The 249,669-nt window shown below is 46.0% G+C and overlaps 2 protein-coding genes across 8 annotated transcripts; one reads left to right on the top strand and one right to left on the bottom strand.

The window, feature by feature from the left end:
* Nucleotides 1-6,817: 6,817 nt before the first annotated feature.
* Nucleotides 6,818-149,998, bottom strand: ARFGEF3 (ARFGEF family member 3). 7 transcript variants are annotated; one of them, XM_070496125.1, is made up of 36 exons: nucleotides 149,770-149,850; nucleotides 143,914-143,965; nucleotides 129,695-129,830; nucleotides 117,365-117,446; nucleotides 114,940-115,071; nucleotides 101,313-101,381; nucleotides 87,962-88,093; nucleotides 85,135-85,257; nucleotides 81,976-82,018; nucleotides 79,296-79,374; nucleotides 74,718-74,822; nucleotides 73,558-73,891; nucleotides 68,487-68,599; nucleotides 66,824-67,734; nucleotides 56,521-56,687; nucleotides 55,007-55,172; nucleotides 53,428-53,535; nucleotides 52,887-53,102; nucleotides 52,621-52,731; nucleotides 50,826-50,976; nucleotides 49,371-49,691; nucleotides 47,566-47,699; nucleotides 45,378-45,523; nucleotides 43,636-43,815; nucleotides 35,818-35,962; nucleotides 34,403-34,525; nucleotides 29,672-29,775; nucleotides 27,902-28,046; nucleotides 24,960-25,088; nucleotides 22,416-22,592; nucleotides 20,770-20,884; nucleotides 19,870-19,972; nucleotides 19,301-19,432; nucleotides 17,007-17,128; nucleotides 11,377-12,595; nucleotides 6,818-10,038 (listed from the first exon to the last, which is right to left on the bottom strand). In XM_070496125.1, the coding sequence occupies exons 3-36, from the start codon at nucleotides 129,715-129,717 to the stop codon at nucleotides 9,847-9,849; spliced, it is 6,552 nt and encodes a 2,183-aa protein (XP_070352226.1). In that variant the 5' UTR covers nucleotides 129,718-129,830; nucleotides 143,914-143,965; nucleotides 149,770-149,850; the 3' UTR covers nucleotides 6,818-9,846. The 7 variants fall into 7 exon arrangements, with proteins under 7 accessions (XP_070352226.1, XP_070352225.1, XP_070352229.1 ...); XM_070496124.1 differs by lacking the exon at nucleotides 129,695-129,830 and having other exon boundaries at nucleotides 149,770-149,980; XM_070496128.1 differs by lacking the exon at nucleotides 87,962-88,093 and having other exon boundaries at nucleotides 149,770-149,933.
* Nucleotides 149,999-178,027: 28,029 nt separating this feature from the next.
* PERP (p53 apoptosis effector related to PMP22) lies at nucleotides 178,028-192,178 on the top strand. The gene is made up of 3 exons (XM_044754417.2): nucleotides 178,028-178,817; nucleotides 187,579-187,719; nucleotides 190,731-192,178. The coding sequence occupies exons 1-3, from the start codon at nucleotides 178,604-178,606 to the stop codon at nucleotides 190,955-190,957; spliced, it is 582 nt and encodes a 193-aa protein (XP_044610352.1). The 5' UTR covers nucleotides 178,028-178,603; the 3' UTR covers nucleotides 190,958-192,178.
* Nucleotides 192,179-249,669: the final 57,491 nt, after the last annotated feature.

Below are 249,669 nucleotides of genomic sequence, written 5' to 3'. Positions count from 1 at the left end.
GACTCACCAAGAAAAAAAGAGAGAAGGCTCAAATAAATAAAATCAGAAATGAAAGAGGAGAATTTACAATGGACACCTCAGAAATACGAAAGATAATAAGAGAATACTATGAAAAGCTATATGCCAATAAATTGGATGATCTAGAAGAAATGGATAAATTCTTGCAAACATACAACCTTCCAAAACTGGACCAAGAAGAAGTAGAGAATTTGACTAGACCAATCACCTGTAAGGAGATCGAAACAGCAATCAAAAACCTCCCCCAAAAACAAAAGCCCAGGACCAGATGGCTTCCCTGGTGAATTCTACCAAACATTCAAAGAAGACTTAATACCTATCCTTCTCAAACGCTTCCAAAAAATTGAAGAGAAGGGGAGGCTTCCTGGCTCATTCTACGAAGCCAACATTATCCTGATACCAAAACCAGACAAGGACAACATAAAAAAAGAAAATTACAGGCCAATATCACTGATGAACATCGATATAAAAATCCTCAACAAAATACTAGCAAATCGAATACAACAATACATTAAAAAGATCATACATCATGATCAAGTGGGTTTCATTCCAGGGATGCAGGGATGGTTCAACATCCGCAAATCTATCAACGTGATACACCACATTAACAAAATAAAGAATAAAAATCACATGATCATCTCAATAGATGCAGAGAAAGCATTTGACAAGATACAGCATCCATTTATGATAAAAACCCTAAACAAAATGGGTATAGAAGGAAAATACCTCAACATAATAAAGGCCATATATGACAAACCCACAGCAAATATCATTCTCAATGGAGAAAAACTGAAAGCTATCCCTCGAAGAACAGGAACCAGACAAAGATGCCCACTGTCACCACTCTTATTTAACATAGATTTGGAAGTCCTAGCCAGAGCAATCAGGCAAGAAAAAGAAATAAAAGGGATCCATATTGGAAAAAAAGATGTGAAACTGTCACTCTTCACAGATGACGTGATTTTATATATAGAAAACCCTAAAGAATCCACTAAAAATCTTTTAGAAATAATAAATGAATACAGTCAAGTCACAGGATACAAAATCAACATACAAAAATTGGTTGTGTTTCTATACACTAACAATGAAGTAGCAGAAAGAGAAATTAAGAATACAACCCCATTTACAATTGCAACAAAAAGAATAAAATACCTAGGAATAAACTTAACCAAAGAGGTGAAAGATCTGTACACTGAAAACTATAAAACATTGTTGAAAGAAATCAAAGAAGACACAAAGAAATGGAAAGATATTCCGTGCTCTTGGATTGGAAGAATTAACATTGTTAAAATGTCCATACTTCCTAAAGCAATCTACAGATTCACTGCAATCCCTATCAAAGTTCCGATAACAAATTTCACAGAAATAGAACAAAGAATCTTAAAATTTATATGGAACAACAAAAGACGCTGAATAGCCAAAGGATTCCTGAGAAAAAAAAAAAAAAGCTGGAGGTATCACACTCCCTGATTTCAAAATATACTACAAAGCCATAGTAACCAAAACAGCATGGTACTGGCACAAAAACAGACACACAGATCAATGGAACAGAAGCAAGAACCCAGACACAAACCCACACATCTGCGACAGCTAATATTTGACAAAGGAGCCAAGAGCATACAATGGAGAAAGGAGAATCTCTTCAATAAATGGTGTTGGGAAAACTGGACAGCCACATGCAAAAGAATGAAAGTAGACCATTCCCTTACACCATGCACAAAAATCAACTCAAAATGAATTAAAGACTTGAATGTAAGACCTGAAACCATGAAACTTCGAGAAGAAAACATAGGCAGTATGCTCTTTGACATCGGTCTTAGCAGCATATTTTCAAGTACCATGTCTAACTGGGTAAGGGAAACAAAAGAAAAAATGAACAAATGGAACTACATCAAACTAAAAATCTTCTGCACAGCAAAGGAAACCATCACCAAAACGAAAAGGACAATCTAACAATTGGGAGAAGATACTTGCAAACCATATATCAGATTAGGGGTTAACATCCAAAATATACTAAGAACTCATACATCTCAACAACAAAAAACCCAACAACCCAATTAAAAAATGGGCAAAAGATCTGAACAGAGATTTTTCCAAAGAAGATATATGGATGGCCAATAGGCTTATGAAAAGATGCTCAACATCATTAGCTATCAGGAAAATGCAAATCAAAACTACAATGAGGTCACCTCATTCCGGTCAGAATGGCTATAATTAACAAGACAGGAAACAATTGTTGGAGAGGATGTGGTGAGAAGGGAGCCCTAGCACACTGCTGGTGGGAGTGCAAACTGGTGCAGCCACTATGGAAAGCAGTATGGAGTATCCTCAGAAAATTAAGAATAGATCTACCATATGACCCAGCTATCCCACTGCTGGGTATTTATCCAAAGAACTTGAAAACACAAACGCATAAAGATACATGCACCCCTATGTTCATTGCAGCATTATTCACAATAGCCAAGACTTGGAAGCATCCTAGGTGCCCATCAAGGGACGAATGGATAAAGAAGATGTGGTATATATACACAATGGAATACTGCTCAGCCATAAGAAATGATGAAATCTGGCCATTTGTGACAACATGGATGGACCTTGAGGGTGTATGATGAGTGAAGTAAGTCAGAGGGAAAAAGTCAAATACCATACGATCTCACTCATAAGTAGAAGATAAAAGCAATGACAAACAAACACATAGCAATGGAGATTGGATTGCTGGTTACCAGAGGGGAAGAGGGGAGGGGGAGGGCAATAGTGGTGCTTAGGCACATGTGAGGGGATGGACTATAATTAGTCTTTGGGTGGTGAACATGATGTAATCTACACAGAATTCAAAATATATTATGATGTACATCTGAAAGCTATATAATGTTATAATGCAATGTTACTGCAATTAAAAAAAAAGGACACAATGGCGTGTGCATGTATATATTTCTTCAAGTGTATTTTCTAGGCATGACCAAATGGTCAGCAGTGACTGTCTCACATGATGAAATGCCTGGAGAGGAACCTAGTTCTTTTGGCAGAATTCTGTAAACAAAAGATATTTATATAAATTATTTTGATACATTTATTCGGTAAAGAAAACTGTCTCACATATGAGATTTTTTAATGCATCTGAATCTTTATTCTACAACACAAGCAACATAAATACAATATCTTTTAAAATATTTTCTCTTTAGAATTTTCATTTTCACTTCGGATAAAATGTACACAAAATATGCTTGCAAGCTTGCTTACAGGGACCTGTTAAACAACAGACAGACGGATTGTATCAAATCAAACAGTCATATCAAGATACAAAGAAGGGTGGTTTCCTGTGTTTTTTAAAAAATAAATGTGACCAAACTGACTAAATAAGGCAAAACAAAAATTGTACTTCCTTGACCAGTCTTTGGAGCAAAGGAAATGCTCTGAGGCTCCTGGTGAACGGGTTGCAAGGATGAATTTTGCGTTCTACAGATAAAATGGCAAACTGACTCAAATCTTTATGGCTATACCAAGCTTCGCTTATTTATAATTTTCAATGAAAACAAGTTGATTCTTTGGCATAAACAAGACAGGATAAAGGACCCTCACCACCACTGGCTTTAATGTTTAGAGTGGGAGACGGGGGCAGGGGAACTGTTCATAACGTGATTTAAGCTTATTCTCTTCGAGAAGCAGGAAAATAATCTTGAATAATAGTCCTTTGGCTTCATTAGGGCCACAAACCTCTTATTCTTAGCTCCCTTCTTCCCAATCCCCTGACACAAAACCACCCAGCCCTTCCTTTCCCAGGAACGTCCTCTGGCTCCCATCAGCCACACCGATATCCCACCACGTGGCTGGAACTCAAGTGAAACCAAACATAGTAAAGCATTAATCTTTGTCCAGTTTTGCCTATTGAGTGGGAAACCGATTTTTATTAGAGAGGACCACTTCCGAAAAGAATCAGTTGGAATGTACAGGGAGGAGCAGAGAGCAGCTTGCACGTAATCACAAGGTAGCGTGGATGCCACCGGAGGCTGGAGTGTCAGGGGTTTGAGCTCCCCACTTAAAGAGGAAACATAACATTATACATGTTGGTTCAAAAGACTGACTTTTAGATTCCCCCGCCCCTTTTTGGCACCAGTTGGTAAAACAAATTCAAAATAAATTATTCCTAGAGATTAATTTTTAAAACTTAATTAAAAATCAGTTATTATTAAAAGAACACAATTTGCAAAAATGATTCTGGGAAACAAGCGAAATAAAAAAGCTTCAATTATTTCCTCTACAGAGGCAAGGACTTGAATCCTTGATATGATTAACACTTCGATGCGCTTTCTAATTCTAGTAAACATAGTCATTACTTTCTACTCATACAGCAATCTAAAGTAATTTAAATGACATCAGGGTATTTAAACATAAGTCTTTAGAGAAACTTTATTAGATCAATAAGAATTGTGTGTAATTAATACAGTTTATATGGTGATGATTTTAAGGTATATAATTTCTCTTGAATTATTCCCTCTCAATGATCCTTATGTTTTTAATGGAAAAAGTTTCTGAAGCTAATTAATTGAACAAAGTGTTAAGAGATAAACTAAGACCCCATCCATATTTGAGTTAATGTGACTTCACTGTATTCCCAGAGCATATTCATAACTTCTACGTTTTTCCCATGATTTGGAAGATGAGATCATGAACATTGTCTCCACTGTGCAGGCACACGCACAAACAAAACACATTTACCAAAAAGCTCTTAAAACAGGCACGTGTACTGCTCAAAAGGGGGTTGGTTCAGTTTGCAAATTTCCATGAAGCCATTTGGTAGGTTCCTTAGAGATAAATAAGATATTAAAATATTAATTTATACCAAGCAGCTAAGGGATGGATGATGGTGCATTCAGCAGGGATATCGTCTCTTGACGTGCTGATATTCTAATGACTAAGGAGGGATGCAAAACGACTGGCCAGTGAGCCACTGCGCAAACACCTCTGGAAGCCAGAAGCCAAGGCTGTAGCGGAGTCAACATGGGAACATCCCATTACAGATGCACGGACAGAAGGAACTCAAACGCGACATACTTAAGTCAAATCACCTCAGGACAAGTCAAAGGGTCAGTGTAATACGAATGATCATCCATAGAATCAGCGTTTCTAGACACAAAGACCAGAAGCTCAGACCCATCTCACTGTCCACAGAACTTATACATTCATAGTCTTCCAGCTTGTAAACACCAGTCGCTGGGCTAAGAAACCTGGGCAGACTAAGCAGGAACGCTGCAGGGCTCCAGTCCCAGGGTGTCTGCCAAGGTTTGATCCAGTTCTCCGCTAGTGCTTGTTGTCAGGCTGACCTCAAAGGCCGTAGCTGGAGGTGCTTTCAAGGCAGTGGTTCTCCACATGTGGTCCCCAGACCAGCAGCCCCATCCACACCCGGGGACTGGTTAGAGATGCAAATTTCCAGACCTAGTGAATCGGAAACCCTGGGCGTGGGTGAGCCCTCCAGGTGATTCTGATGTTTGCTAAAGTTTAAGAACCACTATTCTAAAGTCCAAAGACACTGGACAACCCCTACTTGACTCTGCAGGGTAGGGAGTAACGGTACAAACACTCAGGGTGGTTGGAAAGGCTGGAAGACCCATCACCAGATAGGACTCACCAGCAGCTGACTGCAGCTTGTCACCAAGGCGGTCGGTCAGTCTCTCCTCCCTGGACCCTCGCATTATCCCTCAGTGGTAGAGGGAAAGGTTTTGCGGCATGCTAGTGGTGTGGTGGTGGGTTTTCTTCAGTAAATAAGTGGTGCCGCTGTTTGAGGATGCTGAGCACTGTTTTCAACTGAGTTTCTCCTAGACTATCCCAAGGGGTGACTTTTCTTTTTTGGTCTATCTTCCCTGAAGTAACAATTGTGTTTTGGAAATCTAAATGGTGTCCTAGTCCAAAACTTTGTTATCTCCACATAAAATACAAACATTACAACACAAGCAGAAGAAGAGGGTCTCACAGACAGTTTTCTAGACTGTTCCACTAATGAAGGAGAACACATTTCTTTTTTTGATGAGGCATAATTATAATTTTTTACCAGTTTCATAAATCTTACCAATAAGCAGCTCATATTTCCAATAAAAAGTGCTTAAAAGTAGTCTCGCTTTCTGAAGGCCACACTAGATCTCACGGGGCTCACCGAGGTGGTCCCCAGCATGTGAGTCCTGTTGTCCACGTGATGCAGCACCTGGCTGGTCCTCTACCTGACTCCTTGTCTGCACAGCAGCAGAACTCTGAGGAGGCCTCATGACACGGGGCACCGTGGGTTCCGACCCGATGCCCTCAGTACCTGGGCCTTTAAGCACTCTCGCCCCACCAGTGGCATCCTCTTCTGACCAGGGCCTTCGGCATACCCTTGCATTCTGACTGCCTGCAAACCTAGTGTTACCCACTCCCAGGAGCAAGTGGAGGCACTGTGGCTACAGGGCACTTCATTCTGAGCAACTGGACGGGAACTGAAAGGTTTCCAAATTGTGCATGTCCTTCTGACACAGACTGGTTCTTGGCATAACAGCTGGTCACGAATAACATTATTCCTTCATTTCCACCTAACTTAGTGAGTTTTCTAAATTCTACTGAGGCTCTGCCTTAAGATTAAAATTTAGATTTTGTTTCCTTTATTTTCAAACAGACAAAAAATATTATGTTATATATGATCTTTCTGTGTATAAACACTACCTTTTTCTTATTCTTTTTTTAACTCTATTTTTAAAATATCCATTACATTATAGATCTGGGATATCAAGCAATTTCCACTTATTTTAACTTTCCAATTCCTCAGAACACTAGCGTGTGTGCACTAGTAGGTGAAGCAGAGCGAGCAGGCCTTCGAAATGCAGGAGTGCCGCTTGTGCAACCAACTTTGCCATTTACTGGTTATCTCTGGCAAGTTTCTTAAACTTTCTAAGTCCTCATCTGAAAAAATGAGGCAAACAGGACCTGCTTCACAAGGTGTCATTGTGAGAATTAAACAGGACAACGTGGGTGAAGTCCAGTCACAGTGGCACTCAACAAACTCCACTCTCCTGCCGGCTGCACCCTCCTGCTGTCTTCATGCTGTTCTGTCTGATGGGACTGATGCTGAGGAAGGATAGGCTCCCACGTGGGCGGTATTGTGATGTGTTTGGGGAAGTCAAGGGTCTCTGTTGCATAATTGTGTTACCTTCTTACAGTTAAGGCTGTTGATTGTACAAACCTCTCCTTAGACCAAGAAGCCTAATGATACCATACCAACAAGTTCCCTTCTAAAGGTACTCCTGAAGTATGTTAGCATTTTTTCACATTTGATGAAAATACTTCAATCAGAGCTGCTGTGTACGTTAGCTTCTGTCTTGGTCAGTCATTAAACAGCCTAAAAATGGTAAAAGGAGCTCTAGCTTTGCATCGATGGAGAAGGCTAGAAAACCACCACAAGGGAGGGATGACAAGAGGGTATAAAAGCTGGTCAGGAGACGCAAGCCCAGGCGCGAGCTGAGGAGCAGCGCACTAGCTCCTGTAAACCTGCGCCTGGAGGGCCCTCAGGCAGGAGGTCCTCCACCTTTGAGTTTGCAGCCCTTCTTTACCAAAGAAGGGGAGGGGCAAATGCCTGACAGAGTTGTGGGTCCAGAGCTCTGCACATCCTCCCCTGGTTTTATTCTCCGGACTTGGTCAGGCCAGCACTAGAGCAGAGTGTGGACACAGGGTGGGGCAGACCTGTTTTCATAAACCAGCCCTGGATGCCACAATGGAGACTGCAGGGGATGAATTCAGACTTCTGAACAATGAACTAACACGCTCTGGGACATGACATCCATAAACTGAGACTGGCTTCCTCTGAATTTTTACACTTTATAAAAAGTTACTACATATAAACATTTTGTAATTACTCTGCTTTACTGAAGCTTTTTCCCCCCAGTAAATTTTGTATTATTGACGGGCTCACAAAGGAGAACTGAACCTCAGACAAACTGCAAAAAAACCCCAACCAACCAAGGTGCACTGCTTTTGTTAAATAAAAATGGATCTACCCAACTTTCAATTCTACTTACAATATATAAAAATTCAAAAGTATGGAACACAGCTCACTGCTATCCCAACAATTCAATGCTTGTTAAGATCAAATAGTCGATCTGTTTCTAAACCTGAATTATCATCGAATGAGCAAAAGCTGAAGGCAGGGCATTCTGTGGAGCTGGAAAGCGCCTTCTAAGTAATTCTGTAGTGACCCCTGCTCGGCACACCGGATGGTAAGGGTCTTGGCGACGGCCTAAGCAAGTCCGGGACCGTCTCCCTTGGAGCCTCGAAGGCTGTGGTACATTCTCAGGGAAGACAAAGTTTACAAACACCAGAACTGAATGAAGTTCTCAGTTTTAAATCCTTACTTCCATACTGAAGAGCTGATGCTTTATTTTTACAGGATGACATTCGATTACGGATGATTTTTAGGGGCTGGAAAAAGTCTACTGTACGTCTTAAGCAGCTAACTCTACTCTCGAGAACGTATGTGAGTGGGCTTGACTGAGGAGTTTCAATCATTACAGTAATTTAAGAAATATTAAGTATACTGTAAATAATAAGATAAAGCTTCCAAACTAATTTTCCAGTAATATTCAGGAAAAGAAACATCCACTTAAAACACTAGCCTGAATGAAAAGACCCCAAACACAGGGTAATTGACTCGCCAGGCAGGAGAACCATGCTAAAGTGAAAACGTTCTCTGCTAAACTTCACACTGTGCCCCTCTTCCTCAGTTTATTTTCTTCTGAGACCAGAGCTTGTGTAACGGACACCACAACGTCCTGTGACTGTTGTATACACTTCTAGATTTAAAATGATTTCCTCATGATCTGCTTCCCCACCCTCCCCTGAGAAGTCTGCTCACTGGATGGAGAACTGAGTTCCTTTCCTCCATGGGTGTCCACATAAAATAAGTTGCATTTCAATGTTTTGTTTTCTTAATGACCAAATGCACCTATGTTCAGATAACTGGAGCAGAGAAATGTCTGTGCGACAAAAGACTAAGGCACCTTTCTTTCTTTCTCTTTCCCTTTTTGTCTTGGGAGCAAAAGCAAAGACTCATGGGACAGTCAAGGTGGCCAGTCCCTTTAGGCCTCATGACAACACCACCACTGGGTACTGTGTGTCAGAGGCTGTCGTGCTACAGACTTAAACCCTGCCAGGAAAGAATTCTCTTCCTCCAGAAACAGGGAAATAAGGCACAACAGTACCTTACTGAAGAGGTGGGTGCCTACTAACCAGAAGATCCTGACAACTTAGGAACAATTTGGAATGTTCTGGAATATTTCAGAGTAAGTCATCCCTCTCTTGATTATGACACCCAAGAACATATTTTTCCAGCTGTTTTCTTCCCTGCCAAACACATAATCATAACATAAATCTTCCTCCAATTAATAATGTCTGGTACAGGATGTGTGAGTGTATGTCAGCCTGACTTACCAGTAGGCATTTCTTTAACAATTGCATTATTTTTTAAAAAAATGATCGATCAATGGATCAATGTAGTGTTTTCAAAGGAGTGGTCCTTGAAAGTGATCCTTTTTGGGATAACATTGCAGGCAAAAGCACTGGGAAATAAACTTGAAGATTTAGAAATGTGTCAAGGAATGCAGACTCTTCTGAAATAATGTGCAAAATCAGAGTATCACTGTGTCATCTAGACACGACCTTAGTACCCGGAACAGCCCTGGCACTGATGAGCCAGGAGCTGCTGGTTGTCCTGAGGCACTGGTTCTGGTGGGAAATACTACCAGCTGGACTGGCAGGCACACTGTATCCTCGAACCCTTGCTACTGCCTTCCTTGGGATCAGAACGTGAGTCTTCTACACAATGATGTCGTAGACACGGCCCACTCTGCCGAGCCACTCTCTCACAGCCTGGCGGACTCTGATGTCCGTCACGTGGCAGGTCAGCTGGCTGATGCACGGGAACACTGCTGGCTGGAGGGCCGTGAAGGTCTGGTCTGGGAGGGTCTGAATCTGATTGAGAACTGTTAGCACCATGTTGGTCCACGCCTAAGAGAGAGAGGTAAGAGAATTAGCAGCTTTCTCCAGGGGACTTGGCTGAACTCTCGGGGGTAGCTAAGCCCTCTCCATCTGCAAATGAGTTTTCTCAGGCTTCAGGCTGCAATAAATTAGTCTTTATTAATTTAATGTGCATATAATAAATTGTCATTTTAAGTTCATATATATAAGGAATAGCAGAGACTCATTTAACATTAGGAATACCTTATTTTCAGTTTTCACAAACTACAAAAATCTTATTTATTCCTCAGATATTTAAAGACTCTCTTGCCTTCTCAGAATGAAATTTCCACAGGCCATATGACACTTTAAATCATCAGTCCCTATAATGCCAAGAAAACTTGGAATAGGTCTACGTTAATTTAGGATAACTTTTAAAATCATAAGGAAACCTCCAAGAGATGAAAAGGCAACTAAAGTATGTTATTTGTCAAGAAGCCCAGCTTTTAAAGAACAGCCATGCATCCCAGTTTGACTACTCTCACCGATCTAGTCTAGTCTTCTGCAGATTCTGAATTACGAAGTTCAGTTCTATGCTGAAGATAATCAAAGGAAAATAAGGTATCTTGCAAAATTCATACTAATTGAAATTTATGTTCATTCTAAGAAAATACTCCTGTGTAGGTTCACAGAATCCTAGGGCCCAAGATCTCCTAACTCACTATGCCGCAACAGGGGTCTACAATTGAAGATAAACATCCAGATTATTTTTAAAGGGCTCTTCACGACTCTAGGTCCCTCTTTGCCATCTCATCTCTTCTCAAACTGAACAAAACAGTACCAACACTGTTTTCCTCTCAAACTCATTTTTGATGTAGCACAGAATTACAAATATTAACTATATGAAGGAACAGAAACACTCAAAGCCCTCAGAAGAACGACAATTTGTATGCGCTTGGGATGGGTTAGAAAACTTGAGACGAAACAGTTCACGGTACCACACAGGACATGCAGCTGGCCACCTTTGTTTAGCAATTCTCCATAACTGAAGAACTCCTCCAGTGCTGGCTTCAAGTGACAAACTCAGGACTCACTGACAGTTAAAGTCCATCCCTTTCAAAAGCTTTAGCTTCATCTTATTTATACAGATGGGTTCCTAACTCTCAAAATATGTCATGACCTATGAACCCCATTCCTGAAACTGTGTGAGAATAGCATTTCCGTTTTGCACTGACCTGCTGACACACGGACGCTGGTCTTGCCCAGGTGGCCCTCTGACCTGGGAGGTAAATCAGGCTCACTCCTCCTGGTGGGGACACATCTGCTACTGGAACCCCCGCTCCCCTGCCCATGCCACCTGCGCCCGGCTCTCCCGCTGGCGGCACCCACCTGGATCTGCGCCTCAGCGTCCCTTGCGGAGATGCTCAGGGAGCTGCCGGTGGAGCCGGAGCGCGGCCTCCTCTCCTGTCGCAGCAGCTCGGGGCCCGCGCTGACGGAGTGGCGCATGTGACCCTGGTCTATCAGGTGCTGGGGCCGCTGTAGCAGCGGGGAGTCGGGGCCCCTGGGGCCCAGGGCCTCCGCCTTCTTCTCCACCTTGGCCTCTCTAGGGAACGGCGGCAGGTTATGCTGCTGCTTCCTCCGTTTGTACTCGGCCATCAGCTTTGAGATGGTCTTGTCAGCTGCCATGGTGCAGATCCTGTTGCCCGCGCTCTCCCACCACTCCTTCTTCCTGCTGGCATCCTTCTTCTCCCCCTTGGGACTCGGGGGCGGCGGCAGCTCCCCACTGGCCCCCCTCAGGCTCAGGGACCCACCCGTGTGATCCCGTGTCTGACTCCGGTCATCCTCAGAGGGGGTATCTTTCCCCGAGAACCCCCCGGTTGACGGGGTTGATGACTCGGACGGGAAGGAGGGGAGGGTAAAGGACAGGTCGCTCTTGAAGGGAGGAGCCTCCTCCATGCTGTTCTCCAGGTCCAGGTGCATCTGGATATAGTTGTTGCACAATTCCATGCACAGCTTGTGCAGCCGCTTGACCAGCCATGCCCAGTCTGCATTGCTGATGGGCTGGACGCTCAGGGAGGGCATCCGAGCCCTCCACTGCCTCTTCTCCTTGCCTCTTGGGGGGCTCACCTGGGCAGTCTCCTCAAAGATGTCTTCATCTTCTGATGAACACTGCTGGGAAGAGTCTGTGCTTCTCTCGTCATCTTCAAAAAGAACCTTCTTCACTTGCTCGGCAGTGATGGCTTCTTGATTGGTGAGGATAGCGCAGACCAGTGCGTGGAAGTAGATGTTAAAACTCATGGCAGACTGGCGGTACAGGTTGGCAGCACCCCCAATGCCAGACACTTTCTTCAGCAGGCACTTTAGCCCAGGGCTGGTGTCGAACTCTCTGGCCGTCCGGTATGAATCCAGCAGCAGGTCAAATATGACCGCCAGGTTCTGCATGGAGATGTACCTGAGGAAGCCGGCCAGCTTGGCTTCGGGCAGTTGGACGGTCTTCTCCTCTCCAGGAGATGGGCGTTTGACAAACTCTTCCAACAAGATATCATATAAGTTCTGCAGCAACACCTGGTGAGACAGGAGGCTCACCACGATCTCCCTGAAAGAAACACTATAAGCAAAGAGAGGGCTGGTTAGGAGCTGCCGGCCTCACACCAGTCACTGTAAAGCCATCCGGACATCACACATTTCAGACGACACACGCAAAATAGCAAGGTGAACTACTTGTATTTTAATGTCTTTCTTAAAAAAGGGCAAGCTTCCCGGGGCATCACATGGTAACCATGACAATTAATGGAATTCCAGATACTTTATGGAATTAACGTAAGTTATGACACTGAATTAATTATCAACAAGCCTCAGAAAACAAACACAACAGTTTCACAAAATATTTTTAATGTGCCATCGTCCCCCCTTATCTGCAGTTTTGGCTACCCACCACAACCTGAGGCCCGAAAATATTAAACGGAAAATTCCAGAAATAACTCATGAGTCTTACATTGTATGACATTCTGAGTAGTGTGATGAAATCTCGTGCCCTCTGCCTGGGACCTGGATCGCCTGTTTGTCCAGCATATCCACGCTGTAATGCTACTGTGTGTATCACTCAGTAGCAGTGTCGGTTATCAGATCGAATGTCAAGTATGGCAGTGCTTGTGTTTAAGAAACCCTTATTTTACTTAATAATAGCCCCAAAGTGCAAGAGTACTGATGCTGGAAATTCGGATATGCCAAAGAGAAGCTACTGTTAATCTCTTACTGTGCCTAGTTTATAAACTAAACTTTATCACAGGTATGTATGCATAGGAAAGAACATATTACGTGTAGGGCTCAGTACTATCCAGGTTGCAGGCATCCACAGGAGGTCCTGGAACGTGTCCCGTGTGGATAAGGGGGAGCTACCGTAGCACCATTATGGGATGTGACACATCTTATTTTCTTTCATAGCTATGAGTAATAAAACACAGCAAATGAAGAAAGCAACAATTTTTGTTGAGTTATATTAATTTTAGTTGGCCTTTTCCCTATCCTTTGCCAACTTTTCTTAAACCCAAAGTTTTCAGAATCTTATTGAAGTCTGGCTTTGCAGGAACCAAACCAGTTTTCCAGGATTAAATGTAAATGCTTTATGCACATGTCTGTAAAAACCTGAGTGCCTCCAGCATGGGAGAGCAGAGCCAACACCAAGAAGGGGTAGTAACATCAGAGGTATTAGGAGGCTAACATTTTCAAGGAAAGAAACTGATAATGTAATTCACAGCCTTCTGAAACAAACTTAGGAAAGAGTACGATGTTCACTCAGCACATGTGAATCCCTCTGCACCCTTCCCGCCCATGTAGTCTGGATGCTCATCCGTATCCACTGAGATGCCCCTGGGGTAGCTGTGTGGGATGGGGAGCGGGGAGAGGGCATACCCCCCGGACATCTGGCCCGGTCACGACAACCTCACGCTCTTCCTGCCTGGGCACAGGGGAGAAGGCAGCATCAGAGAGGAGGGCTCCAACACTTGGTGGTTTGGCCCTGTTTGTTTGGATTCTTCTACTAAGAAAACAATTTCAATCCCAGGTACTACATTCATGGACATTTTGATTCACCATGTGGTTTTGGGTTTATGGTTTCATGCTCTTTCCACTGCTCTTAGAATTTCATGAAAATAGTTAGAATTCCCATAACTGACAATTACAAAATTATGACAACTCTTATTAACAATATTGATTTCAAAGGTCCAATCATTAATAATTTTTTCCTTTATTATCACATGTCCTAGCTATAACCTTGAATTCAAAAATTATTTTATAACTAGCAGAAAAGAACAAAAAATCCTCCCAAGTCTGTTTAATGGCTGATCTTGCTCCCTGTGCAGTGGTACAGTGAGAGAAAACACAGCCCACTCAGCAATGGGATGCTCTAGCAACACCTGATGAAAGGGCTGATGCAAAGCCACGTCTGAATTATCTTTTTCTTTTGCTGAGGAAGATTCACCCTGAGCTAACATCTGTGCCAACCTTCCTCTATTTTTCAGCATGTGGACCACCAGCACAGCATGGCTGCCAACAGAGTGGTGTAGGTCCACGCCCAGAACTGAACCCAGGCTGCTGAAGTGGAGTGTGCCAAACTTAACCACTAGGCCCCCGGGGCTGGCCCCATGTCTGGATTATCTCTGTCAACAAGACATTCCCTTTGATGTTTTAGGATATAAAATTGCTAACTGCGTGTGTAGGAAAGGACAGAAAATCCCCTTGACTTCAGGTTCAAGCTAAAGATGATGCAGCAACTAGAAAACAAAGAAGGGAAGAAGCAGCAACACTGAAGAGATGAAAATTTCAGAAAGATACCGACAGGGTGAAATCACTGTTTACAGACGTGCAACTCAGCCCTCTGTGCTGGCAGGGTACAGGAAAGACGGAGAACACACTTTTCACTTTGCTGTACCCTGTGTCCCAACCTTTTTCTCAGCACAGCCTGCAAGGGGCCTGGGACGCAGTGGACTCACACCACCCACTCCTCGCCAGACGCAGAATGCAAAGGGGAGCAGGCATCCACATTGGCTGCTGGAGAGTTCACTGCAGAACAGGCACTGACTGAAGACATGCCCATGTCAGCTGCACCAGAGACAAACAGATGCACGGTTTAAAGTGCATCTTAAAGCTCCAAGCAAGGTCATGTGGACTGTGTAAAGCTTGGGGCCATCCATGTCAAAGCCATTCATCTAAACGCAGCAGTCTGGGTTAATCTAGGCCTGGTTTCCCAGGGGTGACTTCAATGGGGCCTCTGAGGATGCACCTGACAGGCGCACATGCAAACTTTTCTTACGTCTAACTCACCTCCCACCACATCCTGTGCTAAGTTAAGAATTGCCACCATAATGAGTCAAATCCAAGAATGCAAAATACAAAGTTTGGCAAAGAGCCCTAAAGAATGTCAGGGAATATTTTCTGGCTCCGTGGCCAGTGGGCTCTGCTATGGAGTACGCTCTTCCTGTTTTACTGAATTTCATCGAGGGGGTAACTGTCTAATAGTACTAAGTAAACTGATGCACCATGTTGATAAATTTTTAACTATTAACCCTTTAAAAGCTTTAAACCAATAGCATTGGCGTGGCAGGCAATCCTCGTCCGTTTTATTTATACTGTGAATTCAGCCTGCTCTTCCACTTCCTTCCTACTTTTACTTCAAAAAATATTCCAGCAAGAAAAATTGGCCAAAAGGAAACTAGAAATATAAGGAAGCAGGCAGGGAAAGAACAGAAATTCTGAAACAGATCAACGCTCGAAGATGTGAAAAGGAGCCACCACCTTTGGTACATAAGCGACCATCACTTGGAAACCAGGCTCCAGTGGGGGAGGTGGGGCCAGATTTGGGAGGAGCCCTGGGAATGTCGGTGAAGTCCTGTCTCTGAACCTCAGCAGCAGGTTCACAGCTGTTCTAGTTCCTACTCATGCTTCATAATTTTTTTTCTTTATATTTCACACACTTGGCTAAAAAATTAGTACCTGGAAATTTCACCTAAATGATTGTTTTAATCAAACTGCTATACTGACTGGCTAACTTTTGGAAAAATCACCCTCTTTCTTTCTAAAAAGGAAATGGTAAAGGACACAGGCGTTGTGCTCAGTCAGACCCAGTTTTGATTCCAGCTCTGCCACTTTGCAGTTGCGCGTCCCCTGAATAAGCAGCCCAGCCTCTGTGAGTGTTTCCTCGCGAACAAGATGGAAGCCAGAATGTCTGTCTGCAGTTACCGCCATGACCACCAGTGCGTCCCAAGTTCCAGGTGGGAAATTTCAGCTACTGCCTGCCTTCATTTCCAACTCCAGGACGACAGTGTCTAGGCAGGTGACAGAATTCAAGGAGGGCAAGTTTTCTGTGGCAGGCACAGCTCCTCTGTCTCCTGACCACTGTATTGCTCACGAGAAGTTGATGCGTTTCTCACCAAAACACTATGACTCATGCCTCAAACTACAATTATTTTTTTTAAAAAGATTATAATATGTATCATGCTATAGACACACTGAGTTGTGTCCCCTCAAAATTTCTAACCCCCAGGACCTCAGAATGTGGCTGTATTTGGAGCCAGGGTCTTTAAAGAGGAGATTAAGTTAAAATGCAGTCACGTGTCTGGGCTCTAATCCAACACGACCAGGATCCTTCAAAGAGGAAGAGGTTAGGACACACAGGGACAAAGGGAAGAACATGTGAAGACACAGGGAGAAGAGACCCAGGAAGAAGACAAGGAGAGAGGCCTCATGAGAAACTAACCCTGCTGACATCCTCACCTTGGATGTCCAGCCTCCAGAACTGTGAAGAAATGCATTCTTGTTGTTTGAGCCCCCAGTTTATGGTACTTTGTTATGGTAGCCCTAGCAACCACACATGTGAAATGTGGGAAATTTGGTTAAAAGGCCAACAATGTGGTATGAAACCTTTGCTAGACGACTCCACAAATGCCTCCAGTATTCTGGGCCAAAGCCTGGTTGACAGTGAGCCAGACCTGGGGCACGCAACTTCCCTACTTGCCGCTCACCTCTTCTTGGCATGCCCGTTTTGCTTCTCATCTGGAGGCAGCTCGATAATAAGCTGACAGGACTGGGCGTGATCCAAGTTGTTTGGGGTCTTTGGTGAGCACTGAGTGTCCAACATAAACACCTGTGGGGGGCACAAAGGAGAGTTCAGAGCTCCACCATCCTCGACCCGACTCAACCAGGGATGAGCTGGAGGGTCTGGGCAAGTGGCTGGCTCTTTCTACTCATTTTCTCACCCGTGACGAGAGGTCGATGATGGTTTCCTACCTGGTGTGTTTGTGGAAAGAATTAAATAGCTTAACATGTACGTTTCATATGAAAGCACTGGAGGAGTAAACACTCAGTAAATGTTAGCTGCCCACGCTAATGCTAACACAGTGCGAGCCCCCACAGCACGACAGCTCATTACATTCCGAGAGCCAGCACCGACGCCTCCCCCTAGGGGTGAACGGAGAGGCTGTGTTTGCAAAGCTCTTCTCTGATTCTGACTTCTCTGATTCTGACGTCTGTTTGGTACCGTGTTCCATCCAATGCAGGAATAAGAACTTAATCAGGATGTCCTGTCTGGACGACTGACGGGCCATGCTCCCTACTAGATGATGGGAGATGTGACTGAGAAAAGAGCCCCCACTTCCCAGATTCTTGTCCCACTTCCCTGAAATACGAGTATTTTTAAGGAACTTTTTCTTTCCAAATCTTGTTAAGAACTACTAGATTGTTGAATACTGGGTCATCTGAAGAGTGAACAGAGGAGGAGGGTTTGGGACTGAGGAGAAAAGGGAAAGATTAGGAAGTGAAAGGCTCACTGATGGCCTCTCCTGTCTTCCCCACTAGCGACCCGTTTTAGAGCAGGACTCCACGGACGCGCTGACCCTTGCTGTGGGGTATGGTGGGAACCCTATCTGGCCAGGGCAATGAATTCCTGCATAGGGAACCTACTCCTCTGGAGGAGCGCTTCTTGGCTTCTCTGTTATGGCTCCTAGCCAGACTGACCACCACTGAGTCCATGAGGGCCAGGCTGTTGCAAGTGGCTCCTCACTGGAGCCTTAAAACCTTTCTTCTGTTCCGACCTCTGTGAACTGGCCTTGGATGCTCCCTCCCTTCACAACAGAAGAACCATCTACCCGGGATGCTATGAGTGTGCTCAGCAGAGGCTGTGAGAAGTGCGAGGGGGAGGGGAAGTTCTTGTCCTGCTACCTAAGGAGAGCCGGCGAAAGCCATGCAGGAGCCAGACCTGCCCTCGAAGCTTCTCCACTGACAAGTGAGGGTGACTGAGGTCTTCATGTTGCTAGCCAGGGCACCCTGGAGTAACAATGCGCTAAGAGGAAGTGTTACTAAGAATCTAAACAGATCTCGTAGAGAAAGGGAGCCTTTAATAGAACCCTCAACGCACCTTGTTTTTTCAAATTTAATTCAATCTGACAGTGCATATACATCTACAAAAATTGCTTAATATTTTAAACATGTACCACACACGCATATGTATGCAAACTATCTTCTGCATCTGAAGACACTTCAAATGTGTCTGCTGTGCTGCACGGTAGAGCGTTTATCAATCAACGACTGTGGGCGTTTAGTCATTTTCCCCGTTATGAACAGATGTGAATTTGGGGACGTTGCTTGCTTGTCCTGCGGACGAGAGCCACGCAGGGCTTCTCAGAGGCAGACCAACATGGCACTGGAACATTTGGGGCACATCTTGGCCTGTGCTAATTCTGCAAGGCCTTCTGTGACTCAGGAATTCACTGACTAGCATCCTCTAAGCGCCTTCTGCATGCCTGCTCTAGCCACACCAAGGAAACACAGAACACATTCTCTGCTCCTCAGGAGCTCACAACCAACTTCTGTGACTTCTGACATGTGTCAGAAGAAAAGTCGTGGGTGAGTACATTCTAATTTTACTAATCAGTTACATTCAACTTGAACTTATTAAGCAACTTGTAAATGTCAAGCTCTGTGCTCTGTACAGGAGATATAAGAAAAAAGTCAAATAAGTTTGCCACCCTTGGCACTCAGACACTAGCGGTAATAACACTTAGAGTGTACACAGTCCAAGCATGTCAAGTGGCGTGTGAAGCGCAGGGCAGGCAGGAGAAGGTGCCTGAGGAGCAGCAAGTAGGGGATGGAAGAGAGGGCCACACACTGCTGACTGGTGAAAGCCATCCTGTGAGGAACAGCACCAGCAAGAGGTCAGACCAGGAGGCGTAGGTCCCTAAGAGAAGGACAGGTGGCTTGGGGGTCAAGACCCTCAGGAAGGAGCTTCTAGGAGCCCTGGGATCCGATGCCGCAGCCTTACCTGCTGAGCCATGGCTCGGATGCGCCAGTACTCGGCCTCGGCACTGGGGGAAGAGGAGGGGGCCGCCACCCGCACCTGGCAGCCTTCCCCACTGAAGCTCTCTGTGCCGCTGTGGAAGCAGCCCAGCAGGTCCTAGGGAGAAACACAGCAGGCGCTCTCTGGGTGTGCGCAGTGCACGGCTCCAGGCCCTGTCTTGGATCTGGTGCTTTCTGGGTGTGCGCAGTGCACGGCTCCAGGCCTTGTCTTGAATCTGGTGCTCCCTGAGTGTGTGAAGTGCAGGGCTCTAGGCCCTGTCTTGAATCTGGTGCCGCCTGGGTGCGCGCAGTGCACAGCTCCAGGCCCTGTCTTGCATCTGGTGCTCCCTGGGTGCGCGCGGTGCATGGCTCCAGGCCCTGTCTTGCATCTGACACTGTCACTGTGTCTGGGACCAAAGCACTGATGCAGCCACCTCTTCCTCACCCTCTGCGAGATCTCCAGTGTGACAGCTGCTATGAGGAGGAAGGCAGAACCCTGCTGCCCAGCCAGACGCAGCACTAGGAGCTCAGGATGACGGGAACCTGTGCACATACCTTCACTGGCTTGAGTGTGGCGGAGAACGCATCCTGCAGTGCACAGCAAGCGAGCCTCCACATCTCCTCAGTGAACACAGGGCCTGCTGTCACGAGGACGTACCTGCCAGAAGAGATAGGAAGGACGTCCTAATCCACAGGTACAGATGTGTGCGTAGACTTAGTCCACAATTTCCTGACCGGTCCTGCCGGCTTATCCCCCTGCCTCCAGTCTGTCCATGTTCCATCATCATAATGCTATTTCCCAAACTATTTTAACACAAAATATCAACGGGTCCCCACTACAAACAGGCTGGTTTTCAAACTCAGGCTGTGTGGAGGACTGGATACCCTGTACTGATTTTTCCATTCTAACCCCATTTTCCACTACTCCTCTACAAACGATGATCAACAAACACAACTAAACCCTCTCATCCCTTGTAATTTTATCCCACGGATTCATTCACGCTGCTCTCCTGCTGGCGGAGAGACAGTGAGAACCTACCATGAGCTGCCCCCTGGGGAGATCCCACCAAGTGTCACCAGGACAGCGAGCCCCTGCTGACCACCCTGCCCATGTCCCGTCCTTCCAGGGCACTGACAGTGCCCCTACGGTCACTGTGTTTCACATGACTCTCTAGTGCGGCCTCCAGAAGGGGCTATGAGCTCCTTCAAGGCAGGGACCTCGGCTCACATCGCCTTCCACGCAGCAGAGCACCTGGTATAATGACTTGCACAATAAATACTTGCTGACTGAACACCAAAACAAGGAATCATTGGCACACATTTGCATTTATACAAAGTCATTTTCCCTTATTAAAAGCAAACTAAAAAGTGGATTGCTACCACAAAACAATTTAATTCCAATGGATTTCATGATAAAAACTCCAGTTTTGTGGAGAGCCAGGGATCCTTTCTCACCGGATACAGGAGCAGCCCACCCTGGAGATGGTTTCCGTGGGTTTGGCCACACAGGCCACCAGCAACTCAAAGAGGTCCTTCAGCATGGTGTTGATCACGCCCTCGTACCTGATGTCTGCAGGAAGAGCCAAGACAAGGTTTCACTCAGCATTACTGTAAACGAACGGCTGGAGCAGCATCTACCGCCAAAGAGGGGAGGCTGAGCAATAAGATAGATCAACATCCAGGAAAGAGACCAACGAGGAAAATGACCCTAAAAACAAAAAACCCTTGAAGACAACAATGTTCCTGGATTTTACCCAACTTTAGCTTGTTTCATCCATTTGTAGATAGATCAAGAGGAAATATGTGGTTCACTTTTATGTGCTGATGAACATTTTATATGCAGATGAACATTTTCAGTTAAGTACATAATTCATCTAAATTCTTTACAAAAAGGAAAATCAAACATTTTCCTTACTGATAATAGTCAAATTAAACTGAATTAAATGCTCTGGGAAAACAAAAACCTGTCCTCCCCCGTCTCCTCGAGCGTTTTCAGTCTGGCTCCAGTCTGCACACTGCCCCGTGACTGAAGAAAATCAGACTCCCCACGTCACATTCCAGCTGCTCAGTCAAGCACTGGTCTGTATTCTTTTGCTCAGAGGCCCTCCGAGGCCGCAGAATCCGTTTTCAGCAGGATCCTCAAGGGCTCCAGGCTGTGGGGAGCAATGAGCTGGCAGAGAACGCCTGCCCCACGGGCACGGCCATTACCACCTGTGGAAATGCCACAGTTCTTTCCCCACCAGCCGCTCTTTTGCAGAGAACGTTGCCCTCACTCAGCCCAGCAGAGATGTGCTCCCTCTGTGTGCTGTCTGACCCTCCCTGGGAGTTTCTCCCACCTCTCCCACAGGCAGCTCCCGCCCTGTTCTGTTCTCTCTACTTCCCACGCCCTTCCCTCTTCTGCAGAACCCCCAGGGCTAGTCTGCTGTCTGCTCTGCGCTCAGACTCCAAGACCCTCCCATGGCAGGAGCCACGCACAGGAACCTCTGCTCCACAAGGATGCTCTGCCGGAGCCACTACCGACCCCCTCCGCGCCAGCCCCCTCCGTGCCGACCCCCTCTCCGTGCTGACCCCCTCCCCCTCGACCTGCTGCCTTCAACCTACTATTCACCCCACGCTTTCAAGTCTTTCTCAAAACGCCACAGATATTAAGAACCTTCTCTTCCCCCCTAAACCATTAAGCAAATTCTTGCCCATAACTTAAGCCTTTTCTACAATCTTGCTTCCTCTATTTAGCCCCCAGATGAAGCAGGACAACAGGACACACCCCCAGGCTACAGAAACATTTCTTCCTTTTTAATTTGTTAAATACTTGAACTTACCTCCCCTCTCCTAATGCACAGATACCCTAACTTTATTAGGTATTTCATCTTTAGTCACACACATATTTTAATTACGTGTTTGGTAATCATGTAGAGGACACACGAGTATCAATTTTCTTTCTGATAATCTATTTGAAGGCTGGCACTGACCATGTCATTCTGTTTTAACAATTTCAGGACAAAACCTAGGCCCTGGTATTTGTGTGAGGTACTTACTAAGCACTGTCAGACAGTGGTGCTGCCTCTAAAGACACACTCACGAGCCGCTCTGGCACCAGGTACCTGAGTGTATAAAGCTCTGAACGTGCTCCACCACCAGCTCACAGGACAGGCCAATGGCATGCTTGAAGTTGGCAGAGGCTGCATCCCAGTAAGAGTGGTCCTGATGGCTACGACGGAGCCAAACGGACATCACAGGGAGGAGGAGGTGAACAACCGCGTAGATACCGAACCCTGGTCCTGAAAAATCAAAGTCAGCACAGAGTGGTGATCTTGGCAGCTCTCCTGTGAAGGAAGGGAAGCACTTCGCCGTCATGCACCACCACTGATCCCTGAGAAGGTCTGAGGGAAAGGAGTCCAGCATGGGGGCCAGCCCGGTGGCACAGCGGTTAAGTCTGTGTGCTCCGCTTTGGCGGCCCCAGGTTCACCAGTTCAGAGCCCGGGTGTGGACCTACGCACCACTTATTAAGCCACGCTGTGGCAGTGTCCCACGTACAAAATAGAGGAAGACTGGCACAGATGTTAGCTCAGCAACAATCTTCCTCAAGCAAAAAGAGGAAGATGGGCAACAGGTGCTAGCACAGGGCCAATCTTCCTCATGAACAAAAAAAAAAGAATCTAGCACTGATGGGGAACCACACACGGTCATGACTTATTTACACACATGGACACACACATAGAAACTCAAAGAATACTGATAAAGCTAAATATCCCTGATCAACTCCTTGGTCCCCAGATACAAACACACAGATATATACGCATGTCACTAAAACACCTTTAAGATGTAACTACATCTATTTATATGAAAAGAGGGATACAGAGTTTTGTTTTTCATTACTTTTATATAAAGAGGATAATGTAAACCTTGGTCTGCATGTTGCTTTTTGCCCTTAATAATACATGTTTTAGATAGTCCTCATTTTACTGCCACACACTATCCCACTGTACGAATACGTAACACTTATCCACTCCCTTCCTGATGGACACTGAAGGTGTTTCTAATTTTTCGCTTTATAGACAATGCCATAATGAAAATCTTCGTGAAAATGTTGATGGATTTTTAAAATTCTGGTAACAAAAGCAAGGCATCCTTTCTATAATAAGCACAGAAAATACATGAGAATACAAAGAAAAAAATTACATTTTGATGTATTTCCTTCTAGTACTTTTTTTTGTGCTGAGGAAGATTTGCGCTGAGCTAACAGCCACTGCCAATCTTCTTCTTTTTGTATGTGGGTCACCACCATAGCATGGCCACTGATGGATGAGTGGTGTCGATCTGCACCTGGGAACCGAACCTTGGCCTCCAAAGCAGAGCACATCAAACTTAACCACTAGGCCACCGGGGCTGGCCCTCCTCCTAGCACTTTTGAACATACCTGTGTACGGGTATTTATAAATGCATAAAATTTCATAGAGTTGAGATTGCACTCCATACTATACATATATTAACATAATGCCTTGTAAACAATTATTCATGTCATTAAATATTATTCACAAATGTTCATTTTAATGCCTGTAGAATATTTAAACATTTTTACCATAATTTCTTAACCCATTTGGGGCATTTATAATTTTTTGGTATTCAGGATGTTTCACAAACATCATTATATATATACATTTCTGTCTTCATTACTGTTAATTTGCTTTGATGACAGATTTTTAGCAATAGAATTATTGGGTTAAATGCTCTTCACACACACTTAGGGCCAATCAGTGTGAAAGCAGAAAATGGTCCTGATTGGTGAAACCAAATTGGAATCAGCAGCATATAATGACTTCCGTCAAATACCTGCTTATTCTTGGATGGAAAGCTTTTAGCTTTCCAACATGTGGGAATAGTGATGACAGTTTTCCTGGAAAGAATTCTGACATAAACGTGCTATGGATCTCAAGAGAGTATTGAGTCTTCGTCAGTTTATGCTGAACACAAAACTCCTCTTATGACTATGGAATTGACTAGTGGTTTCATTTGTGGTTCTGAGTCTCTTAGTGAAAACTAAAACTTCTATAAATATTTCTTTGCTCTTGGGAAAATCTGGATGAGTAAGTGTGAATGCTAACCTTGAATAATTCAGAATAAGAAACAAATTCCTAAAGGCCATTCTTTTTCTGGACTATCAGGTACGAGGTGATCTCTAAATGTCTTTTTCCAAATCTGATCACCTACGACCTTTATACAATCCAGACGCTGCTGTTTTAACACTGCATACACATCTGAGTGGTTTGCTGCCATTGGTGGTACCCAGTGCACCCTGATATACCTGGGGCCATGTGAGATTCAGCCAAAGAGGAAGGCTGTAATGTGGAACAGGGCAAAGCCAACTGCTCATGGAGACATTGATGCCACACCCTCAGCCTGACTATTGTAGGGCTCCACACATTCAATCACCTGGCCACCACGCTTCATTTGTAAATGGACTGGTGGGAAGACCCACAAACAATAATACAACATCTCTTAAATATCACTGCATCATAGCCATTCAACAAATATGACTGAGCATCTATTATGCTGTCTAAGTTTACAGCAGTGACACAGGTAGCAACTCACAGAAATACTTTCCTGAAAAAAGTAAGACACAGAAAAAGATATAGAGAAATATTTACCAGGTGTTTTGGTAACATCTCTCAACAGCTCGAAGAGTAAATCCAAGGTTGGCGGTTGGTGCTGACGTGGACAGTTGGACACGGCTGCTGTTAGCTGCTCCAGCAGGATGATCCAGACTTCTATCAGACCTGGGAACCAAAACCAGCCTCTGTGAGATCCAGTTAAACACAACACAGGATCATCACAATGTCAAGGCAAACACGGCACGTAAAAGAGTCCTGTGATCTGCCACGTGTTGCACGGATGGGAGGCGTCCCCCAGCAAGGCCGCACTCAGGGCCTGTGAGCACCGACAGATTATGACTTACACTTTCTGACAAAGTCAAAGGGAAAAATGCTCAAATTTCTTCCTTATTCCCCTTCAGGAAGAAGTAATTCTCATTACTGCTCACTACTTGGTGAGGGAAAAAGCATGAGATTCTTTTTATTACGTCCAAACAGTTCCAGTTTTGCCATTTACACAGCACTACAGAAGCCAACATCCCTGTGAATCCCTGCCTTCAGGAACAGGTGAACTCAAGCTCGGCAGCTGTGGCAGAAGAGGACTCAGCTTCTCCAGCTTTAGACAAAAGGACCTAGAGGAGAATATAAAAAAATAGCCCACTCTACATTTTAATTTTAATATGTTACTTATAATTTTCCTGTAAAAGAAAACTATCAGAAGATGCTAGTTTTTAAATATTCTCATTAAAAAAACAACTTCCCTAGTTTTAAATATCCCCATTAATAGGAGGCAAAATCAAGGTCATGGACACTAAATATAAAACTGAGTGACAGCAAGTTCTCACGAACTTCAGAATACAAGGAGGTTGGACAAGCTAATTTACAGGAAATGCAGGGGACAGAAGAACATGTCACCATGTCACACACTACTATGAGGGAACCAGTAAAATCCACATGGGAAACTCCAGGACAAGGTGCCTCACTTCTTTCACAAGTAAACTGCAAAGGGGTAAAAAAGAGTTGGAGAGGAAAAGCTGTAGATTGAAAAGGACTTAAGAGACACATCACAGCCAAACATTCAATGTGGATCTTATGTGAATCCTGGAAATTAATGCACATTCATAAGAAAATTGGAAATTTGATGTTAAAGAATTACTGTAAATTCTTAGGTGTGATAATGACATTATGGTTATGTTTGTGATCTCTGGAGAACACACACTAAAGCATTTACAGACGAAATGCTGTGATGTCCGGTATTTGCTTTAAAATAACATGGGGAAGAGGAAGTCAGGGAGGTGGGAGACAGGAAGAGTGCGCATGTGTGTGCCTGTAGACACACATAACACAAGACTGGCTGTCAGTTAATAATAGTTGAAGCTGAGTGATGGGTACAGGAAGGTCCATTATACCATTCTGTCTTGTTTTACTTAAGTTTGAAATTTCTGTAGAAAAAAGTAACTATTTGCCTTTGGAAACCAGAGGAATAATATCTAAGAATGTATCAATGGTGAGAAGTAATTTCTTTCTTTTCTTTTTTTTTTTTTGCTGAGGAACATTAGCCCTGAGCTAACATCTGTTGCCAATCTTTCTGCACTTTATATGTGGGTCACCACCACAGCCTGGCTGCCAAGTGGTGGAGGTCCACGCCTGGGATCCGAACCTGCGAACCTGGGCTGCTAAAGTGGAGCATGCTAAACTTAACCACTATGCCATGGGGCTGGCCCCAGGAGAATTAACTTTTAATATTAATGTAAAGCTCTCTCATTCTTTTCTGAGATCTAGCTACGTTTCATGTATAATTATAACTTTAAAGCCCTTGATGAATTTACCCTGTGGGAGCTTGAGAGAGTGCTCGGCTGGGCTTTGTCCATAAGATGTGCTTCCTAGAAAAAAAAGGATTAAGGATTTGCACAAACGGGACAGGAATGCTTACTGCCACAAACCGTTTGCAACTGCTCCACAGACTGCACTGTGGATAAGCAGCTTTAGCTTCTGCTTGTCACTGTCTGGGTTGGAGGTTTCAGACGCTAAGTAAAAGTTATTCTCATCTAATCATTAAAACGAAACCTCTATTAGGCAACATCTAGCTAACTTCCAATGTTTTAATTGCTCTCCACCTTAGATATCTATTCATTCCCATAGTTCTTCCTCACAACTAGTCTGAACCAGCGAGGCTTTACTGTTGCTAATCCCTATGGAAAACTGTGAATCTTCTAGGCACCCCATAAAATAATTCATAATATAAAAACTAAACAGAAGAAAAATCAAAAACAAACAAAAAAGCAAATTAAAAGCACTGCCTCCAAAGCCCTTTTTTAAGGGCTTAAACCAACCTATGCCCAGATATTAGAGCCCTTTAAAGAGATCACTTCCATTTCTAAGTCTAGAAACAGGACAGGGTTGTCTGAATCACAAGACAGCAAGCACAAATCTGGACATTATCCCAAGTTCCTAGACTGAACTCCAGTTCACAGGAAATCACATGGGGACCAATGTGAAACGTTCTTTAAAATTATTCTTTTCATGAGCCTTCAGCTTCACCAGTCACAAACAGATTCTCTCTTCAGTAATGGCTTAATTTCCTCAGTCTCTAACCAAGTAGTCCTGCAGGAAGTAATTATATAATGATTGTGTCTCCTAGGAGGTATTAAGGACAATTACCAGCCAATCTGAGTACCAAGGCACCAGATGCAGCTACACTCCAATTTGCAAAACTCTAGAGAATTCTGAGTTAGAAACTACATTTAGTGGGCTCTGCAAATCTGCACTGGTTTTAGAGGGAGGCACCACCTAAAAGGGTGGGTTTGGAGGCCTCAGTTGTAAATGCTATTTTTGAAGAGTCCATGGAAACTTTAGGTAGACTTGTTCCATTAGAATCATAAACAAAAACAGCAAACGTGGATAGCCGTTCATGATCTACAAGCGGCTTAATTCAGGTTTAAGCTTTGGGGAATATGAAGATAGCAAATAAGCTGGCTTAATCCAATCAATTAACTTACCAGTGTCATCATCGAAATCCGACAGGACTGACTCAATTCCGTCCTCACTGCTTGCCGACTGTTCCTGAAGTCTTCGAGGCAAGCTAGCAAGTCGTCCACTAAGGAATATTGGCTTCAAGGGCATTTTGTAGATTTTGGCCAATAACTAAATAAAAAATACCAAATTGCAATTATAAATTGGAAAAAGTTGCACTCTGGGGGTTAAAGAACAATAAAACTATAGACCAGTGTGGAAGGAGGACTGAGAGCCAGAGGCGCTCCTACTGCGCGAGTGTTCTGAAGCTGCTGTTTGTGATTTGGATTCTGGGCGTTCACCCCATGAAGCAGATGGAGTCGCATTCAGACAACAAAGAGCTGGAGGAAGACTCTGGACACTCTTCAGCATCGCAACCGCACGTGAGCTTTACAGACTTTTACCGAGGGAGCCACGGAACACGTCCAGAATTTTTGCCTAGGGGGGAAAGTGCTCTATGGGGATCAGTGAGCAGAGAGTGTGGGAGATGGGACATCAGACCTCATTTCTCCTTCCCCTACTCAGTGTCAGGAAACAGGGTGAACAGGAAGCGGAGGGGTGTGAGGGCAAGGTGGAGGGGCGATGGTGTGAAAGCAGAGCTGAGAGACCACCCTGGCTCTGCACTGCACCTTGCTGCTAGAGCCCAGGTCCCGCAAACTCCCAGGGTCCTTCCATCTTCCCGAATTAGAACTGCGCCTGTTCTGGAAACCAGGGGAATAGCTGTGAGCGAGAGAGACAAAATTCCTGTCCTGTGGGTGTTACAGACAATAGTCATTCACAAGTGAGTAAAACTTCCGACACAAATGTTGTGGGAAAATTAGACCATGGTACCAGAAAGAGTGACGGGGTGCGGTGGAGGCTGCAGGAGCCCCGCTGTCTCCGAGGAGGTGACATTTCAGATGAGGTCTGGGAGATGAGGAGTGCCACAGAGAGATCTGAGGGGAAAATTCCAGGGAGAAGGCCAGCAATGGCTCTGAACACTAGTAAGTAGAGGCATCTGGGGGGCAGGAAACGAGCGTGGCTGGAGCACAGTGAGTGAGGAGGTCTGCAGGTAGAAAGGGAGCTGCATCTTGTCACGTGGGGCCTGCGCAAGCAGCAGGAGGAAGTGGGGCCACATGTGCTTCTAAAGCTACAGGCTTAACGCTGTCCCCGAGCGAGGGCTGCAGACCGACAGGAGAGGCCTGAGGAAACAGCCTAAGACAGGAGAAAAGCTACTGAGAGAGGGTGTTGCTAAAGCCTGGGGCAGAAAGGGCTCAGAGAGGAGACTGGTCTTGTCCTACCAGCACGTGACATGGATGAGGAGAGAGAACTACTGGATTAGCACAACCAAGGCCCCTGTGCATGCTACTGCACTTCTTCCCTAGATCTTGATCAAATACGTCTCTCTCACTTTTTGTCTCTCTTCACTGTCTGCACCCCACCATCCAGGCTGCGGGGCTATCAGGAAGGCTTCCCATGGCCTCGTGACCCCTTCCCACAGTGGACATAAATACAGAGGTTCTGGGAGTTGACGCTCTGAGTGTAAACGGGACATTCAAAGGTCTCAGGATCCAACTCTGTGTCCTAGTGCATATTTGTTACTTTTTTTCTCTCCTTGGTGGGAAGGGTGGGGACATAAATTCACACTCGAAAACTAAGCCCCAATCTCCTCAGTCAGCAGAGTGTTCCTCCTGGTCTTCAGCAAAAACACCGTGCACATGTAGCCAGCATCTTCCGAGGAAGGTTCAGGGCCCAGGCCAGCGTGAGCATGCCCATACCTGAGAACAGCGCCGGAGGTAATCCAGCGCAGGGAGGCACAGGTCCGGGGCTGTGGCTCCTGGTCCTGGGACACAGTCTCCGATCTCCTTACAGTCCACCTCACCTAGAGGCAGCAGGGTGACAGAGACACACACAGTCATGCTTATTTATCCCCTCACAGTAGAAGACTGATTTATTCATATAGTGTTAGTTCACCAAATATCTACTAAAATAGAGAAAAAAGGGGAAAAGAAACATTACTCCAAATGGTACAACCTTGAGAGAGATCCTTTTGGTCATTTCCCTGCATGAGCACATGGTGAACACAGTTGGGACCACACTGCCCCTCTCATTTAGCTGGGATTATTCTGTTTTGTAACTCAACCTCTTGAACCAACAATGAATGCTTTTCCATATTCTGTGCTAGTGCTTTTGGTTCTTGGGTGGTGTTCTTTGGTACCTCTGCCCCGCTGTTGACAGTGTGCCTGCTGAAGCTTTGATGACAGAGGACGAGCCAGGACAAGCCACGTGCTGGCTGGGATGATGCACTGGGCCTCTCTACTTAGAAAAGTACCTTGTCTGTTGCCAGCCTTGGCGCTAAGTGGTGATGATAAATGAAGGCTCTGAGAAGACTGCAAACATCTGGGGTTTGGGGATGGTGACCACTTCACCAAACTGAAAGGATTTCTATTGTTTTTGCACATGTCTACAGATTTAACAGACCTGTCAAGGGCATCTAGATATTCTATAGGGAAATAGCAGTTCAGAATTATCATTTTTCTTTTCATGTTACAAATCTATTTCTGTATTTTTAATAAAATCATTCCAGAGTACTGTCACTGTTTCTAACTGTCTACAATCATAGCAACCAGCACCCCTCTGCGGGTAAAGAGACATAATTACTAGGCATTAGTTAAAATTTAGAAGCAGATAAAGAGGTATATTTCTCCTTAAAAAAAAAGAAAAGAAAACATAAACCTTTCCTATGTTTTAGATGAGGGATTAGCAGGCTTTTAAAACATTTTTAAATTTTATTGAGGTCATAATGGATTATAACTGTGAAATTTCAGGTGTACATTATTTATCAGTCACCATGCATATCTGCCCCCTTTATGCCTTTTGCCTACCTCCTAACCCCATTCCCCTCTGGTAACCACTAATCTATTCTCTTTATCCATATGCTTGTTTATCTTCCACATATGAGTGAAATCGTGTCGTGTTTCTTTTTCTCTATCTGGCTTATTTCCATTAACCTAATACCCCCAAGGTCCATCCAAGTTGTTGAAAATGGCATGATTCTGTCTTTCTTTATGGCTGAGTAGTATTCCATTGTATATATACACCACAACTTCTTTATCCATTCATCTGTAGAGGGGCACTTGGGTTGCTTCCACATCTTGGTTGTTGTGAATGATGATGCAATGAACATAGGAGTGCATAAATCTCTCTGGATCATTGATTTCAAGTTCTTTGGATAAATACCCAGCAGTGGGATAGCTGGGTCGTACGGTATTTCTATTTTTAATTTTTTGAGAAATTTCCATACTGTTTTCCACACTGGCTGTACCAGTTTACATTTCTATCAGCAGTGCATGAGGGTCCCTTTTCTCCACAACCTCTCCAGCATTTGTTATTTTTTGTCGTGGTAATTATAGCCATTCTAACAGGTGTGAGGTGATATCTCATTGTAGTTTTGATTTGCATTTCCCTAATGTTTAGTGATGTTGAACATCTTTCCATGTGCCTATTGGCCATCTGTTTATCTTCTTTGGAAAAACGTCTGTTCATATCCTCTCCTCATTTTTTGATCGAGTTGTTTTTTTTTTTTGGTTGAGTTGTATGAGTATTTTATATATTTTGGAGATGACCCCCTTGTCAGATATATGATTTTCAAATATTTTCTCCCACCAGTTGGTGGGTTGTCTTTTCATTTTGTTCCTGATCTCCTTTGCCTTGCAGAAGCTCTTTAATCTGATGTAGTCCCATTTGTTAATTTTCTTCTTTTGTTCCCCATGCCTGAGTAGACGTGGTATTTGAGAAGATGCTGCTAAGACCGATGTCAAAGAGTGTACTGCCTATGTTTTCTTCTAGGAGTTTTATGGCTTCAGGTCTTACCAGCAAGTCTTTGATCCATTTTGAGTTTATTTTTGTGTATGGTGTAAGATAATGGTCTACTTTCATTCTTTTGCATGTGGCTGTCCAGTTTTGCCAACACCACTTATTGAAGAGATCTTCCTTCCTCCACTATGTGCTCTTGGCTCCTTTGTTCATTTGTTGAAGATTAGCTGTCCGTAGATGTGTGGTTTTATTTCCAGGTTTTCAATTCCATCCAATTGATCTGTGTGTCTGTTTTTGTACCAGTACCATGCTGTTTTGATTACTGTAGCTTTGTAGTATATTTTCAAGTCAGGGATTGTGATGCTTCCAGTTTTGCTCTTTTTTCTCAGGATTGCTTTCTTAGCCTCTATGAAAGTCTTCATCTTCCTGAACTGTAATCATTGATTTATGTGTCTGTTTCCCAGAAGAGGCTGTGAGCCTCCCAAAGGCAGGAAGCATGTTTTATTCATCTTTGTGTCCCCAAAGTGCATCCAGGCCACCATGCCCATGCTGCAGGCACTCAACAGTTCAGTGAACAACAGAATGCCAATAATCATGGTTCTTAAACGAAATACAAGACTGTGAAATAATAGAAAATATATATTATATATATAATATTACTATTATTATTATATATATTATATTTTATCTATCTATCTGTCTATATAGATATATGGACTCTGCCCCTGGTTCCTGGCACAGAATTCCTAAAACTTGTAATTTCCTAAGTGATGAGAACACTAGGAACGACTTTTGTTCTAATATTTGGGCTTCGACTCTGGTTCCTGATGCAGAGTTCCTAAATCCCTTGGAATTTCCTGTGATAGGAGAGTCTTCTGTTCTAATGAGATGATGCTTGGTGGATTCCTGGATGTGAGCTGGTCACTAGAAAGACCACACCATGATTAGAAGCTTGGAATTTTCAGCCCCACCCTCCATGCTCCAGGAAGAGGAGAAGGACTGGAAATTAAGTTAATGATCGATCATGCTTACATGATGAAGCCTCCATAAAAATCCCAAAAGCACGGGTTTGGAGAGCTTCTGGGTTGATGAACATATCCACACTGGGAGGGGGTGCACCCCAACTCCATGGGGACAGAAGCTCCTGTGCTTGGGACCCCTCTGGACCTCACTCTATGTATCTCTTTGTCTGGCTGTTGATTTGTGTCCTTTATCATATCCTCTATTATATAATAAACTGGTAAATGTAAGCATTTCCCTGAGTTGTGAGCTGTTCTAACAAATAATTGAATCCAAGGGGTAAGGGTCATGGGAACCTCTGATTTGTAGCCAAGTCAGACAGAAGTTGTGGGTAACCTGGGGACCTACTACTTGCAATCGGCATCTGAAATGGGGGGCAGTCTCCTAGGACTGAACCCTTAACCTGTGGGGTCTGTGAGAACTCTGGTTAGTGTCAGAACTGGACTGTAGGACACCTAGCTGGTGTCACAGATAATTGCTTGGTGTGGAAAAAACCCACACATCCGGTGTAAGAAGTGTGAGTGTGGCAGTCATGTGAGAGTAAAGGAGGAGTGAGTGTTACCTGAATTTTCTGCTAACGCAAAGATTTACACTTTAAGGTGTTCTTATGATTAAGATACTAAATTATTTAGCTCCATTTAATACAGAGTAGAGTTGAAAAAAAATAAAATTCTTACTCTGTCAGTCAGAGGAAATCTTCCTCTCAAGCCAGTAAGTAATGTCGGTGAGTGAGGGGCTTCCGTGCTTGCCCCTCGGCTCATCTCTCTAGTTCCCAGAGTGCACAGAAGAGCAGAGCGAGGTCGCTGCACTTACCACAGGTCTACAGATCAGACCTGTGCCTCCAGCCTCCATCCCGAAACCTACATTTTGTTCCTGCTCCAAAACAAGGGGAATGTGAATGAAGTTGTCTAGCCTCTTTGTGTTCAGTTTTCTTTTATGAGAGAATTGTCAGTTATTTAGCAAGAAGAGAGAATAATATTGTGAACCTTATATTTTCCTTACATAAAAGACCCTCAGGCTCTAGGCTCTAATGGCACTCAAGGGAGAAACTCTCAAAACTTTAAGACTTAAGTTCCTTCTAGACTTTTGGTTTAACTGCCTGCCACTGCCTTCCATTTCATCCAGATAAACCCATGCTGCCTGACAATCTGCTACAGCAGCTAAGGCCTATATGCCTCCGCCATGTTAAAGTATTTCTAAATTAATATAAAATCAGCTACGCAGTTCCTGAAATACACGAGGCCTTGAGGAAAGGCAATTTCTGAGCTTCCAAAATACACTTTACATTAATAAGGCCTGGGGGAAGGCATCCTTACTTTTCGTTTAGGAGTTGGGAACTCAAACTCAGCCTGCTAATTATGTGACATCGAGAAGAGTAGTTCCACCACAAGGCAACTACTGAATATAATACTGAATATTTTAAGATTCAAAAAGAAGTTGGAGTAAAATAATGTAGAGATTGAAAATATGCCTCATTGCAAGATTATCCCATGAACACAACGAAAAGCAACCCTGGACAAAATCTGAGCTGCTCGGGCAGTAAGCTTTCTGCTTCTGAGTACATGACACATGGCCACTGCTTGTTCTCCAGACACTTGCAGGCTCCAGGCAGTGTGGACAAAGCCACCCAGGAAGGGTTCCAGCTGTCTCGAGGCATGAGGGTCTCCACTTACCCAGTCCTTTGACAAACTTCACGAGGCACATGATATAACTAGTGGCTGCGTCCGCAAAGACCTGGATGTTGTCAGTGTTGAGAAAAGCTTCAAACACGTCGAATACCGGAGCCTGGCCTTTTCCTGAGGGAGGAAGATGGGAGAGTCTCAAGACACTTGAGTGTCTCCCTTCAGGTTGCTCCTACTCCCAGCACCCCCACGGGGCCTAGAAAAAGATCTACTGGAGGAAGGCCCGGGCCTTTTGTCTGGACAGCTGGCCTGGCTCCCCTGTCTTCCTCCTCAGTTCTGCCTGCAGGCAAGCTCGGCAGGAACCAGGGCAGAGCCGGCTGAACACGGGGCTGAGGCAGTGTGTGGGTGAGAGGGCAGTGAACCAGGGGCCTCTGGAGTTCTCCTATGCACACAATTCTAGGGAGGGAAGGTTCAGACCAGCCCTGATGGCATGTGCTCATCTACTGTGGCCTACGCAGAAGAGTGAGCAGAGGCCTAAGACTGCTCTCTTGGAAGGTCTGCTTGCATGGCCCGCCCCGGTGGGCGTCTGGGAACTTGGATCTCAGAATATCCCCAGGCAACAGGTAACTGATAAGGGGACTCCCTGTGCCTAGACTGCTTGTACAAACCACGGTTCATTCTGAACACCTGCTTTCCTTTGGGGAGTCTGGATTTTGGTGCCTGCTAGGCAGAGGGTACCTATGTGACCAGCCCTCAGCTGGGTCTCTAATGGGTCTCCCCGGGCAGAAACATCACACTTGTGTTGCTGCATTTTCACTGCTGGGGTAGAGTGTGCTCCATGGGGGGTGAGAACACAGGAAGCCTGCACAGGGACCCCAGATTCTGTTTCCCTTACGATCCTGCCTGTTCTTACTGTGATACTGTGATCAATCTTAGCTGTGAGCCCCACAATGAACCTGAGCTGTATCATGAACCTCAGCACATGCTAACTGCAAGCTGAGCCCTGAGTCCTTCTGGCAGGTCTGTACGTAGGGGTGGCCTTGGGGACACCGACACAATGCCTCTGGCTGCTGGGCCTGTCTTACGGGTGCTCACCCATTTCCAGCCAGACCCCACCTCCCTAATTCAGACGCCCTGGTGTTAGGATACCTGCTTCCTACTAACAAGCAGACAGTGTTTCTCTTGGGCTTTACAAGTGAGCTCAACGCAGATGCATGAGTGAGACAGCAGCAGTCTTGGCCTTCTCACCCCCAAGCTCTTTCCACTCTCATTCCTCTGCCAGTCCGAGCCAGAGCAACCAAGCAAGAAACATAAGCAAGACACATTCAAACCGCAAGGGAAGAAGTCAAACTGTCTGTTTGCAGACGACAGGATCTTATCTACAGAAAATCTCAGACTCCACCAAAAAAATGAGAATAAACGAACTCAGTAAAGTTCCAGGATCCAAAAGTGGTGCACACTCTTACCCATGGAGTAGTCACCAACCAGGTACTCCTTCACCTCAGCCTTGTTCCCGCCGCGCACTGTTTCCAGGGCACTGAACAAGGGCCTCCATCCCGACTGGATCTGGGCGGAACACACTTCAACCAGCTCACCTATGGATGTGACGACCTGGCGGAGGAGAGGCGGGCAGCACTTAAGCCCTCATTACAGGAAGCAGGGGATATCTGGGGAGGGCAATGCACTGCTCTGCTCCCCATTTCTGGGTTAATTTTAGTGAAAGAGAAAAATCAGAACCCAGACAAACCCACTCAAAAATCTGCTAAAGCAGCAGCCATACTATACTAATTTGCATTTTACTAATGATCAATGTTGCTGAGTAACTTTTCACATGCTTGTCAGATATTTGTAAATATGCTGCTGTCCTTTAAATTAGGTTTTTGTTTTCTCATTATTGTCTCTTTATTATTGAGTTTTTATACATTCTAGATTCAAATTCTTCCTGAGACACGATTTGCAAATATTTTTTGACAGCTTTGGTTTTGTCTTTTTATTATTTTTAAATGGTGTCTTTTGAAAAGCAAAGTTTCTAATTTTGATGAAATCCAATTCATCAGTTTTTGTTTTCATGGATCATGTTGGTGTCGTTTCTAAGAAACCTTTGCCGAACCCAAGTCTCAAAGATTGTCTCCTACGCTTTTTTGTAGAAATGTTTAGTTTTCACTCCTACATTTAAGCCTATGACCCACGATGAATTGTTTTTTTTAACATATGGTGAGAAGTAAGGGTGTAAGTCACATTTTTATTGCATGTGTTCAAGCACCATTGGCTGAAAATAATATCCTCTTCTTCCACTGAATTGCAACAGCATCTTTGTCAAAAACTAATTGACCATAAATGTAAGAACTTATTTCTGTATTCTCCATTCAGTTCCATTGATCTATAGGTCTATCCTTACACCAATACCACACAGTGTTGATTACTGAAGTTTTTAAATCAGGTGTTGTAAAATCTCCAAATTTGTTCTTCTTTTTCAAATTTGTTTTCTCTAGTCTAGATCCCGTTGCACTTGCATGTAAATTTGAGAATCATCTTGCTAATTTCTTCAAAATTTCACTGAATCTACTCATCAACTTGGGGAAATCTGCCATATAAAAAATATTGTCTTTCAATCCATGAACATAGTATATCTCATAATTTATTTGAATATTCTTTACTTTTTCTCAGAAATATTTCAAAGTTTTCAGGGCACAAGGCTTGAACTTTTGCTAAATTTATTTCTAAATCTTTTATTATTTTTGATGGTCTTGTGAATGAAATTGTTCTCTTACTTTCACTTGTTGATAATTTATTTCTCAGATATAAAATTCAATTGCTTTTAAGATGTTGATCTTATATCCAGTGATCTAAACTCACCACTGATTCTAGTAACTTTTTGTAAATCTCTTAGGATTTTCTACATACAAGACTGTATTATCTGTGAAGTAAGACAGTTTTATTGTTCTTTTCAAATCTGGAGGACTTTAATTTTTTATACAATGAGTAAAAGTTATAATGTTGAATAGAAATAGTAAAGATGGAAAGCCCTGGCTTGTTCTTGATCAGTCTTTCACCATGAAGTGTGATGTCAGATGTAAGAGTCTCAAAAATGCCCTTTATCCAATTGAGGAAATTCTTTCTATTCCTCACCTCTTGAAAGTACTTTTTATTAAAGATGGGTGCTGGATTTTGTCAAGTATTTTCTCTATATCTATTAAGATGACCATGTAGTTTCAACCCTTTATCAATTGAATCCGGGCTGTGAAGCCAACCTTATACTTCTGGGATAAATTCTGTATGTCACACTGTTTAATCTTTTTTATATGTTGCTAGATTTAGTTGGCTAATAACTTTTTAAAGGTTTTAGGGTCTGCATTCGTGAAGAATGTTAGTCTATAGTTTTCTCTGCTTATGGCTTTGGTACCAAGAGTAAAACTGGCCTCATAAAATGAGTATGCCTGTGTTTCTTCCTCTGCTATTTCTGACAGAGTTTCTGTAGGGCTGGTATTATTCTTCCTTAAATAGTTTACAGATTCACAATGAAACCAAAAGGGCTTGAGTTACCAAAAGGGCTTGAGTTTTCTTTGTGGGAAGATTTTAAATCACTAATTCAAGTTCTTTACTGGATATAGGTCTAGGTATTTGGATTTTCTATTTCTTACTGAAAGTTCTGGTTCTTTGTGTCTTTCTAGAAATTTTTCCATTTTATTTAAGTTGTCTATTTCATTGGCATAAATTTGCTCATAATGTTCTCTTATAATTTTTTTAGTTTCTGTACGGTTTTCAGCAATTTCCCACTTTCATTCTTGATTTTGGAAATTTTTGGTTTCACTGATTTTCCCTATTTCACTGGTTTCTGCTCTGGTCCTTATTATGTCCTCCTTTCATCTTCCTTGGATGAACTCTTCTTCCAGTGTCTGGAGGTGAAAGCTCAGATTACTGATTTTGAGTCTTTCTTCCTTACTAATACGAGCATCTGCAGTCACAATTTCCCTCCAGGTACTGCTTTAGCTGCATCCCATAAATTCTGATACATTGTGTTTTCATCTTCATTTATTCAAGATATTTTCTAGTTTCCCTTGTGATTTCTTCTTTGACCTATGGGCTATTTAGAATTCCACTGTTTGGTTTCCAAATATTTGGGCATTTTCCAAATTTCTTTCTGTTATTTATTTTGAATTTAATTTGGTTGTAGCTGGAAAACGTACTTTGTGTGATTTCAATTCTACTACATTTACTGAGTCTAGCATATCATCAATCACGGAGAATGCCCCTCGTGCCTTTGAAGAGAATGTGTGTTCCTCTGTTGTGGAGTGTTGTGTATGTTAGTGAGGTCAAGTTGGTTGATACTGCTGTCTCTCTTCTACATCCTCACCGATTCACTGTTCAGTTGTTCTATCAACTACTGAGAGGAGTGTTGAAAAGTCCCACTATAATTCTTTTTTTATTGTGGTAAAATTATACATAACGCAAAATTACCATTTTAAGTATACAGTTCAAGGGCATTAAGTGCATTCACATTATTGTGCAACTATCCAGAAAAATTTTCCTCTTTCCAAACTGAAACTCTGTCTCCATTAAACAGTAATTCCCTACTCCCTCCTACTATAATTCTTACATTGTCTATTTCTCCTTTCAATTCTGTTTTTGCTTCATGTCTACTTAAGGTTTTATTGTTAGGTACATATACATTTATAACTGATATGTCTTCCTAATATATTGATCTTTTCACAATTATTAAATGTCCCTCTTTATTTCTAGTAATATTTCTCATATTAATGTCTATTTTGCCTGACACTAATACAGTCACCCCAGCTCTTTCAAGATTACTGTTTGCCCAGCAAATCATCTTCAATCCTTTTACTTTCAAATTATCTTTGAATTGAAAGTCTGTTTCTTGTAAATTGCATATTGTAGTATCTTGTTTTATTCAGTCTTACAATTTCTGCCTTTTGATAGTTTAGTCAATTCACATTTTTAAAACATCTGTATTAAATTATAAATCATATACGATAAAATTTACTCACTTATAATGTACAATTCCATGTTTTTAGCATATTCACAGAGTTGTGTAACCATCACCACAATCTCACTTTAGAACATTTTCATGAAGCCCCCCTAAAGCCCAGTTCCTGTTGGCAGCCATTTCCCACCCCACAACCCTGTCCTCTGCCCTAGGCAACCACTAACCTACTCTCTGTCTCTACAGACCTGCCTACAGGGGACATTTCATATAAATGCAATCATATAAAATGTGGTCTTTCGTGACCGGTTTTCATTTAACGTAATGTTTCTAAAGTTCATCCATGTTGTAGCACTAATCAGTACTTTACTTTTTTTATTGCTGAATAATGTTTCATTGTGTGGCTATATCACATTTTATTTATCCATTAGCAGCTGAGGGAATGTGGGCTGCTTCCAATTTTTGGGCTATTATGAACAATGTTGCTAAGAATGCTGGTGTACCAGATTTGAAAGGATGTATGTTTTCATTTCTGCTGGGTATACACCTTTTGAGGAACTGCCAGACTGTTCTGCATGGTGGTGACACATTTTGCCTTCCCACCAGCGGTGGACGAGGACTCCCACTTCTCCACACCCTCACCAGAACATATTTACTGTCTTTTTCAACTGAAGTCATCCTAGTGGGGTTTGAAGTGGTATCTCCTTGTGCATTTCCCTAATGACTAACTATGCTGCATCTTTTCACCAATGCAGATTTAATGCTGTCATTGATATGGCTCTACTTACAGCTGTCACTTTGCTATTTGTTTTCCATATGTATCAAGTGTTTTCTGTTCCTCTGTTCCTCCTTGACTACCTTCTTTTGTGTTCAACATATTTTTAGTGTACCACTTTAATTTCTCTGTTTATTTTTAATCTATTTTTTGTTTTACTCTCTTGGTGTTGTCCTAGGGATTACAATACGCATCTTCAATTTATCACAATATACTTCAAGTTAATACTGACAGTTCTGGCAAAATGCAGCAACTTTGCTTCTACACAGTTCCATTTCCCCCCCTTCTTTCTGCTGTTATTTACATTACATTTTTATATTTAATAAATCTAAAAATATAGCATTGAAGTTACTGCTTTAAACATTACTTTTTTTTTTGTGAGGAAGATTGTTGCTGAGCTAACATCTGTGTCAATCTTCCTCTACTTTGTATGTGGGATGCCTCCACAGTGATTCTCAATGACTGGTGAGTAGATGAGTGCACGGGATCCAAACCTGTGAACCCCGGGCCACTGAAGCAGAGCACGCGAACTTAACCACTATGCCATAGGCCAGCCCTAAACATTATATTTTTAAAATAAAGAGAAAGAGAAAAATATATATGTAATCTTTTATGTTTATCCACATAGGTACCATTTCTTCCTGGGGACCTGATTTACCATCTTGTGTCATTTTCTTTCAGTCTGAAGGAATTCTGTTACTGTTTCTTGTAGGACAGGTCTGCCGGCAAGAAATTCTTTCAATTTTTGAGAGAACCTTTTTACTTCATCTTCATTTCTGAAAAGTAACTTCTCTAGAATTACTCACTGACCTTTTTTTCTTTCTGCCCTTTTGATGAGCTGTTACACTGTCTCCCAGCCTTCACTCTCCTGGAGCAGTCAGTGGTGGGCCCCTGGTCACTGCCTGCAGTAATGGACCGCTCCGCAGCTGCTCTCAAGCCTGCTTTGTCTCTGAGCTTTCTGACGGCAACGTATCTACGGTGGATGTCTTTGTGTTGATCCTAATGGGAGTTCCATCATACCTCTAAATACACTTTCCCATCCCTTTGTCTTTCTCTTCTGCATCTGGGACTCCCATTACACGCATGTTTGACATTGTCCACAGGTCTCTGAGGCTTTATTTTTGGTCAAACTCAATTCTCTCTGATCTTCAGGATGGACACTTCCTATTAATCTGTTTTCAGGTTCACTGATTTTTTCTTCTGCCATCTCAAATCTTGCTGGTAAGCCCAGTTAGTGTGTTTTTCATTTCACTTATTACCCTTTTTAACTCTAGAATTTGCATTTTTTCAATTTCCATTTCTCTACTTAGATTCCCAATCTTTGAGTCATTATCATCATATTTTCCTTTAATTCTTTGAACATAATGTCTGCTTTAAAGTCTCTGTCACTTAATCCACCATCTGAGTTGACTCTAAGTCAGTTTCTACTTATTGTTTTCCCCTCCCCCAAGTATGTGTCACCCTTTCTTGTTTCTTTGCACGTTTCATAATCTTTTTGCTAAAAACTGGACATACTAGATAATATCTTATAGCAATGCTGGATTCTGACTTATTTTTCTGAGTTTTCTTTTAAACTAAGCTGCTTGGACTCAGACCGTGGAATCCATCTCTTTGCATGGTGTGAGGCACCGATGTCTCTGTTCAGTTTAGTTTTTGCCTGACTTCCCAGTGCTGGCGCCATATCTGCACAGGTTAGTGATGAGCCGATGAAGCAGGCAGACTGTGTTCAAACACCTTGAGTCTTTACAGTTCCCATCCTGTCCATCAACCTATGAGTGTAGGCTAAGGAGAATTTTCAAAGTGCAGTCAGTTCTTGAGTCTGTCTTGTCTTTTACTTTCTGATGGGATCTCTATCTCTATCCTGCATGTGCGCATGTTTTAGTCAGCCAGGGATGTGTGAGCAACTTATCTAGTCCTTCTACGAAGCTCTGGTTTCCTGAGCCTCATGTTATGTTTCCCAATGGTTCACCACTGCAACCTTAGGCTAACAGAAATGTAGGATTCTCTTGTCCACTTCCTAATGAAATAAACTTTTAGTTGACAAATCAATGGTCATTTATCCTCTTCTTCAAACCAAGTCTATCCCTTACAGCAGAAAAGCTGCTGATTTTCCCATCAGCCCCATACTGGTCACACTACTATTCTTGCCAACAGCCTGGGAGCAAGGGTGACAAGTGCAGTCTTCAGCAGGAGGTCACGGATTCCAACTGTTCTTAACCAAAGTTCTGGCAAGAATCATTTTTAAGCATAAATGCTACTCAATTTATTGTCTGCCCTTGGTCAATTTCCATAAGTGGTTGCTTTTGACAATTTTTTCTTGTTGTATACTTGATTTTTGTGGAGAAGATTCACTAACTTCTTCATGCGACCGCAGCCAAAGTCCCTTCAATCCTAAATCTTTCTGAACATATTTGAGCATAGTTATTTTAAAGTCTGTCTCTGATAACTCCAATATCTGGATCCCCAGTGGGGAGATGTGGGAGGGTGTGTGTGTGCCTACTTTTATCGCTTCCCTTTCTGTATTCAATGGCATGTTATTTCCAAATGAGCTGACTGTTTTTGATTGAGTGCAGACATTCGACTTCATATAACAGCAAATCCCCTCATGGCAAAGCCAGTTTTAGAGCTCTGCTTACTTCTCTGGCTTCCCATTGTCACTTAGTTTTGGGCATCTTAGTATTTCTTACTTTCTTGCCAGTGTGTCAGTGTATTTAAAAGTAATTTTTTATTTTTTTTTCTTTTTCTTCCCAAAGCCCCCCCGGTACATAATTGTATATTCTTCATTATGGATCCTTCTAGTTGTGGCATGTGGGACGCTGCCTCAGCATGGTTTGATGAGCAGTGCCATGTCCGCACCCAGGATTCGAACCAGCAAAACACTGGGATGCCTGCAGTGGAACGCATGAACTTAACCACTCGGCCACGGGGCGAGCCCCTTAAAAGTAATTCTTTAACGCTTATTTAACATTTTTAGAAGATTTCAGAGACAGAGGATCTGTCTGCATTCCTAGCCAACCATCATGCTAGATATGAAGTCTTCAGTTTGTCTCTGTACCATTTATCTCCTAGCAGAGGGTATAGTAGTGGTTAAGAGAATAGGCTTGTATAGTTGCACGCTTGGTTCAAATCCCAGTTCCATCAATCAGCAGTCATGTATCCTCAGCTAAATTTCTTTGTTTTTTTTTTGAAAGATTGGTACCTGTGCTAACATCTGTTGCCACTCTTTTTTTTCCTTCTTCTCCCTAAAGCCCCCCAGTACGTAGTTGTATATTCTAGTTGTGGGTCCTTCTGGTTGTGCTATGTGGGACGCCACCTCAGCATGGCTTGATGAGTACATGTCCAGGATCTGAACCCATGAAACCCTGGGCCACTGAAGTGGAGAGTGCGAACTTAAACGCTCAGGCACGGGGCCAGCCCCTCAGCTAAATTTCTTAACCTCTTTTTGTCTCAGATTCTCTAGAGGATTATAAGAAAGATTAAATATGCAAAGCTCACAGAACAGTGCCTGTCAGCGCTCAGTAAGATCAGCTATGGTGACGATGCTGCTGACTACCGTGACACACTGACCTGGTCTTGCACGTCCTCATCACACAACTCCAGCTGCATGATGCGCTCAAAAGGTCGGAAGAGGGCTTCATTAAAGTGAAAATGAGGTAGCTCGTTCCAGTCAGTGAGAACCTCTGTCAGTATATCGTGGATGAAGGAAACAGCCTTCTGAGACACATGTCTTTCCTTATGGCAGGCAGCCTGCAAAATTCACGAGAGAGCAGAACACCATCAGGACCTCAGGCAAGTAAGAATGTGCCTTCTGAAGGTTTTCCTCACCCCCTCACTGCAGGGAGGTGGGAGCAGCAATTCTGTTACAGGAAAAGAATTCCAAGAGATTAGTACAGATGAACAGCATACTAACTTGAATTTTTAATAATTTAGCCAACTGAACAGACACAACTCCAATTTCACTTTAATGTTTCTGGAAAAATCAGAGTTTCTAGTAATTTCTTCTTTCTTTTCTGTAACGTGACAGTTTTCTTGGGTAGTACAGAACACGCTGACTATAAGGACACCAGAACCTGTCCCAGAGCTGCCAGTGGTCTCATTCTCAGCCGTGCCCCAAACACGTGAAGGTCAGATGAGTCACATGTCCCTCAGGGAGGAGGGGAAATTGCACAGTAAAGCTCTGCTGGGTTCACAGCTCCCTGTATCCATGCCCTCAGCGGTCCCCTCACACTGACCCTGGCCTTCGACATGTGACTTGCTTTAGACAACAGAACAACAGCAAATGTTACATAAGTAGAGGATTAAAAAGCAGTTCTGACTTGGGGTCTGCTCTCTTGCTTTCCTTTGGAATCCTAAGAGTGCCACGTGGACCAGCACAGCTAGTCAGCCGGAGGATGAGACCACGTGAGAGGCCCATTGGTCCATCCTCCCCAGCCTAGGCTCGTACTCACCAGTGGACCACAGGTACACCATAAGGCCAGCTGAGCCTGGCCCAGACCAGAAGAACCGCCTAGCCGAGCCCAGCTTAAATTCTGACCCACAGAACCTGGAGCTAAATAAATAGCTGTTGCTTTAAGTCACTAGGTTTTTGGGGTAGCTCATTACAGTGTAACCGACAGCTGGCAAACTGTTTCTCTGTAACTAAGTCGTTATTTTATTCCCCCTTTCCTTACTAGAATGTTCTCAGGTTAGTGAATTAAGTTCCAAAAAAATACTTTATTTTATGACATCTCACTACCAGATAAGCACTAAAGGACTTTAAGAATAGTATTACTGCGAAACAGGGCAGTAATTTCCCCTCTGCCTAGACGCAGCCAGTTACCACATGCTCAGACGCTTAGAGGGAGAGTAACCATACATTTTATCAAGAAGTGCCCTCCTCTGGAGAGTGAACAGGGTACTGGTACTGACTTTGTTGGGAAAACCAGGACATATGGTTCCCCTACATAGAAGGTACTGCCCAGAGTATATTTAGCTATTAGTAAAAGAGAGACTAGGAGGAACAGAAGGCATGGTGGTCTTCATGGATAGAAATGAAGCTCCAGACTCAGGCTGATACCAGAGCATAAGGAATGAAAACTGGCTGCAGGCCACCGAGCCAAGTCACACAACTGTAGAGAAGGAGGGTGTGAGCGAGGCCAGGCAGTGCTGCCCTTTGGGGTGATTCTTCAGAGGCCATGACGTATAATCAGAGAACTGTTAGCGACCAGGCGGTGGGGACCTCCTCACTTCTCTGTGGTCCCACCTGACTGGAGGCCCTGTGCTGGCTGTGCTGCAGGAGTGCCCTGAGCTGCCTGTCTCCAGTTGCTCACCTCCACCAGGTGCGGGGCCACCAGGCTCCAGCAGCGCATCACATGTAGCAGGGGCCGTGATCTGCTCCGCACGATTCTTAGCATGGCATCCCCAAGGCGGAACAGGTGGAGGGCACTTTTTCGGTCTTGGGTGGATTTAACTTCTCCTACAGGAAGGCAAGACCATTAACAGCCATAAAGCCCAAACTCAGAAACAGTTCAACCTGTTCAAGCACAGAGAGAGGATGAAAATCAAACAACTATCCTCAGACCAGTAGGATCATTCGGTATGGGCCAGTCAAGACAGGAGAGGACCCTGGACTTAAGAAAGACCAGGTGGTTCACTCACCAAGGCCAGGGTCCGCCTCTCCTGTCCACCACTGTCCCCAGTGCTGCCGTGACAAGTGTGAACAACGCCTGCTGAGGAGGAGGAACAACCGAGTGGCTGGGGGAGGGCTGGGGAATCAGGCTACCAGACTCAGAGCCTGGCTCCACCACTTGGAGCCCGGGTTACATTGGGCCAGACGTTTACCCCTCCAAATCCTCAGTTTCTGGTTGTGAAAGTTGGGGTAACAAGACCTCCTTCTTAAAGTTACTTCAAGGATTAAATGTCAATATTCCTAAAGTGCTTCACACAGGGCCTGGCACACACTAACTGGCTCGCGCTCTCAGCTCCTGTCATTACTGCTGTCCCTCACCGTCATCATCCACTCTGCCAACCCCCAGTGGCACTGCTGAAACCCTCACCACGTGGAAGGCTGCGCTGCCCAGTGACTGCCCTGCCTTGCTCCGTCCAGTCCTCCCCTGCTCTGATCTCCTGCTGCTTCTCTGCTTGTCACCTTAGTTTTCTCTACTCCTTTCTTGCTCACGTCCCCCGGCTTCTCTACTGCCAACAGAATGCTGACATCATCAGGCTCTTCCAACCAGAATGTTCCTCTCTGTTACTCTTGTACATCAAACAAACCTCACACCTCAAAATGACGGAGCAGCAGCGGTCGGCTCTACTGAGTGTGTGCTCTGTGGTAGATGCTGCGCTGCTTCTCTCCCTTTTTCATTACTTTAATTTTTAAAGCAAATCTGAAGAAGTAAATGCAATTATTGTCACTTTACAGATTAGAGAATTGAATGCCAGACAAGAGAAACAACTTAGGATGCCTGTGACGCCACAGCTGGTGGAGGAGGCAGGATCTGACTCGCATCCAACTGCCTGCAGGGCCAATGCTGCCTCCCCCAGGTCTGCCTCTTCCTGACCCTGCACTTCGCCTTTGTAAGCCCAGAGCCTACTGACTTGTCCAGGGCAAGAGCCTGTGAGGGCTGCCTTGGGCTTGGAGGGGCTTGGGAAGTCTGCCGGGCCAGGGGAAGGCTTATGTAGCTCAGGTTCTGAAGTGTATTAAAAATCAGCAGGCAAGGACCACATGCCTCACATCAGAATCTGCAGTTAGGATCAAAAGGCCAAAGCGATCCCACTTAGAACTTCGCATTCGTAGGCATGGAGGGGACCTCAGGAGTTGTGCAATCCAGCCTACGACCACGGGCATCCCGGCACGTGGCTCTGTGCCTCTGCCTGAGCTCACCAGGACCAGGTGCTCCCTGTTTCAGCACAACCACCCTGGTCGTGGAGGGACAGCTGCATTTGAGGGCAACCCTGGGCAGTTCATACAACCCTGCTCCCTCCTCCACAGGCTGGCCTTCCTGAGGGCTTCCCCTCTCCCCTGGCCTCCTGAGTGAAGACAGTGGCACCGACCCATCATGAAAGGGATTCATCCTGACAGCAGTTCTTCTAAGCGTGGCACCAGGTTTCTGCTGATCTGTGCATCTGGCTCCTGACCCATCCCTTCTGCAATCAGCAGCTGCTCCTGCAAGCTGGCTGGACTGAGGCGAGTGGGGTGGTTTGTGACATGAAGGGTTCCCACCCTCTCGCGAAGCTATTTGCACCCGAGTGGCCACACACCTTCTGTGTCACAAGCACAACAGTGAGTGGAACCAGCTGGCGCAGCCCCAGGCAACACCTGCAGCAGCAGCAGCACGTCCACTCACCAGAGTGACCTGCCCCACCTGTCGCACCTAAACCGGAGGACACATCTGCCCCTGAACTCGGCCACATGGCTGTGTGCAAAGGGCACGCGGATTAAGTCTTCAGCTGCTCCTGTCACAGGTCTGGGCTTTCCCTCCTAATCTGTTGGAACGGTTTCTTCAGGGAAAGAATTACCTGGCATTGCCAGGGAGTAATCCACAGTATCTGTGACAGAACGGAATAGCTGGGACTGTGACGCCTTCTTCAGCTGGTGAAGGAAACTCCCCAAAGCCATTAGGTTCAATTTATCCGTAGCATCTTCAAAGAGCCTGGATGAAACAAAAAGATCTGTTATTTGGAAACAATTCAGCAAAGTCCATACGGCAGAATGATTATGGTAATTTTATTAGTAGTGATTAACAAGAATGTTGCGTAAACACTGTGAAGAAATGTACAGTATTTTTACACCTATTATTACTGGCTAAAATGTGCTCTAACGACGAGATTTTAACCTGAAGGGCACAGACCATGTTTTTAAAAAAATGCTTTGTATCCCCGTGGCCCAGGTCAGCCACAGCAGGCATTCACAAGACATTTGGAAAGAAGCTGGAAGATGGCAAAGAATTGCTCCCAGAAACTGAGTAGCTAAGACTGGAATCCTGAGAATCAGCCTCAGTTTCATAAGGTATATTAAAGAAAAACCCAGTACGCTCATCAAGGCTTCTGCTGGGCCTCAACTGTGAGAATAATGTTGGGCTTGTCTCTGAGGAGGATACAGGGGCTGAGCAGATGGTGTCCTGTGGGCCCCCGGTGCACCCCCTCTGCCTCAGGCGCCTGCAGCCCTGACAGGTGGGAACTCAGATGCCCCTCCTAACAGCATGGGCCTTGCAGGCTTTCTTTGTTCTCCACTCAGCAGGGAGTGTGGAGGGGGAGGTGAGTGCGGGCAGCTGGGCTCAGAGGACCAGGGGCTCCTAGAACCAGATGCTGGGATCGGGCAACACTTCAGATGGCCTCATGGGGAGCAAGGCGAGCAGCCTCCCACTGCCGCCCCCCAATCTGTGGTGCCAGCAGAGGGGCAGCAGCCCTGTGGGGTGCCACTGCTGGGCAAGGGACAGTCTCTGATGGGAATCAGCAGAGAAATCATTCACAATTACTGAAGCAAACACATTATTCTTGCTGTTTCACAATTCCAATTTTAACACCATTTGGTCTCTGGGTCCCAGTAACCTTTGGATGAGCAGGAGAAGGGATTACTGCATGAGTTGGACAGGTCCTACTGCGCTGTGTTAGCAGAGGAAGCCTGTCTCCAGACAACGAGTCACACAGACGTGGCCCTCAGCAGTCGGTGCCAGAGCCAGGAAAGAAGTGAGTTTCTGAACCCAGCCAGCGAGTGCTCCTCCCACCTCTCCATGGCCTGCTGGCCCCCGTGCAAACTTCCAGCACCTGTGCTGGGAGCCTGGCGCACAAACGACCGCGTGTGGAGCAGCGTGAGGCGGCACCACATGGGACTGGTGACCAAGAGCACTCTCAACATCAAGAAGTGTCACCAAACAGATGCGGGTGTTGCTCATTTTTCTCTCAACCTTAACGTGATTGTTGGGCACCATTTCATAATACACCACACTCTTGGGTTTCAAAATATTAATGATCAAAACACAGTGGACTTTTATTTGCCAAGCTCTATTTTTACTATTTCCCAAGTGCTTCAAGTATACTAATTAAACTTCACTGCTACCCTGTGTGAGAGTCCCTTTATGACCCTGTTTTCTGAGGAAGAAATCAGGGCCCAGGGAGGTGGAGGCGCCTGGAGACAGGAGTAAGAGTGCAGCTTCAGCCTGTGCTGCCTCCAGAGCCTCCTGTCCCTTGCTCTCAGTGTGGGGCATGGTGGGGCAGCAAGTTTGAAAGAAGCAAGAGGTCTGAATGACCACTAACAGATGGTTGTCCTGGGAGTGACCTGAGACTAGAGGAGCTGGGGTGGGGCTGCCGAGGCGATGGCGCACCTGTCAGCCTGAGTGGACAGCGCGAGCACGGCCTTGGCGGCACTGCTCCCTGTCATGAGGCTGCCGCCGCGGAAGTCAGAGGCCCGGCCCCGGCGGCCTTCGCTGACGAGCTCCTGGACCGAGAGTGGCTGGAGGGCTGGGGCCAGGCTCAGCGGGATCTCCTGCTCCTGGCTCTGCTCTGGGGACGCGCTCTCACCCTGCGGGGCCCCAGGGAGCTCAGAGCCTCCGCATGTCTTCTGGGGCCGGCTGATGGTCAGAGCCGGCTGGGAGGTGCCATCGCTGAAGTGGGTGTGCTCCAGCACGCCCACATACTCGCAGACCCTGGAGAGGCACAGACAGACCGGTCAGGAGCCTCGGCCCAGCCAGGCCACAAGGCACTGGCTGACTCTGCAGTCCTCCCACCCCTCCCTCCTCCCTCTCGCCCCAGCTTCTGCGCCCTCTCTCTCACCCTCTCTCCCCTCGTTACGCGTATTTTCTTAAGTTGGACCAGACAGGCTAGAATTGAGTAAGGATCCTCGATTTTCTCACCCTGAGCTGGGAAAAAAGTGAGTCACGAAGCCCTGTCCATCCAGTTCCACCCTGGACAGCTTACGGCTTCCCCGTACTTCGGCTGCTTGAGCAGCTTTCCCAAGGGGGCCCTCTCCCTCTCTCTCCAGGGCTCTGATGACGACTCAGGAAGTGCTTCCTTACTCCGAGACGCCCAGTGAGTGTGTCTTTGGCTGACACAAAGGGGCCCACTCAGGGGTTCTGCCCAGCCCGGCCTGCCAGGTCCTACCAGCCCCAGGTAACTAATGCTGGGGGGGGGGTCCCCTAATCATGTAAACACAGAGAAGGGCCACAACGGATGGAAGCTGCCCACTTCCAACAGAGCCTGGAGTAAGATGGCTCATCCCAGAGAACATTGGGCCCCTTGTAAAGAACGGCCTGTGTAGTGCACTCTGATAGTCTGTCAGTAATTTTAGGCTCTCAGTACAATATGTCTTCTTCTTTTCCCCATTCTGCCTGTGAGGGCAGTGGGCGAGCTTCCACATTAAGCCCCTCCTACTCCTGGCTGACTCATCCTGGCTCCTCCACTGCCCTCTCGAGGTGGGCTTTCAACCCCTGAATGGTCTGGGTGCTTCTCTCTGAGAGTAGACAAACGTTTACGACTGTATTTGCTTTGAGGATGTTAAACTGAACCCAAATCAGCTGCCGCCCGGGGCAAGATGCACACGCAGGGCCCTGCCACAGGCCATGCCTGCTCCCGACTGCCTACCCCTGCTGACGGGCCGAGCTCAGCCGAGGCGTCAGGCGCGTGCTGAGGAGGAGGGTGAGAAGCAGCTCGCAGGTGCTGCGTGTCTACCCTACCGGCTGTCCCTCTGCCCCAGTCTCAGGAGGCCCACGGAGCTGCCACATGTGCTCATCTTAGGGGCGCTGTGGGCCGCGTGGCTGACTGGGCGGGGTCCTGTCACGTACCTGAACACGTGTGGCCAGCAGTCCGGGTTGTGGCTTCCCATCTCCAGGCCCACGCTGAGGATGGCGTCCATGCACAAGACGTGGGCTGTGTGCAGCCACAGGCCCTGCAGCTTCCCGATCTGCTCCAGTTTCTGCTCCACTTTTAGTTTCACTGCACCAGAAAGACATTAAAATAATGGTCCCAGAAAAAGAGAGAGAAAGGATGAAAGGGAAAGAATGCGCTGTCTGCAAGGGCAGAAGCAGAAGACGCCACTGACGTCACCAGCAGAAGCTCCTCACTGTAGGTCCCTGTGGGTCTGCCAGACCCACAGATGCCGGGGCCCTGGCTGGGCAGCTTCAGAAGTCAGATGCATCCTGAGCGGGGAGGCAGGTTCCTTCCAGGCCCAGCCATGGGTTCTGGGTCAGTCACAGCAGTACGGATGGGCTTCACCCAGCCGTGAAAGCCCGGCAAAGCCATCCGTGTCCACAGCCTCCCCGCCTGTGTGCTTGAGCTGACAACGAGGAGGAATTCTTGGCAGTCTGTGAGTCCCCTCTGGTTTATTTTGTGTCATGTGTTCATGACGATGACCGTCTGAACACGTGCACGTTCACTCTGAGTGCCGTGAGGACAGCTCTGTAACTGAAATTACCATGTCACTTCACTCTCAGTTTACATTTATATTTGTGATCCTCCAGTAACACTTTTTTATTGTGATAACTAATGAGAAAGGATGCAGAAGGTGACTTAAGATGTCAACTACGCACACGGCCCAGGCAAGGCCAAATGACAACGTTCACCGCGAGTAAGGTTTCAGGTCACTGGAAGATGAGTCTGGTGGGAAAGGTGAACCATGGTCTAGAAGCCAGAGCGTCAGCTTGCTCCCCATGGAGGAAGCCGACCCACATCCCTGTTCAGGGGCAAACCGACTTTCAGCAAAGCATCATTTGTCTCATGGATGTGATATTGATTTTTTTTAATTTGTAAATAATTGGAATATTCTGGTTTTATAACTTTTTAAGAATTTTAAATGTAAGGATTTTCATGTAATTTATGGTTGCATATATTAAGTAAAACTGTGATACATTTTCAGTTAACACTAGGGGTCCGAGAGCTGCTTTCACACAAGTCTCTGTACGTTACTCAAGTTCAAGGAGCATCGACGTACCTGCTTTCCTCAGCTAACATGTGCCCATGGTTTTGGTGCCTCGCCACACCTGGCACACAGCACAGGGCAAGCTGGACCAGGCTTTCATTTCTCCTGTCTGCTGCCTGCCGTTTATCTCCATTGCCATCAGGAAGGCATTTTCTTTCCTTACATCTAGTCACCCCCTTCACTGACTGACTGACTCTAACAAGTCAAGAACCAGTTCTTTCCTGAGTTTGCAAAACTCAGGTTCTTCTCTGACAAGAGCAGTTCCCGGGCCTCCTCTCAGTGAGGCCCTCCCTCCGTTTCATTTCCCCCACTCAGAAAACTGGCCCCTATGCCCTCCCCACTATAACCCGCGGGGCCCTCAGATGTGCACTTTGAGAAGAGCCACAGCAGCTGCCAGATGATGACAGAGTGTGACATGTTCAGCTTGGGGGGGGGGCCTCTGGTGTCCTACAGGCCTCCCGTTAGCTGCCATGAGCTCTTTCCTGGAGGCCAGTGGTCAACATGCCTCTTATCTCCAGAGGGATGTCCTGTAAACACTCTGGGGTCAGCCACTAGAAGAGACCCAAGCCTGCAGCCCAGCAGGACCTCGTCCTCAGCGGTAAACATGCTGGGTCTCACACCTAGAACGGGGTGAGTGTCTGCTTGCGTGTGCAGGCACGTACCTTGTGCAATGGCATCACTGGGTTCCAGGGCCTCCTTGTCCTCCTTCTCCTCCTGGACACAGGAGGCCGCTGCCATCTGGGCAAGGGCAGAGGCGCAGTTGGCTGCCACTCCTGCAGAGAAGACAAGCGGTTATCCCTTCCCTGAGCCTGTTCTCTAGCCATTTCCAGAGCAGAGCCCCTTCTCCATGGCTTGTTCCTACTCCAGCCACTCCTAGCATGCTCCATGGGGACACCCAACCACAGGTCAGCACACTACCCCCGCGTACCCAGAGCACAGCTCAGCCGCGACGCTTTCCGCAGCCCGTCAAGGCTCATGCAGATGGCGTCGCGCTCTTTCTGGTTCTGCTCTTTGAGGCCTTCAGCACCCAGAGCGAAGGCCAGCCCTTTGGAGCTCCCTGCCATTCGGCCCGTCAGCGGGGTGGATAAAGTATCGATCAAGTTCCTCCAGCAGCCAACCAGAATGTAGCGAGCAAACGCCGCACCTAGAATGTGAAGGGGTGGGGGTCACATTCCGCAGACAGGGACAACCTGGCCAGGGATGACACAGGGGTTCCCGACCGTCAGGCTAGCAGTCCTGAGCTGTGTGCAACGCTACCACGGAGAGTGCAGTTTATTGGATTATCCTGGACTGTGTTTCGCTCCGTGCTTATAAATAGTGAATGCTGTCTCATCAGCTGGGTGATGCTGAGTGGGCCCACCGGGCACCACTTCTGCAGAGACAAGGTCTCGATTTGATTACGTCAGCAGAGAAGGCGGGCACAGGGGAATTCGATGGCTGGTAGCCATGAGAGGCTGTATGTTCACTACCTGCCACGGTGGAGTCGTCAATTCTCCTGGCTTGGGCGAAAGGGGACTCTGCAGACGCCGAGGCCATCAGCTGGCCCCCAATTGCACTACTCTCTAAGCCATCGATATCTGTGGAGGAAAAAGAGCAACATTTTCCTTGATTAGAACACTCCAGTCGAAAACAAATGGCCACCACAACACTCATGTTTTCCAGCAAATATCCATTGGATCTATTATGTACCAAGTATATAACAACCTTTTATCAGAATACTAAAAATTTTACTTCATTCATTCAGTACAGTTTTCTCTCCGTGCTAGAGCATTCTTCTGTTAGCCCATTGTATACTTTATATTTGAAACAATAAAGACAAACTCTGCTATCTCCCCCATGGAGTCGAAGCAGATGTACTTGAATGCAGCACAGAGGGGACGGGAAGAGGGCAGCAGGTGTTCACTCCTCGACCCCAGCGCTTCACCCTCACCCCAAGGGGGTGAGACTTCTTTGCAAGGTGTTTGAAAATTATTTCATTATATCTTTGATTCTTACAGTAACTCCAAGAAGCTTAGAGACTTCTGGCAGCACATCTGTTTGAAAGTTGCTAAGAGAGTAGATCTTGAAAGTTCTCATCACAAGGAAAAAAAATTCTAACTAGTGAGGGGTTTGGCATTAGCTAGACTTACTGTGGTGATCATTTTGCAATATATACATATGTCAAATTGTTATGGTGTATACCCCAGAATAATACAATGTTAAATGTCAATTATATCTCAATAAAACTTGGGGAAAAAAGCAGAGAGAACTCTGTACGGCTACTAAAGTGGGAAGAGACCAGTTTCATGGAAATTAATCTGACTTAAGGTCAAATGGTCTAATGACGCTCACCAGAAATTGCCATTTATCCAGTGATAACGTTTCCTGTGTGTGAGGTGCAGGACTGATGAACTCAAGGAGTACACTTAATCTGAGCGCCGAAGTCCACAAGGCCAAGGAGCACCTGGCTGTTTTGCCAAAAACGGTGCCTCATGACCATGCCCCATGCTGCTCTCTAAGCTCTCACGTGAAATTTCTAATCGTTGACAGGACTTTAAACACTCTGGACACTGCAGACAAGGCTGCTGGGCACTCTGGTATTATTGTAAGTTCTGGTGAGCTAAGAAGGGAAGGAAGGCCCTCCGAGGTGGATGGGAACGGGAACAGCCCAGTTTAAAATCCTCCATTTCACGTCACTGGCAAACTCCCAGCAGCACTGGACGACAGAGGCACCTACTAAATGCACTGAGAGTCCCAGGAGTGAGCCCGGCTTCTGCCCAGAAAGCACTTCACATCCCAGAAGAGGCCCCAGCTTCACACCAGCAGACTCGGGGGCTGAGCAACCCCCAGCCTGAGGGAGCACACGGCGCCCTGCAGGGCCTCACACGGGAAGGGACAGGCGCTCTTGTGCGTGAATCCAGGACACTTCCCGGCACTGTCCCCAGCCGTCAGGGAAGCTTCGCGGGTCTGTGTCAAGGTCTGCTTGACACACTTCTGCTTCTCTGACGGGCTGTGCAGTGTGAGCCCCCCACCCCACGGAGTGTCATGGAGCCGTGACAAGCCACCGACCAGTCAGCATGGTGATGAGGGGAAGGCTGTTGTCCTCAGGGCTGCCCCAGTAGCCAGCTTCCCCGAGCATGTTCCTGTCGAGCACCTGATGGTAGAGTTCCTCGATCCAGGCCTGGGAGAAGACCATCAGCACCCCGCTGGTCTGGACCTGCTTCATGAACTCCTTCTACAGAGACAGACAGCATGAGAAGGGACCCAATACAACCTACGTGGACCAACAGGCTCGCCTCCTCTTCACGTCGCAGGCCTGACTGAGGCGAGGCTTATAGGAAGGCAAAACCTCACTGACCAGGCCTGGGGGCGAGGGAAGGGGACATGAGACGGAGAGTCCTAAACTCCACCAAGTTCCTTTCATTTGTGAAGTCTTTTTAAGGACCCCGTAGGAGGGTTAGGGACACTGCATTTACGTTTCCACTCTTAGATGCGTGGGAGGATTAGAACCAGCACAGGAATCTGTGACAGAGCGTCATCATATGCTGCCACAACAGCCATGGAGATGGACTGCACTCCCTGAAGGAACACGTGTTTCAAGAGACACTTGATGTAGAGCTATAAAGGACCATGGACCCTTGGGAGTGTGCAGGTTGTCAGCAAAGGGGCGATGGCTGCTTCCCTTCCTGCAGGCTCCTGAATTCAGGCTCACAAACTGATGCTAGGACACACCACGGGGCGGCCTGCTCAGGCTCACAGACTGATGCTAGGACACTGCACGGGGCAGCCTGCTCAGGCTCACAGACTGATGCTAGGACACAGCATGGGGCGGCCTGCTCAGGCTCACAGACTGATGCTAGGACACAGCACGGGGCGGCCTGCTCAGGCTCACAGACTGATGCTAGGACACAGCACGGGGCGGCCTGCTCAGGCTCACAGACTGATGCTAGGACACAGCACGGGGCGGCCTGCTCAGGCTCACAGACTGATGCTAGGACACAGCCCGGGGCAGCCTGCTCAGGCTCACAGACTGATGCGAGGCCACACCACGGGGTGGCCTGCTCAGGCAAGGGGCCAGCCTCAAGGGATCCCCATCCTGCCTACTCCACACCTCAGAGGAGGCTCCTTCATCAACATCAGCAAGCTGAGCTCTGGGTCATGAGTAGGTTGGGTACATTTTGGAGCATAATGAAGAGTTTTTCTAACAGTGCGCATCACTTTTAGCAAAGGGGACCATTCTCTGTTTATCTTCTGATGGTACTTAACATGATGATCACGTGTCTTTGAACGTGTCTTACACGTGTGCGCACTTGATAATTTCACCAGATGAAATGACTGGGCCATGGGCAGGTAGCCATTTCCAGGCACTGGGGGTGCCTACTCTTGGGGGATAGGTGGGTAGCTTTGTGGCTTAAGGCACAGTGCAAACGGCATTCCTGTTCCTTTGCAGTAACCCTTTTTCTGTCCTCCACACCCCACAGCCATCACCTGGTCCAGAGCAGAGTGGGACAGAGCTACTGGGCCGTCTCCCTCTGGGCAATGATGCTGGGCCTTTCAGCCCAGAGGCACAGCTCGTCACTCACCATCACGCCAGGTGCCAGGGAGGGCCGCTTCCGGTAGTAGTCGCCATGGGAAAGCTTGAGGTTGAGGAGCAGAGCACAGTGCGCGGCTGTGTACAGGCTGTCTGCGTTCATCAGCATCTGCAAGCCCAGGCTGCTGTTCCCGTCCAGTCGGGGAGAGTGCATCATGCCTGCCAGAGAGAACAAGTGAGCTCTGGGGCTGCAGACAATGTGCTCAGACGACGAGCAGGGAGAGCCCTGACTAGTCCTATTGAGAGGAATGCACAGCCCATAGGACGTTCCCGTGGCGCAGCCACAGCCAGCAGGGAGAGTCTTGTCTATTAATTGACATTTGTTTGCTGTCTGCAATCACTACTAATATGTAGGATCTAGGAGAGGGTGGGACTTCGTTCATTCTGTTCCCCACAGAACCCTCAGCGCCTAGAACAGTGCCTGGCCCATAATGGGCCCTTAAAAATATCTGCTGAATAAATGATAAGCATGAATGAACAAGTTTGCCATGAGAACAGAGGTGATAATGCACATAAGATGCTTAGTGCAGAAACTCACAGGTACAAACTGTTCTAAAAGTAACTACGTTCCTCAGAAAGCTGGACATAGACCTACCACATGACCCAACAACTGTATTCTTAGGACACGTCCGAAAGAACTGACCGTCGGGATGTGAACAGATGCTGGGATGCCAATGTTCACACTGCACGACTCATAGCAGCCAACCGCAGACGCAGCCAGGTCCATCCATAGATGGATGGATAGACACAACCTGGGCCACGCACACACTGGAACACAGAGAGCCCTGACAACACTCTGCTGAGTGACACGAGCCAGACGCAGAATGACAACAGTGTGTAACACACTGACGCAACGCACCTGGAACAGGCAAACACACGGAGCCTGACGGTGGGATCAGAGGTGCCAGGGGTGGGGAAGGAAGCTTCTATTTGGGATGATGGAAATGTTCTGGAAACAGTAGTGATGGCTGCACAACATTGTGAATGTAATTAGTGCCACTGAATTGTACACTTACAAATGGTTAAAATGGCAATTTGTTTTCTTTTTTTGTTGAGGAAAATTCGTCCTGACGTAACATCCGCTGCCAATCTTCCTCTTTTTGTATTTGAGCCACCACCACAGCATGGCCACTGACAGATGAGTGGTGTAGGTTTGTGCCTGGGAACCAAACCTAGGCTGCTGAAGCAGAGTGAGCTGAACTTAATAACTAGGCCACTGGGGCTGGCACAGCAAATTTTATGTTATATGTATTTTACTACAATTAAAAAACAACAATGTAATATTTCAAAAGCTATTGAATTGAGCACTTTAAATGGGTGCATGTATGGTATGTGAATTACATCTCAATAAAGCTGTTAACAGATGAACAGAGAGTTTCAAGATATACACAAAATAACGGTTATTGGTTCCCCCCCCACAATGTTTTTGAAACATTATTTTATACTTGTAGTGTTTACATCTTGAAGGGCTCCTTGTGCTTTCTACAAATTAACTGAAAACCAAAAACAAACCTCAAACAATTCTGCCTCAAGCTCTAGAGATGGGCTCCTTTAGCCAGAGGGCCTCTCACAGCCAGCCAGCCAGCTGTGAGAGACTGCCTGTCAGTCCCCCTCATGGGGGTGTGGTCAGCCCGCTGCAGCTGCTCCTGCAAACACTCTGAGGCTAGACTTAGGGGTGTGGGTGGAACAGTCCATCCTAAATACGTGCACACAAACGACACACACCCATACGCTCTTCAGAGCATGTCTAAAATTATCCCTTAATAAAAAACTGCCTCCTACATGAAATGTAAAAAATTTCAGGGATTACTGAATAAGTGGGAAATACAAATTGTAACTGGAATGTTTACTTCCATACCTGCGAATTTCTTAGCAAATATGCTAGTAAGACGATATGGACCAGAAGAAGCTTTTGAAGCCAAACAAACATCAAGAACTTTGCCACACTGAGAACAGTGTAGACGTGTTTTGGTGGGAGTAAGCGTACGTGTTATCCCAAGAAGACCCCCGTAGGCAGGCCAAGGCTAGGCGGGACCTTTGCCAAGACCTGCAGAGCTCTGCAGCTGCCTTAAGAGACGCTCTACTGGGAGCACTCTGCAGTCAAGGCTCAGGTGCATCTCAAAAGGAAGGTCAGGCTGAGAGTGGGTTTTTGAAATGACACCCCTAGTCAGGACAGGAGCAGTGTGTTGGCCCTGATGGTCCACAGGAGCACTGTGCACTCCTAAGGTCCTGCTGGAGTGGGTTCCAGGGCTCTGGAGGAGATAGGGCAGAAGACAAGTCTCCTTCCCGGGGAACAGAAAGCAGCTTTCTCTGTGGTTGGTGTTTAAACTTTTGAAACCAACTACTATTTATCCCGGAACATGTTTTGGAAAATGAGCACGTGCTCAGATCCTGAGAGTGAGAACAGCAGCTGACACACAGACCATGTTGTCTGCAGCGACGTGACCAGGCCCGGGAAGGCACTGCTGGTGGGTATGCCAAAATAGCTCGTCAGACTTGTTAGGAGCAATCTGTTGGTACTGGCCTCTATCTCTGCACAGATTAATTTCTTACATTACAAAGAGCTGGCAAATTTGAGAATCAAACAAAAGGAGGTATAATCTATCAACTTAAGGAAGATAACATTTCTTGCTATACCAGATATGGCTCACCGGTGGTATTAATAACGGAAATATCACAATAGCTATAATTTATTAAGTGCTTTCTATTTTCTACAAACAATCTTTTTTCCTACATTATTTCATTTGAAATATGACTCACTCAATTTACCAATAGGAAAGTGCTTCAGAGATGTTACGTAATTTATCCAGAGTCACACAGTTATGTGTTACTTAATGATGGGGACACCTTCTGAGAACCGTGTCATATGGCGATTTCATTGCTGTGCGGACATCAGTGTCCTTACACAAATCTAGATGGTGCAGCCTACTGCACACCTGGGCTACACAGTCCTGATCTGATGGGACCACAGTTGTATCTGCGGTCTGTTGTTGACCAAAACACCCTTATGTGGCACATGACTGTATAGCTAGAGCTGGCAAAGGTCTTCTAGGCCAAACCCCTGGCTTCCTGCACTATGCCACGCTCTACCTGCCTCCAACATTGTGGAAGGATCTGCTCTGCCATATCCCTCTGCAATGGATAACCTGTTTTCTGCTCATCCTTCTGACTGGTCTCACTGAAGTGTTATCACACTTGGGGTGACAAACTATAGGAACCATGACCTTTAATGTTTTCTGGCTATTTGCTTTTTCCCATGTGCTGTAACTGAAGTCCGTTCTCTATCTGTATAATTAAAACATCCTTTACTGTCAGGAGCAGGAGATGGGCCACCTGCTTGACTGGTTACCAGTGAAAGACTGAACACAAGATTAGCATAAATGACCCTGAAAGGTCTCTTCCATGTCTAAGATAACTTGATTTTTAAAAAATAAACACATTAAATACTTGATATAAAACATTTACCAGTACTGAAGAGTATAAAAAATAAGAAGAATAGTTTCTGCTTCTCCCAAGGCCCAATAATGCCCCTCCCAGAAAGACTCACTTCCTTGTTCATACTTATCATGTAACAAATATACAGTCGTCCCTCAGTACCCGCGGGGGTTTGGTTCCAGGACCCCTGCGGATACCCAAATCCACAGATGCTCAAGTTCCTTATACAACATGGAGTAGTATTTGCATGTAACCTTTGCCCATCCTCCTGCATACTTTAAATCATCTCTAGATTCCTTACAGTACCTAATACAATGTAAATGCTATGTAAATAGTTGTTATACTGCATTGTTTAGGGAATAGTGACAAGAAAAAAAGTCTGTATATGTTCAGTACAGATGCAACCATCACAGGCCTTTCAATCCACAGTTGGCTGAACCCACGGCTGCAGAACCCTTCGGATACAGGACCTGTGGTTATGGAGGGCCGACAGCAAGCAGGACAAGGTCGCACAACACAACCTGCACTGCACCTTGGTGCCTGAGAGCAACATACTCAGATGTCTCTTGAGGTCGACACCTGTCGATCTGCCTCACTCTTTTTTAATGACTGTGCATATACCACTGCATGGTTGTTTTGTGATTTATTTAATCAATGCTCTATTGATGGATATCTATGTATTTTCAATAATGAAAAAAGTGAAATGATAAAATAACTTTTAGGACTTTTGCAAGTGTGTCTGTGTGATAAATTCCCAAAACCATAAATACATATAATAAGTTTGATAGATATGGCCAAAATATCTTCCAGGTTTATGCCAACTTTTCCTCCTAGCAACTGTGTGTAAGAACATGCTCAGGCTCTCTCGCAATGCTGGCATGGTCCACTTTCTAAACCTCTCGATAGACCATACAGCCCTGCACAGTAACAGGCATCTTTAAGTCTATGGTTCTAGTGTGTATATGACATCACTGTTTTATTTTCCAAAGACAGAAGTTATAAGAACAATTTTTTAGCTATTTGGAAAAAGAAGAAAATGAAAATAATCTGTAATCACACCATTCTAAGTATTATTAAATGTTGGTGTTAATTTTGAATCCTTCTTTTAAAAATTACATTATGACCATTATCCATATCATTAAATATTATTCGAAAACATCATTTTAAATGGCTACATAGTGTCATAAATGGCTGCACTAGAACTCATTTAATTCTTCCTTTATTTTTGGGCATTCGGGTAATTTCTAATATTTTTGCTGTGAAATAATGCTATCATATGCATTTCGATATAGGAATCGCTGCTTGAGTTTCTGTTCCCTTAGTCGAGAATCCCAGGAGCCAATGAGATGCCAGGTTTCCATGGGGATCTGTCTATCAGGACTTGGGAAACTAGCACACATTTGCTGAGCTAGTTTCTCAGTCTGCGGCTGGTTTTCCACCAGGGCATCTCCGATCTATCCATCCACCCACCCTGGCACAGTGTGATGGTTGAGAGCAGGTCTCCAGAGCCAGACTGCTGAGGTTCCCATCTGGCATCACCACTTTGTAGCTGTGTACCTAGGGTGACTCACTACCTAACCTCCCTGTGCCTCAGTTTCCTCATCTATAAAATGAGGATAATACGACCTGCCCTGTGGGGCTGTTGCATTACACGAATTAATATACACAGACAATCCAGGGCATACGAGAAGTGCCACCTTAGTCTTAGCTATTATTGCTACTGTAGGTGCATATCAATGAGCACGTTTATATGCTGAGAAATGACTCCAAGAAAAGACACTGAGATATTCCAGAGAGAGTGTCTGGGTGGTTATTATTTTTTATCTTTATATTATTATATTCTCCAAATTTCATATTCCACAAATGCCAGGGTATTGGAGGAGGGTTTTGCTGGACTACTTATTCTCTATCCCTGCTTCCCGAATACTTCTCTTCCTCCCTTTATTAAAGCCAACCAACCAACAGATCAGCCAGCCAACCAACCAGCTAACCACCACCACCCACCCAACCAACCAAACATCCTTCGTCATCTGAGGCTCACGCTGTCAGCCCACACCTTCCACTCTTCCTTAAAGCTCTCATGTGGGACATGACAGACATGGCCATGTTCATGGATGACTTTGGTCTCTTGTCCCCGCTGACACCTCCTGCCAATATCCTGCATGACTCCAGCCTCCTGATGGACAACTCATCTGATGACAGGTCCTCTTGGATCCTTGACAACCATGCCATCTATCATTCCCTCTATCCCTACTCTGCCCACTATCTCCCATAGTAATACCCTGAATCGAGTCACCCCCATGCCAATGTCCTGCCTCTGATGTCACTCATTTAAATGGCCCACTCTCCAAGCAGATCTTCCTGTTTGTTTGTTCAGCCACTCCCACTACAGCAGAGTTGGATCAAATCCTCATCAGAATACATAAGGAAAGTACTACTATTATCCTTACATTACAGATAGGGATGCAGAGAGAGAGGCTAAGTACTGGCCCATGTCCCAGAGCTGTTAACTGGGAGAGCTGGAATCTGAAGTTAGATGATCATGACTTCAGAGCCCAAGCTCCTGACAACACTGTATGGCCTCAAGTGCACTTTCTCTCTCTCTTTCTCTCTCTCTCTCTATGCAAAATTCCTGGCAAACCACCTTTAATTCTCTTTCTGTTTGAAACAATATTTGAGAATAGAAGTGACTAACGATACTATAAGGATGACTCTGAATCTACACTCAGCTTTTAAAACAAAATATGGTGCTGTATTAGAAACCATCAGCTGTTACTCAAAACCATTCTCTTCTATTTTAGTAGCAAAATTCTGATTTTATTTGGGGTTGCAATGTACCCTGTCTGCTGTGTAACTGGGGAAGGCCAATGAGGTTGAGGCTTATTATGTGGAACTTCTAGAGAGCTCCTTAAGGCAGCCTTATTCAGCTCAAGGTAGGCCTTTTGCCACTCCTTCCCCTTCCTTCCTGCTTGGACCATGATGTGAAAGTTGCAACTCCACTAGCAGCAGCCATCGTGGTATATGAGAAAACCTTAGGATGAAAGTCACGTTAGCGGGGGTAGGGCAGAAAGAGCAAGCACCCGGGTCCCAGATCATTAGAGAGTGCTGGCTGGCCTACCTCAGACAATTTAGGGGAAAGAAAGCAAATCTCTTTCTTTCTTAAGTAATCATTCACTTGTCTTCTGCTATCTGCAAACAAACCTAACCCTTACTGAGAGAGGTGAGGTTTTCTTCCTGTGTTTTCCTTCTGTATTCCACAAAGACAATGAAGTAAATTGGTCCTACCATCTTTGGGGGTATTTAAACCCCAGACCCCAAAATGAAGCTGGCAGCAGCAGACTTGCCTTCCTGGTTTTGTCTGCACAAAGCCGGAGCTCCTTCCCAGGACTGCGGTCCATTCCCAGAGGCGCCTGGTGGGGGAGAGAGCAGCGAGGCAGAGAAGGGAGATCCTGGCTGGGGAGAGGTTGGAGGTCTGTTTCTCCTTGTTGTGTGGCAGTACTAGGGAGTCGGCAGGACCCCAGAGGAGGACGTATGATGGCACACGGGGCCCCAGCCTTGCCAAAGCATCCCGGGCCCCCACAAGCAGGGAGGTGGCAAAGTCCCAGGCCCCCTGGGGAGCAGTGAAGTGGGACAGGGGCTCACTGTCCAGGTGCCAGGAAAGCTCTAGCTCTGGTTAGACCCTGGGCTGGGGACCTGAGGGACAGCAGAGATCAAGTGTGCCACCGGCTAGGCAGACTGGGGGTCTGAAGTCAAAGATGTTTTAATTTATAGAACAAGATATTTCTTGGATGACTGAGATTCACACTTGCTAGACTATCTTGTATGAAATTCAGTACTTGATAAATATCAAGCTGCTTGCAATAAGCCTTGCAGTAAGTCTCAAGATGGTTAAGTGAACACCAGTCTAAGGAACAGCAATCCCAAAGCCAAATGCCACATCCCTCCATCAATTGCGTGTGAGGCTGGCTGTTCCTTTGTGTCCCCAAGGAGCCACATCCCCTGGACACCAGTGTGTCCCATGTAGGATCAGGGCGGTGTGTCTACAGTGACCACGGCTTCCATCTGGTACCACCATTATAAACCCACCAGAAGAACCTCATACTGCCTTCAAAGGAAAGGCTCCCTTGACTCACGGGGAAGGAAGAGGTCTGGTCCAGTTGACACTAGCTGTCTGAGGACAGGAGTTCTTGCACATGCTGGGAATGTGGAACGAGCCTCTCTCAGCCAGGGGCACTGAACAGGCACCTGGTCAGGGACAATGCTTGACAGAGAGTTTAGCAAAATAAGGTTTGAAGCCTTTGGCATTGAACTAAATAATTAGTAAAACATCTGGTTTATAACTGACGGAGGCTCTGCTCTTCTCCCTTCCCATTTTCACTTGCATAACTTCTTTGTGGGGAATAAAGGAAGGCTGGCAAAGCCCGTGTTGCCATGGAGCACAGAGCTGCCCTTCACCAATCTCTCATCTTGGAGGCAACATCAGAAGGCAGGGGAGCTCTGCTCAGCCCAGAGGTGGCCCCAGGCCTGCGTCGAGCGGCTGACCACAGCGACAGGCAACGTGACCGGTTAACCCACAGCAGTGACAGGGGAGAGTTAGCTTACTGGGAGCAGGACCACAGAGTGATGGTCATACTCAGAAACACAGACCAGCTCCTAGTTGGGCAAAGCACCATGGAGGTCACTAGGGTTGAAAAGACAAGTGACTGACTGAATCACAGCCCACTACCATGAAAACTGTCCTCGGAAACAGCACAACAGTCTGAAGCCTCTTCTCAATGGACTGATGTCTAATGTGAAAATCAGCCTCACATAACATACTGGGTCTCATGGGACACAGACCTCTAAAATTTGAGCAGTTTACACATTCATGGGGCCCCATAAAACATTCACTCAAGCCCTGCTTTGCATGTCTTATAAATAATTATTGATTTGAAAGGCACAAAAACGCAAATGTAAGAATTTGCTTTGGCCTCAGATTTAACAAAAGACCTTGTGAAAATTATGTTTCCTAATTCTCATAGGAAATGAGGCAGGCCCCTTGGAAGTCAGTCTTTACCACTGTGACAAATCATTTGTCTGGAATGCATATCTGGGGACCCTCAGCACAGGGCACAGTGAAGCTTCTCTATAAATGTTGGCTGAAGAAGGATGTGTGTGTGTGTGTGTGTGTGTGTAAAAAGAGACAGAGAAACAGACACAGAAGGGGAGAAAGAAACACACAAAACACACACACTATGAACATTCAATAAAAGAACGTCAGATTTAATGATAGTATAAAAGATTTAATGGTAGTATAAAAGATACTAGGGAGAAATATAACTTTAAGAAGACTATTTATACATTTTCCTAGTCTTCCAATGAAACATATGAATCTTTTGTGTGTATGTGTGTTCCTTCACACAAATAAAATATCTAAAGTTCACCTTTATATCTAATTCCAAAAGGAAAAATGTTGAGAAAATATTTTGAGTAGCCTTAAAAATTGGTATTTTCATGTCTTGAAAAGAATCACAGTGCATTTAGGAAAGCTGAGAAATTACATGAGTCTCTTTACACCCTCTAGACCAGCCAGAGGGCCATTTGAGAAGTCCAGGATTAGAAGTTCTCTGTCTCCTCTGGTGTTGGCTACAACTCTGGATCATTCTCATACAAAAAATGTTCTTCCTGACACATACCTGGATTGGAGTGTTTTTTTCTTGTCCTTTTGACAGAGGACAATCTGGTCAGCTTCTTACAGATACGTATTAAGCGACCTCTTAACAACACAGCAGTCAGCTTCTACCAAGTTCCAGTAACTGGCTGGGATTTTTTTGTGTGTGCATGATGTGTTCTTTGTTGGAAGATCAAAAACGTGTTAGATGTGGTGTTGTAACTCGCACTCTCGAGAGCTGAGAGCAGAGAGGGAAGGTGGACGAGGAAGGCAGGCAGTGTGATGACACACACATGCCCTAGGCCCGAGTGGAGGAGCGGCTGGCGACCTTGGGCCTGTGTGGCTCGGTGCTGGTCCTCAGGTTAGTCCTTTATATCTGAGCACAGGCCCAGGGAGGTCCACCTGCCTCAGTGCCCTGAGATCAAGAGATTTCTGCCTGTCAGGGAGAGGACAGCTGACAACCAGGGTCAGGTAATCACTGACTCCTGCCATAAATTCTATGTACCCACCAGTTGCTTGCTTTCTGTATTACCTTTCAAGAAAACTATCTTTAAATTTATTACTCACTGTGTGAGATGCTACTTGCCTGTATTCTTTACCTCCTTCCTCCACCAAAACTTAGGGGATTATCTTCTGCCCTTCAATAAAACTAGCATAACTCTGGTGCACTCTGGCCAACATCCTCGACAGTACCCCTGTTTAAACGTGGGCTAGGTTACAACACTGCCATTCCACAGACAGGAAAGGTCTGATTGGAGAAAGTGACATTATCACAATACAGTGGACAATCACACTGTGTGGAAGCTCAGAGGAATTCAGAATCAATTGAGAGGACAGCCTGCACCTGATCCAAAACCTCATTCAAAACAGTGTGCACATTGATATACTTACTCAAAGTGCACAGCTCTATGATTTTAGACACCAAGGCAGAGAAGCGTAGTAAGAAATCAGTGTTTTGAGAACCACAGGTCGCTGCTCCCTTTAGCAGCAGCTTCCTAGAAGGCAGCCACCCCTTACGCCTTCTCAAACCAAACGCCCTTATCAGCCTCACAGCCCACTCTAGCCATCGACTGCCGTGCAATTCAAACAGAAGACACCCAGAGATTCCTCAAGATGCTGTGAGCACTTCGAACCACATGCACGACGGTAACTCCATTAAGGTAGAGGCTCTGAATACTCACGGACTACAAAGCAGATGTTGTTTACAAACCTGAGCAGAAGGAAGAGGCGAAGCTCTGGAGGGCCGAGTCCACCTCCCTCATGCTAGGCAGAGCCAGGAGGCGAGGAAGGACGCCCTCCAGTGACTGCACAAACAGCCTGGCACTCTGCTGGTCGGCTTCCTGGCTCTTCAGCAGTTTCAGAGACAGAGCAGCGGTTCGCAGGGACCTGTGGCCCAGGCAGTCCCGAGGGGTCTGCTCTTCGTCAGCAAGCGAACAGTTGTCGGACCCGATGTCCGATACGTCAGACCGCCCTGAGTCCTTTTCTGCTGCCATCGAGTACTGGTCACAGGAATCAAATTCTGTCCTAGAAAGGTCTTGGTCATCAACGCTGAAATTGCTCTCACTATACCTTGATCCGTAGGACCTCATCCTGCAGTCCACCGACAGGAAATTAGTGATGTCAGGGTACGCAACCGTGTGGCTTCCCTGCACCACATCTGGCTGGTCCACTGCTTCTGGCTCTGATGCTTTACCCAGGGTCTCCTTGCTCTTCTGGACAGCTGGCGACTTGAGCCCGTTCTTGAGGAGTTCGGAGTGGTCCTCAGGTGTAGTCTGACCCAGTTCTCCCTCCAAAGTGGTCTGGCCCGTGTCTGTGGTCACACTAATGCTGATGTCTGGGCTCCTCTCATTCCCCGGTTCCCATGGCGTGTGCTCTGAGGACAGGACTCGCCGCTGCCATCGGAAGTCAGCCTCGTTGATCTCCATGGAGTCCCGGCTGGACTCAGCCCCGTCCTTCAGCTCCTCGAGACGCAGCAGCAGCAGCTGGACCTGATCTTCACTCAAGCCTTTGCCCTGGCTGAGCTCATCCAAGGCCCCAAGCAGGGTGCAGACACAGGATACGGCGGCATAGCAAGCTTCGATGCCACCCTTGAGGCATGCTTCGGTCATGCCGTCCATGATGCTAAAGGTGTTCAAAGGGGAAAATGGCATCAGTACATGTTCTATAATAAACAAGAACTGTCAGACTGGTGAACAGTATAGTATTCAAAACAGGTACTCTAAATTACAAGAAACTAAATGGTCTGGGCAAAAAACCCGAAAATCAATGAAACAAATATGCTCAAGCTGGCAGAGGAACACCTCTGGGTAAAGCGGCCACCTTGGATCACTCTGTCTCTTGGTTGGCTGGCTTATTTGGGAACAAACAGAAGCTCTGGACAGGAATTTATAATCCTCACAAGGACAGGCAATGAATAACCTCACTTTTATATTATGTTCAGTTTTCAAACAGAATATAGTTATGGCTATGTGATAATGTGGACATCTTCTACAAAATAACATATTCCTGAGCAGATGCATGTGAATAAAATGACTGTAAATCAGAATATTCATTTTTCTACATGTAAAGGGAAGCTGCATGTACAGGAATCCTATGGCTACAGTATTGTAATTCAAAGAGTTTTCCCCTAAACTAACCCCAATGAATAAATCTGTACATTTCATTTTATGCATTGGGTTTAAGTCAACAAGAAAATATGGAAAGTTGTATCATGGTAATAAATTGAAGTAAGACTTCTCGGATGGCTTGTGGGTTTGTCACTCCACGTCACACAGGTTCACGCAAAACAAGGGATGTGGAGACAAGGTTTTTAGACTGCTCAGAGAAGCAGTCTTCGCCAGGCAACACAGACCAAAAAGGGGAATGTATCATACAGTTTGAGGAGATCCAGATGAGACTTTCTTTTTGAAACCAATCTTCTTCTGGATTCTGGTTCAGTGGAGCTGGGACCTGCCAAATCGCAGAGACGCTGTGGGCTCCCAAGTAGCTTAAAGAAAAAGGGAAAAAAATAACCAAAAAGTGAGTATCATAAAAAAGTATAAGGTTTTAAAATTGTGAGATCAAATAAACACGTACTTTCTCTACTGAGTGACAAAGTCTAAGGAGAAACACAACTATTCGGAACCGTAAATCTTAATAACACTGATGTGGCTGCTTCTTGACACGGAATGTGCCCTGGGTTCACAGCTCCCCAGGTCAGGATTGGTTCAAAGAAAATCCTCTGGGGCCTGTTCCAAAAACTTGTCCAGCAGACAACTGGGTGGACTTGCATCTATGTTCTGTAGTGAGATTGGGTCTCTGTCATTTTGCTATCAAGTATTTTAAGTTGGCTTTACTTAAAAAACGAACTTAAACACTCAGCTGAGAAGCACTTCCTCCTTCCATCCTCTGGGAAAGTTCACGTCACTGGAACTACCTGTCCTTAAAAGTTGGTCCAACCGTTTCTAAAGCCGTATGGGGTCAGTGACTTTTTTTTTAATTTAAAGATTTTAACTACTGATTCAATTTCTTTTAAAAGACTATAGGACTATTTAGGTCTCCAACTTCCTCTTTGGCCAACTTTTTAACGGCTGAGTGATTTCCTAAGGATCTACCCATTTTATCCGAGTTTCAAGTTGCCTGTCATGGCCGTAGTCTCTTTCTCAGTCCCCCCAGTTTGTGGCAGCCAGTTACGTGTGTTCCGTCCTTATCTCTGTTCATCTGCTCCTTTTCTGAAATTTTCCAAATGTTTTTGCCAGGAGATTTCCAATGTTCTTAATCTTTATAGAGTCCTGGTATTTTTCACTTTATGGATCCACTGTGTTATATTTGCTTTTTATCACATTACTTTCTGTTTTTATACTTATTTTTCCTTTCTATTTTCTTTGAATTTAATCTGCTCTTCTTTTTCCAACTACCTAAGTGGGAGAATTAGAACATTAATTTCAGGCTTTCTATTTTTTAGTATAAGCAATTGAAGCTATAAATATCTTGCTAGGTACTGCTTTGGTTGCATCCCACAAGTTTTCATGTATGGAATTTTCACAATTGTTCAGTTCTAACTAACTTTTATTTCCATATGGTAGAAGTCTTTACAGAAACTTTCAATCTGAGGCTAAATTAATTAAAGGAAAGACAGGTTAATTAACTGTAGTGGAACAGACATCCTATTGCTATATCTATTATTTTCAAAGCAAGTTATACTCACAGAAAACAGCATATTAAGCAGAAAAAGTTCTATCTTAAGGGCATTCTGTTTTCCCTCTTCCCACATTTCTTTCTTACTCCAGAAATTGGGAACTTCTGCAGTGCTGGAGGCACAGAAATGAAGCTTCCACTTTTCTCTCCACATTTTATTTCTTTCACATCAAAAAAGGAGGGAGGGAGATGAATCCCTGTCTCTCCCCGGCTGCACCCCAGGGGTGTTCCAGTGCTTGCTGGGAGGGCATGCGCATTTTAGGGGTAGGAGTGGGCACTCTCGCTTTCCTTTGGGATCCCATTCTCTCTCTAATCTGAGTTTACCCTAGGAAATTAGATGATACATATTAGTTCCCACATTAATCTTTTAGTGCTTATTTCTCAGCTGTTTCAGAATCTGGAGGAAAGGGGACTGAGTGATTAGGCTCCTGAAGAACCTGCAACAAATACTTAAAGAAAGGCAAGACTTGTTTATCTCAGCTTTCTCAGGTGGGATGGCAGATGTGGCAGCAGTGGTTGGGGAGTGATGAAGAAGAGGGAAGGCCTTCTAATGCTGAACATGGGCGAGAGAAAGGGAAGCAAGGTGTGCTTTTTGATTACTGTTTATCTTTTTGGGAAAGTGGAAACAGAAAAGAAAATGTCCTTTGAAAAACAAAACGTCCTGTAAGTCTCTGACAGGCGCACAGCGTGTATGGCAGATGAGAGAGAGAGTAGGGAGATAACACGCCCAGGGCTCAACGTCCAAACAGCTAGGCAAACACCCCGGATGCCTGGTGGCTCCTCTGTGCACAAACCCAGCACAGCTGGTGTCCAGGTTACCGACCTTCCCACACTGCTGGTGCCGCCATATGAACGGAGGCACTGCTTCAAAACAACCCACCACCTTGGCCTTCATGCTCCTCGGGCAGCTCCGCCCACACATGCTGCTCGGGGCAGGCCTCTAACCCCAGCCTTGCCCTGCAAACGACCTTGGGGAGCTAGAAAATCTGTAAAAAGGGGAAAGCATAACTAACTTCCTTTGCAGGGTAAAGAAGAGTCCACTGAAAATACATTTAGACCCTACATAGCCCGGACACACACAGGCTTAGTGTTCAAGGGTTGGGGCTCTAGGTGGCAGCAGCTCCAGGGCCTGCCAGCTCGGAGGGGAGACAGGCTGCTGCTGGTGAAACACCCTCTGTGCAGACATCCTGCCTCCAGGGCCAGCCTCATCCATCCAGAACCGATTCAACACTTTTTCTGACTCAAGCTCAGTGGTGCAGACCCCAGGGGAAGCTCAGAAAAGCAATGAACCCAACTACATTTGAAGAGACGAGAAGCATGTTCCACATCGTACTGTGAAACCACTGGTGTTACGGGACACACAATCAATCACCAAGTGGCGGGATGGGGTCAAAGAAGAGCAAACTCCATGGCCTGATGACGCAGAGCCAGTGGAGGGGATTTTAACAACAAAGAGGCAGCTGGACTCAGAACACCTGGACTCCTTTTCAGCCCTACCGCTCACAAGTAACTCCTCCTCATGGAGCCTCAGCGTCCCCATCTGGAAAACGGGCCTGTCATCATCTTCCCAAGGGAGTTTGCAAACGGCTGTCTGAACTGTATCAACTGGCTACTGTATCAACCTCTCCACTCTGTGATGTGGCCATGGTCGTAATAGGGACAGGGAGTCGGAACGAAGGCAGGCAGGTGAGAACTGAATGAGGCAGGTCTGTCAAATGGAATTGGGCTGGTCACGGGAATGAGGGGCAATGAGAACAAGGACAGAAGGGTCTGCAAACTGGGCAGAATGCCTCAGACTTGATGGAGAGGAACAGGGAGCCCTCACTGTTAACAGTAGTGATTTATGAACACTAGCCCAGGAAAATAAGAGGAATCAGACAGGCAGGCAGGAGACAAGGAGCTGGCAAACTACTCCAGGCAGGAGGTAATGAGGACCAGCTATTGTCACCTGTCTTGTTTTGCTCTTCCTTAGGGTAGCATAAGTGCATCAAATATTTACCACTTCGTGCTCACAAAGCAGTTATACAAACCTCATCGCATTTTGAACTTGCAACCTTTGGCATCTTGTTACTAGGTACAGATGAGAAGATGCTAAGTTCAGAGTAATGTGATTTAGCTACCAGCCCCTGGCTGGTGAGTGGCAGAGAGGATTTGAACCTTGCCTCTTGAACTCAGGCCCCTGCAAGGGGAAGGAGCTGCTGGAATCATCTGTGCTGCAGTGTGAAGGTCAGTCCAGTGACCAGTGTGCTGCAGGAGACCTGGGCTTTGGCTCAGAAGGGGTGTGCACCCTTTCTCTTTCTTCGTGACCCTGGGCAAATCATTTGACACCTTGACACCTTAGTTTCTTTATGGGAGGCAAATTGCTTTTCCCCAGCATCATGTTTCTGTGGGGAGGAACATCCAGGGGGATAAAATTCTGGGTCCTTTTCCCTTCTCCCCAGTGGAGGGGGATGTCCGAGCTGACTGGTGGATTCAGGAGAAGGAGCTGAGCTCGTGTGGCCAGCCCCTACCATTCTCCTCCTCCTGGGGACCCACCTGATCAGGGAAAGCTCACTCCTGCTCCTCTAGGCTCCAGGCTTAATAGGGCAGGGGGGGTCCCCAGGCGAGGGCCACCGCTGCCTGGGTGGTGCTGGAGGAGTGTAGTCCTACAGCCTCAGCCTCCACAGCTGTCCTGTGTTCACAGCCTGGGCGATCACAGTAAGACCTGACCCTTTGAGCTCTGTTGCCTGAAGCTCTGATGGGGAAAAGCAGCAACATTCTTCACTGGTGAGAGCTGACACACCGCCTCACAAAGTTATTACGAACATTAAAGACAGTATACGTGAAGTGCACTGGCACACAGTCAGTAAGAAAAAATGGTAATATTATTGTGTGTTCACAGATTTTCTTAATCGCAGTTAAATCTGAACTGCTCATTCATTTCTAGAAACGTTGGGTCAGAACTTTCCATTATTCATTATGGTCAAATCTCATGAAAACAGCAAGCAGCAATTCAAATTAAGCTTTTTAGAAAATGGTGAGTAGCAAATGTTGCTTAAAATAAATGAATCATAAACAAGGAAATTTTGTTACTCTGATTTTCTTGGTGTTGGGTAACAAAAGCAAATACAATTTGACCTTCATGAACAAGTTCACAAATACGAAAACGTGAACCACTTTTGTTTTTGGTTGAGAGAAAGCAGAGGAACCCTTGTTTGAAGTTCTTCAAAATAACCCTAATTCCTCCTCAAAGCCAAGAAGTGGCCCCCTGGGATGGTATTTCGAGCTGGACAACCTTTATCTTCTCCTCGGGGTCACTACGCTGGGAGAGACGAGGCACGAGAAGGAACAGGGCCAGGGACTCCTTGCAGCAACCAGAGATGATGAAGCTGTTTTTTGGATAACATACAACCTGAGTGTAAAATCATTTTGAAATCCCATTTTGGCGAAGCTGAATAAGCATCTCTCTTTGCGCGAACAGCACCTAAGGGAGCAGAAGGAATCCCAGCCGGGGCCTAGGCAGATGCACGCAGCTTAAAGCACCAGATGGCGTGGCTTCAGTGAGCATGTCCTGCCCCCCTGCGGCCCATGCACACACACCTCCCATACTAAAGAGACTGCCTGTCACTGGACACTGTGTAGTACAATTCAGTCCCAGCGAGGCTTTTTTTTTTTTTACAGACTCTCCAGCAAGTGGTTGCAAACGTGTTCTGAGTGCTTCCTGTGGGCAAGACATGGTGCTCAGACCCCCCCGGCAAACCTGGGGGCATTCTTCAGGGCCTCCCCTACCTCTTTCATTATTTTGATGGCTTCCACCCGGTGCTGGGGTGGGGGATAAAGCAGCACGCGGTGATAGAGGGACTGGAGCACGGGCTTCATGGAGTCCACTGCCCCCACCAGCCGGACCAGCTCAGCTGCAATGTAGTAGATAGTCCGAGCCACAGGCCCGCTCAGGGCTGGTGCAGTGGAGGAACAACCTGAGCCCCGGCCGTGGTCGGAAACTCCTGGAGACGCAGAGTCCAGCTCGATGCTGGTGCTTGTGCTGCTGCTGTGAGCAGACGTGATGGTTTTGTCATGAACTGGATTCCCCAGGATCACAATGAGAGCGGGGCAAAGGTTTTTCCTGGGGAGAGAAGGGAAGAAAACAAGTTTCACTACAAGGCCAAGGATAAAACATGCATACTGTCCAGATGCCACAAAAATGACTGAGTCAAGTTCCTTACTGCTGCTGCTTGTGGCTACATTCTGCCCGTTTTCCATATCTCTCCATCACTTCTGGGTATGCCAACAGAATTCCTTATAACTCAAGCTAGGGTTAACTAAATAAAATATCACGAGAAGTATTAAGAAACCATCTTATGTGAGGAAATAGACTCAAAATGCTAATGGTTGGCTATAAAGTTTCATTTTGCTATAAATAAAATTGTTCATACCCCTCATTTGAGACATTAACCTAAGATTCTGACATGTCACTCATCGTCCTCCCTGTTGACAGGCCCGGAGCCCAGAGCCACTGCCCAGACGCCTGCGGGTCCCCCACTGGACCTCAGACTGTGCGGGACTAGCATTCAGGTGGAGGTGGAGATGCCGCAAGGCTAAGAAGTAGGCTCAGTAGCTCGTGCCCCTGTGCCACCCTCTGGTGCCTGTCTACGCCCTCAGAACAAACCAACAACCTAGGAAATAACCTCCTTGTTCCTGAGTCTTGTGACCCTATGATGTGAACAAAGCGACACGGGCCCTGGACGCACATTTTGCTACCTTAATCATCAGTCTCTGTATATCCAACTGCTACCTCTAACCGAAGCAACTTCCCTCCTCTCCTCTAAAATATTTATACGCAGATGAAGCTCTGGGTAGGTCATGGATGCTGAGGGGAGAGACCCACAGACTCAGTTAGGGCTGAGCCCCTTGGGGTGGTGGCTGGCAGGGGTATCTGGATGGGCGCTCACCAGATCAGGTCTGTGAAGCCTCGGTGCAGGTGCATGGAGGAGGAGGAACCGCTGAGCACGGACAGGATACACTCCAGGTGCAGAAGCTGCAGCTGCTGGCTGTCACTGCAGAAGAGCGAAACCGACACACAAGCACAGACACAGTGACGGCAGGGTCAGAGGTCGTGTGGGAAATGCTTGGAGAAATGTTAGGCCTTACAGCAGTGTTCATTCTTTTGAGGGGGAGTTAGTGTTCTGAGTTGAACTGTGTCCTCCCCAAATTCATATGCTAAATCCTAACCCAAGCGTCTCAGAATATGCCCTTATTTGGAGATGGGGTCTGAGAGAGGTAATCAAGTTAAAGCAAGGTCATGAAGGAGGGTCCTAACCCAACACGGCCGTGTCCCTATAAAGAGGAAAACACATGCAGAGGGAAGACGAGGTGAACAGATGCAGAGGAGACGGCCCTCTGCAAGCCAAGGAGAGAGGCCAGAGCAGTCCTTCCTCAGCCCTCTGAAGGAGCCAGCCCTGCCCGCACCTGGATCTGGACTCCCGGCCTCCAGAGCTGAAGCAGCGAGTCTCTGTTGTCTGAACCACCTGGTCTGTAGTACTTGGTTACGGCAGCCCTAGCAAACTAACAGTCAGGATGATGTTTTTAGTAACAGACATTACTTTCAGAACAGTTTTAGATATGTAGAAAAGCTGAGCGTGGTCCGAGAGTGACCGTATTTTACCCACTCCTGCACCTGTTTATCATTTCATTACCATTCTACATCAGCTGCCATTTGTACATTTGATACCATTAGTGAACAGATATTGATATATTATTACCTAATTTCATACTTATTCCAGAAATGGTAAAGTCTAACATGTTTAATTATCTACACCTTTCAGGAGACCATTGCCACATTATCTTTTAATAGGTCAAACACAAGCATTTAATTTCTTCTTTATTGAAGGCAACATGGTTTTTCAATGAATGAATTACTTTTCCCTAAAATTACTGTTAGAGGATTCCTCACTAGAGACAAGTAAGAATACAGGCAACTTCACAGGATGCCCATTCTTATACCCAGGTTACATTTTCTACGCAGCCCACCAGAAAGTATTACCCTCCAGGTGGGCAAGGATGACAGGTAGGGGTAAGGAAGAATTTAATTTTCAAGGACACATTTACTACTAATGTATAATAAATACTTTGAAGAGAATTCATTCAGGAATCCTGTATAGAATGGAATGTTCAGAAAAAAGAAAAATTTTCTTTTAAAAATAAATTTTTGGTTGAGACACTTTTCTCCTAATTTAAAGTAAATAAATGCCAAAAGGAAGGTTATTGCCCTTAAAGTTCAAATAACTCCCAGAAGGGGGTAAAAGAGAAAGACACGACACGTGACTAGCAGACTACCAGTTTAAGGAGACAGGAAGGAAGAAAAGCTGACAGCAGACAGTAAATCCACACACTGCCTAACGCAGGGGGCTGTGCAGGTGCCAGACAAGGACCGGAGGCAGGTAAGGTCCCTCATTCGGGTGCCCTGTTCAAGACCCAGACAGCACAGTCTCTGTGCAGGTAACATGATGCTCTAAAACCCGCTGGCAAACTGCAGCTCGAAGGCAGCATCTTGCCCAAGGTCCGTGAGTCAAATAAGGCCTTTGCTTTTTTAAAGGGCTGTAAAACAAGAAAACCAAAAATGAACAGCAAACAGCAGAATGTGGCTCTTTACAGAATGCCTGCTGAGTCGCACTCTACAATACTCTCCCTTCTGCAGAGAACTGCACAACGATGAAAAGAAGGCCGTTATTCTAAGAAAGCGCCCTCTGCTTCTCTGTGGACACCCCTCACCACACCTGCTGAGGGTGGAGACGAGGCGGGCAGGGGCTGAGTCCCGAAGATGCTGTCACCGTTGCCAAGAGGAAGATGGTGGTTGGAAGAAGATGGTGGTTGGAGGAAGAGGAGAGAAGGAAGACATGACTGGCCTTTCTTGGGCCAGGGAAGCACTTTATACGCCCACGCTCCTCCACCCACAGGCTTCCCCACAGCTTTGAACAAGACGTAGTTCCTGACCAGAAACAGCACAGTCTTCATTCCTGTTGGATGAGAGAGACAAGTAAGAACAGATACAGTGCTGTGCAGGAAGTGCTACAAGTGAACCATTTGACACAGGTTCCACGAGAGCATACAGGAGCTACTTGATGGACCCAGAGAGAATTTCCAAAGGAAAGGGCATCTTAGTAGAGACGTAACGTTCATGCTAGAGTCTCCCGGATGGAGTGCTGGGGAGAGGGTGTGTCCAGTCGAACTATGTCTTGTTCAAAGCTGTGACACAGCTGCTCATGCAGGTGCACCCCAGCTTCCTCAGCAGTGGAGCACCATCCTAGGTAAGGGAGTCGTGACGGAAGAGACTACAGTCAAACGAAGTGAGCAGTCTCTGGAGGCAGGACTACAACAGGGGAATTGCCCTGAAAACCAGGCAAGACCACGAGACTCCTGTAAACACCACGAAGCTCAGTAACAATATGCCTACAGCCATCTCTGAGCCAATGTCCAACGACAAACTCTAGAAAAACACATGCCTCACGTGAATTGTTTTCCCCATTTAAAGCCCATCGTCAAGTCACATGGTTCAGAAAGGTTTTCATCCTTCTCGGTGACTGACAGAAACATGTGACTTTTAGTTCCTAATGTGTGTAATTTGCAATGTAAATTTGTGCCATGTCCTTTCCTAATAATTGACAGTCAGATTTCTCAGTGCTCAGTAAGATGCTCAGTGTTCCTAACTGCATCATAAACTATTTCTTGGACTCAAACAGCATCATGTGACTCACCTTATCTAATACAGCACTCTATTAATACTGCATCTCCATGGCACGTGAGTCACTCTGCACACTGGAGTGCGTTTTCTGAGTCTGAGACTGAATGGATCAGGAAGGCACACCCTGCGGAGCTGAAGCTATGGGAGGGATGTGGGCTCTGACTTTGGAAATGGTGTTGAGAGTACTGACCACAGTGTGGGTTCAGAGCAAGAACATACTCAGAAGGCAGGAGAGGGGTCAAGCTTAGCTCACAGAAGTAAAAGATGTACAGGTGTCAAAACAAGGGGAATGGCAGAGCCAGCAGAGTGAGGGTAGCCAAAAGCATGGTGCCCATGACTTGCTGGACTTAGAGGTCTCCCGAGGTCCGAACCATGGTCATGGCTGGGCGGAGGGAATATGGAGCCTCTCCCAGTGAGGACACTGGAGAGAGAAGGAGGGTGATGACAACCATACCCAACAGGCATAACCTGAGACTGTCCCAGGGAAATCAGGTCCCATGGGACCCTACAGATGGGGTCACTGCAGCTGGTGTGGAGCCCTTGGGTTCGGATAAGAATCTGCTCCAGCTCTCCAGGGTCAGGAAAGATGGGGGCCTGAGCAGGGCACAGGTGGAGCCATTTACATCCCATTTGCTTCAGACACATCCCTTTAGAGAGAAAATAACGCCCTGCCTAGAGTCTGGGGTGGGAGAAACTTGAGGGGTCTGTGGAAGAAGGCAAGTGGCATTTCTTTTTGGTTTTATACTACCCACATATTAAATAGGTCTCTTCATTTTTTAAGAGCTTCATTTGGTCAAAATAGGCAGGTGACCTAGAGAAACAATGAATACACTGATGTAGAAATCATTTGGCAACAACTTTTAAAAGTAATTCTAAGCTTAGCTTAAAAATAATCCTGAGTTTATAAAACAACAAAAACAAGTTTCTGCAATTCTCCCAGCAAAGTGAGACCTCATTCATGTTTGCAACTGGACTGCTTCTTTCAGCTCATTACTGAATGTAAAATTCTACAAGCAAAAGTTTGCTGAACTATCAAATATTCTAGTTACCAGGAAACAACAGTTTAATGCGTCTCTCATAGCTCAAAGGACACTTCAGAATCTTCCTGTGTTGCAGAATTTTGCAGGTAACTACAGGTGCAGCTGGTAGAGACTTCTCATCTCGTCTTGGAAAGTCTGGTCTTTCTGTGATTTGGCCTTACTCTGGATGCACAAGTTATCTTACTGACTTACTCCCTGGAGAGCTGAAACAGAAGGCACCACCTGCACAATCTAATATCACTGATTAAACTGCATGCAAAACCACAAAAAGTATACAAAAGTCAGAGAAATGTGTTTTTCTTAAAGATATGCATGTGAGTGAGCGCCGAAGCTCAGGAAATGTAGAAGAAACAGAAAGCCACACAGTCAACCTTGCATTCAACAGAGGAGGACAGAGCAGTACAGTTTGATGAGATCTGTTTAGGGTCACACAGCTGGAACACGCCTGGGTTAGGACCTGCCCTCACATCGACCAGCTCTTAGCGAATCTTCTTTCCACTCAGCTCCACGCTTGAGGGACTAACTCCTTTGCACAGTGTCATTTTCCCATCAGAAATTTCTCTCCGTCAGTAACAGCATTTGGTAATGTGGGCTTGCCAAGGTCACTGAATACATTTCTCAGGAATTACAGGGGAATTCCAATGGGGGAATCATTGTCCCTATAATCTGCAATTTTAAGTGACACTGTAGACAAGTTATTTCATAAATAAACCACTGGCGAATGAGAGGACCACAGTGAAGGCACTTACTTGATGGCGGCCTGCAGCTTCTCACACAGAACAGTGAGCACAGAGACAAGGTCATCACAGAGGGACTCCACTGTTGACCCTTCAAACAGAGGAGGGGACAGGTGTTAGACATTCGCAGGGGCACTAGAAGCTTCTTCAATAGTCCTTCCCATCCTCTGCTTTTGATGCTTCAAGACTGAAAAGATGATTTTCAGATGCTGAGCCTTCCTTAGGCCTCCAAAATGATAACAGAAAAGAATTAAATACCATTATTCATTTCTAAAGTAAAACACTCAAAAGATAGTCCAGAAAGAAAATAATATTGTTTCTTATTATAAAATTCATTCACACTTAACACAAGATTTCATTAATTTAGGAAACAACGCAATTGACAACAATTTTCTCAATATTTAGGCAAGCAGACTATACAGTCATGTGTCGCTTAACAATGGGATATGTTCTAAGAAAGGCGTCGCCAGGCGATTTCGTTGTTGTGTGAACATCATAGTGCGCACTTACACAAACCTAGATGGTACAGCCCACCACACACCGAGGCTCTATGGCACTAATCTTATGGGACCACCATCGTACATGCCGTCCGTCGCTGACTGAAATGTTGTTATGTGGCACATGACTGTGTATCCTTTATTTTGAGCTCATCAATTTCCAGGTCTTCTGAGAAGATCTGAGTTGTATCCCAGAGAGACAAAATGTGGTAGCATGGAAGAAAGATGAGCTTTTCAAACTCAAACTAAGAAACTAGGGAAAGAAGGCAACCAAATTCAGTCACCATCTTCAGACAAGGTCTTTGTTGTTAAAGGAGCAACAGCTAATGTCAGAAAACATAATTTTCCCTACAAACACATTCACATCCAGAAATTAGCAACAAAACTCCCACAGAAGCACTGGAGTATACTGGAAAAAGGCTGAAATTTGGAATCTGTTCAAGTACTGCTCCACAACTTGCTGATTGCATGAGCTTGTGTCAGCATCAGTTTTCCCTTTGGCAAAATGGGATAAATAATACCAACTTCACAGAATTGTTGGGCCAGGTAAAGTAACAAGAATTTTTTTTTTTTTAAATAATAAAACCCAGCTAAGATCTACACAAACGTGGCTAAGTATGTGATGAATGTATAAATGACTAATGACCATGAGGCCAGGGAAGATGGAGAAAAAAATGGCAGAAGTGCAAGAGAGAAAATAAAAGTAAAGTTGGAGGAGGGAAGGAGAAAGAGAAGTGGATGATCCTAAGAATTTATGATCTTGGGGCCAGCCCCATGGCTGAGTGGTTAAGTTCACATGCTCCGCTTCAGCGGCCCAGGGTTTTGCTTGTTTGGATCCTGGGCTCGGACCTAGCACCACTCATCAAGCCATGCTCAGGCAGCATCCCAAACAGCACAATCAGAAGGACCTACAATTAGAGTATACAACTACGTACTGGGGGGCTTTGGAGAGAAGAAGACTGGCAACAGATGTTAGCTCAGGTGCCAATCTTTAAAAAAAAAATTTATGATCTTAAATGTAGGAAAAAAATTGAGAAATGATAAGGTACAATGAGAAAACACAGCTTAAAACAAATAATACCCATAAGTAGTCCTTAAACTTAATTTTAGATAAATTTCAAATGGGTCCATCAATTGTCTACTCACGTATTTTTTGAAGATGTGTCTGACCAGGAGGATGTCGACCTCTGTTTTGGTTTGTAAAATCACCCCACACTAGAGTGGAGATTTCAGAGGCACGGCAATCAATAGAGGAGGGAAAGGCAGGCGGGAGCACGAGATTGCAGAGGTGAGAGGACCCACAGCGCCGCCTGCCACAGCCTGAGAGCAAGGGCAGTGGTCAGCAACACACTCAGCCGCATGCCAGAAAAGGAGGAGGCAGCCTCCACCTCCTCCCTCCCTTTGCTCTCTTCTCCTAACTGGGCCTGCTGGGCTGCTTCTCTCCCTCTCATTCCCGCCCTTTTCCATCTTCTCTCAACTCCGCTCCTTCTCCCTACTATTAATCGGCAAAAGTATCAAAGAAAAGCAGATTTTTCCAATACTTTTTACATTATTGAATAAAATCTGAAATAAAACATATTTCAATTTTTAATCATATAATTTGAATTTTTCATATCTCTTTCAGAAAGTAATTCTACCAAACACTTAAAAAAAAATCAAACTGCTTGTCAGTTACACATGGACCTCTATTTTTCCTTTCCCTGTGGGTCAGACGAAAGTTCTTTACTTTGATTTCATCTGCTACTTAAACTGGGCTGTCTGTCCTTCTGCAAGATTCCCTGTGAGATGACTCACTTTTCATATCAAAATATTGGTATTTCACAAACATACTCCAGGTGCGATAGCACTTTATGTCAGTCAGGTTTCTACAACCATCTATCCAATTCTCATTTTAATGATTAATAACCCTGACCTAGTAACCAAAGTAACCAAAAAAGCCAGCCTCCAACAGGACGGTGTGTGAGCAGTTACCTCCCTCGCAGAGTTGGGATGGGAGTGGGTGTGGGTGACACAGAGTGAGGGACACAGGGAAGACAAGAGCTGATTAGACACAGGGAAGGCAGGGCTGGCAGAAGCTTGAGGAGAATGTGAGCTCACCGGAGAGCCCTACTCATCTTCACGTCCCCAACACCAAGCACAGCAGGCATGCTCATAGATGCTTTTGAAACCAAACCAGCAAAAGTCAAATCCAATACCTTGATTCCTGAATTCCTGTGGGTCATCCGGGTTTTCAATTATCTAGTAAGGGAGACACACACAGGACAATTAGGAGATTCAGGCAAGAAAATTCCCGACTCTTAGGCAACAGAAAATTCTAGAAAACAAAATGCCAATCTGAGTGCTCTGGGCTCAGCTAACTTACCTAAGTGCGCTTTCCAGGTCTTGACAGAATTTTAATACTCATGGTATTTACAAAAAGACTATGATTTCTGGAACTGAGCTTATGAGTTTCAAAAACAATTCATTCCAGAGTCCACAGACTTCCCGAACTTTAAGCTCCATGGTGCACTTTGATTCCAGGGTTCTGAGCCATGATTTGGGGCAATATCTGCCTAAAAAGTGAGTTACCTTTGCACAGAAAACAACCTGTCCCAAGGTCACAGACTATACTCGACTGGCCCCTAATGAATGCAATGCTCAGTTATAAGGAGGATCAGGCTCCTGGCCAGACTGACTTCCAAACAACCCTCCAGGCTGCACAGGCAGACCCAGAACCATCAGGTAGAGGGGGAGCCTCGAGGAAGGGACAAGAGGAAGGGAAGGAAGTTTCCCAGTAGGAGGACTGCTCTCGAACTGCAGGGACGAGCTGAGAGCTAGAGGGCGGCTCTTCAGTCTCCCTCCCTCTCAGCACTGGGAGATAAGAAGGGGGCCTCTTCATCCTAATTGACTATCATCCTACAGCACTATCTTTCTTTTTTTAAACTTGCTATGGGCACATATTTCTATTATTTTCTGTTCATTAATTTGCAAACCCAGCTGCTTCCACATCACTCTCTGTGAAACAATATGTCAGTGTCCATGGCTCAGCATATGGCTGGAACAACATTTTCTGGAGTAATATACACTTGAGTCATTTTTAAGGACAGGAGAAACACCACCACCTATCCCTCAAACATTTACATGTCGCATTTTTGCTTTCTGAAATTAGTAACTTACAATTTAACAATGGCTTTCATCATCTAAATAATCCAACAGTAAAGCCTGATAATAACTCAGGGTTTCTGAGAATACAAAATCAAATTGGGTGATCTGTGCTGCCAGTAGGGCTGGGGAGCAGATAGACATTAGGCTGAAGATAACATTCCATGTTAATGCTTTTAGTATTCTAGATTTATTTTCCATCCACTGTAGTTAAGTCTTTCTAATTCTGAGATGGCCCATGATGTCTTTTCAGTGACAGGTCACGCTACACATTATACACATCTTCCCTAGGTAATACTCAGGGTCCACGAGAGAACCACACCATTCCTATGGACCAGTCACCTTAACAGCTTTTTTTTTTTTTTAACTTAATAGCTTTTTAAAAATAAACTTCTTAGGTGGCAAAACATATGTTTCCCTGTAGTAGACATCACAAATGCTTAAAACATTAGCATCCTGAGAATTGTTTTTTTCTGGGACATGGAAACATCTCCAGGGACCACATGAGTAGTAGAAGTGAAATAACAGGAAATACTAATTTTCCACCTAATTTGGGATCTTGTCCCTGGCTGGGGTGAGTGCAGATGGTCAGTGACAAGCAGGACCTCAAAGCTGAGGAGCCACATAAAACATGGGACAGAGGCAGATAACCACCCAGTTCTATCTGGGCTGTACAGCTGCACCTGCCACGGTTCTCACTGAAGAGCAACACGAGCCAAAAGGCAAGTCTTTCACCCGAAACCTAACACTCACCTGCTCAGAATTTAACAGATAAGATTAAATGAACTAATACAATTGAAATCACTGTGAGACTAAAGTCCCATTTATGTTTCATCTTAAAATGTTAAAATATTATTACTATTATAGTATTTCATCACACTGGCATTTAGCAAGGATGGAACATGACTGTATATTAATATAAGAAATCTAAACATCAGGTGATTTCCAGTAAAAATACTTTTTTCTCTTAATACGTTCTCTATTTATAGATTTAAATTTCTTTTAAAATAAGGTTCCCATACCACCATATTCAAAATCCTTGTATAAATGAAATAGTTTTTAAACAAAGAATAAGCTAAGGTAATAAAAGTATCTAAAATTAAAGCAATTCTTTAACAGAAATTTGGGTTTTAGATGTAGCAAATACAACAACAACAAAAAAAATCAGTATTTGTTTTTTCAGATTAGTGTTGTTTTTTTCCAACACGGGCTGCCAGACTGCATGTTAACCACCTGGACCGGGAGTCAGCTCTTCCACTGATGAGAGCATGGACTTCAGATGCCACTTTCATCTCTCTCAGCTTCATCTTCCTTATCTCTCTTGTGAGGAATAAAAGAATCTGACCAGATCATCTCTAAGGTTCCACTCAACTCTATGACTTTCAAAAAATTAGAAACTATTTGAAGTTAAAAATAGGAAAATTTGAAGTTAAACACGAAATCTTAATTTCCATAAAATTAGTTTGAGATGTTTCAGACAGCCATTGAGATTTCCTATTCTAAAAAATAATAAAGTGCTCATTTCTAAATACCTCTTGCAGATTTTAAAATAATTTTAATCTGAATTATTACAGAGGCAGATTTTGAAAAAAACAGCAATTTTGAAGAGGAACTGTCCTCATCAACATTCCCAGAAGACAATATACACAAGAACCAGTTACATTTGCGTGCTTGCTAGAAAGGCTCATCTTGGACAACCTGTTCAAGTTTAGAGCAAAAGGCCCTGGTGGGCTTCATGCGGAGAGAGGACAAGCCCAGCTTTCCTAACACTGATGGCACAGCCGGTGAAGGAGACCCCGCCAGAATCTTCAGTTACACACACCAAACCTCACAGTACGGAATCAACTGCTATGTTTTTTTCTTAATTTCAAATTTACTTCCGTTATTTGTTAATATATCACAATATTTTTTATAAAAATTTTTAATATGTTTTAAAAAATGATTAAAAAAGAAAAATAAATTTTAAAATAACGACTAAAAAATGATAACACCATATGGAAAAACAACTCTCAAAGCTTTAGAATGAAACAGACAAAAATATATTTAAAGAATTAATTTACATAAATAAATGTTCTCCTAAACCAAGCCCGCCCTCTCTCCCGTTTCAGTAGGAGGCCGCCCTGGTGGGGCCAGGGGAACACAGCACACACAGCATGCAGGTGGACACAGACGCTGGCGAGACCGTGAGGACCGTGTGCACGCCGCAGGCTCACCGTGCTCTCCTGCCTCTGGCGCAACTGCAAAGTCAAGTCACTCAGCATCTGACTGAGAGTGGCCCGCACAGCAGTGTTTATGCTGCGCTGGTGGCAGCTACACACGTATGTCTCAATGCACACCTGGTAGGGAGATAAGACAGCAACACATGTCTGTAGGCATCAGTCCATCACCAACAAGCTGGAGAGGACGTTAGACCCTTTAAATAGAAAGTCAGCCTGACTCAGGACTAGTTATCAATGAGTCCTACACATATTTAAAATCCCCAGGAAATCTGCTTTCAAGCACATAGGAAAAGTAATATTTTCCTAAGGCTTATTCTCTTAGCAGCTTATTCTTCTGAGCATCAAAGGAGAATGCAAATTTGTGACTGTTAGATATGCCAAATAATCCTATCTAGAACAAACTCAGGTGACTGGAAATGAATCAGGAAAAGCTTTCTCCACAGCAACAGAGGGACAGAATGTATTAACTGCTGAGTTACGAAGGGTGCTCTCTAAACAAGTCTAACCCTGCATTAACTCCCCAGCTGTGGTGTTCTCCTAGAAATCTGATAAATGTGCTCATCAGCTGTGTCACCAGGCGGCATGGCTCCTGGTCAAATGCTGCCAGATGACCCAGCTGCATCTGAACAGGAGAACTGAGAATGCAATATGAGGCCTGGTAGGGTCACAGGCTGGGCTTCCCTTGGGAACTCCTGGCCTTGCTCCGGCCCTCTGAGAAGCTCTGCAAGCTCTGCTCACAGCCTTGTTACAGAAATGTTGGTTCCCACGGAGCTGAAACTCGGTGCTCCTAATCAAGGTGGCTCTCTGCCCACTGAGGTGGCTCTCAGCTTCCTACTCCTCAGCTAATACCTGAGGGCTCAAGACCAGCTGTGGGCCCCTGTGAACCGCACCTGCCTGCTGACCTGCTTTGGCTCCTGTCTCACATCCTGCTGGGCGAGCAGAATGTCAGGTATGGCCTATCTGGGTCTTGCGAGTCTGAACGTCAGGTTGAGCCTGAGAAGGCCTCCTGATGGCTGCAGCATCACGAAATCCCAATTTGAAACAAAGATCCCTTATTTGATGGTGATGATGTTAAATACCATGATCATTTTATTCTAATTCTTCTGGAAGCTACAGGGATGGGCATAATACATAATACATGCTCGCTTTAAATCCTCCCATGGTTTTCCCTCCAAAGTATGCTATCCTTTCCATTTTGTCAAGCATACTTAGCTCCACAGAAAGAAAACAAAGGGATTTAACGGACCTGAATTATTTTTCTAGGAATAACTCCAAGATTATCCACAATGAAAATACAAGGTTCTCACCTAAATGGAAAATTTAATTTGATGATTGATAACTGAGACGGGAGAGAGACTAAATGTTAACTTTTGTTGTTGCTACCACTTATGCTAGTGTTTTCTGCCAGGTCTCACTATAATAACCTTTTTGGTAAAATTAACCAGGTAAAGGTATATTTTACTAACAGTTTAATTTATCTCTTATTGAATGCTTAATATTCTAAATGAGCATTTAAAACTCAAAAGTGTATTTGGAAGTTGGTTTAGATTAATTCATTTTAAGTCAAAAAATAAGAGCAAGTTCCAAAATATTTTCTTTCAAACTATCAGGTAGGGCATATCGATTTTAAATTCATTTTCTCAAATGATCATGGATTATAACGTACTTGAAGGTATAATTTATACATACTGAGAAAAAAGTATGTGTTTTAATCCTGAAAGGCTTTTACCTTTGAATGTGATGAAATGGTTTAAAACTCTTGAAAACACATCTGAGTGCAGTGTTCACTTTGATGAGACAAATTCTCCGTGGTGTTATTAGGGGCACTAGGATGATTTGTGCCTCAGGACTTAATGGTTCTCTTTAAATCTTACATTCTCCCAAGAAGTCTTTGTAACTGTTGATCTTTATAAGATCTCTAAGCTCTGATATTATAAACTTGAGGGGGAATTTTAAGCCTTAGAAGCATTAAAGATGAGAGAGTAATCAATTTGAGAGCTGAACCACATATGGTATCACACAATTCTGAATACTGAGAGCCGTACCACTAAAGGAGCTCCCTTAAAAATGACGCCAGTCCCTTCAGAGCCACGGAAGAAAGCACACCGCAGGAACCGGACTTTAAATGACACAAGCAGCGCTGTGAACAGACGAGAGCTCCCCAGATGCCACAAGTATGTCTGAGCTTTAAGTGCACTGCTGTTTCAGTGTGCAGCTGCTCATCCCACAGGGCGACCCTGCAAGTGACTTGCTGCAGGAGGCGTTTTGTGACGGGAAAAGGACGCATGTTCACTCTGCTAAAAAAAGTATTAACCTACAAGGCTCATTCTACTAAAGTGGGAGTATAAACACTGAATGTGACAAAAGGCAGTCCTTTTAAATATAAAAAGACCACGTATCTGATCATATCACTACCTTCAGGTCCCCAGAAAGAAATGCCTTATCAGCTATCCTGACATCTTCTAAGGAAATGCTTCTTACACTTCTAGCCTACTAATAAACTGGCAAAAGGATAAGGTTAAGAGAACTAGGGTTTCCCTTATAGCCTGACCACTGTACTCAAGGCCAATGTGTTTTCACCTGGTGAATGTTCTTCCTCTGGGTTGGGCAGTGTAAAACCAGCATGTCAAATCAGAGACGCTAAGAGAATACCAAGTCCAAAGGCAGGCTGAGTTTCTGGAAAGGGCTCACCAACAACTTCTTTTCGTATCTCCAGTACCACTGATGCTTCCCATGCCCTCTGCTGTTATAGTGCAGAACTGACACTTAACAAGCCTCAGTCCTGCACGTAGGCCAGCGGCTCAAAGGGCAAGTCAAGTACCTTGTGAAAAGCCACAGGCCCCTGATGGCCAGGAAACACACGAAGACACAGGGCAGTGAGGAGTTTCGTAATGGACATTTTGATCATTTCATGCATTTGTGGACATCCAGCTTTACGGCATGCTAAACACAACTGAGAGCAAAAACACAAATCGTTAATGAAGGAACACAAACCCCAAAAGCAGAAGCACAAGGAACAAGAAAACACAAGTCTGCAAGCCAGCCATAAGCAACAGAAGTTTTATATCAAGTAAGTACACTGATAAATAACAGTACTAGGTTAAACCCAGGGTGAGTGACTTTTATTAAACATGAAGCAGCGTGGTGGAATGTGGCAGATATTCAATATTGGCCAAAGGGAAGACAAATTTTAAAGAAGCTACCACAACAGAAATTTGCCTAGCTTTCCAAAATACGTATGACCTTTGTTAAACTGTGCATTTACCTTCTCTTTCCTGTCTGAATGGGGTTAGTGGCATAGCTTTGTTACAACAGTGCATGATACTGAGTAATAAGTTCCACACAGAGAAGAGCTAGTAGGTTTCCAATTGGAAAATTTTTATGGAGATGAAAAAGAATTTATGGTGAAAAAAATGGAAAGGATCAGAGATTAAGCTATGAGAAAGCAGAAAAAATGTCTTTTTATAAAGGGAAAACTATGAACGCTGTTGATCACATTAGAACAAAAGAAAACTGTGATTATCACTACAAGTCTACACTCAACGTTGAATCATGATGACAACTCTGTGGCCAGGTCGTTTCTGGGTGACCAGCTGTAGCAGGTGGGTATGTGACGGGCACCTCATCAAATGGGTCCTGCTGATGCACACACACACCAGGTGAACTGAAATTTCCTTATTATTCCTAAGAAATATGTGCATAAGAAAGTCTGATCACCATGCTTGGATAGGGAAATTTGCTGGTTTTTCTTTTGGATCTCAACTTAAAGGGAAATTCTTAAGGTGCCCAGGCACAAGTGGACAACTCAGACTGCGACTTCTCTCTTCCTCCTCCTTGTCCTTCTTGGCTTAAGCAGGCCTATTAAAATGGTTTAAATTTCTGCCCCTTCCCGGGCAGAGCCTTTTGCTTGGCCTACAGAGGGTCTACTGAACCAGCCCAAAATGAAGTAGAGTGATCTCTGCATTGCTCCATGCGTCTTCTAAATCCAAATCAGTCCTTCCAGAGCCGTGCACGTCTGAGGTAAAGGAAAGTGTGGAAATTCCTCGCAAAAGGACTAGTTTGCTCAAGGCCCATCAGGCAGTAAGCAGCCAAAGAACAAACACCTCAGAGGAGTCAAACCAGAGTGAGTAAAGAGACCAGCTCCTGAGGAAGAAAAGAAAGGGTTTCCAGAAGGAAGAAAAGAAAGTTTCCAGGTGAAAAAGTGGAGAAGCTTCCTAGAATGGGATTTCCTTACTCCACTGGCCTCAGTGGTTTGAGACAACAGTCCGGGCTCCCTTGCCAGGAGGTGGGGTTACTTCTCCCAGTCTTAGAGAGAACATAAATGAGATGCTTCCAAGATAAACGGGTCAGGTCATCTGTGCTCTTGCCTTCTGGGTGTGTCTGGAGACTGTCTGCTCCCTAGTTGTAGAATATTTTATTGGAGGTACGGCTCAGAAATAATGTTACCACATTAGACTAAAAACAAAAAGTATCTCCGAACATTTCAAGAATTATAAGTCAGGGGCCGGCCCCGTGGCCGAGTGGTTGAGTTCGTGGGCTCTGCTTCGGTGGCCTGGGGTTTTGCCGGTTCGAGCCCTGGGTGCAGACATGGCACCGCTTGTCAAGCCATGCTGAGGCAGCGTCCCACATGTTACAACTAGAAGGACTGACATGCAAAAATACACAACTATGTACGAGGGGAGGGAAAAGGAAAAATGAAATCTTTAAAAAAGAATTATAAGTCAGCCCAATTAAAAAAATACTTTAGTGACAGCTAGAATCTTTAAATCGGAATCTTCAGCAGCAGGTCTTGAGCCTCCATGTTTTTAAGCTCCCTTGGGTAACAAGTGGAACCAGACTCCAGATCCTCTAAGGGCAATACAATGGTCAGAAAAGATAAACTAAGCATCTGTATGTAAAGACACGCAAGAAAGTGGCACATGCCTAGTGCTCACTTAAATCTATGGTCACAAAAAAAGTGCAATTCATCAACACTTCTGCTTCACGTGTAAAAACACCATACAGCTTTATCTAACTAAATGCCTCGGGAAAGGCCCAAGTGGGACAAGGCTCCTAAGAATTCCAGGCCGTTGCCAATATCACTATGGTGCGATTCTACTAACTTTCCCAAGACTGAGAGGAGCCAGGAAGCAATACAGCATCGTGGTCAACAGCACATACTTGAAATGTAAAACGTGGATTAGAATGTTGAGCTGTAGAAACTTGGGGAAGCAAATTAACCTCACTTTCCCCAGGATTCTTTATCCAGCTTGGTTGTGGTAAAGATTAAAAGAGAATGTACATAAAATGCTACCATTGACATGCCCTAGAGACTCAACCACTAGTAGCTACTATTATTAGCCAGCGTTTTGGATGTGAGGGATGGATGGGCAGATGGAGTGAAAGAGGGAGGTCTCGGAAAGTAAGAATCTTAGAGAAAAAAACAATGCTCTTTGAGACAGACTTGGCTTGACCTGACACCACGTGACAGGATCAATGACCGGAAGTTTCCCAATAAGTCAGTAAGACTGAACAAGCAAAGACACATTTATGAACTAGGCTTTCTCACCCTGAGAATCCCACAGAGGAGCCCTCAGTAGGCATGAGAACATGCCTCAAACCTTTCAATGGAACAGGGTCATTAACCATCTTCAAATTAGCGTCACAGAGCTTCTGGCTCTGATGCCACCAATTCCTTAACCACGAGACCTTGGCAATTTTTACTCCCACATCTGTTTCCTATATTAAGATTGCTATCCTTGGAAAACTCAACATATCTGCTAATTTGGGCATCATAGTAAGAGAAATCTTGGGCCTAGCTTTCAACCAATGAAGAGAAGGATTATGTATCCATATGGAGTTTTATTTTATTCATGAAATTTAACAGAAAACATATGTTGGGTATTTCATAATTGTCCACTCCTAAATCTGTGATATTTCTTATTCCTCCTGCATCATAAAAGACCCTGTTCTGAAAAACTTTCACTATTGCAGTTTAATGAAGCGAGTTAAAGGAAGATGCATAAATGAAGAGTGCCTCTCACTGACATTCTAAGCACTTAGGGACCTTCTTACAGTTTCAGCAGGACCTTGGGGAAACGGCCTCGTTCTCCATGCTTGAGTGCACACTCCTACTTCCTATCAACAGGTTTCAGGGGAAGCTCTATCCTCATGTAACAGTCAATGCACAGCAAAGACACGTCTGGATTCTTGCCCAACATCTCCACAGGAGTTTTAAATGGTTTATTTTAAGGTGTTTTTATACATTGTTTCCATAGCTATATCAAAACTGACAATAGGAGAAAAGAATTTGTTTTTCCTTTAAGTTAAAGACATTTTTTTCTTTTTTTCCAATTATTTTATTGAGGTGATAATGGTTTATAACACTGTGTATTTTCACGTGTACATTATTATTTATCAGTTTCTGTATAGAATGCATAGTGCTCACCACCATTAGTCTAGTTTTTATCTATATGTGGATATCACCGTAAATATGTGCCCCTTTAACCTTTTTGCTCACCCCCCAACCCCTTTCCTCTCTGGTAACCAGTAATCTGTTCTCTTTATTTATGTATTTATCATCTTCCACATATGAGTGAAATCATGCAGTATTTGTCTTTCTCTGTATGGCTTATTTCACTTAACATCACACCCTCAAGGTCCATCCATTTTGTTGTTCCCTATAAATTTTAGGATTCTTCTATTTCCATGAAGAATGTCATTGGGGTTCTGATTGGGATTGCATTGAATGTGTAGATTGCTTTAGGTAATACGGACATTTTAACTGTTTGTTCTTCCAATCCATGAGCATGGAATATTTTTCCTTTTCTTTATATTTTCTTCAATTTCTTTCAATAATGTCTTATAGTTTTCAGTGCGTAGCTCCTTCACCTCCTTGGTTAAATTTATTTCTAGATATTTTATTCTTTTTGTTGTGGTTGTAAATGGAATTGTATTCTTGACTTCTCTTTCTCCTAGTTCATAATTAGTGTACAGAAATGCAACTGATTTTTGTAAGTTTATTTTGTACCCTGAAACTTTGCTGTAGTTGTTGATTATTTCTAAGTTTTTTGATGGATTCTCTAGGGTTTTCTATATATAGAATCAAGTCATCTGCAAACAGTGAGATTTTCACTTCCTCCTTTCTGATTTGGATTCTTTTTATTTCTTTTTCTTGCCTAACTGCTCTGGTCCAAACTTCCAGTACTATGCTGAATAGAAGTAGTGAGAGTGGACACCCTTGTCTTGTGTCTATTCTCAGAGGGATGGCTTTCAGTGTTTCACTGTTAAGTATGATGTTGGCTGTGGGTTTGTCATATATGGCCTTTATTATGTTGAGGTACTTTCCTTCTATACTCATCTTATTGAGCGTTTTTATGATAAATAGATGTTGGATCTTGTCAAATGCATTCTCTGTGTCTACTGAAATGATCATGTGATTTTTATTCCTCATTTTGTTAATGTAGTATATCACATTGATTGATTTGAGGATATTAAACCATCCCCGTGTCCCTGGTACAAATCCTACTTGATCATGGCGTATGATCCTTTTAATGTATTGCTGTATTGGGGTTGCCAATATTTTGTTGAGGACTTTTGCGTCTGTGTTCATCAGTGATATTGGCCTGTAATTTTCCTTCTTTGCATTGTCCTTGCTTGGCTTTGGTATCACAGTAATGTTGGCCTCACAGAATGAGTTAGGAAACATTCTGTCCTCTTCAATCTTGTGGAATAGTTGGGAAGGATAGGTATTAAATCTTCTTTGAATGTTTGGTAGAATTCTCCAGAGAAGCCATCTGGTCCTGAACTTTTGTTTTTTGGGAGGTTTTTGATTACTGTTTTAATCTCTTTACTTGTGATTGGTCTATTCAAATTCTTTATTTCTTCTTGATCCATTTTTGAGAGCTTCTATGAATCTAGGAATTCATCCATTTCTTCTAGATTGTCCAATTTGTTGGCATATAGTTTTCTATAGTATTCTCATAATTCTTTGTATTTCTGCCATATCCACTGTAATTTCTCCTTTTTCATTTCTAATTTTATTTATTTGAGCCTTCTCTTTCTCTCAGTGAGTCTGGCTAAGGGTTTGTCAATTTTATTTTCTCAAAGAAACAGCTCTTAGTCTCACTGATCCTTTCTACTGTTTTTTAGTCTCTATTTCATTTTTTTCTTCTCTAATTTTTATTATTTCCCTCCTTCTGTAATTTGGCCTTTGTTTGTTCTTCTTTTTCTAGTTCTGTTGGGTGTAGTTTAAGGTTACTTGTTATTTGTTGAGGTAGGTCTGTATTGCTATGAATTTCCCTTAGAACCACTTTTGCTGCATCCTATAAGAGTTGGTATGTTGTATTTTCATTTTCATTTATCTCTGGGTATTTTTTTTATTTCCTCATTGATCCAATGGTTGTTCAGTACCATGTGGTGTAGCCTCTATGTTATTTGTGACTCTCCCAGATTTTTTCTTATAGTTGATTTCTAGTTTCATAGCATTGTGTTGGAAAAGATGCTTGATATGATTTCATTCTTAAATTTATTGAAGCTTGCCTTGTTTCCCAACATATGGTCTGTCTTTGAGAATGTTCCACGTGCATTTGAGAAAAATGTGTATTCTGCTGATTTTAGGTGGAACATTCTATAAATATCTATTAAGTCCATCTGATCCAGTGTTTCATTTAATTCCACTATTGTTGACTTGTTGACTTTCTGTCTGGATGATCTATCCACTGGTGTAAGTGGGGTGTTGAAATCCCCCGCTACTATTGTGTTGCTGTTAATTTTTCCCTTTAGGTCTGTTAATAGTTGCTTTATGTACTTTGGTGTTCCTCTGTTAGATGCATACATATTCATAAGTGTTATGTACTCTTGGAATGTCCCTTTTATCATTATATACTGTCCCTCTTGGTCTCTCATTGTCTTTTTTATCTTCAAGTCTGCTTCATCTGACATATGTACGGCAACACCTGCTTTCTTTAGTTTGCCATTTTCTTGGAGTATCATCTTTCATCCCTTCACTCTGAGCCTGTGTTTGTCCTTAGAGCTGAGATCCGTTTCCTGGAGGCAGTATATTGTTGGGTCTTGTTTTTTAATCCATCCAGCTACTCTGTGTCTTTTGATTGGAGAATTCAATCCATTTACATTCAGAGTGATTACTGATACAAGACAGCTTAATGCTGCCATTTTATCTCTTGTTTTCTGGTTGTTCTATATTTCCATTGTTTCTCTTCGCTTGTATTTCTGACTGCCATTTCAGTTTGGTGGTTTTCTATGAGGGTTTTCTCAGTTTTCTCTTTATGTATGATTTGTGACTCTCCTCTGATCTTTTTGTGTGGCAGTTACCATGAGGTCTGTATAAAAGATCTCATAGATGAGATAGTCCATTTTCTGACAGCCTGTTACCTCCATTAGCCTAAGGCAGGTTCCATCCCTCTCCTCGTCCCCTTCTATGTTTTTGTTTTCACAAATTACTATTTTTTGTGTTGTGAGTTTGGGACCAAATGGAGATGTTTATTGTTATTTTTGATGCTTTCTTTCCCTTTATCCTTTGTGTTATAATTAAGTCTTTGCTAACCTATTCTGATAGAGTAACTTTCTGATTTTGTCTGTCTATTTATCACCTTGCTCAAAGCTTTGTAAACCTTTGCCTTTTTGCTTCAGGTAGGAGGGCTCCCTTCATCATTTCTTGTAAGGCAGGTCTAGTGGCAATGAACTCCCTCAGCTTTTGTTTATCTGGGAAAGCTTTTATTTCTCCATCCCATCTGAAGGATAATTTTGCTAGATAGAGTATTCTTGGCTGATAGTTTTAGTCTTTCAGTATTTGCAATACATCATTTCACTCTCTCCTAGCCTGTGAGGTTTCTGCTGAGAGCCTGATGGGGGTTCCTTCGTAGGTTATTTTCTTCTGCCTTCCTGCCTTTAATATTTTTCCTTTGTCGTTGACTTTTGCCAGTTTTACTAATATATGCCCTGGAAAAGGTCTTTTTGCACTCATGTAATTAGGAGTTCTGTTGACTTCATGTACTTGTAAGTCCAGTTCCTTCACCAGGTTTGGGAAGCTCTCAGCTATTACTTCTTTAAACAGGCTCTCTGCTCCTTTCTCCTTCTCTTCCCACTCTGGGATACCTATATAATCCTTATGTTGTTTTTCCTATTGAGTCAGATATTTCTCAAAAAATTTCTTCAGTTTTTAAAGTCTTAGTTCTCTCTCCTCCTCCACCTGAAGCATTTCTATCCTCTAAATGATTCTTTCCTCCATAATGTCAGCTCTGTTTTTTAAGGTTTCTATATTGTTTTTTATCTCATTCATTGTGTTCATTATGTCCAGAATTTGTTTCATTTTTTTGGTACAGTTTCAATTTCTTTGGTGAAGTATTCCTTCTGCTCATTAATTTTATTCCTGAGCTCACTGAACTGTCTTTCTGAGTCTTCTTATAACTTGCTGAGTTTCTTTATGACAACTATTTTGAGTTCTCTGCCATTTAGATTATAAATTTCTGTGACTTCAGGATTGGTTTCTGGAAACTTGTCACTTTCCTTCTGCTCTGAAGTGTTGCTGTGGTTTTTCATGGTGTTTGAGGAAGTGAACGTCTGCTGGCACACTGGTGGTAGGATCAGGTCAGGTTCCACCTGCCACTGCTGAAGGAAAGCAGGAGCTGTGTTTCTGATCTTGCCCCATCTATTTGGAGTTGTGTGGGTATGGCTGCTCTGCATTTGTGTAGGCTGGCCACAGCCACTTGGCGGGCCACTCTTGTGAGGGTGGGGCCTCTGTGCCTCTGTCCTCAGCAGACAGGTTGTGCAGGCCAGCATGGTGCTCACTGGTGGCTTGGCTGAGCTATTGTGCTTGGTGGGCAGGGCACCTTTGTGGGGGCCAACCTGTGCCTCCTTGGTGGGGAGCGCTCCCACTGGCAGGGCCGCTGCAGCACGGTGGGTGCTTCTGCAGGCCAAGGCAACGTTTGTGACCCTGCCAGGCTCCCTCTACCTTCTCTTAGAGTCACACCAACTGCTGTGTGAGGCTCTGTGATCTGGCTCACTGCTGCCAGCAAGGGGCAGGCGTGTGCTCTTCCATCTCCACTGTGACCCGGGGATCAAGTACACCCACTTTCAGATGTGTAGCAGTGTGAGTCTCTCAGGCATCCTGTTGTGCTGTGTGGGTATCCTCCATTGGCCAATGACTGTCCATTTAGTTGTAATTCAGAGGGGGAGAGACAAAGGGAACAGCTCATTCCACCATGTTGCTGATGTCACCCCCCCCCATGCTCATTTTATGCCAGATCATATAAACATGGAATGGGGTGGAGGGCATGCTCCTCCCTTTCTAAAGGCTGACAACAGGCCTTATTGGTGAAAATACATTTGTAGCAGATTAAATTGTTAAAGTATTTAAGAAATAAGTTTGAGACATATCAAGCATGGACAAATGGGAGGGGGAGATGTGGAGGTGATTTGGCAGGAGGAAATGATGAAAGAGAAGATACCAGGGATTAGGAGAAAAGCTTGTACTTTTTAGGGGAGGCGTCCCCATCAAGAGGATGCTGTTGCGGTCTGGGGCTCCATACTCTTGGGGGGTTGATCAGCCATGGCAGAGACACAAGGCAGCTCTCACCTGGGTTTTAGGTCCATAAACCTGGCAGAATATCATCTAAAATGAGATTATACCAATATTCCCTTGTGGCAGTGCTTCTCAAACTTTAATATGCGTATGAATCACATGGGGCTCTCAGTACAGAGCAGATTCTGGTTCACAGGTCTGGGCTGGGGTCTGAGGTTCTGCATTTCTCATGAGCTCCAAGGTGCTGATGATGCACCTGGTTGGTAGCCCATGTGACAATTCACTTCAATATGGTTTTAAAACAAAGCTTGGTTAGAGGGAACAGTAGCCATCAGAGCAGTTATTATCAACTTGACTACAGTAGAATCACTGGGGAGCTTTTTCAAAACGTGTATGCCCAGGTCACTCCAAGAGCAAAAAACTCAGAATTTCTGGGGCAGCCCTAGGCATCTTATTTTTGCCACCACTTCTCAAGTGATTCTAACCTGCAGCCTTCAACGAGAATCACCAACTTAAAAGTAAGGCCTCTAAAGATTTGCACCCGTTAGTATCCCATATGTGAGAGAGTAAGCTTCAGCAGTGGAAGGAAGAAAAATCAAAGTTCAATCAAGTAGCTACCCAAAATAGTCAGCCCTACATAGGAACCTTTGTAAGCCTGTCTCCTGTTGTGATGTTTAATGACTGTTGGTAGTGAAGTGATGCATACAATTCTCTTGATAAAAAGATACATTTTAAAGACAAAGACAAGATTAGTTTAACTTCAACCCTGTGTCTGCAGGGTATTTGTGCCTGAGCATGTTTGGAATGGGTGAAGAGGCAGCCCCTCTGGGATGACCACAGTCTACACAGGGGCAAGCAAAGGTACCCCAGGAGTGGGCCTCCCACAGCCAAGCTGATGACAGCACATGCTGCACAGTGTAAAGACCAAAAGCTCAGTTGTATGGGCCAGTCTTGCATGCTAGTTCTACCACTTTCTAGCTATGTGACTTTTGAAAAGTTGATGAACCTCTCCACGTCAGTTGCTTATCTGTAAAATATGGATAATAGTACTTCCTGCTTCACAGCATTGTTGTGCAGATCACATGATTTAATATCGTAAAACTCTGTGAGCAGTGCCTGGCAGAGAGAAAGTGCTAATGAACATTAGGGAGAGCTAGGTAACATTGTCTCTGGGTTTAAATGCCAGTCTCTTGCCATGAGTGGCGCTGCATGTCGTCGTTCCTGCTCAGAATTACTGACTCTGAGAGTGAATGGCTGCAGGGAGCCCAGAACTGTGGCTCGTGCCCAGCAGAGACACACGAGGGGCAGCCACGCCTGGCGTGCAAAGGCCCGCTCTCTGCCTTGGCAGGAGGAGCACTCTCCAGGCGTTTCTGTGGGTGGCTTTCTGATTGGTGCAGCAGGACAGGGAGCCCCTGGCCCTGGCAGCTGGGTGCTCATCCTGCTCAGGGATTGCTCTGCCCCTCAGTAGATGAGCTGAGTAAATGTCCTCACCCACGGATTGGCCAGACAAAGGAGCTGGGCTCTCGCTCTCCTGAAGCTAGTGCTTACGCCAGGCACACACCAACACTGGAGTGAGCCTGCACCCGGCATCTATCAACGGCGCCATGAAATGGTGACTCTCATGGCTGCACGAAGTAGGCCCCCAGCCCTGTGATGCTGTGCGTCCTGCGATGTGTCCAGTCATGGAACAGAGCGGAGGATCTAGCAATACGTGGGAGGACTGGCAGCCACATTATAAATCCTGCCTTAGACACAGAGGTAAAGGATCTGCTCGTGGGTCTGCAGGGGAGGCAGGGCCAAAAACCTCTTCTGGGAGCCTGCACACTGTAAAGGGAGGGTGCCCATGATCAAATGCAGGATGAAAAGTCTATTTTTAACATCCTCACCAAGTCCTCCCTTCGGAGGAATGCAGTCCCAAGCCTTCATCAGGACGGACAAGTCAAAGCCAGCCCTGCTTCACCACCTTCACTCTGTGTTCTTCTGGGAGCTTTTCCAGCGAGAGGGCCTCAGAGGGCTGCAGGCAGGACTAGAAGTGGGAACAAGCTTGCTACTGTTCCCTCCAGAAGCTCGCCCGATCGATGACCCGTCCTTTCAGGATCCTGGCCAGATCAACGCTATTTAGTGGGAACTGGACATCACTGTCAATCTGCAGCTCCATCACAATGGCAGCTGACACTAACCAAGCATTTACTCTGCAGCTGGACCCTTTACATGGATCCTACTTTCTTGCCTAACTGCACAGCTGCACTACAAGACAGGTACTCTTAGCACTGCTCTTACAGGAAACAAACAGGAAGCTAGGGAGGTAGGGAGGTATCCAAGGCAAGCTATGGGGAGGTGGCAGAGCCAGAGTTACACCCAAACAGGGGGACTATGAGCCCCTGCTTTCTCACCACCAAGCTCAAATGCCTTCATCTTTTTTCTTTTTAGCTGAGGAAGGTTTGCCCTAAGCTAACATCTGCACCAATCTTCCTCTTTTTCTATGTGAGCTGCTGCCACAGCACGACTGCCAACAAGTGGTGTAGGTCTGTGCCTGGGCAACAAACCCAGGCCGGCAATGCAGAGCAGCTGAACTTAACCACTAAGCCACGGGGCTGGCTCTTCAAATGCCTTCGTATTTACACGGCTCTGGGGCTGAGGTTTTTCTCAGAACACAACTTTGTTTTTCTGTATAGGTGTTGGTAGAGACTGCTGTGCTCTGATGCTTCATCCTGTCTGGACAGGTCTGCTGAGTCTTTACTCTGGCTTCCAGATACCCCAGTGAACACCCCTGACTTGGCAGTCCATGGCCATGTGTGTCTGCTGTTCAGGAACTACATCTCGACTCCTCCAGATGCTCATTCAAAGCCTGGTTCCTGTGAGGATGATAAAGAAAACCCACTCCACCTCTCGAGGGTAGCCTGGGAATCCCTGGGAGCGCCACCCCCCCACCCCCCAAGGGTCCTGCACCAACCTGTCACCCTGCAGCCCAGCTCCATCAGCAGGGGACCAGCTGGATGGTGACATGCGAATTTTCTTCACATGGCAAAGAGCCAACAAGCTTCCTACACACAGTCCTGTTTCTTGCTATGATCAGAAACTACATTTGTCATTTTAAAAGCGAACTGGCATGAGGTCTCTAAAATAGTCAAACTCATAGAAACAGAGGGTAGAATGTTGGTTGCCAGGGGCTGGGGGTAGGGAATAGGGAGTCACTATTCAACAGGTATGAAGTTTCAGTTATGCAAGAGGAACAAGTCCTAGAGATCTGCCGTACAACACTGTGTCCACAGTTAACATTCCTGGATTGTACATTTAAAAATATGTTAAGAGAACAGATCTCATGTTAAGTGTTCTTACCCTGGTTAAAAAAAAAAAAAGGTGAACCTGCAAATAATAAGAGCACTCATAGGTTATCTCTTAAACTTCAATTTAAAAATACTGGTAGCTATTCTATGTCTTTATTTACACAGAGTAAAACACATAAAGTGCTAAAACACAACATTCTCTCCACCTACGTAATGTGCATTTGAGAAGTCATCTATGTTGTAGTGAGGGGCCAGCTGTCTGCTTCTCTGTCTTCTGCTAGACATATGAAAACATTCCACGTGTGCAGAAATAACTTTCTCTTGATTTGCACTCTTTAATGCCACATGATGCCATAAAGCACATATACTGGCCAATATAGGTACTAAATACTACCCATGATAATGTTAACCACGTGAGGGGACACATACGTTAATGAGCTTGATTGTGGTGATTATTTCACAACATATCTGTCTGCGAAAACACCCAGTTGTACACCTTAAAGATATTCAACTTGTGTTTGTCGATTCTACTTTGTTAACAATGAGAAAAAGAAGAAAACAGAAAGCATGCCCGAATGCTCATCAACTACCTGCACACTCCATTAAACGGCAGTCACCACCAAAACAAAAACCCATGAGTGCTAGCAGGCTTTCTCTTTCACCATAATTTCAGAATTCAGAAAATCATTGCCTCCTTGAGGTCTGAACATGTACGCCTGTCATAACATACAAATCTTGAAGATATTCTTTTCAAGAAATGAAAGGAGAAATATTCTAAGCAGATTAAGGTACAGCTTTGGAATGATGATGTTTCCAAACGCCAAAGGCACATGCCCGCAGCCCAGAGCCAGGCTTCTGGGGTACATGCTCTCAGGAGGGCTGGAGGCGCAGCCACTCGGGCTGCAGACAGAAAGAGAAGGCTCTCCAGTGACAGTTACGAGTGCATGCAGCAGGGTGCAGGAGCGGATGGAGTCAATCAATACTCGTCCCTCTAAATCTCATACTTGGTTTCTAAGACTATTTTTAAAATCAAGTGCTGTTCAATCAATCTTAGCAAAAACAGACTAAGATAGCAAGAGCAGGAGCAACAGGCTGTGTGGCAGTCAGGACAACCAGTACTGTTATTTCCCCCCTTAAAGCCTCGGAGCGACCAAAGCATGCAGAGCATTGCGAGGAGGATGCGGAGGATGCGGCTGCGCAGCCTGCGCTGCACAGGGCAACTCCTCGGGAGTCCCCGCAGCAATGGTCAGGAGGGCTTGCCCAGCGCTGGGGGCCAGCTCCCCACACGCATCCCAGACGGAGAAGCAGCGTGAGCAGGGGCACACACACAAGCAGCGCTGGCGTCAGGGGGAAGCGGCACTCACCTCTGCGATCTTCAGCACCGCACTCCCGTTCAGGTCAAAGGTCGGGGTGTAGGTTATGCAGAGTAAAACCTTTAACAACCAGGAGGCGAGGGAGGGAGGAAGAGAGAGTGGTCAGAAACTCAGAAGCAGGTTTCCCTTTCACAAGCCATTCATGCAGCCCTGTCTTCGTGGCTCCTTTGCTCTTGGCTCTACCCGCTTCTTTCTGTCCCACCCACTGCTCTCTGATTGGTGACCACACGTTGTCCAATAAAATAGAAACTAATACTTTAAAAAGCAGAGGTCGCTACCCCTCCCTAAGGGAAGGACCACTGCAAGACTGGCCAGAAATGGCATTCCACATTCCAGCAGGTCCGCCCAGCAGTAAAGAAAACCACACGTGGGCTCTGCGCTGGGCTGTGTGAATTGTCTAGACTGGTATTTTTACTAAGCGTGGTTATTATTGTCCTCATTTTACCTATAAAGAAACTGAAGCTCAGAACAATTAAACACACAGGTAACAAGCTGTGGAGCTGAGATCTGAACCCATGTAACCTGATTCCAACTCCTGAGCCACTTGCAATACCGTCTCCACCTCTCGCTGCACCCCAGCTTCACTGGACTTTCCTGTGTCTGTCCCCTTCCCAAATTCACATGGGATCAGAAATTCTTCCACGGTTGCTTTCCTCTTCCCTCCTGTAATTTCCCCTAGAACGCTGCCTAGGGATTACTGAGTAGTCCCAGGTTCCCCTTATTCACCAAGATATGTAGACAATGAGTTGATGACATTTGTAAGACCTTTAAGGACCCTTAAAAGTTTCACTTTCTACTTGGAGAGCTATTAGGAAATAGATCAATAAAAGCCCGGGACATTTTAAGAATTGCTTCTAATTTTGTAGACAGAGACCAGGCTCTCCCCTATCCATTTGGCTTCTGAGCTGCAACTCTTCTCACTGGCAGTCCTGCCTAGAACCTGGCCTGTCAGCACAGCCTTTTGCAATACTTCCCTGGGTCTGCCCAGTTCAGGAAAGAGCACTGGAGCCCCGCATGTTCACTGGCACAGGCTGTAACCTCAGCATACCCAGGAGTGCAGGGCCAGATGGCACAGGGCCCTCCCTGGTGGCTGCCGCTCCCTCTGAGCTACCAGACCCCATGCCGGGAGCAGCCACTCCTCGGGGAGGGCAAATGTGGATGTAATTAGAGAAGAAAAAAGGGACTTCTATCCATTTTAGCTGTGAGGTTAGATAAGTTAGCTGTGGGTCTGCTCCTCAGCCTTTTGACCCTGAAGTGCCTGATAGCCAAGAGATCCAATCATCTCAAAGCCACGCTGGCTCGACAGAGGGACTGTGGAGTAAATGCCCTCAGCCTCACGGGAAAAGGCTCTCCTTTGTTCAATGACTGTCTTTGGGGGCCGGGGTTTGGTACACAAGAAGGGATGAAAGCTGAGGACAGTGCCACCAGGACCTGGTCTGGCCTGGGAGAGGCCACCTCTTCCCACACGTCTGTCCTGGGGGCGCCTCTGCCTGAATCCCTCCTGGCCTCGCCCTCCTGTGCGTGCTCCTCACGCTGCTCACTTTTTGGGTTGGTTTCTCTCAGCTCTCAACTCAAGGTCACCCCCCAGAGAGGAGGGGGCCTTCTCTGACCACCGTCTCTAAAACGGCCCCTATCACGTATCATTGTTTCAATCTTCCCATTAGACTAAACATCCATGGGCCATCTGAAAGGCCCTCGAGCTTTCTCGGATGACACTTTCTTACTGTGATTTTTGCTACCTCGCACAGCCTCCCTTTCTTGAGTCATTGTTTTTACACCATGTTTCATGGCAGGCTGGTGGGTGGGTATCAGAGAAGGGCTGGTGGAGGTGGTAGTCTGTGGAGATGGGGAAGTGAGTTTGTCCATCTGGGCTCTTGGTTTTTTGAGTATTTATAATAACAACTGACAATTGGCAATACTTTACAATATGAAAATAATGATGACAAAGATTTGTCTGAACTGGTTAATTAATGTTACTTATAAGACTGATGATTGACTTTCTGCCTTCCATCGTTCTGTGCATTCATATGAGGTGTGCAAGAGTAGGTTTGGAAAGACGTTTTCAAAACCAGCTTGGTTTTCTGTGAGCTGGAGCTGCATTTTGGTAGCAGTGGCTGGAGGAGGTGGGAGCAGCACCTGTGGTGGCGTCTTTGTGGAGGGTGTCAAGGTGGCAATATTTGATTGCTCAGGGCAACAGAGGAGGCTCAGGGCAACTGAGGAGGCTCAACTCCCTGTGCCTCAGGGAAGCCAGCAAATGCAGAGCGAGGCCTCCCAGCGCCAGTCTGAAGGAGCTGAGGCTCCCTGCACCCAGCCAATGCTGATGCTGTTCAAAAGATCTTTGAGACAAAGCTCTCCACATCTAATGTCTGGCCATTAACATCTGAAGACTCACTGAGCTACACGCAAAAACTAAAAACAATAACGACAGTGGAGCACATTAACAAAGCTGGCTCTTTAAGCTCATGCACAGTTTACGTGCTGGAAGCACAGCAGGTTTCAATGACAGGGCTGACAGTGCCCACGGTCCCCACGACTCATGAGATACATAAAGAGCACAGGGTCTAGTGAGGATGACGGAGCAGACAGAAATGACTTACCAAAAAGGATAAACAGATTAACGTTCACGTGCCCAATGCCTAGCAAGCATTAATTCACTGGATTAAAACAGAGACTGGGTGTAGGAAACCTGGGGCCACAGAAAATTAATTTAGCATGTCTGACTCCCACTGCATAATGAGAGGGGAAAGATTCACATTCTGAGCACGTCGGCCTCAAGGCAAACAGGAGGACTAAATCCCGAAGGCAATTCCATTAAAAATACATCCCTCACAGGGTCTTCAAAGCATATTGACTATATTATCACTGAACAGCAGGAACCTGAGTGAGAAGGCAGCGTCTTGCAATCGCGCCTGCTGGCATGGCCTCCACAGATGAGCTAAGAGAACAGGAAGATAGGCGCAAAGCCTTCCAAGGAAAGGGAGCCATTGTTACAGGGCTAATAAAAACCCCAACATCAAAACACAATAACTGAACAGCCACCATGTGCAAGGGGCAACCCCTCAATTTAAAATGTGTATAGAAACCCTGGATAAAAAAGACTAGATGGAAAGGAGAAAGTGAAGCTGACTTAATGCCAGACTTGGGCACAGTGACGAGAATCTGAAAAGCGCAGTCACGTCAGGAAAAGCGACGGAAAGATGTAGGTGCCAAAGATAAGCATTTTTTTCTCATTTTGATGAAAGTTTCTCAACCTCAGCACTACTGACATTTTGGGCCAAATAATTCTTTTTGTGGGGGCCTGTCCCGTGCACTGTAGATGTTTAGCAGCATCCTTGGCCTCTACCCTCTAGATGGCAGTGGCACTCCCTCCCCAAGTTATGGCAACCAAAAATATCCCTAGACAGTGCCAAATGTTCCCTGGGGGACAAATGGCACCCTGTCAAGAACCACCCTGCTAGGTCATTCTCCCCTCACGCCTGTGGGATGGCTGCTTCCCAAAGCCTCGGGGCTGGAATGCAGGCCTTCCAGGGGGTCTGGGGCCAGCCACTGAGATGGCGGCTGAAGATAGCACAGGCAGCTGAGCTACAATCCAACCTTTATCCAGATCTAAGGAAATGAATCAAATTATTTTAGTCCATGAAACTGCTACCACTCATGACTTAAACTGATTTACCTTAGGCTGAAGTGAGAGGTAATCAGAGAAACCACTTTCTGGTTCACCCTGCCCAACTTCTGGCACATAGCTATTCTGGGAGATTTTTTCAGTCAATAGAAGATTTTTCTAAAACTCCAAGTCCCCAGTTTGGAAAACACTTCAAATGACTTATCGGTTTACAGTCACATCTCAGGTTCTTTTCAGGTTCATCTGTTGTCACCAGCAACAATTCACTGACATTCCTCAGATGTGCCCTTGGCATTGAATTCTAGGAAATACTGTACCAGTGATATCCATAGAAAAAACATGTAAATATTAAATTATAGTGAACTGAGCTAATTCACTCAAACAAATAAATGAACTGTTCTTATTTTCTCCTCCCTCTAAACTCTCTCCCTTGGCAAACTCTCTTAACTCTGCCCTCAAACCAGAGGCCTCACAAATCTATTTCTAGAACCAATATTTCTCCCAAGTTTCAGCTTATAAACAACACAAATGAACATACGCAATTTCATGAAAATCATGTCAACTACACTCAGTCTCCAAGACAGTAAACAGCTAACATTTCTTCCTGTTCTAAAATTCTTAATTATGCAACCATTATAATTATCCTTAAAGGAATAAACACAGTCATGTGGGAAATGCTTATAATCTAAAGTTAAATGAAAAGAAAAAAATAAAATCCTATATACACAATGACTAGAACTGTGAACACATAAATAGATATGATTAGAAATGAATATACAAAAATCAGTCGTGGTGATGGGGCTGACAATGAGCTTTTTCTATTTTGGAAAACCTGTAATGTTAAACTACTTGTATTTCTTTAAATTATTCTTTTAAAATATTATAATTCTTTGATATCTGACAATATGAACTCACTAGCTCTCCCCTAAGTTAACCCCCTCAAACCCATCATTCAGCCAGAAACTCTGGCTCCAGGTCCCGTAAGCATCCTGGATTTTCCCTTCTCACCTGCCCACTGCCTCCACCACTGCCAGTCCCCAGCTGCTCCCAATTCCATCTGCACATCAGCTCAGCGCACTCAGCTGCGGGGGACCCTCCTACTGCCACCACCCTGGCTCAAGTCCTGGGGACCTGTTGCTTGGGCTCTCAAAATAAGTCATTTCACCAGTGCCTCCGACTTGTTCTCTGGATTCCCAGAGCACCCTGCAAAACCCTGCCCCCGCCCCACCCTTCAGCATCCAGCAACCACTCTCCTGCTTCCTCCGAAGGCCCTGATCTCCACCCACTCCCAAATGCTTACTCTGACCTGGCCCCTCAGCACCTGCCTCAGCTCCCCTCCAGGCTCCGTGTCCACCACCCTCGCTAAGCCCAGCTTACACCTGTGCCTTTCGCCTGCAGGACTTTTCTTCTCCACCAGGAAGGCCCTCCCTCCCCATATAATGATCTGAACTCCAAACACCTTTCAAGGGCCCATTCAAATAGTACCCCGCCTTGAGGTGCTGATCTGCCCAGCTCAATGTGGTTTCTCCTTCTGACTTTTCCCACCCAACTTTTCTTCCAATACAACACACACAACTATCTTGAATTATGGTAATTGTGTACAACTGTATCTCTTTTCTATTATATTATAAACCCTGTCTTTGAATGTTTTGCTTTTAATCCTACAAAGTTTGATATATTGTTGGTAATAAAAATATATTCATAACCAATAAAGTCTAAAAGAAAACAAGTTTAAAAGTTCAATAAATTATCTTTTCTAGTTTAGTCTGTAACTAATTTATTTTGACCTAATCTCACAGCTGGATTTTTTAAGTACATTTCATCAGAATGTTCCAGAACACCCTTACTCCCCTTTTCTCTTTCCCTCTCAGAGTCTCCCCAGAATGGGCGCCTCATCTCAGACAGTCTGCCCACATATGCACGAGACTTTTGATAATTTACAGTCAATGCCCATAGACATGACCAATCCAGTCCCTCAGGACAGGGTTTATAAAGGGCTAAGGCCAATGTGATTCACTACATTAAACATTTAATAATTATGAAGCTCTTCTAGAATACCCAAGTCACATGAACTCTGCCCAGAAGGATGGAACAGACAGACATTCACTGGCACCAATAGTGGGGTGTTTTCTGTAGTCTGGAATCACGGCTAATGGTTAGGACCCTAAATATATCTAGGTGGGTAATGGGTACATAATAATTTACAAAACTCCTCTTTCAAGCAAGAGAGCTGCAATTCAACAGTAGTAAATCTGATGAGGTTCTTTTTCAGGAATCAGAAATATCCATGTGGAAACACACACTCTCCTTTTCCATAACTATAGAAGAAAATTACCCTGATATAGGATGAATAGATGGGCTACAGAGAAGGAACAGGGATAAGAAGAAACTCGCAAAACAGTGGTATTTCTAATGTTCTGGTTCATAATTTAAGTGAGCTCAGAGGTGTTCATTTTACTGTTATACTACACATTTTTTTTCTAATAACTAACAAAAATGAAAGCTAACACTGACCTTGCATCATGCATCATTCTCAGCACTTCTTTTATATTAACTCACTACAACCCTGGGAGCTATGTGTCACTATTATTCACATTTTACAGATCAGAAGACTGAGGCACAGATACATTAAGTAACCTTCCCAAGGTCACCAGGCATGCAAGGCCCAAACAAGAGAGTCCAGTGACCATTTTACAGGACAGCTGCATCCAGCCACTGGACCTCGCAGACACACCTGGCCGCTCACAGGGTCCTCAATGAATCCCTATCCACTCTGAGAGACTTCTCATCTCTCATTATGTTTCCCGATTTTTCAGAAGCCATATTACTCCTGTTGACTTTGTGGTTAACTCAAACATAAGTATGGAAAGTTTTCTTCTCCACCTGTCCAAAACCACACACCCAAAAAGCAGACTGACTCCTAGCCTTGCTACAAAGTCCTTCCAGAAAATACAAAAGGTTGAAAAACCAATTCTGCTACCAACAACTATGTGAGCCCAGCCAAGTACCTGAACCACTCCAACTTGAATTTACCTACAGAGAAGGACCCGATGGCGTACGAGGGTAGGTCAATTCTAAAGTGCGAATCCGTGTTCATCTTTCTCATTTTGAACTCACACAGACTCTTATCTATAACCACAACTTCAGTTTCTTCTGTCTGCTGTGTATCCTGGGGGGCCAGTGAAAACCACCACACATGTCGCCTTCTCCTCTCCATTAGTCAACAACTAAATTAACAAGCAATTAGTAAGCCATGTGCCAGGTGCTCTGCCAGGCACCAAAAGGATAAAAACAATATGAATATATAACGAGTGTTCACTTACTAACTAGTGAAATTTTCCAGTCACTCCTGCGTCAGAGTTCAGGACTGGCGACCTGGGGAGATCACAACAAGCCACTGCAGGCAGCCCACCAGCCTAAGGTAACTTCACACCTCTCTGAATGCACTGTCATCCCTTCCTTCGGAGAAAAGTGCAGTAAGAAAAGAGCAGGAGATGGTGGAAGGGATGATGTGCCAGCTACCTTTGGCTGGGGAAACTAAGCCAGACTGTGATTCTCATGTGATAAGTGACTGTGGCAGACTGCCAGATCTCTCTCAACACAACGCCCTTCTTTTCCAAGGGCAGGACTCTGGGCTCACGGCTGCCCGAAAGAAAGACTACACTTCCCAGCCCTCCTCACAACTGAGTCTGGCCGTATGCCTGAGCTGGCCAATGGGATGGAAGCAGAAGCGTCCTTTCCCTCCTTCTGCCAGCGGCTGAAACGCAGATGTGTTGGCTGGGGATGGGGCACTGCTGTGGACCACAAGGTGGAGAAACAAATCCATAGAACAAGGGTCTCTGATAACATGGTGCAGCCAATACTGACCCACATTTGCACAAAATAAAAATAAACGTCTGCCTTATTTCAGCTAGAATGAATCCTCACAGGCAATCCTCCCTCCCCTGCCTGCCTCTTAGGCTCTAAACCCCACTCATTTCAGACACTGCTTCTTGAGACGAGCCTTCTCCGTCCTCTCTGTTCACCTGCCATCAGGCTTGGTTATAAAAATTCTTTTAGCTTCCTAGATTTTTCTCTCATGTATTTACCACAGTTTATGTGTATTTCTGTATTCCATTGATTTCTATCTCCATCACTAGCCTCCAAACAGATGAAGATTCCGTTTTTGTTTGGTTCTGATTTCATTTTCTTCACCAAGGATCTTCTGTGACCAGCTCAGTGCCTGGCACACAGGAAGCAGCCAAGTATTTGATGAATAAATGACTGAAAAACTGCAGGCTGTCCCCACTCTACTGGATCTCTACAACTTCCACAGTAAATACTGAGCATGTTCTAAAAACATCTGTACTTGCTTAATGAAAATAATGTGGAAAAGGTTTAAAACATGTAGCATGGTTGTTCTCAGTTGTACTCAAATGGCATGGCACCTGGAAACGGTGGTGCTTTAAAAAAAGAAACTAACAGACAATATGAAAATCTCTTCATCTCAAGAAATAATGCATAAACTATTAAAGGAAAGTCACATTTCTAAGTTTGCAACATCTGCTTCTTACTTTTTCATGTACTTTTAGTGTCTGTCTAATACAGTCATACCAAAGCAGAAGCACGGCAGAAAAGTCTAGTAAAAACTTTATCCACGTGTGTATAAGCAGAAAAAGACCGTCTTCAACGGATCTCTGCAGCAGGAAGAGGGATGGCTGCTTGAGAAACATTTACGCAGCAGAACCATATATTTTAGACACTTTGCTGCATAAACTGCAGAAATAATATGCTTGTCAGTACATTAGATCAATCCCTGACAGTGATAGGTTCAGAAATTAAACACTTTTCACCAAACTCTGGATTTTCCCTAGGGTTAGAGATTGCTGCAAATCTACAGTGTCTCCGTAGCTTTAGGCTAAGAAGGGGTTTCATCTTGTTCTGAGAAGGCAAGACTCTTTATCTGTTTCCCCTTGAACTTCACTAATGATCATTCCTTTCAGAAGGCACTGCAGAAGAACAAACGCAGAGTTACGAACATCAAAATCATCCATCTGGATAAATGGCCCAAATATGAGACTGCATTAAAGCCTTTCTGAGAGGGGATTTAAAAACGGTCCCGCCACTTGGCTGGTTCTTCCTCCTGGACCATGGCACTGACTGCAGTGCTGGCACACAACTCAAAAGCACTCTCTCCTTCTCATCATAAGACCAGCATTCTAAGGGGCTCCCTGAAGCTTTGGTCCACCAGCCACAGAGCGAAGCTCTTCTTCCCTGAGTCACTCAGCTCTGTACTTTCTGATGATGTTTGCTTGGCTTTTGTTATAAAACATAAAAATACTTCAACAGGAAATGACATTCTCTTTCCCTTCCTGCAACCCATCACTCACACACACACACACACCCACCCACCCACCCAGAGCCATTAGTAATCTGGTGGAGAAGAGGCTTGAACCCTTTCTTCACAGGTGAATCTGGCTCATGGACCAGAGGGGGTATATGCGGTCATGGGGGACAGACACATGCACTCTGAGCCCTCCTGGTGCTGCCCTTCCTAGCCTGCGACTCGACTCTTCTGTTTAGCCCTCTATGAGAAAGAACAGTAATGGCTACCTACAGACTTACGTGTCTGTCAGGACCGACTGCCCCAGGCTGAACCACAGTCCAAACACTGGCCCCGCCACTTCATGGGGGGTGTGATGTGAGGATGACAGGAAAGTACCACCAGGGTATGTGATGCATAATCCAAGTTAAATAATTAGCCTCTGTCATTTCTCCCTTGAAATTGTAAAGCACTCCACCAACACTCATTTCTACTATCTAAAGATGCACATAAAATAAGGCATCAGACAACAGAACACTCATCAGATGCCTTCTCAGTACCTGGTATCATATCCTTCCCCATCAAGGCCACCTGCCCTCCCCAGACAGAAGGCTCTCATCTCTGACTCTCACAGAGGCAGAGAGCCAGTATGTCCCTTCACTAGGGAGCCTCAGCCAGCTCTACTGGTTAATAACTTCACTAAAGGATATCCATCAGAAAGAGGGGGAAAAGTCCTAATTGCTCTAGTCACAGATGTCATTAGTTATGCACTGGCTCCTGTCAAGTCTGCGTGGCTCACAGCCTGGGACAATGTTACCAGGCGGATAAGTATTTGACCTAAATATTTAGCTCCCTGCCATCTGCAATCCATTTCAAAGGAAATGGATCTTCAGAGAAACTTTCTTTCTCTACATTCTGACACTTTATTTCTTTCTGATTCTCTACATTCTGACACTTTATTTGCTCAAGCTATAAAATTTTTATTTGGATTCCATGGCCATTTCAGTAAATCAAGGCTGCCTTTTCTCCCTTCCTGTTAGGTAGTAAAACAGATGTAAAGCAGTTTCTAAACTAAGTGATCCAACCACATTCCTCTTCAATCTGTTAGAAGTGAGCATCACTGATTTTTTTTTACCCTCCAATTGAAAGTCTAGGGGCTTCTTCCTAAATGAGAACACTACCATTAGAATCTTGGGTTTCATTATTAGTTAGTTTGTTTAATCTCAAGGAAATCTCTAAAAAAGGAAACCATATTGTTTTCTCTCCACGATTTTAATACAATTGCTAGACATCTTAAGAGTGTGAATGACACGGTTCAATTTCTCATGTTTACAAACCCTCACAGATGGCATATGTAAGTAAGATGCACGATAGAGCTTTTTAAAAAACAGCACCTAGGATGTGATATAAAAATGTACTATGCTGTGGTTGGACAGACATAAATAAAAACTGCATGGTGTGGCTTTCTCTCTTCTGAATAGTAAACTCAGACTAACATTTGAAAATGCCTACCACATCTCATTTTTAAAAGATTTTCTGTACCTACAAAATATTTATATAAAATGACTGGAGGATTTTTACAGGAAATATCTAGTTTAGATAATTTGCTATCAGAATGAGTTATGCAGAAGCACCAAGAATAAACTAATAAACCTTCACATGTAATGGAATCGGGTCTTTTCTCTAAGGACTTATCCAATTCTCTCTCTCTTTTTTAAATATAATTTTTGGGAGAACAAGTGGTAAAAGCACTTTAATGTGGTAATGATATTAGCAAAACAAAGAGTTATCTAAGAATTTTTGCCTGGGTCATTCCAAGTATTACAGAATTACCAGATAAAAGGGAACAGGCTTCTGAAGATGACTGAAGTTGGTATAGAAATTCTTCACTCATAGAGAAAGGGTGTAAAACTTACTATTTCTAAACCAAAAATGCCATAATTTGTATAAACCTTTATACCCAAAGAATTTAAATCTCAGAAATAGGAAATGACCATGGAACCCTCACTTGTGAGCCATCACAGTCAGACCACTGTCTCTGAAGTCTCATTTGATGCTAACATCACACTAAAGTACAGTTATCTCATCACTAATTTTCTAGCTAAAAAGTCTGTCTAAATAAAATTATACTATTAAAAAACTAGCTTAAGGCTAGGTTTGTTGTGAATTGAAGTATTTTTCCCCTATTCCAACACTTAGTTAAATATGATAGCAATGTAGCAAAAGCCCTTATCTTTTAAGCATTTTGTAAATCTAATGGTAAGAATGGCAGCCCAGACTGTTTTTCCTTTTCTGACAATGTCTGATTTCTTCCCAGACATTAACTACAAGGACCACAGTCCACTGTGGTGTCAACAGGACATCATTATGACAGGCTTCCAGGTTTCCAGCGGGGGAAACATGTGTCAACTCCTGTCGTCAGCAGGTGAGCAAAAGGCACCGCCAGGTAGAATCAGAAGCAAGCACATCTTCAAAACAGGTGTTACTGTTGACATAACCATTAAACATCTGGCTCTCCATAGCTTCCAGAACAACAGGTATTTTCTCATTTTAATTTTTAATACAAATTTCTATATTCCACAAAAAGCTGTACTCCTGGGAGAATTTCCACAATAATATGAAATCTGTGAGTTGTGTCTCTTAGTATGACACCAAAGCTCCCTCTCCCGTTCTTGGAGAGCGACTAGGAGAAGAAGGACTCACTGACTAGACTTGGAAGCCACAGAAGTGATGAATATGGTGGGTGGCCTTGGCTCTCCCTCAATGGAGGCACAGAGGTGGGGGGAAGTGAAACAAGCCTAGAGAGGGCTACTCTTTGGTTCCTACGAATGCACAGCGGCCAAATCTATGTCAAAGGATAAGGCAAACTGTACATTCCAGAATCAAGGAGCGTTAAAGACGAATGAGATCTTAAAGAGCAGCTAACTCAGGGATTCTTGATGTTCACTGTATATAAGAATATTCCTAGACCCACCCACTGAGACAGTAAGTGAGCAAGAATGGGGCCGTCTTGCTACACTAAATGGCCCCAGCCCCTCCTCTGTGTGAGTACTCGCTGCTCTGCAGGTACTCTAAGAAATTCACATGCTCTCCTGATTTACGGCCTCAGCTTACACATGTGCTCCCCAATAGCTTGATAAATTAAAACTTTGTTCTATGAGTTTCTCTCCAGGAACAGGCTGACCACAGGCGGCAAACATACCCACAAGGTATCCATCACAGCTGGCAGAAGAAGGGTACAATAAAAGACCCTGGAGTCCATCATGCCTGAAGGAAACCCCCTCCTTACTGCCCATTTCCCTATAGAACTGCCTCAAGATTCCGTAATCCTTGAAGATGGGTTTTTGAGACATTAGTCGGCCATCTTCCAGATTGTGCTGCTTGATCTGACTAAACTTCCCATCTCCATCCCTAGCTCCTGATTGACTGGCTCCGATGGTGGGGAGCAGAGCAAGCCTACTGCTCAGTTATCAATTTGAGGGCTCAGCAGCAGCAGGAGGCGCTGGCAGGAGGAGGAATAATATGAATACTTCTACAGCACTAGCTCTGTGCCAGATGCTGTGCCAAGTTCTTTACAAATATCACCTTATCTGGTCCTCACAACAATCCTATTGGGTAGGTGCTACAGAGATGAGGACACCAAGGCACGGAGTGGCTAAGGAATCATCCAAGGACATCCAACGAGGAAGAGAATAAGGATCCCATCCCAGACAGGCTGGCTTCAGAGTCTGAGCTCTTAATCATGACACTAAATTACCCACCAACAGGGCTCGGGTGAGGCCCAGGGCTTTAAGAAAGCGTCATGACTGAAGTCGATCTTTCCTCTTATGGATGAAGAAATTGAAACCTAGAGAAGTGAAGTCTCTTATCCAAGACAAAAATCCTTCATGGTATTTCCAGGAAGAAAGCAACCATTATCTGTCACCAACTATCCTTAAACGTTTCTCTACACACGCTCCTCTAGGGAAGAAATGGACAGACGGCATTATTAAAAGCCAGCTCATTGGTTCCAGCTGTGTTACTCTGACCAAGACGCTGGTTTGGGGCAAAGATTTCCATCCTTTTCTGTTCACTCACAGGATACAACACACTCCAGAGTCAGCACAAGGGGCTTCTGATCATGGTGCTTCTCAAGGGAGGGAAAGGAAAAGGGGAGGGAGAGATGCCATCCCCAAAAGGGAGATGGTAATTGGAATGTGGGAGATAAGGTTCACATAATTTGTGGATGGAAAAAAAAAGATGTGATTCTGATATGGCTCCCAAGGATGGTCTTCCTTTCCTTAAACGGACTATTGTAAAACCTTAGTATATGTCAAAACATCATTAGGTCTTTGCTTTGTTTTGACATACACAGGCAGGCAGAAGACCCAGAATGATCAGATCTACCCCAAGTTAGAACTACTCACATACATTCAAAAAGTGATAAATGTATTTCCTAGCAACATTTCATATGCAGGATCAGGCTCAAAATATTATGGATGTATTGATATTATAGCTTTTTACTTACTTGTCATTTCTGTTCAACAATCAAGGTAATTCTGGGGGGCCAAAAGCCAGGATAATAACCATGTATTCCAAATCATGGGTGAGCTAGCATGATCACAATGCAGAGGCATTTTCGAGATAATAGTGAGGGCTGGGGTAAGAGTCTGCTCCTGTCCCAATGATGCAAACTGTAGCCACGTCACACAAACCTTCATGACCTCCACCTGCAGGTCTTCGTTGAGGGAAGGCGTCACTTTCACAGCATTCAGGATCTGATTGAGCAGCTGCTTCTCATCAGAGTCCGTCTCCATGGATACAAACCTCTCTTCTGACAGGAGCTTCTGTAGGAGGCACAGGGCAGTGATCAGAGAGAGGTTCCTCACTGCCTTACTCTGCTGCTCCTTAGTATGCGCGTTAAGGATAATTTTTCTTACTCAGGAGCCATCTAGAGAGGCCATTAGGCAAGAATTCATGCTCTGTGCCATTGAAAAGAAAAACGCATCAAACTTTTGGTAAATGGTTTTTGGCAAAGACTTTTTCCTGTGATTAGACAATCCATGCTAAATTTTATCAACCGAGATTCTAATGGGGTGGCCATAGAGGTTATGTGGTTGGTGGGGACAGAGGATGATGTGGCCAGGGGGATCTGGCCCCTCAACAGTCACATCACACAGAGCCTTCCTTAAGGCAGCTTTGTCACAGGAAATGAGGAGGTCTTGTGGATAAGTGCATTTCTCAGATATTTATCTCTTTCCTACTGTGAGCTGTCATTTACCCAGAATTATTCATGAATCCACAAATCTTACGGTATTCTCATCAAATAATGAATCTCACAAAAACCTAAATAAGAAGACACTCACTTTCATGAGGTTTGCCAGGTGTCATTACACCTCCCAGGACAGCCTTTTTCTATTTCAGGACAACTCCTCTTCATAAAACCCCTTGTTAGATGGTACCAAAACCCATCTGCCTACAACTTTGGCTCCCTCATCCTTCCCTGGAGCCACAGGGATTAAGCTTCTAAAATATCTGAAGTCAGCTATGAAGTCCCCCTTAGCCCTTCCTTCTCCAGACTAAACCTTCTCGGGTGCCTTCAAGCGCTCTTGGCATGATGTGGTTCCAGACGTTCTCCTGCTGAACATGTGGCCTCCAGGGCAGTGTAACACTTCAAGGTGGTCTGACAGTAAAGAGTAAGGCAGCCAGGAGGATACCTGAGATAACTGTGGACTGTGGACAATTATAATGGGTCAGTGTAGGCTCATCCTTGGTGAAAAACAAAAAAAACAAAAAACGACAAAAGTACCATTCTGGTGAGTGATGTTTGGTGATGGGGAGGCTCTGTGTGTGTTGGGTGGGGACATATGGGACAATCTCTGCACCTTCCTCTCAATTTTATTGTAAACCTAAAACTTCTCTAAAATAATAAAGTCTTTACAAATAACAAAAAGTAAAAAGATGGCGGGGGGGAAAGAAATGGGGTCTTTGGTGGCACCACTGAGCTGCTGTAAGCCTGGAAGTGCCCACCTCTAGAATTCTAGTTTTGTAAGAAAACTAAATGTGTTTATTACCTAAAAACAAAAAAATAGTTGTGCATAACTTTAACCACATTCTCAGACCAAATGGGCTTAGTTGTAAGTCACAGCACCTTCTGTGCTGACTCGCCCTGAAACCCCTAACTCTCATTCGCAAGGGCCGCACTTAAGTTGTCCTCCTGCATCTGTCCTGGGGCAGCTGGTTTTGAGACCTGGTAAATTTGTCCTTGTCCAATTCAGTATAGAGTTGCAGATGTGAAGAACTTTTGGAATTCTGATTCATCCATCCTTTAGCTCAAGGCCACTGCAGATGCGGAAAACAAGTATTTCAAACCCTTCTTAGGACTCCCTGAAATTTTGTCTATATTCTCCCCAAAGCAATTTTTCACTATCACATAGTGCTTGCAGGGAAGCCCAGACTTAAAATTTATATACAAACCTGATTTACTTAAAGTGATAAAGATTGGGAAGCCTTCAAAAAGCACCTAAAACTAGTGGGGGGCAACGAGGGATGGTAAAAGGAGATGCCCTGCCCGCCAGTCACTGAAGTCACCATGATTGAGTGGGCTCTGGGAAACAGGGTACTGTAACTTAGAGTGTTTGAGGTTAAAAAAAAGTAACTAATGGAAAATATATACAATACTAGAGAAAAAGGAACACAGTGGCAGCTCAAAATCAACTTCCATGCATTTTTATGTTTGGCCCAATTACTGTGGAGAAAGGCAAAGAGTTTTTAATAATATTGACAGTGTTAAAAAATTTCTAATGCTATTGCATATTAATACATATATTATCTAATTCCAATCCACTGGAGGAAAAAGAGGTGGAATTTTCTCACTCTTTCATATATATTAACTCTTTAAAGTTACAGCAGTTCCCCCTTATCCACGGTTTCAGTTACCTGCAGTCAACCATGTTCTGAATATATTAAATAGAAAATTCCATAAATAAACAATTCATAAGTTTTAAATCGTACGTCATTCTGATAGTGTGATGAAATCTTGCACCCTCCCACTCAGGATGTGAATCATCCCTTGTCCAGCAGACCCCGTGCCTGTGGCCTGTCGATTTCTGCCTCCCGCGCACTCATTGACAGCTGTACCTGTATCCCTGCCAAGGCGTGCTGGGCCAGCTTTGCATTCCTGGATTCCAAAGCCAGCTGGAAAGGCAGCAGGCACTTCTCCCTGGAAACACAGAAATAAGGGGATGGCGGGAGCTCAGCAGAGCTGGCTCTCAAGTGACACAAGCTTACGTGCACCCACCCCCCAATTCTGCCAAACACACACACAAAGGCTATAACCAGTCATGAAAATGCACATTGACTCAAAAAAACACAGCAAAAAAGCTGGGCAGAAATGAGGGCATGTCAGTAGCTGGTCTTCTCAGTATGGCTACAGGGAGGGCACACAAGGTCTCTCAAATAACTGCACTAATTATCACACGGGGGGACCCCCAGACCATGAGTATGTCTCGCTCCTTCCCAAATTAACAGAATTGCCTGTGCCCCGTGCACGTGGGGTGAAGGACTCTAGGAAGTACCACGTATCTAGGTCTTGACGCCTTGCTCGTACCTCTATCCCACCATGACGCAGCCTCATCAGTCAGCTTTCAGTCGATAGCTGAAATGCTATCAACTTGTCAATTTCTCTGCAACTCAAAGTGTTCAATAATCACTTATAATTTTTAAACTTGGTCTTTAGTCTCCAGTAAGAGGTATATCTGGACTTTGTGATGGGTTCTTAATAAACACACTTCCAAAACAGAAATACAAATGAACCTTCAGTAGCTTTGACCAATGAGAAGGACCTGCTGTCATGGGAGAGACAAAAAAATCCAGAGAGTTACTGAGCGCTAAAACATGTTAGGGAGAAACCAAAAGGGCTACAAAGGAAAATACCTCTTTCTGTTAGAAGCTTTTCCTCTAAATAATTAAACAAGAGACCCACAAGTTTAATCCAACCATGACTTCCCTATGGAACCCCACTGGCACAACAAACGAAATGCTGCTTAATTTCTGCAGGTTACTCCACCCCCACTGAACCCAGAGCAGCCTCATTTTTACCTGTTTTATATTTTCAGCATGAACTGAAAGAGTCATTGACTTTAGAGAGTGTGAAAGCCACAGGGTAAGACTACAGGATTCCGTCTTATGAGAAAGAAGGGTTGCTGCCGTCGACAAGAAGACAGAAAGTTAATCACAGGGCTGGCTCCTTGCTGCCCACCTGCAGCTCTGCTGCTCCTCCATGGAATTCTCCACCCGCAGTTCCACGGCACAACGGGAGAGTCAAAGACACTCCCTGCTGCCAGCCACAGAGACAGAACAAGAACGCACTCTATCAGAAAGGACACTTGCCTTCCTAATCCTTCCCATGTCTCCTCTCACTACCCAAAGTTACAATATCCACTTCGATATGACAAGCGATTACACTACAGCCATTTTCATTAGATCCATCCTTTGACAGATGGATAAATTACCCAAGGGTGTTACTTCCAATTGGGTGGCTACAATTTTGTTGCTGTATCATTGTCAGCTTGTCACAGTAACAAGGCAAACACTGCTATTCAGTCAATTAAATAAAGCAGAAATAGCTGGTTTTTCCAATTTTGTTTCTTTCGCTTAATCATAAGCAGTTCATAAGCATGGGAACATTAACTGGAAGGGTGGAAGTCCAATGAGAAGTGGGAATAATGGGCAGAGGGAGTATTAACAGAAGAATCACAGAACTTCACCTGTAAACCCTTGAAACATCAAAGTTGCATCGGGACTAATTTGCTGGGAAAGATCTGCATCTAGACTTTGGAGCCAGATCTGCCAATGAGGGCACAGTACCAGTGAGCACATGTGGAGGTCTGCAACTCTCATGGTCCTGCAGCCTGGAGCAGGAGAAGTCTCTGCGGAGTGGCTAGCATGCTGAAAACACACAAGTATTACCCATGACTCCCCAGGGGAACCACGCAGAGTGGATGGCATGTTCAGCAGCAACAAGGACGCCCTGGAAATGCCAACCCTGCTGAGCCCTGGGAGGCAGCATGATGTCTGCATAAACAGCTGCATACCACATTACTGCCATCTGCAGCCAGCCCTCGAAATCCTCATTCCACTCACTCCCTGACTTACACATTCACATGACTTATCCTACAGACTGAGCCAGGCTATGGACAAATGCCAGGACCGCCAGGGTGTGCCACAATTCCAGGGGATATCACTGAACTGCTCCCTGTGCTGGTGATGGCCACCAGACAGGACTGGAAGACGTCATCGGTTCAGCCAGGTTTTGCTCAAGCTGAAAGGTGTCAGCATCCAGTGGAGAGAACATGGGCTGTGGAATCCCATAGACCTGGACTCAAACCCCAACCATCTGTAAGCTGTGCAATCACCACCGAGACACTGAGCTCTGTCGAGTCTTAGCTTCCCAAGCCACACAAAGGGCATCTTGAGGTCAATCATACGGGGTTACAGTAAGGAGTACAGATAATACATATCAGGAGTAGGCAAATTTTTTCCATAAGAGGCAGAGGATAGGGCTGGCCCCGTGACCAAGTGGTTAAGTTCGTGCGCTCCGCTGTGGCGGCCCAGGGTTTCGCTGGTTCAGATCCTGGGTGCGGACGTGGCACCGCTCGTCAGGCCACGTTGAGGCGGCATCCCACATGCCATAACTAGAAGGACCTGCAACTAAGATATGCAACTATGTGCTGGGGGGATTTGGAGAGATAAAGCAGGAAAAAAAAAAAGATTGGCAACAGTTGTTAGCTCAGGTGCCAATCTTTAAAAAAAAAAAAAGAGGCAGATGATAAATATTTTAGGCTTTGCAATCCATATGGTCTTTGTCCTAACTACTAAACTCTGCCGTAGCACAAAAGCAGTCAGACAATATGTAAATCAACAAGCATGGCTATGTTCCAATAAAACTTTATTTACACAAACAGGCAACAGGCCAGATTTGGCCCACAGGCTGAGTTTGCCCAGCCCTGATGCCGACAAAGGCCCAGCACAGCCCATAATTTTCAGCACAGGATAAGCAGACCTAATCTTGTCACAATATCCAGAAAGACTGTGCACAGGACCCAGGCTAACCGTCCTGGGAGGTGGTCAGCCCTTAGCAAAGCCAGCTGCAGCACCAAGAACTTCTCACAAAATAAGTGCTTTGAGGAAGCAGACTGAGAGGTTTCATCTGGGCCCCAGACAAGGCATCCCATGCATCCATCCAACCATCCATTCAGCCAACATTTGAGGACCTACTGTGTTCAGGGCCCCACAATGGGTGCTTAGGAAGATCCAGCAAGGAAAAGACAGGACAGACACTGGTTTCATTTTGTTCACAGGATGAAAGAGAAAAAAAGAAAGTTAGTACTTATTATTTCCCTATTTAGTCTACCTGTCACTTCAACCTTAAATTAGCATTCTTACCCTTGTTTTACATTTGAGAAAATGGGGGTCCAGAGAGGTTTCACAGCCTGCCAAGGCCACACAGCTAAAATCCACTGGAGACAATTCAAACCCAAATCCATCTGATTCCCAGGATCAAATTCCTTCCAACAATCTGGTCTCAAAAGATCAGAGCAAAGGTAGAATAGATCTGTTTCTTAACCTTTCTTAGATCATGAACACAAAAAATCTGGCAAAAGACCCTCTTCCTAGGGGAGTGCGTGAATCACTTGATGGGAATCACAGAATCCCCCCCCCCCCCCGCCCGCCACCCCCCATCAAACGCCAAAGCCACATGGATCCCAAGCTAAGAGCCCCTGCCCTCAGGGGAAAGAGCCTGCATCAGAGAAGAGGGCCGTGTTCCCTGGCTCACTTAGGGTTCCACCAGGATGGGCTCTGAAGTGAGGTGACACAGAGCCCTGGGGCAGAGGTAGCTTCCTGTGTGTGTGGTGTGTGTGTGTGTGTGTGTGTGTGTGTGTGTGTGGAGGATCACTAACTCTCCTCAGGGTCCAGGCCTCTCATCCCCTCAGACCCAGCAGCCCCCTAGGTTAGTGTCACAAGCCTCAGATCCTGACTCTGATGGGAAATAAACACGTGGGAAATGAATGAAGCTCACGGGCACAACCAATTTTGCTGCTTGCTCTGTGATATCATAAAACCCTGCTGCCTGAAGTTTTTTAAAAGTGATTTTAATAAGGGAGAATAACAGGTTTTAATTGGGTCTCAGACTAACATTTATAATGAAGATGCACGTGGCACACACTCAGTCCCCTTTGCACATCCTGTATTGGAATAAATCACTTTTTGATCTTTCTAGATGCTGCCTCATTGGGAAAAGGGCATACGAAAACCCAACATTCAATTACATTAAGCAATTATTTTTTATGCACAGGCATGTGCAAATTCACTCTTGCCTAATTAAATAAAGGCAGTGGCCCCAGGTTTCAGGTCCTGACATGCCATCACTTCTTAAAGAAGAATAATTAGCAGAGCCGAATCTGCATGAGGAAAACATCCGTGACAGTGTGTCTGTTCACGGCAAGGAGACGGAGCCTGTTTCCTTAACAGCACTGTCACAGTTCACAAACCAGCCTTATTGGGCTGGCAGATAACAACGGACAAAGGGAAATGAAAACAGGCAAATAGGGGAAGAGGTAGGATTTACCAAAAATTACTTTTCAGCAGGAGCTCAAGTAAAACCTGGATGTTAGGCTGATTCCTCTTTGATGCCCTGCACAGGAAGGGGCACAAAGATACTTCAGATTTCTAAGGTCTGCTTACACTCTGCAGTTCTAGGATTCTACAATCCAAGCCATTTATTCAATGACTGTCTGGATTCCATCACATAATAACCACGGCTCTGGTTGTAAATCACTGGCCTGTATGTGCCAAGTACCACACTACAGACGTGTGTACTTACTACCTTACTTAATTGTAACTTTTGAAAGCAGGGATTTAATTATCAACAAAACCAACTAAGAGAGATTAATTCACCTGTCTAACACCCATGTTTGTAAATGACAGTGCTGCGATTTAAACCCAGACCATCAGCCTTCAATCCTACATTCTCAGGCCTCCACGAGGACGCCTGTGCCCACAGACAGCCTCCGCCGACCACGGCCTGTGGCACACTGCTTAAAACAGCAATCAAATGTCTAACAGGTAAGAAGAGGCAGGACAGACATCAAACAAGGAATGAAAATTATCTTATTTTGAGTGGCTGTGTTATTGAACCCAAAGTGGGTTCCCTCCTGGGGAGTTAAATCAGACTCTACACCAGAAGCAGTTGTCTCACAAAGTAAAGTGTATTTGCGGCAAATAGGAGACCATGAGGAATCATTTCCAGAGTCATGCGTCCCCGAACAGAGGGAAGCAGGGACATTTATTTGGGATGGGGAATGAATATTCAGAAGGGAGAGGTGGGAGTCCTCTTGCACAGCCTCAGTTGGAAAATGTGATTCCACACACACTACAGGTGATGGTAACAAGGCCTAAGCTCCTCCTGGAGAGATCTCAGCATTAAAAATGAGGCAAAGGTCGTAGGCACAGCTCTTGCGGGGAGGCCTGGTCTGGTTCAGGGTGGTTGGTGATTGCATCTCCTTAACATAGCAAAAGGGAAAGGACAATTTGGGAAAATGGTTAAAATATCCAAACCCACACTTGAGTTCCTCAGGGCAACTAGTGGGTGACAGCTGTTCATGAGCAATGCTTATATTTGACAGTTGGCACGTGGTTATGAGAACCTACAGGCAGACTGAATGAGTGGAAAAAATGTGGCTTTGGAGCCAGCTGCTGGGTTCAAGCTACAGCCATCACTTTTCCCAGTAGTCAGAACCTTTCCTAATTTGAGTAGAGAGGTTTGTCACCCCTTGTTGTGACACTGAGGATGTTGTCATGCATGTTTATGAATACTGATGCTTTACACAGTTGGTATCAACACGGACAGATTTTCATTCACTAAGTTTTGCCAGAGCCGATCCCACTGAGCCAATCGGAACTGAACTGCTTCCTTAATTGATTTCCTCTGCAGTGCAGCTGAAGTGTTTCCATTTTATTTCTATTTTCATTTCTATTTCAATGAAATTATTTTTATCAGTATCAATCCCTTCCTTTTATATTTCATAACAAAGATTGGATTCATCCTTCAGAAACTGTTTTAGCCCCGAGGGATACAGCGTGAAAACACAAAATCCCTTTTCTCCTGCAGGCCTTCAAGATTTCTTAGCTAGCCTGTTGCAATGATTAAGTTGAGCGTATGAAACTGTCATCTTTGTAGGTCGGAAAGAGTCGCATATCAGCAATTTTTTATGATTCAATCTGTTAAAAATAATCCTAAATAATATAATGTGGTTATGCTCATATTTTCTCTCAAGATGTAAATTTCTATTATCTGTCACTTCATTATACAAGGCACACACATACATTAAAAGATCCAAACAGTACAAAGGGGTACACAGTGATGAACACCAGGCAGGGTGCTACCTAAAAAGGGCGGGCTGAATGCTGACAATGGCTATTTCCAGAGAGTGGCATGGGGGAGTTTTTCTCTTTTTATAATTCCTACTTGTATCCATTTTTACATAATAACTCTACAGTATACTTGCATAATCTGAAGAAAATACTTCTTCAGGTACAAAGCCATTAGCTCCTCACAAAAATAACATCATTGTGTTTCCTTCTGTCGTTCAGCTCAAAAATAGTAAGTGAATTTGCTTGTATTCAGACAAAATATTAAATATTCTCCCATTTCTTCCTGGTATTTACATCGACAATTCATGTATTCTTTACAGCCATGATACCTGTTGTTCTTGTCCATAAGAAAAGCTTCACTGACATTATGGGCCTCACTATGCTAACAGATTTGTTTTTCTAATGAAAGGACAACTGTAGGCAATTAAGGAGGCTTGCCTATCATCTGAAAAATTTTAAATACGATCTAGATTTTATCTTTGCTATCTGATATGTCTAATTTAAAAAGTAAGCCGCAAAAGAACAGAAAGCAACATAAATACAAAAACATTTTGTTACAGTATCGTGATAGGACAATGGGTTTATCTTTTTCATTTTAAAGTTTTTATCTAATATTCTTGCAATGTTTAAAACCTATAAAACACCATCGGTCAAGACGACAATTTATAAGGGAGAGTAAATTTTTATTCATTTTGAAATTTTTTTTCCCAGTTTTATTGAGATATGATTGACATGTACCATGGTATAAGTTTAAGACGTACAAGACAATGATTCAATACATGTATGTATTGTGGAATTACGGCCACAATGAGTTTAGTTACTATCATCTCACATAGTCACAACTTCTTTTTTCTTGAGATGAGGACTTTTAAGATTCACTCTCCTAGCAACTTTCAAATATACAATCAGTGTGTTAACTATAGTCACCATGCTGTTCATTATAACCCCAGAACTTATCTTTGAAAAAAATTAAGGATGGATTATGGCTTGGTATTTTCACTTGTAATCTAGGTTTATCAATATTAATACTTCTGCCATAAGATATAAATTCTACGTAATCAGGGAGAAAACACTAAAATTTTTTATTTCTAGAGAAAAAAGAGACATGAAGCACATATTAATCACAAGGTAGGCTGTTCCGGAATTCATTTTTTCTACAACTACTGGCATCTATTATGTTCGCAACATTGCCTTGGCACTGAGTACAGAACAGAGGAAAACACACATCATTCCTGTCCAAGGTGGGAACACGTGTAATTTCACCCTCTCTTAATCAAAAAAAGAGGAAAATGCCAGAGAAATGTTAACATCAAGGCCCACTGAAGATTGGCTGAGCCTGTAAGATGAGCAAGTCCGGTATAAAGACCAAAGCAAGTAGCCTTCTCATCCCATTGGACACCACACTCTGTGCTGGACACAACATACTGGCTTCTTTCATTGGATGGAATGTCTGTCTCTTTCACCTGAAGGATTCCTAACTGATGACAGAGTGGTGGGAAGTCAGAGAAGTGCCACTCATGAAAGTCCAGTGTGCCAGGCACAGGCTAAGGGCTGAGGCACAGGATCTCACTTACACCTCACATTCCCCCAGTGAGGAGGGAATTTACCCACCAGAGAAATGAGGGGAAGAGAAGAAAACTCACTCTTGGAAAGAGATGGGGCAACAACTGGACACTGAGCTCCTTGATGGTTACCATGTGTCACTCTCAAACCACGTTCCAAGAACTGGGGTAAGCATTTCACACACAGCAAGCCTGTGAGGACCTTTCATAAGGAAACTCCTTTCTTCTGTCCATTGTCCACCCATCCTTACATTTCCTTACTTTCTCTCTCACGCCAAGCATTTACACGTTGACTTTTACGCTTTTCCAGTGTGAAACACTGTACACTGCCCCCCACTTCCATCAACACACTTCGCAATTCCTCACATAACTACCCCCTGTGGCACCACGGAAGGTTCTTGCTCTTTAAGACTTTCATAAAAAACAATTTGTCAACAGATAACAAAAGCTTAAAAACATTAATATGCTTTGACCTAGGATTTTCTAAAGAAATCATCATAGAGGTAGCAAAGTTTTAGATGCAAAGATTCTTCTGCAGTTTTATTTATAATGTAAATAATGTTGAATAAATCATGGTACATCTCTAGAATGAAATAATACACAATAATTAAAGGTATTCTGGAAAGTTTTCATTAACACTGGAATATGCTTTGAAATGTTATGCCAAAAGATTAAAAAATGAGAATACAATGTAGAACACATGCCTGACCATGGTCTCACCCTTGAATAAAAAATTACATACACACACAGAGTGAGGGGAGGGGGGAAAAAGATTGGAAAGAAATTCCTCAAAACAATTCCAGAATGGATCTCTGAGTTTTGGGAACATGGACAAATTTGGTTTTATTACTTATATGTTTCCACATTTAAAAAATTTCCAAGAATAAAATATATTCTCTTTAGAAATAGAGAAACGTGAAGTTAGCTCTATCCTCCACATGCATAAACACACACTCCCTTTTCCTTCAAAGATTTTGGTCTGGAAGCTGAATGGCTGGGTTTCTGGTAACGGCTTTGATCTAATCCTTCCTAAACTTCCTCTGTGCCTCCTTCATCTCTGCTACCAAGGCACCATCATGCCACTTTATGAAAACTGGGCTGAGTATTCCTGGAACAGGCTCTCTTTTCCTTTCCTCTAAACTTTTCCTCACTACTTTGCAAACACTTGCTGAATTCTTTCTTCTCCTGAAGCCTTTTTGACTGAAAATAGGCTTATGACCCTAAAATGTAATTACCTTAATCATATAAACAATCTAAAATCAGTATGCTTAATTTAATTTTGCTTTTCTGACATGTTTCCCTACAATCAAGCTTTCGGACTTATATTGTGAATACACTAACAGCATGAAATATGCCTAAGCAGGGCCTATCTGCCCTGTCCTATAACACAGAACCACATGCTTTTTGCTACTTAATGATTTTTTTTTCATGATGAAAATACCGCAACTGGCAATCTGGAGGCAGGACTCTGCCCCGAATCTCTGCCATGGAGAGGCAAGTAGAAATATAGCACCACAACAAAAAAGATTTCTAGCTCAAATACTCAAATCTTAGGGAAGCACAGAAAATTAACTGGACAATATTCTAACAATCTTTATTATGTGCTGATAATTTTATGAAAATATGTAGCTACCTCTCGAAAAAAAGCAACTCTATGGCATAAATGTCTTTCAGAAAAGTCTATATAACCAAAGGCAAATAACTGAAAAAACAAACCAATTAATTACTTTGAAACAAACTGTAATTTCTTTATGTTTTATTCAGAACTCACTGGGCTATCAAAACTCACAAATAATACACATATACAATTTATTATAATGACTTCTCACCAATTAAATGCCATAACAGCAAAATGGCAGGACTAAATGTGAAGTAACATTTTTCTGTGAAACAGAAATTTCCAATTATGATGTCAGAATGCCTTATAAAACGAGTCCATTAACAGACCAACAAATGGCCAGAACTAAAATTAGTATTCCTAAACAGCTAATAATCCATTTGTGAGAAGTACACAAGATTCTTAGTAATAAAAAGATCTTTTTTAAAAAATAAATATTAATCCAGCCTCCTCTATGGCCAGTCTCTGTACCACATGGCAGGCATGCGACAATGAAGGAGACAGTCCCCTGCACAGGGAGCTGCAGTCTAAGGGAGGCAACAGAAGGGAAACACAAGTAAGGGCACAAGCGCTGTGCTGAGCCACACACGAGCAACAGAAGAAGCCTATGAAGGCACAACCACCGACAACAGAAGTCTCCTAGGTGCACAGGACTGCCTACAGAAACCTATTAAAAGTGCACACGACCAACAGTGGAAGTCTCCTAGGCGCAGAGGACTGCCAAATCCAGGCTCTGCCAATTACAAACTGTGCACTGGCCATTTAACCTCTTCAACTCCCACTTTATTCATCTAGAAAGATGGAACTGACATAACCTACCCAGAGACGCATCACGCCAATTGGATAAGAAGCTCCATTGGGAAGATTCCTAAGTGCCCAGGGCTATCCTAACATTTACAGCACTCCTCACAGCCCCTGCTCAACCCCCTTCCCTTCTCAGCCTTGGCTCTGTCCTCCTCCACACCAGGTTCAGGAACTCAGGTCCGGACACCCCAACCTGCAGGCCACTCTCAGATCACAGCCTGTGGTCTGATAACAGTCCCGTGGCCAGCCCTTGGCCGAGATGCACACCCCTGTGGCACCATCTGCTTCTGAAGAACAATCTGCAGAAAAGGCCCATGTGCTGCTTCTGGAAGGAGGCTCAGCACAGTCTAAGGGGGAAGTCTGAAGCCTCAAGTACCCAGAGCATGAGCTGAGGGTGCTGGGAAGGCTCTGGGCAGGAATGTCCCCTCCGCCCTGGGAGGACAAGAACAGGACCTCTATAGTGCGGGCCCAGGGCAGAGCTCCCCCTCACCCAGGACTCGGGTGGCAAGACAGTGCCTAGCATGTTGCACACACTCAACAAATGACTGTTGCCACTGTGTTTTTTCCCACTGTGGCCATTGTCTTGTTATCACAGTTTTGTTGTCATCATTATTTGCTGGTGGCAGGAAAGCCTGGAAGAAGGGGCCGCACTCTGCTGCACGGCCTCGAGCGGAAAGCACAGTGCAGTCAGGCCTGTATTCAGGAGTGGAAAAGAGGAACAGAACCCGAGACAGCGCAGAGGTGGAACAGAGAGCACCTACAGGAAGGACAATTTTGAAGAAGGAAGTGGGAAGGAAAATACCATATTTTTATATATTTTGAGTTCAAGCTTCCTTTGGGCATCCAAGCACTAACAGAAAATTGGATGTACTGGTCTGTGGCTGAAGAAAAACTTAAGACGTTTATCCATCTAAAAGTGGTAGCTGAAGCCTTGGAAGTAGACAAAACTTTCAAGGAAAAGTACAAGATGCAAAACAGAAGGACAGAGCTCAGGAAAATCCCTCCAGCCAGTCAGCGGAGAGAAGGGACGGCAGCAGAGAAGTCAGGAGAAGCAGCAACGCTCAGGAAGATGGCAGGAGGATGCTGTTGCTCAGAGACCCGTCCATTCAGGACGCCATGCGCCAGTCAGTGAGTGCCCACTCTGTGCCAGGTGCTGTGACTTGCGTACATACGCCATCTCATTTAATCTGGTACTTACAGCACCATGTAGTGTGTAATTACTTCCAGGTCGTCAACAGCTAACAGGCTCAGAGACGGTAGGTAATTTGTCCCATGTCCCCTAACTACCATAGAGCACTAGGATCATCAGAAGCTACACCTACTGTCCAAACTCAGGAAACTAGACACTCTGGTCACTGCCCTGGAGCAGGAGACGTGGAAAGGAAGAGAAATGATGGGCCTACCCACCACATGAGGCTGTGGGCTAGGAAATCTGATCATGCTATCTCATTTAATCTCCCAAGGACTGGGGTAGAGGCTCCCAGAGTCACGTACCACGGACAGAGCCAGTAAATGGATGGGTTCAGCTTTGAATGTAAGGACTACATGACACAAAAGCCCATGCTCTTTCCATAGCAACATGTTGCCTCTCCATCCGGAGGGAACAGAAGCCAAGAGGGGCAGGGAAACACGACAGGCATCCCTAGAAAGCAGCCCAAGTCACAAAAACTTTAACCTTCCTGCTGTATTCGGTTCTCCCCCAAAACAACTCAGCACATGAAAGCCAGGGCGATAGTCCCCGCTTTCTCAGTACAATCAAGAACAGTTTCTGTCTGAACAGCACACTCGGATGTAAAATGTTCAGGCCTACAGGTCCCCAAAAATAGAAAAATCTGCATCCTTCACTCTTTCGTCAACTTTTTGCCTACAACAATAAAGCTTTCAGCATTAAATTGTGAAATTTAGCCCAAGATATAAAAGCTAAGCATCAGGCTGGTGTGAACACATGGAAAGGCCAAGGACAGCATCTTAAAACTTATTCTCACGCTGGGAGATAGCACTGTTGAAGGTAACAACGGTTCATCAAACACATGCTCAGTGCCTTTGACTCACCTCTTCTCTACTGACACAGCCATGAATCTTGACAAACGCCACCCTCCTTCACGCTCTGCTTGATGCTGCCAGCATTCCCAGAGCCCTCCTGGCAGGGTTGGGGCCTCCTCCACTCCCGTGACACAGGACACAGTGGCTGGTTACACAGGTGGTTAGGAATATTGTTAAATACCTGGGGGGGATGCATTAACCCTGCTTGGCTCACAGTCCACAGCTAACGAATGTCCTTGTGAAATCCTCTCCTGAGCAAGTGAGCCGCCTCACTGTATCACAATGCACACTAACTTTACAGCCAAGAGCCTACCTCCAAGGAGGAGGAGGGCTCCAGGATTCTACGCCAATTTCTAACCAACTGGCAGAATAAGAACTACAATGAGGGGAATATTAATATGACTTTTTTCCTATGGTACATCAATTTGATGGAATTTTAATGGCCCTTAAAATGTTTTTAAAGAACTCTTAATGGTGTCGGAAAATTTTTTGGTATAATACTAAGTGAAAGTAGCAAGTTAAAAAACATTATATACTTATATACCACATGACCTAATATTCATTATATACACTCAGAAGAAAATAAACCAAATATTAAGATTTATTATCTGTGGGTTATCTGACTTTTGCGTTCAGTCGTCGAGAGTTCAGACTTCACGTTATTACTGGGCAAGCTCAGGCAAGTCTCATGGCCCCCAGGCCTCGGTCCCTCATCTACAGAGGAGGGACGCCAGGAGCCTGGGAGAGCTCACGGAACACGACGTGTGCCAATGACCATCCTTCCAGGCTTCCGAACTTTCTACAGGAAGAACATACTCACTTCACAACCTAAAAATATTACTTCGTTTTTCAGAAGTATATCACCTGTGTGATATAAATTCTCTTACTTTCTAAATAATTTAAAACAAGTGTATCTCATAGCATAGGCCAAATTTTTACCTTTGAGACCTCCACCTTACACCATTTACACAAATGGCTGGGAGCAGCTCCATCTTGGGTAAGGGAAGAGGTGAGGACTTTTAGGAACAAACGATTGAGGTTCTGGCATCTAAAACGGGGAAGACATGGTTCTCACAGTGTACCTAGTGCATGACACCCTTTCAGAGGGTCACAGGGGTCTGAACAGGCCTCCCCAAGATATGCCACTTTGCTATGTGGAATATTTTGAGCTAAAGGCAATCGAGACCCTGTGGGCTTGAGAGAAACTTTCACCTCTCCCTTGAAGAATGTCAACTGGGACCTTTCCCATAATAAGAGTTATCACCAGAAATAAATTGTTATGGCCTACCTGTATGGCAGGGTAAACCCTAATGACTGAACATCTGTTCCACTTATCATCCGGTGAGCTACCCTCCTCCCGTCCGAAGCCTCAGGCCCCCAGCCCACTCCTTAGCTCAAGATGGCACATAGACCTCTCTTCACCTTTCTGTCTCTGAACCTCTCATGTGTGTGGGGTTCTTGTGGTATAAAATTAAATTTGATTTTTTCCTGTTAATTTGTCTGCTGTCAGTTTAATTCTCAGAGTAACCAGAAGAACTAAGGGTAGAGGAAAATTTCTTCCACCCTCACAGGGTCCATGAGGTCAAAATTATTTTCATTCTCAATCTCTCAGGAGTATACGGCAGAGTTCATCAAAAAAGAACACCCACAATTATCTGAAAAGGGTCACAATTATCACAATTAAAACTCCCCTCCGGGGCCAGCCCCAGTGGCCTAGTGGTTACGTTCAGTTTGCTTCGCTTCGGCAGACCGGGTTCAGTTCCCAGGCGCAGACCTACATCACTCATCTGTCAGGAGCCATGCTGTGGCAGTGGCTCACATACAAAAAGAGGAAGATTGGCAACAGATGTTAGCTTAGGGCCAATCTTCCTCAGGAAGAAAACTCCCCTCCCATTTTAAACCACTTATCTGTAGAGGCTGGATCTTCTTTATCTACTTCAATCAAAGCAACAGACTGTGACTGACTAAATAGAGAAGCAGAGCTGAGAATTCAGTTTTCTATCAAGCCAGATATTAGAGAGATCTACAGAACATGTAAAATTCTTCTCACTGTTTTGTTTTGAAAGTAGTTACTGTTCATAAAAAATGTCATTTATATTAACATGTACATGTTTATTATTCTTCTAATTATTTTTTGAGGAAGATTAGCCCTGAGCTAACATCTGCCGCCAATCCTCCTCTTTTTGCTGAGGAAGACTGGCCCTGAGCTAACATCCGTGCCCATCTTCCTCTACTTTATATGTAGGATGCCTACTACAGCATGGCTTGCCAAGCAGTGCCGTGTCCTCACCCGGGATCTGGGCTGGCGAACCCCAGGCTGCTGAAGTGGAATGTGCAAACTTAACCACTATGCCACCGGGCCAGCCCCAAGTGTTTATTATATTTAATGAATAAATATTTTTAAAATTCCTATTTTAATTTCTAGGATGGTAAATATTGATAGATACAATCCAAAATTTTTTTTAAAAGCTCTTTGGGATCCTCAGTAATTTTTAAAAGTGTAAAGGGCCTTGAGACCAAAACGTCTTGGAACTGCTGCATTAATGTGATGGATGAATGGATAAAGAAAATGTGGTACACGCACACACAAACACACAAGGATATTATTCAGCCATAAAAAAAGAAGGAAATCCTGCCATTTATGACAACATGGATGGGCCTGAGGGCACTACGCTAAGAGAAGTAAGTCAGAGAAAGACAATTACTATATGATCTTACTTAGTTCTCACCCCCCCGACACACGCACACAGAAAATGATAATTTTGTGTGTGTGTGACAGACGTGTTAACTAACCTTACTGTGGCAATCCTTTCACAACACACACATACATCAAATCATCATGTGGTACACCTTAAACCTACACAATGTTATATGTCAACTATGTCTCAATAAAGTTGAAAAAAAGCATGCCAGGAACATGGAGGAACCTGAGATAAGGCCTGCAGGCTGGAAGCTGCCCTCCTGCTCAATGCGGAGGAGACGTAAGGGACAGAGAGGGGAAATGGACACTCTTCTCCTGGACAGAGGGCAGCAGACAGGCATGCTGAGCCCTTGCGGGGGAGACCACATCCCCTCTGTGGCCTAGATCGGGGTCTCTGGATCTGTCTCCTCTGCATCTACTGCCAACTGGTGGATGCTCACGCTGGGAAAGAGAGACACCTCATGACTGTTCAGTGTCCACCTCCATTTACAGAGGCTGACAGGCAAAACGACCAGCTTGGGGTCCCAATGGCCAGACAGAGGAGAACCAGGACTTGCCCGAGGACTCAGTGGGTACTCCCCTTCAGCAGGTACTGGGCTCTTGGAGGGAGAGTTTGTGTCTTGTTCCCACGTGTTCCCAGCACACAGAATGGTGCTTGCTCAGCTCTGACACCCGACCCCCTGCCACTGGCTCCTCCACCAGAGCCCCCTCACATGTTTTCCCAACACTGATCCTAGCTCCAGACACCTCCAACAGAGATGTCAGCATTCAAGACTGAGAGCCACAAGGCAGTCACAGTGAGCAAATATTTACAAAAGCATGCATGTACTGGAGGCTTGGGCACACACACCTTAAACCAACAGTCGTTTCCTTTCTTAGTCAAACATCCTATTGACTTCGAATTACATCTATGTTTTTACTCCCTCTGAAACACACATGCTTCCCTCCCGCTTTGCAGCAAATATCACGTAACTGGCCTTGTCTTCCACATCCCGCTTTACTTCCGAGGAGGAGTGAAACCCTGCAGGTAAAAACAGCAGCCCTCCCCAGCTCCCCCTGGGCAGCCCGTGTCCAGCCCTGCCCTCCACCCTTGCCCCACAACCCACAGCTGGACACAGTTCCAGGCTACTTCTCTTCCAACAGTCTCTGAAATAAGATACAAAACCCCTTCTGTCTTTTAAGGGTTTTTCTCCCAGCTGGTAAATACAGAAAAACAAAATGGGGCTTACGAAATAAAGCAAGCAATGGAGGAGTTACAGCTTCGGGGGGAAGAAAACCTTCGAAGTACAACAGTTCTCTCTGGACCTCACTAAATTAAACACCAGCCCAGGTCTGCTCCCACTCAGGCTGTGATCCGTCCTGGACGCATTCCTTCCATTTAGGCCTCAGAGCCCTGCACTGAGTCTTCGCCAGGCAGCACTGCAGTCCACCCACCTGAGCCTGAAGAAGCAACCCTGGCTGCTTCTCAGCCCCCCTCAGTCACGTGAGCAGCTGTCTAGAGCGGTGGGGTCAGTGATTCAACCACAAAATCACTCAGGCTTCCCCAGAGGGTGTTCACGTCAATCCAGACCAGCATCTCTTTTATCTTAAGGTCTCCTTCTGCCTTATGGAGAGGAAAAGTCAATTTAGGTCAATTCCTGGCAAAGTCACGTATACACACTAATTTGGATAGGTCTAACAATTCAAAGCTCGCCCTCAGTCTGAATACAGGAAACCCCCCTTTCCAAAGCTCTGGCTCCTTGAAAATTGCATGTGAAGTCGTTTCAATTCAAGGAGATCCTGTCCCTACACGAGTAAGCTGCACTCTCGTGAACCAGGGGGGGCCTAACAGAGCAGATTTCCCAAGAGTTCTTTTCAATAATGGCTATGCATCAAACAATTCACTGCATGAAATTTAGTTTTATAGATCTCAGCTTTTCACATAAATTACAAATAAGAAAAAATAAGCTGCTGCGTTAGGTCAAGAATGGGAAAGCGTCCTCCGTGATGGAAGAAGGTAGCCTCTGTCCCGCAGGCCTGACTGCCTCGGCTGGCTCCAGAGCCTCTCCAAGCCTCACTCTCCCCTGCCACACAGAGGCACTATCAGGACTGAGTCCAGCATGCACAGCACCTGAGAGTCCATGCCACACAGTAGACGTTTAAAAATGTTAACTTCCGTTATAACGTGTCCCAAATATAGTTGGGAAAGTGTGAATCACAGGCTATTAAGCATCACACTAACAGAGCACTGGAAACTAAACAGGTGAAGGGAGATCTCCTGCAACAAGTTTACTGGACTGGACTTGAAATGGATACATCAGGGCACTGTAGAGTCTCATAATCCTACCGACTTATAAACAGCTCAACTACACAGAAATATGTAGTAAAATAAAAATAAGAAATATTTAATGAACAAAGTTGTCCAAAGAAACTAAATATGATTCTTGAGTTTGCACCACATGTTCCCCAGCAGAGAAGTCCTAGAGGGTGAAAAGGAGATTCGAACACCTGACCGGACGGTTTACCTCACTGAACTGATGAGCTCAGGTCCCCACCCACCTCCTGGAATCCATCTTTATAACCCATCAATGTAAAAAATTTCTCAAAGCCATACTTTGAAATTGAAACAGGAAATCTGAACTTAAATTTTCTGTAAAGCACAGTTTAATTATGCAAACCATGTAAGAATAACACACACAGCAAAAACCCTACCTTTATTCCATTCAAAAAGAATAAAGAGGCCTAAGAAGGGAAACCCATGACTGGATTGTTACACTTTTTCAAAATGGGGTAATGTTTCCTTCTAGCACGTCCCTCTAGAGCCAAGTGCTATGGGATAAAGCATCAACCACTTGTCACAAAGGAAGGAGGAATGGCCACAGCTGTGTTTTGGACATGAATGTTTGGCTCATATCCCACAACATCCCTCAGGCCCAACCCCCAAATCCCCGCTGGGGTGGGCCATGCACTTCTTCAGTTGACTGCATCACTTAAAGAGCTTTTTAGGTCGGGGGGGGGGGGCGGCTGTTAACAAGGAGAAGATTTACAGTTGAGCACTAATTATAGGTCTTCCCTATCAAAGGGAAGAGGATGTGAAAATCACCAGCACTGGCTTACAGGCTGGCAGATAACACACAGCAAAGCTGTCTGTAAGTTGGGAAATGGTCTAGATTGTCATTTACGCTATGTAAGAGGTGACAGGAACACTCTCTTCCACAGCAGTAGGGAAAGGAAAAGGAGAAGCAGATCTCAGGGCACCCTGATTTTCAACGTGGATTCCAGCCTGCACACCACTGTGGCTCCTCCACATGTCACTCTCCTTGCAAACGGGTTTTGTAGCCAACACGGAAATGTCACGTTGCTCACTGGTTATTGCAAGCCTGATCTCAGGAAGTGGGAACAGCCCAGGGCAAGTCCTTGTTCACTTAAATGCTCCCCACTGACCCCAGCAAGGCTAACAATGTCTCCCTCCATATTTCCTTTCATGGCTCCCAGAGACAAAGAATTCTCTAAGACTGGAAATGAGCCAAGCTTACACTAATCAGAGTGTCTTAAACCTCCTATTCTTTTTTGTCTTGGTGTAGAACCAGCAAAAGATAAACAGAACCAAAACTTACATTTGCATGCCTCTGCAAAGAGAAGTCAGCTGGGGTAGAGAGGAGGGCAGGAACCAGCAAGAGACGAGACCTCAGGACGAGCTCAACTGCAGGAGAAGCATGATGTCTGCGCTCTCCTGGAAGAACTCGGGCCTCAGCAGGAGCACCTGTCCTACACGCAGCTGACACCCTCCGTTTGGGGAACACAAGCTGGAGACTCTACACTGGCCTCCTCTGTGTCCTCCTCTTGACACGGGAGGTACCAAAAGAAGGCCAGCACTTCTCCAGGACACAAGAAAGGCAGAAACACCACGATGAGGTCGAAACCGCTTGCCAAAATCCACTATTGAGGTATCTGCTGTCCTCATCCATTTTAAGTCACACATAGTCCTTCCTAGTTGACGTGGATATGTTTATTCAATTAATAAACAAACAAACAATTTGCACATCCTGTAGAAGTTGCTCCAGGGTTTAAAGCACAGAACTAAAGCACTAAAATAGATAAAAAGCAGTGCAGAAAAGCAATTAAAATAAAACCATACAAAGAATGGGATGCTGCTACGGATGGTTCTCTGCAAACATAAATGCTGATGAATGTGCTCCCACCTGATGAAAATCAGCAGGTCCCCAAACAAGACAAGGAGGAACATGTCAGCATCTGGGCTGAAAGAAGTGTCTAGACCAGGCAGGCCAAGTGAAACAGAGGGCTGGGCAGAAGCTCAGCCAGGCAGGGACAGGAGAGGGTGAGGGACACATACAAGAACAAATGGGAAGAAGGGCTGTCAGCAACTGTGGGGGACTACAACGGGCAGGAGAGTAACGAGGCTGCAGGTGGCTCTGAAGAACCACAGAGAGGGTAGGCAAAATGGCAGCTGGGCCACAGCCAGAGTAATGGCTGGACTGTTCCCAAAGGGGCAACAAGGAATGCCAACAAGAGCTTGCTGTCAGTGGCTGCCTTTCAGTCAGGCAGCTCTAAGATTCCCTTGACAGTTTTATCTCATCTGTTATAAATAACCTGGGCTAAGAGAAAGGAAAAATCCTAGACTAGAGTAGCATGGGGTGGAGGCTCTTTCCTCCTTTAGGACAGAAATACTCCAAGGTGAATTCATGTCAGGGGCACAGCAGGTAGGGTATGTCCTCTAGGTGGGCCACGGACTCTTCAAGGAACCTAGCGAGAGCTGAACCCTGTACATTCAATGCCCTTTGACAAAGAACATTAATCAGGGTCCCAGGGGTGCCCACCAACTCCCGCCCCAACTCAGCAAGGGCTTTGACTGAGTAGGAAGTAAGGCATTTAAAGTTCTGTTAGCTGAGGTCAATGGAGTGGGTATGGGCTTCTGGGTCTACATTTGGGACCCACCCTTTCGGTTAATGAGATTTAGAACTTCTGTTGCAAAAGTTGAGATTCTATTTACCATGGATTCTTCCAAATACTATGCTTTCCAAGAATCTAGGAGGTAAGGGCAAAGGTTTCTCAGATGGGCGATGCAGAGTTTGGAGAAGCAGATTCACTCTACAAACATGTACAGGGCACTGAACCAGAGGGTGCAAAGATGAATAATCTATATATATGAGCTCCTTGAGGATGAGGCCTAAGAAGAGAACCCTTAAACAGCTGCCACCCTGATGGATAAGAGCCACGACAGGATGAAGTGAAGGTACAGCGAGGACATAGAGAGAGAAAGTCACCTCTCCAGCCCCAACTCAGTCATGAAGGATATGCAGGATGAAACAGTGAGCAAGGCTGCGTGTTATGAGACACCCAGCAGACAAACCTGACACAGAGAGCAGCTCAGAAAACGTCCCGCAGCATTTCAGTGCCCCACATAAAGGGGGCATAGGACTACCAACCAAACACCTCCAGACCTGCCATTCTGGGCCAAGCTCTGGATGCAGAAGGAAGTATGCTCTATTTCAACGTGTGAGCTGGGCTGGGAGGGAGAAGGGGCGGGGTGCAAGATGCCTCCAGTAAAACCCTGGTGGCTGTGGGAGAGGGTACTGGGAGTGGGACTTACCAAACGCAGCCTTGGTTGTAGAAAAGAGCTGTTTCCCTGATGCGTCTGCCTCTGAGGTTCTCCTCACAGCGGGAGAGAAACCTGTGTCCTCAGTCCACAGCAGCCTGTGGATCTGGAGGAGGCAGAATAAGGCCTGCCTTGCAGTGCACGGCCTCAGAGGCTGGGAGAACTTTCTGCCAGGATGCAGAGTGTAAGGCCCGAGCCTGGGTGAGGGAGTGAGGCACTGGCCTTAGGCACAAAAAATTCAGTCATCGAGATAAATAATATTTTAATGCCACACTTTAAAATCTCAAAATTAATGCAAAAGTTCCACGATGAACAAATTGTCAAAATGTCAAATGAAGACAGGACCCAGCCCTGTCTTTGCACAACCTGGCCTCACTCGCCTCATCCTGGGTCCAGGCCTGGGTGAGCAAACCTCTTGGAAATCCGACAGGGATGATGGAGCAGTCAGAGAGGCAGGCAGCTCAGCCAAGACACCCAAAGTGTGGAGGCCCTGGGTCTTTGGGCCTTGGCATGGGGTGAAAAGCACATCCATGCAGATTTATGTGGGGCTTTGTGAGAGTGTCCAGCCCCACAGCCAGAATCTGGTGTTTCAGATCCATTGGTGAGGAGAGTGGCCAGGGCGTTCTGGTGCAGATGCCAGCAGAGAGACTGACCACTCCCAACCAGGACTCGGAAGCAGAAGAACATTCCCTGGGAGTGTGCCAGGAGGTCAAGAATGATCTGGAAGAGCCAGCGACTGCAAACAACTGAAAAGGGAGTGAAAGGTCCACAGAAGAGATGCAAGCCCTTTCCCTTGTAACAAATAGGGCTGGAAAAAATATAGGCTGTTCAACATCTTAGAGAGAAAAAGGATCAGACAGATGTAGGTGACACCACAACCACACTATCACAAGGACAGTGGGGCTTGGAGGGGATGGCTGAGGTACCAACTGGCAAGGAACTAAACATGACAGAAGTTGTGGTACTTCCAGGTGGGCTTAAGCCCAGGGCTCCCTGACAGGGAGTGAAGGCCTGCTGTGAAGGCCTCACACAACACAGATATCAGCCCCGAAAATCCCCTAAATGACTAGGTTATTTTGGTTATATCACTTGATTCCCAAACCACAGGAAAAACCACAGGTGAGAGGGTAAACAGAAGGATGTCAAAGGGGCCGGCCTGGTGGCATAGCAGTTACGTTCATGCACTCCGATTCGGCGGCCTGGGGTTCATGGGTTCAGATCCTGAGTGTGGACCTACAAACCACTCATCAAGTCATGCTGAGGTGGCATCCCACAGAGAAGAACTACAAGGACTTACAACTAGGATATACAACTATGCTCTGGGGCTTTGGGGAGAAAAAAAAAAAGAGGAAGATTGGCAACAGATGTTAGCTCACGGCCACTCCTCCTCACCAAAAGAAGGATGTCAGAGAACAGAAAACACTTCATGTTATTACTACTAATAGTTGTTATCAGTTGCTTCCAGGTCTTATTTATCACCTAGTTGAAGAACCAGTGTAACAACGATGGAATCAGTGAGTGTGAGTGGCAGCTTGTCTCGGTTGGAGATATTTTACCAAATCTGTCGCTATTAGGGAACATCCTGAGTTGCCTTTTGCTTGTCAAACAAGGAGGACATGGAGATGGCAGCCCCAACCTGAGGAAGAGCCTGAACTATGGAGAGCTTCTGAGTGAGGGACACCACGACGGCCTCACTAATTCAGAGCTTTTGTTCAACTCTGTGAAGACGTGTGTGAGACCTGAAGATTAAGGAGAGGAGGGAAAAGAGAAGCAAAGACAGAGAGGGCCAGGCTCCTCGTGGAGCAAGATGAGGAATCTTATAACTCACCCCCAGGACCAAAAGCAAGACAGAGGGCAGGCAGGTGGGAAGATGTTCACCCAACAGTCTACTAACAAATTCAGGAACTTTCCCAAAGGGCTGCTCCCTGGGCCTTCCTCTATCCCTGACAGGGAGTCTCACTGGGCACTGTGCACAAATCCCTGTCCCTGTTGCTAAAGCTGCTCACCGTATCAACGAGTGGGCACTTGCTCAATGAAAGGGCCTGGGCAGAGACAGGCAACGCCTCTGACCACTCCTTAATTCCAGCTCAAGTGTTTTATCCCAGGTGTCTCCCCAGAATGCCCTACACGTGACTGAATGGAGTCATCACTAGAGTCACTAACATCATTCATGTGACATCTGGACTTTATTTTGTACAGGAAGTCCTGAGAACAATCAATGGCAAAAAAAAATAATAATACAACTATCGGTCTCTCAAGGTTTCAATTTTATTCCGACTTGAGCTATCAATACCAATGTACACACTGACGAAAACAATATTAGTAATTACTTATCAGAATGTTAATATATTTAACAAGAAAAGCAGTCAATCAATGGCAAAAGAAAAAACAAGAAAAACAGCACAGCTAAAGTATTTGAGATTTGAATTTTTCCCTAGAGCCCTTTTCAAAATCTGCAACAACAAAAAAATCTGCAAATAGTCACTTTCAGGTGACTAGGTAACAGAAATGGAACTGAATCTGAATACAAAATTAGGAGAATATAAGAAATAGTTTATGAATCTCATTTCTTTCTCATTTACTAAACAAAAGCATAACTGAAGCAAAAATAATTAACATACCCAAATTCTTTCTTGTGAGCAAATATTTACAGTGACTAGGTTCTTTTGAGCAGGTGCTCAAACAACAGGAAGATGCCACGTTAAACATAAGGACTGGATGGAGGAAGCGCTCTCTGGGTCCTGAATCAAAGGATAAAGAAAGCTGACTGACAACAAGTGGGGCCCATTACAGTATGTCTCCTCATCATATCACTCCTCCGACAACAGAGGGAAAAAGTAAGTTAGGCTACTATCAACTCAATAATTCTTTTTTGTTCTAATTATGGCTGATTCCTACACCCTAAAAGAGGCTTTCAAAGGCTCCCTGCCACCAAAAATCAGTCAAACTGAAACCTCCTTAAATGTACAAAATTCTACAATAAACTTACACTTGCTACCACATAAGTGTTTCCAGCTATGTATGTCCTCACTCTCCTCCCTCAGAATGTAAACCTCTGAGTGTACAGCTCCATCTGCTCTGTCTCGTTCACCGCTTCAGTTCTCCGCACAAGAATGCCTGACAGACCTCACGGCACACCTGGAACACAACAACGCACATTCCTTTGTACAAGGATGACATCGCCTGCTCTTCGTCACTAGGATAAACATTCTGAATTGTATTTCTAATAATGCTGAAGATATGTAGAGACACCCACCCAAATCCATACACAGTTCCTTGTCTGGCATCCTTCCCACCAATTTTGTGACTATCTCCTATGGCTTATACAAGATGGCTAGTTGGGTCTGGGGTAAATCTTGAGACCACAGAGAAAATAAAGCTAAACGGCTAAACCAGAGACCAAACCTATGTCCTCAGGCCCATTAACACTATTTTCTCCAACTCTTCCGGCCACACACACACTGAGAGTTGGAAAATGCCAGTTGTGTCTTAATGAATATTCCCAAACAGTGTACCAGGGACCTCTTCTGGGATCATTGTCACCTTCTTGCCCCTAAGACTGAAGGCAGCCCTTTTATCACAGACTTGAAACCACAGAAAGTCTTGCTGTAGCTTCAACAGCCTTTTGGATTGAAAGACAATCTTTACAGCAGTGTCATCAAACATTTTTGCTCATACAGCCACTAAGAAATTTTTAAAATTTTGTTTCTCAGACATTTTAAGTTGACATTTAAACTTCATAATTTTAATCAATTGCAAAGGCTATAATTCTAGCATATTGGAATTATTAAAATTTTTAATTAAAACATATCACTCATTTAAATGTACCTAAAGAAATCAAATACCACACCAATTTGAAAACCACCTTCATTCATCAAAAAATACATGAACAAACTCTCCTTTAACGGTAAAAAAGACTGCATTGTACTCCTTTTCTCCTTGAACTCATATTTCCATTCCACTTCCCCCACAGAATTTCCTCTCAATATAATACATTTTAACACTTGAGAGGCTTTTATTAATCTCCTATGTATATTTCTCTGTAACAAAAATGTGTATAAAGTGATTTTTAAAAAATTTCCTGCGGCCATTAGGCTTAAAAGTGTTCAATTTTCTTCTGGTTCGAGCTGTCACTACTAATGCACACAACTGATCCAAACATTAGTAATTACTTATAAGAATATTAATATAGTTAACATGGAAAGTATAATTTTATTGGAAATGCATTTCTAAAGAAAGGGATAGGGCTTGTTTATTTTTCTCCTCAATTAGTTCATACACCTACGGATGAGTATTCTCTATTGCTATAATAAGGTGGTTTAAGATCAGTTCCATACCTTGTTTTTTTCACTTTCAAAGACATAGCAGTAAGGAACTTTGTTTACATAAATAAGAAAAGAATGAAGGAGACTTGTCAAAAATCTTTTCGTCTATTATCTTTTAACCAGATTAATTCCTCCTTCAACTTGGCTGATAAGCCAGGAAGTAAAAACTAACCTGCAAAAAGATGTGCGCCCTGGTCATTATACTCATCCCTTCACCAACCCAGACACTAACATTTTCATAGGCCTTTGTTGGTAGGAAGAGTTCTTTGCCCAGGACCACATACCACAGTCAGATTCAGGATGAGATGGGACACAGCTGCGCTCTTCCTTTGACTGTAAAAGGTGAGACAGAAAAGGAGACACGCCAAGCCAATTTTGAAGCAAACCAGTCTCAGAAAGGGCACCTATGAAAGTCGAGGACCAGGAAATGGCCTCCCTTGATCCATCCATACCTTCATATCTCTGGGAGAGTCTTCACATCTCCTGTTTGCACGGATCCCCCACAGAACTCCCCTCCCCAAGGCGAGAACGTTGCTGTCAGACATTCTGTCCATTTAGGAGCATTATATACACAAAAGCACCCTCGGTTTGATTAACACATGAATTCCCCTCAATATATCAGCCTGTAGCAGATACTACACAAAGAGGAATAAATTTTTTTAAAAGATAGAAACATAATTCCTGTTCATCTACTTGAAAAGAGAAAAAAATACCAAATAAATCATAGTGTCCTGACAGTATAGACACTATATTCAACAAATGAGAAGTTCAATATTTTTAATAGTCTCAAAGAAAAGTCTAGAAATAATCAAAATAATAAGAAGAAAACTACTAAATTATGTTACAGCAGCCAAATAATGGAAGAATATGCAATATTTTAATTTGAAGAACATATATTGGCATTAGAATATGTTCTTCATATGGTGTTGACTAAAAAACAAGCAGAAAACAAACCTGTAAATAAATTTCATATTAATTTGTAAATACACGTGTGTGGAAAAATTGTGTTAAGAAAATCTATTGAACTGTTTTCAGTGGTTATCCTTAGGTGGTGTAATTATGGACTACTTCCTCATTTGTTCTTTCCAAATTTTCCAAAAAGGGCATGTATTTCTCTCCCGATGAGGGGGAACAGAAGGATGGAGGAGGTGAGGAAGGTGGGGAAACAGGAGGGCTGCTGCCTGTGGCTGCCGAGTTGTGAGATAGTGTCCCACCAAGGGGGCCAGTGAGAGCTTACACTCAGCTCACACGGTATAGAGCTGCATGCCCCCACAGGGGGTGCCATTTCCAAATCCGCAGTGGAAGATCTTGTTCACTGTCCACATGCTCACTTACCTCATGGTCATTTCTCTCCTGGACCAATTTTATCCTTTCACCCCTGACTCCTACAGCTCGTTCCTTTGGATCACTGACTTCACTCTCTCCAAAGACAGGAGGAAATCAGGTTCCCATCATGCTAACCACATGAAATATCCCAGTTCATGGATGCAAAAAAGCCCTCCTTCAGCAAGTAAAACACTATAAGCCAACGAGGTTATCTGGGCTTTCAGGAAACAGGGAGGACAATTTTCACTTCCACTATATTAAACAACTCCAGTCTCCTTACCTCAGCAAGTGTGGGGGGATCTTGACAACGGTATCCACACCACCCAGGGTTTCTACAAAAGGAAAAAAGCAAATTTAAAAATAAATATGAAAAGAATGAGAATCTGCACTGAGACATTATTTCACTGCTAGTTTCTTTTTTCCTCAGAAATTCCTATAATTATACATTAGTGAATTGTCACTTCTCTGCATGCAAATCATCCATACTTAAAAATCCTTCTCCCTTGGCAGCCCCAGAGACTTCCCCGGGGAAGGTTAAAAATGACGATGCATTTCCCTATAGAGACACCGAATGAATAGTTAAATTCCTAACCTGAATCAGAATGCCAATTTAATCTAGTTACAACTGGCTAAAATTCTATACTCTTGCAATAAAATAGAGAAAGGAAAGCTGTTTCCTTGAAACTACAGTTTCAATACCCTTAAACAAAAACATACTTGTGAGAGACTTTCAAGTTCACAAGGCACTTTATGAGATATCTCACGATTCTTGCACATGTTTATGAGATGGCAGATTAAGCTTTTTTCAATCACACTATAGTTAGGGAGACTGATTGGGAGGCTCAAATCTCATTACTTCAAGCTGGATGATCAATACTTTACCACTGCTGTGGATTATTCACACTGTTACTGCCTCCAATTGTAGAGATAACAAAAAAGCTCATTATTCTCTTCCAAAAAAAAAAAAAGTTTTATTTTGATAGCTCCAACTTGTCTCCAATTTTTCATCTCGAACCGTGTTGATGCTTCTCTTCACTGCTTAGAGCTAACAAGCCCTGTCAATGTGAACCATTTCCACTGGGGAAGGAGAAAAATCTCCCCACCCTGCTCAGAGATCAGAGGGAACAACGGACCCAGATGTGTCCCTGAGGCTTAGGAGTAAGAACAGACCAAAACAAGATGGTAGGATCTGGGCCTGTGTGGCCCATGGTGCAGATGGCGGGTGTAAGCAAGGTAATCCACAAAACAGAAGGATGGGACAAGGAGGGTCAGTGGTATCATGGCCACAAGGCCAAGGGAAGAAGTGGAAGGACTGAGGTCAGTCCTTAAGATAGGATAGAACAACAAGAAAATGAAGCCCTGAGATGCAGGTGCAGGGAGCAGCTCACAGGCCACAGGGGTCAAGACAGCCCAACATTCAGCATGGCAGGGCCAGCGTCCAGGACAACTTGCTGCCTCTCCTCGTGGGGCAGTTCTGACACTGAACAACCAGATCACAGCAGTTTTCCTCACCAGACATAGGGGTTTATATTCAACTCAGGATGTGTGTCAGTGGCCCAATCAGTAGACACTTTCTAAGAAGTTTCTAGGAAGTTGGGCTTGAAGGTCACAGCAATTGCAGCTGGAAGGAGAAGCTGTGGGAAGATAGAGGGAAGGGTGGAAGTTGGAGAGACTATCCTTCTTCTCCACCTGGCATACCAGCCTCTAATCTTCTTTCTCCTGTCCTCCATTTTCCAAATCCATTCTACGTGAGTCCCCTTATCTAAATTTCCAAATGAGGCCATGGTCCCTTCTAGTTGTAAAGTTCTGCCGTTCCACTCCATCCTGCCATTCCAGCCCACAAGCCTCCATCCAGGACTGCCAGTTCCTGAAGGAAAATGCATTCTTTCTGGTTCTCCACAAGCTGACCATCCCTTATTCTTTCTACCCCCTCATCAGAAAGAATTCCCTTTCCCTCACTGACAAGAAAACTATCCAACAACCTAGATGGCTCAATATAGAGCAAAGATACATCCATATCCCTTGCCAGTTATCATGCAGCCATTAAGAAAACTGATTTTCAGAGAGGTATAAATGACAAAGTAGAAGAAAATGCAAAAGTTAAAAAACAAATGACAACCTGCCATTTATGGTATGATCCTTTGCAGAAGGGCAATACTCCAAAATTTGAATAGTACTGTATCTGGGTGGTCAGATTACAGGCGATTTTAATTTTTTCTTTATGCTATTCTAATATTTTCCAATATTCTAAAATGAGCATATATAACTTTTATAACTAGAAAAAAGATCAATATCATTTAATATCCAAGCAAGTCATTCAAGTGTTGATTTGCTTATTGAACATCTGCCTCATACTACAGGCACAGAAGCCACAGGAAGCATGAGCTGCAGCCTGTGCTCAAGGGGCTCAGGTCTACACTGTGGCATTGCTGTTTTGAGTGACTGGCATCCCCTCCCCCACCTTCTGAACCAGTGCCCAAATTGTGTTCAGAGGAGATCATCCTCCCCTGACTCTGGGATTTCAGTGGACTTGTAGCTTAGGCCTAAGCCAGGGAGCCCATCCCACTCCTCCGCCGGAGAACAGGTTCAAGTATACACACATGACCCATCAGGTCACAAAGGAACAAGTGAAACCAAGGACTAGGCAGGAGTGGCTGGAAGAGTCTCATTCTTCTGAGATGGTCTGATGTCATGAAGACCCCTCTCTCCTGCAACAGCTTTTGTGGGAGATGACTCCTCTCTCCTATGATGGTCTAAATGTGACAGTGACTCCTCTCTCCTACAACAGTCCAAGTAGGAGATGTTCTTTCTCTCCTGAGATGGTCTAAGTGTGCTGACACCTCTTTCTCATGAGATAGTCTAGATGTGGTGACTCATGAGCCCAAAGCTGTGGAGACTCATGCAGAGTGTGTCAGTCAGCCCAAGAGAGCAGAGCAAGGTCCCTGAACAGTGTAGAATTCCTGAACAAAACTCAACCCATAGCTAGCCTTCCAAGGGATATTTACTTAATAGGGTGAATAAATTTTGTTTTGCTTAGGTCAGCTTGAACTAGTTTTTTTGGTCTCTTGAACCTAACATAGTTCTCAATTATCCTGCCCTCAGAAGAGTAGCTGTGCACACAACCATCATCCAAAGCAGCACATGCTCTGAGAGAGGCATGAGGGCAGTGCTTAGACCCAAAGAGCAAATGATTCAACTGAGGGGCTCAGCGGTGCTTCTTGTCTGAGTTGGGCCTTGAGGAGTCTGGAAAGGTAATTCCTGGCAGAAGGACTAACATGAGCAAAGGCAGAGAAGTGTGCAGTGTGCAACATGTTCGAGAAAGTGCTGCAGCTGATTGCCTCTACATTGTTGAGCCCTTGGTTCAGGGGTGATAAGAAAGAAGGCTAGGGCCAGATTCTGAAGAGCATTCTAAGGAATTCAAACTTTAAAGAAATTATGGGGATTCAGTAGTGAAAAGTGTTTTATAGTAAAAAAAAAAAAAAAAAAAAATTGAGGCAATAGTGGAAAATGGATTGAAGCGAGAAAGAGAACAGGAAACCAAGTCTCCGTGCCTTTGTTTACGCTGCATTCTCCCTCCAACACGCCCTTCTAACAAAATCCTACAGGGAGGAAGTATTTTACTCATCCTTATATCTCCACTGCTCAGTACAGGGGAGGTCTTAATAAATGTCTGCTAAATAAATAAGCAAAGAAAAGAAGGAACCCACAGCTTACCCATTCTTCAAGTCAAATCTACTTCAAAAGCCCCACCAGCTCACACCAATTTCCCCCACCTTTCCCTGACGCCACATTCATCCCCTCTTCTTTGGTCTGTTTTCCTGGTTTACTCATTCCAACTGCACAATGAATGCCCTGCACTGTTATTTAACTATTTCGTGTCTCCTCTTGCAACTAGAGAACAACCACCGGGAGAGGAATCCCATCTACTCTGAGTCAGGCTGGACTCCCGGTTCCACGCAGATAACCCACCTGCCTCAGCTCTGAGCTTCCCAGGTAGCCTCAAGGACCTACACTCAGAAACGCTGCAGCTGGATTTAACAAGATGCTGAGTATCAGAATTCAAACATGAAAAATACTAGATTAGTCTTCTCCTCCCTATTACCTAAATCTGCCTAAATGACAGCAAAATAATGATGACTGCAAGGAATGGCATGTTTGGGGCACACTCGGGCCCACCGCCATCTGTGACCCTTCATTAGAGGCAGTGGGGAATCTAGCTCTGAGTCTCTCTGCTGAACGACAACGGCCATGCAAAAACAGTACCGTGGCTTTAAGAGCCTAGCTGCTCACTTATTTATCTGGTTATCTGGTCCGTTCTTCTTCAACAGTAAACTAAAACGGTCAAGTCCTGGTTCTGGCGACAAGATAAACTTCCCAGACAATATGCCAGACAATTGTGAGGACATGCACAGGTAAAAATACAAAAGGGATGTTGCTATGACTGTCTGTACACACACTCAAACATGAGAACTGAGACCTCCTAGATGCTAACAGCCACCTAAAACACCATCAGTTCTCCCGCTGGCGGCACTTCTCCATCTCGTCTCAGGCTGCCCCACGGCACAGCGTCACGACGAGCACTGACTGCTTTTTGGTTGAGGGAGAAAGAGATTCAATTTTGTCTTTTAACTGAGCGGCAAGTGAGGACGCCCATGCGGGCCTGGGCAATGCAGGGCTCACAGCGCGGCTGGCTTCCGGCCTTCCTCTCCCAGAGCAAGCTCCTGCCCTCTGCATCCCACCGGGCCATGCTGCCGGCGGGATTCGGGCCTTCCTCTCCCAGAGCAAGCTCCTGCCCTCTGCATCCCACCGGGCCATGCTGCCGGCGGGATTCGGGCCTTCCTCTCCCAGAGCAAGCTCCTGCCCTCTGCATCCCACCGGGCCATGCTGCCGGCGGGATTCGGGCCTTCCTTTCCCAGAGCAAGCTCCTGCCCTCTGCATCCCACCGGGCCATGCTGCCGGCGGGATTCGGGCCTTCCTTTCCCAGAGCAAGCTCCTGCCGGCGGGACGCCGGCCTAACTGGAATGTCGTGCGGTCTTCCCCGTTGAGTCCCACAGCTGTCAGATGGAAACACACCTCTGCTCCCTGGAACCTACGTCAGCGCGCCCACAGCTCACAAATCTAAGCCCAGTGTCCGAGGGGCAGAGGCAACACAGTCCCACAGTCCCCGTTGTCCAGGGAAAAAAACCTGTTATTTTTCCTGGGCAACAGCCATGACAGCGAGTACTCAACAAGCTGGCCTCCACCAGGAAATCAAATAAAACAAGCGCTTGCTTCCTGCTCACCCACCACCGACTCCCGGATGCTTCCACCTCCCCCACCCGGACCCGTTGCCGCCAGCTGCTGGTGTGTCTGTGGGGGGCTGTGTCTGAAGAGGGTCGGGTCCGAGGCGGGGTTGTGTCAGGGGGTTCTCGTGTCTGAGGGGCGTCGTGTCCGGGGTTGGGGGGGGGTCGTGTGTGTATGGGGGGCTGTCGTGTCTCAGGCGGGTCATGTCTGAGGGGGCTGTGCTCGGCGGGCGAGGCATGTCTGAGATGGGGTCGTGTCTGGGGAGGTCGTGTCTGAGGGGCGTCGTGTCTGAGGGGGGGTCGTCTCCGAGGTGGGGTCGTCTCTGAGGGGGGTCGTCTCCGAGGTGGGGTCGTGTCTGAGGTGGGGTTGTGCCTGAGGGGGGTCGTCTCCGAGGTGGGGTTGTGTCTGAAGTGGGGTCGTGTCTGAAGTGGGGTCGTGTCTGAGGGGGGTCTTCTCTGAGGGGGGGGTCGTCTCCGAGGTGGGGTTGTGTCTGAAGTGGGGTCGTCTCTGAGGTGGCGTCGTGTCTGAAGTGGGGTCGTGTCTAGGGGGTCGTCTCTGAGGTGGGGTCGTGTCTGATGGGCGTCGTGTCTAGGGGGCCGTCTCCGAGGTGGCGTCGTGTCTGAAGTGGGGTCGTCTCTGAGGGGGGGTCGTCTCTGAGGTGGGGTCGTGTCTGATGGGCGTCGTGTCTGACGGGTGTCCTATCGTGTCTGATGGAGCTGGCGGCCGCCCACCTGGGGACAGAAGGGGGGGCGCCGGGAGGTGGTGACGGCCACGCCCGGGCCGCGACGCCCCCCACGTCAGGCCCCGGGGCAGCTAGCGGAACGCGGCGGTAGCGACGCTCCGGCGCGCTTACCCAGGGCCCAGGCGCAGCTCTCCCTGATGCCTCTGCACCTGCTCCCGGACGCCTCCTTCTGCAGCTTCCGCAGGATCTCTTCCATCTTGAGCTCGCGGCCGGGCCGCCGGCAGCGAGGGGAGCGCGAGGCCAGGCCCGGCGCCCAGACGGACGCTGCGCTCGCCGCTCCGGCCGCAGAGAATCACGCCCGCTCGGGGCCGCGCGCGCCGCCGCCGAGGCCCCGCCCCCTGCCCCGCCCCCGCCCCGCCCCGCGGCAGGTGGAGGGAGGAGAGGAAGCCGCCGCGGGGGCGTTCAGGGCGGAGGAGCCCGGGTTTGCTGACCGCTTCGGGTGGTGGCGAGCGGCGCGGCTCCCAGGTTCCCTGACGGGGAAAACGGGAGGATGGCGGCTCCGCCCTCCTGTTGAGGACGAGCAGAAGCGAGGGGGCGGAGCGGGAGCGCGAGCTCGGGTCTGCACGCGCTCGGCTGACCTGACGCGGCCCGCGGGGTGCGCGCTGTGGGGCCCAGCGCGGGACGCGGCGCCCAGGGAGACACGGGGCTTTGACGCCGGCCAGCGCGGAGAGCTGTGGGCGCCCGGGCTCGGCGGGGGCTCGGGAGGCAGCGGACGGAAGGGGCAGAGCGGGAGGTCGGCCCTTTCCCTGGAACGACGGGCCGGGGAGCGCTCGGACCGCGAGGAGCGCAGCCGGCGGGAGTCCGACGGGCGGCGTGTCCGGACCACCCCCCGCGCGCTCCTGGCACCGAGGACCCTGCTGCTCACCGTCCTCACACCCGCGAAGCCATCCTCGGAAGAAAGGTTTCCAGTGCTTGACGATAAAATCAAAAACCTTGTAGTAGATTATGTAATTATGTCAGACCACATTGTTAACTGTTTGGAAAATATAGAGAGATCACAACTTTATACCATATACAAAAATAAATTACAAATGTGTTTAAGAGTAAAATTTAACAGTTGAACCATGAAAAGTTTAGAAGAAAATTTAAGTGAATGTACTTAATGCATTAAGATTATTTATAACAAACCAGCTAAGGCAGAAACTGAAAACAAGGAAAAGGAAAGCGATTTGACGATTTCAATATGTAGAACCTTTATGTCAAAAGTTCCCTACAGGGGCCGTTCCCCTGGCCGAGTGGTTTAGTTCACACGCTCCACTTCGGTGGCCCAGTGTTTCGTCGGTTCGAATCCTGGGCACGGACTGGCACAGCTCATCAGGTCATGCTGAGGCGGCGTCCCACATGCCACAACTAGAAGGACTCACAACTAAAAGTATACAACTAGAGGGGGGAGTTCCGTACAATGGGCTGCCTGGCGGGGTAGTGGTCAAGTTGGTCGAGGGGTTTGGGTGGCCCCGGGGTTCCCAGGTTTGGATCCTGGGCATAGACATTCAACACTGTCAAGCCATGCTGTGGAGGTGACACACATACAAAATAGAGGAAGACTGATATAGATGTTAGCAGAGGGCCAATCTTCCTCACACACAGAAAAAGTTCCATACAAATTAAAAAGCAAATGACACTGAGGGGTGAATTGAAGGAGGAAAGAGAGTAACTCATCTTTTAATTTTATATGCATTTATGTTTTTTACTCTTTTTAAGAATATTATCTTTATAATTAAAAACAAGTTTACATAAACTACAAACTAGAAAAATCAGTTGAAAGATAGAAAGTTTGAATAGCTTTGTAAAAAAGCTTTTATAAAGCATTAAAAAACAGATGCACACTCTAAAAAAAACAGGCCATGAACATGAAGTCAGTTCCCAGAGAAAGAAATACAGGTGACATAACCTATGAAAAATGTTCGAGCACCTACTAATCAAAAGAGCACAAACTTTTAAATAAAATGCGATTTTTTTAATCAATCAAATTGGCTAAGAGATTTTAAATGCTATTGCCTCGTGTTAGCAAGGAGCTGGCCAGGTGGGTGCTCTCATGCGACAGGCGCTGGTGGAAGGGCAACTCGGTACCATATTCCTAGAGGGATTCTGGATGTGCATACAGCATAGATATGGCTCTGACCCAGCACCCCACTTCTAGGAATTCATCCTAAGCAAGTGATTATGGAAGTGAATAAAGATTTTTCTACAAGGATTTCAATGTGTCAGTCAATTATTTAAAAAAATTGAAAACTATCAAAATGTCCAACAATAGAGAAATGGATAAATAATCCATGATGTGTGCATCCATAAAGCAGTATATGATATGGCCTTTAAGAATAATGTGGGAGAGGAATATTGAATGACATCAAAGTGGTTTCTACTATACAGTTAAATGAAACAAGAACATTGTAAAATGCTATGTACTTCTGTGCACTAAATTATCCCAATTTTATTATTTAAATATTTGCTGTGGATGTACATAAAGTTTAAAAATACATACATATATCTAACTGGAAAATAAACAAAATGTTAACAGTGATTATCTCTGATGGTGTTACAGGTGAGTTTGCTTTTTTGTTAAACACTTTTACTTTTATAATCACAAAGTGTTGTGTTTTTAAGGTGGTGGGAAGATGAAACTTATATCCAGGCAACAAGGTCAATGGCCACAGAGAGGACAAAGATAAACACAGAAAAGGATCAGATGAATGTGAGAGCTTGGATAGGAAGGCTGCCCTAGAATAACAATGAGGGCAGAGCCCAGTTTCAGTGGAGTAAGAGGAGGTAGAAACACAGGTATGGACAACCCCCTCGAGATGCTGGCTGTGAAGGAAAGTGAATAGAGTAGTGAAAACACCCTTTTTTCAAATATCAACTCACAGTAGGAAATACCCTTTGCATTGTCAGCCAGTATAAACATAGATACATGTATACATAGATTAAAAAACTGAAACAAACGTTTTGTTTATAAAACAATACTTACTGTTAAATATAATAGTTATTACTAAATACGATTTTTTCAGTTGTTGCAGGCACGCTTGCCTGTTCTTAAATTCGTTCCAGGCTGGAGACACAGGGACAGTGCTGCATGCACACCCCAGGTGCTTTGTGGTTGGATGTCCCTTTCTTCCTACTGTTCTTAGTCACGTTGGTTAAAAATTCTGGTTCACACAAAGAAGTTGCTGTGGATGATATTAATAATAATATACTCTACTTAGCAACTGAAATTGCAAATTTTAGCAAATTCTTAATCTAAAATGGTGATAAACTTATAATCATTATTCAATGTATTTGCATCAAGTGTAAGTAGTCAGTTTTCTTCTTTGGGCATCAACTTTAACTCAAATATGGATTCAGGATTTTGAAAACCAAATGGATCGTTTATCCAAATACTTGTCCTTGATATTTTAAATTTGTTTTTTGGAAATGTTTGAAGTTTGAAACGGAGACTTGAGATATTGTTAATATCTTTAATTTTATTCCATTCCAAGTGTCTTCATTAATAATGTTCTCTTCCTGTGTTGCAAAGCATTGAGGACACATAGTAACCATGGCGGTTACTTAAAATGCTTAAAAATGTATTTTGTAACTGTTGGATATATTTAACATCTTGAAATATAATGTTACTTTTTCTCTGTAGATCCAAATTCAGCTAATTAAAAAGTCAAAAAATGTGAGTTTTTATGCCAATTTTGTTGCTGAAATATCATCTCCAAAAATGTTAGCCAAATGAGATTGCTTTTAAACAGAAAAATGTCAATCCCATCTTGAGTTCATATAACTTAATTAGTATTTCCCTCATGACGGTCAATAACTCCAGTATGATATAACGTGTACATATATCAGTTAATGGAAAGGCGAAGCTACTTTCACGAAGACCCAACAATACTGCGGTTCACAGAACACAATTTTATTTCTCACTTAAATTACGTCCTGTGTCAGTGATGCAGGTCGATACGGCAGTTCCAGGAGATCATTCAAGGACCATGTACCTTGCATCTTATGCTCCACCATCCCGGAGGAAGTTGTTCTCATCTGTGTGACCAAAGATGGGTCCTCGGCAGGCTGTGTTTAGCTCGTAGGAAGAAGAAGGGAGAACAGATGAGCCTGGGCCCCAGATGCAGCCGTCACACAGATCCCTTCTCCTCTACTCCATTGGTGAAGACAGTTGCAGAGACACACCAGCTACATCATAGTCTATCTGGTGCCCCAGGGCCCTGCCACAGCTCTCTTCCCGTAGCAGAGGGAAGAGGCTTTGGGAGGTGGCCACAACTCCAATTTCTGAACAAAACATATCAGAAAGTAAAAGTTCTCAATGAAATGCAACAACTATGACCACTTTTGTTTTCAAGAGTCAGTAGAATTCTTAGGATGCCAAATCTTTACAATGTATGCAACGGTGATTCCAAATAATAACGTAGACGGTAATTTCTAATAATATTTTAAATTACTCTGCTATGTTTCCTGGTCATATTTACCTCTGAATCACTTGCAATTCTATTACAATTTCCCAGTTTATGTTTTTCAAATAATGTATTTTTCCAATTCTATCAGGTTACTTAAACCAGTTGTGTTAGGTTAAATTTAAACACAATGAATACTTTATAAAAATTGTCTTGTCATATATATTTGGCATAAACTGAAAACATAATAACTTGAAATATTAATTTCTTGTTATGTAGAATCACAAAATCTGAGTCTGCTCACATCTGCCAATAAGGATTAATTGTATTCTGTATGTTCTGTAGAGCTACACATCTGTTAAGGGAATGTGTTATCACTTAGAAGTATAATTTTAAATTTATCAGCTGATTTCTCTTCAAGAATTATATTCACCATGACCACGTATGCTGAGAATAATTTCTTCAGCAACTATGTAAGTAATTTTCTTTTGCCACACATATGCAACTATTTATGACAGTAACACTTTCTCATTAACCAATGTGAAATAGTGTTAACAAATTTATGTCTTTTTTCTCTCTATGAAAATATCTGAGCATCTTATCAACAAGTTTGGCTTACTATGTTTCCAAGTTTTTTTTGGTAAGATTTTAAGCTTTCATTTGCAAGAAAATCATTATAAATAATACGTTTTCAATGGTTTTGAGCATTTGACAAGCTATACTTAATTTTTATTAAAAAAGCTTGCATTTGGGGTAGGCTTGGTGGCTGAATGGTTAAGTTCGGGTGCTCTGCTTTGGCAGCCCAGGGTTTCGCCGGTTCGCATCCTGGGTGCAGACATGGCACCGCTCATCAAGCCATACTGAAGTGGCGTCCCACATGCCACAACTAGAAGGACCCACAACTAAAAATACACAACTATGTACCAGGGGGCTTTGGGGAGAAAAAGGAAAAATAAAATCTTTATTTAAAAACAAAGGCTTGCATTTATTTGTTTTCTTCTTAGCTTGAGCTCAAATAAAAAAATTTATTGATTAAGAGAAACATTTTTCCCAATGTAGTTGCTATTACAGGTCCAGACTTGACAGTGCAACCAGAACATCTTCTGTGTTTTTCACATCATCATTCTTATTTCTTCTAATAATAAAATAAACTATGTTAAGAATAATTTATACAAGTTTGATTAAAATGTACAACAATTGCAAAGTCAATAAATGCCTGACAATTATGCCTAATGCAAAAAACACATGAAAAACTATTAACTCATAACCAAAACTTGATGAGAAGTCTTGCTGCCCTTACCAACAGTGGATAAATTCTTCTAACTTTGCTTCATAATTAACTGTAAATTATGTTGACATAAATTAAACTATAAAACATTAACTCTGCTGATACAATTTTGATCAAAGCCAAAAAATCATATGAGACACCAGTGGACAGAAAAAAGAACGGCCAGCTACTCGCAGCCAATGCTTATGGTCATTACAGCCCCTCCACCAGATGCCACTAAACTCAGCTGTCCCCAGTACTTACTGCAATGTGGACAGCATGACTGAGAATATCTATATAGCATTCTGATGTTGAAGGTTCCACTCTACTTCATTTTTAAAAAGAATATATTCTGCTGAAACAGACTAATTGACCTCATAACCCACTAATGGGTAGAGATTTGAAATTTGAAAACACCAGACTAGTGGGAGATTTGAGCTTGAACAGTCTATTGGTGGGAAGCATGTTTATATAGTGAAAGAAAAGAGACACAAAGGCAGAAGTTGAAGCGGTAGGAGGCAGCCAGCCTAATGGATGAAACAAATATCCTAAGGAGATGGGAAAGAAGGTATTTAGAGCAGATAGAGTCATTGGCTCAGTTAGGGGGTGAAGGCCAATCTACAGACGAGGAAGGGAAGACAGGAGACTGGGTTTAGTTTGTTGATGTGGGGAGGGGAATTTGCAGGAACTGTACTGTATGGCTTCTGTTTCCCTTTTTAAGAAAAAGACAGACATTTGTTGAGGAGGAGAAGTGAATATATAGAGCATCCAAAGGAAATGGGGGAGAGGTGGCCAAGGATGCATAGAAGGCTTCCTTCACGTGTTGAGAGCCCCCGCAGTTCCTTGACCTCGGACATTTAGGGAGCAGTCCCAAAGCAGCAAAATTTCCAAGTCTGGTAATATCTAGTGAATTTGCTGTTGCTTCAGATACTGACCACCTGGGTTGATGATGCTAAATCCACATTTCCAGCTCAAATCTCCCTTTCAAGCTTATTTTACCTGATATTTAGATTATTGGTCTTTTCACTTACTCTGACACCTAATCCACAATATATTAAAGAAATTTATCTATATTGTTTACCCAAATACACACCAGTATAATCTCAAATTAAAATAAGTATATTTTTGGATTAAATTCAATTTTGTGTTAAATTCAGCTTAGGAAAAGAGTATTTAATTTGAAGATGGTTTATAAAATCATTTGTGATCTTGAGCATTAAAAAAGTAAATAACTATTTTTAATACATTTTAGGTAATCTGTGTAAAATATAGTGCATCCTTATTTGAGGAAAAATTTTAAATACTCCCAAAATAGATAACATTAATAATTATTAACATTGAAAATGATTCCTTTATTTGCAAACAGTTTTCTATTTTAATAGTAATTAATACATACCAAAATATGATACACGGGACTTTTGCTTCTGGCTATGATACAGCAGCTTGTACAGAACAATCTAACTGCTGACAGCAATTATAAAACTGGATTTAGAAAATTCAAAGCAGTTGTTTGAAGACATCGAAAACAACCAGGGCAGTCAAGACTCAAAGGGCCAAGATCCCGGAGAGAAGGGAAAGCGACGAAGTGAGCCACATGGTCTCTGTGGCTTCTCTCCCTGAGCCCCTGCCAGTCCACATCCTAGTGCACAGAGGCCACGCTGGAATGGTGGCCTAGAGATGGCAGGGCACTCAGAGTCTGGGACGAGAAAAACCTGAGTTCAGAGTTATGAAGGCAGGTGGAACTCGAGGAACCAAGGTGCCAGGGGAAAGGGAGTCACACAGAGTCAAGGCTACGTGAAATTATACGTAACATTATAAACGATAAAGTAAGCAACCACAGGCTTGACACCTGCTCGTTAACAGAATTTAATGAACAGCCTTTCTCACGGCTGTGATGTGTCTGTGTGTACAGACGTGTGTGTACATGTGCACAGGCTGGAACACTTTATATAAGTAATATTATACGTGCTCTCACAGATTCTGCCTCTTTTCACTCACGGTATGTCACAGTCAAGTTTTCCTTTTGAATGCCTGCTTATGACTCTGCTGGATGATTCTAACAAACTTCGGTCAATCCACATTGCTGGTTCCAGCTTCTTCTGCTATTAAGAAGATTTCAGTGAACACTTCTGTAGTTATTATATTATTCACTGCTGGAATATCTCCCTGGAGTAAACTCCTAGAAGTGGAAGTGCTGAGTCAAAAAGCATACACAGTTGAAAGGTTTGACGACATATTGCCAGAGTTGCTCCAGGAACACGGATGTTTGCTTCCCCAACAGCACACAAGAGAACCTGTATTCCTACCCATAGCGTCACGACGTGTGGGAAATCTTTTCCCCTTTACCAGCTTATTAGGCGAAAAATTGTATTTAATTTTTGTTTTAGTTTATAATTAAACCTAAAAGACGAAGTTGAACATCTTATTTTTATTGTTTCATCTATGCCTCCTTTGCCAATTTAAAAAATTAGGATATTCTCTCTTTTATCAATTTGTAAGAGCTGTTTTTATATTAAGGATAGTAATTTTGTCACATAGAGTGCTAATTATTTTTGAGGAAGATCAGCCCTGAGCTAACATCTGTGCCTATCTTCCCCTACTTTATACGTGGGACACCTGCCACAGCATGGCTTGATGAGCAGTGCATATGTCCACACCCAGGATCTGAACCGGCGAACCCTGGGCAGCCAAAGCAGAGTGTGAGAACTTAACTGCTGTGCTACCGGGATAGCCCCACAAATTTTTTTAAAGTTTGTTTTTTAACTTTGTTTGTGGTTGACTACATAGAAATTTTAAATTCTGTTACCCTGTGTGTGTGTGTGAATTTAATGGCAGGATCCTCTTCATCAAGTCTCTCTCATTTTTGCCAGCAGTAACCCTCGAGAAAACCGTCGAAGGATGAGAGCACCTTTCATCAGTAACCAGGCAGAAGAAAACATGGGTGCTGCTCTAGGCAACGCCGTGGACACAGAAGTAGATAAATCCTTGGAAGAAGAGGGAGGGAATTACTGAAGTTGTAACTGGAAAAGTCACCTCTGGGGTCTTACATTAACAGGAAGTTGTCCTTTAGAATGCTCCATTCTGCATCCTTATCCAATCCCCAAGCCTTAGCTTCTTAAAGACCCTGCAAGAAGCTATAGGAGCTCCCATCAATGTTTTAGAAGATGGAGAACCCCCAATTCTGATGTTACGTGTGCAGCGAAGGGAGATGTGCTCTTAGAGTTTCAATTTGAAATGAAGAATAAATTCCCTTGTAGGCACATTTTATACATGGTGATTAGGATGATCTGGTAGAGTCTAGCTGTGGATAAAGACTAGTATACAGACAATTACAAGTTACTTCCTTTGTCCAGCATCTGAATATCCTTCCAACTTGGGAGGAATTCCTCAGAAGTTTAGAGAAAGAGTCTTACATTATATTATGGAAGCTGAAGTGTGGCATATATTTTCCCTCGTCAATGTATCCATTTGATATTCTGATTCTGAAGCAGGCACCAAAAAGAAGGAAGGGACACGGGTCCAAGACAAGGATGCTCCTATCACCACCATTAGTCAACAGTGTACTAGCTGAAGATCCTAGGCAGCACAATGACACAAGAAAAAAAGTACAAGAATTAGAAAAAAAATCCATGAAATAGTCATTATTATTTATTGACAGTAACGGCAACAATAGTCATATTATTTGTAGATATGATTATCTATATGGAAAATTCAAAAGAATCTACAGATAAATTCTCAGAATTAATATGAGTTTAGCAAGATTTCCAGATGTGGTATCAATATAAAAAGACAATTGCATTTCTATTCACCAGGAAAAAAAATTTAGTAGCATAAAATAATATAAAGCATCTAGGAATAAATAAAGAAAACATATGCAGGTCCTTTGTACAGAATACTCAAAGTCTTCATTGAAGAACATTAAGGAGATGCAAATAAATGGAGAGACATATCTCATTTGTGTAAAGATGACAAAATATTGGATAACGAGCAATTCTAGTGAAATTCCCAACAGGTAATTTCATGGAGCACAAAAGGCTGAATTTAAAATTCATTTGGTTCTTTTGTCATAAATTAACTGACCATAATGCATGGGTTTATTTCTAGGCTCTCATTCTGTTCCATTGATCTATGTGTTTGTTTTTATGCCATTACCATACTGTTTTAATTAGTATAGCTTTGTAATATACCAAATGTAGCATAGCCAAGAATATTCAAAGGACAGTCTCTTCAACAAATGGTGTTGGGAAAACTGGACAGCCACATGCAAAAGAATGAAACTCAATCAGTATCTTACAGTATACCCCAAAATTAACTCAAAGTGGACTAGAGACTTGAATGTAAGACCTGGAATCATAAAACTCCCAGAAGAAAAAATAGGTGGTAATCTTGTTGCTATCACTGTTGGTGATGACTTTTCAAATTTGACACCAAAAACGAAAGCAACAAAGGCAAAAATAAACAAGTGAGACTACATCAAATTAAAAAGCTTCTGCATAGCAAAGGAAGCCATCAACAAAATGAAAAGGCAACCTATTGATTGGGAGAAAATATTTGCAAATTAATATCTGAATAAGAGGCTAACATCCAAAATATATAAAGAACTCATACAATTCAGTAGCAAAAAACCCCCAAACAATTCAATCAAAAAATGGGCAGAAGATCTGAACAGACATTTTTCCAAAGAAGATATGTAGATGGCCAACAGATACATAAAAAGATGCTCAACATCATTAATCATCAGGGAAATGCAAATCAAAGCCAAAGGGAGATATCATCTCACACCTGTTAGACTGGCTATTATCAAAAAGACAAGAGAGAAGTGTTCATGAGGATGTGGAGAAAAGGGACTCATGCACTGTTGGTGGGAATGTAAACTGGTGCAGCTGCTATGAAAAACAATATGTAAGTTACTAAAAAAATTAAAAATAGGACCCGCCCCAGTGGCATGGTGGTTAAGTTCGCACACTCCACTTTGGTGGCCCGGGGTTTGTAGGTTCAGATCTCGGGTGTGGACCTAGCACTGCTTGTCAAGCCACACTGTGGCAGCATCCCATGTAACACAGAGGAAGACTGGCACAGATGTCAGCTCAGGGCTGATCTTCCTCACATACACACACAAATTAAAAATAGAACTACCACGTGATCCAGCAATTCCGCTTCTGAGTATTTATCTGAAGAAAATGAAAACACTAACTCAAAAACATATGTACTCCCCCATGTTCATTGCAGCATTATTTACAATAGCCAAGACATGGAAACAACCTAAGTGTCCATGGATGGATGACTGGATAAAGAAAATGTGGTGTATGTATACAATGGAACATCACTCAGCCATAAAAATAAGAATGCAATCTTGCCATTTGCAACAACATGGATGGACCTTGAGAGCATTACGCTAAGTGAAATAAGTCAGACAGAGAAAGACAAATACCAAGTGATCTCTCTTAAATGAGGAATTTTTAAAAAACCAAGCTCGTAGATACAGAGAACAGATTGGTGGATGCTGGTGGCAGGGGCGGGGTGGAAGAGGGGATGGTGGGAGATATGGGTGAAAAATAAAAGTAAATTTAAACAAGAAGTAAAGGGAATTTGTGAGATCCTGTGATCAACCTAAAGGGAAATATTTTCTCAAGTGTAATTAGCTATGCATATTGCCATAAAAACCAAACTAAAAAAGAAATCAGTCTTAAACCCACAACTTGTGATCATTCTCATTTCCCTTTATGTTGCTACCATTTGTATGAAAACGTGGTGACATTCTCTTACTCTAATTCCACTGCTATTTGTGATGAAGGCAGGAAAGACTCCCACAGATAAAGGGAGCTTTGGTAAATGTGTGGGCAAAAGAGACTTTAAGAGTTCCAATGAAAAATTATTCTGACCTCACAGCAAATCTTAAATTATATTATTTTCTGGGGCTCTAAGTTGTTTATTCAAGAATCACAACTTGACTCCTATGGAAGATGAGAGAAGAAAGAATAAAAATGTATCAAGCACTTCATAGGTATCAGGCACTTTTACAAATATTTCTTCTAAAAAGATAGTTATGCCTAAAAAATTATAAAATAAAATTCATTTCAAAAAGCAAAAGTGAAGAAGAGCTAAACCATTCTTGAGGAAGAAAATGTAAGCAAGGTGCATGCTCTACCAGGAGTCAAGACTGCTATCAAGTTACAGTGACTAAAATAATGTGGGCCTGGCACAGGACAGACTGACAGATGGGCAGACAGAATCCACATCCTAAAAAGACCCTCGCATAACAGGGAACATAGTATAGGGCAGAGCTGGCATTTGGGGTCAGTGAGAAAAGGTAGCAGTTCATCTTTTAATCAATGATGCAAGAAAACTGGATATGCACATAGAAAAAATAAAAATGGATCCCTACCTCGCACCTAAAAAACAATAAAACGAAACTCAGATATATGAAGACCTTGGAAAAGACAGAAATTGCAAAACTTTAAATGAAAATAGAAGAAAAATATCTCAGAGGAGGGAAAGATTTCTTAAACAAGATGCAAAAATTTAAACAACATAAAGGAAATTTACTACATTGAAATTAAGAAATTCTGTTCATCAAAAAACACCACTAGTGGGGCCGGCCCTGTGGCTAAGTGGTTAAGTTTGTGTGCTCTGCTTTGGTGGCCCAACGTTCGCTGGTTTGGATCCTGGGTGCAGACCTACTCACTGCTCATCAGGTCATGCTGAGGCGGCATCCCACATAGAGGAACTAGAAGGACTTACAACTAGAATATACATCTATGTACTGGGGCTTTGGGGAGGCAAAAAAAAAAGATGAAGATTGGCAACACATGTTAGCTCAGGGCCAATCTTCCTCACCAAAAAGTATACTTAAAAAAACCCCCCAAAACAGCAAGAAATCGAAGGGCAGTCCTACCTGTGAGAACATCTTTGGGATATGCAAACTAACAAAGGGCTCACATTCAATATGTATAAAGAACTCCTACACATCAACTAGGAAAAATGGGTGAAATACACGAACAGGTGTCTTGCAGAAGAGCAAGTATGCAGGCCCATGAACACAGGAGAAACCCCCAGACTCAGCAGTAAATGGGGAGTCTAGTCTAAACAGGTCAAGACTGAGCTCTGGGGGCCGGCTCCGTGGCCGTGTGGTTAAGTTTGTACGCTCCTCTGTGGCGGCCCAGGGTTCGGATCCCGGGCGTGGACATGGCACCACTCGTCAGGCCACGTTGAGGCGGTGTCCCACATCCCACAACTAGAAGGACCTGCAACTAAGTTATACAACTATGTACGGGGGGGGGGGGGGGGGGGGGGAGGGGGGTGGTTTGGGAGATAAAGCAGAAAAAAAAAAAGATTGGCAACAGTTGTTAGCCCAGGTGCCAATCTTTAAACAAACAAACAAACAAACGAACAAAAAGACTGAGCTCTGCTGCCCGGCGGCCTGGGAAGGATGCCAAAGCTGGTGCTCCCAGCGTCCACGGAGGCCTGCAGCAGCGGGGCGCTTGTCATTGCTCGTGGGAGTATGCATATACTCCGTCACAACCATTTTGGAAAACAGTTTGCCGTTTCCCAGCAAAGTTAAATATGCACATTCCCTGTTACCTAGAAATTCTACTTTCCATATAGACCCTCGGTGAATTCTGAAATATGGGCACCAGGTGGCATAGACATCTAATTAGCAGGATTGTGCCTGGGGAAAAACCATTCTTCCATTAACAGTAGGAAAGATTGATTAGTTCTGGTATATTAAAACCATAAAACGGTGAGAGCGAATGAATTATAGCTACTCACGCCAACAAGGACAAATTGCAGAAACATGCAGTGAACAAAAACACGTATCTTTTAGAATCCTGAGGTTCAGTTTCAACGTGGAGGGGTCCCCACACATACAACATAAAGGTCTCCAGTGCCAGCGGGGACTCAGTTCTGACCCTGTCTACCCAGAGATGGCATCAGATCCCACAGGTAAAGAGCTCAATCCTACAAGGCTGCCCCCCACTTCAGATGCCACTGGCAAGTCCAAGTTGTCCCCTGTGCTTCTGACCATCTGGTTGCCACCTCCCCCTCCCCAGGTTCGATTAATGTGCTAGAGCGGCTCCCTGAACTCAGAGAAACATGCTCCTCACTGGATTGCTGGCTTAGCGTAAAGGCTGGACCTCAGGAACAGCCGGATGGAAGAGATGCATGGGGCAGGGCCGGGGAAAGGGCGCGGTCCTTTTCCATGCACTCCCGGGATCGCCACCTGCTCACCGCGCCAGGGCTCTCTGAACCCTGCCCTTCCGGGTTTAGTGGAGGCTTCATCACACTGTCCTGATTGGTTACGTCATTGGCACTCAATCGACTTCCAGCCCCTCCTCTCTCCTCACAGGTCAGGGGTGGGGCTGAAAGTCCCGACCCTCTGACCAATTGATTGGGTTCCCTGGCAGCCAGGCCCATCCCTAGACGCTATCCAAAGTCACCTCATTAACATAACGAAAGTCACCTTTGTGGCTCTCTCTCTTAGGAAATTCCACGGGTTTTAGGAGCTCTGTGCCAGGAATGGAGGAAGACCAAACACCCATTTCTTACTACAAACCACAGCATCATAGCACGTCACCGAGGAACGTGTCAGTCTGATTTCACCCATACAAAGTACAAAAACGGGCAGCACCCACAATGCTGCACGGAGCTTGGGGACACAAACACGTAGTAAAACTATAAATAGGAGCAAATCCAGGGTCTCGTGATGGCAGAGATGAGGGAAGGGGGTCATCAGCAGAGCTCGGGGGCCTCGGAATCATGCCCAGCAGCAGCTGCAGAAGTTCCACTGTGTTATTCTTCACCCTGCACAGAACGCCACAGCCCCTCTTTCACGTGTAGGATTCCCCACAACTCAGTAAAGTGAAGGAGCAGGGACAGCCGGGACTCACGCTGCGCGGATGCAGCCGATGTGGCGACGGTTGACCCGCCCACCTGGAGACCGGACCCTGAGCCCATTTCCCTCTTGCTGGTCTCCTTTGGGTTTGGCCTATTTGCCAAGCCTAGTTCCTCAGCCTTTTCACTAAAATTCTGTGAGCTGCCGGACACCCTTCCAAAAAGGTGTCTTTCTGCTGAAGTTTATCAGAGTTGCTGCCGCTGGTTACTCTCAAAAAAGAAATGCATCCTCACCCTGAGGGGAAGTAAATTGCTTCCCGAAGCTTGTAGAGGTGCTGAATCAAGACTGGGGCTGGGAGTCTGCCCACAAGCAGCCAGTCTCAGCTTTGACCCGAGACGGGAGAAGAGAGCAGGTGATGAGAGGCGGGCGAGGGTTCTGGGTTCCTTACTGATGCTCCCCCAGAACCTCCTCTGCCCGTGGCTTGTCTTACTACCGGCCCCCAACTCCATCTCTTTTCTTTAAATACCTTAGGCAAGCCCTCATTTTATTGTGCCTCTTAGTAGCAATTGTTAATGCAAAAGCCAGATAACTATTCTATAGATAAGAGAAAGAAGGTGAGTTTTACCTGAGCCAAGCTGAGGACTGCAGCCCAGGAAGGCAGTCTCCACAAAGGAAGAAACCATTCTAGAGAAGTGTGGTTTTCAATTCAGTTTTATACATTTTTAGAACAAGGAGCAGACATCCAGCACACCCAGGACACATGTTCATCAAGGTCTTAGAGAGACATTCAGTTACGGGTTAGCAGGTCGACACGACCTTGATTTCCAGGTAAGGGAAATTATCTTCAGGAGGAGGTGTGCATGCTTATCTTTGAAGACTGCGTTCTTCTACTTTGAGGCGATGTGTAAGTATCTTTTACTTTAATGTTTAAAGCAGACATGTGTACAGTGTGTTTGATGGCTCATAACTCAGTACTGTTTAGTTCAGGCTGAACCAGGTTTAAACCAGAACAGCCACCTCGCATACCTCAGTATGTGAAAATGTAGTATCATATTCGGTACCATTGACCACTCTTTCCTTGAAATGCACTCCTTTATTGGGTCCTGTGACGTCACATTTGCCTTGTTCCTCCCTGTGTTTCTAGTTGTCTTCCTCACCGGCTCTCTTTAGAGTCATTCACACTCACTCCCAGCGCTAGCCTTCTTAGGGGTGCCCCCTCTCCCTCTCTCTTTTCCAGCCCTCCTCTCTCTTCTGTCTCCCCCTCCCACCTCGGATAGGCCATCACTTCCACTCTCAGATGCTTCCGTCAGTGATCAAACCTGTGTTTTGCTCTCTATCCTTCTGGTTCCAGCACTGGTCACTCAATTATTCCAAATTCAGAAAGACATGAAAGTAGTGTTGTTTGTTGGTCTCTTGCAGCTTCCAGCAAGAAAGAGTGAGAAAAATTGGAGTGAAAGTTCTGGGGTCTGGGGGCAAGGAGGCACGCTTTGAGAGTGACTGACTTCGCTGGATACGTTTATTTTCGAGAAAAGACGTCTAAGGCGTGAAGATGTTAGAGAAGTGTCAGACTGCACGGCTGGTTACTGGAGAGTCTGGGTAAGGACCAGGAATCCTGACTTGGGATCCAATGCCCTCACCTCAGGCAGCTCTATTAGTGTCACCTCTCAAATATTCACTACCCTTGAGACCCAAAGTTTGTAAAAATTCACTGGTGTGCCGCTGTCCTGCCTTCAGATATATTTTGCACAGGATAGTTATTGTGACACATAAAAAACAGAAAAGGCCTATGAAGGACACGTCTGTTTCTTAGGTATGTTTGAAACTATCTTAACACAACCCTTTACAAATTCAATTCTGAAAACCATGCCTTAGCTCCTACACAGAAAAAAATGATTAGAAGTTCCTCACACTTGATCTGTTTTTCCTGTGAGCCACATAAAGTTATGTTAGAATGAGCTACTGTAACGTCCTTATAAGATGCTAAGTCCACTGTGATTTAGTGAACATTTTCATTCCGTACATTAAAGAAAGTGTCTTTTGCAATGTTGGATAAAATACAGATAAACTGTTGGAAAGGCTGAAAGAAAGCATACAGCACGTCATTTAGGAAGCTTTGCCAAGTGCAACGTTCTGCGAAGACACGGTGCTGTGGAGATAATTAATGCTCTACTTCAGGGGTGCCTGCTGCTGTCCTGGCCCTGGGGACAGAGGCAGGAAATCCCTGATCCGCAGTCTGCAGCGGCCCAGAGCCGCCACCAACCTGGAGCCTGCCTAGCTGAGGACATCTTGAGGAGCTGGGCGGGACTCTTTGAGGAGCTGGGCGGGACTCTCTGAGGGGCTGGGCGGGGCTCATGGAGGAGCTGGGCGGGGCTCTCGGAGGGGCTGGGCAGGGCTCATGGAGGAGCTGGGCGGGACTCTCGGAGGGGCTGGGCGGGGCTCATGGAGGAGCTGGGCGGGGCTCTCGGAGGGGCTGGGCGGGGCTCATGGAGGAGCTGGGCGGGACTCTTTGAGGAGCTGGGCGGGACTGTCTGAGGGGCTGGGCGGGGCTCATGGAGGAGCTGGGCGGGGCTCTCGGAGGGGCTGGGCGGGGCTCATGGAGGAGCTGGGCGGGACTCTTTGAGGAGCTGGGCGGGACTCTCGGAGGGGCTGGGCGGGGCTCATGGAGGAGCTGGGCGGGGCTCTCGGAGGGGCTGGGCAGGGCTCATGGAGGAGCTGGGCGGGACTCTCGGAGGGGCTGGGCGGGGCTCATGGAGGAGCTGGGCGGGGCTCTCGGAGGGGCTGGGCGGGGCTCATGGAGGAGCTGGGCGGGGCTCTTCGAGGATTTGGGCCGAGTCCCAGACTCCAGGCTGGGCCTTCTCTCCGGATCCTCACAGTGGTCTGGTTTTGCCCCCAGCCCATCCCTGCTGCCTTGCCCACGAGGGACTGCTATTAGGGAGAGATTCGTTCCTGCCTCCCCAGACACGACTCCTCGCACCTAGCTGCCTTCTCTTTGCTCTGTATTGGGCAGTGAGGGCTCTGGGGTCCAGCTGCGTGGGAGAGGTCTTAGAGCGCAGTTACAATCAGCTCCCTCGGGGCGATGAGGAGGGGAGAGCAGGGGGAGGGGGTGGGACTCCTTCCCAGACCCCTGCCGACCCAGCTTGAGAGGAGAAGGGCACTCGCTGAGGCCTGCAGCAAGAGTGCAGAGTTTTGAATAAGGAATGGAAGATGGCTCTGTTACTGCTTAGGGAAGCAAGCCCGTCCAATACCTTAATTCCTGTGTCTTACTAAGCTTAGCCCTTTTAAGTGAGACAAGGCATTAGTAACCAAGCCCTCTGACCTCTGAGGAGGTCTTGGGAATAAGCAAGTTCATGAGAACTGGGGCCCCTTTCTGTTAAGACAACCCCGAGAAGAGAGACCAGTGGGAGGCTGGCCTGGTAGTGCTTTCCACACAGCTCCCGTGAAGACTAAATGAAATAAGGCAGGGGAAGGACTTGCCAGAGTTGAATGCTTAATAAATGTCAGTTCCATTCCATTTTTCCCTCTCAAACTCCGAAAACATATACAACATGGCCCAGTTGTTTCTCGTTCAGCACACTCTTCTCAGTCCCTGTTTGAGGACCTGCGAGGGCCGGGTGTTGCCAAGAAACGAGATTCACCGTCGCAGTGACACTGTCACCCAGTTGCCCCATCTTTGTATGGGGAGCCATCCTGGGCTTTTCAGGGCTTTGCACGTGTGGGATGGAGATGCTAAACACGGACCACGGGGCAGGCGAGTGAACCTCTTTGAGTAGGAACACCACGTAGTGGGATCTCCAGACAAAGGGGGCTGTAGGAACCATCTTTTAAAATGGTTCTTTTTCCATTAATGTAGTTTATATGCTGTGCTGGGTTGAATAGTGACCCCGTCCCCAATTCGCATCCACTGGCAACTTCAGAATGTGAGTTAGTTGGAAACAGAGTCATTGCAGATGTGGTTAGTTGAGAAGAGGTCATACTGGATTTTGGTGGGCCCTAAATCTGACGACTGGTGTCTTTGTAAGAGAAAGGAGAGGGAAGTTTGGAGACATACACACCCCCCACAGCCCAGGGAAGAAGGTCAGGGGGCATGGGCGCAGAGATCAGTGAAGCAGCTACAAGCCAAGCAAAGTCAAGGATTGCCAGGAGCTGCCAGTAGCCAGGAAGAGGCGAAGAGGAACTCTTCCCTGGAGCCTTCTGATGGCCCTGCCAACACCTTGATTTCAGACTTTTAGCCTCCAGGACTGTGAGAAAATAAACTTCTGTTAGTTTAAGCCACCAGTTTGTGGTACTTTGTCACGGCAGCCCCAGAAATCAATGCACACACTCAGACGGGAAGGGTTTCTCATGGGCCTTCATGCCTTTGGGTGGAGGCAATATTGCACTCCCGCGAGAGTTCCCAGTTCTCTTTCCCACTTTTCCTCCCGTTGACGTCTCCCATTCCTAAGTCTCTGGAAAGGCTACTGTGCCTGGTTCCCCTGACAGAGTGACCAACTCGTTCTGTTTGCCCAGAACTTGGTTTAGCACTGCAAGTCCCGTGTCCTGGACCCTTTCAGTCCCGGCAGAGGGCCTGGTCACGCCATCCGAAGGCCTTCCTTGCACACACAGGTGGTTCCCTCCAGGCAGAGAGTCTCCCTACAGGTGCTGCAGGCCCGGGGGACAGAGGGGACAATTCCCTCAGGGGGATTCCCACACCCTCCTCACAAGAACCACTCGGGGTCCTTGTGCATATGCATACACCCAGCCCTGCTGTTGATGACCACATGGCCTGGTTTGTCAGGACCTTTCCTGCTGGCACCTGGAGGATGAACTGTACACAGCCTACCTTACTGCAGAGGCACCCTCTCGAGGTGGGGCCGGGACAGGTGTGATCTTCAGAAGCAGCCAGGTGAATCCTACATTGCCAGAGTCCAGGCTTAGCGCAGTCAGCCGCATCAGTGCTTGACTTCTCAGGGCAGAGCAATGATTTTCCAAGCAAGGGATCCTCACCTACCAAAGACTATGGCTTTAGCTGGGGCTAAAATTCATTGTCCACAGCAGGATTTATTACTATCCTGATTATGCAAATCTATAGAGCTTGTACACATCCTCACATTTCAATCTCTTTTCTTCTAACAATCTCTTTTATCTCAAAACACAGGTTCCCACAGAGGGCTGGCCCGGTGGCACAGTGGTTAAGTTCACTCACTCTGCTGCAGCGGCCCAGGGTTCACAGGTTTGGATCCCAGGTGCGGACATGGCACCGCTTGCCAAGCCATGCTGTGGCAGCATCCCACATATAAAATAGAGGAAGATGGGCACAGGTGTTAGCTCAGGGCCAGTCTTCCTCACAAAAAACAGACAAACAAAAACCCACAGATTCCCACAAAGTGAATGCAGGGGACACCATTTATCTGGGTTTCCTCAGTCCTGCTATGAGCATCATCTCTCAGATAACTCACTTTCTGCTGTGCCTGATTGCTGAAGACGCTCCCAGCTCTTCAGTGTAGCCCTCCCCAGAGTCATCTTGGCTTCAGGAAATCTCTAGTCCAGGAAACCTCTACTCCAGGAAACAAATGGTTCCACCATGTGTGACCAGTTCACTTTACGATTTGTGCCTGAACCATGAATAATCATGACTTCTTAGTAGCATTTTTTAATGAGAGAATCAGAAACAGGGATTTTAACTCATTTTTGTGTGTTCTGTGTTTGTGAGTTGTCCTGCATTTAAAATTAGTGGGCAGAGCCCAGCACCCCCCAAAGGAGAAATGTTCCATGTTGGAAACTTGTTTCATTATTTATATTAGATAAATAGGTATTTCCACCTCAGGAAGTTCGAAAGACTAAGACGCCCCTGAGATGGGAGTTAAGGAATCTGTAGATGCCTCAGAAAACATTGTAGGAGGATTATTCCTATAACTCGAGGAAGGCAGGCTCTGTGACAAAGCAAGATTCATTACAAAGCCAAAATTATTTTTCAAACTTCTGGCATATTTAGATAGGATTTTCATGCCAGGCCAAATAATTATGAAATTAAAAAATTTCTTGCAGGAATGCTTGGAATTTTATGCTAATAAAGACATAACTTTAGAAGACTTTTTCTCTGTGAAAATGTTATGTCTTATAACTTTCTTCCAGGCACTTGAGGTGAAAAGTGTGACAAAATTCCTGTAAGAAGCCAAGGTAAGAGGCACTTACTGTAAATTCTTATTCACATGTGCCATTTACTGATTCATTTATTTCCTCCTTCAGCAAACATCTTCTGAGTGTCTGCCTGTGCCAGGCACTGGGTGATTTCCGAGTGTGCTGCCCTGGAGGAGACAGACATGCTCCTCTGCCTTCACGGAACCGTCTTCCGGGGGGAGATGCTCAGTCAACAACAGTGAACAACAAACAAGACATTGCAGCTGTGAAGCGCAGCCTGAAGGGCTGGCTTAGCAGGCTCAGGCTGTTGACACCCTGCAGGTTCCAGAGAAAGGCCTGTCTTTGGGGGGCTGGCCCTGGACCAGCTCCTGGGAGATAACCTCTGAGCCTGGGACTGTCCCGCCTGGAGGGGGTGCTTCAGGTCTCAGAGGCCCTGGGCCCTGCTGTGTCAGCCTGACCACTGGGGACAGGGGGGCTGTAAACTGAGCAGTCAGGTCAGTGACGGGCACTGCATGCCCATGGGCCTGAACCACAGTAAAACCTCTGGGCACCGAGACTCAGTGCACATCACTGCTTGGCAGTACGTCACACGTGTTGTCACAGAGCATTGCTGGCAGAATGCAGGGCGTCTCCCTGTGGCTCCTGGCAACCACGCAGCTCTTCTCTTTGCTGGTTTTGATCTGCATTCTTTCACTGCAATGAACCACTACCATGAAGATAACGAATGGAGCCCTGTGATTCCCTGTAGCGCATCACTGAGTCTGAGCGTGGTTGGGGACCCTCGATGCACAGATGACATTAAATGAAATGAACAGGTGATGTGTTAGAGTGACTGAGTGGGGGGCCCCGACACCTCCCAGCCTCATCAAGATGGAGAATGTGCTGAAGGCTGAGGGAGGAGAGAGTGCTGGGCATGAGCAGAGCTCAGGGAGGAGTGCTCCTGGCAGAGGGAGCAGTGACGGCAGAGGCTTCGGGACTGCCAAGGGCCTGGGTGTTGGAGGACAGGGAGGAGGCCAGGAGGAGCCTGGTGGAGGCATGTGGCACCAGGTGGGGCTGGGACGATTAGCCAGGCCTTTAGAGCTCAGGAGGGAGTTTGGATTTCATGACAGTCATGCACTGTATAGCGACTTGTCAGTCAGGACTGTGGTCCCATAAGATGAGTCCTGTAGAGCCCAGGTGTGTGGCAGGCTGTACCATCTAGGTTTGTTTAAGGACACTCTGTGATATTTGCACAACGACGACATGGCCTAATGACACATCTCAGGATGTGTCCCCATCCTTGGGCGACGAGTGGCTGTAAAGCACGCGAGTCTTGTCTGGCGAGGTTACAGCAGGCCTACTCCTGTGGCTTTTTCCTGCATTCATAAACTCGATGCATGTGCAGGCATTTTTATGAAGGGGCTCACGGCAGGTTGCCATTATCCGCCAGAACAACCTGTGGACCTCGACGGCTGAAGGACATTCTCTACCTGCAGCTATAGCAGCCAAGGTGACCCTCCCACTCAAGAGGCTGTTCGTCACTCCTGCACATCTCCATCCTCGCCAGAGGCTCCTTGTGGACCATTCCCCCTGACTCTGAGCTCAGCCCCGTATGCTCTATGCCAAGTCCAGCTCCACGCACAGCCCATTACGGCAGAGAGTTTCTGCGGCTGGCAGCAGAGGGGGCAGAGGCGTTCAGTGTGAGGGGGTCTGAGTGTGCGACTGCTGGCTCTGAGGATGGAGGCCAGGGAGGAGCGAGGGCCGCTGTGCCAGCAGGGAAGGGGGACCTCAGCTGCACCACCACAAAGAACCAGCTTCTCCTGACCACGGGAGTGAGCCTGGAAGCAGCGCCTCCTGGGAACTCCAGGGGAGCCCAGTCTGACCAGGCCGACACCCCCTTTCTCCACTCGGAGACCCTAAGTGGAGAACGGTCTGAAGCGCAGCCTGAGCCTGCCTGGACTTGGGGGCGACAGGTCTGTGAGCCGACAGCGGGTGCTGTCTTAGCTCGCTAAGTGTGTGGTAACTTGGAAACCGGCGACAGGAAACCAACACTCAGCCTGCCGCACGCTTCTCCTTCCTGGGCGTCCACACAGACGTCTCCACTGCGCACTTAGTCGTAAAGGCTTTTAATGTTGCTTGCTTCCTGCGTGTTCCCGCGCGAGCTGTCCCCTGCGAGCTGTCCCCCGCTTTAAATTGTCAGTGCAAAGGAGATGGAGGTGGGGCTGTATTCCTTCCTGGCAGCCACAAAGCCAACAGACGGCTGCTGGATCAACTCAACAGCTGTTTTAAAAGAAACGCTGCTTTAAATTATTTGAAAAGTAAAAAAGTGGTCCTCCTGAGATAAAACAACCATAATTAAACCACAAATTACTGCATTGATTATAAAGTATTTTATAACTCATATGGTGGTTTGTAAACACCAAAAAAATCCATAATTAATTTGTTTTACATTTGAGATTTCAATGATTTTTATTTTTCTTAAGCCCACTAGTATTCTCTAACTATATGCCAAGATCATATGAGATAAATATTTCTATAAATTTAATAAATGATGCATTCATAAATTGATTAAACGTCCCAAACCAGAAATTTATCACCGTTTTACTAAAGCAAAGCATTTTTATTTCATATGATGTGTGCATGCGTGTACGTACAGGACACTAGAAGGAGAAAAACACTTGGGGATTTTGCTTCACTTAGAGAAGAGGAATCTTCATTTGAGTCTGAGGAGTGGAAATGGTGACAACAAGACACTCGTGGATAAGAACTGTCCCCTTCTGCTGGGTGCATCTCCAGAAGAATGGACCTGAAAGCTTGTCAGGCGGACTTGAAGACGTCGTCATGCTGCACTGACATCCTGTGAGACTCAGGGCCAGCAGCTGTCCTGTTCTCTGATGGAGCAGCCATGAGGGAGCCCCCACACAACAGGGACGCCACCCCGTGCAGGCTCCCCGAGCGTGGGGACGACTGTTCCTCCTCAACAGAGGTGCTAAACGGTGCAGAACATCATATATTTAAGCACATTCTCTTCTCATCTCCATCTGTATGGCAATCCAATTCATTGTTTGGCAGTTACATTTCCTGAAATCAAGAGAGACGGGGCCTGGCAGGTGACGAGGATGCTGTGGGAATGCGCAGAGGTGCAGACCTTCCCGGGAGGTGTCTGAGGTCAGTTTGTGGACGACGGGGAGACCTGTGCAGGGCAGGGGAGCTCTGCCGCTCACCACCTGTGTCATCTGGGAACAGGCACTCAGCTTCTCTGTGCCTCAGTTTCCTCATCTGAAGTGCAGAAGCCATGGCTGCACATTGCTCGTGGTGCCGTGAGGGCAGGAAGAACTCCTGCGTGCTCAGACACGCCTGGCTTGGAGAAGGGCTGTGTGAGGGTGATCGCTATCATTGTCGTCATTTGCACAGTGGTCGGGCGCCGAGGCCTCAGACCAAGAAGCTGGGTCTAGGCTTTGTTCTGGCTCTGACAGCAACCCGCTGTGTGACCGTGGACAAGTGGTTTACACTCTCTGTGTCTCAGGGCCCCATCTGCAAGTGGATGTAATAACTGCACCAACCCCAGAGGGTTGCGCTGAGAATAAAGACAGTGATACACACCGTGTCCCAACAATAGTGCCACACACCGTGAAGCGCTCAGTGAATGCAGCCTGTGTTGCTTCTTATTAAACTTTCAGGTCCAGATGACGTTATTCGAGCTCAGTACTTCATTCTACCATCACCAAGGGTGAAGGGTGACTTGGAACTGACGCTGAGATGTGGCCATTCTCTAGGCGTAGCACAGGTCTACATGGGCCCTCCTCAACTCCGTGCGCTTGTGTGTTCCAATGCCGTGCTCCACTCAGGGGTCACGGCAGCAGGCTGGCGGAGTGAACCGAGCATGGACACTGCAGCAAGCAGACGGGAGTTTGGAACCCTTCCTTCTAACTTTCCTCCTAACCACTCAGTCTCAGGTTTCTTCTTCTGTAAGATGGGCACAGCAGCCTCTAACCCTCAGTCGGTTGTCAGAATGTGGAGACATTATTTGTGATGTGACTTGGCGGAGTCCTCGGAAGAGCAACTTTAAACAAGTGTCCGTTGCTCCCTCCACGGAAAGGCTGTCACCGAGTCCCTGCTGGGATGTTGCCACCGTGGTCCCAGGAGGCGTTAGAGCTGGGGTTTGGTTAGAGCTGGGTCACAGATGGGCTGTACACAGCCTGTCTCCCACTCTGAGTAATCGTGCTGACTGTTCCAGGGCGAGGGCCGCCCTCCTCTCTGCCCCCGCCACCTGGGCACGCTGCCCCGGGGTCAGCATCCATCGCTCCGTGGCAGGATCCTCCCCAAACCCCGAGCACCCAGAGGGCGGACGCAGTGTTGTCAACTAAGCACGGAAGCGTTAGGAAATCACACTCTGTGACTGCTGTGTCCCCGGGGATTTGGTCCATTTTGTCTTCAAATGCTACGCTGAAAAGCGACGTTCTACAGCCACCTGCTGTTCTGAATAAGTACGTATTTTTTCAATTTTGATTCTGAGAATGTTTTCCTTTATTTTTTCAGAGCATTTCAGAGCTATAAGTTTTCTTACAGTCCATTTTCCAGCCACTTCAACAGTAGACGAGCACACTGAGGCGCAGACAGGCCGGGTCTACAGGTGGCTGTGACAGCCGTTCATTCGTCCACATGGTCACCAAATGGTCACCTCACTCCTGCGTTAGGAAAGGGGCTGTGTGAGAGAGAAGAGACAGCTGAGCGGTGTGAGGCGGGTGGAGGTGGCGGATGGGACTGGAGAAGCTGATGGGCAGCACATGGGGGGACCTGTGTGTCGCTTTAGGGGTCTCCGCTTGATCACAGAGGTGGGGAGGGTCAGCGAGGGGGCGTGAGGGAGACTGCCAGGGTCAGGTCCCATGCGGCTGGACCATTTCAGCATCTCTGCAGGAGGGAGCGTCTACAACTGGAGATGGGAGGGCGGTCAGGAGGCAGCTGTGGCAGCGGCGCCAGGCGCCAGGCGGGGCGGCAGGGCGAGGTAGAGTCTGTGCTGAAGGAACAGGCGGGAGGTAAAGCAGGGGGCACAACTTCCAGCTACGGGGCTTAGACTGGACATGAAAGTGTTAAGGGCGACCTCGGAGGAGTTTTAATTTCGGTGACAGAGATGATGGAGGTGCAACTGAGGCTGCAGAAAGAAGACAATGGTTCAGGAGAAAAGAAGGCAGTTTGAATTCTGCAGTGGCTGCGGTCAAAGTGTTTGGGGGAGAAGCCAGGTGGTGCCAAGTGCTGGAAGTTGACTAGAACATTCTGAAGCATAGAAAAGTATGGGCTAAAGGTACATATTAGCAAGTCACAAGAATATAGCATGGATTGAAATCATGAAAGAGGATGACATAACAGAAAGAAAAGGTATAGAATGGATAGAAGAATCGTTTATGGAAAGAACCCTGGGGACTCCAATACTGGGTGAGAGGGCAGAGGAAGACCAGCCCCAGAAGGATAAAGTGGGGGATGGACGGAGAGATTCAAGGAGAACCTAAGAGAAGGAAAAAATCCCCGACAGCTGGTGGTTGGCCTGGCAACCAGGCGCCAGGCCATGATGATCTGATGCTGAGACAATGGGTTCCACCAAATATCCACATCAGACAAGCCACCTGTAATCATGGCAGAGCGAGACAAAACCAAGACCACTGAACAGCTGTAGCTGAGCCCAGAGAAGACAAACACCACAACCACAAGACATGATGTGGCCTTTCCTGATGCAACGTGACTCAGCGCCAGCACCACTTCCTCGAGCCCTCTCCAGAACCGCCTGACATAAGCCTACAGCTTATTTCAGGGCCCCACTAACCCTCCCACATCCCCAGGGTCTCCGTGATGTGCAGGCTCCCTCTCTTGTTCAAGTGAGGTGACAGCGGCACACACCTCATCAGGTGGACGTGACACACTGACAGCTCGAGCTGAACTCCCCGCAAATGTCAGGTAGCTGGTACCACAGTTGTGACTAGACCTTCTCTAGATGGGAGAGCAAAGTAACTACAAATTTTCATCATTAAATTATATATGTATATATTTTTGTTTGTAATATTCATTGCTTTTATAACCATAACCCCCCCAAATTCATAAACATAACTTTTCAGGTACAATCCACATTGCCAAGGGCCCTGCAATCCCTCCGTTTCCCAGCAGGGGGAACTGTCTGCTCCCCATAACCCTCATTTCAGGACCAGGCTGGACGAGCGGCGCGTGTCCAAGATAACGATTTACGCTGATACCCATCTATGGAACTAGCCCCTTGCAAACGTGAAAGGGCCCCTTTCCAATCTTATTAAAGTGGAAAACCTGCGTGAAAATCGTCGTGGTCGTCGTCCTCAACCCCCACGTTGTGGCTCGCTCTGCAGGCAGCATCCCAGCTCTGTTAATAGTCATTACAACACCATGGGGTGAGGAAACTGAGGCACGAAGTTGGGCGGCCCAGTGTCGCACAGCCGGCGGGAGGAAGCATCTGCACCGGGCGTCTGGTTCCACAGCCTGCGGCTCCTGCGTGGGTGGGCATCGCTGGACCCCAACCAGGGCGCTGGATTCTCTTCCAGAAATTCGGAGCCCTTTCTCTGCCTTCACCTCAGCATCAATGAGCCCTTTTCCTCAAACCCACTGGAACGAGAAATTATATCTAGTCCAAAATTATGCAGAGATATGAGAACACCCGTGAAGCGCTCATTTTGTCTGAAAACACTTATGATCAGCACTCTATTTGGTCTGTAAGAATGTGGGTTTTTTTTCTCTCACAAATATGTTATCTCAGCTAATTAAACACGTATTTTCATTGCTTTGAACAGCTGAGGGCGCATTTTCTTCACAGTCTGTGCCGCAGGCGGTGAACTCGGCGGGCACCCCTGTGTATTCTTGCAACGTGAAGGTGTTTGCCTCTGACGAAAATACCCGAACGTGGTTCATGTAGAATGAGTTCACGTGGTTCCAGACACTAACTTTCTCAGTACTTTTATCTTATTCGTCCTCAAAACTTGCCGGAGACACAAGGCAGAGTCCTTTCCTGTTTCCCTCGAGAGCGCGAAATAGAGAAGGCTGGCCTGTGCGTGCCGCTGCGTGCTTCCCGTTTCTTTCATGCTAAATTAGTGGAAGAAGTAAGAGATCCAGAAGAAACCTTTGGAGGTGTAAGGAAAGGTGTGACCCTCGTGGGATCTGCCGGAGGCTCCGGAGGTGTGGACCCGAGAGCTGATTCCTCCCTGGCGCCCCCCGCCAGCACCTGCGCAGTCACCGCCCACCTGCGCGGTCACCCGGGCACCGGAAGCGGGGCCGGGCCTGCAGGCGGGGTTCTGGGCGCGGGTGCATGCTGGCACACGGCTCTTATTTGGAGAAACCTCAAAAGAGTCCACGAAAAGAGTGGATCGAGTCGGGTCTACGCAGAGTGGAGATTTGTGGTGGGGATGGACTCATCCGGAAGCGGAGGAAGTGAGCCTTTGTCCAGCGCGCGGTGTCCACGCCCACAGTGTCGACCGCGCTCCCCACGTCCCGACACACGCCGGACACTGGGGCGCAGATAGGAACCCACCTCGCCCCCGCGGCCGAGGGCGGGCACAGGGCGGGGCCGCGGGCAGAGGTGCAGCGGGCCCCTCCACCCCCGACGCCTGCCGGCTCCCGGGTTTGGCGCGGTCAGTCCCGGGGCGGCGTCCGCCGGGCTCCAATTGGAACGCCCACCTCAAGCTGCTCGAGACCTCAACATGGCGTTGTCGCCAATCAGACCCTTGTCCGACGCCAGGGGCGCGCGCGGATTAAACTCTGCGCGCGTGGACGCGCCGAGAAGAAAAGCTTTCGGAGTGCGAGGGTCAAAGGGGAGGGAAAGGGGGCTGCGGGGGCGCGAGGCTGCGGCCAGAGCCCTGGGCACTTGGCTCCCCACCGCGCCGTCCTGTCTCCTCCCCTCCCCGTGTCTCCCCGACCCCTCTGGCCCCCCATGGCCCACTCAGCCCTCCGACCCCCTATTTCCCCGCCCGCCACCCCTGACTCCCCCTCGGCCCCCAGATCCCCTGGCTCCCCAGGCCCCCCAGCCCCCGGCCGGGCCCCACCCCGTCGTCCGCTCTGGGCGGGGTAGTCCCGCCCCGCCCCGAGCGACCGGAGCCCGGCCCGCCTGGCCCCGCCCGGCCGCTGAGTCACCGACTTGAGGTGGGGCCTCCGGGCGCCGCCTCCCCGCCGCCTCCCCATTTGTGGCGCCGGCTGCGCTCGCGCCCCACTCTCCTCCGCGCCCCTCTCCGTGCGCCCCACTCTCCTCCGCGCCCGTCTCCTCGCCTCCGGGAGCCCCTCTCGGTTCCGCGCCCGCGCCCCGCTCCTCTCCTGCTCGCCCCTCTCCGCGTCCCGCTCCCCTCCGAGCCCCGCGCCGAGATGCTGCGCTGCGGCCTGGCCTGCGAGCGCTGCAGGTGGATCCTGCCCCTGCTGCTGCTCAGCGCCATCGTCTTCGACATCATCGCGCTGGCCGGCCGCGGCTGGCTGCAGTCGAGCACCCACATACAGACGTCCTCGCTGTGGTGGCGATGCTGGGAGGAGGGCGGCGGCTCTGGGTCCCCCGGGCAGGGCTGCGAGAGCCTCATGGAGTACGGTGAGTGCCGCCGCCTCCGGGAAGGCCACCGGGCTGCGGTCGGGCGTGCGCCGGCCTGGGAGCGTGCGGCGTTTGGAAGCCGGCCGGTGTGAGGGGCTGAACAGTGTCGGGGTGATGGGTGATTCAAAAAAGTCTGTCCGGAGCTTGGGCTCCCGCACCGGACCGCAGGACGAGAAAGCGGTAGCAGCTCCGGGTGCTCAGGCAGGCTCGGCACAGGAAGACGGCGGCGGCGTCCGCGCTGTTCTGTCCGAGGGTCTGGCGGGTACGTGCGAAAGACGGTTTCAGCCCTGGACAAGGGTTTAGGAGAAAACATAATGCACAAAGTATATTTTCTTGGAGACCTGGGATTTCTTCCCATTCCGCCGCCTCTTCCTCGGTTCTTAGGATTCAAATACAAGTGTTAAGACGCGCGCCTCCCCTAAGTCGGCGTCCTGTTCCTTTAACCTGAACCGGGGTGGGGGGGCGGGGGGGAGCTCTTCTTCCCCTGGAGAAGCCCTTTCCGTGGCGGTCCGAGCAGCTCCGACCCCAGGGGTCCCGCGGACCTCCAGCCGCAGCTCTTCATTGTCACCTTTAGTCTCCGGCGTCCTTTGGCCTACGCCCGCCTTGCAGTTTGGAAAACTTTGTTTTAATCTGATTTGAAATCTAAACGGCAAGCACATCGTCTACACCAGCAGGTGAAGCGGAGTTGACAGGTGTAGCATTTTGCGGTGGAGTAGTATTTCCCAGCGGGGGGACCCTGAAGGTCGGTAGCCGGCACTGGGGCGGGGCGGGTCCTGCGGGGGCCACGCTGCCCCCGCGAGGCGCGCGGCTGGGCTGTTTCTCCCGCCTCGTGCGCCGCGCGGGAGAGGGGGTCCAAGCCGGACCTGATCAGGGGCTTAAAGCCCAGTACGACGGAGTGGGGCCTTGCCAACCGAGCTGAGCCGGTCTAAACTGGGCAGGCCGCCCGCCTCTCCTCGCTCCCTGCTGGCACCGCCGGCTCGATTCCTCCCCTCCCCCAAGTGGCCCTGGGCTTCCAACCAGACTCTGTTTATTTCTGGGGCGGTGTGTCTGGGCTCCTGCTCTATCTTATCTAGGGTGGAATTGTTTGGAAGTTCCCACGGTGAACTCTCCCCAAAAGGAGGCATGGTCCTCGTTAGCGGGTAAGAAAATGTAAAGACTGAACGGAATTCCTGCTTTCCTGAAGGTCTGTGCTTTTCCTCTTAAAACACAAACAGCTGGCCTGCAAGGGTCTGTATTATCCCAAGTCTTTTAGTTTTTAAAGGGAATCGATTTCTTTGAAATACTATATCCGTACCTTCTAGTTAAGATGCATTCGAGCTCAGTCTCCTGTAGGGACTTAGGTCTGCTCGGACAGGTGTGTTTTTCAACAGACTTTGATCATCATGCCTCACTCCAAAGACCAACACAGACCCAAAGAGCGCTCAGCAGTCCTGCCTGTGAAGTGGGCGGTTAGCTTGGGCGGGAGAGGTGCTGGCAGAGCCGCCCGTGCGGCTGGACGGGATCTGGCCTGCAGGGCTGGGCTGGGACGGCAGCCCGCTTGTGAAACACACACAATGCAGGTTTTATTTTTCTTGACTTGCAGGATGAGCTCACCTGCCTAGGGCGTGGCTCTTCCAACTCAGACTGACACCATGCTTTGAACATGCAAGAGAACAAGCACATTGTGTTTCTCACTTTAGTTTTTTAATTAGATAGAAGTCTAAATCATTAATTTTTTTAATTGTAAAGAAAACACTGATCCTGTGTATAGTTTATGTTTCAATTTTATGTAGAAATCGGCCTTTTGAAAAGTTCCGTTTTCCAAGGAAGGGAGTCTTGAAAAATCTATCACTAGCTTTGTGACGCAGCAAGACCGCTCTTCATAAACAGCCGTGGCCTTAACATCCCAATTGAGTTATTCCTGTGACCTTTGCAAAGACAATTAAGTGCCAATCATGTGTTAGATGTGGCTTTTGCTCAAGACCTAGGGTCGAATCATGAATCCAGGATCGTCCGTTGCCGGTGGCCCTGGGGAGAAGAAAAGAGGTGGGAACCCACAGGAGAGGCCACTCAGGCCCCTGGTGTCAGAGATGAGGTGGGTGTCCCTACATCTCTGCTCTGTCTCCACCACGGACCGTTGGCGAGCTCAACCCAGTGTGGAAGTGTGAATTCCTACACTGTAGGCCATTATCTAGGCATCTCTGGACTCCAGAGAGCTTCAGAGCCCCAGAAAGGCCTTGCCGAAATCAGTGTTTACAGGCCTCGTACTTTATCTGAAAGGCACAAGCAGTTTACACACAAGCCCACGTATGTGCAGGCACAACAAGGGGTATTTGATGGCTCTGATTAAAATGATGTCTCAATAGAGAGAACTGAGTGTGTACATGCACTTTTTGAAACTTCTTGATATGTCTAGAATATAAACATTGTGATTTACCATTGTAACCATTAAGAAAACTTACTTTTTATTACGAAGCTCTTGACCCTCTCTTTTGTTAGTTGATATTCGTAACACCAGTATGTTTATTTGGTATTAAAGATGCAGATTATTCCTACTGTGCCAAATACTGGCAATAATACTAAATAATATGGAAGTTTTCTGTAAAGGTCAGTAATTCCTTAGAATTATGTAAAGAGAAGAATAGTATTTTTTGCACTGTTATTAACGTTTTTTTTTAAAGAATTTCAGGTTACTATGTCTCATCATTTTTCCTCATAAATGAACCAACTTATACACGGAATATGTTATTTTACGTGATAGCTAACAACTAAATAAATACCCAGCTTAACAGATACTTTTTGAATTTTTAAAAAATCGTGATGTATACTTCTCAAAACAGGAAAAGAAAATCTAGATTTAAACATTGAAATGGTCATTCAAATTTCACATGTAAATAAAATGCAAAGTTAAATTTGAATGCATGTTCACGCATGCTGTTTCTGCACTGCCAGCAGCTTGTTTCCAGTTTTAAGAAAGTACATCAGGAGGATATTCTAAGCATCAGCCGCGTAGATTTCAGATCTGAGCAGGCTCCAGCCTGTCCGGGTGGAGGCTGGTAGAGACGAGTTTCTGCACAAGAATGACAGCCAGTGTGGCCGCGTTCCAGAGCTTGCCTGGGATCCCACTGGGGAGCTCAGAGCCTCATTCTTACCAAAGACACCCTTTGAATCCACAGAATGGGGCCAATGTTTTTTATGTGAAATTGGCCTTTGATAAGTCAAAGAATCAGAGTATTACATGAAGTATGTTTAGGTCACTTAGCCCTGTGGATCGTAAGTGAACAGGAAATGAGAAAAATAAGTACGAAGTTAGCAGGTTTAAGCGACGCTAAAGTCAACTTAAAGGACTTCATTTTGAGATTAAGCTCTTGGGGTTTTTTGTTGGGGGCTGGGTGAGGTATTGAAATGTTCTTATTTTATGAAAAGGCATCCGTAGATAGATTACTCTGTGGGGGCATGTGTTCACGTCCTTACATAGCAAAATAAAAAGTTGGCTACTGTCGATTTATTTTCGTAATTAAAAAATATGCATATTTTGATTTATAGAACCTAGAATTCTATGCCCTGGTGGTCCAGCTCGGTCCACTCCCTGGTTGCTGCTCGTGGCAGCAACCACCTAGCGCCTCAGCCCTTTTCGGGACCTGACCTGTGTTCTCCATGCAAAGGGGGCCAGACTCCCAGACCATTAGAATCAGGGAGGGGAGGGCCCTACCTCTGCCAGCTTTCACCAGAGCTGCTCATCAGCACGCCCAGCTCCTCTGAGCTGCTTCTCTTTGTTGGGCCACTTCGTTGGGTTCTCCCGACGGTGCCGATTGTGTAAAAGGTCGTCTCTTCCACCCACAGAGCTGAAAGTGCGTCCCCGTGAATTCCACTGTCCAGCCTCCTACTGGACAGACTTTCCAACGTTTACGGGTAGATTCTGAATTCCCTGGAGTTATCTTGTCTGAATTCAGGCCACAACCCCTGGTTTCACATCTTCCCACGTAGGGCGGTTTCCCACTCAGACTTTAGAAGAGACCATGAAGGGTTGATATCATAGTTCTGTAGAACATGGTGGTAAGTAGTTGTCGTCAGCTCGTTTCAGGAGCAATGCCGAGCCCAAAGGACTCCTCCAACCTGGAGTGCTCGCCCGCGTGACCCCGCCGAAGCGCCTGCAAAATCGCTGCTTCTGGGTAGATTTTTGGGAGGCCTGTTATGGGCTGTACTCTGGATTCTCGCTACACGGGTCTCGCAGACCAGCGGCATCAGAGTCGTCTGCGTCTCAGGCCCCACCTGTCCGACTGGAATCTGCATTTTATCAGGGTCCCAGGTGACTCCTGAGCCCTTCTGTTTCGGAGGCACCGGGCTCTGTTACTGCGATGACCTCCTCACTGACCGTGCCGTAGGCTTTCTGAATATGTCATCCACCTGTGCTCATATTTACTTGTAAATAGGATCTTTTTTATTTTTTAAACTATGGCTTTATCCAGTTTTCAGTTCTGCTTGTGTATGACATCGGGAGCCCTCTAGAAACAATATGAAGAAATCTAATCAAAATCAGATTCACTAGGTGGGGCCTTCGAGTTGTTAATAGCGGAATCCTCTGTTCTGGAAGGGGACCCACTCTGGCTGGGTGACAGGCTGCTGTCCACAGGGCACTGAGTGAGGGGCCGGGCCACTGACTGTTTTGGTCAATGTTTGGTGTCCATGAGTAAAATTACTTAAGAATGCAGCACATCCATTAAAAGAAATCCTAACTTTGGGGGGGAAATTAGTGACAGTCTCCAAAATATTACCGAGAATATTAAAAATATTAGTAGTATTTTCCTTCTCTTAAAAGTTTATTATTTTTCTTTTCACAAGCCTCAGTTTGATTTACGGTTTCCAGGTTGGCATTCAAGGTCCTCGTTTATTGTTACTTTTTTGGCTCTTTTCTTGTCGGTTGACCTTACTGGTCTTTTCTCAGATGCACTTGCCTTGTAACATTGTGTTTTCATATGTCATTCTTCCTCATGCAAAAAACTGAAAACTATTTCCCAGGTTGCAATGTTGAATTGTTGCAAGCGAGAGCACAGTTTGGTAAGCTGTCTTTATCTACATGGATCTTTAATGAATCTAATTTAAAAGTGGATTTTTAATACTGCTGGTTTCTTTGATAATGTGAACTTCTCCAAGTGGTACTTAGAAAATAAACTTAGGACAGAACAGAATACATGTAGCACCAAATTGATCTTCCCTTAAGGAAAGAAAAGCAGAAAACCTTCCTACCCAGAAACATAGCACCTTTTTACCTGAAGGACTGCAGGCTTCGTGGTCTCAGTTCAGAGAATGATGATTGACAAGGAGAATCCTCCCCTCTCTCTCTCTCTCACACACACACACAATCAGGAAAAGCAATAAAATTTAGTGTGTCAAATAATGGTGAAGGCCAGACTTGTCTTCAGAATAAAGGTGGACAGTCTGCCTTTGAAGAACTGAGGACCATCTGTGGAGTCACAGAAGAAGTAGCTTTAGGATAAAGTTTTAAAAATTGACATTTTCCCTTGGGGTTGGTAAATATGGTATAATTTAGACCATGGTATAATATAAAAACATAAATAGTTCCCAGAAGAGTTAGGTAAATTTGTAGATATTAGGCTCATTCTGGGTCCACTGAGACCAAAGGCTCTAAGGGTACAAACTCATGGAGAATTGCCGTGTCGTGTCTACATGCCCGTTGGTCCCCTCCTTGGGCAGAATATTGGGCTGGGAGGACCCTGCTCAGACCTGGTGGAGCCCATTTCATCATCTGACAACAGAATAGTCATTGGCATGGGAGGGCAGACTGCTGGACTCGTACTCATCAGTCAGGATCTTCACACCACGCCGAGATTTGTCTTAAATGATAGTGAAATGATTCAGTGGGTGTTTCTGTGCTGCAGGAGCAGGTTTTACACGTTCTGTTTCTCAAGACAAAGTGTCCCTTAATTTCCCATTTTGATTTTCTTTAGACTCAGCCTTTTAAATAAGCAAGACACGAACTGAATTGATTTAACACAGCGCAGGAGAAGTCTGCTTGTATCTGTGCTCTCCTGCAGCCTTCAGACTGGGGGTTGGTTACTATTTCTTTTCTTTAATTCCTTCCAAGCGCCTGAAGCTAAGTGTAAATTATGCCTCAGCTGTGACGTTAGAGGAAGGAGCAATGGAACAATCTAACTCGGTGTTAATCTTCCTCAAGTAAACAGGGAAAATTATTGATCTCACTCTTCAGCAACATCACACACAATTTATTTAGCTAATACCTCTAAAACCTTAGTCTGTGATTGTCAAAGTTTGGTCCTTGAAATATGTTCCTCGTTAGGATGTTTTTCCTGTTTTTATTGAAAATTCACACCTGCTGTGCCATTTCTCTTCGTGTTTGCATTTCTCTGCCTGCTTACACAGAGATGTGGCCTTTCACTGCGTGGTTTCAAGCCTGTGAACTCAACTCAAAAGGAAAAATCAGTGTCTGCTTATTTGAGTTGAGCGACTGGATTTAATTGAATTTAGTGATTGGCAGTAGCGGTAAAAATCTATAGAAATGAGGTTATAATTGACAGAGGGTCACACACTGAAAGTTATGTCCTCTCTTTTGGCAGTGCTGTGTCTGGTTTTATAAGGAGATTAATCATCTTTCTTAGTTCCAGAAGTTTGCTGTGGGTATAAGAAACACCAGTGGAATGCAGACTCCCGGGCACCACCTCTCGAGCTCTGGTTCGGCGGGTCTGGAGGGAGGCACAGGATTTTTTTTTTTTACTTTTTAAAAATTTTTTTTTATTTTTTTTATTGAGTTGATAGGTTACAATCTTGTGATATTTCAGTTGTACATTAATGTTTGTCATTCGTGTTGTAGGTGCACCACTTCACCCTTTGTGCCCACCCCCCACCCCACCTTTCCCCTGGTATCCACTAAACTGTTCTTAGTCCATAATTTTAAATTCCTCATAGGAGTGGAGTCATACACAGATTATCCTTCTCTCGCTGGCTTATTTCACTTAACATAATTCCCTCAAGGTCCATCCATGTTATTGCAAATGGAATGATTTTGTTCTGTTTTGCAGCTGAGTAGTATTCCATTGTATATATGTACCACATCTTCTTTATCCATTCGTCTGTTGATGGGCACTTAGGTTGCTTCCACGTCTTGGCTATTGTAAACAGTGCCGCAATAAACATTGGGGTGCACAGGACTTTTGGGATTGCTGTCTTCAGGCTCTTTGGATAAATACCCAGTAGTGGGATGGCTGGATCGTATGGTAGTTCTATTTTTAATTTTTTGAGGAATCTCCATACTGTTTTGCATAGTGGCTGCACCAGTTTGCATTCCCACCAGCAGTGTATGAGGGTTCCTTTTTCTCCGCAACCTCTCCAACATTTGTTACTATTAGTTTTAGATATTTTTGTCATTCTAACGGGTGTAAGGTGATATCTTAGTGTAGTTTTGATTTGCATTTCCCTGATGATCAGCGATGATGAGCATCTTTTCATGTGCCTATTGGCCATCAGTATATCTTCTTTGGAGAAATGTCTGTTCATGTCTCCAGGGAGGCACAGGATTTTTAATAAGTGACACTGATGGTTTAGACTCAGTGGTCTATGGGCTGGACTTTGAGATGATCTACTTTACCTTGCCCCTAAAATCTCTTACTGATCTCACAGGAAGAGCCAGAAGATTTAGAGGAAAGTAAGGAAAATTATAAATATAAAACTAGGCCCACTCGGGTACCGTCCCAGCCCCATCCCGGGGTAATTTGTGGGAAATCATGGTGTTTCTGAGACATATGAAAATGTCTTCTCCTGGATAACCTGTTATGCCCGCGTCGCTCATAAACCCAGAGGATGTGGCGGGCGCGTGGGGGCGGGCTTTGCTCAGGGCTGTCTGTGACGCAGGGAGAAGAGAACGTGCGGTAGGCAGTGAGAGCCATCTTTGCGCGAGGGTGCAGAGCCTCGTGGAGGCAGAATGAAGTGAAAACTCGAGGTGCAGATCCATGAGAAGCTTGGGGAACCGCGAGGGCTGGAGAATGAATAGCTGCCTGGCTTTTCACACGAGAGCTCTCATCCTCACGACAATCCCGAAATAAGGCGATTTTAGCCTTGGTTACAGATGCGCGATTGACAGAGGCTGGTTGGTGGCAGAGGCAGCGTATAAATGAGGCCCCGCTGCCCTCAAAGCCCTCGCTCTGTCTGTGCTCCCAGGTCTTTGTTCAGCTTGACCAGTCAAATGACCTAGAAGTCGGTGAGGTGAACTTGTTAGAAAAATCACAGCTACTTTAGTTGTTTTATTTCGCATCTCTGCTTAGGCATAAGAATACGTGTTCAGTGATTATTTTTGCACGGAACCAAACATTAATATGACACAGAGATCCTTTTGAAGGTATTTGAAACATTTCCTAAGGAGATTGTAATTTGGATTTTTCAATACAAAAATGTTGTTTATTAGGGTTATATAATATCAGAACTTGAGTGAACCTTTTAAATATACCTGTTTATATGGGAAATTTATTAAATGAGAAATAGTTTAATGAAGTTTAACTTTCATTTCAGAGATAGAAACATTTTCCCCAAAACTGAAGGGAGAAGGTGTTATTGCAAATTAGTGTGTTAACATCCTAGGTCTGTGAATTGCCGATTCTTCCCTTGAAATATGGAGATGCTTAAGTGTTGTCCAAAGAAAGCCTGTCCTTCCGCCCAGATGCGGTCAGCAGAAGGAGCAGGATCTGTGGTCAGGTCTGGTGTGTCCCTTCGGCCGGTCTGACTTGGAACTGCCGTTTCTTCTCTCCCGCAGCGTGGGGCCGGGCGGCCGCCGCCATGCTCTTATGCGGCTTCATCATCCTGCTCATCTGCTTCGTCCTGTCCTTCTTTGCCCTCTGCGGACCCCAGATGCTGGTCTTCCTGAGAGTCATCGGAGGCCTCCTGGCCCTGGCAGGTAAGGCGCTGTTGGCCGTGCTCCATCGCACCTCCAGTGGCCTCGGTGCAGTTAGTGACCAGTCCACGCAGAAGACCTGTCTGTTCTCAGATATCATGTCCTCAAGGGCAGAGGTGACGGAGGAGAGCTGTGTCCTGAGGCCTGACCCCTCTCCTCGGTGGGGTCTCCTCAGGGGCGTTCTCTGCTCCCCGTCCCAGTGGGGAAGGCTGTCACCCTGGTGCTGCTGTATCTGTTCGGTGACGCCAAGTCCAGTGATACCCTCCCCAGGGAGCAGGGCTGTGTCAGCCTGGAGGTGCCGTGTCTCCGTGGTGGCCCCGGGCGGGCCTCCTGTGAGCTCTGTCCGAGGGGACTGGAACGTGCCGGAACCACTTCATTGTTGAAGGGGTTTTGTGGCCCTGTGATGTGGTGGGTCACAGGGGTGTTCTGCAGGGGCACGGGGGACCGGGAGCACTGGGAGGTGGAATTGCCTCCTTGAAGCACAGAGCTAGTGCTGGGGCCGGGAAACCCATTATGCAGGCAGATGGGGCTCGGAGTGGACACTTATTAATCGAATACAAGAACTAGGACTCCTGGGGAAGAAGTATTTGAGATTTTAGGCAGGCACTGCATGCCAGGTGAGTATGTCGGAGGAGTGGGACCCTAGCTTTAGACGCAGAGCTGGGTTTCCTGAGGAGGGAAGAGAAGGTGCTGATGAGGGCAAGGCCACAGGTAATTTCTCAGGTGCTGACCCAGGCTCCTGGGAGTGAAGCAGAGACGCAGCTGCAGACCTGGGCACAGACACAAAGTGGGCGGATGGTCTGGTAACAGGTCAGAAGCCTCGTGACTGGAAGGGTCCACCAGATTGAGCATGAGCTGGAGGGAGACCACTTTGGGGTGGGTTCCCTGAGCCTGGAAAAGTTGAGTTCACAGACTTGGGGTGGGACAAGTGAGGGTGAGAAGTCCCGGCTGAGAGGAGGGAGGTGCCTCAGAGAACCAGCCAGTGGGGCCCAGCCCTCACCTGGACATTGACAAATTTCTCCTGATTGAAAATAGGATTTAGGGCCAGACCCAGTGGCCTAGTGGTTAAGTTTGCCCACTGGCTTCCATGGCCCAAATTTGGTTTCTAGGCACAGACCTACACTGCTTGTCTGTCAGTGGCCAGGCTGTGGTGGCGGCTCACCTACCAAATAGAGGAAGACTGGTAACAGATGTTAGCTCAGGGCCAATCTTCCTCAGCAAAGAAAAATAAAGGATTTACTCTGTGTCCCTCATGTTTCACAGCTGGCTTTTGCAATAATGTTTTAAAACCAGAAATGGCTAAGAATCATAAAACCTGTGAAGAACCTTGTTGCATACCACCTCCACCTCTGTTTGGTGTTTTGTAGTTCAAATTTATGAGACGTTATCAAAGAAACACCTTTGGTATAGCTTCATTTCTCTCGCCTTACAAGACTAGATGAATGCCTGTTTCAATCACCGTTGGAAGTAACATGCTAGGATATTAACGTTCCTTGCAAAATCCTAGTAAATGCCATATGACCCAGCAATTTCACTTCCAGGTATATATTCAAAAAAATTAAAATGGACTTGAACAGATATTTGTACACTTGTATTCAAAGCAGCATTATTCACAATAAGCAAAAGGTGGAAACACCTCAAGTGTCCATCAGCAGCTAGCTGGATAAACAAAATGTGGTCTATACATACAATGGAATATTATTCAGCCATAAAAAGGAATGAAGTTTCTATATATGCTACAATGTGGATGGACCTTGAGAACATTATGCTAAGAGGAATAAGGTGAACACAGAAGGACAGATATTTTATGATTTCACCTGTATGGAGTAAGTACCTGGAAGAGGCAAATTCATAGAGACAGAAAGGACATCCAGGTTACCAGGGGCCACGGGGAGTGGGTAATGGGGACAGAGTTCATGTTGGAGATGTTGAAAAGATTTAGGCATAGACAGTGCTGATGGTCACACAACACTGTGGATGTATTTAATGCCACTGAATTGTACACTTAACAGTGGTTAAAATGGTAAATGTTATGTTGTGTATATTTTGCCACAATTAAAAGAATCATAGTAAAACTCTTCCGTCCATCTTAGCATTAAAACGTTAAGGTCTAGTAACGGCCTTCTCCGTGCTCGTACCCAGCTCACCCCTGTGACATGGCAGGGTGCACGTGGAAGATCAAGCAAAAAACGCATAACATAGCATAGCACACATATACTCATCAAAGCTTTATAGGATTATGTGTGTTCATTGAAAAAGACCACAAAAGTAGATTTAACAAAGTTCTTTTTGTTCTAAAGTGGCTTATGTGTTAATACAAGGATCGATGATAACTGTATTGATGGGCCCCTTCTACCAAAGAGTTTAGACATCTCCTTGACACGCTCCTGCCCGTGTCCTCCCTCACGCTCCCCCAGGCGCTGGGATAACCCCCCGCCCTCAGTCTCCCCACGCCTGTTCTTCAGATCCCCACTTCCTCTGCAGGGCTTCCTCGTGAGTCTCCATATGGACCACTCGCATCATCCATTTGCTGTTTCACTTATTGAATGAATGTTGCAGCGGTGTACTGTTGAAGGCCCACATGGAGTTATAAACGTGTGTGAGTGCACACACACGTGTGTATGTTTAGATGTTACTGTTGCTGACACTGAAAATGTTAACAATGTGTTTGCACAGGACATAGAGAGATGAGAAGGTGGACTCTTTACTGTCCTGCCTTCTCCGTGCACCGCAGCTCTGTACTTTTCCTTTCGTGTGTGATGCCTGTCTGTGTGCTGTAGAGTGAGGCCCCAGTGGTTTTTCTGACTGTGTTTCACACACTCGGTGCCTGGCATCTCTGACACACAGTACCCAATAACCTTTTTTGGCCCGTGGTTAGCTAGAGGCCCCAGCCCTTTTCGTTAGTTGTTTAGGTGGACTCAACACCTATTTTTAAGCAGAAACGTGTGGAGGAGGGAGCTGATCTGCTGGCACCACGCAGTCGCTCACGCTCTGGGATTCTCTCTTCCCCTTAGCCGTGTTCCAGATCATCTCCCTGGTCATCTACCCCGTGAAGTACACCCAGACCTTCAGCCTTCACGCCAACCCTGCCGTCACCTACGTCTACAACTGGGCCTACGGCTTCGGCTGGGCGGCCACCATCATCCTGATCGGCTGCGCCTTCTTCTTCTGCTGCCTCCCCAACTACGAGGATGACCTCCTGGGCAACGCCAAGCCACGCTACTTCTACACGTCCGCCTGAGGAGGGCGGGGGGAAGTCGCTGCTGCCGGGCGGGCTCCGGGGAGAGTGTTTTCCCCAGAATACCTGCAACCTCTTAAACTAGTCAAAATGCTAAAATAATTTGGGAGAAAATATTTCTTAAGTGATGTTACAGTTTCATAGTCAACTTTTATATATGTTTGTAGAGTTAAACAAGACTTACCTCTTTCAACAAATTACTATAAAATGCCAATATTTCCTTACATCTATCCGTGCCATTCATACTGCATTTGTAAAAGACTATGAATGTGAAACTTACCACTTTCTAAGGCAAAAATGAGAAGACTTCAAAGATGTAAGCGATCTGATCAAGATTCTGTTTTTCCCAGCTGGAACGGACCGGGTCTGTTAAGGGCTAAGGAGCAGAGGGAGACATTGGTAAAAATTGTCTAAATATTCTAAAATATTCCAAAAGAAATGCAAAAAGAAGTATTTTTTCAAGCCTTCGGCTATTTAAAGAAGCAAAATAGTTCCCTAAATGCTTATAGTTTATGAGAATTTCTAATGAATATCCTGAATAAAGGATTTTTTTGCCAAGCTTCACGTTAACCTGATATGGCGTCTAGGAGAGTATTCTTCGTGGCCAAAGCCTGGTGCAGTAGAGTAGGGCCTCCTTACATAGCAAAGCGTTAAGATGAAATTTTCTCTTTCAACGTGGTTTATAGGGCTGGGGTGTGGGAAAACGCTGTATCAGTAAGTGTGTACGGTTTTGTGTCTGTGTGTTCAGGGCCAGAGTAGACTGGATTGAAAGATGGCCTGGGTGTAGCTCCTCCCGACCGACAAGTGTGAGTCTGCTCGGGAAACCTCAGGGGGGTCATTCCTGTCACAGCGAACCTTACAGCAGCCTCCGGAGGAGGGATGGCTCGAATCTTCCATCTCAGGTCTGACTGGCTCTATCATACAGACACAGCTTCTGATAGGCTGCCTCTGTAAGCAAAAACTTATCGTTAAAAACCTGGTTTTCCTTGGTAAACAATTTAAAATATCTGATGTAAAACATGCAGCGGGAGAATTCAGGGATGGGAGGTTTCTCTGAATGACAAACATAGGATATATCACATGGATTATTATTATTTTTCTACCATTTGTACTTACATAATGAAAAGCAATTCATTTTATATATCAAATTATTGTTTTGTAAGTTGCAGGATAAGCAGTTGCAGTTTTCATTGTGAATTTTTCCCAATAAACCAGGTGTTCTAATCTTGTTTCTACTTTGCAGTTTTGTTTTTCACATCTGGGGAAGGGAATTTTTGAAAGATACTTTGAGTGGAGTAGTAAGAACATCGGATAGAATGAAAAGCTGCTTTTCCTCAGCTGTAAGGGTCTTGCTCGTTTCAGGTGTCCAGTAACAATTTTTGAATGATCTTTAATGAATCCTTGCAGTCTGCTCCCTGAACTCGTCCACAGTGACCGGTGCCCTGGACGCGGATAGCAAACATATCTGCCCAGTGCTGCCAGCGAGGGGAGCGGACTAAGACTTCTGGTCGGTCCAGACGCCAGGGATAGTGAGGTGTGGCTGGAGGCAGGTCCCCTCTCGTCTTCCTGTTGAGATGGGCCTTCTTCATGCAGGTGGTGGGGTGGCAGGCAGTCCCTCCTTCTTCTCCTGCTGCCTTCCTGTTGGATAGCTTTCTCCTGCCGTTGTGGTCGGTTAATTCTACTGTGGTGTCTAAATGTATATAAAGTTATTCCACCATGATGTACACACAGAAGGCTTGTGCGTGGTGTGGTGGGAGAAGGGAGGCATTTCTGTTTTGTGCTTCTGTTGGCCAGTTGGTCCTTGGCACTGAATTTTTCTTCTGTGCTTTTCAAAATACGCGGTGAATGTTTTTCATCATAAATTCTGAAGAAAGAAGTCTGGGTGATTATTTACAACAAAATTTTTTTAAAAATTTTTTAAAAATTAAAAAAAATTTTTTTTTAAATTTTTTAAAAAAACAGGTAGAGGATTTGAAGTGATAATTATGCCATCTTCTCAAGTAGTAGCACAGACAATTCAGGAAGATGATGATGGGTAGAGATTAAGAGACTGGCTCTCACCCCACACGTGAAATGACCCTCAGGAACAAGGTTCTGTAAAGGCACTCCTGTCTTTGGATTTTTTCCCATCCAGCTTTCTTCCCCTTAATAAATAATACGATATCCTAATGATGGACCTTTAGGAAAAGTACAGCTTCCTGGGACCAATGAGCTGATAGAACTGAAGTGTTTCAACTTGAAATGTTTGTGATGAAGATTCATGGACTGTCATCACTTTGGCTAAAATGTCCCGTTTGTTTCAGCCTTCTCCATTCTTTGTGGGTTCGTGCTTACCAGGACTGACTCCTTTATGCCAGTATTTCCTTATATCTATCCATGTCCTAAACAGAGCAGGAGAATTTGAGAGCATTCTGGAGAGTGAGGAACTTGAGAAATCACCTGAAGGCTAACAAGGCATTGCATGAATTTCCCATGGTGGAGCCGAGTGGTTTTTGGCTCTGTAATTACATTAAGAGTCCCCACCCTTTAAATAAGCAGTTCTGGGTTCCCAAACAATTATCTCACTCTGGCACTATGAGTAGTCGGATGTGCTAAGTGCCGTTTACTATTGAATGAAACAAAGGAGCGATATGCTGTCTTCTAGTTCTCACACGAGCTCACTACAGAGCGTAATTTTAGCCTCAAAGCCGTGCGCTGCGGGACTGGCATTAAGGTTCGACAGGCTCTCCTTTGTTAAGGAGATGAAAACAATGGAGGTGTACACTTATAACTTAATTAGGTTGATTTTTGCTACAAACTCTGCTGAAAGACAGTCATATTAATGTAGTAAACATGAGTGCTGAATCGACCTGCTCTGTTTTCTGGACGACCTGGAAAGGGCCTGTCTGAGTCCTGTCCCAGCCTGGGCTCCTGCTTGCTGTGCAGCCTGGGGCAGTTCACAGCACCTCTGTTCTTGTAACCTCACCTGTAAAATGGTTGCAAAGGATCCTTTTTCTTTCACAATTCTCTGATTCAGTATGTTTGTATGTGCATCTGCTCATTTATTAATTTCTCGAATATTCTTGGGAGAAGGGAAAAGGGTAAAGTGATGTGGGGTTTTTTGGCGTATTTTTTTCAAATTGATTTTCATAACTAGAGATGAGTAAAATCTGCTTAATATTGTGATGGAATCTTTTCTTAAATTTAAAATTAAACACTATTGCTTTAGTTGGGAGAACTGCTGAGCAAGTGAATACAGGCTCTATCACGAGTGTGGCAGCCCTGAAGCTTAGAGGAACACCCTCATTGTGTCCCAGGGAGCGTCTCTTCCAGGTGGTGGAGTGGACTCCGTTAAACACATCACTGTCCCGTGAGAAAGAAGTTAGACTAGTGTCCAAGCGCCAGAGGGAGTGAATCCGTAACAAGAGGGAAACGACAGCTGAGCAGAGGTTTCGTCAGGTTTCTGGAAGAAAAATCGAGGGAAGTTAACAGTGCGATGAAGCCGCGCCCAGAATAAACTCAGGCTGGCTGTCGGCAAGTGAGGGTGTGCTGCCAGGCCCGGAGAGGCAGGAGGAGCAGGCCGCGGAGGAGGGTGTAAATCCGGGGTTCGCTGGGGTCTGCCCACAAGGAGCCCACGGTTGGCCTGGTCTCCACCCCCCACCAGACTCCCACCCTAAGCGGGCAGTGGACAACTGGCCTGAAGTGTCGCCTGTGAGCAAAGCCCAGAGGGGAGGGTCACGCTTGGTTTATGTGCTTCCCGTGTGCTAACCCTGTAATCTCCACCTGGACCCTCTGATAGGGTCGAATTATTCTCAGCTGTTCAGAGAAGATGTGCAGGCCCAGGAGTGTGAACTTTCTCCAGTCGGACGGCCAGTAAACAGCAGGAATAATGCACACAAACGCACCGTGTGCTGGTGTTTGGTGCAGTGGGGTCACCACTCAGGAGGATCTTAGGCTCCCCCCACTTCTCTAGGGGGGCTGTGCCTCCCTGGTGTGTGGGGGGCATTTCCTGGTGGAGACAGTGGAGAGTGTGGAGTAAGGAAGGCAGACACCAGGGTGTCACGCACGAGCACCGCGGGGCTGCATCAGCAAGAGCTGGGGGGAGGAACCAAAGGAGATGAGTGGAGAGAGGGAAAAAGGGGTTTACAAATCAACTTCAGGATCTACGCATCTCAGGGCACAGTGTCTGAGGAACCCAGTTCTCACTGTTTTGGGTTTTCCCGATCAGACCGCCTTCTGTCGGAACGCTTCCCTCTGACTGGACCACGGAGGCCAAACTTCGTAAGCCACAGGGAGAAGCTGTTTCCCAAGTCATCCCAGGGTGTGGCTGAGCGAGAGGGTGCAGCCTGGGTGGCCTGATGCAGAGGCCTCGTAAATAAACCCAGCAGCATCTTTCTGAAGCAACAATTTTGGCCTTTCTAAGATGCTGCCTTAACGTTACAGATTACTGGTCCTAACTGAATACAATTTTTATAAGACATCAGAATCATCATCCATACACTGTGTGGAATGTTGTGAGTCTTAATTATTGTTTACAGGACATTTTGACATATGTATTACAGAAAAAAACACATGGTGGACACATGACATTCACAAGGAACACGGGCTGTGTGGATGTAGACACTGGCTCTCGTCCCTTGTTTTCTCTTGTACTCCGGGCGTTCTGGTCAGAAATGGAAACACATGCAAGGACTGCTGCTCTGCACTCTGTGCCTCGTTGTGGCTAAATCTTTTCCACTCAGCTCTCTAAGCAGAGGACAGTGAAGGCATGGGCCCCATGTTTCATCTTAAATTTTTACATAAATGTTTAATCTAAGCCTGTTTTAATATAAAAATGTTCTAAATCACAGGTTAATTATGTAACCCTCACCTCCTCCCCACAAATCTTCCACTAAAAGAGGGCAGATGTGAGTGACACTTGTCACATCTGGGAGGACATTGTCTCCCTGGACGCCATTGTCTGAACTCACGAAACCTTGACTGTCATTTAGGCGGAAGATACAAGTCAGCGTTCTTAATCATCCTCTGATGCTTAATTCCCTGCTGCGGAAAGAAATTCAGAGACTTAACAGTAAAATTATAACAGGAGTTCAGAGAATTTTGAAATCTAAATTGCTGTGAAAGGGGATGGCTCTGAACAAGGATATTTGACACAGTTATGCAGCAAGGATGTGACGGGAGCCGCGGCCAGTGCCTCTGCCAGGTGCGAGCGGACGGCTCGGGGGCGCTGGGGTGGAGTGCGTCTCAGCTCCTCTCTGGACTCTCTCTTCCCTTGCTCTTTCTGTAACACTTATTTTGGCAGGGGAGTTTTAAAAACAGGTCTATTGGGTCAAAAGATTGCTTTGTCTTATCTCCGCAGAGTGGTTGCAGGTTTTAAAATTCCTGAAGACAGATGGCGTGCTCAGAGCCCTTTGCTTTTTGAGATAATTCTTTGGTGAGCTTGGCTCCTTGTACACGCAGTCCCTTGGTCCTGGATTTTGCAATTCTGGTAAGTATCTGGGTGTGTTTTCTGGGTGTGGCAGAGGTGAGTGTAACACACCTCAGGTGTGGGAAAAGACAGCCAGAAAGGGAAATGAAAAAGCTGCCGATCCTGTCACTTATTCTGTGTTCCATTGTTAATCCCAAGAATTTACTCTCCAGCTGCAGAAATAAAGGAAAACTCAGAGGTCTGTGTGTATTTAAAGATAGTTGTCTGGTGAAGAAATGAATCCTGTCGATTTAAATGGCATAAGATTGTTTCAGTGATAAAATGAGTCATCAAATAGTCATGGCAGGAGGTTGTATAATGCTTTGCCCAGCCAGTTTTTCTGGTACAAAGATTCAAGGTAATTGACCTGCTATTATCAACTGTGTTTGAATAAGTTACTTTTAAGATGGAACACTTAGATTTGAAATAAAACTCTGAATTTACTCACTAAAAGTGAATTGCTGAGTGAGACTTCGAAAACGGTTTCCATATGTGGACCCTCTGTTTGCCTCTTCTGTGCTTTCTGTTCTGGTTACTCAGTGGATGTTCTTAAAGTGGAATACTTCAGTGAAAATTCGTATTTCGAAAATGCCACCCCACCCAGTACCTAGTCAATCCACATCTCAACGCCTAACCCATTTTTCAAGAAAAAAATAAGAAATAAAGAAACCGGTTTTGAGTGCAGATATAAAAGACTGATGGACTGAAGTGCGTGTAGGAAGCTGGCGTTCGCCACGACAATTTCACGCTGATAGAATTTACCGTTGGAATAATCTCCTCTTGTGACATGTCTGGTGGTCAGATGCTGGACTCATCAAGACCAGAGCCGTCAACACAGTAAAGCGGATTCCCGTCGACCCCAAGCAAACACGAAGGCCTTTGTCTCTGGGGGTGCCTCAGCCCGCAGGGCATCTCCCGGCCCGAGCTGCCCCTGGGCTGTTACAACTTAGAACAGAACGGAGCGGCCTCTGCCAGGAGCGCCCCACCAGCAGCCCGGGCTGTGGGGTCAGAGCATCCAGGCACCATAGCCAAACAGGCTCCCCTCCAAAGGGAGCTGGTAGGGATGAAAGTTACCACCGGGATTGTTTCCAGAAGTCGGTCAAGCCTCTTCCATCCCTCCAGCACCCCCCACTTGCCTCCCCAAATTTCCTCTGTGAGGCTCAGAAACACAGAGCAGCTTTCATGGTGGGTACCAGGGACTCGGTACAAGAGGAACATGGTCCACACTCTCTAGTTCAGGTCTCTAAAGGGTCAATTCAACATTCAGAAATGTCACCAATTAAAGTCAAAGCCAAGTCCAATGACGTTTGTCTTTTCCTCTTCACACATGCTGCAAATACGCAGACCCAAGGGGCACTCTGCCACGTTAGTAAGCAGAAACGCTGCATTGGTGTTGCTTGCTCAGAACACCACACCTGCAGGGCCTGAGATGCAGAGCAACGACAAGGTCCTGCCCCATGTGGCTCCTGGATTCCTCGACGGGTTTTCTCAGAGGGGCTGTCCTGGGCCTGGTGAGGCTGAGGGAAAGTCTCAGCCCCCAGCCCTTCCAGCCTCCCCCTGAGCCGTCTCACTTGGCTTGTTTGGTGTCCAGGGGCTCCCGTGTCAACCACACCTGGTTGTTCATGTTCTTGTACATGACAGTTTTTTCTCTTCATAATTTATAGCTGTGTCGTCACTGGGCTGCTTTTGGAAGCAGAGCAGGGATGGGAGCTCAGCAGGCCGGCCTTGGCTGTGGTCTCGAGAGCGCTCACTGTTTGTTTTGGTAACAGAGCAGCCTTCCCTCCACCTGGGCAGGTGAGTCATCGCAGCGCGAGCCAGGACGGCAGAGAAGCGCAGCACCGTCCACACCCAGCACAGGACTTTCTCCTGAAACGCCTTCTTCACGAGCAAAGAAGCTGGAACAAACCAGCAAAATGGGAGTCCTCAAAGACGCTCCCTAAGGCCGCTGCTCCGTCCCAACTGACGTGCTAAATAAACGAAGGTTCCTCACTCGCAGGAATTAACTCATAGGAAACCTTTTTTCTTTTCAAGTCTACAAACACCTTTAAGACTTTCGTAAAAGAAAAGTCACGTGTAGAATTGGATCCAATGCTCTCAGCACAAGACGAGATATGAGATCTTCCCCAGAGGAGTGCACACAAAACGTTGCAAAAGATATTCGTCTTCCCAATGCTGACATGTTAGTGAAATATTTTACTGTCAAGTCATTGCAAGGATGTCTCCCGTTTCCCACTCCCAGCTGTGTGCCAGGCTCCATTTCGTTTGACCTTAACAACAATGCCAGGGGGTAGACATGGTCATCTCCGTCCTGGAGTCAGATTCTGAGGCCTGGAGAGGCCGGGGACTTTCAGAGTAAACAGTGGAGCCGCCGCTCAGACCAGGTTGGTTTGATTCCAAAGTCCATTCTCTCACCCGTGCAAACGTGTCTGGGAAATACAGGGGAGAAAAAAGCTTAAAGGATTTTGTTTTGTTTTGGGTTTTGATTCCTATACAAAGTTCAGAACTCTTAATGTGCTGAAGTGAGCTGTAAGTCACCAAAAGGAGGGTTGAGGTCAGAACGCTTCCCTCTTTTCCTGGCACACTGCCTGGGTGGACTCCTGAGACGAGGACTTGGGGGTGGGTAGTCTTCCTGGGGAGCGACCCCAGGAATTGCAGCAAAGGCATGAGAAGTGCAGGAGAGCTTAGGGGAAAGGACGGTGGGGTGTGCGTGCAGTCAGATCATTGCCCTGGGGCTCCATGTCGCTGGGGACGCACTGAGGAGCTGCGCAGAGTGAATCTCCAAGAGGTCCTGCTGAGGGACAGGGAGGCTGGCTGTTGTCCAAGGACCGCCATCCTTCACTGTTGAGATCTGTTCCCGGGTTTAAACCCTGGCACATCTGGGCTGCCCTGCATGCAGGCCGAGCTGGCGCCTGTGGCACCAGGTAAAGCTCTGGGGCAGGAGGCAGAGAGACGGACACGTGGGTGGCCGCTGTCAGAGCACAGTCCACTGGGGTTGCAGGTGATGCTCCCGGCTTTGCTTAGAGGGTCCCTGCCCACACCGAGTGGCTCTGATGTTGAGGCCTCAAGGTCGTTGTGGGCTATAGTCTCTAAAGTTGCATTAAAAATGGGGGGATTCGTGAAACTAACTACTACCCTGGCAGCTGCCGCTGTCACTGAGCCTCTAACGGATATTTTGTTGCAGCAACTCCATCCCGTTGTGGTAATTGAGGTCCATGACCCCACTGGTATATTAGCTCGGATTGTTGGCCTGCGGGCCCACTTGCATGAGGAACCACAACTGCCAGAGGCTTTAGGCTCAGTGGACCCCTCGTCGTGTCCCTGGTTGAAGCTCTTCACCCGCCTTGGGGATCTAGAGCTCTAAGTCCGCAGAGCCTAAGTTTTCGATTAGAGAGAGCACAAGTTCCCCCAAACAAGATCCTGGCAGTGACGGTACGAAGGGCTGATCCCAGCCCTGAACGGTGTCGTCAGCCAGCTGCTACCTGAGTGGAGCCTCCGAGAGGCTGTTTGAATGTGTTATCAGTGTGGCAGCTTCCGGGAGGTACCAGAAGGACCAGTGGGTCTCGTGATCCTGTGCCTCCTGGCACACCTTCGCTCTCGTAGTTTAAGGAAATGTTATTCAGGATCTCGTGTCAGTAAACCAAGAACAACACAAGTCCTTGCACTGTGGGGCTGCAGGGGCACTGCAGGCAGCGAGGGGAAACCGGAATAAACATCAGCCCCCGTAGGATGAATGACTCCCCTCTAGGATGGAAGTGTCTGAAGCAATCACTCGTCTCTAAGTGGGAAGTTTATTTTTGAGGGGCAGTTCGTTCCACCAACCTGTCTCTCACTCCAACGTCCTCAAGATCCGCTCCCGCGTGTGTACCCTCAGTGCCTGCTGGACGTGTCGGCGGGTCCTGCTGCTTTTTTAGCTGATAAGCCACGTCCTCCTGTGGCACGAACCTTACTTTCCCGTTCAGGATATTGTAAGACCTCACCCTGTCCCTGGTCTGAAATCAACAAGGGAAGGACACCGCCATCCTGTGCAGCATCTGCAGCAAGTGAGGCCTCTGCAGCTTCCAGGCATAGGGGCTGCTTTCCTCTTCAAAGGGGGAGGGGACCATTCTGCCCACCTGGAGTTTTCCACCCAAGGTCCCTGTCCCAGGTCTTAGAGTCCAGCTCTTTCCTTCTCTGCCTGGTTTTTAACGTGGAGGCCTTCCTGGAGCTGTGCTTTTGGCCCCCTTGGTAGGTCTGTAACCCTTGTGTCAAATCCTAGACCTGGTTTTCAGATGCAGATGCAGGAGATGAAGCCTGCTGTAGGTGCTTCTGTGGGGGCCCCTGTGAGCTGATGGCTGGTGGACCTGAGCCTGTCACTCACTTCTCCGGTTAACAGTTTCACAATCCTTGTCATTGCCATTGCCCCCTGTCTTTCAAGTGCCACAGAGACCACGTAAGCCAGCACTTCCTCTCCCAGCCCCACCTCGCAGGTGAGCGTTCAGTAAGTGTGATGCTCTAGCCTGTGAGGGGTGATCCGGCTGCACTGACCACCCAGAGCGCAGGTCTGGGGCCAGCTGACTGGACTGAGCCTGTTGTAGGACCCATCCTGGCATTACGTTTGGAACCTCTTGTCTTAGTTCGGTTTTCCCCAAAAGTAGACCTTGAGATAAGGATTTAGGTGTAGGTAGTATCCAGGAGCTGAGCCCAGGAATCCCAAATGAGGAAAATGATAGAAAAAAGAAAACCCAAAAAAGTGTATGTTAATGTTACTACTACTGGTTGCTGGTATAGACAACTGGGCTCAATCCTACTCTGGACCCTTTGAGCAACCGTGTAGAACTTCCCCACGACAGAGGCAGAAGTGGAGGATTTATCAGCTGACCTCTGCCCCTTACTGGTTGAGGGTCTCTTGGGGCATTAAATCCTCAGCTCTTCAGAGGAGTGTTCTGTGCGGGTCCAGCAAGCTGCCCGGATCCTGCAGGCGAAGGGCAGAGAGACCCAGCTGCTTGGGACAAGCGCGGGAACCATCCACGCAGCTGCGGGGGGAACACGGGAGTGGGCCAAGGGCCTTTCAAGGTGGGCACCAACAGCATCTGCTACACAGACCTGCCCTCATTTACCAGAAGGCTGGTTGGGAATGGCTTCTCCAGATTATTCACCCTGTCCACTTCTGTCGCTTCTCACAGCCTGTAGGAGTGACCTGCGACTCGCTAGAATGGCTTACAAAGCCCTCTGTGATCTGGCTCTGCTTTCCTAGAGGCATACCTTGAAAGTCATTCCTCTCTCAGTCACTGTCTTACCCCATAGACACACACACACACACACCCCCCATCACTACGTTCTATACTCTGACCACAGCCCACTTTTTACAGTTCCTTAGTATTTCATTTTTCTATGCTAGCTTACTCTTTTCCTCTGCCAAAAATGACCTTTCACACACTGTTTTTGCCTATCGAAGATATTCCAGGAGAGTGGTGGTGGTTGCGTAACACTGTGAATGTACTTAATGCCGCTGGAGAATACACTCAGAAATGGTTAAAATGGTAAACCTTATGTATATTTTACCAAAATAGAGATATATTTACAAAATAAAAATAATCGTGCTGCCTTCCCCTGCCCGGATTCCCATCCGTCATCATTTAGAAAAGCAGCATGTCTCCTAGGAAACCATCTCCCCCAACCTAATGCAGCCTCCCGCTTCTGCATCCTGTGATTGGGCCAGACTCATTGGGAGGTTTCCCATCTGTGATGGTTAATTATATATGTTAACTTGACTGGACCATGGAGGCCCAGATAGTTCTGGCTATTCTGGGTGTGTCTGTGAGGGTGTGTCTGGATAAGATTGACTTTTTTTTTGGTAAGGAAGATTGTCACTGAGCTAACATCTGTGACAGTCTTCCTCTATTTTATGTGGGACGCTGCCACAGCATGGCTTACGAGTGCTGCTAAGTCCGCGCCCAGGATCTGAACCGGCAAACCTGAGCTGCCACAGCAGAGTGCATGAATTTAACCACTACACCACTGGGCCGGCCCCGAGATTGACATTTGAATCCATAGACTGAGTAAAACAGATTGGCCTCATGCAATCCTTGGAAGGCCTGAATTGAACACAAGGGCTGAGTAAGAGGGAATTTACTGTCTCTGCCTGACTGCCTTCGAGCTGAGACATTGATCTTCCTCCTTCGGATTCGCACTGGAACTTACACCATCGTCTCTCCTCCCCCTCCAGTTTGCCACTCGCAGATCTTGGGACTTTTCAGCCTCCCTAACTACAAGAGCCAATTCCTTATAGTCAATCCATCAATCAACGTCTCTCTCGCTCTCTCTAGATCTTTATCTATCTGTCTGTCTATCTATCTATCTTTCTATCATCTACCTATTTATATATACATCCACCTGGGCGCAGAACTAAACAGCTTTCAATGTTTCTACGATGTCTCAAAGAGCACCAAGAATTTCACAATGTCCGTGACCTTCCCTGACGGTTTGGGGGGAGCTTGGGAAGTGGCCTCAGTGCACAGCATTCTATCATCTATATCCCTTATCCTTCCCCAGACTCTCCCTTTTGGATTCTCCTGTAAGATCCAAATTCTTCTTTGAGATCATCTGGGATCGTTTCCCCCTTTCTCTGAGGCCCTGACACTGGCTGGCAGTCAGGCCCCCGCCCATCCAGGCTCACTGAAGCATTCCCACACCAGGTCATTGCAAATCTATGACGCAAAATCGCAGTGACTGTGAGTGCACTCTGGTGTCAGACTCTGCTCATTACCAGCTGTGTGACATTCAGCAAATATCTCATATCTTTAAGATTCAGTTTATTTATCTGTAAAGTGGGGATAATTATAGTCATTGGGAGACTTCATTGAAAGGATACATGAAAAGAGCTCAGCACAAAGCCAGACACACACCAGGTGCTGAGGAAGTTGGATCTACTGTTATATGTATGCAATGGGGACACTTTCTGAGACATTTTAGAGCATTGTTTTTCCCCCATAAACCTTGTACTGTGCCTCTCCCCAGTGGAGAAGCTGAATCAAGGAGAGTGGAGCACAGGGAAGTTGAGAGGGTGCTAGGGATGTGCAGGGGTGTCGTGTGCCCTGCCTCCTGCTGAGAACTGTAGAAAGAAGCTGTCTCTGCCAGCTTGTGGGTGGCGTGGAAGGATCGACTCCCCCTATCCCCCACTATGTCACCAGGCAGAGCTGAGGGTAGATGAGGGGCCAGCTCATTATCTGATGAGTGGAGATGGCTAGAAAAATGGCTCATGTTTACTGAGCATTTTTTTCAAACAAAGTGCTTTGCCTTTCATTGTCCTTGTGAGCGATCACAGACAGTGTGATGTGAGGTGGGTACATGATTGTGCAGAATTAGCTGTAGACGAGCGAGAGAAAGCTAGTGCTAAATTCCACATTTGACCCAGAAGTGGACAACTGACTCCTGGTCTTCATTGATGAGATGTCAGAGACGGCAGGTCACCCTCTCTGAGACGCGTAACCACTAGAGAATGACCCTGGGTGTTCAGGGAAGAAGTTGCAGCACGAGGACCTGCTGGTTCTGGCATCACCAGGTCCGGTTGTCCATTTGGATTGCTGTCTTTGACGTCCTCCAGCAGCTTCTGGATTTCCACACGGATTCATCTGTCTTCAATCTGAATGTCTTTAAGGGCTTTCTTTGAAAGCCTAAAAGAGCACCATTATTCCCCTCCAACCCAAGATATTCTGGCCCAGGTCCAGAGTTTCCAGCCTCTGGTTGTTGATGCGAGCAGAGTGAGATCCTGCCAACACATGGGACTGAGGCAGCGGCCCCAGGCACTGTCTGTGTCTTTGTATGCGTTACTTCATTTTGTCTTCCTGACCACCCAACAAGAGAGATAATGGTCTTTCTTATCTCCATTTCACAGATGAAGAAACCAAGGCAGAGAGAGGTGAAGTAATTTGCCTGAAACCACAGAGCTTGTGGGTGGCAGGGCTGGGTCTCAACCGCAGGCTGTCTGGTGAGACAGCCTATGCTTTTCCCCTCTGCCGCATGGCTGCTTAAGGGCTACAGGCATCTACAGGGCTACAGCGTCTGCAGGGCCACAGGGATCCACAGCACCACTAAAGCCAAGGTGGGGCCATGTCAGCAGCGGTTGGTAACCAAGGTCCCTGAGAAGCTGCCTTGCTATTTCTAGAACCATAAATGGACCATTCATCACTCCAGGGACGAGCCTCTGTCACTGGAGATAGAGGCAAGTGGCACTTAGTTAGGACGATTCTGATTGATTAACAGCTAAGACGACTCCCCCCACAAACAGATAAATGCTCTCTGCTGTCTTCCTGGGAGGGCGAGATGGATGCAGACGTTTGAGGAAAGGATGAAACAAAGTGTGAGTGTTGGATAACTGAGTAGTGACCTCTGAAGGGACTAAGGTCACCTAAGGGAGACTGTCAACCAGGGCAAGCTGCTACCTTTCCTCGTCAGGTTTGAGTCGGTTCCATTTTCTCCCCTCACCTGCCATCACCACCGGGCAAGCCAAGATCAGTTACGGAAGCACGAGAGCCGTGTTTTGTCAGGGAGGCACACTGGCATCGCCCACTCACAGTGTGTAAGTTGACTCCTCTGCAGTTACGCCTCTATTTCATGATGCTAAGCTGCCGGCTCCCGAGGGCAGGGAGCTCGTCTCATTTGTCTTTATTGCCTGCACAGAACATAATGTCTGGTGCATAGAGGTGCTCATTAGTGCCTCCTGAACAGATGAGTTAATGAACGAGTGAATTAACGAATGAATCCCTTGCAGTGTTTGCCTCTGTGATCCACAAAAGTCACTTCAATCAACTCCTTAGTCACCAGCATCACTGCAGACTGACTTCATTACTAAGGAGCCAACTTCTTGTTACCCAGCAGCAGCTGTACAGCGACTCTCCTTGTTGATTTTTCAGACAGTTGCCTGCATCATCAGGGGAGCCTTGGTCACCCTTAGGTTGGGGGCCTAGGTTTTCACAATATTTTTCCATTTTCAATAAATGCTACGAAGAACATTTTTATGCATTTGCCTTTATCTACTAGCTTTCCTTCTTTGGAAATAGCCTGTCAGGAGTGGAACTGGTGGGTCATATTTTAATGAGAGCAAGTGTTGTACCATGAAAAAGTCCAGACTTTGTTGTCAGCTGGAATTCTGTCTCTTGCACTGGTTATTGGCATGACGCAAGCCGTGGGCTTGACCTTCAATGTGCTACACGCAAAATGGAAAAATACGCCAATCTTATACATTTGCTCAAATGATGAAATGAGATATTCCAGACCCTCCGTGTAATAAGTACTTCCTTTCATCTTACAGGTTTTGAAATATGCTGCCATATGGCTTTCTAAGGCCCTTATGGGACTACCAATTCTAGGTGTTATTAAAATTTCCTCTTTGCAATGCACTCATTAAAAAACTAAGATATTATATATACACACACACACATAAACACATGTAATTAGTATCCACGATATATTTTAAAAGATTTCTACAAATGAATTACAGAAAGAAAATAACCCAAGAAAAAATAGGCAAAGAATATGAATAGATAATTCAGAAATTGAGAACCTGAATGGCCAAGAAACATAAGAAGAGATGGTCAAATTCACTAATTTTCAGATAAATGATAATTAAAACTGTGATAGGCTATTTCACTCCCACTAGACAGCAAAATCAGAAACCCTGAGGATAATTAAGTAGCTCCATGTGGTTCCCTAAACTGCTCATAAACTCCTGGTGAGAGTGTAAATTGCCTCAATGATTTGAAAGAACAATTTGGTAATGCCATATTGAGAAAAGTTGAAGGTGTGCTTATTCCTAACCAGAAATCCAACTTTTGGGTGTATACATCAGAAAAACTCTCAGATACGTGTACTAGGAGACAGATGTAGACACCTTCATTGAAACCATTTTTTTTTTTTTAAGGATTTTATTTTTTCCTTTTTCTCCCCAAAGCCACCCCGGTACATAGTTGTGTATTCTTCGTTGTGGGTTCTTCTACTTGTGGCATGTGGGACGCTGCCTCAGCGTGGTCTGATGAGCAGTGCCATGTCCGCGCCCAGGATTCGAACTAATGAAACACAGGGCTGCCTGCAGCGGAGTGCGCGAACTTAACCACTCGGCCACGGGGCCAGCCCCTCATTGAAACCATTTTTGATAGTAAAAAATTAGAAACAGCCTAAATGACCATCAATAGGGGAGTAGTTAAACACACTTTAGATAAATAAATTTTAAACAACGAAATTCTATATAGCAGTTAAAACTATGAACTAGATCTATGTGTATCGACATAGATAAATTTAAGGAATTTTACGTGGAAAATGCCGTTTCAGACTGATCTACTCAGTATGAAAATATTTACAAAAAGTTAAAAGTCACCAAGCAAACAACGTCGTATACATTGTTTATGGAGATTATTATGTGTAACAAAAGCGTAAACGTTGGACTGGAATGTGTTCACCTATGGTTGCCTTTAGGAAAGGAGAAGGGGACCGAGGTTGGGGAGGAGAATAAAGGAGACTTCAAATTCGTCTATAACATTCTATTTCTTTTATTTATTAACAAGCCTGAAACGAAAATGACAGAATGTTAGGTTTTTTCACTTGTGATTGGTGGACACAGAAATGTATGTATTGTATTCTTTATTCTTCTCTTAATACTTAAATTGTTTCCAAATAAAAAGTGTTTCTGTAATAGACAAAACTGAAATTTTGTTACAGTTTGCAACCATTCTCACTTTTAAAAGATTGTGAAAGTGTGTCCATGACAGCATTGTAAATGCAAATACATTAATATCATTTATTTTTTAAACTTAATGCCTATTAACTCATTTTCAGAAACATTGTAAATATTTTCCCAAGTTTTTTGAGTCCTTTTAAAAAAGCAAGTCAAAATGATACATATGCAAAGTTAAAAAGTCATGCAATCAGAAGGCTCATCATGAAAACAGCGGGTTCTGCCCTTCTGTCCTCGCTCTTTCTGTCCAGGCTCAGAAGCAACCCTGGAAAACTGTTAGGTGTTTCTCCCAACGTTTGCCTTCATCCTTCAAAATAATGTGCCTTTTTTCCTTGAGTTTTTTATTTTGTATTGATCTCTTACCATGGAAGATAAGAATATAACTTTTATATCCATCCCACTCACCCCTACAGGTGTAGGTACATACGTGTACACACAAGCACACATGCACACACAATGCACAGGCATGTGTGCACACAGATACTTCTCTTCTTTCCAATTTCCCAATGGTGCAATGTCACTATTTTTGGTTATATCAATATCCATATACTATATTATGATGACTATGTCAGTATAGTTCTCAGCTGAGTTTCATAGTAAATGATTTCATTTCCTATCTTTTACAACTTTTCGTTTTTATTGGAATTAATTCCTGACTCATTTTTCATTTGCTTAGAGTTTTAGGTTGGAAATGATTCTCCCAGGGTTTGACGGCTTCTAGACTCCACGTTGTTCCTGAGAAGTCAGATGCCATTCTGATTTCCAATCCTTTGCTTGTATCTCACTTTGCCGTCTCTGGAAGATTTAGTGTTTTCTCTTTACTCCCGTGTTCTGAAACCCAGGATGTGCCTCCGTGTCGGTTTTTGAGCATGTGCGGTTCTTCACTTCTCTCTTCTCTCTGTGACTCCTGTTCATCGTATGTTGGGCCTCTCAGCTACACCTTCTAATTTTCCTCCATTCTTCCATCTCTTTTTCTTTTATTTTCTCTTCCATTTTTCATCTTTCCATCTTTTTGTACTTCCTTTGCAGTGATTTTTTTCTATGTTAATCTTTCAATCCTTTTGTTGAATCTAAAAAAATTTCTCCTACCATATATTTAATTTCCAAGAACCTTTTAAAATTCTCTAACTATTCCTTAGCTTGGGAAAATTATTGTCCTGTCTTATTTGTGGAAGCAAAGTCTTCTCTCATTTCCCATAAGACATTAATAATAGGTTTTTGAAGTTCACTTCTGGTCCCATCCATGTCTCTTTCTCCTTTGAACTCCATTCTTTTGGTTGTTTATATATATATTTTGGTCTCCATTTTTCCATTTTGAGACTTTTCTCAGATGTTGATGATCCTTGGACATTCATTTATATTTAAGACACAAGCAATTACCATGTGTGCTGGAACATTTAGAAGCTCTATGTATGTTGATGGGCTCAGCCAGTGGGCCTCACTGTTGGTTAAGGAGGTGAAACTGGTTGACACCTTGGAGGACTCCAAATTGCCAATGTTTATAAGCCTTTTCTCTTGGGCAGATCACTTTTCCTGAAGCAGAATCTTCCAATTTCTTGCTTACAAGGCAGGGCCTATTTGCCACTGTTTTGGAGCTAGTGGGAGGGCGGGCTGGGACTTCACCACTGAATGGGGACTTGACATAACCACCTCTTTTCAGCATGTGCCTCTTTCTGCCCTTGGCTGTGGTTTGTCCCGGGGACTCTGGCACTCTCTGGTCTTCTGCAGAGATTAATGAGAAGCAGTCACTTGACTGTGGAGGAGGGAAGGGTGCCTGGGCTTCTGTACGCTTCTTGTGGAGACTCGCCTCTATCCTCCTGTGCTCAACGCCCCGAGTCCTTGCCTCCAGAGACACAGTTCGTCTTCAATTCCTGAACCTCTCTGAGGCAAGAGTCAGCTTGCTTCTTATTGGCTTGCCTCTCTCCTCACCCTGCAGTCATTTTAAGGATGAAAAAGCTCTTAACATTTTCAACGTGTTCTGACGTGAGAAGATCTCAATCTATTCTGAAATTAAAAAGGCGAGTTTGATGTCTGTGACCTTATTTTTCCATATTTACGTGTATATAATATACATTTGAATATACATATGTTATACAGCGTCTTGTATATGTGTGTGTGTGGTGTGTGTGTGTGTTTGTGTGAACAAAGGAACAACTGTGGAACAATGTTTACTGATCTCACAGGAGTTATTCTGGGAACCGGATTGAGTGGGGTATAGCTTTCATTAGTTACTTTTCGCTCTTTTATTTTTCAAACAGGTATATCTAAACTTTATAATAATTATTATATTAGATGTATTTATTATTAGTTATTGCCAGGTGATTAAAGCAGGCTGTAAAATAGTATATACTACATACATTTTATTACATACGTGCACACACACAAGGAGAGAGAAAAGACCAAACCCAAAAGTGTGTAAAGAGTGGCTCCTCTGGATAATGAGGCCGAAATGTTTTTACTGATCCTCCGTGTTTGACAGGTTTTCTGTTGTTGTTTGTTTTGCCGTTCGTTCCTCAGCACATCTGTGGCACACACCTGCTTTGTGACAGTGCTGCCCCGGGGCACTGGAGATCCAGAGGCGACCACGACAGGCAAAGTTCCTACCCTCATTCAACTGACTCTCCGACGCGTGGAGACAGTCAACAAACAATCAAATAAAGAAGATGATTTTAGGCAGGGACAAGGGATAGTAAGAAGCAAACTGGGTAATGGGAGAGAGAATGATGGAGCTGTGGTGACGTATTTCATGGCCAAGGAAGATTTCCCTAAGAAGGTGACATTGGGCTGAGAAGGAGTGTTGAGGAGCAGAGAGCCAAGGGAGAGTTTCAGGGCAGAGTTTCTGGCAAAGGAAGAGCAAGATGGGGAAGGATTTGGCACATCTGAGGAGCAGAAAGGAAGCCAGTGTGGCTGGGATATGATCAGTAAGGAGAAAGTGGCAGGGCATGAGGTCAGCAAGAGGAGCAAAGGCCAGATCATGTAGATTTTAGATTTTACTCTACTTGAAATGGGGAGCATTGGAGGGTGCTGGGAAATAATTTCAAGTATTTAGACTTTTAGAATGTCAACTGCCTGCTAATGGAGAACGGGCTGGAACCGCGGCGGGTGTTTGGGATAAACTGGAAGCAGAGGCACCAGTTGACAAACTGCCTCAGTTGTCCAGGACGGAGAAGGTGGAGGTGAGGACTGAGGCAGCAGGAGTGCAGGTGGCAAGGAGTGATGTCATCTGGGTACATTTCAGAGGTAGAGCTGACAGTACCCGCTTGGGTACGGTTACGGTTGGAGGGGTGGTGAGCGATGAGAGAAACTGGATAACAAAAGATGATCCCTCCATTTTTGTCCCGAGCAACTGGATGTTTGGTGAGAGGGGAAGCCTAAGGCAAAAGCAGATTTGGGGGAGAAAACCTAAAATTCTCTTTTGGACATATTCCATTTGAAGAGCCCACTAGACACACAAGTTTAGAAGTTGAGTAAGCAGTTGAATGCACCTACCCAAAGTTCAGAAGAGAAGTCAAGTCTCATCGGCATAAAGATTTTATTTAAAGCCACGGGACTGGATTAGATTCCACGAAAAAAAGAGACAGAAGAAGGGCAAGGACACGACTTAGGAGTCTGCCAACATCTAGAGGTGTGAAGGAGGTTGGGAGGAGCAACCAGTTAGGAAAGAAGAGAATTAGGTGAGCACAGTATCATGGCAGCAAATTTCCAAAAGCATTGAAGTAATATGTGCAAGATAGTGCTGAAGTAATTTTATACCTTGTGTATTCAAAGGCTATGTAGCAAATGCTAATAAAGAATTTTTAGATAAGTTTTTAAAATCAAGGAAACAGCAGAGTCAAGAAAGACAGTTATTAGTCTAGGAATCTGAATTTGGACACCATGCTTTATCATTTGCTCTGTGTCCTCTGGCCAAGCACTTCATCTCTGTGGAACTAAAATGTACTCCTCTATAAGCTAGAGATAACAAACACTGAGGGTGTGTGCATGAGCTGCTGATTGGTGTACAAGTGGGGGGCCGCTGTTATCCTTTGGGCTGCCTTTGGACAGTCATGAGAACATAGCAGAGCAAAGAGCAGGACATGCTCATCGCCTTTATTGCCTAAGCCTGTCCATCTTGGAGATGTTACTCATGGTTCTCTTTCTATCTGTAACACATCCTGGACCAGAATCTCATGACACCAAGCTTCCCAATTCCCAGTCACTTACGACTCAATTCATTCCCCTGAGGAGCCCAAAATACCCAAGATGAAGCAGCCCAGGCTCCAGCTAAGTCTATTAAGATACTCTGAGCAACATACTTCCTACTCATCCATGAGTCAAATGACAGTCACTATTTGGTCCTATCTATGAACTTTGCTTTCAAATGGTAATGTCTCACACAGAAATTAGAAAATCTAATCTTTTGGGTTAAATTTATGCAATTATTCAGCTTAGTAAGGATGGGCAAAACATTCTTAGGCTTCTAAGAAATACCTTCCGGGAGAGGCTGCACTGTAGCGTTGTGGTGCTCAACTGGCATGCTGCAGCACATTGATTACCACAATCCCGTCATTGGCTTGCAACCAAATTGTGATCAATGCGTGAGCTGTTGCTGTTGTTCTGCTGTAGTTAATGACGTTGAGATGCATATCCAAGAGGTAAAAGAATAACAAAGTAATTACATCAGAGAAAGACGTCATATTTGCTAAAATACGCTTGAGCCTTAATCATCGGTTTTTAAGGGAGCCTAGTTGGGGCAGTGAGCACGTCAACAAGAGTGCCAAGACCACTCAGTGGGGAGAGGACTGTCTCTTCAACAAATGGTGTTGAGAAAACTGCATATCCACACACGAAAGAATGGAATTGGATCTTCTACCATATACAAAAATTAACTCAAAATGGATTAAAAACCTAAATGTAAGACCTAAAACTATAAAATTCCTGGAAGAAGACATCGGGGAAGCTATATGACATTGGATTTGGCAATGATTTCTGGATGTGACACCAAAGGCACAGGCAACAAAAGCGAAAATAGATAAACGGGACCACATGAAACAAAAACTCTGTGCATCAAAGGACACAATCAACAGAGTGAAAAGGCAACCTACAGAACGAGAGAAAATATTTGCAAATCGTATATCTGCTAAGGTGTTAATATCTAGAATATATAAAGAACTCCTATAAATCAATAACAAAAACCTAAACAAACCAATTAAAAAATGGACAAAAGGCTCACTAGATATTTCTCCTAAGATGACATATAAATGACTAACAAGCATATGAAAAGATGCCCAACATCCCCAAACATTAGGGAAATGTAAATCAAAACCGCAATGAAATATCACCTCACTCCCATTAGGATGGCTACTATCAAAAAACCAGAAAGCAACAAGTGTTGGCAAGGACGCAGAGAAATTGGAACCCTCGTGCAGTGTTGGCGGGAATGTAAAAGGGTGCAGCCACTATGGAAAACAGTACGGCAGTTCCTCAAAAAATTCAAAAGAGAACTACCTTATGATTTAGCAATTCCACTTCTGAGAATGTGCCCAAAAGAACTGAAAGCAGGATCTCCAGGAGATATTTGCACTCCCATGTTTGTAGCAGCGTCATTCGCCATAGCTGAGAGGTGGAAGCAACCCTAGTGTCCACTGACAGGTGAATGGATAAACAAAATGTGATGGATACAAACAACGGAGTATTATTCAGCCTTAAAAGGGAAGAAAATCCTGTCACGTTACAACATGGATGAACCTCAAGGACACCACATTAAGTGAAATAAGCCAGTCACAAAAAGTCAAGTACTGTATGATTCCTCTTACGTGAGGTATCTAACGTAATCAAATTCACAGAAACAGAAAACAGAGTGGTGGTTGCCAGGGGATGGGGCATGGGGGAATGGAGAGTTATTTAATGGGTGTAGGGTTTTAGTTTTGCAAGTTGAAGAAGTTCTGGAGATCCGTTGTACAACAATGTGAATATACTTAACACTACTGAGCTGCACACTCAAAAATAGTTAGGATGGCAAGTTTATGTTATGTATTTTCCTTCAATTTTAAAAAGAGATTAAAGTGTGCTGTAATGCCCCAAGGTTTGAAAACCAGTGATGTGAAACAGTACGGCGCAGCTCTTACTCCTCGTACGACCACGTGGAGCTGTGCTGCTTTGGGGAAAGAGACTGAACTCACCTTGGCCTCAGTTATTAGTTCCGTAAAACGGGAATATTATCTCTGTGGGATATGCAACTTTACTTAATAAGGGAAAAATATCAAACCTCTAAATTGGTTGGTTTCCTTGAAAGGAGACTGTCCTGATGGGGAGGTGCAGTGGGCCGTGCCACTGCGTCCTGTGTCCTGAGATTCACTCCCCTTGGGCTTCCACTTAGCACAGCCCTTACCGCTAAAGAAGTCGCCTCTCGGACCTGTCAGTCGATGCACACGGGGCTCTTCCTTGAGTCTGTTACTGACACTCGGCGATGACATGTGGGGGTAAACAGAGATGAGTCTACGGGCCTAGAGAACCAGGCTTATGAAGCAAACCTACTCTGGCTTGAAAACTTGCCCTTTCTTGTTGAATGAGGGGAAGACAGATCCTGGATCACACTTAAATTTCCACCTCCCAGGCCGAGTGCATATGGCAGATATGCCCTCGTTGCCCGGTCTCTCAGGAATTCAGTCCTTGATTTTCAGACCCAGGGGTCCATGACAGGGTCAGCTCCATGGTGGGGGTTGATGCAGAAACATTGTTCTAGAAAACATTTTTCAGAATTAAACTACCCAGAAACGAATTTCTTGATAGATATCAGTAACTGGATTAATGAAATGCTATTACTAAAATTCAATAATCAGATCAGCCAATAAAACACATGCATTTATTTAAATCTCCCCACATTGTAAGGGAGGTCACACTTTGGTCAAATGTGTTTGAAGATATCGGGCACCGGCCCCCGTCCCCTGAGTCTGCTGAGGGACCAGCATGTCCCAGGCAGCATGGCTGAGGAACGCAGGATCAGAGGGGAGAATCAGGCACATCTGATGCCCGCCTGTGTGTGACGTGTCCACTCGCCGTCCCCCACACACTTCCCAGGTTCTGAGGACAGCAGTGGACGGGGAGGGGAGCAGGACATCATCATGCCGCGGAGAGCGTGTCAGATACACCTTCACTTCTTACTTGTGGCCCGGGTCCCATCCGTCGGTCCCGTCTCCCAGGGATAACCAGGAAGGTGACTGCTACCAGGGTTTGCTCAACGTGTGGAGTTTCTCCAGGGGGTACTCCTGCTTGATTTTGGTAGAAAACACACGGATTTTGTCAAAAACTCAATTTCGTAATCTTAAACTCTCATTAATAGAAGCTAAATAATAGCTGTTCATCTTTTATAAACATTAAACCTTGAAAAGATTAAATTTGGGTGATAGGTCTAGAACAAACAGAAAGGAATGCAGGATAGAGAACTTTCTGGAACAGATCAGCTTCACAATAGAGCTCTGTTCCATGCTGACGGTCAGAATGCCTCGTAAAACAGTTTAAAATTTCCCAGGGACCTCCCTCCCCGACCCGGAGCCTCAGAACCCCAGGGTGGGGCTCAGGAATTATTTTTTATTTTTCTGGTTCTTCGGGTGATTCTGAAGGATGGTAATTAACCTTTGGTCTAAACCCAAAGGGAGATGACCATTCTTCCTAGTTCCTGAACACGTTGTCCTTGGTTTCAGCTGCCCGTCCAGGGCCCCTCTCCTTTGCCTGAAGATTGACACCAGGTGAGCTTCTTAGAGCGAAAGAGTTTGACCCACACTATTTATGAGAAAATATAACGGTTTTATAAAACCAGCGGCAAAAATAATGACCGATATTATGCTCGGAAAGAGGGCTCAGGGTGCTTTTGGTGAAATGCCTTCATTAGCAACGCTGGACCACTGCGCAGTGGGAGTGGCGTTCCACGTGGAAGGGCACTCGGGTTGGGTCTTTGCGGGCAGGTGTTCTGCTGTACAGTTGGGAGAAGACACTGATGGGTTCTGGATGAAGCCGTTTTTGTTAACGTGTGATTTGTGTTTGATGGAGGGACGCTTAGCGGAGTGTTGGTCAACGTACGACTGCAGATCTACGTAGTTTTTTACTTCATTGCTATTATTTTGTGCGGTCTACACTAGTGCCTCCTCAACCCAGTGGTAGGGGCCTTGTCCAGCAAAGAAGGAAGGTGCAACTCCGAATGCCCACCCAGTGCACCCGTGGTGCTCCTCGTGGCGCCTCTCGACTGTGATCCACTGATGACAGAAATGGTCCAAGATTTGCCCTGGGTCACTCACATCAACTGAATGGAGTGGCGTTTTATCAGGGGTTAGGATCCAAACTCAGCATACAAGGAGAAACACCGGAAACCAAATTCCATTGAAAATTCCTTGCCTTATCCCAACACTGAAGTCCAAAGCAAACTTGTCTGGTTTCTCCATGTACTTTAACCATGGCCTCCGTCTTCTTACGGCCGTGCAGGCCAGGGTCAGGCTCAAACGGAGAGACACAGGAGGGACAGAGGACAGCTGCACGGAAGGGCAGCTCTTCCCTCTGATGCTTGCGCTGGTTCCTAGTCTGCACAGTTAACTGGTGTTGGTTGCGTGGTCCATTCGCTTGTTGGTCTCCCCTTTCTCTCCCATCTTGAATTGGAGCAGCTGATGGCTCAGGTACACAGGTCCTGGGGGTTCAAATCCAGGTTCTACAAGTTATTACCTATCCCCCAGGGCAAATTACTTAATCTGTTGAAGCCTCAGTTTCCTTGTTTGTTCTCAAGAGGATAGTCCATGTGCCCACGTCATGAGGTTGTGAGGACTACGTGAGTCAGTACGTGGCAGCCCTAATGGGAGTGTCTTCTGGGAGCTGGTGCTCAAGGCCTAAGTTATCAAGACTCGGTGGCGACGGGGCCAGGAGGCAAGGCCGTGCTCAACTTCAAGAACCCACAGGCTGCAGAGGACAAATATTCCTTCTATGGCTCCAGTTATTATTACTTGAACAACACCGCAATGCAGTCTAACAGCCTGACCTCACCTCTGGCTACAGGAAAACCCAAGTGAGCGACTGTTGATTCTTTCTGTGAACTGAGTTGTGACGAGGCCCTGTGGCCAGTCATTGAGCCTCCTTCAGGCCTTCGAGACCTCCCGTCCCCTCCTCCTGCAGGCTACACGGGCTGGCACGTTTTCATCAGAAGGAGCAGGTAGAGCTTATCTTCATTGCTTCCAGGAAAATAATGTGTTCTAGTACATGACACATTAAAGTGTCGGTGACACGTCTAGAAAGCACATAAATACGCATTTGTGTGAACCGCACGCAGCCATCAGCTGGTGAGGAATTGGATGAACCAGCTCTTTAAATGGAGGCTCCTTGTTGTTTGGTGAGAACACAGAGTCAGTGACTAACGACCCTACAATAAAGGGGCAGCTCATTCAGTCATAAGTCAGGGTTTTGTCCCTCAGAATCCCTGCTCTCATGACTTCTGTGGAAATTTTACTGCTTGGGACCAACCTACGTAGCCTCCACATCAGTGACGGAGGCCAACCTCGGAAGGCCTCTCTCTGATGTCGTGAGGTCAGCGGATTGGAAAAATTGGGCCAGACTGAGGAGGGCCTCAGACGCCCGGCGGAGGGGCGGGTGCATCCAGGTGCGGCCAGGTGTGCCTCTGCAGCGGGGGTTGGCAATCCTGAAGCCCTCGCGGCTCGCAGCTCCCTGGGGTCCCCTCCGTCCCCACGGGGTGCGCAGCGCTCACACCCAGCCCCAGTCTAGGAGCGTAATCATGAGGACTGAGCACGCACACACAGCTGAAACGGCTCCTCCCCGCCCGGCCTCACCCAGCCCTACCTAAGTTCTGAAAGCATTCCCGCCCTTCCCCCGGGCCTGCACGCGGCCGCACCCGAGCTGACTCAGGACGGCTGACCTGGGCGTGAGGCGGCCCCTCTGCCCGGGGCTCTGTGCCCTCTGCCCAAGCAAGCGACGCAGCACCAAGTAATCCGCCGGTGTGGTGACTCCCTTGAGGCGATTCCTCCCGAGCCATGATGAGGATGATTCTGAGGGTCGTTCCCAGGCTCTTAGAGGTGGCAGAGCAAGGACATCTGGCATCAGCCTGGCAAGACAGAGCTGCTCCCAGACAGCTGCAGGAATTTACCGATTCACGTGTTTGCTGAGCCCTCCTGAGTGCTGGCAGGCGTTGTATAGAAATAAAGGCTGAACAAAGACGAACGAGATGTGGTCTTTGCCTAACAGAGGGGCACACGCTACTGCTGTTAGCTGCTCACCTTGCTCTGCACACGTCCCTGACGTCTGCACAGAAGTGCTTGACCTGCATGTCACGGCTGGCAAGCCCTAAGTCCCCCCAAGACATCTATCAATCTATCACCCATCTATCCATCAGTCCATCCATCCATCTTTCTGTCTATCCATCCATCCATCCATCCATCCATCTATCTACCCGTATGTCTGTCTGTCTATCTATCCATCTATCCATCCATCCATCTCTGTCTGTCCGTCCGTCCGTCCTTCTGTCTATCTATCTATCTGTTTATCTATATCTGTTTGTCTTTCTGTCTGTCTGTCTATCTTTCTATCTATCTATCCATCTATCTGTCTATCCATCCATCCATCCGTCTGTCTCAAACTATCAACATATAGAGATATAAAAAAGATGTCTCTATAGACAACTAATTCCAAAGGGCTCACAATCGCATGATTCCAGGATTCATGTCTACACATGTGCTTCTGATTCCTTTCAAATACAACTCAATGCCAAACTCATTGCTGCTTCCTAGCAACGCTCTGATTGCTCCTAGGCTGGTTGGCTTTGCAGGGGGAAGGGTCCCATCAGAGTGTGTGGCTTGTGTGTATCTCGATGGCTCCGCTCTTTCTCCCCCTGCCCGTATGTCTGTTCTTCCTTCGCTTCCCTCACTTGCTCCAAGGATCCATGTCTGCTGTAATCTTGACATTTTCCCTGAGGCCTTAGCAGCAGGTGATATTTCTTCAGGAGCTCACTGAGTCCCAGAGATCTTACGAAAATATTTCCCAACAAAAATGGTCCCTGCCCTAAGAGTGATCTCCTGCTGCTGCTAAGGAAGACAGTATTCTCCAGCCTGTTTGTATATTAAAAATAAATGTCATTATGGTGAGAGATGTCCCCACAGAGAACTATCCAGGGTACTCTGGGTTCACCAAGGATGAGCAGTCAACTTGGTGGGGAATTCAGGTAAAGCTCCACAGAGGTGGTGACAATGCCCCATGAGGGATGGAGGACAGAGGTGCAGTTCTGCTGACCTCAGCATGGCTCAAGCTTTTGTTCTAAGCAGCATTGTAGCTAAGGTGTCAGCTCTTAGGAGGTGCTGCCCCAGACAGACTGGAAGAGAGCATCTGGAGACTGGAACCCCCATCCCAGCGGGGCAGGGTGGAGGCTGGGGCACGTGGCTGCAGTCCAGGCAGGCAAGTGTGGCTGTGAAAAGGGTGGAAACTAATGCCAGTTGGCAGTCCAGCAGCGGATGGCATCAGGGCGGTCCAGCCAGGCTGGTTAGAGCGCTGCCAGGGGAGGGGTTAGGGGTTATAGTCGCTCAGTGAAGATGACCTGTGAGATGTGGTCAGGCAGGTGGTCTGACAGGAGCTAACAGGATGGAACTGCAAAGGGAGTTTCAAGAGCTGAGCTCTCATCCTGGAGAGAAGGGGCCGGCAAGACTGAGAGGGTGACTGGGTTGGAGTCAGTGGGATGCAGCTGCAGATTATTTGGGGTATAGAGTCAGGAGAAATCTGACATTAACATTGATATCTAAGTGGCTTGAAGCCGGGCCCCTCCAGTCTCTCTGACGAAGTCTAGGGGTACAGCTGAGAGGTGGGGTGGGAAACTGGCTGATGGTAAAGGATGAAGATCCAGGAAGCTGGGCAGAAAGCAGGAAGTCATCACTGTGTCCTAACCCACCCAGCCCACACCTCCCAGCATCAAAGGCTCCTCCAGCTCTTCCAGAACTCCAGGTGTTTCAACTCTGTCCTCTGGCCTGGCGTCTTTATCATAAGTTCAGGGTGTGATTCTAGGCCAAGAGGCCCTTTCTTATCTTCTGCCTTTTAGGATATTTCTCGCTGATGCTGAGCGAGACCCAGTTAGACCCTGGGAATGGCACTGCCTGCACGTGAGCGGCCAGGCTCTAGGACCACCTGCTCGGGTCTGAACCCTGGCTCCACCTCTTCTTGGCTGTGTGACCTTGGACTCGTTCCTTGACTTTCCTTTGCCTCATTGTTCTCACCTGTAAAACGGGGAAGATAACAGTGCACAGGGTGTAGAGTGGTGGTGGGGATTAATTCAACTAACTTAGATATTACGAGCATTCAGAACAGTTCTTGGCACTTAAACCCTCGATAAATGGCAGCTGTTGTTAACTGTTGTTTCCGCAGTGAGGAGAAGCCTGAGGGGACTCTGAGTGGATAGATGTGTGCTGAGGGCCTAGCATGCCCAGGAACCGGCGTGTATCGGTCAGCAAAACAGACAAAACCCCTGCCCCGTGGGATGGTCCTTTCCGCCGACTCTAAAGCCAGAAGTGGGACTTGCAGAACTGTGCTCTAGGGGAGTTGCAAGGGTTCCTTTTCATAGTTTTTCCTGCATCCCCGTTTTCCAGGACTGAAGAAGCAAACATCAAGCCCACTGGCAGGCCCCGGCAGGCGGGCCTGGCTCACTGTGACGGCTGCCCCGTTCTGGGCAGTGCGGGGCCCTCCTGAGAGCCAGCTGCAAACACAGGACACGTGGCTCCATGAGAACGTGGCTCCTCTGGGCGTCTTCTCTCTCTGCTCTGCTCAGCGTAGCGCTGGTGACGCTCTGCAGCAGGGTTCTCGACCTCGGCACTCCTGCGTCTTGTGCCAGACGCTTCTTCATTTGGGGACTGTCCTGTGTTGTAGGTGTTTAGCAGCAACCCTGCTCTCCACCCACTAGATGCCAAGAGCACCCCCCAGTTGTGACAACCACAATGTCTCCAGATGTTCCCTGGGGGTAAAATCGTCCCTGGTTGACAGCTGCTGCTGACCGATCAGGGGGACAAGGCTGCCTCACACGGCCTTGGTGGCCACGTGTTCTAGGCTCTGTTGTCAGCAGAGTTTCTCTGGGACCCAAATCTGGGCTCTAATCCTGGCCTGGGACATTCGGTCATGTCTGCTCAAGGCTTCCACAATCTTGTGGCAAAATGGGCAGCCCGGGAGCTCCTGAGGGGGCTCGCTTAGGCATGAGGGGCGTCTGCGGATGGAGGATGGAGAGAAAGAAAGAAGCCTCTCTCCCCTTCGTGTTTTTATGGGTCTCAGACCACACTCACGGAGGCAGGCACCCCAGCAGGCCCATCCGGCTCCTTCCCAGGTAGAGAGTGAGTTCACCACTCGGGCGGAGAGTCAGGTCTGAGGGTGGCACGTTTTTGTGTGTTGTTTTTCCTCTGTGCTGCAATGTTGCCTCGGCGGGATCCGACTCGCCCGGGTGTTTTCCAAGGTGGTCGGATCTGGCTCAGGGCCCTTATCCACAGCTGGAAGTTCCTAAAATATTTGCTGAGAGGGGTCATCCCAGGAGCTCTGGTGGGCTGGTCAGCGACAGCGCCGCCTCTGAGAGAACCGGAGGGCCCAGGTGCGCCGCACGCCCCAGTGTGTCTCCAGCGATGTCCACTGGCCCGTCCAGGGAAGCACCTCGGTCCGCGTGCACTCCTGGGTTGGTGTCTGTTCTCCCAGGGTGACCGCCGTATGACTGCATTATTTTAGAGTCAGAGTTGAATCTGGTATTTACATCAGGATATCGATTTTGAGGGCACACCTATCCTTTTATTTTAAATCAAGTGTCGTTTCTCTGTAAATTGCCCTTTAAAGAGGTGGGCGTGCAGAGCTTGAGGGAACCCACTTCTTGCAAGTTTCTGCAGTGATTTCCAGCTCGGCTGCGTCCTGTCACAGGGCTGTCACCACAATCCTGAGCCTGCTGCTTCCGGTTCTGCCGTGAGCTCAGCCTCCTCTTTAAGGAGAGTCTGTCACAAGCCATGATCTTAGGGTGTGTTTTAGATCCATGGCTCCAACATTACGGGCAGGAGAAGAAGGAGCGAAACGAAAGAAGCGGCCACACTGCGGAGCCGCCGTGAAGACGACGGAGGAGAGTTTGGAGATGACGAGTCTGAAAGCCAGGGCCTCTGGGAGCCAGGAGAGGCTGCTGCCTCCTCACTTGACGTGGCCAGAGCCACAGAGAGGCCTGATTTCACACCAAAACTTGTCTCCTCTTGAAAGCTGCATTCAGTTTCCCCTCGTTTCAGTCCACTTTGAGTCGCTGGCTCAGTTAGTGGAAATGTGAAGAAACCCTCAGCATGTGGTTTGCTCAAAGTTACTCAAATCAGCGTCTTGAAGTATATGAAAGCTTCTATCCTGGAAATTGTCCTTCTTCAAGTCCCCTGAACGTGGCTCAGCCTCTCACAGCTTTGCAAAGTCCTCCCTCCAGCCCTTGGTGAACAGGCAGAGAATCAGGGAGAATTTTCCCCTTTCTCATGGAATGTGCCGGGTTAGCGTCTGTGTTCTCTGGTCTCAGCAGGAGAGCTGAGGGCACGGGAAATGTCAGACAGTTGTTCAGAGGCTCTTTCTTTCCTCCTTTCTCAAAACAGCGCTGCTCTTAGCCAGGCTGTGTCGACAGCGGGACTTCTGTTCCTCCTGGGAGGAGGCGTGCGAGCCTGCCCCAGCTCGCTTCAGGGTGTCTGTCGGCGTCACTCAGGAATCCAGAACCAGTGCACCATGAGCAGACCAATGTGCTAGTTCTTTCACAAACGTCAGACCAACCACAGAGCTGGTTCTAGAAGACACAGGCCCGCTTGATTTTCTCCTCCTTCAACATGAAATTTATAGGAGAGGCTATTTTCAAAATCCATGTTTTCAGATTTTCAAATGCACGTTGGTCAGTGAATGGACCGCAGAACAACCATGAAAAGGAGCCAATAAATTCAGAAAGAAATGAAAAGATCAGCTAAGAAAACACTGTCTTGTGATATTACGGAAAGAATAAGAAAATGTCTGAGAATTGTCGTCTAGAATAAGTGTACCATTGGCTAATGATCCAGAAATAAGAAAAGTGCCAGGATTCCCAAGAACTGCATGAGGGCAAGACCGGTCAGTCACTCAGCGGACCAGTCTCACATCGCAGTGACCACACACTTTGCAGCTCAGCTCCGCCCTCCCTCCCCAGCCTCCTCCCTGGCAAGGCCCAGCTCCATCACACATCATCTCACATAATCCCATCCAGGCTGGCCTCCCACACGCCCAGCCAAATCCCTACCTTTGATCTTCATTGCTTTTTTCCTTTCCTTTTGTACTTAGAAATTGATTTTCTAGTAGAGGTAGCTCCTGGAGACCTTCTATAGCACGATAATACAAAAAAATCCTGTACGCAACAGGGAGCTTTGGTGGCTGAGCTAGAGAGCTTTGTTCCTCACCACTCCCCCTCCTTATTCTAGAGAACAATATCTACTGTCAGCCAGGTATACGTGTGAGATGTCGTCTTGTAATAGGGTGGAGGGAAGAGATTTTTTTGGGGTAAGGTTTGGTTGGAGGGGGATGAGGATGAGATCTGTTTTTTGTCCGATTCTGACTGAAGCAAAAATGGTAGCACTTCCTCATGTGAGACTTCAGAGTCTAGCCAGGGGCAAGGGCTGGATCCCAGACTTTGGCGGAGCAGCCCGGGCTCCAGGGGGCCCACGTGGCCCAGAGGGAGGGTTGCGGTGTGTGGGAGGGGTTCCTGAACCGGGTGGAGATTGGACTTGATGACTTTTAGAATTGAATGCTTCCAATTCCAATAGTCTCCCTCGATATTGAGGTTTCTTAGTAATTTCACAGTTTATCTTATTAAAAACGCATTTCCCTAAGGTAATACTTCCATTATGTTTTTCTTCTTGCCATATCGTCTCAGGGATTTTAAGTAATAGATGTAAAATATGGATTGCTCAATGGAGAATTAAAAAGAATCCACTGTACTTGGACTAGCAAAAGACGTTTCTCTACACCCCAGCTGGTGGTGTCGATTCCACAGCACAGCTGCTTCAGAGTCCACGGGGCTGCGGTCTCCATCCTGGGTATCAGACGCGTCTCAGTGCTTGTTGTCAGAGGGGTGGAGCGGGTCTGCAGCGAGGCCATGGGGGAACTGGTGGGGTGTCCTGGTCCCCACGACGGTGGCTCCTAACAGCTCTGGGCACATTCTCAGGGGCGTTACGCTGCAGGCGTGATCCCCAAGGCCCGACCGGACACGTGCGGATCTGGCCGGACCAATCGACATTTATCTGGACTAAAATGAGGATGGGGTTGGACAGGGAATTTTTTCTTGGGGTTAGTTTGTTAGTTTAAAGGTTCTCCTTTATTCCAATCATGTTCTTTCTGTCTTTAGATGTTAAAATGTCCTTTCGTTGAAGAAACAGTGGTGAGAAAAATGGCAGGGTCTTTCCTTGGTTTGCAATGCCTGCATGTGACAGAATAAACCCTGTGTTCCTGAAGCTTCTCCAGCCCTGGAATCACTGTCGCAGAGGGAGTCGCCAGACAGGCTCCCAGGGAACAAGTCCTCAAGGTCACCATTCCACTGGACCCGGGCTGAGAGCCGGTCACTGCCAGCTTTCGAGAGGTCTTCTGATGCCTCAGTGCGTTGTTGAAAGTAAACACGGTAATTAAGTTATGTCACACCTCTTGTCCCTCCAAAGCATTAATTTCACTTAGCTGCATTTTTCAGCATTTTTCATTCTGGGAAATAGAAAGGGTGGGGGCTCCTGTAAGGAGGGGAGCTGAGGAGAAATGTGTCCACGTGAAGCAGGTCCTGAGGAGTAGAAGTGCCCGGCACTCGCTCTCGATGAAACCAGGAATGGCCCGGGGGGGCAGGACCCGCGGCGTCATTTGTTGGGTGGGACCCACTGGATGGGAGAGGTCGCTCGCCTGGCTCTGGGAAGCACCAATGTCGGCTACAGGCTGTGCCTGTCTGACGGCTTAGGGAGCCCGGGGCGCTGGCTGAGTCCCCACGATTAACTGTCAGCACCAACTCTACCATGAGAAAACCTGAAATGGGATCAGGCAGAGCCAGAGCATGGGGATCAGAAGCCGGTTTGCTGGCAGAGTGTGGGAGCCTCAGGGAAGACTCAGATGCCACTTTGGGGAGAGTCTGCCGCACACTCTCTGCAGCTGCCGAGGACTTGAACACTAAGTCCTTTAGCCTCATCCTGCCCTGCCTAGGAGCTTTGGTGTGTGGGGAATACTGGAGTTTGTCAAGAACCATTTTATTCTGATGTAATTACCATAAATATTTGGGGCTCAAAGACAGAGAAAAACCACCGGACTGCAGGGTGCTGATGGTGGTGGAGGGGAGGTGAGTGGCATTGTCAGTATCAGTTGTTGGGGTTGGGGGAATAGGAGATGGATGGAGAAGAATTTATTAACTCAGCTCCCTTTCCCATTGGTCACATTGTGGTCCCGTGGGACATTGAGTCTCCTGAATTTCTGGGTTGTGATTGCAGGAGCCCCCTGAGTTCTCTTGGCGCCTGATGCCAGGGCAGGAGCAGGAGCAGGTGTCACTGGCACAAGACAGGTGCTGTTGAGGCACGTGGAGCGATGTGGAAAACATGCCCAGAGACCTCAGAGACCGGTGAGCCTCAAGGATCTGATGTGGCACCTGAGGAGTGTTTGACACACTGAGCGAGCCTGGCGCTCAGATTCAGCTGTGTGCTCTGTGTGTCCAGCCCCCATAACTAAGATGTGGAGCCTCCACTTTTGTGAGAACTAGATTTTCTCACTTATTCCTCAAGAGAGGAAGTGTAAGTTCGATCAGTCATTGAGTCTGTACACCCACTTACATCTCTGAAAAGACTGACAGCAAGAGGATTACGGAAACAAATCATGGTTCCTAATGCTGTAGCTTGTCCTACAACTGGTTCTCATCATCCTCTCGATTCACCATCGGTTCTAGATTCCCTGTTACTCAGCCATCACTGATCTGGCCAGGATGATTTGCCTGATGGTCGACGCAGCTCTTTACCCTCATGGGATATTACCTTGCTCCTATTTGGGCTGTGGCACCTGCAGTTGCCCGTTTATCATTCTTACGGGCACACGGAATCACCAAGACATGACCCGTGTGGCTTCTGAATTCTAAACATGCTCTTCCCTGACCATCGTGTACAAGAGACCTAGAACTTCATGTTGATGGAGGTCAGTTACTTCCATGGTGGTACAATTCCTTTACGTGGCTGTGGTCCACGGCTAGGTGATCTGGTGGTGGTGATGGCTCCAAGTTCAGTGAAACCTTTATTGTGTCCGCAGGCTGATGGTTTCTCCCAAAGAACTGAGACTTCCAACCTGTGGAGTCAGAGGCTGCAGGGAACAGAAGCACAGATCCTACAAGCGGGGCACTGGAGAGATGGTGAGAAGGTCCAGTTCTATTTGTACTGTGGGGTTTCGGGACCAGGTGTTCTGGCTACAGGGGATGTAGCACTCTGTGTCCATCTTTGGCTGAGTGTGTCTACCACACTATAGGACAAATATCCCAAAACCATGGGGTTTTGACCCTGAGCCAGCTCCTCACCTAAATTTTTTAACAGATTACAATTCTGTTAAGCCAAATGCCTGTGAATGACAGGGCACATGATGACAAAAGTGGCCTCTATGTTTGTATCTCCCTTACTGTCATGAAGCTTCCTTGATGGAAGGCGACGTTGTGCAGGGTACCTATTGGATAATTCAGGTGTTCTCCATGCTATCGGTTCACGGTGCTGGTGGAGGCACTGGAAGCAGAGAAGACAAGTGTGTATCTGGAACTGGTATCAATTCTGGCAAGAACTGTCAGGTATGGGATTGATGTTGCCCTGCTTGTAAGCTAACCTGTTACTACTTCACAGATGCTGGCAGAAGACACAAGACTCTTAGATCAGAGACAGACTTTACTCAGCACAGCAAGCAGCACGATGGGCATCAGTTGCCTGGTCTCAAGCGTCCTGGAGGTGAGACAGAAGGCCAGGTGCATGCGGGAGCTGTGCATCACGACGGAGGAATACTCACCTCGGGGAAGCTGTTGTTTTATAGTCAGCATTAAACACACCTCGTCTCTGTCCTGGGGGAGACGTTGCCTCATCCCCCAAGGCTGATGCTCCAAGCACAGCCCTGAGAAATGGCCGGGGAAGAGCTATGAGGACTTGGCTTTCTGGGCACACCCAGGAAGAATGTGCAGGGGTGCTAGGGGCTATGGCAGACGCCCTGTCCCAATGACACCAAACCTCTTAACCTCAAGTTCGTGTGCCCAACATGCAGCAAGCCAAACACTGAGTCATCGGTGCTTCGAGATGAAGAAAGATTTATTCAAATTGGCCAAAACGAGAAGGTGGGAGCCTGGGTTCTCTCAAATCCGCCTCCCCAGGAACAGAGAGCCAGGGTTTGAGGTAAGAGGCTTGACAGGAGGAGCTTCGGAGAAACAAAGGGGTCACCCCCGACAAGCCCCTCAGCAGTCTGATTTCTGGGCGTCAACAGCTGCGGGGGGCCAGCCATCCGGGGATGGCAACCTCCCCAAAGGCATTCTCTTTCTTCTGCAAAACAAGCTCACAAATCCTCGAGACCCGAGTCACACCTTAAGTTGAACAAGAAAACAGCAAATTGACGAGATTCATCCGTGTCTGTGTTGGGAACAAGGTCAAAAGGCGATCAAGATCTTATTGAATATCTACAGTGACCCTCTGGCACCCCGTTTCACTAACAAGGACAAATCCTTGCCTCCTCCAAGGCAGAAGGGGCCAACATTACCAACTTGCTACCAAGTGGCTGTGGCCTCCTTGAGGAGTGGTTGCAGTGAGGGCTCAGCACCCACTGCTGCTGCCGGAGGTCAGGCCTTCACCAGCAGAGGAGCCGGATTAAGCCATGTGAGAGGGAGCGTGAGGGTCGGGCCAGTGCACTCTCTGTTCACGGGCCAGTTCTGCATCTGGCGGTCAAAGAGAGAGGCTGGTCACATTCACGGGACAAATCGTCTTCCCCTCGGGGTGGTGAAGCACCACTCTGCACGGGATGCTGTCTGCTGGGCGTTTATTGGAGATGCAGAGACCCTTGGGGTTTGTCCCCATTCACATCCGTCCAGCTGCACCCTCTCTGCCCGAATCCCAATCTTGCTCCTTCTGAGGAGTCCAGTTCCTGATTAAAAGCCTGGGTGTGATGTTTCAGGCTGACCATGGCATTCAAGGCTTTCCTGGCGGCGTCCCAGGAGGAGCTGGCCTCCCTGTCCCAGAGCAGGGGCGCGGCCGCGCACGGCCGTCTCTGAGGGCGTCCAGTCAAGGGTCAGACCCCTCAGGCTGGTAAAGCTCTTCACATATTTGCGTCCCCAGCTGAGGCCTTGGAAGAGCTCCTCTCCAGATGCTCTGCTGAGCCTCCTTATGGGGATGGGGAGGAAGCCGTGAAGACAGCTTTCCCCACTCTCAGGACACAGGGCTTTTCGCTCCTGGCCGTCTCCCTGGCCCTCGCTGACCCCGGGGTCCATTAAACTGCCCAGCCTTTTGTTCTGAGCTTCCTCAACAGAGGGAGGCCCCCCAATCCATGCTGATCCCCTGACCCTCGACCAGAACCCCGTTCCGTGGGGGATAATGGGATGGGGAGGCAGACTGCTCCGGGTGTAGACTGCTCTCACACTGTCCCGTAAGTGCCCTTGCCTCTCTGCGCGGCTTGTTGCTCCGCTCACGCCTGGCCGCTCCCCCGAGGTCCTGACCCTTCCAGGTCAGGCAGTTCTTCCTCCGTCCAGAAGTCCGCGTGCATGCTTCCCGTGGGCCATTTTTAAACTTTATTTGCTGAGGTCACATTAGTTTATAACATTATATACATTCCAGGTGTGCATCATGTCTCGACTTCTGTATAGTCTGCATCGTGTTCGCCGCCAAACGTCTGATTTCCGTCCATCACCACACATGTGTGCCCCTTCACCCCTTTTGCCCCCCTCCCTCCCCCTTCCCCTCTGGTAACCAGCAATCTGTTCTCTGTGTCTGTGTGTATGTTGTTGTTGTTGTTTTATCTTCCACATGTGAGTGAAATCATACAGTAGTGCAACCACTATGGAAAACACTATGGACAGTTTTCAAAAAATTAAAAATAGAAATATCATTCCACTGCTGGTAATTATCCAGAGAGCATGAAAACACTAATTCAAAAAGATACATGCACCCCTATGTTCATTGCAGCATTAGTGACAATAGCCAAGACTTGGAAACAACCTAAGTGCCCATCAATGGATGAAAAATAAAAAAGATGTGGTGTGTCTGCACAATGGAATACTATTCAGCCATAAAAAGATGAAATCGTGACATTTGTGACAACACGCATAGACTTGAGGGTATTATGCTAAGTGCGGTAAATCAGCGGGAGAGAGACAAACACCTTGAGCCATTTTTGACAGCCAAGAGCTCATATCCCACAGCACCTATATACATTTCTGTCTCGTCATCTACAACATGTATCAGTCAAGAAAACACAAACCACTCGAGGTATTTCAAGTACAAGGGGATAAAATACAGGAGATTCAAGTCCAAGAACAAGGTGTGGAGGGTCAAGGAGCCCACCACCGCTGGCTCCCAGGAAACCAGGCATTCCAGGAACTGTGGGCAGTCCCCACTGACGAGCTCAGCCAGCATCACAGGCGCGACTGCTGGAGAGCTGCCAACTGCCCACCCGCCGTCTGTCAGACACGCGGCCACTGCTGCTGGGCATCCCGGCCTCCCCTTCTCTCCTGTCTCCCATCCCTGTGGTGCCTGCAGTGGGGAACCTGAAGGAGAACCTTTAGGCAAGAGAGGCTGGGGCATGTCTAGATCCTGGGCACCGGAGGCGCCTAGGAGGAGCAAGGACGACCTTGCCACACCTGCCATCCACCTGCTTGGTGTACGACACTACCATTAAGGTCTTTCTCTTGTTTGGGGACTGCCTCTCGTATCTCTAGGCCCTCAGTGCCTAGCACAGTGACGGGCACAAAGAGGGGTCAGACTCCTGAGACTCAGCTTTGCAGGATTTAGTAAATAATGTGGTAGTTGTAAGATAAACAGCTTTTTTCCTATTTTATTATTTCCAAGCATGAAGCTCAATATGTTTTCTAATAAAAATGCCCTTCTGCTCACCCTCAAGGGCCAAGCTTTCATAAAAGTCCCCGGCTTTGCTGCTGTTTGTTTCTATACTAATACACAGTTGTGCACTGAAAAAGAAATTATTTTGTCTCATCCCGTTCTCAGCAAAAAATGCATAAAACTACAATAACTCAAAAGTTACAATTATGTAATAGATAAGTCATACTCATATAATGCTTTTTATTTTATAAAATTATAAATACTTTGTTCTCTCTCTCATGTCACCCCTGTGGGAAGACAATCTTGTTTCCCCATTTTATTGAGAAAATACGCTGTAAAAAGTCCAGACACCTCTTGCTCCTTACTTAACATTCTTTTACTGCATTTAAACACTGCAAGATGTGTTTTTTGAAAGGTTTTTTTTTATTAGTTAGGTTGAACGTTTTTCCTGTAGAGACAACCATAAAATGTTTACCTTTCAGATCACAAAAAAGAGAAAATAGACCATGTTTTTATTATAGTTTTCACAGCTGGAAAGAACCTCTGCGTTTACCTGATGTACAGCTTCAGTGCAGCCTCAGGCTCTGAGCGGGCCGCGGAGCTCTCACTTAGGACTCCGCTCGCGGTAAATTCACGCTTTCCCTAGGCAGCCCATCCCCTCCGGACCAGCTCTATGCTTCAGACGGAGAACAAATGGTTTCTCTTTCCCTGTAACGACTTGGCGCTCGTTGTGCCTTCCAGAGTCACACTGTGTTAAACTGAATCTCTGCGCCACTTGTCAATACTGTGATTTTTGTGCAGACGTGTGGTGTGGTGGAGAGAACGCTGCACCAGGACCCGGGAGACTAGTGCTCACGGCTCTGCCGCCAACCAGCTTTGTCTTCACCATCCCTGCACTTTTCTTCTGAGATCGGAAACTGGAGCCAGGTAGTAAACTGACCCCTGTGTGTCTCTTTTCTGTGGCTTTGGTGCTGCTAAGCATTCTGGGAAAGTGCAGGAGAGTCTTCTGTGTGTCCTGACCCTGAGCTTGTGGCACGGAAGCTTGTTGCTCACTAATATTTGTGTTTCTGGACACACTGCGAGACTGTCCTTCCAGCCCCGTATAGTTAACGGAGCTGTGCAACCGAGTCCTGGCCAAGGAAATGCAGACGAGCCACGGAGGGCCCACTTCCAGGTCTGGCCTCTGAGCCTTACACGCTCTGCTCACGTGTGCTGTCTCACACACTCACACGCATGCACATGCATGCACACACATGGTGACTCTTTTCCATCAGCAGGTGTACGAACACTAGATGAGAGAAATACAAATTCAAACAGCAGTGGTGTACTGTTTTGGGCCATAAATGAAAATGTTACACACATGGGCGATATGCAATGTCGGGAAGCCTCGGGGAAGGCGCTCTCACACACAGCTGGTGCTGCTACAACAGAAACATGATTCTGGGGGCCAGTTTGTCAGAATTCACTAAAATCACAATAAAATATACTTTCTCCAACTTTTGCTCTATTTTTCACCATAGAGGAAGCTCCCACTTGTCAGAATAAGACAGAGAAAAGGAAGTTTATACACAGCAGCACATTCAGTATCAGAGAACTGGGAGCCGTCTACACGGAGGGAAACAGGGATGTGCTTACGTAAAATATTATACTAACATACTGTGTAGCAATTTAAAAGAGGAGGTTCAACTATGGGTTAATATGGCAAATCTCTCAGACAAAATGCTGAGTGAAACATAAGCAAGTTGCTGGATAACGGGGAATGTGTGACATACACACACATACGTCTCTCTCCATGTGCACAGACTGGCTACAAACACAGAAATACACGTTTGGAGGAATATTCACAGCACTGGAAATGACGGTCAAATCTGTGGAGGAGAGTAGGATTAGGAAAGTCCAGCAGGAGGGCATTTTACATTTTTTTTTACAATTTGTGCACTATTTTAAAAATGACTCACAGTGACATTTTCTCCAATGATTCATATTTGCATGTTGATTGTGAGCTGAGAGTAACAACGAGAGCTCCCAGGTGATTCCTCCTTGTCGTCTGAGAACAGAGAGGCGAGATTGCGTGTGCTGTTTCTCAACAATTCTACAAAGGCCTGGTTCTCCTCCTGTCAGGTCACCTGAGAAGAAGGCTTTGGTGCCGACTGGCCTGGCAATGTCACATCGGTTCTCTTGCGCTCCAGCCTCACATGACACCGTCCCCATGATCTGAAGCAGAGTGGCAGGAAGCCAGCCTGGTCCCATGCCACACTTCCAGCAAAGAGTAACTTTCGTGGTAAAAATAAACAAGGTGTAGAGCATGTCCAGCATACATTCTGGTTTGCCTGTTGATGCGAGTCTTGAAACATCGGTAATCCCCACAGAACTGACTCCTGGTGTTGACTAATACCACATCTTAGCTGGTCCTCGTCAGCCGTCTCCTTGGAACAGCTTCACCTGTCTGCCCCACACGTGCACCTGGCTGGTTGCATGAGACTGGAGATGTACGATGAGGGTGTCGTTCTAATCCAAATTTTCTCAAATTCAACTACAGACTCACTCTTGGAAAAGACAGGACCCAGTAGTCTGCCTCGTAAAGGTTGGTTCAAAGTTATGGTTTCTACGACAGAGTTTTCATAATATAGAACCATGTCGAACCATTCTAGGGACTATAACCCAATTTTTTCACAGGGTTAATCTTTTCACAGGGTTAATCATATAAAAACCAATCCTTGAAGAATGATGATTTGTTCCTTTCAATGAAAACAATTTCGAGTCCCCAGACAAAGTTTCCTAGCCAATTCTTTTATACGGACAATGTCTAAATGTGTTGTTAAATGTTTTCCTGCTGTGTGTGGTAGAGTCAGCATGATGAATGGCTGCCTTCTCTGGTGATTCATTTTTCCTATAAAAGGCATCCTTTATGAGAGGGTATTTCCTACTGATGGCTCGTCAGTGACTTGATTCCTCAGGCAGTTTCTCTATCACTTGAGCACTTGGACGCTGGTCTGGGACCATACATTACGAATAAGGATACTGAAAACTTCTAGTGGAGGCGGGGCAATAAAGACTAGGTTATAATGTAGCCAAGGGCTCAGTACATTAGCATCAACATGACTTCCTGGATGCTAGTCAACCACGTACTTAGCAAAAGGACCCCTCAGTCCCTATGTGTTAACTGAGTCAACAGGAAGGTTTGCAAATTCGTGGCTGTGCGCCCTCCACCACAGGTGTCCATGGCAGTCACTGCTGGTTGATGCCAGTGTTCTTTCCAACCGAGCTGGGCACGCCCTCAAATCCTTCCGAAAGGATGCTCTGAGAGCCACCAATCAGCAGGCACACGGGATCACTTTGTATCAGGTTCATCCTGTCATGGGGGATCATAATTATCCTATTGTGTCACGGGCTGAATTGTCTCCTTCAAAAACTCACATGATGAAGTCCTAACCCCAGTGCCGCCAAGCGCGACTGCATTCGGAGATGGGTCTTTAAAGAGGTGATTTGATTAAAATGAGATCGTTAAGGTGAGCCCTAATCCAGCATGACGGGTGTCCTTATAAGAAGAAACTTAGACTCAGGCATGTACAGAGGGAAGATGACATGAAGACAGAGATAAGACTGGCATCTTCAGTCAAGAGAGGCCTGGAACAGAGCCTTCTCTGACGGCTCCAGAAGAAGCCAGCCCTGTGACACCTTGACCTCAGACGTCCAGCCTCGAGGACTGTGAGAAGATAAACGTCTGTCATTGGAGCCACCCAGTCTGTGGTATTTGGGACGGCAGCCTTAGCAAATGAGTACAAGTCTCATCAGCAGGACGGAAGCAGAAGTAGAAGAGTGGACCTGATTGAGAAACCTGTCGACTTCTCTGATACCAGAAAGGAATCTTGGTGATTTGCTTATACGTGTTCTCTTAAGTTGATATCATTCCTCTGTGTTGAGCTGTTGATGCGCCCACTGTGGTCTGGCTCGGGCAGTTAGTTCCCATGCCACAGAGCAATGCCTCTGTAAAAGGAACAAGGACTTATGTGTATTATGAAATATTAGAACAGACTTGGAAGTCAGAAATTGACTTTGTATCATAACGAGTCTAACACTATGAAAGGGCTCTGTGATAAACACAATAATGACCCTCCAAGACGTCTATGTCCTAACCCTCAGAACCTGTGAATATATTACGTTATATGGCAGATGAAAATGGAGGTTGTAATTGGAATTAAGGTTGCTATTTGGCTGACCCTAAAATAGGGAGATTATCCTGGGTTATCTGGGCGGGTCCAGTTAATCACCATAGTGATGCAACATGAGAAAACTCAACTCGCTACAGCTGGCTTTGAAAGTGGAGGGAGAGCCCACGGGCCAAGGAGCACAGGTGGCCTCTAGAAGCTGGAAAAGGCCAGGAAATAAACGGATTCTCTCCTAGACCTTCCAGATAGGAACGCAGCCCTGCTGACGCCTTAACTCCAGCCCAGCGAGACCCACATCAGGCACCCGACGTACAGGATGGTGAGACAATGCAGATGTGTTGTTTCCAAGCTAGAAAGTTTGAGGCAATTTGCATGGCAGCAGTAGGAAACTAATAAAAGCTCTGATAATTGATTAGAGATATTTGCAATGCTAATTTTAGAAAAATGCAGCCGAAACTGATCTGCTCCTGGAATAGTCTTAGTTCTTGCTTTTCTTTTTTTTTAAGATTGGCCCTCAGCTAACATCTGTAGCCAATCTTCTTTTTTTTTTTTTTTTTATTCTTCTCCCCAAAGCCCCCTGGTACATAGTTGTGTATTCTAGTTGTAGGTCCTTCTGGTTCTGCTAAGTGGGATGCCTCAGCATGGCCTGATGAGCGGTGCTAGGTCTGTGCCCAGGATCTGAACTGCTGAAACCCTGAGACACCGAAACAGAGTGCAGAACTTAACCATGCTCCCCTGTGGCTGCACTTGTTAATACATGTTCAGTTGAATGGAACTCCAGGTTCTCTGATGTGGTATAGACATGACCCCAAGAGGTGGGCCTCACATTTCTCCTGTTTCCAAACATCTGGTAAATCCCAACCATTCTGTACTCCTCAACTCCTTTTCCAGGTTCCTCCCCTGCTGGTCTTGTGACCAGGAACCAGCTCAAACTATAAAGATCCCTTCAAGTTACATCATTTAAAGATGACTTTTATGATTACTTCTTGGATGTTAAGACGATTGTAATCCTAGGAGCCAGGGTCACTATGGAACGCTGGGAAAGGACCAGGGTAGCAATATTTCCTGTCAATAGAGTCCCTCAGACGTGGAGTAGCACATCTGTGTGCACAGCTTTTCGTGTGGCGCCCACAGGTGTTCCATGGAATGTTGGGGCACGGCACTGCCCATTTTCCTAGAAGTGCTGGGAAATAGCTAAAATGCTGAGCAAGCCCTGTATTAACAAACTCATATTTAAGGGCTCAACAGAAAACACCATTTAATGCTCAGACCAAACATTGAGTTGGCAGCTTGCATATACCTGCAGTCCTCCCAGAGCGTCTTCAAAATGGCAGTATGCATCTGCGTATGTATTTACCCTCCCGGCTGCCCAGGCACCCACATCGTGTGTTGAATCTTGAGAGTGGCCAGGAATTCCCCCTCAGTTAGAAAACGTCAAAGGGCTGCGTGTCCACTACGCTCTCTTGAGGGTACTGCCCAAGCCTCCATTGTCACATGGGGCCTCTGGAGAGCCACGGAGCACTGGCCCCCCCCTTGCCCAGTTTCCTCCGGGGGCACATGCTCTGAGGGAGGGCAGCTGGTGGACTTCCCTCTCAGCCGTCACCTGCCATCTCCTCCTCGTCCTTCTCCCCTTGTCTCTGTCCCTTAGAGAATTGCTCTCTGCCTAGGCAGGGGGCCCTGTGACTTGTGTTCCCTCACCAGTTTCTACCACACACGCCTGTATCATCGTCTTCCTATACCATTTGGTTTACATTTATTATATTTTGAGCTAAGAAAGAGATAATCTCATGCCTATCTTTTGTAGTATGTCTTTAAAAAAGAATGAAAAATGAAGCAGCTGTTGCTTTTTAAAAAATTAAGCTCCAAAAGTTAGGCTTATTGAAATCCCAGACCTCAACACTTATAAGCTGGATAGAAAATTGTTTGATAAAAACATAGCCAAACATAAATAGGGCAATTTAAAAATCAACCAATGGGAGTCTGGTAAGAAAGGTGCTGACCTAAATAACTTGGAAAATGGTGTTTCGATGGGAAACTGTAAGACTAAATAAAAAAGAACTGTATTCCAGCTGCTAAAGTCATTTCTCACGGGGGTTCCTAGGAGACATGGCTGATTCTACCGCTGGTTCGGGGAAAATAGAAGATAAACCTGGAGAATCTTGTAACGCCAGAGTGCAAGGTGCTGCTCCGAAGAGCACAGTGGGGATTTGTCAAAGGGACAAAAGACCCAACTAAAAGAGCTCCCAATGGCCAAAGCTGAACAATTTGATCAACCAAATAATTAACAAAGTATTGGACTATAGCCAAACGTATAAAATTCATGAGACCATATTGACAAAATAAATGATTGAATAAATAAGTAAATGAGGAAGAAGAGACAAATAAAAGAAATCGACCAATGAAATATTTCACTACCTTTCCATATTTGCTTTGTAATTCCTGTCCTGGCTCCATTCAGCGTCACTTGTCTTCTTACTTCTGTGCTCTCCCAACACTGTCCCAAACACTTTCCCCATCTCCCCCCACAGTAGAGTTCATCACATGATGATTATTCCACCTTTTAGGGGAAATTTTTCCCTTCCTTCCAGGATCCGTGTTTCCTGCTGGTCCTCTAGGGTGTGGGCTCTGTTTTCTCCTGAACCCCATGCTCCATTAGACCACTTAGCAAGTCCATATTTTTTTTGTTTTCCATTGCTTCTTGCAAAACTGTCTTTTTGTCATTTTCACGTGTCAGCTGGGTGAGCACCACTTACAGTTGTTGAAGATACATTTCTTTGTGTATAGTATTTCTTTGTAGCCTGTCTTATCATTGTTCTGGAAAAATTCAAAGTCTGTGCCTCATTTTTTTAGAATGAAGATATAAATCCACGGATGTAGAAGTAGCCGTCTGGTTTGATATCCTGTTCTTCAATTTGTGCGCTTTCAAAGTCTGTTGACATTCACCTCTACTCCTTTTTGGTGATGCTGGGCCTGATAATATTTCAGGATCATTTCACACTTAAAATCTGAGTCCACAACATCCTCTCCTTTGACTCTAACCACATCTCATGTTAGTTCAGCCTTTTCACTCTTTGAATTCCGCATACTTGCTCTTTAACATTGTTTCAACTCCACATCCATGGGCCTTCCATTTTCTCTCGACCTGTCATCTTCAGGCCTTATTTCCTGCCCTTTCCAGCCTCGGTCCCGGGGCCTCTCGTAATCACACCTTTGCCACGATTCTCAGCCCTCCTGTCACTTTGCCCTTCCACGATGCTGAAGCCACAAAACCTCAGCCCCAAATCAGCCACATCCTCCTCCTCCTCTGTTCCTTTGACCCAGCTCCAACCAGAGTGGGAGAAAAATCACCCAATCCTTAGACCAGAGTCTCTGTGAATTTATGGCATTGATATTCTTCTCAAAAACCCAGAAGTCCTTTTCTGTGCCTCTTTTTGCCATTTTCTCCCATCCCCTTATTGGCACTTATTAGGTGAGTGACACGAACAAGTATCTTAAGCCCCGTTTTCCTCAGATGTAAAATGGAGTTGAGAATGCTTGAGGAGGCTGTGAAGGGGCTCAGCAAGAGAGAGTGTATGAGGACCCGCTGCCTCAGTGCACAGTATACGGGTCTGCTGTTAGCAGAGGTGGTGATGCCATTTCCTCAACTCTTGTTGCTAGCAGAAGATTTTGTTCATAATTTACTGAGAAAACAAAACTGTCCACAAGAACTCTGACTTGTCCCACATCTACAAATGTCGGCACCTGCACCCAGTCCTTCCATCCTTCTCCTCTAGAGGGTGAGCCATTCACCCCTGTGTCCCAGGGCCCACCCCTTCTTCTTACTCAGGTACGTGGCCCCAACAATCATCCGTTCCTTTCCCTCTTGCCAGGGGAGCCAAGCTGGGCATTAAGCACTGCCTTCCCCCACACGGAAACTAAGGAGAATTCTCACCAAAGTTTATCTGAGTTCTTCTTAAGTATCTCACCTCAGAATTTCTCTGGTGTAACTAAGGGATTATAATATTATGTCATAATATTGTGTTACTGAATCCATGCAGAGAGGAATCTTGAAAATAATGAAAGAGTTGAGAATATATTTTATTCCCCTTTATGGGTCTGTGCTTTGAGAATTAATGTTTGTCTTGGAAGATGTGAATAAGGACCAACAGTTGTAGGGAGGCTCAGGGGGGCTTCGACCTGGAGGGCCCACACCCGATCTTGGCCACATCTGCCCCTTCCCAACCACATCCTCAAGCACAGCTTCTGGTTTCCCACGCATGATAATCCCCACTCCATTTCTCCAGTCCTTCAGAAAAGAATGGCATCCATGTCCCCCCAATCAGACGGGGAATGGCTGGGAAGACCAAGGAGATGGGGTGTAAGTTGGAAGGGTGGTCTTCTCTTCTAGTCGTGCAGAAAGAGGACTCTGGGCAGAGAGGCTGCACCAGGAGCTCGTGCAGCTGCTGGAGAGTGGGTCCCAGAGCACAGGGAGCGGTTCTGTGTGACACGCAGTGGGAATCTGGGAGCTAAACTTTCCCACTCTGTGCTACAAAGGGTGAGGACCAGCAGATAGGCCCCATAAATGAACGCCATCACTTCCTGACTCTACAGCCCCTTGCGCCCTTGAGTATCCTCCCTGGGGCTCCTCTGTCCCCCGCTGTCAGAGTCCAGTTTACTGCACGAATGGTTCACACTCACTGTGGATCTTCAGCTCATCACAACTCTTAGGGATTCTCTCCTGAGCCCTCTCGTCTAGGGTGACAGTAACGTCTATGTCACAAATATAATGGGCATTTTCCAGCCCATTTCTTTCTTGCCGTCTCTGTGGCATTTTCACTGTTGACCACGTCCTCCTTTTGAAATGATCTACTCTTAGCGTCCATGACATATTAATCTCTGGCTCTCCTACTGCTTGGACCGCTCCTGCCTGGACTCTTCCTGGAAATCTCCTTTTCTAGCCTCCACTTGAATGTTGGTGTTGCCCAGAATTCTGTGCTCAGCCATTCCCTCATTGTGAGATCCACAGATTCCCAACATCACTGGTCATATATGATTCCTAAATCTATGCACAAGTTGTAATCTCTTTCTAAAGCTGCAAAGTGGATGACCTGAATGACCTTCAGCTCAATGTTCCTTATTCCAGAATTCCTTACTTTGCAGGATGGCTGTGTCATCCTCAATGGCCCAAGCAGAAGCCTGAAACATAATTTTAAATTTCTCCTCCTGCCTTTGCCTCCCATCTTTGCTCACTAGTACCCCATATTCAATCATATCCACCTACCATTCTAAGTACCTCTTATGCTTGTCTTCTCTCTGTCACCACCACGATGGCTAATACTGAACAACCATCGAGGGCAGGTGTCTATCACATGTCTTCTCATCCCTGGTGCATAGAATACTGGCACAATTTCAGCGCATTATGTAGGAGGTATGAAAGAACAAGGAAGCAAACAATTTAATAAATATGTAAATGGATCAGTCACATTTCAGGTTCAGCCCTTCTGATTTCAGGAAACAGAGACTTTTGTAACATCAGCTAAATAAGCTAAGTAAGGTTTATTACTGTAAGGAAACACAGACTGTTGGGAGATGAACCAAAATGAAAATAAGAGCAGTGGGCAAGCCAGCGTCTGGTGAGACAGCAGTGAACCCGCAGCTGCGGTTTCTGGCCTCGCTCCGATTACCCCCATTTGTGCGGGTCTGCTGTTCCGCCTCTCACTGCACCTCGCCTCTCCTCTCTGCTCTGTGTACCTCCTTCGCGCATCACCGCGTCTGTCCATGCATGGTCTCTGCTTTCCCACGACATATCGTGACCACAGAATCGCCTCTGGCTTTGTCTACGCATCTCTTCAACCTCAGCTCCTGCTGCTGGCCGCCCGGCTCTCTGCACTCCCAGTTCAAGGCCAGCTCAAGCGCCCGAGGGCCGGGCTCAGCTTGGAATCGCCAGCTTGCTGATTCACCGCCTCGAGCAGGTGCCCAGGCTGGTCCGCCACAGCTCCACCACCCACTGGTGGAGGGCCCAAGGTACAAACACAGCTGTCCAGGGCTGCCTGTGGCCGGAGCAGTGGTCAGAGCAGAAACGGTGACTGACAGGAACACAAACATGGTCACCTTGTCCCGAAATCAAAGCTCTAAGAATTCTTACCCCAAGGCGGGTGGGACGTACTGGGAAATTCTTACCCCAAGGTAGAACGGCAGGATGGGATCCAGAGAACCGGAAACGCTGGGGGGCCAACGGGTTACCGAGGGAGGAGAGAGGCCCAGAGTCTCTCAGGACACGGTTCTCCAGCTCTGGGGTGTCTGGTGCCACGAGCAGTAAATGCCAGCCGATTCTCGGCGTCTGCTCTGGCCCCTCCAGCTGCCGCGCTTACATCTCAAGTAACATTTTCCACCCAATTATAAAATTGCTTACTTAGAAAATTTGGAAAGTAAAAATTATAAAATAAGAAAGTAAAAATTGGTGGCACTTTTACTACCTATCATGAACTGCAATTACTACATCACCATTTCTTCCTCTAGCCTTTTCACCATGTATTTCTTCTGAGAAATTGCGATTTTTCTGGAAGATAGCTTTATATTGTGCATTTTTCCTTAGTTATTATGTCACTAGCATAATAGTATGTTCCTTAAAGATATGGCTGCAAAAATATTCCATCATAGAGTGGTATCCTAACTTATTTTACTGGGTCCTACTGGTGACAGATTGTTTCTGATTTTTCCCTATTATGATTTAAGGAGTTGAATAAAAAGTTTCTAGAAGTAATATCCTGCATTAAAGGGAGATATTATGTCTTTGAAACACAAATTTGATCGTGTAGCTGCTCAGCCTAAGGTTCCTCAGAAGTCAACCTCTGTGGATGAGTTTCTAACTTCTTGGTTGCCACAGAGGAGGCTTCGTGACCGGGCGTGTGCTCTTCTCCAGCTCTACCACCCCAGGCCCTCAGATGCACCCCCACGCTCCCGTCAGCCTCTGCTACCTGCTGTGGCCCAAACCTGCCGTGCTCTCTGTGCCTGCAGGCGCTGGCTCCTCCTGCTGCCGTGTTAGAGACCCCTTCCCCCTTTCCTAACTTGTGCCATCCTCTAAGAGTTAGCTCAGTGGCTGCGTATTCTAGAAGCACCTATCCTCATCTTCCAGCTGGATTGCATTCAGCGGCTAGTCAGAGAAAGCCTGACTTCCAGGCCTGTGTACAAATAGAGGAGCTTCTGGAGTCGGTTTAGTGGCTGAAAGATGCCAGAGCTAGTGTATCTGTGATTGTCTTGGCTTTTACCTCATGGTTCCAAAACGTCTGTGACAGCTCCAGGCAGCTGCCTTGAGCTCCAGACAGAAATAAGACAGGCTGTGTGCAAAGAGGCTGTACCAGCCTTGGATATGCTTTTTGGAGGCTTCCAGCTGACTTTGGCTTACATCTCTCTCCTTGGGTAGAAACGTCTCATTGTCAGTCCTTGCTTCGGGGGAGGCTGCCGATGGGAGCATTTAGTTCTCTAGACACTACACTGAACGCAACCAGGGGTCTGGGAAACCTTGCTGGGTTGGCCAATAAACAGCGTCTGTGCCAACACCCCTCTCCGTGCTCGGCCCCCATGCTCCCCCAACGCTGATGCTGGCACCCTGCCCTCTTAAATCGAATACGGCTGACTTCTTTTAAATTCAGACACATCTCTTTCAGCTGCCTGTAGGCTGGATGCTTGGAGGACGCCAACTCATTAAAGGAGGTGGGAGCCTCTGAATAATGTTGTGCAATTAGGAACCTTAATCACCCCTCCTGAGATGGTGATTTCTCGTTTGGAGGCATAATTGTGGTGTAATTTGCTCAGTCTGACTCCCAGGCTGAATCTGATCTGAGTGAAGTGGGCCCCACCCATCCCAGGGCAGTGTCACTGTGGCTGCCACACATCAGGCAGACTTCCTTGCTTTCTCCCTGAGGCACATGCTCAATCTGTGCGTCACATGGTACGTAAAGGGCTGGACTCGGACTCACACGCAGGTGGTCCGTGTCCAGAACTGGTGTTTCCAAGTGTCCTGCCACCTGACCCCAGCAGAAGCCCAGCTCACACGGGCTTCCCCCATCCTGAAGACGCACGGTGAAATCCGGATTCTCCTCCTCTCAGCCTCGATCGGCACCTTCTGCGTGGTGTAGCCAACGGCAGCGAGAACCAGATGAAAGCACCACCACACGGGAGGAAAAGTCTGGCTGGAGAGACTGTCAGCAAACTTGCAACGCCCCGTGGGCCCCTCTGAGAGCCGGGAGGTTCTCTCTTCAGAAGGCAGTGCTGGGCCTCGGGGGCCACTCAGAGCCGGCGCGGGCCTCTGCCACGGGGCCATGGGCTGCCCTCGACTGCACTGGTGTGGGAGTCCTCCCGGGGTTTGTTCCGGGAGAGGCTGGGGCAGGGGACAGCCCACTGCAAGACACCCCTGGGGCTCTCTGGGGCGATGGGCTGCCCAGAGGGGACGATTTCAAACGCTCTAACTCGGTTTCTGTCAAAGCTTTGTCGCTCAAACAACACCCTGAATAACAACAGGAAATTCGTCTGAAAGTGTTTTTATCTGAGAACTTTATGGGACTAGGGAGAACAGAAAATGATAAACTGAAGAATTAAAGTATAGTGCAGGAAAAACATTTAAGTAGTGAGTTTCAAAGAGTGATTTTGTGACAATAAGTGGAATAGATCTGGACATTGACTGAATTAGGCAGTGAGGGAAGTTTGTGGTATGAGGCTTTAACTCCTTCATGGGTGGTTTTCTAGCACCTTGTAAAGGTTATCCGCCCCTTCCTGTCCCCAAGACAGGGCGGAGAAGCAACCCAGGAATCAGGCTTGTGTGCTGGCCACGGCCCGGAAACAGGCCTTTCTGTTCTGTCTGCCTGCCGTCAGAGATGAGTTTACGACCGTATTTCTTTATTGCTTCTGGGCCTTAGTTCCTATTTCCTTCCCAGCCTTTCTGTTCTCCAGAACAGAGTGGAAGCACCACGTGAGCCAGAACCTCTTGGTGTTTTCACCATCATCGCATGGTGACGCATCTTCCTTGAGTTTCTCTAGGAGAGTATCCTGTATTGGTCACTTTCATGAGCTACTTTTCCCTGTGGTCAGCTGGGCAGGGGAGGAAAACGTCTTTCTCTTCCATCCAGGTTAGGTTCTCCAGTTGGGGCCCAGTAAACCAGACTGACAACAGGAAGCAATCACCAGTGCTAACATGTGCAATGCTTCCACACAGGGGGCGGGAGCACTGGGGTGAGTGACTCACAGGGGCGCTTGAAGTCGGGCGTGTCCAGCATCTTAACAAAGAGCAGTGCCTTGTAGAGAAGCCACAGACAAAGCAGAAGGACTTTGAGGGTCTAGGGCAGCAAGTGGGGAGGGTAGATACGTGGATACCTGGGGAACTATGAAGGTGAGGCTCGTCAGCAAGGAGAGCTGCAGTCATTCCTTGGGGGCCGGCTCTGGGTGGTCGGCGTCCAGAGTTGTCTCCAGGGATTAACTTCTGCCCTTCCTGGCGGAGAGGGGAGGGCACCCCTTTACAGAGTTGTGTCTGCTTTTAGGGAAATAGGGGAGGCAGAGAGCCTCTCCTGTTTCTGCCTCTGCTCAGCTGCCTTTAGCTCAAGACAAGCAACACGCCAGCGTGGCCTGTTCTCTGCCCTCAGCTGGATGAATCCTTCATTTCTTCCTGTTCTAATCTGCTGGCCAGCAAGGGTAGGTTGCTGAAATGGAATCTTGGGGAGGAAAATACTACAAATAAAGTGAATATTACCATTTTCTGGGGTTTTCCTTGACCTGATCCTACGGGGCAGTGACGTGCCTGAGTCTTTTCATCCCTCGACCCACTGCAGGTCCCGGCAGAAACTGGGAGCTCTGTTTCACCCTTCCCACCTCCCAACCCTAAACATCCGTGTAGGACACACAGGACATTCGGGTGAAGCTTCTCTTTATACGGGGTCTTCGCTGTCAGCACCCTTTGTCAGCCGTCCCTGCCCTGCTCTCGGTCAGCAGCGAGTGGACCTAGTCAGCCGTTCCCACGCAGACTGCGTTGTGCCCTGGTACTCGTGAAGAGAGCTGCGAACCACGGCGTTGATCTTAGCTTTCTCCTGCTCTGCTTTCTTCTCTTTGACGATTTCCCTTTCAGAAGCCTTTCTATTTTCCTAAACCACGCCCCAGGTCAGAACACAACGGCATCACAAATCATCCACACTCTGGCTTAAACTTATTCACACTATCGGGTGAGTGAGAACGTGGTTATGTATTGGGAGGAACACAATCGAGTGAGAAGAGAAAACCCGAGGATGTGATTTGTATAAAAGCAATATTACCAACGGATGTTACAGGGCCTGCTCAGCAGTCCTGCCTACTTACCACGCCGTCCTTTATTGACGACCCAACGTGAGAAGAATGCTAAGTTCGCTGTAGGTTTCATTTGATCAGAATAGTGTTCTCTAGACGCTGGTTCAGCCCTCAGACGTGGCTGCTCAGCAAGCGAACCCACAATTTAAAGAAGCCGGAGTGGGACATTCCTCAGTGTTACTTAGGGGAGGATGAGAGCTCCCCGGTGGCCCTCTGCAAAGGTCGCAGATTCCCTGCCCTGGATCCTTGCTCCTCAGATGTGGTCCACGGACCAGCAGCATCAGCTGGGAGCTTGCTAGAGATGCAGAGGCTGGGGCCCCACCTCTGACCTGCTGAATCAGAACCTGCATTTTAACAAGATCCCAGGTGATTCAGTTCACAGTAAAACTTGAGAAACTCCCCTATAAATCACTCCTTCCTTTGTCCGGGGAGCTGACAGAGGAAGGAGAAACGAGGAAAACAGCGCACTGTGTAGTTACTTACACAGGGAGGGGAGCCCTGCTTATTTAAAGGAAGATTCCCAGCCTGACCACAGGGCTCCCCGCTCCGTGGGGCTGAAGGGGGCCTGTCACCCGTTCCTTTAGATGTCAAAATGTCTGGGAAGCCTTCAGGCTGGAGACCCCTGGTCTGTGCCCACCTGCTTACTGACACCAGAGAAAGGGAAAGATGGAGACAGGCAGCAGCAGAGGTGGGGTCGGCGTCAAAGAACGCGGCTCCAGGAGGGGGAAGCTGCTGTGCTCTCTGGAAAGTCCTGTGTTTACACCTGAATTCAAATGACCAATAAAAAACCTCCCAGGTAAAGAATGTACTTTTTTTTCTTACTATTCAAGCTTTCAGTGACCATGAGCCACAAATGAAAACCACATATTCTAGAGAAACGCCCACGTACATGGTAACCTCGCCATCACTCCTATTTAAGAAGCTGCCCTCTAACTAAATCCCACCACCAACGGGGGGGGGGGGGGGGGTGGGGGGAGGGTCAGTCTTTCCCCAGAATTTTCAGGACGCTTTTATGATGTTTGTAGCATCCCTGCTTGGGGGGAGCAAGATGACTCGTGGATGTGTCTTCATTTCCAGCAGGATTTCGGAACAGGATTTTTTTCCTTCAAAATCAAGACTATGGATTGATACATATTTATATCATGGGATAAGTATTTTTTATAGCAATTATAAAAGGCTATGTAACTAATATTAAAATATCAAATTAAACAGGAAGAAACGTTGGCTAGAAAATATATTCTATGGACCCTTATACGATTCTATCTGAATGTTGCTCCATTTTCAGGAATTTGCTGAAACTAGCCAAAGTAAGAGTATTTTTGCTATATTTAAAGGCAAATGACTCAATAGCCTCTTCATTTCTCCCATTTATGACACATTTCTCTCCAGGAGTGATCAGTGCCTTCCCAATGGCCCCACCCCATGGATTTCACATAAGGGATTCCATTAGAGCGTTCCTGCCCCACCCACATTTCAGAGCTAACTCACAAGCTCATTTCTGAACTCGTGTGTCCATGAGGCACAGTTGGTCACTACTGCTTCTTAAGGTCCCATCCAGAGGATACATATGTAATATTTGAAGGCAGCTAGATCCATATTTGCTGAACACGGCGTAAATCTGAAGCTGCTACCGAGAGCAGCTCAGCTGGTGCAGCCAGAGACTGCTCATAGTTTCCAATGATTAACCCCACGCCCTGCCCCCCGGCGATGGCCAGGAGTGAAGGACCACTCAGGGATGGAACGAGCTAAGAGAACACCCTCAACGTAAAGGAATGTTTCGTGGATCCTTGCAAATGCACTTGGTCGGATGTAGTATGTTTAAAGAGTTTCACATGCAGTGTAATTTATATGTTTGCATAATTTGTAAAACTCTGAAATTTTTTGATATACTCTAGTAATAATTCTTTACAAAAGTACTCCTGAATCCTTCCAAAGTCTCATTAATTATGTGGTGCTATGAGAAGAGACGAACCACCCAAGAGAAGAGAGTATGTAACTTTTGGGTAAATATGATCTACAGTGAGAGCCACGTTAGGTAATTCAAGAGGAAATTTTAGAAGTATATATGAATAGATCAGGGTATATAACAATTCCTAAAGGAAGAGGCCTGGCAACTTGTCAAGGACCACAGCTTCCTAATTCGGGCTAACGCTGAAGACTTTCTCTAGCTGCTCCCCATTCATTCGTTCACCTTCTGAACGTGGAGGGTCTGCCCTTCACCAGGCCTGTTGGGATGTACGAGTCTCTGGGTTTGTCCCATCGATCGGAAAGTGGATCCTGGAAGTGCTGGAGAGACACGATTGCTATAAAAGAGCGTTCTAGAATGAGATACAATGGCCACCGCGCACGAAGGCGCTTTCAATCAGACACTTCTGCTGACACGTTCAAACTCCCTGGTGGCCCCTCGTGCTCAGCTCTGCCGCCCGGCGCTTGGGTTCGGCGCTTCGCGGCCGCTTCTCTGCGTCGTTCCAGCATCACCAGGGGCCCGGGCGCCCACCGTCTGCAGCGGGCGGCGGCACCTGCTGGGAGCGCGTCCTCGCGCGGTACCCAGGGCGCACCTGGGGGCAGTGATATCTGCCGGGAGCGCGTCCTCGCGCGGTACCCAGGGCGCACCTGGTGGGTGATGCTCGCGCGGGGACGACCGTCCGGCCAGCCCGCTGCCCCTCTTCCTAAAACGCGGCAAAGGAGCCAGATGACCGAACACGTAAAATGCTATTTTTAACGAGGATGAAGCGCAGAGGCGAACGATCTGCGCTTCACGCCCCTGCGTGGTGACTGCGCTCTACGCACGCACCACCCGTTTTAGGTCAGAAAAGCCCGTTTTGAGTCAAGTTGGCGGCAATCGCTGTGCTCTGGCGCCACCTGGCGGCACTCGGGGCCAAAGCTGACAAAGAAATGGAACCTTTCCAACCAGAATCGGTCAACCGCTTTACTTCTGTCTGTTCATCAAATCACTTTTTTTCAACAGCGAATTGTGATCTGGATTTGTTAAACTAGAATTTGTTCTAAAGCACGATTTCCCGAGGAGAGTAGAGCTGAGTAGAGGAGACATCAGGAGTGTGGTGGATAGATGTGCTGACAGAGTAATAATATCTTCGCATAATTCGTGGAACTCTGACATATTTTATGTCAATTATATCTCAGTAAAAAATAAAATAAAATACAGCAAAACTTACTGTTAAATAAACGCATGAATGAATGAATGAATGAATTGCTACCCTTTGGGGCTCGGGTCCTACTGTCTTATTAAATATACAGCTTTTTTTTACTGCCTTCTGGGAGCCCCTCCATTCACAAGGACTTCGAGCCCTTTTCTTTCAATGTGGTGCTGAGCTTGGTCAATGTTCACAGAGGGATGGAGGCGAAACGGGATTGTGGTATGATTTTCCTCTAAGAAAAGGTGTACCGTCCTTGGTCAATGACTACGAATCTTTGTATCTGTTGAAAGCTATTCTTGCCTTCAGATGAAACTTCTTTTAATGATGGGATACATAATGCTCATATCAATTTTCAAAAAAATGATTTTATTTTCTCGAGTAAATACTGGACTCAGATTCATCAGCTGATTTGAAATTTCTCCATGTCTGCTTTAAACTGAGAAAGTTCCTGAGCCTCCTTTCTTGAGAGAAAATGGGACCCATAATACCTGTGACACAGCAATGTCACCAGCTTTAATTTTGTTACTCACTATAGCCATTAAACTTAGTCTTCCACTTTGATGGGAAAATCAGTATTCTGGTTTATTAAACATTCTGATTAACAGAAATTTATCATGTCAGACATATGGTGTACCAATTTTCAAGGACTCAGGACACAATAAATGTAATTGGTAGCATGTTAAGTGTAACGGAATCTTCATGACTGGAAGTCGCTTCAGCATCGTCCCCTGCTGTGGCAGTCTCTGTGAACATTAGAATACGCATCTAGAAGATGTACTGAAGGCTCATTTGGGGTTATGATCTGAGATTTAGCAATCGAGGTCAGCTATCATAGAAAAGGAAGAATGTAAATAAGGATCCTTATGAGTTATTATGCTAACTATAGTTACTACTACAAGGCTAAACTGGAGAAATATTTAAAATGAGAAAGAGATTTCTCAGCCCTCCCTACTGTAACCAGGTACATATTAGTTTGAAGATGTATCTCAGTTTCCTGATAGATGTCCAGCCCTGGGAAGAGGGAGGGACGTACCATACGATTCAGCAAATGTGCTCCTTGGTATTTACTCGAAGGAGTTGAAAGCTTATGTCTACACAAAAACCTGCACGTGGATGTTGATAGCAGCTTTATTCATAATTGCCAAAACTTGGACGCACCAAGACTTGCTTCAGCAGGTGGGTGGATAAACTGTGGTCCATGCACACAATGGAATATTAATCAGAGACAAACAGATGAGAGCTATCGAACTGTGAAAAGACATGGAAGAAACTTAAATGCATGTTACTAAGAGAAAGAAGCCATTCTGAAAAGGCTAGGTTCTGTATGATTCTGACTACGTGACATCCTGGAAAAGGCAAAACGGTGGAGACAGGAAAAGATCAGTGGTCTCCGGGGGCTGAGGGGGCAGGGATGAACAGGGGGAGCACAAGGAATTTTAGGGCCGTGAAGCTGCTCTGTGTGGTACGTGATGGTGGACTCGGGTCATTACACATTTGTCCAAACCCACAGAATGTGCACCACCAAGAGCGAACCCTGATGGAAACTGTGGACTCTGGCTGATCATGGTGTGTCTACGTGGGTTCATCAGCTGTAACAGAGGTACCCTCTGGTGAGGATGTTGATGACGGGGAGGGCTCTGCACAGGTGGGAGCAGGGATATATGGGAAATCTCTGTACTTTCAGCCCAGTTTTGCTATGAACCTAAAACTGCTCTAAAAACAAAAAGTCTTAATAAAAATGAAATCAAATTTAATTTAACTTAAAAAACCACTGTGAGGTAGATGCCGTGACTGTCCCTGTTTATGGATGCGTAAACTGACTCGCAACTGTAAATACATCAATAACTCACACAGTTGCATAGCTAGGAAGTCACTGAACTGGGGTTTAGACACAGGTTCTCAAGCTCCAGAGTCCTAACTCTTCCACTGGACTCTTTTCTACTGTCAGGTTGAGCATCAGTTGTTCCGTTTACAAAGACGAGGGACCTGTGTTCAGGAGAGGTCGGGAACTGCCCAAGGTTGCCCAGCAAGAGATCAATGACCCAAGTCAGTCTGAGTCTAAAGCCTGTGCTCTTCTTAGCAATGGACTTGGCCAATACAACTCTAGTGCTTTGGGCCTCACCTGTTGGTCCCGGGCACCAGGGACGGCAGCTGGAGAAATGTCCCTTCTCATCGGCACGGTCTGACTCTCACAGCACTGACCCCACGACGTCGACATGGCTGTTCCAGCATCTCATTTCCAATTCACCCTGGCCCCTGTGCCTGGCCCGCAGCCTGATGCGCTGAAGGTGGGTTCATAAATGCTCACTGAGCTGGACGCGACCATTGAACCAGCCGTGGCTGCGTTTTTCTATTTGGGATGTGTGGTCCCTTCATTTCCTTCCATCCTCACGCCCTTCTGCCTTCCACATCCTGTCCTCTAAGTCGTGTTCACCTTCTGGTTAGGATGATCAAGTTTCTGAAAGAAAACTGGGGGCTTCATCTGACAAATACGGGAACGATGGGAGAGAATATTTGAAATCTGTCCCACTCACATGAACCCTTGACCTTAACTGAAATGGAGGCTGGGTTTTCCAAGAGAAACTGCCTTCACTGAAAAACATTAGCTCAGAGTTTCTGGCATAGCATCTGGTGCCCCCGTGAAGCTGGGTCTGTGGACTGACACCCTCCCCGCTGCCATCATCTCAGGACCCGTCACAGTCTCAGTTACCCACTCAGGTTTGAAAGATGTTTCAGGTTCCGTGTACAAAGCAGTTCTCCAGAAATGTCTCTTTTTGACTTGATTTTACTGACTTGTTTCTTGTTTTGGGTACTAAATGCTTGGCAGTCGATTTGTGACCAAGAGGTCACGTTGAAACAGGAATTAAATTGTGTTTGTGAGTGTTTGAGCACTTGGCCAGT

This window comes from Equus asinus, chromosome 24 (assembly GCF_041296235.1).
Source record: "Equus asinus isolate D_3611 breed Donkey chromosome 24, EquAss-T2T_v2, whole genome shotgun sequence".
Lineage (NCBI taxonomy): Eukaryota > Metazoa > Chordata > Mammalia > Perissodactyla > Equidae > Equus > Equus asinus.
This window is presented reverse-complemented; position numbering and strand designations above follow the sequence as displayed.

Bases quoted from the DNA above. Each gene is read 5' to 3' on its own strand.
- ARFGEF3 (XM_070496124.1), bottom strand. From the start codon at position 149,854: ATGGAAGAGATCCTGCGGAAGCTGCAGAAGGAGGCGTCCGGGAGCAGG. The intron at 85,258-87,961 runs GTACTTGACTTG...TCTCCCTACCAG, and splicing joins GGCCTGTGGCTTTTCACAAG to GTGTGCATTGAGACATACGT. The intron at 34,526-35,817 runs GTAAGAGTGTGC...TTCCTCCCTCAG, and splicing joins GGTTGGTGACTACTCCATGG to GAAAAGGCCAGGCTCCGGTA.
- PERP (XM_044754417.2), top strand. From the start codon at position 178,604: ATGCTGCGCTGCGGCCTGGCCTGCGAGCGCTGCAGGTGGATCCTGCCC. The intron at 178,818-187,578 runs GTGAGTGCCGCC...TCTCTCCCGCAG, and splicing joins CGAGAGCCTCATGGAGTACG to CGTGGGGCCGGGCGGCCGCC. The intron at 187,720-190,730 runs GTAAGGCGCTGT...TCTTCCCCTTAG, and splicing joins AGGCCTCCTGGCCCTGGCAG to CCGTGTTCCAGATCATCTCC.